Here is a 288,358-nt window from a genome sequence, read left to right on the forward strand (position 1 = left end):
CAGTGGATAATACATTGGACTCTCTCAAGCATGAAGTCCCAAGTTCATGAAACTAGGAATTGTTTCTAAATCAAACCAAGGAAAGACAGAAGGGCTAGGAGATGCCTTAGCCTGCCCCCAGCACGTGTGTGTGAGCATGTACGTACACGTACACACACACACACACACACACACACCCTCTAGTATTGGGGCTCTTGCCCAGCTTCCTTTCGGATACTGTTCTTTAAGATGCCAGTAGCTTCTCCCTGGGAACAGATTGCTGCAATGCTTTCCGGTTCTTTAATGGTTCTGCGTGAAGGCATTCTTTCCCCCTCCAGACCAGAGGAAAATGACTGGAGCTCCGCCATTCTACAGCATGTTAATTCAGCTCCCCAGGGACTACAGTCCAAGGCTGAAGGCCAAGTTTATTCACATAGGGGACTGGGCTGAGTGCCAAGACAGCAGGGTGGCTTCCAGGCCAGCGCCCCTGAGGCTTCAGCGCTGTGGGGAGCGGGTTCCCGAGCCTCAGGTGGACAGGGGTCCTTGGGGCCTGGACTGGCCTGTCACCCAGCCTGGCAGGACACTCCCCACTGCAACCCTGAAAGGGCCCTTCAGACCTGAGACAGAGCTGCACCTCACAGCCCAGCCATCTGGAATGCTGGCTCTCTTTTAGGGTCATGTGGAGGAGATTTTAAAATTGAGGACAGAATATCAAAATGTGTTTCTCCCAAAGGTTTGCCAAGTCACTAGCTACCCAGGTCACAACTTGCAGTGCACCCCTAGCTCCCGCCTCCCCCCCCCCCCCCCCCCCCCGTATACACATCCCTTGACAGCATCTGGTCGTCAAGGGATGACCTGAAGTTGGGGCTAGGAAGCATGTGAGAGCTGCAGAGACCCCAGTCAGGACTGGCCCCAGTGCCTCAGTTTCCCTTGGGTGCCTCAGGGCATGGGGGTCACTTTTGGGACTATCCAGGGTAGAGACGACGAGTCCAGACACAGGTGTGTCCTTGCACGCACCCTGTGGTGGCCTCTCCCCCAGTCCCTTGCTCACATGGCCTTAGCCTTGCAGGCCCCCACAGCCTCCTCGACCCGACTCTGCCAGAGACTCCAATTCTTTCCCCTCTTTCACAGCACTAATTTTTAATTTATTATTTTTTTTTTACTAAGGCACATGACATATAGAAACACTGAGGTACAAAATACAAATTTTCTGCATCAGTTTTAAAATCATTTTGGAAATGGAGGTTGAGCCACGTCTGCTGGGACATTCAGCTCTTGGCCTGCTTCTTCCTCTGGACCAGTTCAACCAGCAGTTTGTACCGGGCGATGCACTCTTCCTGCGGGGGAAAGGGCGTCAGAGGGGCCTGGCGGCCCGGCCCAGCCTGAACCTCCCCCACTCCAGGTGACACAGAGAGAGACAACTGAGTGGGGAGGCAGCTGTCCTCAGGACTGCACACTGGGCTTGCTGCCGACTCCTCACTTTAGAGGAGTCGGCACACCTGAGGCCGGGTGTCCACCTGATTCTCTGCAAGGACTGCGGGGGGGCCTCCCTGGGCTGGGTCCCTCTGCACAGCCCCTCAGCAGCCACTCATGAGAAAAGCTGAGGTCGGGGGACTGGTGAGGGTGGTCTCTGCCCAGGAGCTCAGCTTGGAGGCACCGGAGAAAATCGGCCTTTTCTCCCTGAGGCCGCTCGCCACTGCTCTTGAAAACAGCAGCCCCTGGGCCATGGGAGGATGTCTGTCTGGCACATGTGAGGCCCTGGGTTCAAGTCTTGGCAGAGTGATGCATCTATTTAAGCCAATCAGCCGGCCCTGCTCTAACGGTTTGGTGCAGACTGGGGGTGGCCCTGGGGCTCGGAGCCCTAGGCAGCAAGGCTCCTGGGAGTTTCCTCCCTGGGAGTCCAGGCTCCAGCTCAGTGCAAACATCTGTGTCCTCACATGAACTCCAGGGAAAACCAGGAAAACCGTGCCTACTGGCAAAGCCAGTGGAGTGGCTGGAAGGGGCTGTGTTTTTCCTGGGAGTCTCGGCTTCCTCGTTTAGTGGGTGAGAGATAACTAGACCTGTACACACAGCTGTCTTGGCCACAGATTTCTTGTTAAAGAATTTCAATTAAAAAGAAGTTAAGGTGGGGGAGTTGAGGTGGCTCACTTGACCCCACCAACCCTTCCTGTCTGCCGTGCCATGACCAGTCTCTGGTTGCCAAGAGGCTGCTGCTGGTTCCCATCACACAGCAAAAGTGACGCTGACAATCACACACAGCCCCTTGGTGAGAGATTGCTTGCAAACCCTTGGGGGCTCGTGGGAGACACCTCATGCTGGTTAGGGGGACGCCCAGCTGTCCTGTTCTATTGGGGGAGACATGTTCTGGCCATGATGTCTTCTCTGCAGAAAGCCAATAGCTCTGTGTGTCTGAGCCCAGAATCCTTTTTTTTTTTTTTTTTTGCTGCTGGCACTTCCAGCAGACTTTCTTACATCTACCTCCCTTCTTCCCTCTTCTCCCTCCTTCCCCTCTCTCTTTCATTCTGTTTTATTTTTGATAGAGACAGAAATTGAGAGGGAAGGGGGAGACAGAGACCTGCAGTACTGCTTTATCACTTGCGAAGTTTTCCCTTTATAGTGGGGACCTGGGGCTTGAACCTATGTCTTTAAGCACAGCGGTGTGTGTGCTCTACTGGGTCTAAGCTGAGCCTCTTAGTCTCGGCTGTACACACGGACCCTGCTCCCAGGCCTATGCTTAAGAAACAGACTGGAGGGTTGGGGTGCATGTTGCAGAGAGGAGCTCAGTGCAGCCACCCACCTTACTCTTGGTCGGGACACATCTGGCGATTCTGTCCCAGCGGTCAGAGGAGCCCCTGGGGTGCTGCTGTAGAGCTAGCTCCAGGAGCTTCTGCTGGCTCTGAGTCCACGGCTCCTGTGCGGCACGCGTCCTCTCTCTCTTCTGGCTCTCCTCGTCACTGGACTCGTTCTGTTCCGAGATGTCAAAGTCCCTCTGTCTCCTTCCTCGGGTCTTCTCCTCAGCATGGACCTTGGGGGCTGGTTTCCGCCTTCGGGGGCGGCTGGGGGCCTCGGCCTGTAGCTCCTCGGCCATGTCTTCCTCCTGTCCCTCCTCCTCCTCCTCCGAGCCGTGCTCACCGTCTTCCCGCTGGGTGGTGATGTCATCAGGCAGGGCCACTGGGGGCTTGGTGGGCCTGGAATTCTGAGCCGTGGACCTGAGTTCCGAGAGTCGGACCATCCCTGCCGAGGGGACAAAGAGCAGGGCAGTGTGGACTCAGGGCAGAGGGTCACCAGAGCTACCGCTGTCTGCTGAGTCCTCAGAGGATTCTGGACAAGGGGTCAGTCCTGACTGCACAAGAGAGGAACAGCTGGGCAGAGCTGGACTGTGGTCCAAGGGCACAAGGAGCTCTCTGGGGAGGAGAAAACAGCTACTTTCCATTTTTATTATCATTAAGTTTTTAAAAATTACTTATTGAATGGAGATAGAAATTGAGAGGGAAGGGGAGATAGAGGGAGAGAGAAAGGTAGAGGGGGCTGGATGGTGGCACACTTGGTTGAACACTCATATTACAGTGCACAAGGACCTAGGTTCAAGCCTCCAGTTCCCACCTGCAGAGGAAAGCTTCAGGAGTGGTGAAGCAGGGCTGCAGGAAGAGAGAGAGAGAGAGAGAGAGAGAGAGAGGAGAGAGAGAGGGAGGGAGAGGCACCTGCAGACCTGTTTCATGGCTTGTGAGGCTTCCCTCCTGCAGGTGGGACCCGAGAGCATGAACCTAATCCGCCGTACCACCACCCAGCCCCACCATTTATTTTGCATTATTTATTTACCTTGCACACACAAAGTTTCACCTCTCTGGGCCAGTTTTTCTTTTCTATTTAAATAAAGAGGGACAGACAGACAGTACAGCTTACTCAAGTTCGCTCCACTGGCTCAGCACTTCTGTGTGGTGCCGGCCCTCAAGCCTGGGCCAGCACAGGCATAACAGGCAGGCGGCCCGCCCCTCGAGGGACTCAGCACCAAGAAGTTGAGGTGAAAAGGGGCTCACTCACCTGGGGAGCAGGTGACCGAGTCCTTTAGCTGCTTGGCTTTGGTTGTCACCTGTTTCAAAATATGAAAGAAGGAAAGAAAAAACAAACAACAAAAAAAAACCCCTTTACTCTCCATACCTATCTGGGTCAAGTGCTGGTCCCTGTGCATGAACAGCACTCATGCAATTTTTAGCCTCAGTCATGAGTCCAGTCTGTCCGTCTGTCCATCCGTTCATCCATCCTTTACTTTTAACCAGAGCGCTAGCTACTCTCACCTCCAGCTTATGGTGGTGCCAGGGACTGAACCTGGGACTTCTGAGCCTCCAAGTCTGTTGAAAGTCTGTTGCATAAACCACTGAGCATCTCCCCAGCCTCAGTCCATTTACGTAACCGACTAGTCCAGAGAGATTAACTGAATAACTTGCTCCAAACTTTCTATCCGACAGTAGCAGGGTCAGAGAACAAGTTATTCAACGCCAGTCCCCTCACACCGCCCTGCCTTGCCACACACCTGGCTCACAAGCTGAGCACAAAAGGCCGTGCCATTCCTTTCAGGCAGCCTGTCTGTCTGCTCTGGAGACTTTGACCTCAGTGAGTATGATAAACGTAGGGGAACCTGCACTTAACTTAATGGTGTTAAACAGAAAAGCCTTTCTTGACATCTTAGGAAAACAGACACTGAGAGGCGGTGAGATGGACACTCGTGGGGCTGGTGGAATGGCTCACTTGGGTAGCGCTTTGGCACTTGCAAGGCCCAGGTTGAACGCAGCCCCACTGCACTGAAGGAAGCTTTGTTGCCATGGCATCTTGCTGTCTCTCTCTGCTTCCAGGGTTACTGCTGGGGCTTGGTGCTTGAATTCACTGCTCCTTGTGGCCATTTTTTCCACTTTTATTAGATAGGACAGAGAGAAATTGGAGGGGGGGAGGGAGATAGAGGGAGGAATACACACCTGCAGACCTGCTTCACCACATGTGAAACATCTCCACTGCAGGTGGGGAGCTGGGGGCTTGAACCCGGATCCTTGCATGGGTCCTTGTGCTTAGTACTATGTGCACTTAGTTGGGTGTGCCATCACCTGACCCCATTGCTGTAGTATCTCTGTCTTTGTTTCTATCTGAAAAGCTAACAAAACCAGATGGGCGCTTGCGGCACAATCTCCTGGTAGACTACAGGAGCAATTTTGTTTAGAGGCTGAGGAGATAGCCCAGCTGCATTCAGCCTGGGTCTTGAGGTGCCAACTGTGTACCTGACACATTACCATGGTCAAGGACCCTCGTTCAAGCCCCTGGTCCCCACCTGCAGAGGGAAAGCTTCACAAGTGGTGAAGCAGGGCTGCAGATGTCTCTCTGTCTCCCTTTCTACATCCCTTCCCCTCTCAATTTCTGTTTCTACCCGATAATAAATAAAATAAAATAAACTTAGAAAAGAAGAACATCCCTATTACTACAGAAAGTTCCTTTATGCCCCTAAGTCAGGCTCTACTCTGCTGTAACCAGCTGCTACTGATTCCTACTATGCATATTTATTATTTAAAATAAGTCAAAATCAATCTCAAAAATGATGGAGGTGGCACAAGGACCTGCATAAGGATCCCGGTTCAAGCCCCCGGCTCCCCACCTGCAGGGGAGTCGCTTCACAGGCGGTGAAGCAGGTCTGCAGGTGTCTGTCTTTCTCTCCCCTTCTCAGTCTTCCCCTCCTCTCTCCATTTCTCTCTGTCCTATCCAACAACAATATCAGTAACAACAACAATAAGACAACAGGACAACAAAAGGGAATAATTTTTTTTTAAAAAAGCAAGATATCTTTAAAAAATTTAATAAATAATGAAACATGATGGGGGTGATGAAATAGCCCACTTGGATAAAGCGCTACTTTGCTATGAGCATGACCCAGGCTCAAACCTGGCCCCCACAGCACTGAAGACAGCTTTGGTAGGTGCTGTGGTCTTTCTCTGTCTCCATCTGAAAAATAAACAAGCAAACATTGGCAGTGAAGCCCAGGAGGATGAAACATTGACACTGCGGGTCCAGTGCTGGGCTCTAAAGCATGGGGTCCCTGCTACCAGAACGATGCCCTGGTTCTCTCTCTCACACACACATACATAAATCTTAAAATTAAAGGACAGTTAATTGCCACCCATTCTCCATTTATTAAAAATAGTAGGTTTATTAAAACCACACTGCGAGATATATATGGGATAGATTTCTACTTACATTCTATGCCATCAATCCATGTATATAACCAGTACTTCACTGCCTTATGAAATCTGAAAGTAAAACCCCAGAGGCATGACTGCTAGGAAGGCGGAGTTAGGCGGATCTGCTATTCAGCCTGGGTCCCACATCTTATTAGCTGAGTAACCTTGAACAGTTTCCCATCTTTTCTGTGTCTCACATTATTACCCTCTGTGCTATGTGGATAACGTTACTAATGCCACTTGCCTGTTAGGGATGTTTAAGTTTGAATGAAATCAGCACTTAGCGTGATGTCTGGCATATATTAAAGACTCAGTAAATGTTACCTATTATAATCGATGTGGGTCATTTATTTTCCACTCATTTAAAGGGCAGAACTAGAAAAAGAGTTGCTTTGATACACTCTTCACTCCTTCCCTCCTTCACCTCACTCGCTTGATCTTGCTTCCTATTTTCAGGGTGAGGCGGGGGTGGGGAGGAAGTTACTTAATGAGCTTCCTTGACTTTCCAAACTCAAAATCTCAAAGTCTGATTATCTCACCACCAACCCTTCTTTAATCCCATTTCACAGAAAGAAATGATCTTCCTCCCTCTTGAGACCTCACAGGAAGTGCTCCATCAATTTCCTTTACTTTCATCTTCAGCTTTCCTGTCTGTCTGCCATGTCCCCTGACACAGATCAAGTGGGCTCCATTCTCTCTCCTGCCGCCTCCTGGTTCTCCTGGTCTCTCTCCACTCCACTCCTCCTGTGCCTTCATAAAAAAGCTTCTCAGCCACCTGTCTGCATTCACATCTTCCCATTCTACTTATACCATCTGTCCAATATGGCCCAAGGAAAGCCATGATCAGCCAGCATTGGTGGCCTCCTCTCTGTCTTCCCCTCCTCTCTCCTTTTTTCTTTGTCCTACCAACAACCACATCAATAACAACAACAACAATAAAAAACAAGGGCAACAAAAAGGAAAAGTAAATAAATATAAATTAAAAAAATTATTGCCACCAGGGCTCTCTCTCTTTATTGAGTTGTCAAAGTTCTTTATATATTCTGAATACAAGTACTTAATCACATAAATACTTTGTAATTACATTCTCCTATTCTGTGGGTGTTTTTTCACTTTAATGGTGTTTTGTGAAATAGAAGGGTTTTTAATTATGGTGAGCTTTTACTTGTTAAAGTTTGTTGTGCTTTTAATGTCACATCTAAAAATCCTCTGCCAAATTCCAAGTTAGGAATATTTACTTTCTGTTTTCTAAGAGTTTTTATAACGTTTGGCTCTTAGGGGAATGCCACTACCTTGACATGAGCAAGGACTTTTTCCTTTTATTCAACCAATCTTTTGTTCAAATTTATTCCTATGTATTTTGTTGTTTCTGATACGATTGCGGGTAAAATAATCTTCATAATTTTCAGGCTACTCACTGCAGGTAGATGGAAATGAGATTTGTGTTTTGGAAGGCAGCTATGCTCACCACTGTACCACCAGTGCAATTGAGAAGTTTGTGTTTTGGTTTGCATCGTGTAGCCTCACTGAACTCATTCACTAGTTCCAATCCTTCTTAGTGAATTCCTTAGAGTTATATATATATAAAACCACATCATTTGCAAAACAGAGACCATGTTACTTCTTTCTGATGTTTTCTTCTTTTTCTTGCCTAATTAACCTCACTGGAAATTCCAATACATTGCTGAATAGCAGTGAGGAGAGCCCTCCTCACGTTCCATATCTGCACAGGAAAGCATCCTAGCGTTACCAGTCAGCATGGTCCCTGTGGGCTCCTGGAGGTACTCTTTGTCAGGCTGATACATTCCCCTGGTGTTCCTAGTTAGGCTCTTAAAAAAAAATTCAAGGGTATTGGACTTCATCAAATGTTTCTACTGGCATGACCTTGTGATTTTTTTTTTTTTTTTACATTGCTGCTAAGTACCTTGTCCTGGAGTTGCTGGTGCACCCAGGTGTGTGTCACAGAGCAGGCTGAATGGCTCACCTGTGCTCACGTGGCACAATGCATTGCTGGTGCAGTGGCTGCCAGAGATGTGAAGGGATTGCTCGCTCACTTGACTTGAGGGGGTTTGGGGAAAGAGTGGAACCTTTTTGCCCCCTGCCACTCAACTGGTTACTTTGCAGGTTGAGTGGACCTTCATCTTGGGTGAGCTCGGTCTGCGCCCACCAGACCTGATATTAGCAAGGTCACGCGAGGTCACTGAAATGGTGACTGCCAAAGACTCTGGCCCAGCGGCTGTCCCTAAAATGTCCTGCTCCTTGGACAGATCCCATAAAGATGGAAGGGGGACTCCTTCACCTAAGGCCGGAGTGATACTCACTGTGCTGGTGCTCTGTCTGGGCCTGGGAGAAGTGAGTCTGTGTGAAGCCTCTAAGGCCTGCTTCTTCACTCCTGCTGTTCCTTGGATTTGCTGTGCTGCCAGCCCTCTGACCCTCAGTGCCAGAGCTCTGCTGCTAACTCCCTGTTGCAGCTTGAGGTCCCTGGGGTGGGGCTGCTCGCTTGGTGAGAGCATATTCCTTTCTCTTCTGTCTGCCCGTTGCCTGTATAGCCTTTGGTGTAGAAGCTCTATTTATTCTGTCTTTAGGACCACTTCACCACAGGTCAATCGATCTTTAGTCGTACATGTGTCGTGTTCATGGGAGGGAGGGAGTCCAAGTTCTTCTGACACTGCTATCTTGAACTGCAACCATTACTATAGTTTTTTAGGAACCGCTCTTGATATTACTGTGTGCACTTTAATTAGCTTAGATTCATACTACTCGAGTCTCAGTGGTGGACAGAAACATTCTTTCTATGTAGATCTGGTTCTTCTCTCTCACACTGTAATCACAATGCTGTAATTATTACTTCTTCCATCTCTAGCAGTTGATTCAGCTTTGTTCCCACCCACCGTCTTTGTGCTACATTTGACAAATCCACTACATTTGTGATCTATATGTTGTGAGGCCCTGTTATATATAACACAGATTCCTTAAGAGAAATATGTATATATTTTACAATTAATTGCCACTACTGGTTTATCTGATTTTTTCATATGGATAAAAATTATCATCTGCAGTCATTTGTTATCTAGTAACAAATATGTAAACTAGTTTTTGTTTATCTTGACTTTAAAAAAATTTTTATTATCTTTATTTGATAGACAGTCAGAAATTGAGAGGGAAGGGAGTGATAGGGAGAGAGACAGAGAGACACCTGCAGCTCTGCTTCACCACTAATGAAGCTTTCCCCCTGCAGGTGAGAAAACCTGGGTCCTTGAGCACTCAACCAGGTGCACCACAACCTGGCCCGTTTATCTTGACTTTTATTTTGCATTTGTTTCTGAAAACTGACTTTGTTGAATGTAGGGGTTTTGATAGACTAGTTTTCTTTTTTTCTTTTCTTTTCTTTTTTTTTTCTCCAGGGTTATTGCCGGGGCTCGGTGCCTGCACCACAAATCCACGGCTCCTGGAGACCATTTTTCCCTTTTGTTGCCCTTGTTGTTCCATCATTGTTGTGGTTATTATTATTATTGTTGCTGTCGTTGGATAGGACAGAGAGAAATCAAGAGGGGAGGGGGAGATGGGGAGAGAAAGACAGACACCTGCAGACCTGCTTCACCACCTGTGAAGTGACTCCCCTGCAGGTGGGGACCTGAGGGCTCGAACCAGGATCCTTATGCTGGTCCTTGCGCTTTGCGCCACGTGCGCTTAACCTGCTGCATTACTGCCCAACCCCCCCCCTTTTTTTTTTTTTTTTACAATTTTTAATCTTTATTTATTTGATATACACAGCCAGAAATTGAGCGGGGAGGAGGTGATAAAGAGAGAGACAGAGCGACACCTGCAGCATTGCTTCACCACTCATGAAGCTTTTCCCCTGCAGATGGTGACCGGGTCTCGAACCTGGGTCCTTGCGCACTGTAACGTGTGCGCTCAACCAGATGTGCCACCACCCAGCCCCAGTTGACTAGTTCTCTTTGAACACTTTGGAATGTTATTCCAATGCTTTCTAGACTTCACAGTTCTGTTGAGAAGTCACTTGCTCATCTTATTGGTTCTCCCTTGTGACAAATCATTTTCTTGTGTTTTTTACTTTCAGTAGTGGTATCTCTTGAGAATATCCCCTCTAGTCTGTCCAACTTAAAATTCAATGAGACTACTGTATGTGTAGGTCAGTATTTTTCAATAAAACTGTTTTTGGTCATTATTTCTGTGAATATTTCCCCCTTTCTTCTTTCTCTATTATTTATTATACATCTCTACTTCATAGTGTTTCATATTGTCTTGAGGCTCTGTTTATTGTCCCTTTTTCTTTCTGTTCTTCAGCTTAAATTTCTGTTGACCTGTCTTTTAAGTCTGCTCATTTTCTCCTCTGCTAGTCTGAATCTACTGTGGAGTCTGCAGTGAATTTCAAATTTCTATTGTTATACTTCACAAGTCTAGAATTTCCATTTGGTGCTTTTTTTTTTTTCAGTGCTTTTTTAAAATATAATTTCTTCCTCTTTATTGACATTTTCTATTTGATTCAATGTTGTCATCATACATTCCTTTCTTTAATCATGTCTTCCTTTAGTTCTGTGAATCTACTTAGAAAAGCTACTTTGAAGTTTTTCTGCTACATTTGACATCTGGTCACCCTCCTAGGGTGCACCCCCCCCACTCATATTCTCCTGTGTATTTCCCTCACTCATTATTTTTGTTAAAAACTGAACTTTTGGATAAGTATTGTATCAGTTCTTTCTTAACCCCCCCCCCCCACCAACTTGGGTGTGTTAATAGCATGTTTACTTCTTATTGTCTGGATGCATTAGTTTAGGGTTGTCTCCTCAGGGAGATACAAGTAAGCACATATTCTTGGGAAGATAGTGGTATTTATCGCTCTCTCTTTACCAGGACAAGTTTCAGTAATTGCTGATTGGTGACTCTACTGTCTACACAATGCAGTGGGGGCAATAATTACTCTAGAAACTAACTCAAATTGTGACTCCTTTGAAGAAAGTTTTTGTGGCCAGTATTTGATAATTGTTTTGATACAAGAAGGCTTATCCAGGTAGGTTATTATGCACTATTTGGCTTGAGAATATCTGATTAGTGGCTCTTTGTAATGGCAGAATTTTGAATAGAATCACAATCTGACCTTTCTGCTGCATATGACTGGCTATTAAACCTGACTTCTCCAGATCCTCAGCCATACTATGGAACTCTAGTGTTGCTGGTGCCATTTTTGATCCATTCCTTCCTTCTACTGGTCAATTTTCCAAATCCTTGTGGTCCAACAATTTAATATTATAGTCTGTACTTCCTGGTAGATGGTAGTCTAACAGTGACAACTACAAATAATACTTTTCCTTTCTTTATAATTTCTCATCACTAGTTTTTGATTCAGGATAGATTTCTATACTGTGGGAAAGTTTGATAGCACCCCATAGTTAACACATTACATTTAAAAAAGGTTTCTTTTTCCTTTTTAAAAATATATGTACTATTTATTAATATATAATGTATTTATTAATGAGAGGGCTGGGGGAAGAGAGAGAGAATCAGACATTATTACTCTGGTACATGTGATGCTGGGGATCAAATTCAGGGCCTCATGTTTGAGAGCTCAACACTTTATCTACTGCACCACCTCCCAGACTTTTTTTGGACAGAGAAAGAGTGCTGATGGGCTTAAGCCTGGGTGCATAGTATAGTGTGTGTGCTCTTGGCCACCTCATTTTCTTTATCCACTTATCTGTTGGACACCTAGGTGGCTTCTATACCTTGCCTGTTGTGAAAAACACTGTCTGAGCCCGAGAATGTAGGTGTCTGAGATGATGTGTTTCGTTTGGATGCATATCTGAAAATGTGACTATCACAGAGTGACGCCTTTTTATTTTCTGCTGACAGGGCTGTCAGTGGGGCTCAGAGCCTTAAGGACCCCATCACTCCCAGCAGCCATTTCTTTTCTTTTGCTAGAGAGGGAGACAGAAGATACTGCTCCACTGCTCTTGAAGCTTTTTCCCCTCAGGTGCTCCCATGTAGTGGTGATATGTGTGCTTAACCGGTGTGCCGCTGCCCAGCCCCCTGTGTACCGATTTTGTTTCCTTCAACTTCAGTGAATAGTACGTTAACTCTCCATGGTTTTTGCTCGTTTGTTTTGGTGTGGAGTTTTAGTGTTTTTTCTTAAAAAATATTTTATTTATTTATTAATGAGAAAGATAGGAGGAGAGAGAAAGCAGCAGACATCACTCTGGCACATGTGCTGCCGGGGATCAAACTCAAGACCTCATGCCTGAGAGTCCAAAGTCAGTCCAGAGTCAGTGCGCCACCTCCCGGACCACCATTTTAGTGTTTTCTAAAAGTAATGTTCAGTCAACTGTAAACAGATAACACTAAATCTACTTCTTTCCTATAGATCGGATCTTTTCAATAAAGTGAGTGCCAATTTACTTTTGAAATGTTGTTTCACCACATGTTCAATAATTTTTCAGCTACCACTCATGTGGAAGTGTAGGTTAGTGACAAGCTTACATTCAGGACACTTTTCTAGTTTCTTCTTAAAAGGAGACATATATTCCTATGTAGGTCTCACACAGATAGATGGAGCCTTTGATTTACTATCTAATCAAATAATAATATAGGCTATCAACTTGGGCCTGGTTTTGAACAGCACCATATTTCACGTGTACTAGGAGTCACATGGATTATAGGGGAAATCTATCCCACCATGTTCTGATTTTAAAGTAGAAAATATAATGGGGGGGGTGGGGTGGGCAGTAGCACAGCGGGTTAAGCGTACATGATGTGAAGCGCAAGGATCGGTGTAAGGATCTGAGCACCTGCCTCCCCACCCGCAGGGGGTCTTCACAAGCGGTGAAGCTGGTCTGCAGGTGTTTTTCTCTCCCCTCCCCTGTCTTCCCCTCCTCTCTTGATTTCTCTCTGTCCTATCCAACAGCAATGACAGCAATAACAACAACAACAATGATAATAAACAAGGGCAACAAAAAAGGGGAAAAAATAGCCTTCAGGAGCAGTAGATTTGTAGTGCAGACATCGAGCCCCAGCAATAACCCTGGAGGCAAAAAAAAAAAAAAGAAAATATAATAGTGGGGTTGTATTGTTGTGAAAATGTTATACATGTACAAACTACTGAATTTTACTGCCGTCCATAAACCATTAATCCTCCAATAAAGAAATTAAGAAAGAAAATATGCTAGGACCAGAGAGAGCTCACCTGGAAAGGAATCTACCTTACCATGCACGTGACCTAGGTCTGAGCTGGCCCCCACTGTACTGGGGAGAAGCTTCACGTCATGGTGTCTTTCCTCTCTCTGAAAAAGGCAGCTAGGAGAGGTGAAATCTTGTAGATAATAAAATGCTTTATAGTTATCTTTAAAATTCCAAGGAAACAGAGCTCTACAATCTCTTCTGGATGTAAATGTCAATGTGTTATAAATAAAAATCTAAAAGCAGTTTCACTCTTTTTTAAAAAAAATATTTATTCCCTTTTGTTGCCCTTCTGTATTATTGTTATAGTTATTATTGCTGTTGCTGTTGTTGTTGGATAGGACAGAAAGAAATGGAGAGAGGAGGGGAAGACAGAAGGGGGGAGAGAAAGACAGACACCTGTAGACCTGCTTCACCGCCTGTGAAGCGACTCCCCTGCAGGTGGGAGGCCAGGGGCTTGAAGCCAGGATCCTTACGCTCGTCCTTGCGCTTTGCGCCACATGCACTTAACCCGCTATGCTACCGCCCGACTCCCAGTTTTATTTTTTATAGTGGAAATGCTCAGAAAAGTAACAAAAATAATTAAGAAAGCCAAGGGACCAGGGGATAATTCACTTAGAAGGGTGTGAACCTTGTTATTCTGCCTGAATAGGTTCAAACCTATCGCCTACTTAGGTTCAAATCCTAAGTTTGGGAGTGCTATGCTATGAGGGAAGCTCTGGCATCTCTCCTCTCTATCTGAAGTAGAAAGAAGAAAAAGTTGGCCTAGGAGTGGTGAAATTATGCATGCACTGGCACCACATAATAATAATAATAATAATAATAATATGGAATATGTATAATGAAAAGTTCTCTGTAAGGATATTTTGCTTGAATGAGTCACTGAAGATGAACAGGTGTTCAGTTGGCTCTATCAGCCCTAAAGTATCTTCATGGTTGAAATACTCAAGGGCTTCTTAGTATAGTCACAACCGTTGGGAACTGTCTCAGGTCATTAAATATCTTGCTCTCAAATTTATCCTAACTTTGGCTTAGCACTTCAGAAAACTAGGCGATTTCACTTTGTCCTATCTAAATCAAATATCTTCAAAGAGGAAGTGAGTGCTGCCCAAGATGCAGGGTTCAAAGCCAAGAGGACACTGTGGCTTAAATACTAAAGATCAGACAAACCAGGTTCTAGCCCCAGACTGCCATTCTCTGGCCTTGAGCAAATCTTTTACCTCTTTCTGGAACCCCCCACCTGCAATAAAAGTGATTTCCAATTGTGTAGTGGTTTATACTAACAAAGTGTTTTCATAATGCAACCATCTCCCCCAACACCCTGTAAAAATCATCTCCCATGAAGAATCCGAAGGCGAGTTGGAGACCTGTGAGTTACTTAGCCACAGGACACCACAACCAACTCTTTTAAATTCTGTTCTTTACTATTGTGTCCATGAAAAGAAAGACCACATAAATGGTTTCTTTCTACCTCAGATATCCTGTGACTACCATGAAATGAAAGAGTCATTAAGTGTTGGCCTTGAGTATTGCCCTGCTGAGAATAGTCTTGAGTGAGATATAGTCCTGTCTGACTCAAGGAGATCATCTTGGCGATTTTCTTGCAATCAGGCACTGCTTACTACTTGAGAAAATAAGTTCCTTTCTGAGTTTCTCTTAGCCAAAGCAGGGAAAGCGCAATCCCAAACAGGTATAGATACTAATAGTTCAGCCTCACCTTATAGCCTCACCTACATGACTTTGGTTTTCTGGTTTGATACAGCTTCATTTGTCTTTGCTGCCTGTGCTTTTGGTGTCAGTGAAATCATGCCAACATGAAAGCTTTGTCCTATTTTATGGTTTCAGGTCTTGTGTTTAATTACTTCACCTTTAACTCACTTGGGGTTTGCTTTTTGTATGGTATGAGATGAAGGTTCATTCTTTTGCAAGTGGATATTGTTTTTTGTTTTTCCTTGACACCTGCCCCCTCTCTCCCGAACCTTGGTCTTTTGCCTACTCTCGGCAACCTTGAAGAATGTGTAGATTTCTGGATTTTCTAGTCTGTTTCTCACTACTTCAAAAAAAAAAAAAAATTCTGTGGTACAGGAGGTGGTGCAGTAATAAAGCTTTGGACTCTCAAGCACAAGGTGCCAAGTTCGATCCTTGGCAGCACATATGCCAGAGTGATGTCTGGTTCTTTCTCTCTCCTCCTATCTTTCTCATAAAATCTAAAAAGAAAAAAAAGTTCTAAGCTATCTTGGTTAAAGTAGGGAAAGTATAATCACAAAAATCCTTTTGCATATTCTTGGCACCCTTGTCATTATGTATAGATTTCTTTAAAAAAATTTTTTTATGTATAGTTTTCTGTCATGATCAATGGGTCTGTTTATCTTTATGCCAGTACCACATTGTTTTGATTACTGTAGCTTTATGATGCATTTAAATATATATATATATGTATATGTATAAATTTCATGAGAGAGGAGACTCAGAGCAGACAGAAGTTGAGAGGGTAGGGAAGGTAGAGACAGAGACACACCTGCAGCACTGCTTCACCACTGGTGAAGCTTTCTCCCTGGAGGTGGGGATTGGAGGCTCAAGCCTGGGTCCTTGTGCATGGTAATAAATGCACTTGGCTAAGACCACCACTACCTGGCCCCTATTTGAGATCTTTTGTGGTTCCATATGAACTTTAAATTTTTTTCTCTGAACAAGCAATTTGAAAAGACCAAGGAAAGCCTGTATATAAACACTATATTTAAAACTCAAGAGCTAATAATTTCTGTTCAGTTCTTCTGATAATCTAAAAGTAAAAAGCTTTCAATATAGTCTCAATTTAAGCTCTTTTCCCCACCTCTACCCATAATCCACAGTGGTGCTTTGACTCTCCTTTCTCATATGAAATATATAATGACATATGTTTTTTAAAAAATGCATTATAAAGCTACAGTAATCTAAAATACCACTTTTTAAAGATATTTTTATTTATTTTTTTATTATCTTTATTTGCTTATTGGATAAGAGACAGCCAGAAAATGAGAGGATGGGGGAGACAGAGAGACATCTGCAGCACTGCTTCACCACTCGTGAGGCTTTCCCCATGCAGGTGGGGGCCAGGGACACTGTAATGTGTGCTCAACCAGGTGCGCCACCATCCAGCCCCTTAAGATTTATTTATTTATTTAAAAATATTTATTTATTCATTTTCCCTTTTTTGTTGCCCTTGTTTTATTGTTGTAGTTATTACTGATGTCATAGTTGTTGGATAGGACAGAGAGAAATGGAGAGAGGAGGGGGAGACAGAGAGGGAGAGAGAAAGACACCTGCAGACCTGCTTCACCACTTGTGAAGTGACTCCCCTGAAGGTGGGGAGCCGGGGGCTTGAACCAGGATCCTTATGCCGGTCCTTGCACTTTGCACCACGTGTGCTTAACCCACTGCGCTACCGCCTGACTCCCTATTTTTTAATTTTTGTTTATTCCCTTTTATTGCCCTTGTTTTATTGTTGTAGTTATTATTGTTGTTGTTGCTGTCGGCATTGTTGAATAGGACAGAGAGGAAGGGAAGATGGGGAGAGACAGACAGACACCTGCAGACCTGCTTCACCACTTGTGAAGCGACTCCCCTGCAGGTGGGGAGCCAGGGGTTCGAACTGGGATCCTTATGCTGGTCCTTGTGCTTTGCGCCACCTGCGTTTAACCTGTTGTGCTACTTCCTGACTCCCAAGATTTATTTTTAATGAGAGAGAAACAGAGAGATACACAGGAGAGACCAGAGCACTGTACAACTTTGGCTTATGGTGGTGCTGGGGATTGAACCTTAGAGCCTCAGGCATGAAAGTCATTTTGTATAACCACTGTGCTATCTCCCCAACCCAACTGCCATCACTTTAACTGCCACAGGGTTATCACTGGGGCTCAATGTCTGCACTAAGAATCCATGGCTCCTGGTGGCTATTTTTCCCTTATTTGATAGGAAGAGACACCTGCAGGTGGAGACTGGGTCCTTCGCTAGGTGTCCCACTACCATTACATTTAGCAAGGATAAGTGAAACACTTCCTTACTTGGTCTTATATTGCTGCTTTCATACTTTCTCTAAAGCAGTGTCTTTTCCACAAAACAGTCAGAATCATTCATTTAGACCTTACTTAAAATCTCTACTACCAGGAGTCAGGCAGTTCTGTGTCTGTCTTTCTCTCCCCCTCTCTGTCTTCCCCTCCTCTCCCCATTTCTCTCTGTCCTATCCAACAGCAACATCAATAATCACTACAACTATAAAACAAGCGCAACAAAAGGGGATATCAAAAAAAATAGAAAAAAAAATCTCTACTACCACTTACTAGCCAAACTGACCTCTTCACTGGACTTTGCAAATCCCAAATGTGCTCGTCTCAAAGCCTTTGTAAGTACTATTCCCTCTATCTGGTGCCTTTCACTCTTGCTATTCATTATTATTATTATCTAGAGCACAGTTCAGCTCTGGCTTATGGTGGTGCAGAGGATCGAACCTGGGACTTTGGAGCCTCAGGCATGAAGAGTCTTACAATTATTTTTAACATTTTATGTATTAAGAGAGAGAACCAGACATCACTCTGGTATATGCTGAAGATCAAATTTAGGACTTTATGTAAGCAAGTCCCATGTACTACCCACTATGCCATCTCCTGGTTCAGCAGTACTTTAAGTAGTAATTCTGTCTTCTGTCTCTAGTGTCTGACTTTTTTATGGAGGTAGAGAGAGTGAGAGAGACTATGGCACTGAAGCTTCCATCAAGCCCTGGGGGCTCGAGCCTAGGCACGGTACATGGCAAAGCGGTGACTTTTTCTTGACAGTTCTTGCCACTGTGCCCATGTTTTCCTTTTATTCCCCATCAAGCTTCTACACCCTTCCTTAGGGCATTTTTCAGTGCCCACATGGTGGCAGTCACACTAGTATTCCAGTTCTGTGAAAAGGGATATGTAGAGTTCAGCTGTATGTGTCCGCCGAGAAATCAGCCCAGTCACACAGGAGCTGGAAATGCTGTGTGCCTACAAATATGAGCCTGAGTGGAGATCTACTACTAGAGAAGGGAAATGCATTTTGGTGAATGACTTGCCATGATCTGCCACAGACTGTAGATTTGAAAACATCACAAAGCAAGGGGCTGGTGGTGGCAGATCCAAGAGAGCACATGCTATAAGACACAAGGATCTGGGTTCAAACCCCTGGTTCCCACCAAAAGTGGAGAGAGAGTGATGCAGGCTTCTCTCTTGTTTTTTGTTTCTATCCAATAATAAATAAAATTACAAACACAAAACAAAATGTAAAATGCTTAAAACACTGTTCTTTAGTATGGTGGTATGGTGTTCTGTTTGGGAAGTTGCTAGTTACCTTTTTTCTCATAAATAAAGAAATTTTCAGGTTCTTTGCACAGACTCCAGAATCACTCTCACTCATTCCTTTTTTCTTCCTTCCTTCCTTTTTTTTTTTTTTTTTACCAGAGCACTGTTCAGCTTTGGCTTACGGTGGTACGGGGGATTGAACCTGAAACTTCGGTGTCTCAGGCATCTGCATAACCATTATGCTATCTACCCCTACCCTGTATTTCTAAGTTCTACTCCAACACAGACTTCTAGTTTTCTTGGCTTGTGGATGTTACTTTAGGGTCCAGGGGCTGCTGCTTGTTGGCTAGATACACTATTCCTTGGTTTCCACTGTTTGCTAAAGTACAGCCTTGGGAAACTTTCTTGCTCTATGCTTTTATCATCACACTTATTTTGTTCGAGACTCAGACCTTGAAGGCAGTGTTGTTGAGCAGTCCAGTGTTAAGGTTTCTACTCCCTAGAAGCTCTGAAAGACGGTGTTTGCATTCTCAGTGTACATGCATTTTCCCAGGGTCCTTTTCATGTCTGTGTGGCTTTGGGAGGTTCTTACAAGTTGGTCTTAGGTGTTCCTACATTCTGGAAAATGTCACTGTATTTACTGAATTATCCTGCATCTGCTTTCTTTCACTGGAGCTTTTTTTAAATCAAATTTGATCTCTTGAATATAGTTCTTGCTTTTCTTACTATTTCTATAATACTTTATTTACTTTTTAAATTATCTTTATTTTATTTATTGGATAGACACAGCCAGAAATCAAAAGGAAAGGGGGTGATAGAGAGGGAGAGAGAGACACACACACACCTGCAACACTGCTTCACCACTCACAAAGCTTTCCCCCTGTAGGTGGTCTCTAATACTTTAAAAAATCACTGACCTCTCTTGCTGTCTAGGTTTTCCTGTGAGCACTTTCAGCCACTCTACTTCATTTGTTTGGATACTTTTGGCCTTAGAGCATCCTTTGTTTTATGAATTCAACACTTTCTTGAGTCTCTAGATCCCAGGGCAAGTGGAACTTTTTTCATTGCAGCATTAAGTGCTTATTTTCAAGTTGATAACTTTGTATGGCCTCTGAATGATGTTATAAATATCCAAGTGGCCCTTCGCAGATAAAAGGTCCCCCACTCCTACTCTAGATGCTGGAAGACTGGTACAAGTCCCCTCGGTTATATAACTAGCAATGTCCATTCAAGAGATAAATTTTTGGGACCAGGAACATTAAATTTTTTCTTCTTAAATCAACACAAACCTTATCTATTGAAAGAACGCTGTGGGGGGCTGGGCAGCGGCGCATGTTACCATGTGCAAGTCTGTCACTCCCCTATCAATTTCTCTCTTGTCCTATTGAATAAAATATAAAAAATAAGTGTGACAAAAAAGCTGATCTTAGAATACAAAGGAGGAACCTTGGTAACATATTCATCTGCATTGGGTTATATGAAATTACTTGATAATTTCATTATTTATCGTTAGCAAATAAAAGTAATTGAAGGGGGTCGGGTGATGGTGCAGTGGGTTAAGCACACATGGCACCAAGCTCAAGGGCCCAAGTAAGGATCCCAGTTCGAGCCCCCAGCTCCCACCTGCAGGGGAGTTGCTTCACGGGTGGTGAAGCAAGTCTGCAGGTGTCTACCTTTCTCTCCCCTCTCTGTCTTCCCCTCTCTCGCCATTTCTCTCTGTCCTATCCAACAATAAAACAAGGGCAACAAAAGGGAGAAAAAAAAGTAATTGAAGAAATCTTCCTAAGGGGGCAGGGGCCTGGTGGTGGTGCACCTGCACCTGGTTAAGTGCACATAGTACAAAGCACAAGGATGTGGGCTTGAGCCCCTGGCTCCCCACCAGCAGGGAAGCTTCACAAGCATAATGCTGATAGCATATTCCTGCTACCAGTGAATCATATCAGTCACCTCGGATTCACCACCCTAGGCCAACTTTCAGAAGGAAAAGCCACAGACCAAAGATTTCCCCAGTGCGGTGGGCACTGGACTCAAGCCTGGTCACACAATCCCGGTAGGCTCTCTTGCCCACTCTGAGTGAATGGTTTTCCTATTGAAATTGGAGCAAGCAGTTAGAGAAATAACTCAGATGATACAATGCTCCCTGGTGCAGTATGTTCTCGAGTGGTGCTCTGACTGCTCTCTCATGAAATGAATGTTGAACATGGAGCAAAACAGCACACTATTATTACTGTAACATATTAGTTTACTGAAATGACTAAAATTTTAAAGAATTAAGACAAGTTACAAAGGCCAGTGCTGTAATACTTTCCCTCATTTGATAGTGAAGATTACCAAAAACACGGTGTTTAGTGTTTATGAGACCCTGAGGAAATGGCCTCTGGCATTATATATTGTTTTATGTCCTTTTGGAAGTCAGTTTTAGAGCCATTAAAATGTTTCTGAAAAATACCTACTTTTTGAATTAGTAGTTAGGCGTCTAGGAATACAAGCTAAAAAACTGTAGTGGAAATGTGAACGAGAAAGAGGGCAGAGACATTCCAGATAAGTAACCAAAAGGGCATTTTCAGTTATCAGTAGGATGCTCCTTAATCTCAAGGTACTACCAGTCTTCTGTCCACGTTAAGTGAAGAGGGCAGTATTGACATTAATGGTTCATGTATAGCCACATGCCTAAATAGTAAAACTAAAGGTATATATATATTACCTTTATTGTTACACCTGCAGTCCTGCTTCACCACTTGTGAAGGTTCCCCCCTGCAGGTGGGGACTGGGGACTTGAACCTGGGTCCTTGCACATTGTAACATGTGCACTCAACCAAGTACACCACCACCTGGCCCCAAGGTTTATTTTTTAAGTTATTAATAAACCAGAACATCACTCTTGGCACATGCAGTGGTGAGGATCTAACTTCTGGTCTCAAGCTTGAGAGTCCAGTGCTTTATCCACTGTGCCACTGTATAAAAGTCATTTTTAATTATGATTTGAAAGAAACATTTGTATTTTAAAGGTTCTTTTTCTTTTTGCTTCTAGGGTTATTGCTGGGGCTCGGTGCCTTCACTGCTCCTGGAAGCCGTTTTTCTCATTTTGTTGCCCTTGTTGTTGTTGTTGCTGAATAGGAGGAGAGAAAGATAGACACCTGTAGACCTGCTTCACCACCTGTGAAGCGACCCCTGGAGGTGGGGAGCCGGGGATGTGCACTTAACCCGCTATAGCCTGCCCCCAAAGGTTCTTTTTTTAAACCTCAAATCTGGCTTATGGCAGTGTTGAGGATAGAACCTGGGACTCTTAGGCATGAAAATCTATTACATAACTGCTATATCCCTAGTCCTAAAGTTTCTTTTTCAACATTTTATTAATTAGGGAGAGAAAAACCAGAGCATCACTCTAGCACATGCATGATGCTATGAACTGAACTTAGGACCTCACACTTTTAGTGAGTCTAACACTTCACCACAAGGTTTTAACCAGGCATGCCACCACCTGGCCCTGTTGCTGTTTTTTTTTTAATGAACATAGTTTTATCAAAAAAGACCTAGTGATAAAACTTCCTAGACAAATTCAAAAGTGTGTTTTACGACTTAGTATTAAGTAGTGATAAATACTATGTGAAGAATCAATATATCTGGGCTTCTCCCAACTCTAATAGTTGTGTGACCTTGAGCAAACATTGTAGCAACAATTTAACAGTAAACTGAGGATAGATAATGGTTGGTCATTATCTCACAAGGTTATTGTGATGATTAAGTAAAATAATGTATAATATTGATATGAAAAAGCAGTTAAAATGTAACCAGTTTGAGCTCTTCACTGATTTTTGCAGTGTTATTCTCATGTACATGATTTAATAATCCTGCCCTATGTGTAGTTTCGGCTAATGCTGAGATGGGAATGGTGACAGAATGTAAACTGATAAGCTCCTGGCCCCAGAAAACATAATTCATAGCAAAATTCTAAGCAGAGTTAGTTAATCACATAGTTTTATCTGGTGATAAAAAAGAACGTACATTCCTACAAACAGGCAGTTGTTTTGAAAGAGAGCATCAGCTGAGGGCGCCAGAGGGTGGCGCACCTGGTCAAGGGAAAACATTACAGTATGCAAAAACCCAGGTTCAAGCCCCTGGTTCCCACTTGCAAGGGAAGCTTCACAAATGGTGAAGCAGAGATGCAGATGTCTCTTCCCATCTTTATCTCCCTACCCTTCTGCCCCTATCCAGTAATAAATAAATAAAAAGGTTAAAAAAAAATGCTTCTTTAAAAAAATAGAAAACATCAAATTAAAAAATGGGCCCCTTAGCTAGTGACGGATCTAGTGAGGACAATGGGATAGAGTACCTACACCTTTCTATAACTGAAATATCCATAAAGGTGTGAAGGGAAGGAGAGAAGTGTTATAACAGGGAAGTAACAATGAAGACACTAGTTCTTGCCATCTTTATAATTTATATAGGGCTAGTTTCACTGTCATAGCAAAGATACATTTGCCAAAAGTTACTATATATTTAGTTCACTAATAAGCCATCATTTTTCTACTGGCTAATCCACTTACATATTTTTGAAACAATTGCCCTGACATACAACTCCCCTCCCCCCTACACTATCTCTTCTCTACTTTTACTGATAAAACTAGGAATTTAAATGTTTTCCCTTCCACTTGTATATGGGGAAGCTTACCTACTTTTTGACTTTTGCTGTGGCACTCAGCTAATTATAAAAGTCTGTATAAATCTGTCCACCTGTTTTTTGTTTTGCTGCCTACCTGGGCCTTTTCCAAAAGGCAGAAAATCTCCAATCAGTCTGTTATCACAACTAAAATGCAAGAGCAGGGCGAGAGCAGCAGAATCAGTTTACATCTTTTCAGGCAAGAGAATATTATTTCACAAGCAAGAAATTTGAGGCTCCCTGGCCTTAATTTAAACAACCTGCAGTTAATAATCACATTAAAGTTGGTTTTACACACCAGTTAGTTTTTGTTTCCTCTGTTGTTTTTAAAAGTTGAGTGCCCTCTGTGGTTACTAAGATTATTTGTTGAAACAAATATATTAGCATAAAATATTTAATCTATAATAAAGTGGGTCTTATACTTTAGGTATATCAAAGTTAAAATATACTTTGTATTAAATTTTTCCAAAGTGAACAACACTTATTATACTTACCCAAAGTAGAATTTAGCAATATAACATTATGGAATTAAGAGAAATGAGAACTCTTCTTGAAATTAAAGTATAAAATAGGTTCCTCCAGTGTAATCTGTTAACTCAAATAAAGAACGTATGGTCCCACCACTAGGACACTGCCCCTTACCCCTAGAGGTCAACTTGTTTCTAGAATAAAAGGGAATTAAGCCTGAAGCTACAAATTTAGTAAGGAAAAGGGGTCAAACAACAGATGTGCCAAGCTGGAGAGAATTGGTACAGGTGATCAGGTCAGGGCACAGAGGTTCTGATGACAGCAAGCTAAACTTGGGCTTCTTTTTCATAATCAAATACTTAATGACAACAAATCTAATTAACACCATAAGTCGGGAAAAGTATATCTTCTCCAAAAAAAAAAAGTGTGGTTAACTTTCACCTAACATTTTACTAAAGGAACTGCCTCAGCTGAGTCCACTTCAGCAGTGTCAATGTAACAGACTGGGGACTCACTAAAAACAGTGCCTGAGTCTCCACACACCTGTCCTTGGAGAGACTTCTATGTGGTGACTGAAGTGCAGTTACAGATGCTCACAGAATAAAATACAGTGTGAATCAATCTATGTAGATATACTGACATAGAAGAAAAGTTAAGCGTGGCTTTTTTTGCTGCCAAAATTTTTGGGTTTATTATTTACTTCTAAGATAATTTATATGAAACCTGTCTCCTTTGGCTAAGTCTAGCAAATTCATCCCATATGTTTTTTTCTTCTTTCTAAAGTCTGTAAAGACATCTTTGCCTATTCTTGTAAATTATATTTTCTAGATCTATGATTGCATCAACCACTTTAAAAAATCTGATGGGTCTATCATACTATAAGCTATTGCTTTACTCAGGTTTTCAGCTATCTCTGGCATTATTACCTAAATGTAGGGCAGCAAAATAGCTCATTTGGTTACGTGCAAAACCCAGGTTCAAGCCTGGCCCCCAGCTGACTAAGAAATTTTGGTGCCGTGGTTCCACTTTTTCTGCCTCCCCCCACCTCTACTACATAAACATAAAGGCAGTGTTGCTTTCAAAGACATTCAACTAAGTGAACTATTCTTCACTAAGCAACTGAACTAAAAGTTTTGGGGCTTTTATAAAAACCTGACATCTGCTTTATAGCTTTTGAAAAATGCTGATAATTTACTCGTCATTATAGTAGCAGTATTTGTCTAGAGTCATAGTATTTAAGGCAGTAGTCATGTAATGTCTTTAATTTGGTCAGATACTTATTGATATGTCATTATTAACTAATCTTTTACAAACAACCTTAAACTATGATTAAAAAAAAAAAATCCTCAGGTGGCCCAAAGCGCAAGGACCGGCATAAGGATCCCGGTTCGAGCCCCGGCTCCCCACCTGCAGGGGAGTCACTTCACAGGCAGTGAAGCAGGTCTGCAGGTGTCTGTCTTTCTCTCCCCCTCTCTGTCTTCCCCTCCTCTCTCCATTTCTCTCTGTCCTATCCAACAATGAAGACATCAATAACTACAACAATAAAACAACAAGGGCAACAAAAGGGAATAAATAAATATAAAAACTAAAAAAAAAATCTTAGTGGCACCGTTAGAAAAAAAAATATTCTTTTATGGGATATGGAGATTGGGTGGTGGGAATTGTGTGGAGTTGTACCCCCCATCCAATGATTTTGTTAATGTCTCCTTTCTTAAATAAATAATAATAAAAAATAATAATAATAAAATTAAAAAAAGAAAAAATATTCTTTTGGTGATACAGAAGTTAACTAATTGGTCTCTTCATGAAAATTAGTTGCAAAAACTATATTCACATGATCAGACAAACTCTGAAGTCAAAGCAATGCATAATGTCTTAATATATTCATATGTTCAACTTAATTCTGAAGAGTAGCTTCCAGTCATACAAAAAAAAAAATCAATAGTGATATTTCCGTGTATTTCTAAATTAAAAAGTATTTTACTAAGCAAAGTAACTTCTAGCAAGAGTTTTGCAGGAATTTTTTTAACTGTGTAAAAGTGACCCAAAAGATAAAAGCAGCTGGGAGGTAGAGCAGTAGATAAAGCAATGAACTCTCAAGCTTGATTTTGATCCCTGGTATCACATGTGCTGGAGTGATGATAGCCTGGTTCTTTCTATTTCCTCTAATTAATAAACAAATACATCTAAAAAATACAATGAAAACACAGAATAAAGACATTTATAACTTTGCTTTTGGTAAACCCTTAAATTATACTTTTATGATAATGATTATATTTTTATTTATTATTTTATTATTTTTTAAAGATTTTATTTATTTATGAGAAAGATAGGAGGTGAAAGAACCAGACATCACTCTGGCACGTGTGCTGCCAGGGATCGAACTCAGGACCTCATGCTTGAGAGTCCAAAGCTTTATTACTGCACCACCTCCTGGACCACTATATTTTTATTTTTAAGTAACATTTACTATCTTTTTGTAAGATCCTCTGCTTCAGTTTTCCTGAATACAAGCTTCTCAAGTACTAAAAACCTTCTAGGTAGACAATTAAGCTACTATACAATTACAGGGAAACACTGCTAGTTTCTGAGTTTGAATGATATATACATATATGCCTTTTTTTGTTGGGCAACCTGTCAAGCATGTAGACAACATCCTTAAAATCATAAACATTAGGGAGTTGGGCTGTAGCGCAGCAGGTTAAGCTCAGGTGGCGTAAAGCACAAGGACCGGCATAAGGATCCCGGTTCGAACCCCGGCTCCCCACCTGCAGGGGAGTCGCTTCACAGGCGGTGAAGCAGATCTGCAGGTGTCTATCTTTCTCTCCTCCTCTCTGTCTTCCCCTCCTCTCTCCATTTCTCTCTGTCCTATCAAACACCGACAACAACAATAATAACTACAACAATAAAAAAAACAAAGGCAACAAAAGGGAATAAATAAAATAAAATTTAAAAAAATTTAAAAAATCATAAACATTATAGGAATATTGTTCACTTAATTAATGCAAACCACCTGTTTCAGTAGCAATCTGTATCTTCATGTTAAAAGGATCCAGCTGAAGTACAACTTCCTAATTCCGATCAGTCTGAGAACTTTTTCCACAGTTAAAAGGATCACTATACACAGAAAAACTAGCATTGTTTTTCTGTGATTAGGTTACAGTAGCTTAAGTAACCTAGCTAAACACTAGAATTCCTCACACAGCTGTTAATTGGGGGCCAGGGGCCTACATCTGCTTCTTGCTTATTTCCTTAATGACTCACTTCCAGCTCCTGAAAGGATTGTAGCCTCTCTCCAAAGCTAGTGTTGGACACATCTATCGATAGATCTGCCTTCTACTGAGTTAGCTTGTTCTGGTGTGTCACTCGCTACATTGCAAATCCTGGGGAACTCACATCTGTCACCGATCGACCCAATTCGTGGGCAATCTTCTCCCATCGACCTGGGGTCCCTCCTGGGAACTTAACCATACTTCTTGTCAGCTGGCTGAGGTCCTCTTCTGTCCATTCAGGTGCCTGAAAAACAACAGAGAAGGAAAAAGATAATTGGGAGAAGTACTAGACCATTTAATATGCCTGTGAACAAATGATCTGGTAGTAAGCTTTCTGCAGAAACATAGCATTAAAATTTATCTGTTAGTGCCCATAAAGGTTTGAGTTGCATATTTAACATTAGAATGAAAAGTCCCAGCAGCTTTTAAATTGCTGCTGTTCTATGTACTGTAAATAAGAAAGTAGAAATATTGTGAAGCTAGTCATGAAGGACAGCTCAGTTTTGCATAAAGTGAGAACTTATCTCAAAGCCCAGAGACGCACTGTCACAGATGTTCCCAAATACTTCACATAGTATAACTATAAAAGTTTTTGGAAATGGGAGTCGGGTGGTAGCACAGTGGGTTAAGCGCACGTGGTGCAAAGCTCAAGGACCAGTATATGGATCCCGGTTCGAGCCCCAGGCTCCCCACCTGCAGGGGAGTAGCTGCACAAGAGGTGAAGCAGGTCTGCAGATGTTTATCTTTCTCTCCCCCCCCTCTCCATTTCTCTCTGCCTATCCAACAACAACTACTACAACAATAAAACAAGGGCAACAAAAGGGAATAAATATAAAAAGAAAATTAAAAAAAAGTTCTTGGAAATTTAAAATGATACTTTTAAAAAAGCAAAAACCCTTACATATATTAATCTATAAACAGGAAATAAGTCCATTTGGAAATAGAATAAACATTTTTGCTCTATTCTATGAATAATATTTAATTATAAAAATAATCATGTTCAAAAGGTTTAATTAATTTTGATAAAATTTGAAACAGAAATAAACTCCCAGACAAGACTTAAAACCTTCCTGTCAATACAAAGTGACAGTTTATTTTTGATAGGCAAACAGTTTTGAAAAGTTGGACAAATCACTCAAGACTTTTTTTTTTTTTGTAAAAAGCAAACATTCTAAGAACAAACATATAGTCTATGTTTTTATCCATCACCATCAGCTGGTCAAACCCACAGCTCAGAAAGGAAAAAACAGTTGTCAAATAACTAAGTAACAATTATTTTACATTACATTTTAGCCCTAAACAATTCCCTGCAAGAGGTAGTGCCTATTTTGATATTAAACAATACTCTAGGAGTCAGCAGAGATGGAAGAAGCTTATTTTTCTTTAATTGAAAAGAAGGAAAGAAAGAAGCAAACCTTTGAGACAAATACCTTTTCTAATCACCATTTCCGATAATGAACAGGCATACATCAGGCCGTTTGCATTACAGAACCATCAGCACAGAACAACAGTCAGAGGTGAGTGACCCCTGGGACTATCTCCACAGCTACAGCAAAGCTTCTCCCTGACACTAATCCTCCCTGTCATTCTCCCACTGTGCTCTAACCACACTGACATCCGCCTGCCTCAGTGCAAGCTTAACGGAGCCCTTCCTGACTTTTTACTGTCTCCCCCAATCAATGGTTCAAGCGTGCTCTTTTCACCATGTCCAAATGGCAGCTTCACTCATAATCAAAGTGCGCTGCCCCTGTTAAAGGGTTTTCCGAAAGGCTCTCCCATTTGCATTCATTTGCAAAGCAAACTACTTTTATTCACTTTGTTCTGCTATCAAGAATGTTCCCTGAAGCAGATAAATTGGCATAAATACAACCTGCCACTTAAGAGTCAGTAAATAATAGCCAATAGTAGGGAGGATTTTATCAATCATTCTATTTTGTATCCACTAAAAGCTGAAAGCCTCAAACATATTCATCAGCACAACCCTGAGGATACATGCATAAATTCACTTATGTAAAGAGGTAGTCTTCACTGGATTTGTGGGATATTTAATGAATATCAGAAATTTAATTCTCTACATAGGACTGAAAAGAAATTCCCATGATGGTTTTTCTTTTTCCTCTAAATAAAATTAAAACAAATAAGCAATTAGTACTATTCAGCTAATTACTTTGAGGGACACAACTGGATTTTCAAAGAATTCATTTTTATTGTTAAAAAGCTGAAATTCTAATTAGTATACAAACTGGCTTCACAAATCCAAGAGTTAAGAAAAAATTAAGCCTGTGTGTGGTAGAGTCATATATACCAAGAAGAGCTTTTAGTTGACACTGTAGATACAGTACTCAAACCAAGCATGTAGTAAGTATAGCAATGCAATTTCACAGTAAGATAAACCATCTTATTTCTGTATTAATTATAACATTTTTTGAGCAGATAAAATTGTCTAAAATGTTATTTCACACAGCAAACAAATCCTTTCAAATGTGCTCTTTTAAATAAACTGGTTTTTCAAATATGCTGTGTATATTGATATAAACATTGAACATTAACATCAATCTGATTTAAGTCTAAAAAAATCAAAAATTTCAAATCAAATATACAGACTGGTATCTTGAAATCATCTGCTATGACAATTTTGCCATTTCATGACAATGATTTTTATTTTTATTAATACTTTTAAAAAATATATTTTTTAAAAAGATCGATAATGACTAGGACTCTAATCTTAAACCTTTTGAGCAAACCCTTTTAGCAATTCATTATCCTCTCGCCTACAGCTGTAAGGCACTTTGGTGAATGTGTAATTCCTCAGCAATAGTTAGCTGTGTCTTTAGAAGCAACAGAGCCTACTGTGATCCAGTTACTACAGCAGCCATGAGGGTGGCCATGGTGTGAATGTATTCTCCTTGTTCTAATCTGGAGCCAACTGTAGCTGTGAAAGTCAAATGAATGCATAAGCACACTGCTTTGCCACTTAAAACCATGTGTGTCCAATACTACTGAGACACTGGGCCAAAAATTCATCTCTACAGTAAAGTAATGGAAGATACCACATGGTGTGGGGACAGCTGTTGTGACTACACAAGCATTTCAATTTTGCATCAGAAAAGCCCTACTCTGGGAATGAATCTCCATACTGAATACAAAATACAAAGTAAGTTTTCAAATTATTCAATATTTTAATGTAAAGATCCCCAAAATACAACTACTGAAGTAAGTAATGTAAATATTTAAATTATATTCCAATCTAATTTAATGGGAGAGGGAGAGATGACTGTCAGAACAGTGGCATTGTTCAGGACGCACCAAGCCCCAGAGATAACCCTGGTGGGGGAAAAAGAGGGACACACACAAAAGCTGCCCTCACTGTGGAGGAGACCAGGCTCAAACCTGGGTAGTGCATATGACAAAGCAGTGGCCCATGAATTGCATTCCTACCCTCACTGTGGAGGAGACCAGGCTCAAACCTGGGTAGTGCATATGACAAAGCAGTGGCCCATGAATTGCATTCCTACCCTCACTGTGGAGGAGACCAGGCTCAAACCTGGGTAGTGCATATGATAAAGCAGTGGCCCATGAATTGCATTCCTATTATTATTAATCTGTAGCTTTGTTGAGCCGTAGCAGTTGGAAATAAAAAAATGTTAAACTTGGCCCTTCACTAAAGATATTTTGAGAAACATGCTCAAGATAAAGCAAATAGTTGAAATTCCTTCTTACCTCCATTTTTCTTAGAGCAACAACAAATAAATCCCCTCTTGAAAAATTAACAGAAAGATGTCTCATCCATTTCCTTTTAAAAACATTTATGCCAGTAAGTACTGTGATAGTTTGCCACAGAGTAAAGGATAATTAATAAGGGAAGATGATTCCAGGTGCAAGGAATGGCAAATTGTGAGAGTATGAGGTGGAAGCAGGTCTAAGATGAATCCATAGAAAGATGAAGAGATTGAACCACACAGGGGCTTAAAGATTGTTGCAAGAACTCAGGCTCATCATTCACTCTATATTCCAGGTGGGACAGAAAACTATTGGCAGAAGAGGATCTAGTGGGGGCTGAATCGTTATGTGGAAAAATGGGAATCAAGTTACGCATGTATAAACTATTGTATTTTACTGTCAACTATAAATCACTAATCTCCCAATAAAGAGATTTTCTAAAAAGCAAGCTATTGGACTATTTTCCTTTTACTGATAGTAGGTTGTGTGCTGGCTTTGTTGAGGGGGCTATGTTTACAAAGGGGCAAGCTACCTGGGTAACTGGGTAGCTGTGTTTAAGAGCTGGAAGAGAAGAATCCATGCCCTCACAAGGAAAGCTTAATCATAAAACACACACACAATGATGAGTGCCACCCCCCCCCCCCATTCTCCTAAGAATGATACATAGCTGGTATAGGAGCAAAGCTTAATTCACGAGTGAGAGTACAGTTTTAGGAGGTCTGTGTAACTGACATCAAAGACTAGTGCTCTTCAGGCCACACCCCATTTCAATTCTTAGAACATTCTTAAATAACACATTCCTATTGGGGAAAGATATTTGGAAGTGGGTGTATAACTCCTCCTTGAACAATCTTTCACTTCCATAGCCCTTTAATTCAGTTTTCCTGTGACATGAGTCAGGCCCTTCCTGCTTCAATGACTTAATCAGATAGGGCGAGGCTCAGGACTAAATGGTTACTAATTACCCACTGCTCTCAGTCTTCTAAAATTCCACCAGCATTGCCTTCTGCTACAACTCTTTGTTCCAGGGCTTATACTGTTTGTAGGAATCCAAAAAGGAGTAACGATAAATAAATGTGATCACCAAAAAGTTCCACAAGATATCATGTGGAAGACTCTGTGAAGTCTCATTTAAAATTGTCATATGCATTACATTATTCAGATTCTAACCTAAATGATATCTACTAATCACTTATTCATGATCATTTTACTTTTTTTTAAACCAGAGCACTGCTCAACTCTGGCTTATGGTGGTGCAGGGGATTGAACCTGGGACTATGGAGCCTCAGGCATGAGAGTCTTTTTGCATAACCATTATGCTATTTACCCCCGCCCTGATCACTTTATATTGCAATAAAATACTGCATTATTTTATATGATAAAATACAAATCTGGGTTGCTGATAGTGTTGAAGTCTCACGCCCCTTCCCCCTTGTGCCTCACATCTGGGTAAGCCATAAAGAAAGCGTGGGAAGAGTAAAACCTTGCAACCCCCTCCCTGTGTGTGGGAAACCTTTCCCCAGTCCAACCACAATAAAAAACATCCCAAGACAGTCTCCCTTTCTAGCTCTCTCAAGCAATTTTGGGGCCCATATGGGAAGCCTGTCCTGCTGCCATAAAGCCTTTTTTTGCTGTATTTTCTCTCTCTCTCTCTCTCTCTGTTTGTGAGGCTAATTCTATCTGCAAGTTGAACCAACAACTGAGCCCTTACCACTGGCAACTGGTTTTGCTGCTTGGTGTTGCATTTGCTGAGTCCTAGCAAACCACTGTTATGGATTTAACCTAAATCAGAAATTTCAGTAAGTGGTGCTTAGAAGAGGAGTAAGAAGGGATTAGGATCTTACTTTTAATTGGCCTTAGGTTGTGTGACTCAGCTCAGATCTGTCTGTTACAGATAGAAGTGTGTGCTTGGATTTTAATATTAGTCATGACTGATCCTAGACTCAGGGAAAAAGATGGTTTAGAAGATACAGAGGACTTCTTGGTTACTTTGAAGAGTTGAATTACAGGTTTCCCCTACTATCTGAAAATAAAATGTTCCTTTTGTTATCCTTTGGGTATGGACATGCTCAAAATTTTTTCCATATTAATTAATGATAACACTATTCCCTGGCCCAAAAATAACCTACTAAACATACCAAAAGGAATGTCCTGCTCTAAAGTAGTGGGCAAAATCCATAATGAGATTTGCAATCCTGAAGGCAGATGGCCAGTGAGCCTCTGCAGTTTTCTTCTGCTGCCCATATCTCTATTGCAGAAAAGATCTAACCCTCAGGGCAACAGGGTAAAGACCCAAGCATCTCCATAGCACAGCCAAGGTTTGTTCAACCATTGTCACAAGGAAGGACCTTAATCCTGATGATACTAATTTGAGGCTCTCTAGAGCAGAAACTATAAATGAGTGGTAGTGAGACCAGGTGGTGGAGCACCTGGGTAAGCGCATATATTACCAAACTCAAGGAACCAGATTCAAGCCCCTGGTCCTCACCTGCAGGGGGAAAGTTTCAGGAGTGGTGAAGCAAGGCTGCACCTCTCCCTCGCCCTCTCTCTGTTCCCCTCTGTTCTGTCAAATAAAATAAAGTTAAAAAATAAATAAGAGGTAGAAAAGACTTTCCTAAAATAGAGCCAGTAACAACTGAAGAGGGGTGCCATGAGCAACTAAGTAATATTCAGGAACAAGACACCACTGAGAGAATCCTACAACACTGGAGTGCACTTCAGAAACCAACATAAACTACATTAGAGAGGGTTGCCAGGGGAGTCGGGCAGTAGCGCAGCGGGTTCAGTGCATGTGGCGCAAAGTGCGAGGAGAAGGATCCCAGTTCCCAGTGCCTGGCTCCCCACCTGCAGGGGAGTCGCTTCACAGGCAGTGAAGCAGGTCTGCAGGTGTCTGTCTTTCTTTTCCCTCTGTCTTCCCCTCCTCTCTCCATTTCTCTCTGTCCTATCCAACAATGACGACTTCAATAACAGTAATATATACAACAATGAAACAAGGGCAACAAAAGGGAAAATAAATAAATAAATATTTTTTTTAAAAAAGGGTTGCCAGACAGACTTAAGTCACTAGACTTAAGGACTAGTGACTGTGCCACCTTCCTGTTTTCAATATAAACGGATGAACCCTGAGAGTATGTTGAGTGAAATTAATACTGATAGAGAAAACATCTTGAAATGGTTTTTTTTGTATAATATATTAGTCAAAATGAAATATGGAGGCAATCCTAGGCTAAGTACTAGGAAATATCAAAGAGCTGTCACAAAGGTGTTCTAGTTAAATCTTTTCTAGGTTGGAGGGGCCGGGTGGTGGCGCACCTGGTTGAGCACACATGTTATAATGTGCAAAGATCCAAGTTTGAGCCCCCAGTCCCCTCCTGCAGGGTGAAAGCTTTTCAAGTGGTGAAGCAGTGCTGCAAATGTCTCTCTCCCTCTCTATTACCCCGTTCCCTCTTGATGTCTGGCTGTCTCTATCCAATAAATAAATAAAGATAATAAAAGGATTTAAAAAATCATTTAAAAAGTTTTAAAAAATACTTAAAAAAATCTTTTCGAGGTTGGAAATTTCTAATCAGCTTTAGGTCTGTTTGCATTGTAGCAACCATCAGTACTAAAAATCATCTTAGTACTTACTCCTTTTCAGGTAAAAAGTTCTGTTCCCTTTCAAATAATGATTATAAAGACACACACCTATAATGAACATGAAAGGAGAGCTAGGCTAATCATTATAACAGGCTAATCATTATAACAAGGGCTGATTTCTTGGGAGCTGAGGGGCTGGGTGTGTAATGCTTGTTAAGTGTGAATGGAGTCAGCCAGGCTGTTGTATAACTCTACCTCTATCTTGCAGTCTACTGGGAAATGACAATAAAGGGACTCAAGCTGTAGACATGGATTCTACCTGCTTTCATCCTTTCTTGGGAGATTTCCCAGAGGTAGACAAACTTGTCAAATACTAAGAAGACACCTTGACCACTATTCTGGCTTTTACACCTGATACTGCATTTATGACGCTGATAACAGTGACCCAGTTAGAGAATGAGAAATTAATCCTAAGAAATCTAGGTTAATTTTTTTTTTTTTTTTTTTTTGTCAGCCTATCACTCTGGAAAAACTCTAGCTCTTATGTAGAAATATAATGGGAAATTAAAAGTATCTGTTTTATTATGGTCAACTTAGTAGATGTAAAGTGATGTATTACGTAATTTGATTTATATTTCCTGATACAAAATACATAATCCAGATAGGTATCTACTAAGAATGCCAGAGTATAAAAGGATTAATACTCAGCAATAAAAAGTCAAATGGCCCAATTAAAAAGTAGGCAATATTAACAGTCACCCCCCCCCCCCAGTGACATGCAAGTAGTCAAAAAGCATATGAAAGGATGCCATCAGGGAAATGTAAGTCAAAACCACACTGAGGGTAGGGGAAGATAGCCTAATGGTTATGCAAAAAACTTTCATGCCTGAGGCCCCCAAAGTTCCTGGTTCAATCCCTTGCACCACCTTAAACCAAAGCTGAATAATATTCTGGTGTAAAACAAAATCACTTTGTGTCTGAATCTAGGGTTTTGGGCAGGTTTAAATAAGACTTTAAGAAATAGGGTCAAAATGTCAAGTTTAGACCATACAAGGTCTTCTTAATACATGCACCCTATGACTTGTCCGTAGCCCACAAGCATTAGATGATGTAAACCTCACCAACAATGTGCTATTACCCATATTATAGAGCACTAAGAATTTATATAACTTGTCCAAGGTTTCTCTCACAAAGTTAGTTCACTATTAAAAATCCACCAAGGAACTGGTAGATTTCCTAGGGAAAACAATCCATGTTCCTGTGCATGGATCTAAAACCTTGGCATCTGGCCCTTTTCTAACTCTCCAGTTTTATTTCATCTTAGTCTCTTCTATAACTTTTATTATCAATTCAATTTTTATTGCTACCAGGGTTATTGCTAAGGGATGGTGCTGGTACTATGAATCCACAGCTCCTAGTAGTCATTTTTTCTATTTTTATTTGATAGGATAGAAAGCCAGAAGGGGCCAGGTAGTGGTGCACTTGGTTGAGCACACTAATTACAATGCACAAGAACCCAGGTTCAAACTCCCCAGTCCCCACCTGTAGGGGAAAGCTTTGTGAGTGGTGAAGCAGGGCTGCAGGTGTCTCTCTCCCTCTCTATCTCATCCTTCCCACTTGATTCTTGCTGTCTCTAATACATAAATAAAAATAAGGAAAAATTAAAAAAGGAAAATCCTTTGGAAAAAAAGAGAGACATCTGCAGACCTGCTTCACCAGTCATGAAGTGTCCCCCCCCCCCCCATTAAGTGGGAAGTAGGGGCTTGACCCTAGGTCCTTGCACATGGTAACATTGTGCTCAACCAGGTGCACCACAGCCCAGCCCCCCCTGCCATATCCTTTAGATATCCCAAACTACTGGCTGGAGTAGTCAGGTTGTCTCCTATTTCTGAAGTGTCTTTAAAACTATTTCTCCTCTGTGCAATAAGCACATTCTGTGTGCTCTACTAGTAATCACTGCTCCACAAAGAGTAAGTTTCCCATGTGAAGTCTTTGTAACTCCTATGATACTAAAATTCTCCTACTAAACTCCTTGCATAAGGGTACATACTTAGTCACCCAAAGCTTTAGGACTATATCTTCCATTCATGTATCCTCTATGTTTAGACCACATTATAAAATCAGTGACTAATTTTGGAACGTATTTTAGGGGGGAGTGGAAGAAATCTATAGGAAAAAGAGACAGGAAGACTACCAAGACCCTCTGAGAGTAGGAAAACTTCTAGATGTAGTATTAGAAGAGGATAACTCCGTGGTCCGGGAGGTGGCACAATGGATAAAGCACTGGGCTCTCAAGCATGAGGTCCTGAGTTCAATCCCTGGCAGCACATTTACCAGAGTAATATCTGGTTCTTTCTTTCTCTCCTCCTATCTTTCTCATGAATAAAAGAAATAAATTCTTAAAAAAAAAAAAAAGAGGATAGCTCCTACACAAGTGGGGAATGATAACTACTTATTCCTCCCAGAATCAGTCATACTTAAAGCATAAGTCTATTGTTCAATAAGGTTAGTTTATAGAACAGACATTTTCATGTCTGAAGGGGACTTCTTTTATTTATAGATTTACAGTTCTTAAAGTTAGATGTTATCTCAATGGACCAACATTCTCCAGGCAGAAAATTTACTGCATCATCCTGTTTGGGGAAAAAAATAACAAAGCAAAATAAATTAACAAGATTTTTTAAAGGTAGGATTTATGTCAGGTATAGAGGAAATTTGTAGTAGCATTTTTTCCACTGTACCTCAACTATGATGCATCTAGTATCTGCCTGAGGTCAAGTAATTTAACAGAATGGCACCTGAGTCTTAGTTTACTACTTGGTTTTCTAGATGTACATTGGAATCTAATTCACTTTCTCAATGCACGAAGAATATCTTCACTAGTTTCGTTCTTTTAGGACAACATCCTCTCAATTTTAAAAAAAATATTTACTTCCTTTTGTTGCCCTTGTTGTTTTATTGTTGTAGTTATTATTGTTGTTGTTATTGACATCGTCATTGTTGGATAGGACAGAGAGAAAGGGAGAGAGGAGGGAAGACAGAGGGGAGAGAAAGACACTCACAGACCTGCTTCACTGCCTGTGAAGCAACTCCCCTGCAGGCGGGGAGCCAGGGGGTCGAACTGGGATCCTTATGCCGTCCTTGCGCTTTGCACCACGTGTGCTTAACCTGCTGCACTACCATCTGACTCCCTCAATTTTTAAAAAAATTTTTTTAATTTTTTATTTTATTTATTCCCTTTTGTTGCCCTTGTTTTATTGTTGTAGTTATTGTTGTTGTCGTCGTTGTTGGATAGGACAGAGAGAAATGGAGACAGGAGGGGGAGACAGAGAGGAGGAGAGAAAGATAGACACCTGCAGACCTGCGTCACCGCCTGTGAAGCGACTCCCCTGCAGGTGGGGAGCCGGGGCCCAAACCGGGATCCTTATGCCGGTCCTTGTGCTTTGCGCCACCTGCGCTTAACCCGCTGCGCTACAGCCCGACTCCCCTCCCTCAATTTTTTTTTAAAGATTTATTAATGAGAGATAGGAGAGAAAGAGAACCAGAGCATCACTCTGGTACATGTGCTACTGGGGATTGAACTCAGGATTTATGCTTAAGAGTCAAAGGCTTTATCCACCATGCAACGTCTTGGGTCACTCAATGTTTTCTTTTCTATATGCCATAATATTTAATCAGATGGTAAAATTAAAAGGATTCAGAGTAGCCTGGGAGGTGGTGCAATGGACCCTTAAGCATGAGATCCCCAGTCTGATTCTTGGCATCATATGTGCCAGGATGAGGCTCTCCTTCTTTCTCTCTCTTCTCCCCTCCATAAATAAATAAACCTTAAAAATAAAAATAATAGCAAAGAAAGGGTTAACGATAACAACCTTTTATTTATTTATTTTGGATAGAGACAGAAATTGAGAAGGAAGAGGGATATATAGAGACAAAGACACCTACAGCACTGCTTCAGTGCTTGTGAAACTTCCCCCTGCAGGTGGGGACCAGGGGCTTCAGTAGAGTGGGTATTCTGCATGTCTGTTGAAGGGCTGATCCTTGGACCTACAGATGACTAGTACCCTGGTCTCTCAAAATAAATCTAAAGAAAAAAACAACAAAACTCAGTATCTATGTTCATATGCAACACTGACCTCCAGTTTTCCTTTTTTCATAAAATACAATTTTGAAATTGAGATTTTAGTCTTATAATGGAACACTGGATGTTTCTTCCTTTTTAGATATTTTTATTAGTGATTTACAAGATTATAATAGAGCTATAACTGGATGTTTGCCCTCTCTTTATATTAGAATAATCTATGCAGATCAGACTTTATATAGATCATGCATAGGTTCTCCTCCCTAAAGGTAAACTAATTTTTTTTGGTCATATGTAAATCTAGGCTATCTTGTTAGCTGTATGTAATTGAAGCATCACTCTTATTTTAGTAGTTTTCAAAGACTTATTTATATATGACAGAGAGCCAGAGTATCATTCTGGTACATCTGATGCTGGGGATCAAAACTCAGGGCCTCATATTTGAAAGTCCCGTGCCCTTCCCTTTCCCCTTCTTGTCCTGCCATATTATTTCATTATGGTTTTATTCCTTCTTTTACCTCTTTATTCATTTGTTTTAAAATGATTGGTTTTCTTGTCTCCTGTTCTTGGAGTGCCAATTTCCGTTTGCTTCATCTCTTGAGTACTGTCAAGAGTTTATGCTACTCTTATTTTCAGCACAAATCTCTATAGAGCTTTCCTTTTTATCTGGAGTTCCAGAGGAGCCCGAAGTTTTGTGGTAAGCCTGGAGAGTAGTTTTTCCACTGCCTTCAGACAGAGTCTGGGGGGGGGGTTAATGGCCTTGGACCACTAAGTTTTTCTCTCCTTTTATAGAAAGGTAGTCTTTTGTGACTAGGTTTTATGTGGGAGGCTCAGTTCCAGCTGCCTGTGGAACCAAAGGCACAATATTTGCCTGAAGTAGGTATTAAAACCCCAGGCACCAATCCTCACATTCTGTGGTGTCACTCCTGCTTATGACTATGGTTTTGAGCTATTATTAAGGGTATTAACACCTAACTGGATTTCCCTTTTATCCTTTTAATCGAGGCTATGATTACATTTTTTTTTTTTGTTCTTAATACTTAAATCTTATATTGGGAGGGCAGGGTTCATTCATATCAGCTAAGTCTTTTATGTTGCTATATAAAAATCACTCCAATGGCGACTTCTCAAAGACTAACCTATATTTATTCTTAAGTCTGTAACATAATTTCACTTTGTCCAAACGTGTAGATACCATAGTTAATTTATGATTTTTTCAGGTGATGTGAAGGACTTCAGAATTGACATGAAAGATATAAGGACAAGTAAATGATTTGACTGGAAGCAAAGGAAGACAAAATATCCAAGGGAAAAGAATAAAACTGCAGACTTAAGAATATGTGTAGGAGGCAGGGGTACATAGCATAATGGTTATGCAAAGATACTCTCATGCCTGAGGCTCCAAAGTCCCAGGTTCAATCCCCTGCACCATCATAAACCAGAGCTGAGCAGTGCTCTGGTTAAAAAAAAAAAAAGAATATGTGTAGGGCCTGGGAGGTGGTGCACCCAATTTCAAGGCCCCAGATTCCATGGGCCTTTCAAGAGCAGGTCTGCAGGTGTCTCTCAATTTCTCTCTGTCCTATCAAATAAAATAAATATTAAAAGAATCAGTGGAAGCATACATAAATACTTTATCCTAGATTCCACAATAGCCAATAATATCTCACCAGTTTTTTTTTAACCTCTCTGCAACATTCTACTCTCCTACTTCTATTTTAATCTATGAATAGTTCTAGTTCTCTTTACTTTGGCAACATTCTTTTTGTGGTTCCTCCTTCTGTCCCACAGATGTTTTTCCTCTTCCCGCTCCCCACATTTTAGGTATCAGATGTATGCTGACAGCCCCAATAGTTATATCTCTAATTCCCATGTCTTAAATTCTATACTACTAGTTTCTGGATGTTTCCTTCTACAAGTATTTTCCTTTCTTCCAACACTGGCTTATTCTGTACCGCCTGTGTCCTGTGTTCACTATCTTTGGTTGTGGTACTTGCCTTTTCCAATCACCTAACAGCCATTTTTATGTCCTACTCACACTTTTGTATCATCGGTTGACAAGTCTTGATCATTTAAGAAGATTGATACTGGGAGTCGGGCTGTAGCGCAGCGGGTTAAACGCAGGTGGCGCAAAGCACAAGGACCGGCATAAGGATCCCGGTTCGAACCCCGGCTCCCCACCTGCAGGGGAGTCTCTTCACAGGCGGTGAAGCAGGTCTGCAGGTGTCTATCTTTCTGTCCCCCTCTCTATCTTCCCCTCCTCTCTCCGTTTCTCTCTGTCGTATCCAACAACGACGACAACAACAATAATAACTACAACAATAAAAACAACAAGGGCAACAAAAGGGAATAAATAAATAAAATAAAATATTTAAAAAAAAAAAAGAAAAAAAAAAAGAAGATTGATACTGTCTCTCTCTGCTACTTGCCTAACTCAGGACCTCATCATCTAGTACTCAGACTATTGCAACACATTTCTAACCAGTCTTTTCTTCTTCCTTTAACTGTCTACACCATTGCTAGTAAACATTTCTAAAACACAGGCTTAACAATATTGCTCAACAACCTTAATGCCAAATTCAAGATTGCTGATTTGGCTGCCACCTACTTTTACAAAGTAATCTTCCCCTTTATCACTTCAAATACCCTTTGACCCAGCTAAGCTACATTACTCACTCTTTCTGATACTAGGCTCTGAATAGTCTTGTCTCAGGAGTGCTTTAAATCATGTAAATTCCTTTCTCTGAACATTTTCCCACCCCACTCTCAAATCCTACATAAAGCCTTTCCCCCTTATGAAGGTGGAAGTAATCTTGTCCTTTGCTGAACAGCAAAAATACATTAACCTTTCACAAAGCATTTACAGTCTACCTCAAAAAAGGCTCACTTAGGTCTCTGTTACCTTTTTGATGACATAGTGACTAAGAACAGAGATTCTGAAGCTGGTGAAGTGGGTTTCAAGCATAGCTATGCCACTTATTAATTTGGGGACAGTTATTTTACCTTGTTGTATTTGTTTATTCCTCTGTCAAATGAGGAAAATAATGGTATTTACCACATGGGGCTGCTGTGAGCATTACTCAGTTATATGTAAAGAGCATACAGAACAGTTAGCAGGTACATGATACATTTAACTAAGAAGGCAAAATTGGATATGCTTCATCATTGTACTACCCAGTCACATTACTTTCCACACAGTGGGCATTCATCAAGTTTTTTTTTTTTTAATAGTTAAAAAAAATTACAACCAACCAATAAAATGCCAGGTAATTCATGGCATTATCCACCCAAGTGGTACAGAATAGTGCTAGAAGAATTCTGATAAGAGAAAGATCACAGTAATGTCAGTTTATAAGAAAGATACCTTATGAAAGGGCGACTCCCCAATGCTATGGTATTTTAAAAGGTCTAATCTGAGTGAGGCAGAGAGAATGAACTCATAGGATAATAGTAAATAAACTATTAGCCCAGGAGACATGAGCACATAGAATCAGGCATTTCAAAGGGAGGGTTGGAAACAGAAAGATAACAAAGCCAGAATAAACTGTTTATAAAAACAGGAAGTTTTTTCTTTTTCCTTTAAAGGAAGCTATAAATTCCTGACTATATGGTACTTATAGGCCAGGGTTTCTGTATAGATTTGAGAAAGTTGGGAACAATTAAATTCAATTTTAGGTATGTTGAATTAAAGACACCATGTGCTATGATTTGGCAAGGTCATGTAGGTGGCTATGAAAGGAAAGATGAGGGTTTTTAATGACAGAAATCAGGCAATCCTCAGATTAGAGTTGATCATTGCAAAGGGAGGCACAGATGAGCTGGCAAGAATGACACAAAGGCCAATAGAAGAGTACAGTTTGTGAGGAATGCTTCCCTGTAACCTGATACTATACTAAGATTAGTAGCTTAGTTATCAAAAATATCCAGATATGTTCTGGTGAATTATATGTAAACTCCGTAATTGGGAACATTCAGTAAAATCTGTCTCTTAGACAAAATATAAATTCCAAGAGAGCAGACATTCTTACATCCTCAAATGTGCATCTCTAGGGCTTAGTCCAGTTTCCCTAGTTACTAATTATGTAAAACTGGGTAGAGAACTTAAGTACTACAAGTTTCACTTAATTCATCAGTGTATGGGAAAGTGTGTGTAATATCAATTTAATTAAAATAGTTAATGTAGAATGCCTGTCACATAACAATCAATAAATTATCCTCTTATTATATGAAAGAAGCTAATTAATACTTATTGAAACTGCTTCAAATGACACTTTTGAAAAGTCATGCAGTTTCCTCAATACCCCTGTGGCTAGGAACTAACATGAACAAGTTCTGAAGAACTCATGAGACAGTACAGATTTTTTTCTTGTTGTATGTTTCATATTGGTTTGGTCCCCTTCCCCCCACCTCTGGAAGATTGTGGTTTAGCCCTGCTAGTTTTGCCCCAGAGGGACCCCTACAGAGTTCGAGAGTTCTTGGCGCGCCTGTGTGAAGAGATGGAGGACAGATCTGTGTGGTGATTAGTTTAAGGGTCTCTCTCTGCCGCCAGAGCACAAGGGCAGGAGAACACATGTTTGCCCGCTCGTGAATAAAGCCTCTCTGCCCAGCTGTGTGTCTCTGGTCGTCTCTGTCTACCGCCGCGAAGCTAGCCCGGCCTGCTGGAGCCTCATGCACATGAGATTTCAGTTCTCTTGATTCATTTTTCCTTTTAGCAGAGGGAAAGAAACACCACTGCACAGGGCTGCCTTAGGCACTGTGGTGCTGAGACTCAAACCTGGGCCAGGCACATAGTAAAGTGTTTATACCACCTAGTTAACTATTCATCTTGCCCCAGATTTTTTTTTTAATCTTAAGGAGCTAGAGAAAGAATAAATCCCCAAATTCATCAAAAGAAATAACAAGAACCAGAGCAGACTTTTTTTTTTTTTGCCACCAGTGTTATTGCTGGGGCTCAGTGCCCGCACTAAGACTCTACCACTTCCAGTGGCTGTTTCCTTCCTTCCCCTTCCCTTCCATCAAGTAAAAAAAAAAAAAAGAGAGAGAGAGAGGTGGGGGAAGAGGAAGTAGGGAGGAAGACACCTATAGCACTGCTTTGCTGCTTGTGAAGCTTCACCCCTGCAGGTCAGGACTGAGGCTTGAACACAGATGGCTATGTGCACTCTGCCAGGGATACCATTTCCCAGCCCCACTCAGCAGAATTATTTTTAAAGGAAGCTAAATAGACAAAAATAAAAAAATATCAATGAAGTATGAGCTATTCTTTGAAATGCCCAATGAAATTGACACTTAGCTAGGCTCACAAGAAAAGAACAAAAAATATCTTGCCTCTGTGTCTTTGCTTAACTTGTAAGAACTTACTTTCAGGGGCTGGGGAGACAGCATAATGGTTATGCAAAAGCTTTTCAAGCCTGAGGCTCTGAGGTCTCAGGTTCAATCCCCAAGCACTACCATAAGCCAGAACTAAGCAGTGTCGCAGTGTTCTAGTCTTTGTCTCTCTCTCTCTCTTTCCCTCTATATCTACCCTTCTCATTAAAATAAACTAAATAAAAATATTTAAAAAAATTAAAAATTCACTTTCAGTATCTTTGGGCTAGGAGATAGTGACTTTTTTGTAGTATTTGAAAAAATTTTCTGCATGTAATTTAACTTAAATTTAGATTAAACATGGGAGAGAGTAAACTGACCATATTCACAAGAGTAGTCTGACACATGGCAAATGAATAAATTGTAATTCAGGAGAAAATTCTGGACTTCAAGGTATTTTTTATCTAAGTAGAGGAAATTGTTACTTGTCAACAATAAGCAAATGATTGTATTATTGGATTGTCTGAAAAGTCATGACGCTATTCTATGCAAAAATGCATCACAACTTTTCTGAAACCCAACAAAATGTCTTTTATTTAAAGGAGTGACTCTAGAAATGTTTGCCTGGAGCCAGAGCAATAGCTCACTGAGTAGGACATGTGCCTTGCTGTGTGTGACTTAAGACTTGAGCCATGGCACCACATGGGAGTGCCAGGTATCAGGAAGCTTTGGTGCTGTGGTGTCTCTCTGTTTCTATATCTGACTGAAAAGTTGGCCTAAGAGAAATGAATCCACACATACATGAGGCCCTGGCCTTAACAAAACAAAAAATTGTTACAGCAACTTGAATCTAATTTATATTAAAAAACGTTAGTTTCAATTAGGAATCACAGGAGCAAGGCTATCTTTACTTTAAAATGGGAATAAGACAGTCCTTTAAAAGTTAAAGGATAAGAACTTGTAATGGGTATCAAGTGTTTCAATGAAGTGAATTAGTGGAGTCAGTCTGACTCAATTCAATTAACATTTACACAGATAAGGCACTTCTTCTTCGCCTGATAAGGCACTAAAGTAGATTCAACTGTTAGGTGGTTTAAAGGGAAGGAGAAACCAAAGTGACCATGTGATTATAATAGAAGAATTATATCCAATCTCTTCTTAGAAATAGTTACATATTATGATTGGATGTAGAAGAGACAGTACAAAGCATAAAAACTAATCCTACACTATAGAATGTAGAATACAATTATAAAAGGAAGATGAAGTGGCTGGGTGGTGGCACACCTGGTTGAACACACGTTACAGTGCTCAGGGACCCAGGTTTGAGCCCCTAGTTCCTACCTGCAGGGGGAAAGCTTTGTAAGTGGTAAAGCAGTGCTGCAGGTGTCTCTCTCCCTCTCTATCACTCCCTTCCCTCTCGGTTTCTGGCTGTTTCTATCCAATAAATAAAGATAATGCAAAAAAAAAAAAAAAAAAACTAAAAAAAAAGACAAAAAATAAGTGTGAATTATAAAAAACAACTCTGTGTAGGTACCTAAGTAAGTGTTAGGGATTATCAAAATTTTACTTGTGCAAAGTATTTAGTATACTATGAGCTGCTGTTTCTACTACTCCCACTCCCCAGGGTGGGGGTGTGTGACTAATTTCATTAAGTATCTGTTCCATGTAACATCATAATCTTAAGACAGACAGATGTGGTTAATTTGGAGATACAAAAGAAAACAGGAAACTCAACTAATCAGCAATATGTCTGATGAGAGCAGGTAGGTATTAGTTGTGAGGAAGTGGACAAGCACTCTCAGGTTTCAAAGCAACATCATTGTGATAAGATTCTGGGAAGAGAGCAGGTGGTGTGGTAGGAGTCATTAATTACAAGATGTCCAGGCTTAGCAAAAGACCCACTTTTAAGACTTAATTATCAACAGCATGCTTCAAATTGATTGTAAACTATCTTAATTGTAGAACGTCTCCAAGGAAAAAAAAAAAGGTTAACTAAAAAATTTAAGTTGAATAGCCATACCAGAAATGACTGTAAAGATTTCACAGCTGAAAAATAAAGTATTTGAAATGAAAGATTATTCTAGAGTATTGATCAGTGGAATAATCTGGTAAATTCCTACCTTAACCATAAATTTATTCATAAATATTTTATTTATTTATTTATTTTAAATATTTTTATTATCTTTATTTAATCAAGAGGGTAGGGGAGATAGAAAGAGAGACACCTGCAGACCTGCTTCACCACTTGTGAAGCTTTCCCCCTGCAGGTGGGGTCTGGGGGTTTGAACCTGGGTCCTTGAGCACTGTAACATGTGCGCTCAACCAGGTGCGCCACCACCTGGCCCTATTTTATTTATTTTAATGAGAGAGAGAATGACCTGAACATTGTTCAGCTCTGGCTTATGGTGGTGCTAGGGACTGAACCTGGGACTTTGGAACCTCAGACATGAGAGTCTTTTTGCATAACCATTATGCTATCTCTCCTGCCCAAGTCCATTCATTTTTTCTTAAGTGTACAAGTTTTTTTCTTAATATTTATTTACTTATTCCATTTTGTTGTTTTATTGTTGTAGTTACCATTGTTGTTGTCGTTGTTGGATAGGACAGAGAAATGGAGAGAGGACAGGACAGAGAGGGGGAGAGAAAGATAAGACACCTGCAGACCTGCTTCACCGCTTGTGAAGCGACTCCCCTGCAGGTGGGGAGCCAGGGGCTCGAACCAGGATCCTTAAGCCAGTCCTTGTGCTTTGCGCCACCTGTGCTTAACCCACTGCGCTACCATCCAACTCCCTAGTCTATTCATTTAAAAATAATATTTATGAAGATTAAATGTCTCGGGCAGGGGTAGATAGCATATGGTTATGCAAAGAGACTCTCCTGAGGCTCCAAAGTCCTAGGTTCAATCCCCTGCACTACCATAAACCAGAGCTGAACAGTGCTCTGGTGAAAAAAAAAATACATACATACATGTATATATATATAGTCTGCCTCTTTTATGTATATATTTATTATATTTGTCCATATGTAAAATTATGTAGAAATGTGATCATATAAAGTGGTAAGAATCTTCTATAAAGATTAGTCCACACCAGGTGGTTTCTATTTTTTGTGCTTTAACTTTATAATAGTTTATAAAACTTCTGATATTAAGACTTTGTTTTATATATATATTGCCCCCAGGGTTATTGCTGGGGCTCGTTGCCTGCACCGAATCCTCTGCTCCTGAGGACATTTTTCCCATTTTGTTGCCCTTGTTGTCATTATTGTTGTTGTCATTGCTTTTGTTGTTGGATGGGACAGAGAGGGGAAAGATAGACACCTGCAGATCTGCTTCACAGCTTGTGAAGCGACGCCCCTGCAGATGGGGAGCCGGGACTTGAACCGGGATCCTTCCGCTGGTCCTTGCACTTTGCACCATGTGTGCTTAACCCGCTGTGCTATCACCCGGCCCCCTAAGACTTTATTCTTTTTCTCACTTAAAAGTTTATTTATGAAAGAGAGAGAACCAGAGCATCACCCTGGCAATGCCAAGGTCAAACTCTGGACATCATGCTTGAGAGTCTATTGCTTTCTGTATCTCCTGGGCTGCCCTTGGAGAAAACTTCTACAGAAAGGTGTTACTCAGAATTTAATATAATCAGCATGTGAAAACTTGCTATATAGTACACTGTTCACTGCTTAAAAGAAACGTGCCCTTTTTTAACAGTCTATTTACTTAGTCCATTATGTTTTATCGGTGTGTGAACAGAAAATCTGAACGTAAATGGAGGAACTCAAGAGAAAAAGCAAGACAGCTGGGGTATGTGTGTCAAGGAATCCTGAAAACTGGGAAAGGTACAGTTTTGTGGTTTGAGGGCTAGGACTTTAGGAGAGAGTGACTGTATTTGCTGATGGAGGCAGGTTTATGAGCAATGATGGGTCCACTATTAGGAGGTGAGGAATGGTGGGGGTGGGGAAGCAGTTGGCAGTGAAGCTCTTGCTTCAGCTTCACAGAAGCAAGAGGAAGGCAATTTTTTTGGGGTGGAGGGGGGACTAGTGGTTTATAGTTGACAGTAAAATACAGTAATTGGCACATTTTTGTTTTCCACATAACACTAACCCCCCACGTAGGTCCTCCTCCACCATCATGTTCCAGAACCTGAATACTCGACGCTGCCCCAGAGTCCTTTGCTTTGGTGCAATACACCAAGAGGAGTTGAAGGCACATGTTACCATACACAAAGACATGGGTTCAAGTCCCTGGTTCCCATGTGCAGAAGGTTGGGGGTGGGGGCTTTATGAGTGGTAAAGCAGTGCTGTAGGTGTTTTTATATATGGGAGTGTATAAAAAAAAACCCTGAGTGAACTCAGACAGTGCAGTTTCAAGCAGCAAGTAAAACTGACCTGTGGTATTTAAAGGTATGCAGTCATTACTTCTTGGTAAGAAAAGAGACAGTGAGCAAAAGGTAGCATGAGTGAAGCATTTGGACACTGGCAATGCTGTTTCTTGATCTTGACAAAGGTTAATCTTACCTTGTCGTAGTTCACTGAATTATTCATATTTTTGTTCTTTTCTTTATGTATTTTTTTCTCAATTAAAACACATAAAATCATTTACCTGTTTTTTCTGTGCTTTGTTCCTACTTTCCAGCCAATCATCCATTTGTTCCTCAATTTCTTCTATAGAAGTTCCATGATCATAAGATTGAATATATGTACTTTCTAAAGGTGTGTATACAGGAAATTCAGGCTTGGGTTTTTTTACTTTCACTTTCTTCTGTTCTAAAAAAAAAATGTTTAAAAGAACCAATTATTGAGGTTTGTTAAAAATAGTTTCTAATATTTCATTCACAAGCCAGACCCTAAAAGCATATATATTGTTCTTTTGCCAAAAGACTTGCTTTACAATGGTTGACTGTAAGTCTTGTAAACCTTGTCAATGAATAACTTTTTAGTCAAGTTTAGAGAAGTTATAGATGAGATGATGATGTAGTCACTACTGATTTATATATGACTTTTTTTTTTTTTTGAGAGACAGTGAAAGAGACCATAGTACCTAAGCTTCCTTCATGTGGTGGGGTCAGTCTTGAACCTGGGTAGCCCAAGTGGCAAAGCAGTACACTATCCAAGTGATCTGTTTTGTTGGTTCCAGCTTTATTGTTCATGAAAGATTTTATTTTGGCATGGTGGGAAGAACCTGGTCATTATGTCTGAAACCTATCTCACCTAGAAATTACATAACATTGGACAAGTAATTTCTTTTTTTCTTTTTACCAGAGCACTGCTCAGTTCTGGTTTATAGTGGTGCAGAGGATTGAAGCTAGGACTTTAGAACCTCAGGCATGAGAATCTCTTTGCAGTAACCTCTCAGATCAAAAGTTAACTTCAAAGTTGATGTGAGGAAATTATATATATTATTTAGTATACTATTTGGCACAAAATTCTTCTTTCTTCTTTATTTTTTAGATATCAGAACCTTATGAGTTCTATCACTTTCTGGGCGACTTTCTCATTCTATTTGGGAGAGACACCATAGCACTACTCCATCGTGCTTGTAATACTGAGGCTCAAAATCAGGGCCACACATTTGCTAATTCATGCACTCTACTGAATGAGCTATAGCAACTCCCCGACAGGAGGGGAGCTGGGAGGCATGAACCGGGATCTTTATGCTGGTCCTTGCACCACCTGCACTTGACCTGCTGCGCTACCGCCCAACTCCCATCTATATTTCTATATAAGAGAACTGCTGCATTTTTCTTGAACCTTTTCTCTCCAACCGCTCTGCACTCAGGCAGCTTTATTTTCTAGCCCCAGTATTCTCTCTCCAAGCAGACTTATTCTACTTACTAGTCTGTTATGGAAGCCTCAACTCCACCCAAAGTGTTCTTCATATCCTATCTCTGTTTGGAATTTTCTTTGTGTGTCTAGCTCTTTGGTGAAATGATCTCTGAAATCTTGAATTTGTGTCTGTTATGGTTAGTTTTAAATTACTTTCTAAATTCACTCAGATAAGCATGGTTTCTGACACTCAGGCAGCAGGTGGCACTGTGGTTATGCTTTTTATATGTCATCGTGGGGGAGAGGAGAGTCTTCCATATAACTTTGGATGGATTTAGACAGAATAGGTTCTGACTCTGTTGCAGTCTGGGCTAGCTACACAGTTTTAGTTTCTCACCATGTTTCCTTGCCTTCTTGGGCCGAGCCTATGGTCGGCTTATGTCTGTACCAAAATGTTGCTTTTTCTAGCTGCTTTTTCTGTCTTTAAAGTTTATCCTGTACCCTCTTCCTACATGTGTCTGCACCTACCTGTGACTCAGTGAATTCCTTCAATGTTGTGAGATTCTAGGTGTTTTTAATCACTGCTTTATTTAGTTTTTCCTGGATGTGATCTTGCAGTTGCTGCTATTCCATGGTACATGCCTTAGAACTACTAGCTTTTTTAAAATCGCTACCAGGATTATTGATCAGAATTGATATGGCCATATTTTTTATTTTATTCTTTATTTCAATATTAGATAGTATGGAGAAAGAGACACTAGCAGACTGGCTTCACTGCTTGTGAGGCTAACCCTCCTGCAGGTGGGGAATGGGGACTTGACTTCTGGTCCCTGTGCTTGGTAGTGTGTTCTCAACTGGATGTGCTACTGCCCCTGCCCCAACCCTTGAATAGACATTTCTTTAAAAGAAAAAAAGTACATTCATTAGGGTTGCCCCAGTAAAAAACAACAAATAACTAGAGTGGTAAAGAGTAAGTGAAGAGTAATTCCAACCTTGTACACAGTCTTAGTGGGAATGTAAATAGTATAGCACTATGGAAAGTAGTATGGTGATTCCTTCCATAGTTAAAAACAGAACAGCTATATGATCCAGTAATTCCACTTCTGGTTATGTATCTGAAAGAAACCTAAAAGCAGTTTCTTGAAGAAGTATTTGTATACTCATGTTTTCAGCAGAATTATTCATAGTTATTAAAACGTGGAAATTGTGATCTAAGAGTCCATGATAGAAGTATAGATAAGCAAAATATAAACATTTAATGGCATATTATTTAGCCTGTAAATTGATGGGAATTCAGGTATATGTTCCAACATGGATGATCCTTGAAGACATTACACTAAGTGAAGTAAATCAGTCACAAGACAAATATTCCACACTTATGAGTAGACATATACATGTCAGTGAAGCAGTGCTGTAGGTGTCCTTCTTTCTCTATTCCCCTCAATTTCTGTCCTATCAAAAGAAAACCTTTGTCTACAAATAAATTTTTGTGATAAGAGAGCTGGTTAGCTTTTTTTTTCTTTCTTTTTTTACACTGGAGCACTGCTCAGCTCTGGCTTATGGTGGTGTGGGAGATTGAACCTGGGAGCCTCAGGCATGACAGTCTCTTTAAATAACCATTATGCTATTTAAAATCCCTGATCGAGCTGATTAGGTTTTATTATATGACTTGTAAGTTAAGGTATAGAGTGTCTACTTGATAATATTCCCAGAGTTACCAGAAGAAATGCTCTGACCTAGTGGGGCTACTTCTGCCCTCTCTCCTTCACTATCAATTCTGAATCAATTTACAGAACAACCATCTCCTTTGTCTCGAATCCTAAGTTTTATAGAAGTCTTTATCTTAAGGAAGGTGAATGTCTTTCCATTCTGTCACTCTAAAAAGGCACATTCTGTCCCCAACCTCTTTATTGTCCCTTGGCTCCCCCCTACTTTGGTCCATTCCTGGTAGGTGCCAGAGACCACTTGACAAAAGATAGCTTGCAAGTAATGTCTGCAATTACTATGATGAAAACAGCTTGACAGTGAGCTGTAGATTATTATAAAAACAAAATCAAAGAATGTATAGAGGATAAGGAAAATAAGTTTTATGTCTATCCCTGTACCCTCCTCTTGTCTACTGAAATTTTAATCTTTGTAACCAATTTCTTTTTTATGCATTCTTTATTTATTCCCTTTTGTTGTAGTTGTTATTGATGTCATCATTGTTAGATAGGACAGAGAGAAATGCAGAGAGGGGGAGAGAAAGATAGATACCTGCAGACCTGCTTCACCGCTTGTGAAGTGACCCCCCTGCTGGTGGGGAGCCAGGGGCTCGAAGTGAGATTCTTATGCCGGTCCTTGCACTACCAATTTCTTTTTGAAATAAATTAAATGCATTTTCTTCTAGTATGATATGGGCTGTTTGTTTTGTTGTCAGGCATCCACCTGCATCCTGTACATGGCAAAGCAGGCAAACTACCCAGGTGAGCTATCTTGCCCTGGGCTGCTTCAGTACTAAAACTAGTAATCATATCTATTGACTCAAAATAAAATCAGTATGATTAAGGAATATATAAAAAGTATATTAACACTGAAAAGGTATTATATTTGTAACTATTTAAACCAAAACCATATAACTGATTAGAAATTTATGGTGAAAAGATAAGTGCTATTTTACTTACAAATAGAACATTTTTTTCTTTTCTTCTGCGGGAAAAGTATATTTCCCCCTATAAAATAACACTTTAATAAGACCACCCTTCTTAATCAAAGCATTTCTATGGGGGCCATCAGAGGAAATGGTACAGTCAGCAGCAGAATAGAAAGACTTGAGGTCATGAAAGACAGAGGCAGCATAAAACAGCTAGTGCTAATCTGCATGAGATGCATTACTCAATTAAGCAGATGGAAATGTTATTATGAACTCAGTATTCCAATGATGGTCTTTAAAATTAAGAAGGATAGGGCCAAATGAAATGCACACTGGGGGATTTGGGGTCTTTATGCAATAATTCTAAAGTATACAATGCAGAACAGTGTAATGAAGTTAACAAAATTAATTAAAAGATTCTTTGCATGTAACCATTAGAGACTACATTAAAAAATACATGACAGTTTCTGGCATTATTAGTAATAACATGAAAGTTTTTTTTTTAATATTTTAATGTTGACATCACCTTTTTTTTAAATGTACCACTGGTATGAAAAAACACGAGAGTAAGAAGCCTTACTACTCAGCTTAGTATGTTAGTTTGACTGTTACTTTTAGCAGATATTCCAGTGCTTTTCTATTTTGAGTTTCAAAAGCTGAAAATCGGAGATGAGTCCTTTTTTTTTTTTCTACCAAGCTTATTGGTGAGCTTGGTGCATGCATAATCACTCCACTACTTCCAGTAGTCATCCCCCCTTCTTTCAATAGAAGGGGAGAGAAAGAGAAGAGAGACACCTGCAACATTGCTATACCACCTGTGAAACTTCCTCCCTGAATGTGGGCAGCAGAGGCTTGAATTTGTGACCCCCAAGCTTTCTGGAAGACCTTACTTTAAAAAATTAATTAATTTTTAATAAAAATGTTTATTTTTACCATACCTCAACACAGCTCTAGCTTACAGTGGTGTGAGGGACTGAGCCAGGGCTTCAGAGCCTCATGAATGAAAGTTTTTTTTTATTGGGTGGGTGATTAATGTTATACAGCAGAAAGTAAATACAATAGTTTGTACATGCATAACACTTTCCAGTTTTCCATATAACAATACATCCCCCCCAAGATGATTATATTCTTACTGGTAAATGTCGTCTACATATTTAAACAATCTTACATTCCAAAAATAAGAGAATGATTAAATATGTTTGAGTAACGCTATCAAACTCTTATGGAGAACAAAGATCTTAGAACAGTTTTGGAAAGATGATTACGCACTTTAGGGGCAAGGTGGTAGCTCACTAAGAAGAGCACATATCGTCATGCTTGAGCAGCTGGTTCAAGCCCCTGGTCCCCAAATGTGGGGGGAAGTTTCTTAAGAATTGCTGAGGTGTTTTCCCTTTCTCTTCTCCTTCATTTCTCTCTCATACTCAGAAAGAAAGAAGATACTAAGATCACATAAAAATAAGCTGAGTGTTTCAAGTAAGTACAGGAATGTGACATACATACACCATGGTGACTATTGTTAATAACACTGTGTTGAGTATTTGGAAGTCTCTTAAGAGTAGAGCTTAAAAGTTCTCATTACAAGAAAAAAAAATTATCTGTGGAGGGGGCTCACTGGTGGAATGCGGGCATGAATGTGTGAGGTCTTTAAGTTCAAATCCTGGTAATGCATATAGCTAGAGTGAAACTCTGATTTTTATTGCTCAGTAATAAATCAGATATGTTGTATATCAGAAACCAGCATAACACTGTAGGTCAATAATACTGTAAAAAAAAAAAAGTCATGCTTCTGAAAGCAATGAAATGTAGTATATTCATACTGCTGCTAGAAGGTAAATTTGGGTCGGTTTGCTACTTTTCTCTTTGCTTTTAAACTTTTTTTTTCCTTTTGACTAGTCTTTAAAGGTTCAGGAAATTTTCATGTAAAGATTTTACTTAAACATAAATCACATTTATATTTCATTTACTCTATCATTTAAATTTAATTCAACATTATTTCAACAATTGCTACATTAGTTTCTATTTTAACCTTGGGCTCAATGTAACAATAAATTGTTTTCCAGGGCCAGGGAGGTAGCACTAATGGTAACTTTGATGTCAGAGGCTGTGCAGGTCCTAGGCTCTAATTCTGGCACCATCATAAGCCAGAGCAGTGCTGTGGTTAAACATAAAACACCTGGCCCAACACATTTATCCTCACTTAATATGTAATCCTCGAATTCGAAACTCTTCCCTCTTAAAGAAGTCTGCTTTAAATGCTATAGTTCACTCGAATATTATTTTTTAACTAAAATTGCTGAAGTGTTTTAAATTCAATTATGCATTCCTTAAAGCAGGACAGGTGCACAGTTGATAGCAATTAATATTCATGACATGAATTCACATGTTCATTTATTCATTTATTTACTTTGTCACATTATTATATAAAGTACTGCAGGCAACAAGATGAAGAAGTGACAACTTGTGTTCTAAAGCTACCCAGACACCTGAAAGACTGTAGTACATAGAAAAAACAGAAATTGGGAGTCAGGCGGTGTCGCAAGAACCGGCGTAAGGATCCCGGTTCAAGCCCCCGGCTCCCCAACTACAGGGGAGTCGCTTCACAAGCGGTGAAGCAGGTCTGCAGGTGTCTATCTTTCTCTTCCCCTCTCTTTCCTATCTAACAACGATGACATCAATGGGAATAAATAAATGTTTTTTTTTTAAAAAAGAGAAAACAGAAATTGCTGATAGTTTTACCTTATATGATAAAGATTGAGCAACTTGAAACTGAACTATTCAAGGAGACTCAATCTAATCATATGGGTCTTTACACACAAAGAACCTCTTGCAGTTATGTTTCTCCTCAAATGATAGTCAAGGTATAAAGTTATGTCTTTCAGTCTGATTTATGAAGTCTTGGTGTGGTATAAACATAACATCACAGCTCTTGTTTTCTAATTTGATTTGGCTTACTTACTTCCATGGAGTGCAAAAATAGCTCTCACTGCACACCTTTAAAAGCACACAAGTTGTTTTGTAAAGTGAACTGTGCATGTATCGAAGGGTTGAAGTAACTAGGTATTAATCATCTTTCCATTGTCTCCTGTGCCTATCAGGTACCATGCACACTTAGTACTTCTGAAAACTTAGGGAGCTAAAAAAGTATCAACCAAAAACACTTCCAATCAGTTTTTTTTTTTTTTTTTTTGCTTCCAGGGTTATTGCTGTGGCTTGGTGCCATTTTTATTAGACAGGAGGGGGAGATAAAGAGGTAGAAAGACAAACACCTGCAGACCTGCTTCACTACTCATGAAGCGTTCCCCCTGCATGTAGTGAGCAGGAACTTGAATGTGGGTTCTTGGGCTTAGTACTTATATGTGCTTAACCAGGTGTACCACAGCTTTCGCCGCACCCATCAAATTTTAAAAGACTAAAATTTCACCTTCATAAGCTCACTGGACAAGTATCTGTGGAACCCTGCTTTGTGCTGGGGACTCTTCAAGGGATTTGCATAGGCAAAACATTCTACTGGAGGAAGATACTAAATAAAGTTAGTAAATGGTGTTAAATGTTCTGAACAAAAATAAGTCAGGGGACTGGGAGGTAGTTTGCCCAGTTGAGCACAAGCCTCTAAGAACTGAGGAACTAGAGGCTACTCACTATTTACATACATAATAATTAAGTACAAGTAATTCTATTTAGAGAGTGGCAGAAAACCCAAATTTAAACAGATTTATATAATATTAACACAGTGGGCAATGTGTAAAACTCACTTTGAAGTGTTTCAAGTTCAGCTGTACTCGATGCATCTTCCTTTTCCTTCAATCTTGTTTCTTTATATTTGGCGTAAAACTGCCTAGCATCCTTAAAAAAAAGTTACACATAAATTAACATAAAAGTCACTTTGGTTTACACATAACTTCATTTTAAAGCAACATATTCATTTAATAAGTATGTCTTTGTGTTAAATTTTATGATGTACAGAATAAATAGTTACCATTTTTTTCCTTCTGAATTGATTCTCTTAGCTGAGAGTATAAGTAGAATCTCAGTATTCAAGGGAAATATTCTATTTTCTTCCATTGTTTATTTTCTCAATATTGTGCTATTGCAAGGACAAAGGGCAGAGAAGCATTTGCAGAACTGAATTACTTGGCATAGTGAACTAAATTATTGTGACTAAGAAAACAGCATAATTTTTCATATTAGTCCCCTAAGTCTAAAATATTTTTAAATTTCTTTTTAATATTTATTCCCTTGTTGCCATTATTATTGTCATTGTTAATGATATCATCATCGTTGGATAGGACAGAGTGGAGGAGAGAAAGACACCTGCAGACCTGATTCACCACTTGTAAAGCGACTCTCCTGCAGGTGGGGAGCCAAGGGCTCGATCTGGATCCTTACGCCAGTCCTTGCATCACCTGCACTTAACCTGCTGCGTAACCGCCCAATTCCCGAGTCCAATATATTTTTATATATATAGTATATAATTTTGATTATGAAACAAAAATGACCATGTTGATACAAGTGAATGCTTCTTCTATACTTAGAGACGAGTCCTTATCCTGAAAGGCTGTGCTGAGGACACATACTCTACACAAAATACTTAGGTGTCAAGATACAAAAGCTAAAGCCTCCTGTAGTAGGTCAGTACTGAGACTAGAAGGGTAAAACAAACTGACTGCTCTGGGCATATGAAGCTCCTGACAGCAGAAATAGCAGCACAGTTTCCTACTACCCCCTTGACACAAACTTCATCTATGCTATTAGCAATACCGCTGGCCACACTGTGATGTGCTTTCACATCTCTGGGTATGCTTTGTTGTCTAGCTAGAATATGTCTGGTCCCTACCATTATTCTGATGAACTCCTATTTACCCTTGAGATTTCAAGCATCATCTCTTATGCAAGTCTTTCTAAACTCCATTGGCAGAATAATTTTCTACTGTATACTGTTTCTGCATTTAAATACATTTCTATGATTGCTTGTATTATGCCATATTATCTCCCAGAAAATGAGATATTTCAGAAGGGGGACTTGTAAGCCCACAGCTGGCACAAAATAGTAAGTGTTCACTGAACTCAATTAGATTGAACTATATGAAAAAGAAATGAAACAACTTTATCATTAACTGATACAGAATAAGAAAAATGAGTTATCATGGATAGCTCTAGGCTAAAATTCCCAGATTTTAAGAATACTAGAGCAGAAAAATCATAGGCCCACTTGAGTGTTTTAATCTATTCAAGAAAAGAAAGAAAAAAAACCAAAGCATGATTCTACCCTGATTCAGATGTTAATGTATGAACACTTAAAACCATCCCCCCACCATAGAACCGGAAAGGGAGGGGTAGGAAAGGAGAGATACTGTAGCACTTTTCCACTGCTTGTGAAGCTGCTCCCTCCCCTTCAGGTGGGTACTGGGGACCTGGGTCATCGTAAGGTGTGAGCTTTAAGGGGTGTACCACCAACACTTTAATCTATGATTGTCTAGGTTAAAGTGTCCTCCTAGGGTCAATGTCTACTTGGCTTCTATAAGCACTCTATCACCAGAGAATGATTAGGAAAATAATGGTCTAGACATCACTCTGGCACATGTGCTGCCAGGGATCGAACTCAGTACCTCATGCTTGAGAGTCCAAAGCTTTATCACTGTGCAGCCAGACATCACTCTGCGACAAGTGCTGCTGGGGATCGAACTCAGGACCTCATGCTTGAGAGTCTAAAGCTTTATCACTGCGCCACCTTCCAGACCACGAGCAGGTTTTTGAAAAACTTTTATTCTGGGTGGGGGTAGATAGCATAATGGTTATGCAAAGAGGCTCTCATGCCTGAGGCTCTGCAGTCCCAGGTTCAATCCCCAGCACCAACATAAGCCAGGGCTGAGCAGTGCTCTGGTGTTTCTCTCTGTGTCTTTCTCTCTCTGCATCTCTCTCAAAAATAAAATAAATAAAAGACTTAAAAAAAAACTTTTATTCTATTTGTTTGTTTGTTTGTTTGACAGAACAGAGAGAAGTTGAGAGGAGAAAGAGGAGGGAAAGAGGGAGGGAGAAAGAGACCTGCAGCACTGCTTCACCACTCCTAAAGTTCCCTCTGTGGGTGAGGGCTGGGGACTTGAACCTGGGCCCTTGCATACAGTAGTCTGTGCACTCAGCTGGGGGGTGCCACTGCTGGGAAAAAAAAAAAAAAGGAAAATAATGGTCTTTCAATAAGCACTGAATCATTATAATAAAGCTATGTGTTATTTCCATATCTACTTTATGTTACTTTTTTCTACTAAGATTCGCACAAATGCTAGGCCATTTAAATAACCTGAAAGATACAGGTATCCATAACTACCCATCCTCCCCATGCTGGTATGTATTCTAAATTTGAACAGGGTTTTGAGTTAGTTTTTTGAGACTCCTTAGCATTCCCCATATCCCTAAGAAAAACCCTAGAATAACCAATTTTTAATATTAAGCTATTTATTCCTTGGTACGAATGAACTTATTAGCTTCTTTCCAAAATAGTTTCTAATAGTAGGGAGAGTAAAAGGTCTGAAATGCATTGGCTACTTTAAGGGAATAGGCAAGATGGTACTATGCAAGAAAAGAAGTATATAGGTGCTATCTATGAATGTGAACGACTTAGGTAAGAATAAAAACCACAGGACCAAGAAGGCAAACTGTGCAGCCATCCTCCCTTTAGATCTCGCTCAATTCTGTCATCTCACTAGGTATGTAAGCTCCTTCCTCTTTTTTTCCTTAAATTTATTTTCCCTTTTGTTGCCCTTGTTGCTTTTCGTTGTTGTATTTATTATTGTTATTGTTACTGATGTTGTCGTTGTTAGATAGGACAGGGAGAGACACCTGTAGACCTGCTTCACTGCCTGTGAAGCGACTCCCTTGCTTGGTGGGGAGCTGGGGGCTCGAACAGGAATCCTTATGCCAGTCCTTGCACTCTACGCCACCTGCGCTACAGCCCGACTCCTCTCCTTCCTCATGAAACAGGGATAACTCACAGAGCTGTTGTGAAGATTAAGTATCTTAACATATGGGAAACAGGATAATGTCCTGCATACTTTCCTTACACTTCATTCACCATAAGGGCAAGACCTCATTGTTACACCTGCATCTTTCAATGCAGAAACCTTTACCTAGGTAAGGACAACATTTTCTTTCCTAGTAGCCCTGCAGATTTAAACATTTCTCTGCTAATGCTGCTTTTGCCCGTTGCTGCACAGAATTCCACTAAAAACTCTTTGAACTACCCACTAGATCCCAAACCACGCTTGTTTGAAGACTGCAATGCCTTCAGTAACCTTACTCTAGTCCAACTAACTCCAAGAGTTTTAATACTCTCCTTAATCTCATCTCATAGCAAAGAATCCTATATCAAATATCCTTACAGTTTTCTTTTCTTGTCTCATTGTACTTCCTTAGATTATAATTACAGTATGTCTACTCCATGAAGCATTATTGCTGTATTTATTTTCATCTTTATGAGAAAGAGTGAAGGGGCCAGGCAGTGGCACAGCTGGTTAAGAACATATACTACAGTGCACAAGGACATGGGTTCAAGCCCCTGGTCCCCACCTGCAGGGGGAAAGCTTCACAAGTGGTGAAACAGGGCTGCAGATGTCTCTCTCCAGTAATAAATAATTAAGTAAAGAAAGAAACTGAAATCAAATGTGAGGTGTGGGGAACCCAAACCTGGATCAAATCTTGAGCTCTACTACTGAATAATAATGTTGTTACTAAGCCTGTGATCTAAAATAATTTCACTTTACACAACACACTGCTCCAATCTTTCAGTTTAGTCTCTCACTCTTAAAGATGCTCTGCAACCCTAGGATAATTTAAAAGGAATATGATCAATTTGTAAGGCAACTTGAGATTTTTGTCTTTTTTTAAAGTTATTTATTATTGGAGAGAGACAGACACCTGCAGCACTGCTTCACCACTTGTGAAGCTTTCCCCCTGCAGGTGGGGGCCAGGGGCTTGAACCCGGGTCCTTGCGCACCACAATATGAGCGTTTTACCAGGTGCACCACTACCTGGCCCCTGAGATTTTGTCTTAAAGGGGGTTGGAGATGAGACAGTTAGGGGTAACTTGAAACTATCATAGAATGTTTTAAGGCTCTCTACAAGAAAGGTTGATGTAAATTACTGTATATGGTTCTAGAACTGAAGGTTCTGATTTTGGATATATGTAAAGAGCTTTTAATAATTAAGATTACCTGGAAATGAAATAGGCTGTCAGTGAAAGTAATATTCAAAAAGACCGGGTAGCTATTCTTTATGAAATATTAGAGGAAAAGACTCGTGAATTCAAGAGAGACTAAGTAACATCAGTTTTGTGTGTTGCCTAGCATTTCCCCCTTCAGCTCTTCATGAAAGGATAATTCATGTGAATATATGCAAGTGTTATATTGAAAAAAAATAGTCTGGCTTTTGAATTCATAATCCTGTCTACCTACATGAGGATTTCTCATGGATATAAACACCTGGCACATAATAGCTCAATGAGTATTTCCTTTTTAAAAAAATATTTATTCCCTTTTGTTGCCCTTGTTTTATTGTTGTACTTATTCTTGTCATCATTGTTGGGTAGGAGAGAAATGGAGAGGAAGATAGACACCTGCAGACCTGCTTGTGAAGTGACTTCCCAGCAGGTGGGGAGCTAGGGGCTTGAACCAGGATCCCTATGCCGGTCCTTGCGCTTAACCCCTGCCCAACTCCCTATTTCCTTTCTTTTTATTTAACTTTCTTATTTCTAGGGTTAAAGAGTATCCTGCATAAAGTAAGCACTCAGTAAATATTTGTTGAAGGAATTATTGGAAGAGAGTGGTGCTCATGCAACATTCTATCTTTTTCCTCACACTTCCTCATCCTCTTGAGATTTGGTGGGGTCATGGGACTAGTGTGGGATGGGCTGTGGATGGAAATATCAAGTCAATCCAAGCCAAAGCATTAAAGAAAATCTTGTGTAATCCTCCAGTTCAAGAGTATTATTCACTCTTGCAGTAGTGAGCAAGGAGGCCACATGTTGCAGATCTGGCTAGCTATAGGACGTGAGATACTATTCCGAGTTCCTGATCAGTTTATTTTGCTATAATACAAATTCCAAGTTATAAAGTAGAGAATATGCAGTAGGAAATTTCTGCTTGGTCTGATCAGAAAAGATTGTGTGATGACAATGACATTTTCACTTAGCCATGAGGATGTAATCTTTCCAAAGTTAGTGAGCAGGAGAGAGAGGATAACCATGTCACAAACCTTTCTTCTAACATTACTGACACAGTTCATTAAGTGACACAGTTCATTAAGTGATAAAAACATGCCGGGCTGGCACTGTTGATCATGCTTTACTTCTCAATAGAAACTTCAAAATGTTAAACCACCAAGGAAAGAAGTTGATCTAGAGTGCTCTGAGGAGGGAAATAGTGCCATATGTTCTAACGGGAATCTGGAGCATGAAGGATCTCTGAGGAGAGAAAGCTGCAATAAAGATGGAGGAGGGGCCATTATCTTTTATTCTTTGACAGCATGAACCCTCTCTTTTGTTTGCAGTTCATGCATAGCCTACAATGCAGGAAAATACCATAGAAAAATTTCTAAAAAGTCTATCTGAAAAATCAGTTGCTCTTTGCTGAATATTATTCTCCCATTGACTTACACAATCATCTTTGAATTACATACATATATATATATATATTTGCAACAAAATTATGAAGAATTCAGTAAAGTATTAAAACCCTGAATAAGAGTCAAAACAGAAAATCAGAAGCTATACCTTCTTCTGCAAGGCATATAAAGTTTCTTTTTCCAAATTGTGTCCAGACAGGTGAGACTATAGAAATACTCTGAAAGGGAACTTCAGATCAGCTAGCCAATTCATTTATGATAAAGGTGGTTATATAGCTACAGGGTTATTTTTCCTTTTTTTTTTTTTTTTTCCCTCCTCCAGGGTTATTGCTGGGCTCGGTGCCTGCACCATGAATCCACTGCTCCTGGAGGCCATTTTTTCCCCCCTTTTGTTGCCCTTGTTGTAGCTTCGTTGTGGTTATTATTATTGCCCTTGTTGATGCAATTCGTTGTTGGATAGGACAGAGAGAAATGGAGAGAGGAGGGGAAGACAGAGGGGGAGAGAAAGATAGACACCTGCAGACCTGCTTCACCGCCTGTGAAGCGACTCCCCTGCAGGTGGGGAGCCGGGGGCTCGAACCGGGATCCTTACGCCGGTCCCTGCGCTTTGCGCCACATGCGCTTAACCCGCTGGCGCCACATGCGCTTAACCCGCTGGCGCCACATGCGCTTAACCTGCTGCGCCACCGCCTAACCCCCATTTTTCCTTATTTTTATTCCTACTACTAAGTAGCTGTGTCACTTGGGCAATCTGCCTCACCAACTTATGTCTTAAGAATTTTTAACTATATAAGCTATAAAATACAGAATTGATGAGATCATAAATTTCTAATATCCTGCCTTCAAAATTAATTAAAAATTATTTCCAAATCAAACAAAGCTTATTTCCAAATCAAACAAAGCCTACAGAACTCTACTGAATATTCTTTCAAATTCTGATTAATTGCATCTTCTGTCCTTTTCGAAGATAGAATCTTTGTCTTATATTGTAGGGACCTTTCCAATTTTCCCTTTGTCTGTTTGAAGCACAGAACTTTATTCTTATAAAATCTGAGACAGGACGTTCCATTTCTTTTCATATTCCCTAAGTAAATGATGTTTGTCTATAAAGCTTTTGTTTTAAAAGAAAACTTCCTTGTCTTTTTGATGATCTGTGTTTAACACTGAGTAGAAGGGCAGGCAATTCGGCATGTTATTAGCTGTGAATGTGTTGTTTATTTGGATTCTGACAGAGCTGCAGCAAGCAGAAGCAAAGGCTAGGAAGAAAAGGCCATCACTATGGTAGAAGTGACCTCTGGATTGGTCCATAATGATAGTTTCTGTGAGAGAAGATGTCTGTTTACAGATATAGTAGAGTATTTCCTTCACTCTCTAAAGCAGTTTGTATTTTTAAGGTAAAAGCCACGGTACCAAAAAGAAATTTCCTCTACTTCTCAGACACAGATGCAAGGCAATCTGTAAGTCCTGATGGAAGTGAGGATATTCATGCTGAAAACTGTATAATAATTTATAGTTTAATTGTGCTCTTGTAAGTTCAGCTCAGCAGTGAGATGAAGAGGGGAACTGAGATTTAACAATGTGAATGCTTTTTAGGGGATGCATATTTAAAGGAATTAAAGGAAGTTTTGTAATTTTTTTATATTTATTCCCTTTTTGTTGCCCTTTTTTTTTGTTGTTGTTGTTGTTGTTGTTATTGATATCATTGGATTGGAGATAGGGGAGAAAGACAGACACCTGCTTCGTCACCTGTGAAGCAACTGCCCTGAAGGTGGGGAGCTGGGATCCTTACACCAGTCCTTGTGCTTTGCATTATGCTTAACCCAATGCACTACCGCCCAACTCCCGGAAGTTTTGTATTTTATACATTGTTACTGAGAAACATAAAAGGTATAGAAAACTGTGAATGGAGAACTCCCAGAAATTCAAACTATTAAGTAAATAAATTCCGAATACTTAAGACATGTCTTACCTCAAAAATGTACAGAACTATGAAATAACTATCATCTACTGATTTTGTATGAAGTTATCTTTAACAAACTAAATTAGTACCAGTCCAAATATGAGGTCCCATCAGCCACAGTAGTATCAAAAATAGAATTAATTCTTTGCTGAATTACATGATTAACATTAAAAATATCCAAAGGTGGCGTTGGAGTTCAGAAAAAATTCTTGAGGTTGTAGATTGGACATAGCTACCAAAGCAGACCAGTTTAGTCAGATTCTAAGAGACTATGGAAACAGACTGGTAAGACAGATGAGTATTACTAGGGTTATTCTTTTAGGTTGAAAATAAATTCTAATCTCAAAGCATATAACCTCTTGATTTAGTTCAAGTTTTGTGTTATATTCTAACCTATGATTGATGTCTTTTGTTGGTCATCGCAGTTGTGGTCTTAGTTAGCTAGACACATTTCTCAACTTTTTTCATTTCTCTGCATTTTACTTATTCCTGATGTTCTCTAATCACTTTCCATAGATTTATCATTCTGCCTATAAATGGGTAGGTGGACACTCTTATCTTTTTCTTGGATATTTTCCAATGAGAAATATTTTCTATTAATTTAACATTAGCAAGTGTAGTAATTTTCCATTCTTTGCCCTCTTTCTAATTTACTAATCCAAGTAATTCTCCCAATTTACCTTTCTCAAGGCAAAAGGAAAAAAAATGTCCAGGGCTAGAGATAATAAGAATTTGGAGATGTGGGGAAATAGTTTTTGTACACTATCTTATAATATAAAATGGGCATCTCATCGTCAAATACCTGATCTCCGGGGGTCAGGCGTTAGCACAGTGGGTTAAGCACACATGGCGCAAAAGTGCAAGGCCCGGCATAAGGATCCCGGTTCGAGTCCCCGGCTCCCCACCTGCAGGGGAGTCACTTCATAGGCGGTGAAGCAGGTCTGCAGGTGTCTATCTTTCTCTTTGTCCTATCCAACAATATAACCACAACAAGGCTGCAACAAACGGGGGAGAAAAAAAATGGCCTCCAGGAGCAGTGGATTCATGGTGCAGGCACTGAGCCCCAGCAATAACCCTGGAGGCAAAAACCCCCAAAACCAAAAACTTTATCTCCTTTAGACTCAATTCAAGTAACTGCCTTCTCCGTTTTTCTTGGCCACCCTACATAGAAGCAACTCATAGTATATAAGTGGGATTCATATGCCATTTTGTTTCATAATTATTTTCATCTATGTAATAAACTACCTAACTGTAAGGTTTTAGAAAACAAATTATCTCCACAGCCCCTTATAGTAACTGGTTCTGATATTTCAAAGCTTTAACAAACCTTTTCTAAACAGATGGGGCAATATACATCAAATATTGACATAACCATTTCCATCTATAATTTATGAGTGATGTAAAATATTTAATTCAAACTTTAAAGCTCTTTACAATAGTTTTACTTATTTATTAGATAGAGACACCTACAGCACTGCTTTACTGCTTGCAAATCTCTCCCCCTTTTAAAACTTACCCCCTGAAAGTGGGGGCCAGGTCAACTGGGCATAGCACCATGTGGGCTTAATAGACACTAAGCAGGCAATAAGGAGTATGCGTAGAGATCTTAGATGCTAAACAAACAGTAATTTAAGGGCATAAACCAGAAATGTTGCTTTTTTCAAATCTGACTGGATAACTAAATATGTATGTGAAGCATGATAAAGGAACAGGTATTCAGAAGTTGGACAATTAATATGACAAGGACAACATCTGGGTAAAGATTCTTCCAATATGAAAGCTATTTGCTACAAGTACTTCAACTCCCACTGAGTTTGGACTCTCCTTATCCAATCACTATATAATTCAGAGGGGTACTGTAGCTCAGTCTTAATGAACTTAATGAATTTTAGTATGTGAATTCCTTTAATCTGATCAGATTAAAGGAATTCACATACTAAAATAAACTCTTGAGTGATCTCCGCTTAATTAATGTACTGTTGGGATGCATTGGATCGACCTTTTTGTGGTGCATCCCGTGAGTACCCATTTATTGGGGAAACTGACGATCCTGCCTAGCCGACTGAATCCACATGGATCCCAGTCATTTTCAAAGCCAGCAACAAGCAGCTCCTGATGCTGTTGACTGGCTACGGAAGAAGGGCAAACGCTAGAAGAAGAATGTACTGTTACACTGGTTTAAGACTTTACACAACCAGAATGTATATGCCAGCAACTTCTGCTATTGTTAACTATTTGACTCAACTAAATACTATATAAAAATGAGTAGGAAATAGGATTTGCTTCTATACAAAGTGGTTTTCGCCACCAAGTGAATACCCTGGAAAGGTTAATATATAGTTGCTATGACTGCTGTTAACTGATACAAGTAAGTATATTGTGAATGACTGGGTGAAATAAGTTTCTAAGGACTATACAAAGCATCTACTTTGATTCTTCTTTGAATAAATCTGTCCTGAAGAAAACCAGGATTGAATATATGGCTTATATAAGAAAGGACTTCTATTTCAAAGTAAAACAAAGGCCCTATAGCACAAAGTGGTATGTATGATTTTTTTTATATCTAGTGTTTTAAAAGGCCTACTGTACCAATTACAAATCCAGATTGGTTGGAGGATTTCTAAATTTTATAAATATCTTATTTAATAAGAGCTCATAGAAATGTTAATAAAAGTTTGGCATCACAGAGAAGACATATATTCATAGTACATAATCTTATGGATGATAAATTAATGAAAAAAATTAAATAGAATTTACATGTATTGTTTATTTAAAGGACACTAAAAATTTCATGTACTCAAGCAGAAATAAAATATCAAATACTTGGGGTATTTTAAAAATGGAAATGCACCAGGTACCATCAAATAAACAAAACTAAAATTTAATTCAAAATTTTCTAAAATACTTCAAATGTTTACTAGAGATATCATAGGTAGGTAATTTTAAATAATAATAGGCAAAAACAAAATAGTCTTTATATGGGCAAATTACCCTGGGCTGGCTGAGCGGGAACGCAATATGCCCTCTTTTATTAATCAGATTGCCTTTTATGTATCTCTTCACCGGAAGTGGCAAGGGGAAAGGAAACGAGTAGGAGAGGGGGCGGAGCAAAAAAAGAACTCAAATAGAACATAGAAAGCTTCCATCTAACCAGTGGGGATTAAACCAATACCCTGCAGGCGCAGGGTGCGTCTCAGGCAAAACAGTGATTATGTAAATAGACCACAACATCAAGCAGACCTGGCTTAATGAACAACCCTGCATTAACTTTATAAACAAACTTCACAAAAATAAATGGTACTACATCAAATTAAAAAGCTTCTGCTCAGCAACAAGAAAGTAAATGACCCACCCAAAAATGTGAAGAGGATATGAACAGATTATTTTCCATAGAAAAGATCTAAAAGGTCAACAAACATGAAAAAATGCTCCAAGTCATTGATTATTAGAAAAGGTAGCAGTAAAAAATGCTGGAGAGGTTGGGGACAAGGAACCCTTCTGCACTGTTGGTGTAAATGGGTCCAACTCTGTAGCGAGAAGTCTGGAGACCTCTCAGAAGTCTAGAAGAGGTCCTACCCTATGATCCTGTAATTCCTTTTCCTGGGGATATATTCTAAGGAACCAAAAACACCCATAAAAAAGAACAACAACTGTATACTTATGTTCATAGCAGCACAATTTGTAATAGACAAAACCTGGAAGCAACCCAGGTGTCCAACAACAGATGATTGGCTGATTAAGTTGTGGTATACATACACAATGGAATACTAATCAGCTATTAAAATTAGTAAATTCAGCTTCTTGACCCAATCCTGGATAAAGGTTGAAGAAATCATATTAAGTGAGATAAGTCAGAAGCAAAAGGATGAATATGGGATGATCTCACTCATAGACAGAAATGGAAAAACAAGATCAGAAGAGCAAACACTAAGGAGAACTTGGTGTACTACACAGAAGTGAAAGACTCTGGGGAGGGTTCACGTCCTGGAACATGATGGCAGAGGACCTAGTGTGGGTTGAAATGTTATGCATGTATAAAATATTATATTTTACTGTTGACTGTAAACCATTAATTCCCCAATAAAGAAATTTAAAAAATTCATTTGAATGCTCTAGATTAAAATGACAAACATTTCAGATCGACATTTTATATCATATTCCATTTATTATGGCTCATAGGTATACTTTTTAGTTTATCCTTAGTCTAAAGTTTGCCTACTGCACAGATTCTTAAGCTGGTAAAATAAGTTATCACTCTTTAAAAAACATCAGCAACTGTGTCCTACAATATTTTTCTGTCACATTTCACAAACAGATTTGATAAATATATATTCCCTCTCTCATATTAACCCTATATAGTTAGTATACAAGGATTGTGGGGGGTTATGCCAAATAATATGGAATTTTCATTATGAACTAAAAACAAGAATATACTGCAGAACTTGGGAGCCATTCATTTTCCAGAACATTTATTATTTTCCCCAGGTGAAACAATAAATAAAATTAGGAAAACTACTCAATGTACTTTGGTAAGATAAGTTTTAAAAAATCAGAAAAGTTTCCATGTAAACATGTACTCATATTTTATTGTTTGATTACTAGTATAAAAAATAGCTTTACTCTCTTCTATTTTCAAATAAAATTGGAAACCAATAAACATTTATTTCACCATGTACTTGACTGATATTAAAATAACAGGTAAACTATTAAGCGTTCTCTTAATTTTTTACTTAGCAGAAATGCTTTAAATAGTCAACAGCAGATTAAATATTGCTTTTCTATATGTCCTAACTATATCAATTTATCTTTCATTTTTCCAGTGCTTAAGAACTCAGTGTTCTAAAAGCAATATAAGAGACAGTTATACGAAGAGATATTTAAATAATTTCCAACTATTCTAAATTAGGTTACCACTTATAAAAACACTATTCAATCAGCATCCACGTAGCAGACACGAACATAAATTATTTCATGAATAATTAAAATGAAAGCTTCTAATATTATATGAAAGAGGTGCATTTTACCTGGATTAGATGAGGCAATGCTTTTAGTGTAAGGCAAAACCAAATTCCCAGCTTGCATGGAAGCAAATCATGCCATTGTGGTTTCATCAGCAATCTAAAGGTGGAAAAAAGCAAAATAAAGTTGAGACATTTTTACATACAGGTCATCATTCTTTTTTTGCATGGCTATTTCAACACAGCAGTATAGAATTTTTTCAATAAAATATTTATGACAGTTATAACTGAGTCTGACTATCATGAAATAGAGTAGTTACAACAAATGCACTATGTTTAGCAAGTAAGAGAATCTAGACTAAGAATTTGGGCAGGGAGGCTCTTAACTTACAAAGGCAGAAAAACAAGTTTTCTTCTAACCTGGACTTCTCATCAGTTCTGCAAAATGATTTCTTAAACCTTCTGATTACTTTAGTTGTAAAAGACTAAACACCATCAGAGTGTTCTCAAGTGCTGACAAGCAGATATGAAGACTGTAGCATAAACAAACCAATACATAAAAATTAATGTCATTTGCAGTTCACTGAAGCCTTACTCACTGATGTCATCAGAACAGAGACAGGCAGAATATTCTCTGATCTCCATCTCACATTGATCCAGTTCCTGCCTTGCTGTGTGAACTATGTATATCTTATTTTTACTCTATGAATCGATAGTACCGAATATCACTGCTCTTTACATATTGTCATTGTTGGGCTAAACACTAACGTGACAGATTCTTCTGGTAATGCCTTGTTTCTGAAGTTCAGAATAAAAATGTTCAATTATATAAACATATGAATTTATAAGGGAAACAGTCTTGTAGAATTTATGCTTAAGATTAAAATTTGTCTCAAAGTGTGGCACATTTTTCTTGTCTCTTAAAACTACTATAGTTGTAAATGTTAACATATTCAACATGTATTTATATATATGACATTGAATCATATTAAAGACATTTTGTGTCAGATTATAAAATATTTTATATCCTCCCACCTTTCATTTTTTTCCGAAGCACCAAGTTTTGATACATCCACACTCTTGCCGCCTGTCTTTTTTTTCTTTTCTCTCTTTTTTCTACTAAGCAGTTCATCCTTAATGTGGAAAGAATTATGGTTACAGATTATCATTAACATGTACTCTCCAAATGTTATCAGGAGTCTTTGGTGAAGGGTAAACATTGTAGAGGAACATTTATGCAAATGTATGTAGGGTCCAACATGATTAAATAAAATCATCAATCTTTAACAATAACTGTTGCCATGGTAGTCAGCTCTTAAACACACATGAAGTTCAGCACTGTCAGTCATGTGTATCTCTATAGCAATCAAAGTTTTCTAAGAGAAAGCATTCAACTTACTTTTTCTCATTCACTCAAGTTTAATAATGTCACTTCAAAAAGAATGAGTAAACAGATGCTAATTCATGAACAATATGTGTTGTCTTGTATATAAATAAAAAATTCATAGAATAATGCAACAGTATATTAGACTAAGAAGAATGTAATACATTTTAGTTATCTGATCTCTATAATTAGAAAATTATATTCATTTAAAGTCTTATTTAAGAAAACATTATGTAGGGACTGAAGATGCAAAAATGTTTCAAATTACTTTAGAGTAACATTTCTACTTGGCAAGTGATAATTTAAGAAAGCATGACTCTACCTTCTAATATTCAGTGGATAATTGGGCCTTTACAGAATTTTATGACACTCAAATGCCACATTTAAAAACAGACATTTTCTTATGTCATGTGTTTTTCATTTAGTTTTTTAGAATAAGACTAAATATGGGTACTCATTTACTAGAATGAGGGGTACCCAGGAAAAATTGACATTTTCATCAGTTGAGGGATAAGTGTCTGAAATTCCATATAAAATTAAGGAGGCTAGATGATTTGATTTATTACCAATACTTACCAGCTGTTTTTCCAGGTAGATTGACCAAACCACAGCATAATGACCCACTGTGAGAATAATAAACAAAAGTAATGCCAGCTCAGCATTGCTCATTTTTCTCACCCGCCTGTAGTAGAATACAGGCTGTCGCCAATCTGGAAGTCCATTGATCAGAATATCATCATACCTACAGTAACAAATATAACAGTGTTTTTCAGGAGAATTTAAAATAGAAAACTATACATATATATAGTTTTATATTTAAAAAAGAAAAAAAAATTTTCCAAAGTAGATCCCATTTATCCACATTACAATGACCAGTCAATACAGAACACTGCACATGGATCCAGCCACAGACATATCTCAAAAATATGCACAGTGATGTGCTGTGCAAACCCGATCTGGTGTTTGTTCTGTTCCCTACTATGTAGCTCCTCGAGTGACATCTCCCCCTCGCTGCCCGCAGTAAAGACCTCACATCCAAGCAGAACAAAAGGCTTTCCTCGATGGGAGGAAAGTCAAGATAAGGTGGAAATATTCACATTATTTTATCTGAGTGTTTTAGTGATGTAAAAACATAAAAACGTACAAGATGGGCAACCTAATTTTGTATGACTCACATTTCATTAGAGAACAGAAACTTTCTAAATTAGAAAGTGATATGGAAACACTTTTATATAAAATTTCTCAATAAAATTATTTATAAACATTTAAGTGACAATTTCCTCATTTTTGGCTCTGCCGGAAAGGAAAAACACAACAAATAAAGGCTTTAAAAGCTTTCCAGTAATGTCTTCAAAATGTTTTCCTTAGAGTAAAATCACTGAATTTAAATTTACCAGTAAAAACATTTAAAATGGCAAATATTTTTAAGGTTGAAAATCAAGAGTAACATCTATGATTATAAAACTCAAAATGGTCACAAACAAACACTGAATGTTCAAAACACACAACCTGTTAATCTTAATTGAACACAATTCATTAAATATTCTAATCACACTATTTCCAGAATTAAATCTTCACTGAAAGGCCTAATTTGGTGCAATACATTGACCAAAATATTTTAATTAAAAATATTCTGAGTTAGTCACAGCCCTAATTACAGGAATAGAAATAGGGCCTATATTGTCAGGCAGGTCAGTAGAACTCAGTAGTAGGTTTTTCTCAAGTAAATTGACCGGTCTAGGAATAATAGCGCAGCTGCTAAACTGCCAGTCTTGACATGTAAATCAATTTAAATGCAACAACTGCAGTAGCTACTTTGATAGTTATTAAATTGATACCTTGGAGATATGCAAAAAAAAAAAGAGGATTTATTAAGGCAGCTTTCTTTTTTTTTTTCAGTAGAAAAATATTGGTTACAAATTGAAAATAAATTTTATTAGCAAATCTTGAAAATTTGACTTTTTGATCAATTTAGATTATTAATAATAGCAGACTAGCATAACCAGTGTTCAAAGCAAGAGACATTAATTAGTACTAAACTCTTAATAGACAAATTGTGCTCCGTACAATAGATAACAAATCAAAATATCGTTGTCTAGTATATGGGCTAGACAAATCCAACGTTAAATATTCTTCTCTTGCAATATTTATAGCAAGTTTTGAACACCAATAAAGATATAATAGTATAATTTCATCAGAAGCTATGATGTCTATTCTCAAAAATTTGTATTTATATCTTTATAAAAACTTATTTATTTTCAAATAGAAACTGGTAAGAAGGCTCCAAGTGATGTAATGCACAAGTAAACATTCATTGGGCTTCATTTGAATATTGAAGTCCTGAATTTATTCCAATTCTCCATTTTTTGTTTATATTTGTTGATGGGGGAGGTTAAAATAAAATTCATTATTTTCAGCCAATCTTTCTCATGAAAAAAGCATAGTTACTAATAAAGAAGCCCAGAATGTGGCAATAATTCACTATGAACATTACAAGGTGTTAAATTTGTTTCAGATCTAACTATAGAATAAATTTGTTTCAGATCTAACTACAGAAGAAAACACAGTTGAACTCAGTTATGAGTCAGATATCGAATATTTTGTCACCATGTCACCATGCTATGTATCTGTGAACAGCTGTAATTTCCAACATTTATATAAACTGTATTTAGTGCACAAATTCAAGATAGCAAAACCTCCTGCACTGAACACATTAAACAGAACTAGATATTTACTAGGCTATGTGTGCCACTCTAAAGAACAGTCTCCCAGGATTAAATCTAGAATCAATGATTTATTGACTTTACTATCAATGAACATTATGGCTCTACGACTGGCCATTTTAAGGGAAGATAGCTTCTATTATCATCCACTTTTTAGAAGCTATACTGAAAAAGATAAATCTTTACTGAAATACTGAAAAAAATATCTGTTGCTTGAAATATATATTCACTATCTTTGTAAGTTATTCACAAAAAGTGTTGACAACATACAGAATTTGAATCTCTTTATTATGCTCTTTCTATATTTACACACAGTGTTAAAAATGTCCTATAATTGAGAACATATAAACTGTTCTTAACATTTTAAAATTAGAATTAAGAATGCATACATGGAAACTATAAAGATATATAAAAGCAAAGCTCTATGATGAAAATATCACTAATGTAGAAAATTATATAGGACTTTATATATATGAAGTTATTATCTTGAACATTAAAACATTAAAGAATCAAATCCAACATATAACCTAATAGATTTTTATTACCTCATTTGGTTTTCTTGAAATGTACATAATGAACATAACATAATGGTTATACAACCACTAGTGAATTCTATCTTATAATCTGTAATTCACTTAATATATTTAGCTTAATATAAACATTAGAAACCAAATAAATCTAAATTTTAATTACCAGTAGTTCATATAAATCTGAAATTAGTATGTTTTAAAATATAGATTATATTTTAAATTGTAAAACTATAATAGAAAAAGTATTCTGAAAATGAATATTTAAAAAATTCTAGCACATGCTTAATTATGAAATCCCAACAAACAAAGTTTGAATTTTAGGTTTAAAATAATACTAGAAGCATCAAGTTAGGTCATATTTTGAACCTGAAGAGTAAAATTATGTAAATGTCATGAACAGAAAACAAGTCTAAATTGATCTTACTCTCCACACTAATTGCACAAAATAACATGCATTGCTATACTATATGTGCCTGCCATGTACTAATGGAGAAAGGCACTTTTAGATTTTTGCATGTTTTTCTTCAAATATACCTGTAATGGATTTGTTAAAGTTTAGCAGACTAAATCACATTTTGGTTTTTTTTTGCCTAAGTTATCACTGGGGATGGGTGCTGGCATTACAAACCCACTGCTCTTGGTGGCCATTTTTTCCATTTTATTGGATAGGACAGAAAGAAATTGAGAGAGGAGAGAGAGAGAGACACCTGCAGACCTGCTTTACCACTTGTGAAGTGTCCCCCCCAGCAGGTGGGGGAAAGGGGGCTCATACCCAGATCCTTTCACTAAGTACTGGGTGTGCCACCACCTGCCTCCTCCTCCCAATCATTCAATTTTTACAAGTATGGTAACATGAAGTAGATAACACATACACACCCAAAATTTGAAGTTGCCCCGTTGGGTTAGTAAAAGAATACAGGTGAAAACTTTACATCAGATTTTAAACAAAAAAAATGCACTAATATTACCAAAGCACTATCTAGTGCATGTGTGTAGTGTAAGATTTTTTTCAGTATTTATTTCACCTAACACTCATGGTACTTGTTAGAAATTTGTATCAGGGTGTCGGGTGGTAGTGCAGTGGGTTAAGCTCAGGTGGCTCAAAGCCCGAGGACCGGCTTAAGGATTCCGGTTCAAGCCCCCGGCTCCCCACCTGCAGGAGAGTTGCTTCACAAGCGGTGAAGCAGGTCTGCAGGTGTCTATCTTTCTCTCCTCTCTGTCTCCCCTCCTCTCTCCATTTCTCTCTGTTCTATCCAACAACAACAATAACTACAACAGTAAAACAACCAGGGCAGGGAGTCGGGCGGTAGCGCAGTGGGTTAAGCGCAAGGACTGGCGTAAGGATCCTGGTTCGAGCCCCCCAGCTCCCCACCTGCAGGGGAGTCCTTTCACAGGCAGTGAAGCAGGTCTAAGGTGTCTGTCTTTCTCTCCCCCTGTCTTCCCCTCGTCTCTCCATTTCTCTCTGTCCTATCTAACAACAACAATACTACAACAATAAAAAAACAACAAGGGCAACAAAAGGGAACAGTAGAGTCACACAGATACCCAACCCCAGTGATAACAGAGGGAACAAAAAAGAAGGGAGAGAGAGGGAGAGGGAGAAAAAAAAAAAGATCCAGGCAATAGTTCACCTGACAGTGTGCACAGGCAGGTTAAGATCATAAGAGCACCACTGGGACAGGTCCCAAAGATGATGCTCTGGTCTCTCTCTTTCTCTAAAGATTTAAAAAAAAAAAATCAACCTGGGAGCTATGGAATTTTGTATGTGCAAGGCCCTGACAAAATATAAATAACAAAATAATGCTTGCCTTTTCCTTAAAGAGATTATCCAGTCTGTTGTGTATTTCAGAGCTATTCTTTTTTTCTATCAAAATCTAAAGAGCACACCTGATTTTGGTAAAACCAATTATTGAAAGGAAAATAAATTGAAACGATGTCTCTTATAATTTCCCAAGTTGGAAATTCCTGAAAGGTTGCAAATATAAAAGCACTTATTAAATGAACAGTTATAATGAATTACTATGATAACAAAAAGCATTTTTCAATACCGGTATGAGATCTTTTATGAGACAAAACTGTCTACCCCTCCCCCTTTTTTAATCCTAAAGGAATTATAAACATTCAGTGATTGTGTGTAAAAGTGCATTACTGCTGTAAGTTTAAATACTCATAGGTCACCTGGCCTCAGGCACAAGCTTTAGAGGAAGATTCTCAGCTTGATTAGTTAAGACTTTTGCCTCAAGGAAAGCCAGTTACCAGAGTTACTTGTGCCTCCAGGGCTGGATAACTACAGCTGTTTGTATAACTGTCAAATCCATTCTTCCCATTAACACTTTAAGATAAATGATAGAGAACTCAAAAAAGAAAATACTGGGTGACTGGCGAAGCAACAATTTGTACATAAGAAGTGATTTGTTCTGAAAAGATCTGATTTCAGTACTTGAAAGAAACTGTTACAAAGTTTCCTTACTATTAAGATAATAACAAACAAAAAGACAACATCTGATGCCAAAGATGTAAGGAGACTAAATAAAGCTATTTTTACAGACACATTTTTGATGTGTGAAGCAAACTTGGAACTCAGAAGAGAAATCAACTAGCAGATATGCACAGAATGACCAACACTTCTTTTAACGAACTTGTAGGACTCTTTCAATGCTATGGATTAGCTCAAACCAGAGGAATGTCTGCTATGGTATCTGGACCAATGCCAGTCCTTGTTATAAAGCAAAGAACATGTCAAGAATATCTTGAGTCCTTGGCTTTGCAATCTTACAAACTGAGGTATTCAAATTAAAGAGTTGAGATGAGAACCAAGGGTGACAGCTAACATTTAAAGATACAGAGTAATTCCAGACAATATATTTGCAAGAAAAAGGAAACAGATTTAGAATGTCAATAGCAAATGGGGGAAGTGGGCTTGACTTTAAGATGCGTTAACCTCCAGAGAAGGGAAGAGAGAGACTGGCTTTCACCTAAAATTTCAAATACCTAATTTTTATAAAGATAGTTTTTTCTTTAAACTTAAGGACAATATTTTCAAACTGCAGACTGTAGGCTACAAGTCTCTATGAAATCAATTTTGAAGACCACAACCAGTCCTGTTTAATAAAAAGTACTAGCTTAGAAAAGAAAATATCCGTTTACCAAATAGTGTCATGAATTTTTTTAGTCATCTCTCCTCAGACATGATGCAAAAATGCATTTTTTTTTTTTACTCTAGGTCTAAATCAAGAACTCAGAAGTGTATTGCAATAGTGTCTCCATTCCACTTATTCTGAGGAGATATTGGGAAGAGTCCCTGTACAGTCTTTTCTTGACTGAGTGGCATTACAAACCACTGTGTGTTATTACTCTTGTGAGAGGGGCACAGAGAAGTCTCTGAATGAGGGGCTGCCTTTACTCTCAAGTTTAGCTCTAAACACAGAATCTCAAGCTGGACAAGGAAAGAGAATCATGCAAAATAAACTGAAGGTGGCAGATATTTTTCCACTACTATCTGGTATAGACATACAAATCCGTTCTCTCACAAACAGGGTTTCTTATTGTGAGTGTGAGGAAGCGTCAAGAAAGGGTAGTAACTGAAATCACTAACAGCCTAATTATGAAACATTTAAGGAACAGAAACAACAAAAAGGCTACTAAGCATAGATAGGAGTTATCACTGACATAACAAACATGAATGGGCATTTGTTTGAAGTCAAGTGGCATTTGTATTTCCCGGGGCGAAGAGTCACAGCTAATGAAGCTCTGACTTGCTAACGCCTGACTCATGATCCTAAAGTCTATATGTACTGCATCGGCCTAGCGAATCTTTTCAATAGACATTAATTCTGCTCTAAACACACATTTTAAAGACACTATGGGGGGGGGGGTGAAATACCAACTTACAACACACACAATTTTAGGATAATTCTTCCCTTCATAAATGGAGACATCAGACTATCATGTCTTCATTCAAAAGCAGAAAGGAACACTCACCTCTGCCTTCGTTCATCATCCTTTAAAACTTCATAAATGGCCACCAACTAAAACAGAAGCATTACTTTAAAATAAAATAATCTTGACTTTCAGAAATCACTTAGAAAGGTGATATAATACATATACAAATTCTGTGTTCACATACAAATGAAGAGATCAAAATTAAATTCTGTCTTTAGTAGTACCTTAGAGGTTAAAATGCTTGATAGTAAAATACTTTTGAAAGCTACAAAGATCATAAAATTACAATTTTTTCAATGAAAGTTATATTAAAATGTGTTTTTATGGGGGAAAAGCTGAAATTTAGACAAATATGACAGTTGCAACCCTCAGCAATTTATAGATTCTAATCATAAAAATTGGTAAAAACATTCTAAAAATTTAATATATTACTAGACTACACCTCATTTTTCAAATGGAAATATTTTTCATATATACTACTATTTCTACTATAGGCATTTGTAAATTTGTCACAAAATCTATGTAGTTACAGCAAATTTCACTTACTTGTCTAAACTGGGTTTCTGCGTTTTCATCTTTATTCTTGTCTGGATGCAAAGTCAGTGAAAGCCTACGATATGCTTTTCTAATGTCTGCAGATGAAGCATCCTGAAGGTGGGGGGGGAGGGGAGAGACACAAAGCAAACTTTGTCAGAAAAAGAAATTCCCAGAACCTTGTTAAGATCTGAGAAGACATCCAACCAAGTACAGGACCCCAGGCAATGTAATTGAAGCAATCAGTCTAACAACCAGGCCATGCAGCCAGCCTGACCCACATGACTGAACAATTATTCAATCTAATTTGGCTCGCCTCTTAACTTTTCATTACCATACAGCCATTTAAAGAAGATGGTATTTGGCAAAACTTTTCAAACACTTGCCTTCCTAAAATTAACCAATAAATCTTCTTTTAGTAATTAAGAGATCAAAAAGAAACAAATTAAAAATTAATACATCTGTGTGCCTTCAAAGAAGGCCTTTGAGAATCTTAAGGACAATTTCTATGTCTCAGGCTCACCATATGTGGTGTCTTCATTGTTATATTGAATTTACCATCTAGTTACAACCTATGTAATCTCCATTTCACATGTCTGAAAGTATCCCTATTGAAGGTCATTTTATTTGCTTTTACCCAAAATAATTACAATTAGAAATAACCATGTATTGAGCTTAACTTTTTCTTACTACCTATAGTGTTTTCAATGTCTTCCCTAGGATACTTTGCAGAAATGCGCTGTTCACTATTTATGTGTTGTTATTGCAGTTTAAATATGTATAAGAGGTCTTTATGGTTCTGTAAAGGTACAGTGGACTTAACTGGTATTAAAATTACATCTTATTAATACTGTGTGCACAGGTAAACTTAGAGCATATCACTTTACATGCCCACTATAAAATGCATGATAATAACAAAGAACATAAGCCAACTTGGATTTAAAACTTTATCTTCAAAAAACTGAAAAGTCAGCCCAATAACTAATGTATTCTTGATAGGACAAAATGATAGTTATTTTTTAAAAATATTTATTTATTCACTTTTGTTGCCCTTTTTTAAATTTTTTATTGATGTTGCTATTGATGTCATCATTGTTGGATAGGACAGAGAGAAATGGAGAGAGGAGGGGAAGACAGAGGGAGGAGAGAAAGACAGACACCTGCAGACCTGCTTCATCACCTGTAAAGCGATTCCCCTGCAGGTGGGGAGCCAGGGGCTCGAACCAGGATCCTTATGCCGGTCCTTGCGCTTTGCACCATGTGGGCTTAACCTGCTGCACTACCGCCCGGCTCCCAGTTATATTTAACTTTTGTTTCATAGTTGTATATCTGTCAAATTAATTTCCAAAACTAATGTAGTAAAAAGTTCAAGTGACCAAAAAAACCAAAACAAAAAATCTCTGTATATGAGACTAAATAGCTGTTAAAGAAACAGAATTAGAGAGAGGCATACAATGAGACTGTAATTAGTCTGTCAAACTTTCCTTTATAAACTTTCATTACCAGTTTTCTGGGGCTTACTTATTGCTTCAGGCAAGACTCTACTTAAAAGTTTCACTTGGGTATAAATATTTTTGGCATTTCAGAAGGGCTGAGGAGTTGTAAAATTAGCAGAATGGGTTTTACAGGTAATAAGGTTATACTTTTCATTCTGATTTGCTTAATGGAATCGATCTGTAAGATACAGGTAACATGTGATAGGAAAGAATGATTATTTATTGGAAATCTATGATGGGTGATTTTGCTGAACAAAGAGGACGAGTGTTAAAAAATAATCATTCCTGCACCCATGTGACAACAGTGACCCTGTTAAATCAATAGTTCCTCAATCAAGTGACACTGGAACTGGAAAAAAAATCATTCTCTAGTTGGGACACTAGATTTTTATTAAATTCAGATTATAGATAAAATTACACCAAACAAGGTTTCCTTTCAAAATAAGCATTTTTTTTTTTTTGCACCACAGAATTAATGAATTCATTACAAAACACCCATGATTTATTTAAAAATAAAAATGACCAAGTCACCTATGGCATTTCCTGCCTTTCCGTCTTGCCATGCTGACCCTATTCTCGGTTTCACTGCCACTAAATGTAAATGTGGCCAGATGGCTCCTTTTTTCCATCCTGTCAGGAGGTCCCAAGAGCCTTCATCATCTCTTTTCTACTGTTGTTATGCTTTATATCCCACCATCTTAGCCTATTCTCTTGGTGCTCCAGACCATTACACACTAGATGCAGTTCCCCAAACTCACGTTTTACTTTTCACCTCTTTATAGACAGTTCTCTCCTGTACACCAATGCTGCCTGACTATTTTTCTCTTGACACTCTTCTAAGTAGTTATTTTATCAACAGTCTCCAAAGATGTGCTCTAAACAAGTCAGACCTCAAATTAACTATGTATGTATTTAATTTTAATTAATCACTTAGTAAATCTTATCCTCCTAACAAAGCTGTATGTATTGTCCTGAGATAAGTCTATCTTACTGATGCGTTTAGTAGGCAGAGATATAACTTGCCTAGGCTCATATAACTGATGCACAAAAATAGAATCAAAAGTCTATGGTGCATCAGGATAAGAACTCTGTATGTTGACTCTTTAGCTTCAACTAGTAGATTTAGGCTGAGTCACTTCACAAAGAACTACAGTTTGGGGAAGGCGCTGAAAACAACTGTTACATTCTTCCTGATTTGATAAATTGTATGGGAGAATGTCTACACAATTACAATGTTTATATAGTCAACTATAGTGTTACAGATAAAAAAAAAATCTTATATGCTTGACTTTTAAAACAAAACACCCACCCCTTTTTTTCAGAGAAATAACGAAGCATCTGCTACCATTTAAAAAAAATTTATTTATTTATTTATTTCCTTTTGTTGCCTGTCTTCATTGTTGGATAGGACAGAGAGAAATGGAGAGAGGAGGGGGAGACAGAGAGGAGGAGAGAAAGACAGACACCTGCAGACCTACTTCACCGCTTGTGAAGCGACTCCCTTGCAGGTAGGGGAGCCAGGGGCTCGAACTGGGATCCTTACACAAGTCCTTGTACTTAATAGCTGTGCTACGGCCCAACTCCCCCCCCCCCCTTTTTTTTTTTAAAGTAGAGACAAGGAGGCAGAGAGATAGAGGGATTGAGACTGGGAAGGAGGCCACAGCTCCCTTCCATGGGTGGGGACCAAGTTTCAACCTGGGTGGTGCATCCAGTGAAGCAGCATACAGTCCAAATGAGCTACTTTGTCATGCTGTCATTTTATGTAGGGACAGACTGAACCCAGGACTCACACTTTGCAAGGCATATACAGTACAGAAAGGCCACCTCCCTGGCTCTTGTGTTGGGTTTCTAACACATTGATATCACATTTCTACCAGAGAACTGAATGTCAAAATATCCATCTCCCAAACTAGGTAAAATCAGCCTTTCTCTGGCTTGCAGAAACAACAAAACCATGTGATAGGGTTGTAGGTGGAGAGGCAATCTTCATCACAGTCAGTGTCAGGAGGTCTTTGGGTTCATTTTGCCAGGTTCTTTTACTTCTCAATAAGATATGATTCATAGGTAAGTGGAACATAATTCACCTTAATTTGGGTGTAGATGACTCCAAAGAAGTATCTGGGAGCTGGGTGGTGAAGCGCAAGGGCCTGAACAAGGATCCCAGTTTGAGCCCCCGGCTCCCCACCTGCAGAGGGGTCTCTTCACAGATGGTGAAGCAGGCCTGCAGATGTCTTTCTTTCTCCCTCTCTTCCCTTCCCCTCTCAATTTCTCTCTGTCCTATCCAATAAAATGAAAAAAAAAAAAAAAAAGGCTGTCAGGAGCGCCGGCACCGAGCCCCAACAATAACGCTGGAGGCAAAAAAAAAAAAAAAAAAAGCTATCTGGTCATTCTTGTGCTTTTGGGTCCAAAGCCCAGCCACTGCACCACCTCCCAGGCCAGGTATTACAAAAATAATACTACAGAAGTAAGATATGCTTGTCACACTTCAAACAGTTAGACAGGATATCAGTAAAAATGACAAGAGTAGGAAAGTACAAGGGTAAATTTTGGCACAGAAACCAAATAGTCTGGCAAAATAAAATAATCCAGTCAGGACTGGGGCAGGGAAAATAGCACAGTAGTTTATGAAATAATCATTTGTATCTGATGCCTTAGAGGTTGCAGGTTCAATCCCAGACCCCCTCATGATCCAGAGCTAAGCATTGCTCTTGTTAAAAATTAAAAAAGACAATGAGATACCACTTCATTCCTGTGAGAATGTCATACACCAGAAAAAGTAGCAGCAACCCCTGTAGAGAGCAGTCTGGAGAACTCTCAAGACTAGAAGTGGACCTACCCTATGACTCTGCAATTCCTCTTCTGGGGATATATACTAAGGAACCAAAAACACCCATCCAAAAAAAATTGTGTAGACCTATGTTCATAGCAGCACAATTTGTAATGGCCAAAACCTGAAAGCAACCCAGGTGTCCAACAAAGATGAGTGGCTGAGCAAGTTGTGGTCTATATACACAATGGAATACTACTCAGCTATTAAAAATGGTGATTTTTGCCATTTTCAGCCCATCTTGGATGAAGCTTGAAGAAATGTTAAGTGAGATAAGTCAGAAGCAAAAGGATGAATATGGAATGATCTCACTCATAGAATTTGAAAAAGAAAATCAGAAGGGAAAACACAGAACAGAACTTGGACTGGAGTCGGTGTACTGCACCCATGTAAAAGACTCTGGGGTGGGGGCCCGAGATTATCATGGCAGAGGAGGACCTAGAGGACGATGAATTGTTATGAGAAAACTGAGAAATGGTACACATGTACAAACCACTGTATTTTACTGTTGACTGTAAACCATTAATCCCAATAAAGAAATTATTTTTAAAAATTAAAAAAAGATGTCAGAACCAATCTTTTCTAAAGTTTACACTAGTCAAGGCAATCAGACAAGCACTTCATCAAGAAAGAAGATCTGATTCACAGCAAGAGTCTTGAAGACTCTCATGTGAGGGGGCTGGGCAGTAGCTTACGGAGTTAGAGAGCACATAGTATGAAACATAAAGACCCACACAGGAATCCCGGTTCGAGCCCCTGGCTACCCACCTATTGGGGGGTTGCTTCACAAGTGGTGAAGCAGGTCTACAGATGTCTTTCTCTCTCTCCCTCATCTCATATCTCTCAGTTTTCCCATCTCTCTCTGTCCTATCCAATAAAAATGGGGAAAAAATGGCCTCCAGAAGCAGTGGATTCATAGTACTGGCACCAAGCTCCAGCGATAACCCTGGAAGCAAAAAAAAAAAAAAAAAAAAGACACTGATGTGAAGTTTTGGTGTAGGTTTCTAGTGCTGGAAGAATCAAAGAAGGGTTTGTTGCCAAAGTACTGCAATTATTTTCTCTAGTCTTTCAATCCCTGATGGACTGTGTAAAAGGTTTACCTTTCTTTGCATATGGTAAAGTGAATGCTCTACCTGGTGCACCACCAACTCAGTCCCTAAAGACAAACTTATGTCACTGCTGAATGGGCAAGAAAAAGGAGTTAGAGCATACAATAAACACATCAAAAAGCTTGTAAGGAATGGCCAAAGGTGGAGTGGAGTGGAGTGGTGAATAAGGCACTGGTCTCTCAAGCAGGAGACTCTCAGTTTGTGCTCTAGCATCTTATATCCCAGAGTGATGTTCTGGTTCTCTCCCTTTCCCTCTTTTATTTATTTTATTTTATTTTTAATATTTATTTTATTTATTTATTCCCTTTTGTTGCCCTTGTTGTTTTATTGATGTAGTTATTATTGTTGTTGTAGTTGTTGGATAGGACAGAGAGAAATGGAGAGAGGAGGGGAAGACAGAGAGGAGGAGAGAAAGATAGACACCTGCAGAGTTGCTTCACCGCCTGTGAAGTGACTCCCCTGTAGGTGGGGAGCCGGGTTCGAACCGGGATCCTTATGCCGGTCCTTGTGCTTTGCGCCACCTGCGCTTAACCCGCTGCGCTATAGCCCGACTCCCTCCCTCTTTTATTTTTAAGATTTGTTTATATAAAAAAAAAAGCCTGAGGGCTGTGGAGATAACACAACAGTTATGCAAAAAAGACTGTTAAGACCAAGGCACCAAAGATCTCAGGTTCAATCCCTAGCACCACTGTAAGTCAAGAGTTGAGTAGTGTTCTGTGAAGAAACAAGTAAACTGGGGGTAGGGTGGTGGCGCAGTGGGTTTGAGCGCATGTGGCGCAAAGCGCAAAGGACCGGCGTAAAGGACCGGTTGGAGCCTCTGGCTCCCCACCTGCAGGGGAGTTGCTTCATAGGCTGTGAGGCAGGTCTGCAGGTGTCTATCTTTCTCTCCCCCTCTCTGTCTTCCCTTCCTCTCTCCATTTCTCTCTGTCCTATCCAGCAATGAACAACATCAACAATGGCAATAATAATAATAACCACAGCGAGGCTACAACAACAAGGGAAACAAAAGGGGGGAAAAATGGCCTCCAGGAGCGGTGGATTCATGGTGCAGGCACCGAGCCCAGCAATAACCCTGGAGGAAAGGAAAAAAAAAAAAGAAACAAGTAAACTTAGTGAGACACTCTGGGCAATATAGGCTGAATAGCTCCTGTATGCTTCTTGGAAACCAGAAGGTTATATAACATGACCAAATTGGAGTACATAATCAGTAAGACCTTAAATGCTCCCTCTTGGATGATATTTTAGCCTTTTTCAAAAGTGAAGACTGGGGTGGAGGCTGGCAAGAGAGTTGGATACTGCTTCAGTGTTAAGGCATGCCCCAACATATACTCAGAACACAGTAAGAAAGCCTGAGAGTGTCAGGCAGCCCCCCTGCTCCATTCTCCATTGCTGACACTATGGCTTATTTACATAATCTATCTTCTATCTTTGCCTGATCTATCTTCTTTCTACCTCGAGACCCACCCTGCCTTCAGGGTATTAATTAATCCCACTGGTTAAAACCTCCGCAACAGTTGCTAAGGGAGTTTCTACCATTAGCCAGCTCTTTCCTTTTCTCCACCCCCTTCCCTAGCCATTTCCTTTTCCGACTTTCCACTTCCGGTTTTCTAAGCATTGTCTCTGATCCATAAACACACATTGCATTCCAGCTCTGCCACTAGTTCTTGGTTCCTCTCCCCTGTTGCTGTGTAAGCAGCAGCCCAGGTTGGCTCTGGTGGAGTTCTCTCCAACCCAGAGAGCACGTGCCTGGGAAGAAACACCCTCATGCTAGCCCTGAATGAGCTCTTTTTTCTTTTCTTTTTTTTTTTTTTCCTTCTTTTTTTTTCTGCTTCCAAGCCTTTATGGAAATAGAAAATGAATCATTATCTGGTCACTAAGCAAATCGGACATATCAGTGGCCATACCTAATACTAGACACTTTACAATATTAGTTCACACAAGTTAACTATACCACAAACAGTTAAGCACAGTTACCACAAACAAAAAACAAACTCTGCAGGAGGCAGGAATCTGATTACCACATTATATATTCAGAATGTTCAGTATTCTGTAAACATTAAAACTTATGCAAAGAAAACGGGATGGTCCATGTGCAGGGAAAAAATAGTAGAAACTGGATTTAGGAAGCTCTAAAATTAGATTTGCTAGACAAAGACTTTAAATTTTCAAATATGTTCAAGAGTACATACAGACAACTAGGAAAGTATGAATAAGTTTTAACCAAATGGAGACTATAAATGAACAGAACTTAAAAAAGAAACTAAGAAATTCCAGACTTGAAAATATAATTGAAAAAAATTAACTAGGAAGGCTCAAAGGCTGATTTAAGCAAGTAATAGAATCAAGGACACTGAAGAGAGGGCTAGAGAAAAGTGATCAAAATCTAAAAGACCCATGGGACTCTCAAAGTTATCAACATACATGTAATAAGAGTTCAAAAGAGAGAATAAAGGAACAGGAAACATTACGGAAAAAAAATGACTGAAAATTTCCAATAATTAGTCAAAGTTAATATAAGTCTACATATCTAAAAATTCTCAACAATTTATAAGTGGGACCAACTCAAAGAGCTCTTCAACAAGAGGCATCATCAAACTGCTGAAAGAGAATAAAGAAAATGCTGAAAGGCAAAAGTGACTCATCAGATACAAGGAATTCTCAATATCTTATCTATTTTCTAAAAATCAGAAGAAATCTTTAGGGAAATACAGTGCTTAGAAATGAATGAAAACGAAAGCACAACATTCTAAAGCAGGAAAGAAACCTTCCACCTTATCAAATGAAACCCAAATAAAACAAAGTAAACATGAATCAAAGTTATAAACAATAAAACCATATGTCCTTGAATTTCACAAAAGATTCTTAGCTATGACATCAAAAAGAAAAAAGTGGGAACTTTTACTTCATCAAAATCAACAACCCTACAGCCATAGTACAAATATCTCCTGATTTTTAATTTCAACAAAAACAAAATCATAATTATATGTCTCAGTAACTATCACCATAGTTATTTAATGAGTAAATTAAATTTTTAAAGATTTACTTGTTAATATGAATTAGAGAGAGAGAGAGACAGAGTGTCAGAGCATCACTCTGGCACATGTGATGATGGGAACTGAAGTCAGGACTTCATGCTTATTGCCCAGGACTCCAGCAACTGTGTTACTTCCTGTGCCACATAAACAAAAAATTTATTATCATGTATAGGCTAGAAAGTCCTATCTCTACTTTTAAAAATTATCAGAGAACACATGAGAGAGAAGAGGGAGAAAGAACAAAAGCACTGTTTAATTTCAGCATGAGGTATAGCTAAAGATAGAACTTATAAATTCAGGGACCTCAGACATGCAAGTTGGTACTCAGGTTGAGTTATCTCCCTGGTCCATTATTTCTCTTTTAAAATTTTTTAAAATTTCATGTACAAACCATTGTACTTACTGTTGAATGTAAAACATTAATTCCCCAATAAGAAAAGTAAAAAAATCAATAAATAAAAATTTTTAAAATTTATTTATTTATTGGATAGAGACAGCCAGAAAATAAAGAGGGAAAGGGTGATAGGGAGAAAGAGACACCTGCAACACTGCTTCACCACTTGTAAAGCTTCCTTCCTACAAGTGGGGACCCTTTGGTTGAACCTAGGTCCTTGCACATTGTAACATGTGCTCTCAACCAGGTGTGCCACCACCTGGCCTATTTCTCTTCTGAGTATGTTAATGCAGTTTATGTGTATTTGTGTGGTAGAGCATTAGGACTAGGGAACTGAAGAGAGCAGAATGGATTAGGTGCCTTATTTAAATTTTTTCCACAGTACTGCTCAGCTCTAGCTTAGGGTGGTGCTAGGGATGGACATGGTTGCTTTATTTACTGATTTGACATTATTTCTTGAGTTTCTACTATACAAGCATTGGGGGTATAATGGTGAACAAAATATAGGCAATCTCTAGCCCCATACAATTTGGCAAGGTAAGAGCATAAACTATCTTAGATGACCCAAGAGATTTTATTTTTACTATCCGGGACTAGCAAAAGTTTTCTGTAAAGGTACACATAGTAAAAGTGTAGGCTTCACAGGCCAACCAGTCTCTGTGGCCAGTATTCAGCTCTGCCACCAGAGGAAGAAAGCAACCATGGACAATACATAAACAAATATATGTTGTGGTGATGTGACAACACTTTATTTACCGAAACAGGTAGTAGCTGATTTCTTGGCCCATGAACTGTAGTTTGCTGATCCCTGATTCATATCAATGGATTGCCAGTATTATAAAGCTCCACAAATGTGACACAAATGTCTTTAGATCTTCTGACAAGCAGTAGAAAATAATACATCTCTATAGCCAAAAAAACAATCAGAAGACTATGCAGGATGTGACCTAAGTAAATTATTTTTTTTATTTTTTGTCTCCAGGGTTATTGCTGGGGCTTGGTGCCTGCACCACGAATCCACTGCTCCTGGAGGCCATTTTTTTCCCTTTTGTTGCACTGGTTATTTTTATCGTTGTTGTAGTTATTATTATCACTGTTACTAATGTTATTGTTGGATAGGACAGACAGAAATGGAGAGAAGAGGGGAAGAAAGAGAAGGGGAGAGAAAGATACACACCTACAGACCTACTTCACTGCTTGTGAAGCGACTCCCCTACAGGTGGGGGGCTCGAACTAGGATCCTTACACCAGTCCTTGCGCTGCGCTTAACCCGCTGTGCTACTGCCCGACCCTCCACCCAAAGAAATTCTTAATAAAAACTTCTTATTGTCTTGGGGAAAAAAATTCAAGGACAGTAAATCCAAGAGAAGGACATGAATTTGGCTTTCAGATTCAGTAAGGAGGAGACTTTATTCAAATCATATATTTAGGCACAAGATGAGGAATATCAAACTCTAGATAACATGTGTAGAGCTTAAATTTATTAAGTGTTAATAATACCCAAGATAACTGCCTACTTTCAGAATGGATCCTTGGGTTGTTTTCACATCTGATAGTACTCCCGCCCCCCCCCCCCTTTAAATCAAGGTCAATTCTGAATAATGCTTTACCTTCTTATCTTTGCATGTAAATTTATTAACAGGATTCCCTCTCCCAAAAGTAAAGTTAATAACAAAACAAAAGCTATATGCCTATATACAAGTGCATTTGCACCTGGATAAACTAAGTAATGACACTTCAAGGAAGCTGCCCTTTGGACCAGGAGAATAAGGGAGGGAACTTGTATTCCTCTTATATTTAAGACTGTGGGATCTTATACCCACTGTATGAAAAATTTGAACAAGAATGGAAAATTAAAGTGCTTTAAAGACAGATTTTAAAAATAATTTCCATGACAAAGATAAAGAATCAAGCAGTTTGCTTCTTGATAAACTAACTTTGAGCATCTAGGGTTAATATGCAACAAGACACTAGGGAGAGACTTTGGGTTCTTCCACTGTGATCAAGGAAAATGTCACTGGCCTTTGAAAGGCTCTAAAGTTATGCAAAAAAATAGCTTTAAATTAATTAAAAAAATTTATTCCCTTTTGTTGCCCTTTTTTATTGTTGTAATTATTATTGATGTCATTGTTGTTGGCTAGGACAGAGGGGGGAGAGAAAGATAGACACCTGCAGACCTGCTTCATTGTTTGTGAAGTGACTCCCCTGCAGGTGGGGAGCTGGGGGCTCGAACCGGGATCCTCATGTCACGCTTAACCTGCTGCGCTACCACTCTGATTCCCTTAAATGAATTTTTCCCCCTAAACTATATAACTATATTTTCCCCTAAACTATATAACTATATGAACCAATGATAGGTTAGCTTATATAAAATCTTTGTCTTGAAATTCATACAAAACACTTATCTAATTCAAGAGCTAAGGCAAATTAGAATACTTTACTGACAAATCAGATAAGTTTCCAGTGCAGTGAAAGAGGAATGTACCCTCCCTTACTTTGAACTTATACCTATGTGAATTTGGACTAGTAACATGCATATTTAAGTGGAGAGCACCCCTGCCCTTTCCATAAAAGTAAAAAGCAAGCATTAGTCAAAAGGTAGATACAGCAAAGGCTTCAGACTCATGAGCCAATTACTAATCTCTAATTACTGGGGGGCTGGGTTGGCAGGATCATCAAACCAACTTTACAAAATAATTGTTTCTAGGTATCAGATTGTATTTTGCAAACAAATTATCTTGAACAGGTCTCTAACAAGCCAATAGCAGGAGGAAAAGGGTGGAGGGAGGATAGCTCTAGGTGAATGATATTAGAGAAACTATTTTTGGTCTCTGTTTAAAACAAAACTAAGTTGAAAGGTATTTTGAGAGAACTAGGAATACTGCCACTGGTCAAGTTTTATACAATATATAAAAGAATAACCACAACTAGCTGAAATGGCTATTAAAAGTACTCCTTCCTCTCAAAAAAAAAAAAAAATTGGCACACTACTGTTACGGAAATATTTTCACTGATAAAGACAAAACAGAGGTTTATTTTTATTTTTTTAAAGATTTCATTTATTTATTAATGAGGAAGATAGGAGGAGAGAGAAAGAACTAGACATCAGTCTGGTACATGTGCTACCAGGGATCGAACTCAGGACCTCATGCTTGAGAGTCCAAAGCTTTATCACTGCGCCACCTCCCGGACCACAAAACAGGTTTTATTAGTATCTCTGGGAAGATAATCTTATTGGGGTAACTGGAGTCTTATTATCTTCTTTAAAGATGCCAGTGTAATTACTATATAATAGATAAGACTATAAGAATTTCAAAATTAAGAGGAAAAGATTTACTAAGCCAATACCAAGTACAGACAAACAAGGCATGAGGGAACCAGATGGTGGTGCATCTGGTTAAGCACACATATTACAGTGCAACATGACCAGGGTTCAAAGCCCCTGCCCCCCACCTGCAGGAGGAAAGCTTCATGAGCGGTGAAGCAGGGCTGCAGGTATCTCTTTGTCTCTCTCCCTTTACCCTCTTACTTTCTCTGTCTCTATCCAAATCCCTTAATATAAAGATAAAAAAAAAAAATAAAAAACTTAAAACAAAGAAAAAGCATGATACATCTATATAGACAAAACAAAGACATAAATATCTTTTTTCATCGAACAGAAACATAATGAATTCCTTTATTAAAATGAAAATGATAAGGGGGCCAGGCAGTAGCGCAGTGGGTTAAGCGCACATGGCGCAAAGCGCAAGGACAGACGTTAGGATCCCTGTTCCAGCCCCGGGCTCCCCACCTGCAAGGGAGTTGCTTCACAAGCGGTGAAGCAGGTCTGCAGGTGTCTGTCTTTCTCTCTCCCTCTCTGTCTTCCCCTCCTCTCTCCATTTCTCTCTGTCCTATCCAACAATGATGACATCAATAATAACTATAACAATAAAACAAGGGCAACAAAAGGGAATAAATAAAAATATTTAAAAAAAGAAAGTTAAAGTACTTCTTCTTCTTTTAGCGTTTGCCCTTCTTCCGTAGCCAGTCAACAGCGTCAGGTTGAGCCTGATGTAAAGTTTCGAGACCTCCTTTGAATCTGGAGAGGTGGCAGTCGTTGACTATGTGGGTCATAGTCTGTCTGGAGCCGCAGGGGCAGTTCGGGTAGTCTCTGGCTCCCCAGCGATGGAACATAGCGGCGAACCGGCCATGGCCTGTTCGATAGCGATTGAGGAGGGCCCAATCATAACGTGCTAGGTCAAAGCCAGGTTGACGCTCGCAGGGGTCTGTGATGAGGTGTTTGTTCTTTACCTCAGCTGACTGCCAACTCTGTTTCCAAGAGTCTGGAACAGAGAAGTTCAGTGTAGGTGTAGGGGACCAGATTGGGTGACGAGACGTCAAGCGTTGGACAGGGTGGGCGAAGATATCCGTGTATACTGGCAGGTCCGGTCGAGCGTAGACGTGGGAAATGAACTTAGATGATGCCGCATCCCGACGAATATCTGGCGGGCGATGTTGCTAAGAACTGGCAGCCATGGAACCGGGGTGGAACGGATGGTTCCAGAAATTATCCTCATGGAGGAATATAATTTGGAATCGACCAAGTGGACATGGGGGCTACGGAACCATACTGGGGCACAGTATTCTGCAGTGGAACAGCATAATGCCAGAGATGATGATTGTAGTGTGGAAGCGCTCGCGCCCCATGAGGAGTTGGCCAGTCTTGCAATGATGTTATTCCTCGCGCCCACCTTTGCTGCAGTTTTTATGAGATGTTCGTGAAATGACAGAGTGCGATCGAGAGTAACGCCAAGATAGACTGGCTGGGCTTCATGCCGGATTCTCGTATCGCCAAGCTGCACATTAAGCTCATGCGAGGCCGAGGCATGGCGTACATGGAAAACAGATGATACCGTTTTTGCAGTGCTAGGGATTAGTCGCCATTTTTTACAGTAATCAGATATCAGAGACATGTCTTTCGTGAGTGTTTCCTCGAGGATGTCGAACTTGGATGCCTGAGTTGCACAGCAGATGTCATCGGCGCAGATGAACTTCCTTGAAGAAGTTTCTGGGAGGTCATTGATGTAAATATTAAATAGCGTAGGAGCCAGAACAGAGCCCTGGGGGAGGCCACTTGAGACAAGTCTCCATCTGCTAGACTTGTCACCCAGATGTACCTGGAATCTTCTGTTTTGGAGAAGAAACGATATAGTGTTGGCCACCCATGGAGGCAGGCATCTTGAGATCTTGACTAGGAGACCATGGTGCCAGACTGTGTCATAGGCTGCTGTGAGATCAACAAAGACAGCACCTGTCTTTAAAAGTACTTTTAAAGTACTTATAAGCCTTCATGCTCCAAACAACCCAAAATCCATATGCATAACAGCAAAAACTCTTAAATATATAAATTCATAAAAACATTTAATGTTTAGAGAATGTGAGTTAAGTAAACCAAAAAAAAGAGCACAACTAGAAAAGCTTGAATAATTTAAAAATAAGTATTCATATATTTTATTTATTTATTCCCTTTTGTTGTCCTTGTTTTATTATTGTTGTTATTAATGCTGTTTTTGATAGGACAGAGAGAAATATTAAGAAGGGTCAGACAGAGGGGGGGAGAGAAAGATAGACACCTACAGACGAGAAGCCGGGGGCTTGAACCAGGATCTTTACGCTTGGCCCCACATGTACTTAACCCACTGTGCTACTGCCCAACTCCCTGTATGCATATATTTATATAGAGATCATTAATAATCAAATAACTATCAGTGAATGGTATGACAAAAAAAAAAGTGAGTTCCTCATAGACTTTTTTAAAAAAAATACTGTTTTAAAGAAGAAACAGCCATCAGAACTTGAAATCAACTTAAAAATAAACGACGAAAGCTAAAGCTACATTTAAAGGCAACTATATGTAGCTTTAAATGCTATATTACTACAAATTAACAATGAATGAGCCAAAGGGCCCAGCCTAAGAAAGCAGAAAAAATATTTACGCACACACACCCCTTAGAGGTATTATATGGCACAAGTAACAATGAAATATTCTCATAAAGGAGTTTTGCATTTATTCTCTTCCAAGGCAGACTGGCATCTAATCTGCGAACTCCAGCTCCCCTTACAGGGTTTTTGCCTCTCTCCCCACCCCCGATACTGGTTCTTGTTGGACTTGTTCTTGGCAGTCTTCTTCCTAAGGACAGGTTTCCTGCCCCCAGCCCACACTGTCAGTCCAGAGGACTGAACCCAGGGGCAGACCTCCTAGATACTGACAAATTGACTGCTACTGCTACATAGTGTAGACCAGGTTCCCTCAGTGTGCTTCTACTCTTGACACAGGCCAGGAAAAGGGAAGAGGTGAATCACTGATTTAAAATATTTTATTTTCCCTTTTGTTGCCCTTGTTTTTCATTGTTGTAGTTATTATTGTTGTTGTTATTGTCGTCGTCATTGTTGGTCAGGACAGAGAGAAATGGAGAGAGGAGAGATAGACACCTGCAGACATGCTTCACTGCCTGTGAAGCGACTCCCCTGCATGTGGGGAGCCAGGGACTTAAACTGGGATCCTTATGCAGGTCCTTGCGCTTTGCACCACGTGCGCTTAATCTGCTGTGCTACTTGCCTGACTCCCACTGATTTCAAATATCACACAATGATGAAGTGGACAGAAATCCATGCCTATAAAGAGAAAAGGCCAAAATAGAAGCTGAAGCACAACTTCCACAGGAGTTCCACTATCCAAAGTTTCCAAGTCCATCTTAATCCAAGAGTACTTGCTACATGTGAGTCTTAGTTTTTAATTTTCAGCACTATGTATAATAAAGCACACCAGAAGAAAGGAGTAAATGTGAAAGCCAATCCACTGTGTTTACCATACTGTTTTTTTCCTTCATTGGGGGATTAATGTTTTACATTTGACAGTAAATACAATAGTTTGTATATACATAACATTTCTCAGTTTTCCACATGACAATACAACCCCCCACTAGGTCCTCTGTCATCCTTTCCCAGTACCTGTACTCTCCCTCCTCACACATCCAGTCTTTTACTTTGGTGCAATACACCAACTCCAGTCCAGGTTCTGCTTAGTATTTTCCATATTGTTTTTTTTCTTATGTAACCCTTCAGTCATAATAAATTATCATAGCCATTTAAAAAACTGTCAAGACTACAGAAGTAGATCACCAGGTAGGGTGCCTGCAGTGCCATGTGTACAACCAGTTTCAAGCCCTGGCTGGCACCACACAGAAGATGCTGTGGTAACAGAGAAAGCTTTGGAGCTGTAGTTTCTCCACTTATATTTCTCAGCTGTGGAATTGTGTGTCTGCAAAGGCCTCATGCAATAAAAATTAATTAATTAACCAAAACCAAACAAAACAACCAACTAAACAAAAACTCTGATAAATTCACAAAATAAAAATGCAAAGCACAAGTGCAATGGAATGATTGACACTGGGTGCTTTTTTTTTAATCTGAAAGTTCTCATTGCTCCTAATGAGAACTTTCAGATTAAAAAAAACAACTTTACTGGAGTCGGGCTGTAGCGCAGCGGGTTAAGCGCAGGTGGCGCAAAGCACAAGGACCGGCATAAGGAACCCGGTTCGAACCCCGGCTCCCCACCTGCAGGGGAGTTGCTTCACAGGCGGTGAAGCAGACCTGCAGGTGTCTATCTTTCTCTCCTCCTCTCTGTCTTCCCCCCCTCTCTCCATTTCTCTCTGTCCTATCCAACAACGACAACAACAATAATAACTACAACAATAAAACAACAAGGGCAACAAAAGGGAATAAATAAATAAAATAAATAAAAAGAAAAAAAACAACAACTTTAATTAAAAAAAAATTACGGAGTTGAGCGGTAGTGCAGCAGGTTAAGTGCAGGTGGCACAAAGTACAAGGACCGGCTTAAGGATCCCAGTTCAAGCCCCTGGCTCCCCACCTGCAGGGGAGTCACTTCACAGGTGGTGAAGCAGGTCTGCAGGTGTCTTTCTCTCCCTCTCTGTCTTCCCCTCCTCTCTCCATTTCTCTCTGTTGTATCCAATAACAATGATATCAATCATAGCTACAACAATAAAACAAAGGCAACAAAAGAGAATAAATAATAAATAAATATTTAAAAAAATTTACTTTAGAGAGAGAAAAAGAGTTGCAGAACACTGCCCAGTTCTGGCTTATATGAGCAGCAGGGACTGAGGCTGGGTTCTGGCATCTTTGGCATGCAAGTCTAGGGTACTACTGCTATATAAAGACTTAAAGTGAAATCTTTTTTTTTCTCTATATGGATCAGGGGTGGGGAACATTTTTTTTTTTTCTGCCAAGAGCCATCTGTATATTTGTAACAGTTGTGGGTCATACAAAAGTATCAACTTAAAAATTAGCACTTAATGCTAATTGAAAAAAACTCCTTAGATTTACTGGATTTCAAGTCCTGCCTGTGGTTGTCTTTGCAGGACCAGACAAAAATTTCCACAGGCTAGATATTCCCCCCCATACAAAAAGACATAATATTCTACCACATGTTATCCTCTAAGAATTATCACAGTGGATTTCTCTTCAGAAGGGCAGGGAAGATAACGTAATGGTTATGCAAAAAGACTTTCATGCCTGAGGCTACAATCCCAGGTTCAATCCTTCACATCACTCATGAGCCAGAGCTGAGTACTGCTCTGGTAAACATGAATGAATGGGATTACGGACTGTAAATCACTTAAAGAAGACCAATTCATTCAACTTAAATTCCCAGTAAGAAGTATAAATAACAACTCTCCTCAATTTGTTCCTTCCCCACCTAATTTTTTTTTTCTTTTTTTGGTAAATGGCATGTAACAAATGGTAAATAGTCTAAAAACCTGGCAGATAGCCTCAATTTTTTTTTTTTTTAATCTTCTTGGTGTCCTGATACAATGGACTAAGCACTCCCGTGATTCTAGTCTGCGCCACTGCTTTAATAAATGATCTGGAGGTAAAATAGTCATCCCATCTCCTCTTAGGCTTAACAATGTCTGAAGGAACTTTGAACAATCATAGCAATACTCTAGATCTGCAAGGCCCAATGTGACCGCCCATAGAGAAACATGGCTACATAGGTAGTATGACTGAGGAATAGAATTTAAAATCTTACTTAATTTTAGTTGATTTAAATTTAAATAGTCATATGCAGTTAGTGGCTATTATATTTGATAATGCATTTCCAGAGTGTCTCATCATATTATAACAGCTAGAGAGCAAAAAGCTAGAAGGAATTTAGTTTGGCCAATCTGATGAGAATAACTCACTTACAGTCTTAGAAAGATAATGGCTCCTTTGGGGAGAGGGCATTTCTCCTCTTCCTCCTGGTTACAAGGCCACCAAGAAGTATAGACGACTGATTATCTTGTTTGCTATTAGGAAGCATTCAGTTATTGGATCACGGGTACTTTAAAATAGAACTGGACATCATCATGAAAAAGGAAATGATTTCAAATCAAACCAATATGGAACAGGGAAGGAAAAAACCCTACTTAAATAATTTCAGCAATTTATTCCTTGTTCTGGTACATAAGGAAAATTACTTGAATTTTGATTCTTAACATGGTTAGGCTTATTTCACTTCCCTTAGTGGAATATTACTCTTTCTCTCGTTTGTACTCTGTAAGCAGTAGAAAAGATGAAGAAAAATCTAAATATACAGCTGATTTTATCAATTCTTAACTAATGAAGAACAACAAAACATTTAAAAAAATACTGCTGCTGATCTTCTTTCATTTTATTTCATACACATAGAAAAGGAGGGAGGGAGGCACTGACACCACAGCAAAGCTCTGCCATCTGTGGAGGTTCCCCCAATGTTGTGGTGCTCCTTGGAGGTGCTGGGGCTCAAATGCAGGGCCTCATGCTTGGTAAGGTGCAAACTCGCCCAGGTAAACTATCTCCCAGACCCACTGTTTCTTACTGGTAACAATAATTTCACTGTCTTCATTGTCTCTAGAATATGTATCACTTACATATCACAGCTTTAGCCACAGAATATATAATCAACTATATGCCTCACATCAGGCAATTTAGCTGACCTTTATTAGAAGCTACCAAATTCATATTGAAGTTTCTTTTTTAGATATTAACTTCTTTTTTTTCTTTAACTATCACTGATCTGGAGATACTACCCAGTTAACAATTTTTGTAGACCACTAATCCTGTATTTGAATGCAAATAAATTTGCTTCATAAGTCAGGCAGGTCCACTTCAGTTTAAAAAGTATTAACATAGGGGCTCGGTTGTGGTGCACCCACTACAATGTACAAGGATCCAGGCTCAAGACCCCTGTTCCTATCTGCACAGGGCAAGCTTCAGGAGCAGTGAAGCTGGGTTGCAGGTGTCTCTCTATCTCTCTCCCCCCCAAATTTCTGACATATCAAAATGAAAATGGAAAAGAAAAGACACCAGGAGCAGTAGATTCATAGTGCAGGCACAGAGCCCTAGCAATAACCCTGGTAGCAATGGAAAACAAGATTTTTTAAAAAGTATTAACATAGAATTTATATTAAAGAGTAAATTAAAATACCTTTACTATAAATAAATCAAATCTGTAAAAGTTACATTCATTCACCATTCACTGTTATTCACTATCATTAATTTCAAAAATTAAAAAGACAATAGATTAAATTTAGAGTTTGTCAATATATTTTGCTTTTTAATTTAAAAAGTTAAGGTTTGAGAAGTCATCATATTTTCTTTCTGATTAGTAATCAAAATCTTAGGAAGCCCATGGTAGGGAACAACTCCAAGAAATATATAAAATACTCTTTTCCAAAAAAAGTTAAGATTTGAGTCCTATTCAAAAGCGTATGGGGACCCCCAACACTTCATCTGTACTATTCCAGCTTTTAGGTCCATGGTTGCTCAACAATTTGTTTGGCTTTTTATGTTAACTTTCTTTTCAGCCACCAGGTTCCAGATGCTACTAGCATGATGCCGACCAGACTTCCCTGGACAGATTGACCCGCCAATGTGTCCTAGAGCCCCGATTCCACAGAGCCCCAACCTACTAGAGAAAGAGAGAGGCAGGCTGCGAGTATGGATTGACCAGTCAACGCCCATGTTCAGTGGGGAAGCAATTACAGAAGCCAGACCTTCCACCTTCTGCATTCTACAATGACCTTGGGTCCATACTCCCAGAGGGATAAAGAATAGGAAAGCTATCAGGGGAGGGGATGGGATACAGAGATCTGGTGGTGGGAATGGTGTGGAGTTGTACCCCTCTTATCCTATGGTTTTATTAATGTCTCCTTTTTAAATAAATAAATAAATAAAAATAAATAAATAAATAAAAGCATTTGGGGGAGCCTGATGGCATAAAATATGAAAATCTTATACATAAAGTGAATTTTGAAAGTAAAACAAAATGGGATTTTTTAATGTTACAGTAAATTAAAAAGATAAAGAAATAATGTGTATGGTGGTTATTGGGGTGGGGAGACAGGATTTTGATGGAGGGTGTGGTGGCTAACATATAACAAGTGTGGATGTGAAACTGTACCTCATCTTATAATTTTGTGAACCACTCTAGTTACCAGTAGTAAAAATTTTTTTTTCAATCTTCAAGAGAGAATTAAAAAATATTTTTTTAAACTGAAAGTAACAATCACACAATTAAATTTTTTCTGGCTGCTCTGTGATCATATTTCAGATAGTACCGAAAACTATCCAGTGGTGTAAAATCAGTGCTTGATCACAGCAAAAAAGATAGTATTTAAAAACATATTTAGCTAATGGAATGTAGAGTTGTCCAAATACAATTAAGAACTGACCTTCTGTATTGCTTGCTGAAGTCTATATGAAAAGCAAGAGCTAAGTCAATGCTTTTTTGTATGTTTTAATACAATGTTATACTGATCAGAAAGATTTTGGTTTTAAGGCTATAAATGCTACACATATCCTTGTGTTTGTTATACTTTCAATATATAGTTTAATAAAAATATGTTAAGTATGCTACATTTCAGGAACTAAATTTAGTTTACAAAAAGGAGAAATCTGGTCATCCTTTTCTATTTGTCTATGGCTAGTTTATTTTTGCCTTATTGACACTGATAACATTTACTGTTAATGTTACACAGTTTTTAAAAAAAAATTTCTTTATTGTGGAATTAATGTTTTACATTTAAAAGTAAATACAATAGTTTGTACATGCATAACATTTCCCAGTTTTCCATATAACAGCCCAACCCCTACTAGGTCCTCTGTCATCCTTCTTGGACCTGTATTCTACCATCCCAGAGTCTTACTTTGGTGCAATACACCAATTCTAGTTCAGGTTCTACTTGTGTCTTCTCTTCTGATCTTGTTTTTCAACTTCTGCCTGAGAGTGAGATCATCCCATATTCATTCTTCTATTTCTAACTTATTTCACTTAACATGAATTTTTCAAGGACCATCCAAGATCGGCTGAAAATGGTGAAGTCACCATTTTTTATAGCTGAGTAGTATTCCATTGTGCATATAGATCACAACTTACTCAGCCACTCATCTGTTGTTGGACACCTGGGTTGCTTCCAGGTTTTGGCTATTACAAATTGTGCTGCTAAGAACATATGTGTACACAGATATTTTTGGATGGGTGTTTTGGTTCCTTAGGATATATCCCCAGGAGAGGAACTGCAGGGTCATAGGGTAGGTCCATTTCTAGCCTTCTGAGAGTTCTCCAGACTGTTTTCCACAGACGTTGGACCAATTGACATTCCCACCAGCAGTGTAGGAGGGTTCCTTTGACCCCCACAACCTCTCCAGCATTTGCTGCTGCTACCTTTTCTGATGTATGACATTCTCACAGGAGTGAAGTGGTATCTCATTGTCTTTATTTGCATTTCTCTGACAATCAGAGACTTGAAACATTTTTTCATGTGTTTCTCAGCCTTTTGGATCTCTTCTGTGGTGAATATTCTGTCCATGTCCTCTCCCATTTTTGGATGGGGTTATTTGTTTTCTTGTTGTTGAGTTTGGCAAGCTCTTTATATATATTGGTTAGTAGCCTCTTGTCTGATGTATGGCATGTAAAGATCTTCTCCCGTTCTGTGAGAGGTCTCCTGGTTTGTGTAGTGGTTTCTTTTGCTGTGCAGAAGCTTTTTAATTTGTTATAGTCCCATAAGTTTATGCTTGCCTTAGTCTTCTACTTACACAGTTTTAACACTGAAGATGAACACAGTACTTTAAATATGATAGAATCAATCAACAGGAATGTTTCATTGCAATTTTTGGTGATACTAGAAGCTAGGTTAAAAAGCAATCTAATAAAATTTAAATGCCAGAGATACTACATAATGCCAATGTACTGGCTAAAAAAATGCAACTCAGCAACTTCAATGTGTAGCATAGTAAGTTTTTCTCTAACAAATTAAAATAGTTTTCTAAAGGCATTTGACCATAGTAAGCAGTAACCATATGCCTTAATCATTTTTCCATTGAAAAAGGGGTTTACAGATAAAATTTGCTAATTATAAAACTGACTTTTTCATAAGGCTGAGCGCTTCAGAAAAATGGTGAATATTTTAGTTTCCTGTTGTGAAGAAGGTTTCTTCAAGTTGCAGTTCAAATTTAACCACAACAATTAAAAAATACATATTTTATAGTAACTACTAACTAGTAGAGGACAACCATTTACAGAAATTTGTCATAGCATAACAGTTCACTGGAGTTTTTCTATACTTGAGAAACTATTTTTCAAGTTCATTTTATGATACACTTGTGCCAGTTAATCACAATCAACTTAAAAAGATATTACAAATAGAAGGAGTAGCTTGAAAACAGTGAAATATTTCTGAGATGTGCTTCCCCTTCTTACTAGGACCAAAACTTAATTGGATAATAAGTACAGAACATGGCTTCCTGGGAGACTCTTATAAGAAAATGATTAGTAAATAAAATACTCCATAAATTCAGTTGGCTTTTCAGCAAATCTTTTTTTTTTTTTTTTTTGCCTCCAGGGTTATTGCTGGGGCTCAGTTGAGCTGGCACTATGAATCCACTGCTCCTGGAGGCCACTTTTTCCCATTTTGTTCGATAGAACTGAGAAAAATTGAGAGAGAAAGGGGAGATAGACTGGGAGAGGAAAGACACCTGTAGACCTGCTTCACCACTTGTGATGTGACCCCCTTACAGGTGAGGAACCAAGGACTCAAACTGGGATCCTGAGCTTAAATCGGTACGCCACTGCCTGGTCCCCCCAACACAATCTTAAATCAACTTATACCATATTTATTTAGCCAAGAAAAAGTCTATTGCTAAAGAGAAAAAAATTACGCTAACTCTGTATCACTTATTGTAATTTTAAAAAGCTACTAGCAAGTAATTTGTCTGACTTGAGTTTAAGAATTTTTTTTTTCCTCCAGGGTTATTGCTGGGCTCAGTGCTTACACCATGAATCCACCGCTCCTGGAGGCCATTTTTTCCCCCTTTTTGTTGCCCTTGTTGTTGTAGCCTTGTTGTGGTTATTATTATTGCCATTGTTGATGTTCATTGTTGGATAGGACAGAGAGAAATGGAGAAAGGAGGGGAAGACAGAGAGGGGGAGAGAAAGATAGACACCTGCAGACCTGCTTCACCGCCTGTAAAGTGACTCCCCTGCAGACCTGCTTCACCGCCTGTAAAGTGACTCCCCTGCAGGTGGGGATCCGGGGGCTCTAACCGGGATCCTTACTCTGGTCCTTGCGCTTTGCGTCACGTGCTCTTAACCTACTGCACCACTGCCTGGCCCCCGAGTTTAAGAATTTTATTTTAAAAAATTTAAGGAAAGTAAAATCACTGCCAGCCATTTTTCATGCTTCTCAAATGATAATCTTGTTGTCTGTTGACTTTCAGTATAAAACTATTAGTACATGTCAATTCAAACTAAGTATCACCCCTGGTTTTTCTTTAATATTTTGAGTTTTAAAGTCAACAGTGTACTGAGACCATTAACATCTGTTCTTAACAACAACAAAAATTCACTTTACTTCCATATCCAGTTATGAAGGGCTCAACTATATAGGGAAAGCTTTTCTCATGAATGCACAAATACATGTGACACAATAAACATGCATGTTCTTTAAACAGATTACTTGACATAAAATTTCCTAGTCTTTAATTTTTTTTAACATGGAAAATTACATGTAAAGACTATTTGTTCTCTTAAATGATGGGGTGATAAGGATGGTATAGTAATCAGTAATATAGGTGATTCTGTTTAATCATGATACAATATTTATATGAAGAATCTAACTTCCTGTTGGTGAATGTACTAACTTGAAATGCAAGCTCATTCTAATACTAGTTATGAATATTCAACTAAACTTTGAACATACTTTTTCCTATACATACTAATAGTGAAAATATTTAAAAAACATTTTCCTCCAATTTTTGGTGGACTTGATAAATTAATTTCAACTGGGATATACTCTTCTTCAAATACTTTTTAAAAAATTCATCCTGGAGTCAATGTGTTATGTGAAAAGTATAAAGCATGTATCTGGAATGACACAGCAAATGTTCTCCCTTAGAAAGTACTGAAGCTCCATCTAGAGGCTTCTCCTCCTCCTACTGTCACTTGCAATATGTTTTATCAACTAGAAATGTGAATAATATGAAAATGTCAGATTTCTTTTGCCTCTACACTTTTGTTATTCATAATGAGCTCTTGCTCTAACCTTCTTAGGGTAGCTCTAGCTCCATCATCGCCATCAAGTGGTAAAAAACTAAAACTGAAGATTTTTATTTCTTTTTTTTTTTTTAAAGAGAATTAAAAGGGAGATAAGAAATTTATGTATTCTGTATCACCTCTACTTTTTTTTTTTGGCTCAAGAAATGTTTGTGTATGTGACACTTATTATCATACTCAAACTAAGGAGAAAATTAGTTTACTATCTGTAAAATAGTTGCACTAGAAATTATTTGTAAATACGGAACATTTGAGTGTTTTTTGTATTTGTAAAGTACATAGTCATTTAATTAGTTTTAATAAAATATTTAATAAAAATATAATTCATAAATGACTTCATGATTGGGATAGCAGTTATGGACAGAAAAACAAGTACTTAAGGTTAATGAATCTATCCTCTATAGGACCATTACTGAGAAACTTAAAACCATGATGTGACTAAAGTATTTTATTACCTCTAAAAATAAGCTAGATTTAGGGATTTGGGGGGTAGCACAGCATGTTATTAAGCGCACATAGCGCAAAGTGTAAGGATCCTAGTCTGAGCCCCCAGCTTCTCACCTGCTGGGGGGGTCACTTCACAAGCAGTGAAGCAGGTCTGCAGGTGTCTTTCTCTCCTCTCTGTCATATCCAACAACAGCTATAACAACAAGGGCAACAAAACGGGAAAAACAGCCTCCAGGAGCAGTGAATTTATAGTGCTGGCACTGAGCCCCAATGATAACCCTGGAGGGAAAAAGAGAGAGAGAGAGAGAGAGAGAGAAAAAAAAGCTAGATTTAGCTGGTGAAATAGTTCCCCTTGGATAGTGTGTTGCTCAGTCACGTACATGACCCAGGCTCCTTTACTGTACTCTCAGGATGGAGTCAGAGCATAGTCTCCAAAAAATGTCTTTAATAAATAGTCAATGAGTTGGGGGAAAAGTAAGATTTTCTAGTAATGAGAAAAACAAAGAAAAAATTATTAGAAGTGAGGAAAGTAATCAGGAAAGCAATTCAAAATTATCTACCTTTTTATTATGAACACATGCTTCTTGAATTATGTTGCAGGAGTTAAACCTATCAAAGAAACAAAAACTGTAACTACAGACACCTGGGGAAAGGATCAATGAAGCATCTTCATTTAAGAGCTGCTACTCTGCAAGAGCATGAGATTGTCATGCTGTCTAATTTTGGTCTAATTTTGACATAAATGACAAATATATATTTTAACGATTTTATTTATTTTTATTAATGAGAAAGATCGGAGGAGAAAGAACCAGACACCACTCTGGTACATGAGCTGCCAGGGACTGAACTCAGGATCTCATGCTTGAGAGTCCAGTGCTTTATCCCCAGCGCTATTTCACAGACCACAATGACAAATATATATATATATATATATATATATTAGCATGACATAGATGGAAAATACATATTTACTATTATTATTGTTGTTTTGCCTCTAGGGTTATTACTGGGGCTTGGTATATATTAACATGACATAAATGGGAAATACATACTTATTATTATTGTTTTGCCTCTAGGGTTATTACTGGGGCTTGGTTATTGCTGTACTGTGAATCCACTGCACCCGGGGGCCATCTTTTTTTCCCATTATTGTTGTTGGATAGGACAGATAGAAACTGAGAGAAGGGAAAGACAGACACCTGCAGACCTGCTTTATTGCTTATGAAGCAAACCCCCCTGCAGGTGGGGGGCTGGGGGCTCAAACTGGCATCCTTACTCCAGTCCTTGCAGTTTGTACAATGTGTGCTTAATCTGGTGTGTTATCACCTGGTCCCTGACAAATATTTTTAAAAGATAACTCATATATGAAATAGTATGCAGAGCCTAGAAACTCTCCTTTCATAATCACTCAGAAACTCCCCCCCAAATTGAGAAGACATACATAAAACAGGCCATTTTTCAATATATTCATAAAAAATTAGGAGTGGTCTAATTTTGAGCTTAATTTTTATAGAGAAGCTTGTTGATAACACTTCAATAAGACCACTTAAAATATCAATGCAAGAGGAAGAAAATAAATCCTTATTCCTCAGTCTTATTTTTAAAACTTGTACAGGTAATATTCTAAGTGTACAGAGGTATTTCAGTAAATGTGTAGATGTGTATAGTGCCATTAAAATCTGGTTTTAGAATAGTTCTGTCCCTCTAGAAAGATTTCTAAGGCCTATCTCTATTTCTAAGGCCTATCTCTATCTGTGCCTTTCTGTACATTTCATATAAATGGAAAGGCTAAAGTTTTTCTTTTATATTTAAATATCAGATTTCTCAGCAAAACTAATTTTTGCTTGAAGAGTTCACTGCTGAAGTTCTCCCTGCTCATGTAGTGACAGCAGTTTAACTAAATTCCATTTCTTTTTCAACCTGTCTGTCAGTCTTTCCTTTTGCCATTTTTCACTCATTCACTACTTAGTGATTATTGCTCAAAAAGTGTTTTTTTTAAAGTATAGTGTATGTAGAAAGTAGAAGGAATGCTCTTTTTTATGTTGACTCAATTGCACAAACAGTTTTATGAAAAACAAGGTCCAACATACAAGTATATCATAATTTCAGATGTTTCTTCTAAACATGGAAAGTACTTTTTAAAAATTGATGAGGAACCTACTTAACACAGGTGTCTAGTAAATTTTGAAGTCTATAAGTCTACCTCCAAACAGAATTCCAACTTCAGAAATTTCTGGTGTCATTCTTGATATTAACACCACCACTATTAACAGGATGGCCCAAGCCTCCATCACTTTTTTTTGCCTGAATCATTGTAACACCTTCTAAATACTTCCCAACTTCAGGCCTTGACTAGTCCCTTTCCTCAACAGTATCTTTTCAGCACAGAGGTAGACCAAAATAATAAATATAAAGCCAAAAACTTTCAACTGCTTTCTACTTCACTCAAAAAAAAAAAAAGTGGTCTGGGAGGTAGTACAGTGGATAGAACGTTGAGCTCTCAAGCATAAGGTCCTGAGTTCAATCCCTGGCAGCACATGTACCAGAGTAATGTCTGGTTCTTTCTCTTCTGCTTTTATAATATATAAATCTTTAAAAAAATCAAAGACCTTGGTGGTTATTTTGAGCATCAGAATAAACATCTTAAACTTTTAACAGCTTAGTCTAATTTAAAACACTATTGCCAATCACTAAGAAGTAACTGAAAAAGAAAACTGAGTAAAAATAGCACACTACAAAAAAAATAAATAACAAGGTGGGCAGCAATAATCTGGGGACACTAAAAACGGATACTATTAAGAGTAAAAAAAAGTAAGAGGAAATACATTTGCAAATCATATATCTGATATGGGACAGATATTCAGAATGTAAAAGTATCTAGTACAAGCTCCAGCAGCAGTTCTGATGACTGTCTACAACTTGTGTCTGTCCCACCAAAATGGAGTGTGTGTGTACTGCAGCAGTGGCATTGCAAGAAGCAAGCGGGGGATTCCCAAGGAGGAGGAGTGCAAGCTGAAGTACCCGATGCTCTTCTCTGTCCATTCGTTTGTCAGCAAGAGGTTCCCACTAGACTTGAAGGACGGTTCCTGTCATTCCAAACTAGCCATTTCAAACTCCATTACTATGAAACAGCCAAGGTCCTCACGAATACTGACTTGGGCGTGGGCCTATCTGAGACATGCTACACCACCCTGTATGTGGAGGAACCCTGTCTGCCAGACCAAACTGTGCAAAATGAGCTCTTCCATTCCCAGTTGGACTCTCTGCTCTCTCCCTTAGCTGGCTGATGGAAACACCTTATTTCACCCCTCAAGGAACCTCTGCCTGGGGTTCTGCTTAAACATTTGTAGGACTCCACTGCCAGTCCCTTAATATCTCCAAAGCCCTTTCAGAGCAACGACCCAAAATCAACCCTGGTGTTCTCTCTGTCACAGGAAGCCAACAGGAGTCCCTACGCCTCCAAACCAGACCCTCTCTTCAGTTTTAACATCTGCGCTCAACCAGGTGTGCTTTCTCCAGTTTTATTCCCTAACTGCAGAGAAGTACAAAATAAACTTTTTGTCACCCTCAAAAAAAAAATTCAGATTGCATATAAACCTTTAAAAAAAGTAATAATGAGAGATTAAGAAAAATTTAGGGCATTGCTCTGGCCTTGGTGGTGTCAGAGATGGAACTTGGAGCCTTATGCATCCCACTTCAACTGCATTATCCGGTGTGCTGCCTTCTGAGATTCCAGGCAGCCCTTTGCTACTCCCTGGGTGGCAATCTACTTTTAAATAACAAAGGATTCAAAAATTTCTCAGAAAAATATAAACAAATGGCCCTAAGTACATGAAAAGATGCTCAGTGTCACTAGTCGTTAGGAAAATGCATATCAAAACCACAATAGCTATCAATCACTTCATAACTACTAGATGGCTATAATTTTTTTTTTTTTTGCCTTCAGGGTTATCGCTGGGGCTCAGTGCCAGCAGTATGAATCCATTGGTCCTGGAGGCTAGTTTTTCTTTTTGGTGTTGCCCTTGTTGTTATTGCTATCATTATTGTTGGATAGGACAGAGAGAAATCTAGAGGAGGGGAAGACAATGAAGGGGAAAGACAGAAAGACACCTGCAGACCTGCTTAACCACTTGTGAAGCAACCCCCCTGCAGGTGGGGAACCAGGGGGCTTGAACTGGGATCCTTACACTGATCTTTGCACTTTGCGCCACATGCACTTAACCCACTGCGCTACCACTCAGGCCCCTATGGCTATAATTTTTTTAAAAGACTTTTTTTCTTTTTTAATATTTTTATGTTTATTTATTTATTCCCTCTTGTTGCCCTTGTTTTATTGTTGTAGTTATTACTGCTGTTGTTATTGATGTCGTTGTTGGATAGGACAGAGAGAAATGGAGAGAAGAGAGGAAGATGGAGAGGGGGAGAGAAAGATAGACACTTGCGGACCTGCTTCACTGCCTGTGAAGCAACCCTCCTGCAGGTGGGGAGCTAGGGGCTCAAACCAGGATTCTTATGCCAGTCCTTGTGCTTTGCGCCATGTGTGCTTAACCTACTGTGCTAGCACCCGACTCCCGGCTGTAATATTTTAATGGGAAATAGTAAGTATAGGTGAAGAAGCCTTGTACAATACTAGTGGGAAAACAAAATTATATACCCACTATAGAAAATAGTGTGACAGTTCCTCAAAAAGTTAAATATCAAATTAATGTGAGTGGCAATTTTACTTAGGATATACCTCCAAAGAATCAGAAGCAGATATGTGCATTATCATGTCAAGTCACAATGACCAACAGATGGCAACAGTCCAAGTTCATCAACATTTTCCACAGTGTGACATTAGTCAAACACTGTCATATTGTTCAATTATAATAAGCAGTGCTATAACATGAATGAATCTAGACAACATTATGATAAATAAGTCAGCTACAAAAAGATAGTTATTGTATGATTTCATTTATATAGGGTACCTGAGATAGGTAAATTGGAGAGACAGAAAATAGATTAGAGGCCACAAGGAAGTTTGGGGGAGGGATAGAGGAAAACAGAAAATTATTGCTAAATGGATAGAGCTTGGGTGATGAAATACTTCTGAAAATAGATGATGGTTGGTGTTTGCACAACACCCATGTACTTGAGGCCACCGATATGCACATATTAAAATGCTTAGAACAACAATCTCTTTTATTAATATACTGAGACGTCACAAAAGTCATGATACAATTTTTGCATTGAAAAAAAAACCCATAACTTTTTTGATAAACCAATATGTATATATGTATTATCAGTGGGGGAAGAACACTTCAAAGTTCTAAAATCTCAGAAACCCTTACAGTGGCCTACAAAACCATCAGGACCTGACATCTCGTTCTTTCTGATCTCATGTCCAACCATTTTCCTACTCATCTTCTTGATGGTCCTTTAAGACTTGACTCAAGACACTTTGCATTTGCCCCTCCCTCTACCTGAATTGGTTATGTTATGTTTTCTTGGCTGGCATAATTCTTCCTGGTTTTTGCTCACAGATCATTTGCTCAGGGAGGACTTCCCTGACTATCCTACCTAAAACTGCAAGCTCTGCCTCAACACTTGTTACTCCCCTTCTCTTTTCTCCAAGCATTTTAACTGTCTACTATAGTTCAGAGGCATGTGCACACACGCACATGTCACATTTATTACGACCTTCTGCCACTAGAATGTAAATGAAGATTTGCTTGTTTTATTCAGTGTTGTCCCTAGAACATGGTCATGGGCAAGCACATACAAAGCAGTTAATTAAACTCTTGGATGAATGAATAGTGGATTATTCTAACTGCTAATAGAAGACTAGTGATCATTTATTAAGACACTTTTTTTCTACAATTAAAATATTTTTTAATATTCATTTATTTTCCCTTTTTTGCCCTTGTCTTTTATTGTTGTCGTAGTTACTATTGTTGTTACTGATGTCGTCGTTGTTAGAACAGAGAGAAATGGAGAGACGAGGGGAAGACAGAGAGGGGGAGAGAAAGACACCTGCAGACTTGCTTCACAGCCCGTGAAGTGACTCCACTGCAGGTTCTTCTTCTAGCGTTTGCCCTTCTTCCGTAGCCAGTCAACAGCGTCAGGTTGAGCCTGATGTAAAGTTTTGAGACCTCCTTTGAATCTGGAGAGGTGGCAGTCGTTGACTATGTGGGTCATAGTCTGTCTGTAGCCGCAGGAGCAGTTCGGGTCGTCTCTGGCTCCCCAGCGATGGAACATAGCGGCGCACCGGCCATGGCCTGTTTGATAGCGATAGAGGAGGGCCCAATCATAACGTGCTAGGTCAAAGCCAGATTGACGCTTACAGGGGTCTGTGATGAGGTGTTTGTTCTTGACCTCAGCTGACTGCCAACTCTGTTTCCAAGAGTCTGGAACAGAGAAGTTCAGTGTAGGCATAGGGGACCAGATTGGGTGACGAGATGTCAAGCTTTGGACAGGGTGGGCGAAGATATCGTGTATGCTGGCAGGTCCGGCTGAGCGTAGACGTGGGAAATGAACTTAGATGATGCCGCATCCTGATGAATATCTGGCGGGGCGATGTTGCTAAGAACTGGCAGCCATGGAACCGGGATGGAACGGATGGTTCCAGAAATTATCCTCATGGAAGAGTATAATTTGGAATCGACCAAGTGGACATGGGGGCTACGGAACCATACTGGGGCACAGTATTCTGCAGTGGAATAGCATAATTACAGAGATGATGATCGTAGTGTGGAAGCGCTCGCGCCCCATGAGGAGCTGGCCAGTCTTGCAATGATGTTATTCCTCGCGCCCACCTTTGCTGCAGTTTTTATGAGATGTTCGTGAAATGACAGGGTGCGATCGAGAATAACGCCAAGATAGACTGGCTGGGCTTCATGCGTGATTCTCGTATCGTCAAGCTGCACATTAAGCTCACGTGAGGCCCAGGCATGGTGTAGATGGAAAACAGATGATACCGTTTTTGCAGTGCTAGGGATTAGTCGCCATTTTTTACAGTAATCAGATACCAGAGACATGTCTTTCATGAGTGTTTCCTCGAGGATGTCAAACTTGGATGCCTGAGTTGCACAGGTGAGGAGGTGGGGCTCAAACTGGTATCCTTACACTGGTCCTTGAGCTTCATACCACGTGCACTTAACCCACTGCACTACTGCCTGACTTTTTTTCTAGAATTTTTACCTAGTCATTGGCTACCTAAAATTTTCAGTATTTTTTCCTAAGTTTCTATGTCCTGTATACATACAAGTCTATACAAGTTGCCAAATAAAAGTATATTCTCACAGCTAATTTATTAAGCAATATATAATATATATATATCATATTGAAATCTCACACTCACTTTATATGATAAGGAATGCTTATCTCACAGATTGAAAAAGTCAAGGTTTAGAGTTTAAGCTACTTATTCAAGATCATACCATCAATAGGTAACAGAGAATCCAACTTTGAGATCTTTGTCACCATGCTTTAAAATGAGTATTTTCCCACCCAGTAAGCTCTTTAAATGCAGGATGCATCTTAAAGTTGTTGACATATTCCAATTACTGTCCTAGCAATGCTCAGTGATAATGAACGAGGCAGCTGTCGTTTCTGCATGCACAAACCCCCCAAAGCACCAGTACTGAAACTTGCAGAATTTGAGTTACAAGAAATTCCTAGAGATGATACTGGGACATTCTTTTAATTCCACAGAACCAGACAACTGTGAGGAGCAGGTGAGTGTGGATGCAGGGAAAGGGAGATCAGGCATATTCAGCAGCATTTCCAGAGTGGGCATGAAAAGTACATGAGCTCCTATAATTGCTAAGTCGACTTAAGAATTCAAGATCAGATTTTTTGGTCGACTTCCGGAGGTGGAGCTACGAGCAGCAGATTGCTTTCTCTTCTCTCCTCTCCTCTCCCGGATCAACTAGGAATACCAAAGGAGACCACCCGGACCGAAACAAGACAGGACTAGAATGACCACAGGAACCCACTAAATCACCCGTGAGTACAAACACACGTGGCTGGTGACAGAGAGGAGAGAGGGGCCTAAGGAGAGATTAAGTGACTGCTAACAGTTCAACAGTTTATCAGTGGAGACACCACCTCCAGTCTGCTCCACAACGAGGGGACAGCTGAAGGGAGGAAAGGACTCCCCAGAGACTCACCAAGTGCAACTCTGAGTCTCCATTGCTACTACCCTCAGAATCTGGAGCAGCAACAGGGAGGGACACCAGGGGACAGAGATCTAACCGGGAAACTCAGGAGAAGACCTATACCTCGGTGGCATAGCTGAGGGGCTGTGAAAGTCTCTTTGCATAACCACTGGATTATCTCTGCCACACCCTGCTTTATCTCTTGGTCAGGAGTCAGTGATTAAGCGAAGAAGCCTATTGATAGTTTAAAAGCCCTCAGGCACCCATAGCATACAGGGAAGAAAAAAAAGAGGCTTTTATACCACTGAGCTCCAACTCAGGGATTGAAAAAAAACTGTTAACTTCTACCACGGCAAACCCTTTAATTAAATTACTTAGACACAAGTCAATCCAGGCAATAGTGATCAATAATTTGAAAAGTACTGATAAAGGGAACTCATAACATAATATATAAAATGGTTAAAACAACAAGAAAAAATATTGGAGACTCGAACCAGGACAAGAGTCCAGCTAAAAGTCCTCCAGAGGGTGAAGCACAAAACAACGAGTTCAACATCCAAACATTAGCTAAGGAAATAATAACAGGAGTAAAGAATTTGAAAAAATTGTAATCAGAAATGCAGGAACAACAAATGAGAATATGGAAGAAAATTCTAATTATCTCATGGTTATTAGAGAACTGAAAGCTGAAATCTCTGAGCTAAGAAGGCAACTAGCTGAACAAGCTAAAACAGTATCAGAGCAGGGCAACAAAATAGATGAACTCCAGAAAGCAGTAGAGGGCAGAGAAAATAGAATCTATGAGGCTGAAGACAGAATTAGCAAGATTGAGGATGAATTAGAGACAACTAAAAAAGAAGTAAGAGATCTCAAAAAGAGATTAAGAGATGCTGAAAACAACAACAGAGTCCTATGGGATGACTTCAAAAGAAACAATATACGCATTATTGGCTTACCAGAGGAAGAAAGAGAAGGAGAGGAAAAAAGCATTCTCCAGGCCATAATAGCTGAAAATTTCTCTAGTCTAGACAACACCAAAGACATAAAGATTCAAGAAGCCCAGAGGGCCCCAAACAGAATTAACCCAGACCTAAAGACACCAAGACATGTCATACTTAGAATGGAAAGGAATAAGGATAAAGAAAGGATCCTCAAGGCTGCAAGAGAAAAACAAAGAGTCACCTACAAAAGAAAACCCATAAGATTAGCAGCAGACTTCTCCATACAAACACTACAGGCCAGAAGAGAATGGCAAGATATCTATCGAGTGCTCAATGAGAAAGGCTTTCAGCCAAGAATACTATATCCTGCTAGATTGTCATTCAGACTAGATGGAAGCATCAAAACCTTCTCAGACAAGCAACAGTTGAAGGAAGCAACCATCACCAAGCCTGCCCTGAAAGAAGTTCTGAAAGGTCTCCTATAAACAATCAGACCACCACAAATAGGACATATATCAAAACACTCTAAAACTCTACAAGAATGGCGTTAAAATGTCTTCAATCTTTGATATCAATAAATGTGAATGGCCTGAATTCACCTATTAAAAGACACAGAGTAGGAAGATGGATCAGAAAACACAACCCAACAATATGTTGTCTACAGGAAACTCACCTAACGCAACAAGACAAACACAGACTTAAAGTGAAAGGATGGAAAACTATCATTCAAGCCAATGGCCCACAAAAAAGGGCAGGAACAGCTATTCTCATATCTGACATGATACACTTTAAAATAGATAAGATTAAAAAAGATAGGAATGGACACTACTTAATGCTCAGAGGATCAGTCAATCAAGAGGACTTAACAATTATTAATATCTATGCACCCAATGAGAAGCCACCTAAATACATCTAACTTCTACTGAAAGAGCTACAGCAATATATTAACAGTAACACAATCATAGTAGGGGACTTCAACACCCCACTATCTCAACTTGACAGATCATCCAGGAAGAAAATCAGTAAAGACATAAGAGAGCTAAATGAAGAGATAGATAAACTAGAACTATTGGACATTTTCAGAGTCATTCATCCCAAGAAACTGGAATACACATTTTACTCAAATCCACATGGATCATTCTCAGGATAGACCATATGTTAGGCCACAAAGACAGCATCAGCCTATTCAAGAGCACTGAAATCATCCCAAGCATCTTCTCAGACCACAGTGGAATTAAACTAATACTTAACAATCAACAAAAGATTAGTAACAGTGCCAAAATGTGGAAGCTCAACAGTACACTTCTTAACAACTTCTGGGTCAAAGAGGAAATCAAGGAAGAAATCAAAATGTTTCAAGAGTTCAATGAAAATGAAGACACAAGCTATCAAAATATTTGGGACACAGCTAAAGCAGTCCTAAGAGGGAAGTTCATAGCTATACAAGCACACATTAGGAAACAAGAAAAGGCACAAATAAACAGCCTGATTGCACATCTCAAAGACCTAGAAGAAGAACAACAAAGGAATCCTAAAGCAACCAGAAGAACAGAAATCACTAAAGTTAGGGCAGAAATAAATAGCATTGAGAATAGGAAAACCATACAAAAGATCAATGAAAGTAAATGTTGGTTCTTCGAAAGAGTAAACAAAATCGACAAACCTTTAGCCAGACTCACAAAACAAAAAAGGGAGAAGATCCAAATAAATCGGATAGTAAATGAAAGAGGAGAAATCACAACAGACACTGCAGAAATTCAACATATCATGCGAGGCTTCTATGAACAACTATATGCCACCAAGCTAGAGAACCTGGAAGAAATGAATGATTTCCTAGATACCTACCAACTTCCAAAACTAAGTAAAGAGGAAGTGTATAACATGAACAGGCCCATCACAGCTAATGAAATTGAAACAGTTATCAAAAATCTTCCCAAAAATAAAAGTCCTAGACCAGATGGTTTTACAAATGAATTCTACAAAACTTTCAAAGAAGAACTAATACCTCTACTTTTAAAAGTCTTCCAGAAGATTGAAGACACTGGAATACTCCCTGCCAGCTTCTATGAAGCCAACATCACCCTGATACCAAAAGCAGACAGGGACACAACCAAAAAAGAAAACTACAGACCAATATCTCTGATGAACATAGATGCGAAAATATTGAACAAAATTCTAGCCAACCGGATACAGCAGTATATCAAAAAGATTGTTCATCATGACCAAGTGGGGTTTATCCCAGGCATGCAAGGTTGGTTTAATATATGTAAATCAATCAATGTGATCCACCACATCAACAAAAGCAAGACCAAAAACCACATGGTCATATCAATAGATGCAGAGAAAGCCTTTGACAAAATACAATATCCCTTTATGATCAAAACACTACAAAAAATGGAAATAAAAAAAAAAAAAAATGGAAATAGATGGAAAATTCCTGAAGATAGTGGAGTCTATATATAGCAAACCTATAGCCAACATCATACTCAATGGTGAAAAACTGGAAGCATTTCCCCTCAGATCAGGTACTAGACAGGGCTGCCCACTATCACCATTACTATTCAACATAGTGTTGGAAGTTCTTGCCATAGCAATCAGGCAGGAGCAAGGAATTAAAGGCATACAGATTGGAAGAGAAGAAGTCAAACTCTCCTTATTTGCAGATGACATGATAGTATACATGGAAAAACCTAAGGAATCCAGCAAGAAGCTTTTGGAAATCATCAGGCAATACAGTAATGTGTCAGGCTATAAAATTAACATTCAAAAGTCAGTGGCATTTCTCTATGCAAACACTAAGTTAGAAGAAATTGAAATCCAGAAATCAGTTCCTTTTTCTATAGCAACAAAAACAATAAAATATCTAGGAGTAAACCTAACCAAAGAAGTGAAAGACTTGTATACTGAAAATTATGAGTCACTACTCAAAGAAATTGACAAAGACACAAAGAAGTGGAAAGATATTCCATGTTCATGGGTTGGAAGTTTTAACATCATCAAAATGAATATATTACCCAGAGCCATCTACAAATTTAATGCTATCCCCATCAAGATCCCAAGCACATTTTTTAGGAGAATAGAACCAATGTTACAAATGTTTATCTGGAACCAGAAAAGACCTAGAATTGCCAAAACAATCTTGAGAAAAAACAACAGAACCGGAGGCATCACACTCCCAGATCTCAAACTGTATTATAGGGCCATTGTCATCAAAACTGCTTGGTACTGGAACATGAACAGGCACAGTGACCAGTGGAATAGAATTGAGAGCCCAGAAATGAGGCCCCACACGTATGGACATCTAATCTTTGACAAAGGGGCCCAGACTATTACATGGGGAAAGCAGAGTCTCTTCAACAAATGGTGTTGGAAACAATGTGTTGAAACATGCAGAAGAATCAAACTGAATCACTGTATTTCACCAAATACAAAAGTAAATTCCAAGTGGATCAAGGACTTGGATGTTAGACCAGAAACTATCAGATACTTAGAGGAAAATATTGGAAGAACTTTTTTCCGCATAAATTTTAAAGACATTTTCAATGAAACGAATCCAATTACAAGGAAGACTAAGGCAAGTATAAACCTATGGGACTACATCAAATTAAAAAGCTTCTTCACAGCAAAAGAAACCACTACCCAAACCAAGAGACCCCTCACAGAATGGGAGAAGATCTTTACATGACATACATCAGATAAGAGTTTAATAACCAACATATATAAAGAGATTGCCAGACTCAACAATAAGACAACAAATAACCCCATCCAAAAATGGGGGGCGGACTTGGACAGAATATTCAGAAGAGATCCAAAAGGCTGAGAAACACATGAAAAAATGCTCCAAGTCTCTGATTGTCAGAGAAATGCAAATCAAGACAACAATGAGATATCACTTCACTCCTGTGAGAATGTCATACATCAGAAAAGGTAACAGCAGCAAATGCTGGAGAGGGTGTGGGGTCAAAGGAACCCTCCTCCACTGCTGGTGGGAATGTCAATTGGTCCAACCTCTGTGGAGAATAGTCTGGAGAACTCTCAGAAGGCTAGAAATGGACCTACCCTATGACCCTGCAATTCCCCTCCTGGGGATATATCCTAAGGAGCCCAACATATCCATCCAAAAGATCTGTGTACACATATGTTCTTGGCAGCACAATTTGCAATAGCCAAAACCTGGAAGCAACCCAGGTGTCCAACAACAAATGAGTGGCTGAGCAAGTTGTGGTATATATACACAATGGAATACTACTCAGCTGTAAAAAATGGTGACTTCACCGTTTTCAGCCAATCTTGGATGGACCTTGAAAAAATCGTGTTGAGTGAAATAAGTCAGAAACAGAAGGATGAATATGGGATGACCTCAGTCTCAGGCCGAAGTTGAAAAACAAGATTAGAAAAGAAAACACAAGTCGACCCTGAAATGGAATTCGAGTATTACACCAAAGTAAAAGACTCTGGGGTGGGTGGTTGGGTGGGGAGAATACAGGTCCATGAAAGATGATGAATGACATAGTGGGGGTTGTATTGTTCAATGGGAATCTGGGGAATGTTATGCATGTACAAAGTATTGTATTTACTGTTGAATGTAAAACATTAAATCCCCAATAAAGAAATAAATTATTAAAAAAAAAAGAATTCAAGATCAGGGAGTCAGGCAATAGCGCAGTAGGTTAAGCGCACATAACACAGCGCAGGGACTAGTGTAAGGATCCCGGTTCGAGCCCCCAGCTCCCCACCTGCAGGGGAGTCGCTTCACAAGCAGTGAAGCTGGTCTGCAGGTGTCTTTCTATTCCCCTGTTTTCCCCTCCTCTCTCCATTTTTCTGTCCTATCTAACAATGATAACATCAATAACAACAATAATTACAACAATAATATAAAAGAAAAACAAGGGCAACAAAAGGGAAAATAAATAAATATATTTTAAAATAAGAATTTAAGATCAATGAGTCTTGATTCTTTTTATGAATTCTGGAAAGACTCCATGTGGGAAACTGAACATCAATACCAGGGTCGAAAGTGATTCAAAAGAATTGGACTCTGAATATAATGAACTTTAGCTGCTGCTTAGCCAATGTATTTCACATTTATTTTCAATTTCAGGTATGTATAAGAGTTGTAAATAATAAAACCAATGTCTTGCTAATTTTGGTAATATTCTTTCCATAAATGTGAACGTTTTAAATGGTGAAAAAAGCTTTGACAATACGTTTTCTTATAAAGGAGTGTATAAAATAATGGCATAACATGCTGTGATAGCAAAAACACTGTTTACTAGGGCCAGGCAGTGGCACACTTGATTAAGCACACATGATTAAGGGCACATATCATCATGTGTAAGTACTCAAATTAGAGCCCCCCATAGGGGGGGACACTTCATGAGCAGTGAAGCAGGTCTGCAGGCGTCTACCTTTCTCTCTCCCACTCTATCTCTTCTTCCCTCTCAATTTCTGTCCTGTCAAATAAAAAAATAGAAAGAAAAAAAAAAGGGGGGGATTGACCACCAGATGCTGTGTATTCCCAATGCCCACACTGAGCCCCAGAAATAACCCTGGTGGCAATAAAAAAATAAAAACACCGTCTACTAGACAATTCATTATAAGACATCTGAATATTGAGTTTTAGGTATAATAATGAAAACACAACACTCTCCCTCATCATCATCTGATCAGGACCTTATATATATATTTTTAAAAATCTGTCAATTAACTCATATAGCATTAGCACTTTCTATTTTTTCCAGTTCATAAAAACTTTTGTGCTGAGTTTTTTATTTACTCAGTCCCTGATTTTTGTTAAGTCAGTGTATGTGTGTGTGTGTAATTTTAAAAGATTGAGGTAACAAATACTTTAGGCATTTAAAATTGTCACCATGAAAAATTTCAAAACATTTTCAATGATTCCTATGAACATTTCTCACTGATTAACACTTTCATGCTCCAATGTTTCCTAAACTGGGCAGACTTATTGACCACAAGGAAAAATATGTAGTTAAAAAGTTACATTAGTATCATTTTGTACCATCAAACTAACATAGAAGGAGCACTAAATTTAGGTGGATTCTTTTTCACAGTCCTCCAAAGTTTATTAATCTAAAAGCTAAATCATCTAAAAATTAATAGTCTTCTTTCTCTCTTACATTAAGTTGTTCAAAGGAGGGATGCAGAAGAACACATACACACCTCAGGCATTAAAATACAAGATTTTTTTTTTAAAGGAAAAATGCAGCAATAGTACTGGAACCAAAAAGCAAATACAAGGAGGAAATTCTCAGGTTCGAGATAGGCTAATAAACATTTTTAAGTAAAGGATGTGAAATTTATCAAGAGAAAAGAAAGTACTTGCAATCCTATTCAAATATTTGTTCCTGTCCTCCTATAATGAATGTTTTCTTTGTAGATCCTGACAGACTACCTCTCATTTCAGCATCTCTATCTCAAGTTGACGGACCAGAGATGCATTTTCAAACACAGACCACAGTGGAATATGGAGTTGATTTGATTTCTGCTGTACTACACACACACATCTCAGCATTGTCACTGATCACTCCAGTAAAAAAAATCTTTGTTTGCAGCTTTATTAATCATATAGCTAACTGAAATAAAACAGCATTTAAAATTGTCAATTTATGGAACAAGAGAAATAAAATGAAATAGATTGCTCCTCTCCTCTCCCGGATCAACTAGGAATACCAAAGGAGACCACCCGGACCGAAACAAGACAAGACTAGAATGACCACAGAAACCCAGTAAATCACCCGTGAGTACAAACACGCGTGGCTGGTGACAGAGAGGAGAGAGGGGCCTAAGGAGAGATTAAGTGACTGCTAACAGTTCGACAGTCTGTCAGTGGAGACACCACCTCCAGTCTGCTCCACCAACAAGGGGACAGCTGAAGGGAGGAAAGGACTCCCCAGAGACTCACCAAGTACAACTCTGAGTCTCCATTGCTACTACCCTCAGAATCTGGAGCAGCAACAGGGAGGGACACCAGGGCACAGAGATCTAACCGGGAAACTCAGGAGAAGACCTATACCTCGGTGGCATAGCTGAAGGGCTGTGAAAGTCTCTTTGCATAACCACTGGATTATCTCTGCCACACCCTGCTTTATCTCTTGGTCAGGAGTCATTGATTAAGCCAAGAAGCCTATTGATAGTTTAAAAGCCCTCAGGCTACCATAGCCTACAGGGAAAAAAAAAAGGCTTTTACACCACTGAACTCCAACTCAGGGATTGAAAAAACTGTTAACTTATATAAAATGGTTAAAACAACAAGAAAAAATAATGGAGACTCGAACCAGGACAAGAGTCCAGCTAAAAGTCCTCCAGAGGGCGAAGCACAAAGCAACGAGTTCAACATCCAAACATTAGCTAAGGAAATAATAACAGGAGTGAGTAAAGAATTTGAAAAAATTGTAATCAGAACTGCAGGAACAACAAATGAGAATATGGAAGAAAATTCTAATAATCGCATGGTTATTAGAGAGCTGAAAGCTGAAATTGCTGAGCTAAGAAGGCAACTAGCCGAACAAGCTAAAACAGTATCAGAGCAGGGCAACAAAATAGATGAACTCCAGAAAACAGTAGAGGGCAGAGAGAATAGAATCAATGAGGCTGAAGACAGAATTAGCAAGATTGAGGATGAATTAGAGACAACCAAAAAAGAAGTAAGAGATCTCAAAAAGAGATTAAGAGATGCTGAAAACAACAACAGAGTCCTATGGGATGACTTCAAAAGAAACAATATACGTATTATTGGCTTACCAGAGGAAGAAAGAGAAGGGGAGGAAGAAAGCGTTCTCCAGGCCATAATAGCTGAAAATTTCTCTAGTCTAGACAACACCAAAGACATAAAGATTCAAGAAGCCCAGAGGGTCCCAAACAGAATTAACCCAGACCTAAAGACACCAAGACATGTCATACTTAGATTGGAAAGGAATAAGGATAAAGAAAGGATCCTCAAGGCTGCAAGAGAAAAACAAAGAGTCACCTACAAAGGAAAACCCATAAGATTAGCAGCAGACTTCTCCATACAAACACTACAGGCCAGAAGAGAATGGCAAGATATCTATCGAGTGCTCAATGAGAAAGGCTTTCAGCCAAGAATACTATATCCTGCTAGATTGTCATTCAGACTAGATGGAAGCATCAAAACCTTCTCAGACAAGCAACAGTTGAAGGAAGCAACCATCACCAAGCCTGCCTTGAAAGAAGTTCTGAAAGGTTTCCTATAAACAACCAGACCACCACAAATAGAACATATATCAAAACACTCTAAAACTCTACAAGAATGGCGTTAAAATATCTTCAATCTTTGATATCAATAAATGTGAATGGCCTGAATTCACCTATTAAAAGACACAGAGTAGGAAGATGGATCAGAAAACACAACCCAACAATATGTTGTCTACAGGAAACTCACCTAATGCAACAAGACAAACACAGACTTAAAGTGAAAGGATGGAAAACTATCATTCAAGCCAATGGCCCACAAAAAAGGGCAGGAACAGCTATTCTCATATCTGACATGATACACTTTAAAATAGATAAGATTAAAAAAGATAGGAATGGACACTACTTAATGCTCAGAGGATCAGTCAATCAAGAGGACTTAACAATTATTAATATCTATGCACCCAATGAGAAGCCATCTAAATACATCAAACTTCTACTGAAAGAGCTACAGCAATATATTAACAGTAACACAATCATAGTAGGGGACTTCAACACCCCACTATCTCAACTTGACAGATCATCCAGGCAGAAAATCAGTAAAGACATAAGGGAGCTAAATGAAGAGATAAATAAACTAGAACTATTGGACATTTTCAGAGTCATTCATCCCAAGAAACTGGAATACACATTTTACTCAAATCCACATGGATCATTCTCAAGGATAGACCATATGTTAGGCCACAAAGACAGCATCAGCCTATTCAAGAGCACTGAAATCATCCCAAGCATCTTCTCAGACCACAGTGGAATTAAACTAACACTTAACAATCAACAAAAGATTAGTAACAGTGCCAAAATGTGGAAGCTCAACAGTACACTTCTTAACAACTTCTGGGTCAAAGAGGAAATCAAGGAAGAAATCAAAATGTTTCGAGAGTTCAATGAAAATGAAGACACAAGCTATCAAAATATTTGGGACACAGCTAAAGCAGTCCTAAGAGGGAAGTTCATAGCTATACAAGCACACATTAGGAAACAAGAAAAGGCACAAATAAACAGCCTGATTGCACATCTTAAAGACCTAGAAGAAGAACAACAAAGGAACCCTAAAGCAACCAGAAGGACAGAAATTACTAAAGGTAGGGCAGAAATAAATAACATTGAGAATAGGAAAACCATACAAAAGATCAATGAAAGTAAATGTTGGTTCTTCGAAAGAGTAAACAAAATCGACAAACCTTTAGCCAGACTCACAAAACAAAAAAGGGAGAAGACCCAAATAAATCGGATAGTAAATGAAAGAGGAGATATCACAACAGACACTGCAGAAATTCAACATATCATGCGAGGCTTCTATGAACAACTATATGCCACCAAGTTAGAGAACCTGGAAAAAATGAATGATTTCCTATATACCTACCAACTTCCAAAACTAAGTAAAGAGGAAGTGGATAACATGAACAGGCCCATCACAGCTAATGAAATTGAAACAGTTATCAAAAATCTTCCCAAAAATAAAAGTCCTGGACCAGATGGTTTTACAAATGAATTCTACAAAACTTTCAAAGAAGAACTAATACCTCTACTTTTAAAAGTCTTCCAGAAGATTGAAGACACTGGAATACTCCCTGCCAGCTTCTATGAAGCCAACATCACCCTGATACCAAAAGCAGACAGGGACACAACCAAAAAAGAAAACTACAGACCAATATCTCTGATGAACATAGATGCGAAAATATTGAACAAAATTCTAGCCAACCGGATACAGCAGTATATCAAAAAGATTGTCCATCATGACCAAGTGGGGTTTATCCCAGGCATGCAAGGTTGGTTTAATATACGTAAATCAATCAATGTGATCCACCACATCAACAAAAGCAAGACCAAAAACCACATGGTTATATCAATAGATGCAGAGAAAGCCTTTGACAAAATACAACATCCCTTTATGATCAAAACACTACAAAAAATAGGAATAGATGGAAAATTCCTGAAGATAGTGGAGTCTATATATAGCAAACCTACAGCCAACATCATACTCAATGGTGAAAAACTGGAAGCATTTCCCCTCAGATCAGGTACTAGACAGGGCTGCCCACTATCACCATTACTATTCAACATAGTGTTGGAAGTTCTTGCCATAGCAATCAGGCAGGAGCAAGGAATTAAAGGAATACAGATTGGAAGAGAAGAAGTCAAACTCTCCTTATTTGCAGATGACATGATAGTATACATGGAAAAACCTAAGGAATCTAGCAAGAAGCTTTTGGAAATCATCAGGCAATACAGTAATGTGTCAGGTTATAAAATTAACATTCAAAAGTCAGTGGCATTCCTCTATGCAAACACTAAGTTAGAAGAAATTGAAATCCAGAAATCAGTTCCTTTTTCTATAGCAACAAAAACAATAAAATATCTAGGAATAAACCTAACCAAAGAAGTGAAAGACTTGTATACTGAAAATTATGAGTCACTACTCAAAGAAATTGAAAAAGACACAAAGAAATGGAAAGATATTCCATGCTCATGGGTTGGAAGAATTAACATCATCAAAATGAATATATTACCCAGAGCCATCTACAAATTTAATGCTATCCCCATCAAGATCCCAAGCACATTTTTTAGGAGAATAGAACAAATGCTACAAATGTTTATCTGGAACCAGAAAAGACCTAGAATTGCCAAAACAATCTTGAGAAAAAAGAACAGAACCGGAGGCATCACACTGCCAAATCTCAAACTATATTATAGGGCCATTGTCATCAAAACTGCTTGGTAGTGGAACATGAACAGACACACTGACCAGTGGAATAGAATTGAGAGCCCAGAAATGAGGCCCCACACCTATGGACATCTAATCTTTGACAAAGGGGCCCAGACTATTACATGGGGAAAGCAGAGTCTCTTCAACAAATGGTGTTGGAAACAATGGGTTGAAACATGCAGAAGAATGAAGCTGAATCACTGTATTTCACCAAATACAAAAGTAAATTCCAAGTGGATCAAGGACTTGGATGTTAGACCACAAACTATCAGATACTTAGAGGAAAATATTGGAAGAACTTTTTTCCGCATAAATTTTAAAGACATTTTCAATGAAACGAATCCAATTACAAGGAAGACTAAGGCAAGTATAAATCTATGGGACTACATCAAATTAAAAAGCTTCTTCACAGCAAAAGAAACCACTACCCAAATCAAGAGACCCCTCACAGAATGGGAGAAGATCTTTACATGCCACACATCAGATAAGAGTTTAATAACCAACATATATAAAGAGCTTACCAGACTCAACAACAAGACAACAAATAACCCCATCCAAAAATGGGGGGAGGAATTGGACAGAATATTCACCACAGAAGAGATCCAAAAGGCCGAGAAACACATGAAAAAATGCTCCAAGTCTCTGATTGTCAGAGAAATGCAAATAAAGACAACAATGAGATATCACTTCACTCCTGTGAGAATGTCACACATCAGAAAAGGTAACAGCAGCAAATGCTGGAGAGGGTGTGGGGTCAAAGGAACCCTCCTGCACTGCTGTGGGAATGTCAATTGGTCCAACCTCTGTGGAGAACAGTCTGGAGAACTCTCAGAAGGCTAGAAATGGACCTACCCTATGACCCTGCAATTCCCCTCCTGGGGATATATCCTAAGGAACCCAACACATCCATCCAAAAAGATCTGTGTACACATATGTTCTTGGCAGCACAATTTGTAATAGCCAAAACCTGGAAGCAACCCAGGTGTCCAACAACAGATGAGTGGCTGAGCAAGCTGTGGTATATATACACAATGGAATACTACTCAGCTGTAAAAAATGGTGACTTCACCGTTTTCAGCCGATCTTGGATGGACCTTGAAAAAATCATGTTGAGTGAAATAAGTCAGAAACAGAAGGATGAATATGGGATGATCTCACTCTCAGGCCGAAGTTGAGAAACAAGATTAGAAAAGAAAACACAAATCGACCCTGAAATGGAATTGGAGTATTACACCAAAGTAAAAGACTCTGGGGTGGGTGGGTGGATGGGGAGAATACAGGTCCATGAAAAATGATGAATGAAATAGTGGGGGTTGTATTGCTAAATGGGAATCTGGGGAATGTTATGCATGTAAAAAAAAAAAGAAGTAGAAACGCAAAGCAGAAATTGACTGAGTTTGGAGTATGGCACCAAAGTAAGAAAGCAGAAGTATACTAGAGTTTGCAGTGAGTACCTCCCTAATACTTCCTCTCCACTTTTCCAAGCTTTGGGTCCATGATTGCTCAACAATTTGTTTGGCTTTGTATGTTAACTCTCTTTTTAGTCACCAGGTTCCAGGTGTCATCAGGATGCCGGCCAGACTTCCCTGGATTGAAGACACCACCAATGTGTCCTGGAGCTCAGCTTCCCCAGAGACCCATCCTACTAGGGAAAGAGAGAGGCAGACTGGGAGTATGGACCGACCAGTCAACGCCCATGTTCAGCGAGGAAGCAATTACAGAAGCCAGACCTTCTACCTTCTGCAACCCTCAATGACCCTGGGTCCATGCTCCCAGAGGGATAGAGAATGGGAAAGCTATCGGGGGAGGGGGTGGGATATGGAGATTGGGTGGTGGGAATTGTGTGGAGTTGTACCCCTCCTACCCTATGGTTTTGTTAATTAATCCTTTCTTAAATAAAAAAAAAAAAAAAAAAAAAATGAAATAGATTACCAAAACAGAAGGATATCACATTGCTGGTGTGTGCTGTTCACTGTGTTCTAGTTTATGTACTCTGGTTTCTCAGTTATGTAAAATTCAAAAAATTCAAGAAATTTTGTCTTTAATATTTCAACTGTCATAACTAAAGAATAGGCTCTTCTATGTGATTCCCAAAGACAAAATTAACACGAATGGATGAAACCAAGAGGTATCAGGTTAAATTAATAACCAGTAACGAGAAAGAAAGAGGATCAGCAAGATAGGCCACCTGGGAAAGTATCTGCTATGCCATGCACTTGACCCAGGTTCAAGCCTGGCCCCACCTCACTGGGAAAACTTAAGTCTTTTTCTCTTCCTTTGTCTCTCTCCTGTCTAAAAAAGTCTGTCAGAAGAAGTAAAGCCTTAGCAACAAAAGAAAATAAAATAAAGAGGTAGAAGATGATTCCATTTCTACTACCAGAAAAAAAAAAAAAAACCCACCCCTACCTATCCTCCCACCCCCTACCTATCTCCTCCCACCCCCTACCTATCCCCTCCCACCCCCCACCTATCCCCTCCCACCCCCCACCTATCCCCTCCCACCCCCCACCTATCCCCTCCCACCCCCCACCTATCCCCTCCCACCCCCCACCTATCCCCTCCCACCCCCCACCTATCCCCTCCCACCCCCCACCTATCCCCTCCCACCCCCCACCTATCCCCTCCCACCCCCTACCTATCCCCTCCACTCCTACCTATTTTTTCTACTACTACTACCAGAAAAAATCAAATGGAAGGTAAATACTAACAACACTTAAACATTTCACCGAGGTTATTTCTGGGGCTTAGTGCCTGTACTACAACTCCACTGCTCTCAGTCACCTTTTAGTCCTTTTTTCTCCTTCCTTCTTTGCTTCCTTCCTTCCTATCTTTCCTTTCTCTCTCTCTCTTTCACTCTTTCTTCCCTTCAATGATAGAAATAGAGTGGGAGGAAGAGAGGCACACTGGAAACACAACACTGCACTGCTGTCCATGAAGTTAATTACCCCAAGTCAAGTGGGGCCCAGGGCTCCCGGGTTGTGTGGGTGGCAACATGTGTGTTCTAACACATGTGACAACACTGGGTTCCATGGAATTGTTTTCTAACATTCTGCTCAATAGTGAGATTTTATGAGTATGCATTTGATAAAATATTCTCTAAGACTTAGAATTTGTGTTACCTTCTACAACAGAAAATAGCAGAAATAGGTGGAATTTTGCTACAATCAATCTAAATCCATATTCTAGGGATATTAATATTCCTCAAATATGCTACTGTACCAAGGTTATTCATATTGGGTTAAAAACAAATTTGGTTTCAAAACAAACTTAAATGTAGCAATTTGGCATAGCTAACAGAATTATTTTTACTAATTACTTCCAGAAGTCAGTGTTATACTTCTTTACAAAAAAGCACAGAATGCGGAGGTGAAAGTTTCACTAGTTTGAACTATGATTTACAAGAACAGCAACCTACCAACTCCATGGGTTTTTTTTTTTTTTTTTTTTTTCCTCCAGGGTTATTGCTGGGCTCGGTGCCTGCACCACGAATCCACCGCTCCTGGAGGCCATTTTTCCCCTTTTTTTTTCCCCCTGCCCTACTTGTTGCAGCCTCGTTGCGGTTATTATTGCCATTGTTGACGTTGCTTTGTCGTTGGATAGGACAGAGAGAAATGGAGAGAGGAGGGGAAGACAGAGAGAGAGGGGGAGAGAAAGATAGACACCTGCAGACCTGCTTCACCGCCTGTGAAGCGACTTCCCTGCAGGTGGGGAGCGGGGGCTCGAACCGGGATCCTTACGCTGGTCCCTGCGCTTTGCGCCATGTGCGCTTAACCCACTGCGCCACCGCCGCCACCGCCGCCCCCCCCCTTTTTTTAAAAAAAAAGAAAAGCAATAAGGACATTATGAACTTCACTGAGTGAAATGAAAACAGGCTGGGGAGGTACCTCGCTCAGTGGTTAAGGCTCTGCGCCACACATGTGTGAGGCTCTAGGTTCAATCCCCAGACACATGAGAGCAAGGAAGACAAAACAAGTGTAATTCCATGGATGGTAGAGAGTTGCTCTGGTCTCTTTCTCCCTCTCAAAAATAAATACACAAATAACTGGGCTGAACAGTGGCTCAGGAGTAGAACACATGCCTCACATCTCTGAGGTCCTGTACTTCCCAGCACTGAATTAAAAAAAATTATGATGAAACATGGATTTTTTCGTGCTAAAGAATTTAGAAAATATGTAGTATGGAAGCTTACACTAGATGTATAACCTGTACTTGTAAAATATAGTGTTGTAAACCAGTACCTTGATTAAAAAAAGATATAGTTTTATAAAAATCTGACTGAAAATGCTCATTAGGATAGAGGGAGTGTAAGTGGAGCTGCTTTGGAAAGTAATTTGGCTAGAAAATTCAAAATAGAGCCTATGGTTCAATGAAACTACTTCTGGATATATATATGGAGAGAGAGAGAGGAGAGAGAGAAAGAGAGGGAGGGAGAGAGATAAGATATACAGTATACAATATAATTTGTTCTTTTTTTTCTTTAAGATTTTATTTATTTATTCATGAGAAAGATAGGAGGAGAGAGAGAGAACCAGATATCACTCTGGTACATTCGCTGCCGGGGATTGAACTCAGGACCTCATGCTTGAGAGTCCAATGCTTTATCCACTGCACCACCTCCTGGACCACCACAATAGAATTTGTATCCCACAATGAATTTTTAAAAATTGAGATCTGTGGGTATACATTTTATGTAAATGAGTTCTTAATTGTGATACATGTTTCATGAAAAGTATGTGCCTTTTCCTCTGACATTTTCCATTACATGCTATTCCTTTTTAGACACCTGCAGTTTTTTGTTTGTTCTTGTTTGTAACCAAAGCACTGCTCAGCTCTGGTGTATGGTGCTGTGGGGGATTGAACCTGGGATTTTGAAGCCTCAGGCTTGAGAGTCTCTTTGCATAACCATTATGCTATTTACCCCTACCCATGCTATTCCTTTTTAAAGTGTAGATTCCAACCCATATGAATCATTTCACTACTTGCAGCTGCAGCAAGAGATGTAATGTTAAAGACAATAGAGGGTTGTTCACTATAGTATTATTTAAAATATAGAAAAATTGTATATAAGATATACACATTTCTGTGTAGGTATGTATCTCTTTAAAAAATGTCAGCCAAATAAAGTAAGAAGCAGAATAGTATGTCTGGAAGGGAGTGAGATAAAGAATGAAACACTGAGTAGCAGCGTACATTTGCCCATATCCTAGAATCAATGAGTTAAGAGAAAAAGGAAGCTACAAAAAGGATCCAAACCATAGACTAAGGAAAGATTAGAGAGGTATGTAGCAAGAGCTAGGGGTGGGGGTAGCATGAAGTGGCCTGAAAAAGCAGAAAGAAAAGGCCTCACAACTGGTAAACGGATGCATTCCTCATTGGTGGTTCAACTGTATAAAAGGGTGGCAGCTTAGTGGGAAAGTACTTAGCAACTCTGTTTACACTGACAACAGAAAGTGCCACTAGAGTGGCAAATTGAACTGTGCAAGGCCAATTAACCCTTTCACCTTAGTGTTTTATACTCCCTATCTTACTTACTGAGCCTGTTAGATTTACACTGATATGTGTTAGGACCAGATGCAATTATAAATCGTTGTCACGTGTATTGATGAATTCTGCAAATTCCACGAAGCACATCCATTTTATTTAGTGTTCTGAATACCTTCTTTGCTACTCTCATCTGGTTTTAATTAAGAAACACTTTGAAAAGGAAGAAAGGTTATCCAGAAACTCAAACTACACATATCCTTTATTAAACTGCAAATTGATTAAGTACTCAAGTTTTTTGTCCTAAAGGTGTTTTTAAAAGGTAGATTCACCTCAAGCTGCCTCTATATAAATTAGGGGGGTGGGAAATTAGGGAAAGAGTAACATATCTAAATAGGTAAAAATGTGACAGGGAAATCCTAGTATGCACTGAAGAGCTCTATAAATTAACCAACTGCTGCATAAGCTGTGATACAACTAGAATTTATAATTTCCAGGAGAAACTGTGTGTGTATGTGTGCATGAGTGTGCAAAACTACTGCCAAGGTGAAGGGTATATGATAAGATTTTCCACAAGGTTTACTGGTGGAAATTGTGTACCTCTTCCTGATTCCAAATTTCAGCCATGTATCTGCTTTGAACTAGCTATACTTTAGAGTAAGGACTGTATCATCTATACATTCTACAAAACTCAGAGCAAACGAATCCGGTCCACACTGGGTCCACACTGAAAGGTTGGCCTGTGAGAAATACCTTATTTTTATGAGGTAGGAGTGTCAACAGTAGTAAACAGTGTTCAACAGTAGTAAACAACCCATATACACAATTCCATAATCGGGATTAATAAGTAATTGTATATGGATTGCCTTACTACTATTGAATAATTACATACTTTTGTTATTGGCACTCCTAACTCATAAAAATAAGGTATTTATGGGAGTCGGGCGGTAGTGCAGCGGGTTAAGCGCATGTGGCACAAAGCACAAGGACAGGTGTTAAAGATCCTGGTTCGAGCCCCTGGCTCCCCACCTGCAGAGAGGCGCTTCACAAGTGGTGAAGCAGATCTGCAGGTGTCTGTCTTTCTCTCCTACAACGACATCAATAACAACAATAACAACTACAACACTATAACAAGGGCAACAAAAAGGAAAATAAATAAATATTTAAAAAAATTTTAAAATAAGGTATTTACTATCAGCTTACTATCAACTATCTACAGTTTTCAAAGATACCAGTATTACCCCACTATCAGCCAAATTTCCATGTCAAATCTTCTAGCATACTAGTTATTACTGAATCTTAATAGCAATAATGTTTTAAAATACTAGTTAAATACTGGAACAATGCCAACAGATGTTTTGGAAGCAGAGTTTAAAGAAATATATACCACAGTTCCCAAGTCAACAGAAAACAATACCAGTCTGAAAGCATCACACTTGCATTTTAGGAGCGGGGGACATTTCACCAGTTCTGGCTTTTCTTGGTTCTCTCACTAAGAAAAGGCAAAAGAATTGGAGAATCAGCCTTCCTCTTGCTACTCTGACCAGGCTTACTGACTTCTAAGGCTAAAGTCAGAGCAGCTTCAGCCTGTAAGACTCCTCAAACGCAGGCCTCCTTCTAGGTTCCCCTTGTTTCTCTTCTTCCACAACACCAACACAACCCCAGTGAAAGTGAACCATCCAAACAAACGGGGCCATGGGAAGCATCAGAAGTTAAGAACCAAGAGTGACCCAAAGCTGCTCTCATCAAGTGAGCTGAGTGCACCACTGCTTCTGTGTAGGCTGGGGAAAATACGGTAGCTGCTCGCACGGCTGAAGCCCTACTCCCCTGACATCTTCTCACAAGCACAAGAGCAAATCCCTGTACCAGATAACAGACTATCCTCAGCAATACATATATTTGATAGTCAGAAATCAGAGGGTTAAGGGAGATAAAGACAGACACCCTGGGGCTAGGTGGTGGTACACCTGGTTAGGCTCACACATAACAGTGCACAAGGACCCAGGTTCAAGCCTCTGGTCCCCACCTGCAGAGGGAAAGCTTCACGAATGGTCTCTGTCTCTCTGTGTCTTCTCTCAGTTTCTGTCTCTATCCAATAATAAAATTAATAATTAAAAAAAAAAAAAAGACAGACACCCTGTGGCACTGTTCTACCCCTTGTGAAGCTTCCCCCCTTGCAAGTGGGGACTCGGGATTTGAACCCCGGTCCTTGTGCATTGCAATACACGTACTCAACCCAATGCGCCAACGCGCAGCCCACTCAGCAATTTTTTTAAAACTACAAAGTTCTGGGTTCACTTGGGCAGTATGTTGCTCTGTCGTGTGCACCACCCAAGCTCAAGCCTGGCACCCATCACACTGAAGAAAGCTTTGATGCTGTGGTCTCTCTTTCTCTCTCTCCCTCCCTCCCTCCCTTCTCTTTCTATCTAAACAAACAAACTAAAAATTTTAAATGTCAGTAAGTTACTATCTAAAAGACTCAACTAATAATAAATTAAGTCTGACTAATTTAAAATTACCTCAAACAAATACTACCAAGTTTTCTTCAGGAATTAATTTCCTTACTCTGTAGATAAATCAAAATTAAAATTCTGAGTAAGAAATTACTTCCAAAAGGAACAATTATTGCAGCCTGGCCCAGAAGGTAGAGTGCTGGACTTGTAAGCATCTAGTCCTGAGTTTGATTCCTGGATCTGCATATGTCAGAATGATACTCTGGTCTCTTTCCTCCATTTTTGTTCACACCACCCCCACCCCTGCCAAGCACACACCATCTCTCACAGGATAAACAAAACAAATATCTTTTTAAAAAGCAGTGACTATTAATCAAACCCAAATAAGAATGTGTATGATTGGAAGAACAGCAGTTAAGTCTTCTATTTCTCTCTTGAATAATCTCTGGATTCAGTTTTGGACTTGAGTCTAGGAAGTAATTGCCCATCCACTGCAGGGAAACAAAACATGCCCAGGAGCCAGTAACACCAAGATATTTTCCACATCGAAACATCTCAAAATTCATCCAATATAACATAAAAGTCAGGAGATGATATTCTAATGCTGACCCTACATATAATCATCACTCTGGATCTCTACTTCCTCAACTGAATAATGAAGAGTGACAGGCAACTGTTGGTTCTTTCTTTTTTTTGGAAACCTGACAAAACTGTGTAATATAAATGTCTTTTGAAAGTCTATACAAAAATAAAATTTTAAATTATTTTAAGGTGATAAAGAAAAAAATTCAAACCGAAGTTATTTTTCTACATTCTGTACATCAAACAGATGTTTAAATGATATTTAATTGCAAAAGATTTTAAATTTAAAGTGAAGGTGTCTAGCTTCTTTCTACATAGGAATAGTTGGGTTGTTTTATAACTTAGATAAGCATCAATAGTTTTCCTTCACAAAACTCTAATTCACCGTTTTCTTCATCAACCCAGGTAGAGCCAGTTTTCCTTGATTAACTCTCCTTAACAGGCAATACCGTAGTTAAGAAGTACTAAAGAATATAAAACACAAAAGACAATTAGCCACCTAAAAGCATTATCTTCATCAAGAAAAGGAATATAATAGGGAGGGAGAAGGCAGTGTGTATGTAGGGGGGGACAGCACGGAATCTACCAGGATTTCCATTACTTCCTCAAGCAAGATTGTGTATTATTCATACACTGATAATGTAATTTATAGAATTAAAACAGCCTCTCCTTTCAGTGGAAGAACAATTAGCAAATGAAAAGATCAGCTCAAAACCTGCTAAAATAGGGGTCAGTAACTCCCAAAGCTTAAAGTGCTCTAGGCAAAACAAGGCAATGTTACAAGACAGACAACACAGGACAGTCCATCAATGAATTGTATTTTGTCCTGAAACGTTACCAAATTATTTGCGGTCTATAACAGCAGGAATTATGTCATATACTTTACTTGGTGACTCCACAAATCCTAGCACAAAGCTGGAGAGAGATAAATGAAATGGAGGAATAGAAAGTCCTAAGACAAAACAAAAACAAAAGGAGGGGAAGGAATTTAAAAGGCCATGAAAACACACAAAAAACTAGTACCCAAAGGACCCTCTGCAGACCCAAGGATCCAAAGATTAAAGTACTTTAAACAACTGTAGGACATAGCCACCCTCTATTTGAAGATTGCAAATTTAAATGATGTTATCGGAACACCTAAGGCTATAAAAATATAAATATCAACATTGGTCATGAGCATGCACACAGACTAGCAATGAGTTACTCAATTTATTACAAGTTAATTACTGCTATATCAGACCTCCAAGAGCAGCTAAAAATATACAGAAATGCCTTCCTTTAATGTAAGCAGTAGCTGGCTTAGTGGCTTCAAGAACATCTGTGGTTTGCACCATGTAAAGCTAACCGATGAAGCTGTGAATAAGCTACAAAGCGTATTCAGAGCTGCCAAAGACAAAGGCATTTCCTCCATTTTATAAACAATGAAAAGGTTTCTGCTCTAGGTATCTTGCATTTTTATTCAAAATACTGAATCAACCTGTATCTCAAATAAGGAAGTATGCATACAAGAGATTTTTTTTTTTTTTGGTCTTGACTGATTGTCAGAGAAATGCAAATCGAGACAACAATGAGATACCACTGACAACCACGAGGCTGCCATACATCAAAAAGGACAGGAACAAGTGCAGGCGAGAATGTGGTGACAAAGGAGCCCTTCTACACTGCTGATGGGACTGTAACCTGGTTCCACCCCTGTGGAAAACAACATGGAAGTTTCTAGAAATATTAAAAAATAGATTTACTATACTATATAATCTGGTTAATTCCTCTCCTAGTTATATATTCAAAGAAAGCAAAAACATCCACCTGAAAAAACTTATATGTATGCCTCTGCTCATTGCAGCATTGTTTATACTAGCTAAAATTTGGAAATGACCCAAGTGCCCAGCAACAGATGAGTGGTTAAGGAAATTGTGATATATAATGGAGTACTACTCAGCTGGAAGAGATGATGAAATCTGTCGCTACAACATGGATAGAGCTGGAGGGCACTGTGCTAAGGGAGATAAACCAGAAGGAGGGCAACTAGCAGTTTATTTCATTCATAGGAGGGAATTAACACAAAAAAGGGGAAATACAGAAAGAAATATTAATTTCAGCAGAGCCAAGGACACACAAGGGAGTCAAGAAGGGAGTGAAGTGTAGGGGCCTTGTGTGAATGGTGGAGGAGACACTGGAGGTGGGTGAGGGGTGCTGATACCTACTCTGGGGACATGTGGAAATGTGCCACAACAAGTACCGTAAATCACTTCTTCAATCAAGTGATTAAAAAAAAATACAGGATGGGGCCAGCTGGTTGTGCACATGGTTGAGTGCACATGTTAAAATGCACTAGTAGCCACATTAAAAAAAGGAAAAAGAAATACATAACATCAATTTCATTTTCTTAGTCTAATTAGCCCCTTTTAAAAGTATTTTATATATTTATTTTATTATAATACAGACAGAAGTAGGGGAAGAAAGGGAGAGGAAGAGGGGGAGAGAGACACACCTGCAGGCTGCTTCGCTATTTATGAAGCCCCTCCTATAGCCCCGCCCTGCAGGTGGAGGAGACTAGGGCCTCAAACCTGGGTCGTCATGCAAGGTAAGTTGTGTACACCGCTGTGTATGCCGCTGCCCAGCCCCCATCAGCACTTTTCAAGTGCTCTATATTCACATGTAGCTAGTAGTTATGCAGTTAGTACCAGACAGCATTCTCTAAATTATAATGATGATTGAAACAATTATGAATAACCTAGAATGTAGCTGGTATCTCCATAGCTTATGCAGTACTGAGTTAGAAGACATACAGTAGATATAAAAGCATTCAGAGAAGCAATACAAAGATTAGTGGTACCAAACTGTGGTCTCCTCCTCAAAACCTTGGTTGGCTTTCTTAGCTAGGATGCTACGGTGTTTATCAAAATGTTGAAATGATGAATAGTATTCACAGCTTATTTCAAATATAATTACAATCACTTTTATTCAACACAGATCATAAAGTTACACCATTTGATCCAGGCTATTAATTTCCCAAGTGATTATAGTCTGGCTGCAATGAAATTATCTCTGATTCACTGAAATAATGACTAGAAATTTGACAATATTTTTTTAAAATAAAATAAAGACATGGGTTTTTAAGCCTAAAGCTTCTGTCTTATTTAATATTTCACCTAGAATTTTAAATATAAGTTAAATCAACTTTAAATATCCACTCAGTTTAACTTCCAAGTATGAAGACACATTAATTCATCCAATTGTGATTTAATTATATGACATTCTTTCCAAAGGAACAGAATTTATTTGGGCATTCTATTACTAAAATTAACTCAACTCCAAATGAAATATTCACCCAGTAATTCCACTGGTCCCACAATTCAAACTGTTTATTGGCTCATTATTGTTTCACCTTTGTGAATACATATACTATAAAAGTTATCATCATATGAATACAACTTGGTGCTTGACTTACATTGTATTTTCCCATGTTGCTAAGTACTTTTAATACATTCACTTATTAAAGACTACATATTACCCCAAGAAAATGTCATCAATTACTCAAATCCCCTCCTCCTCTTAGAATGTGACTGCTTCCAATTCTTTACTATTATTAGCAATGCTATTATAAGAACTAGTTAATACAAAAAGGCTTTGTTATCAAAGCTTCAAAACATCATCCAGCCAGCTGTATATATTCCACGCTGATACAAAAATAAACACTAGAAACATTACTGCAGACAGACTATTGTTATCCACATTACAAAGGCCACATGATCGTTAAGTGAAATGTTATTTATATAAATTTTTTTCCTGGGGGCTGAGTGGTGGTGCACCTGGTCAAGTGCACATACTACCAAGTGCAAGGATCCACGTTTGAGCTCCCACTCTCCACCTGCAGGAGGGAACACTTCACAAGTGCTGAAGCAGGTCTTCAGGTTTCTCTCTCTCTCTGTATCTATATCTATAGATAAATATCCCCTTCTATCAATCCCTCTGTCCTGTAGAATAAAAGTTAGAAAAAGAGGGGTGGTTTGTAGTGCTGGCACTGAGCCCCAGAAATAACCCTGGTGGCAAAAAGAAAAAAATTCTTTTTAAAGTTTTGAAAAATATATTTATTTATTGGATAAAGAGAAATTGAGAGGGAGAGGGGAAATAGAGAGGGAAAGAGATAGATACTTGCAACACTGCTTCATCACTCCTGAAGCTTCCCCTTGCAGGTAGAGGCTGTGCACTTGAACCCAGGTCCTTACACATTGTAACACAGGAGCTTAACCAGCTATTCCACTGCCCAATCACTTTTTTTTTTTTAAAAAGATTTTATCCATTTTATATGAGACACTTCTAACACACACACACACACACACACACACACACACACACACACACACACACACGGCCCCACTTTGGTACATGAGTTTCAGATGATCAAACCAGGAGCCTCAGGTAAGCAAGTCCTTTGCTCTAACAGATGAGCTATCTCCCTGACCAGAATTCTTTTTAAAAGACAGATTTTTGGGGGTTGAGCAGTAGCACAGTGGGTTAAGCGCACATGGCACAAAGCGCAAGGACCGGCGTAAAGATCCCGGTTCAAACCCCCGGCTCCCCACTTGCAGGGCAAGCAGTGAAGCAGGTCTGAAGGTGTCTTTCTTTCTCTCTACTTCTGTCTTCCCCTCTCTCAATTTCTCTGTCCTAACCAACAATAATCACAGCACTAATAATAACAACAACAATAAACAACAGGGGCAACAAAATGGAAAAAATGGCCTCCAGGAGCAGTGGATTTGTAATGCAGGCACCAAGCGCCAGTGATAACCCTGGAGGTAAAATTAAAAAAAAAAGTAATTAAAAAAAAAGAAAAAAAAGTTTTTTTTTTTTTAAATTTATAAAATGGAAACACTACGCAGTGGGTTAAGCGCACGTGGCGCAAAGCGCAGGGACCAGCGTAAGGATCCCGGTTCGAGCCCCCGGCTCCCCACCTGCAGGGGAGTCGCTTCACGGGCGGTGAAGCAGGTCTGCAGGTGTCTATCTTTCTCTCCCCTCTCTCTCTGTCTTCCCCTCCTCTCTCCATTTCTCTCTGTCCTATCCAACAACAAAGCAACGTCAACAATGGCAATGATAACCGCAATGAGGCTGCAATAACTAGGGCAACAAAAAGGGGGAAAAATGGCCTCCAGGAGCAGTGGATTCATGGTGCAGGCACCGAGCCCAGCAATAACCCTGGAGGAAAAAAAAAAAAAGGAAACACTGACAAAACCATAGGATAAGAGGGGTATAGTCTACGTGCCATACCACTCTGAACACACCCGATCTCGTCTGATCTCAGAAGCTTAGAAGGGTCAGGCCTGGTTAGTACTTGGATGGGAGGATAAGAGGGGCACAATTCCACACACTTCCCACCACTAGAATGCCATATCCTCTCCCCTCCCCTGATAGCTTTTTATTCTTTAACCCTCTGGAGTATGGATCCAGGGTCATTATGGGGTGTAGAAGGTGGAAGGTCTGGCTTCTGTAATTGCTTCCCTGCTGAACATGGGCATTGACAGGTCAATTCATACTCCCAACTTGCCTCCCTCTTTCCCTAGTCGGGCAGAGCTCTGGGGAAGCCGGGCTCCAGGACACACTGGTGGGGTCATCTGCCCAGGGAAGTCCGGTTGGCATCATGTTAGCATCTGGAACCTGGTAGCTGAAAGAAGAGTTAACATATAAAGCCAAACAAATTGTTGGCTAATCATGAACCTAAAGGCTGAAATACTGCAGATGAAGATTTAGGGGTCTCCATTTTGGAAATAGCTAGTGGGTCTATTTTAGGTATATTCCAAAGGGCCCATGACTACCAGTTTTTTTCTGGGCCTGACATCTGATATGCAGGTAGACCCAAGTTATTATCTGGGGAGATGATGTCATGGCTGGAAAAAGAGCTAGAAAACTACATCAGGAAAGAGAATAGTTCCCAAATATAGGAAAGGTGTATAAATATTGTTGACTGTAAACCCCATTGATTTGATCTGGGGTCCATATTCAGCATAGGAGCCTATGTAACATCTGCATCCCTGTAGGTCTGAGCTCACATTCAAAGGACGGAATTTAAAAAAAAGAGCCTACTGTTCTTTTCCACATTAATACCTTTAAAGATTTTCCTTAAATTAGCAACTCAGTTATAAAGATGTACAATAATTTTAAAGTATCATCTTCACATTATATGTAAATTGAATTAAATAGTATGGATCTAAAGCGAAAGTACCCTTCAAAAGTTTTCTTGAGAAGTTGAATTATATACTTTCCTTAAAACAAATTAAAGATTTGTTTTCATGAACAAGGAAGAGACCAGAGCACTACTTAGCTCTGGTAGTATGGTAGTGCCTGAGATTAAACCTGGGGCCTCACACATACAAGCCGTCTGCTCACTGAGCTATCTATCTCCCTGGCCCTAAAATAAGTTAAAGTACATTCCAAATGTGCACTCTACAAATCACTTGAAACTCTAAGGGTCACTCAATTACAAGAAGCAGATCCACTGAAGTCTATGATTTTCATATAGTCCATCAAGTTGATTATTTAAAAGTTTTCAGGCACACTCACTATTCTCTGTTTTGCTTTCTCAATCTCTGAGGACTGAATAAAAGAGAATATAATGTTTCAGTCCACAAAAAGAAAGCCTTTAAGAGGTTTGTGAATGGCCCATGTTTGTAAGACATCTGTACAGAATTACCTGCACAAAATTTAACTTTAGATCCATTCATTTCTTCCAGCAATGGTTTCTCTGACATATCTGCCAGGGGAAATACTTTACAAACTATCTTCAACACAGAGTTTAGGACTGTTTGGGCACCTCTAGTAGCAAGGGCACATATGTCCCTTGGATATAACAGATCTCCCATAGCATCTTGGACAAGTTTAGAGTAGCAGCCAGAAAGAGAGGACTGACTAGTTTACACTCCCCTTCAATGTCTAAGTAATACCCACTTCTATCACTGTAAATAGAAGACCAGACCATTCTTCTGGATGCTACGTGGTAAATGTTAAGTAATAGGAAAATGGGTACTAAAAATTATGATAAAGACTGGCAAAATAATTTACTTGGACAGTGCACTGCTTTGTCTTGTGTGAGGCAAACCAAGTTTGAGCTCAGTCCCATCATATTGAAGAGAAGCTTCAGCACTGTGTTGTCTCCCCATCTGAAAAAAATTAGCCCTAGGGATGACAAAAATCAAATCAAATTTAAATTACAGTAAAAGAAATGTAACTTTTAGAAAAATTCCAGAGTCAAAGTAGCACTGCAAGTCCTCGAGGGACTTCCTCATAAAACCCCACTCTACATGTGAGCCAATGATAAAGTTTAAAGAGAGGACATTATGAACATACAGCCATCAAAACCTAGTAAAGTGTTTCTCTGTAGACAGAAACTTATAGCCACAGATAGAACTTAAACACAGGCTTGGCAGCCAGGGAGGCCAAAGCTTGAAACAAGGCTGCAGTGGGACTCTGCTGTGGAAAAAGTGGGAAGGCCCTGCCATCAGCTACTGCTTAAGAATCTGAAATGTTTGAGATCATAGTTTCAGACCCCCAGCTCAGGCCAGGTTAGGCTGGAAGTTTGGTATCTGGGTCTGTAATGGCCCCAGTCCCACCTCAGGGGGGAGCCCTAGGCTGCCTGTGAGAATCAGTTAAGTCTAGGGGGTCTCAGGGGAAAGAGTAAAAGCCACTGGTAAGCAAGCCCCTGGGGTGAGAGAAAGAGGAGAGAGAAACTCCCAGTCAAGATAAGCCTGACAACTAGAATCAAACTGCATAACTGTCACCTTGTGTTGACAAATGAGAAATAATTCCCTTCACTGTTTAACCACCTAGTTGCCATTCTTCATAAACTTCTCTAAGCCTAAATCTAAGTTTGAAGCAGGCATACAACTTGTACAACAGAACACAAGCACTCTGCTTTAGAGGTCTTTAACAATCTCGCTGTATAATTTTATAATCTGTGGTCCACATTATCAAAGATGGCACACCTCAATCATCTTGTGCTTTCAACCTTCAGAAATTTCTTATTGCTGACTTTGATGAGGCCAAGGAATTATTCTTATCAGGCTCAAAACACACTTCATGTGGCTTGAGAACAATTCTAATTGTGATGGCTTGAGCTGTCTCTGTGGTGGGCTCAGTTCATATTCAAGGACTATTAAAACAAGCAGGTTGTTCAACTTACCTGTAAAATAATTTTTTTTCTCTACCAGAGCACTGCTCAGCTCAGGTTTATGGTGGAGCTGAGGACTGAACCTGGGATCTTAGAGCCTCAGGCATGAGAGTCTCTTTGCATAAGCATCTTTTAAAAAATATTTATTTATTCCCTTTTGTTTCCCTTGTTGTTTTATTTTTGCAGTTATTATTGTTGTTGTCATTGTTGGATAGGACAGAGAGAAATGGAGAGAGGAGGGGAAGATAGAGAAGGGGAGAGAAAGACAGACACCTACAGACCTGCTTCACTGCCTGTGAAGCGACTCCCTTGCAGGTGGGGAGTCTGGGGCTCGAATTGCATAAGCATTATGCTACTGGCCCCACTACCTGTATTTAATAGCTTTATTGAAGTAGTGCTGACTTAGGAAGAACTGTCTGTATTTTCTAAATAATTTCGCAGTTGTGGAGAGAATCAACAAGCAGCTACTCTGTGTGTGCATCTTATTTCATGGCACTTCAGATAAATAATTTAGAGGGAAGAATATATTCAGAGACTACCAGAAGTGGGTAAATGAAATTGAAAGTTATGATGTTGGCTTTACACAAGAAAAAAATCCGTTGAGTACTATTAGCTAAAAACTTAGCAAATTGTTTCAGGATCCCCACTGCTAGATGAAAATAAAACAGACTGAGATAGCCAATTGATGGGAGCTACAGAGGAGAGTTTTTTTTTTTTTTTTTGTATTTTATTTACTTTATTTTTGAAAGAGATGCAGAGAGAGAAAGACACAGAGGCAAATACCAGAGCACTGCACAGCTCTGGCTTATTGTGGTGTGGGGGATTGAACCTGGCACTTCAGAGTCTCATGCATGAGTATCTTTGCATAACCATTATGCTATCTACCCCCGCCCCAGAGGAGAGTTCTGTATCAGGAAACGGTTAATATCTTCCAGCATCAAGACTTTATCAGATCTCTAGTTTTTGTCTGTTGATTTCCCCTGCAACATAGTTTTTTTTTTTAACATCCATGACTCCCATGTAATTTCTTTCCTGTAGTTGGACTATAGTCAGGTGTAAGAATCATCAATGTAAGATGTATTTCTTTTCCTCAGTTGCTTGTAACATTCCAAAAAGAAAATGGTTGTTAATTGCTTGGTTCAAAGGAAAATTTTTTGTCAGAAAAAAAAAAAAGAGTCCAGTGGAATCATACAGGTACAATAATATTTTCTAGTGCCACAAAATACTACTTTAGACAATTCAGTTTAAATGTCTGTATATTCCAAAAGCATTTGTTCTCTTCAGAGAAAATTATTACAGACCACAGAAGTATCTGCCCCCTCCCATCCCCAGAGGTGAATCTCTGGCTTCTGTTGAGAATGGGGTTTGAACTTGAAGCTCTTCTGCCTCAGAGGCTATGTGCAGAGCCACTACACCAGGTGAGCGCTCTGCGAAGTACTCTTGACTTACTGCAAACTAGGCTCATGTTTGATAGTCACCATGTCTTCCAGAGTACTGTTCAAATGACTTAAGGATGATAGTTCAGCCAAGAATTTTTTTTTTAATTTTTATTATCTTTATTTATTGGATAGAGATAGCCAGAAATCAAGAGGGTAGGGACAGAGAGAGACAGAGACACCTGTAGCACTGCTTCACCACTTGCAAAGCTTTCCCCCAGCAGGTAGGGACTGGGGGCTCGAACTCGAGTCCTAGAGCACTGTAACGTGTACTCAACCAGGCGCACCACCACCTGGCCCCAATGCCAAGGTTTCTTGATACCTTTTATGTCTAGATTCCTTCAGTGCCTGCTAAATGATTTTACTTCTGAAAGAGCTAAGCAAAGAAAGACCTTTAGTATAGAAAAATCTTGGTAAGATTAATTTTATGTTCATATGTGCAAGCATGTTGACAGAAAGACACAAACTTTCTCCTAGAAGCCTGGATGCCCTCACAGTGCTTTCCAACCTCTCTCCTACCCTGGCTTTCACAGCCAGCTACACCACTAAGACACAGGTGCTCCAGGGAAGGCGTCACTTTCTCAGCACACCTACTCGCATCACAGCCACTGGGAAGCGTGGTCTTAAAAGGTCCCTGCAAAACATGGCCAAGAGCCTCTGACCCACATTTTATTTTCACTTGACTCATTTTACTCTTACTTACGCCTACTGTTGTGAAAATACAACCCCTCGACATTTTTAAGGGCACTATCCAAAAAAGGCCACAAGATGGAGGTATTACTCCACTGGCATTTGTTGTCACACATTTTTCTGTGCACACTTCCTTCTCCCTGTATGTTCCTACTTTATCAGTGCTATTCTCAGCTACCACCTCTAAGTCCAACATATTTATTCTGGTTCTTTGTCACACTGCTTAATTGTTTATATTACTTTTAAAGAGAGCTCTGACAAGAAGAGGTGGGTAGGTGGAAACCCAGAGCACTGCTCCAGCATATGCAGCTCTGAGAACTGAACCCAGGCCTCCCTCATGCAAGTCCTGTACTCCAGTGCTGAGCCTGTTAGTCTGCCTTAAATATCTTTATCACAGAAACATTACATAAAAACACTTTTAAGATTCTTACTTTTAATACTAAAAGAAAAATGGAAAATTTTCTTCTAGTTTAATAGCTTTCTTAGCACTCTGAAGTTAAGATAATCTACATATTTTTCTATTTTTATTTTTATTAGTGATTTAATATTGATTTACAAAATTACATGTCAACAGGGGTATAATTCCACACTGTTCCCACTGCCAGAGTTCTGAATCCCCAATCCCTCCATTGCAAACCACCACAGTTCTCCCAAGGTTGCAGACATTGGTTAACCACCATCTCTACATAACTATCTGTCTACATTTGTATATAATTGCCCCCTTTTTCTTCTAGGTCCAGCCCTCTCTACCCCTCCATGCAACACATAACCCTATTATAACACCTAAATGTTCCTCCCTGGGGAGGGGATATGGAACTCTGGTGGTGTATACCTCTTGTACCACAATCTTGTCAATCATTATTCACTAATCAAAAAATTAAAATAAATGTTTCTCCCTTTTTCTTCTTCTCTCTCTGGTTCCCAATGGAGTTCATAGCCCTCTTATCCTCTTCCTCCTATCACTTCTCTCCCACTGGGAATATGGATCAAAATTGTTTTTGGGATACAGAAGGTAGGAGTTCTGGCTTCTGTAATTGCTTCTTTGCTGGACATGGGCATTGGCAGGTTGCTCATACCCCCAGCCTGTCTGTCCTTCCCTAGTGGGGTAGAGCTCTGGAGAGGTGAGGTATCTTTACAACTACCAATAGCAGAGGGCAAATAAAATAGAAAGAAAATAAATAAATCTTACAACTAAAAGGATTTATGTTCTGTCAGCTCTAGATTTTTTAAAAAAACATTTTATTTATTAATGACAAAAGAGGAGAGAGAAAGAATCAGACATCACTCTGGTACATGTGCTGCCGGGGATTGAACTCAAGACCTCATGCTTGAGAGTCCAATGCTTTATCCACTGCGCCACCTCCCAGACCACACAGCTCTAGATTTTTAACTTGATATATATTTTGATGATCATTTAAATGTAATTGAGGGAAGATCAAATACTGACAGTTAAAGCAAAAATATCAGAAGTGTTACTCAGAAGCAGTCCACACAACCTGCAGTCCTGATACTTATATTTCTAGAAATTACTCTGCCATTCATATCTCTTATTCAGATACTTTCTTCTCACATAACCCAGCTTCCTTCCACTTGTAGTAGGAGTGGCCACTACTGTCTGTTGTCTATGTGCAGGTGCCTGGGTGATGGACAGTATAGCTCAGCTCTAGATTTGATAAAAATTTTCTACGACAGATTTATTTTTTTCCTGTTAAGACATGCTTGAAGCAACCTCTTTGAAACAGTATGTACACAAGGAAAGTGAACTAATTTTACGACAATCCAATCTGATGCAAAGATGTGTAAGGTTAAGCTCTACTCCTATGCATGATATGCTTACATCAGGAATACAAATGACTGGAAACCTAGCTAACCATCCAGAAATTGCCTAACTCCCTTCCCCCAAATGAACAATTTTAGATTCTACCAAAACAAATCAGGAAAGTTATTATTACATGACACGTATTTACAAGGGGGAAAGACTAAACTATACTCGACTACCACAAGACTCACTGGAATTTGCCACAAGACTCACCAGGGACAACTGACAGTCATAACACAGGGTTGAGAAGGTATTTTATTCCCCCTGCACTCCCAAATGAATTCCTGAAAGGACAGAGAGGCCATTTCACTAGAGCCCAAATGCCACCTTTATTGCTTATGAAATTACTGGAGAATTTAGATTAGGTACAGTACCAAACAGGCTTATCCGCAATTTTTGCTTTCCTGCTCCACTCTAGACTTGGAGACACTGAGCTCAAGAGGAAGCAGGATCTTCACAGCTGCCTCAGTGGTCCGGGGCAGGAAGGAGCCCCACGTCCACAACTGAATGATTTTTACTAATTAACCAAGAGGACTCGGAAAACGTGAACCATGGACCAAGTAAGCAAGGGGTCACACGTTGATGTTCAGTGATGCTCACACCTGATAGTAATATACTGCAATGCGTCAATAAAGAGAGAATGTATGTGTTAAAGTGTGTTTCAAAAAAAAAAAAAAAGCAGTTCTGTTTAGCCAGAGAGATGGCCAGTGTTTTTAGGGAAGTTCTTATCCCTGATTTTAGGATGAGAGGATGAGTGAGTGATAGGATACTGCCTCTCCCCACAAGGGCACATTGATACATTCAGTATATTTTAAATGCAGGTTGAACAAGCTTATAAGTTTAATTCTAATTTAATAACTAAAATCCAAATATTTTTTAAGCATGTTGTCATTTAATAGTATTTCTTTTATGAACCAAATTTCAGCACTCTTGAATGTAAACATGAAATTATTAAAAATTATAAGGGGGAGGGACCCTTAAGGGCGGGTTAAGTGCATTTAGTAGGAAGTGCAAGGACTGGAGCTAGGACTGGGTTCCAGAGAGTCCCCTGCTCCTCAACTGCTTCACAAGCAGGTCTGCAGGTGTCTTATCTTTCTCTTCCCCTCTCTGTCCTCCCCCTCCTCTCTCAGTTTCTCTGTCCTATGCAACAACAACAGCGGTAACAACAATTGAAAACTGGCCTCCAGGAGCAGTGGTTTCCTAGTGCAGGCACCAAGCCCCAGTGATAACCCTGGAGGCAAAAAAAAAAAAAAAAAATTATAAGGGGGCCAGGTGGTGGCACAGCCAGTAGAGTGCACACATTGTCAGGTATGGGGATCTGGGTTCAAGTCCCTGGGGGGAGATCTGCAGAAGTAGTGGAGCAGTACATCTGGTGTCTCACTCTCTTTCATCCTCTACCAAAGACAGAAAGGAAAAGAAAATGGCCACCAGGAGCAGTGAGTTGTTGCAGACACAAGTCCCAGCAATATCCCTTAAGGCAAAAACAAAACAAACAAAAAAAATTTTTTTTTCTGTTTTAGAAAATGTAGAAAGAAAATTTTAAACTCTATTTCTTTCTGTTGCCAGAAAAACTGCTGATTTCATTGGCAAATAAGCACTGCAAAATTTAAGACAGGTTGGCACAAATCCAATCCAGATTTCTGTTTCTTTTTTAATTTAGCTTTTTTGCTGCCCAGGCTTTGCGCCTATACAATTCCACCTCTGTTGGGAGGCTTCCTGCTTTCTACAGCCTGCACCCCAAATGGAGTCAAGGACAGAGGAGGAGCAGACACTGCAGTGCTGCTTCACTACTCTCCTCATGAAGCTTCCCTTTTACATGGTGCTCCCACTCAAACCCAGATCCGCACGCATGGCAGGCAGAGTGTGTGCTCTACTGGGGGAGAGATCTCTGGGTCCTCATAATTCAGAGTTTAATATGTAGTATTTATTGTTGGCTGAAGACTAGTAAAAGTGTAAATACAGAGGTTCAAGAAACAGGAACTGTTAAAGGAAACCGAATTTACAGCCTGGGGACAGAATTTAAGTTACCAATGAAAGCTATTCCAATACATCTTTTTTCTATGCTTCTCTCAATTTTTACCTTATTTCCTCTAATGGGGGGAAAGGTGCAACATCCAAATTGGAATGTCTTGTAAATAATTCAACAATTTAAAAACAGTTTATGTTTTAAATCTTTTTATTTTATTTACTATTGGATAGAGACAGGAATTGAGAGGGGTGGGAAAGATAGAGAGAGACAGAGACACTGCAGCCCTTCTTCACCACTTGTGAAACTTTCTCCCTGCAGGTGGGGACCAGGGGCTTGAACCCAGGTCCTTGCATACTGTAGTGTGTGCACTTAACCAGGTGTAACAACGCCTGGCCCCAAGAGCCTTTGTTTTATATATGTCATCTCTACATGTTTTTGGAATCCTGCTAAGACTTCAAGAACTAAAATGAGACAGAAAAAACAATTCTTCACTGAATAATTTACTGAGCAAAAATAGTAGAGCAATTCTCACAGGGAAATTATTTAGTTTTGGCTACTACACTTGCATTTTTAAAATTCAATTAATACTTAATTGTGTACTACAATGCCTAAGTCTAAAGTAAATAAAAGTATTATCTACCATGAAAATAAAAACTTGTCCAAGATCCTATGTCAGGAAGTGGCTCTGTACAATTCTTAAGTAAGTCACATTCTAATTAGAAAGTTATGGAGGGAAAGGGGGTGGTGACAGCACTGTGATCCCTAGCTTCTAATCTAAAGTGTGCACATGCCAAAATAGCTTCTCTTTTCTTTCTTTTATTTATTTTTTATTTATTCCCTTTTGTTGCCCTTGTTGTTTTATTGCTGTAGTTATTATTGTTGTTGCTATTGATGTCCTTGTTGGATAGGACAGAAAGAAATGGAGAGAGGAGGGGAAGACAGAGAGGGGAGAAAAAGATAGACACCTGCAGACCTGCTTCACCACTTGTGGTGCGACTCCCTTGCAGGTGAGGAGCGGGGGGCTCGAACTGGGATCCTTAATGCTGGTTCTTGCGCTTCATGCCATGTGCGCTTAACCCACTGTGCTACCGCCCGACTCTCTTCTCTTTTCTTTTTTATTGCCACCCGTTTTTTGCTGAGGCTTGGTACCTGCACGACATAGCTACTACTCCTGGTGGCCACTTTTTAAAAAAATTTTTATTAGATAGGACAGAGAAATTCAGAGGGACAGAGTGAGAGAGAGGTGTCTGCAGACCTGATTCACTGTTTGTGATGCTTCCCTCCTGCAGGTGGGGTGCAGGGCTGGAACCTGGGTCTTCCCACACAGTATCATGTGCTCAATCTAGTGCACCACCGCCCAGTCCCCTAAAATATTATAACCACTATTCAAGTCAACAACCAATTCTCAGAATCCATCTTTTTTTTTTTTTTTTAAAGAATTTATTTATTCATGAGAAAGATAGGAGGAGAGAAAGAACCAGACATCACTCTGGTACATGTGCTGCCGGGGATCAAACTCAGGACCTCATGGTTGAGAATCCAATGCTTTATCCACTGTGCCACCTCCAGACCACATCAGAATCCATCTTATTTGAATTATCATCAGCATTTAACTCAGCTGATCACTGCCTTGTCCTTAGAATATTTTTTCACCTGACCTGAAAGAGACCACCTTCTCTTGATTTGCCACTTATTTTACTATCGTTCCTGCTCCATTCCTTGCTCCATGACTCTTCTTTAATTTTTTTTTTTATTACTGTTAATGAGACAGAGAGTGAGGGAACTACAGCATCACTGGAACATGCTATGCTGGGGATCGAATCCTGTACCCTGGGCTCAACTGTCCAACTCCCCATTATCCACTGCACCACCTCACAGGCGGATGGAACTCCATGGCTTAGCTGCAAGGCCTCTTTTTTCTTTTTCCTTTCACCATCTGGTGGTGAACCTAGGCAGTTTTGTGGCTTCATATTAATATTTCTTCTAAGTTTCAGTGACTATTACATTTATCTGTAGCACAAGCCTTTCTTTCTTGTAACTCCAGATTGGTCAAATCAGCTGTCTGTATGTTCACTCCACCTGAATGCCTAACATTTCAAATTTAGCAAGACTAAAACCAAATTTCTGATCTTTCCCTCCACCAATCCTGCTCCTGTCTCAGGCCTTTCCATTTTAGTAAGTGGCAACTGCAATAAGACAACTATTTATTCAGTAACAGGCCAAAAGCTTTTCAATCATCCTCGACATATCCCCCTCACACCCCACGTTCAAACCATCAGTAAAATCTTATCAGCTCTATTCAAATTAAATTCAGAATCTCATCACTTTGCACCCCCCTGACCTATTGTTACATTCTACATGGTAATTATTCTAAATAACTGGTATAGCAAATCCTTAAGATGATCTCTGTGAAATTCAAGTCAATACAAATAACTTCTGCTCAACCACCCTCTAACATCACTGGGTTCCCAACCTTGTAAGTTGACAAAGTCCTTAGAGTTTACAAAGCCATACATAATCTTCCCCAGCCCGCATGATTCTGATCTCATCTCTTATTACTGCCCTCCTGGTTCAACCTGGTTATCCTCCTGGGCCACACTGGTTATTCTGCAGAACAGAGCAGGTGCCATCTGAAGGCAGGACTTATCTTATTTACCAGTGGCCCTTCCTTCAATCTCCAACCTCATTGTCCTTTACTTCCCTAAGAGGTCTTTGCCATCAAACATTCATATTTATATGTTTAGTGTTTTTCACTACTAAAATCTGAGTTTCCTGAGGCCAAGGAAGTTTTCTTTCTTTTAAAAAAATTTTTTAATATATTTATTTTTCCTTTTGTTGCCCATTTTTATTGTTGTTGTAGGTATTGTTGTTGTTGATGATGTCGTTGTTGGATAGGACAGAGAGAAATGGAGAGAGGAGGGGAAAACATAAAGGGGGAGAGAAAGACAGACCTGCAGACGTGCTTCCCCGCCGGTGAAGCGACTCCCCTGCAGGTGGGGAGCGGGGGGGGGGGGGGGGGGGGTGTCTCGAACTGGGGTCCTTGAGCTTTGCGCCACGTGAGCTTAACCCGCCGTGCTACTGCCAGACTCCCTGGAGATTTTTTTAAATTATTATTCCCAATAACCATTCAAAGCTCTTTAGGAAGGGCTTAATCAGTTCGTGTGGAATCCTACATATTTCACACCCTAATTGCTAGCGCAGTGCCCTGTGCTCTGGCTGGTGGGAGGATTCAGATGCAGACTGGCTTTCCACCCTTGGCCACCACTCACAAGCTAGAAGTCACGAACAAAGACGGGGTTGACAAGTTCAAGTCTCAACAGTGGGGAAGAAAAGAAGAAAAAACAAAAAAAGTAGAAAACGAAAGGAAAATAAAAAAAGGGAGCCAACAACCCGGTGCCACTGACGCTGCACTCAAGAGCGCCTCTTGCTCCTCCTGGGAGTTCCAAGGCCGCGCCGGCGGAGCTTCGTGTTTCTCCGGAATTCCGAGCCCGGACACCCACCTCCGTGCGACCAGCCACCGCGACCCCGCAGCCGCGAAGCCCCCGAGTGCCGGGGAAGGGAGGCAGCGGGTGCCGCGCGCGTGGGGGGGTGACGTGTCGGGCTGAGGCGAGACGCCTCCCCGCCCCTAAGGGGGGCAGGTGTGCGGGGTCGGCCCACACGCACCGCCGAGGGCAAGCTCCCCCGCGGAACGGCGGAGGAAGGAGCGCGGCGGTCGGTCCGCCCCGGGCGAGAGCCCAAGCTGAAGCCGGGAACCGGCCCGGGGGAGGCGGCCGATCCCTCCCGAGATCCGACAGCCCGGCTCGAGCCCCGGGGGCTCTTCTCTGACCGAAGGAGCCGCGGGCGGCCGCGCTTACCTGCTGCACCCCCAGGAACTGGTAGAAGTTGAGCTGCACCTCCTCCACCAAGTCAAACAACTCCAGGTCGCCGCTTTCCCAGCCGCGCGCCGGCCCCACGGCCGCCGCCAACAGCAGCAGCAGCAGCCCCGGCGGCGGCGACAGCCCGAACCCTAGTCCCCGGCGCCCGGGCAGCCTGGGGGACCGCGAGCGGGGAGCCGTCATCGCGGCGCCGGGCTCGGAAAGGTCACTGCCGCACACAGCCGCCGGCCGACAGCGGGGACGTGGCGGGCAGCGCCGGCTGGGGACTCCGCTGTCAGTCGGAAGCTCGGGCAGCCGCACTGGAACCCCACTGGAGCCGCACGTCCGGCGGCGGGGCACAGCGGGAGCGTCCGAGCAGAGGACGTCGCGAGGAGCTGGAAGGGTGGCGGGCGGCCGGGCGAGCGGGACCCTCGCCCCCAGGCCTAAAACAGCTGGTGAGCCAGCGCGGGGCGCCCAGGGCGCAGAGGGGGAGAGGCTACCCCGCGCCTCAGCCTATCTCAGGCCTCGCTTCCGGTGACATCACGTCTCCTAGCAACTGCGGAGCGGGGGCGGGACCGGAAGTGGGAAACCGAGTGCCCCAGATCTGGGCCTCTGAGAAGAGACATGCCTCGCACTCTTAGACCGGCAGAGAGGAGCAATGCCTGCGTAGACCCTGGCTGAGACCTGGACTGTCAGAGACGACGCATATAGATTTCTCCCAAGGCGGCTACCCTCTTGCCTTACCCCAGACAGTGAAAAACAATCTTGGAATGGTGAAGGTTGATTTGTATATAGATGCAGCCCACTGTTTTATGCGTTTCATTATTCATGAGCAAAGATAAAGGACCTCAAAAAACCAGGTCTGCTAAACCGGCTAGATTATCATTTTGAGAGAGGGGCAGTAGAAATGTAATTCAAGACAAAAAGGACACTCGTAGTCAGGAAATTAAGGTTTACTTGCATCATTCCATGAAACAGCCTGGTAGAATAAACAATGGTGATTCCATCATAGTCTTCAGAGAAATCTGTGTATCAGAGTCCACTTCTAATTAGGTTTCCTTTTCCAGCTGTGGTCTGTTTCTATGGACATTTATGCTAAAACCCCCTCCCGCTCCACGTTTCTCATTTCCTAGTCTTAACACTGCTTTTGTTCAGTCTTTCTAGAATTGTTTTCATTCATCATCAAACAGCTTTCTGCTGTGCGCATCTAATTTTCTTAGCTTGCTCACATTTCTCCACCCTGACCCCCTATTCCTCTTGAGGAAGTAGAAACACTCGTCTAAACCAGGATATGTGCCTACTTTTGAAATTCTGTTCACAAGCTTTTTCCCATCTTAATTTCCAGTTAAATTAAGCTATATAGAATAAAGCTTCTCTTGATAAAAATATATTACATTTAATTTCATTATTCTTATCGAAACACTAATCCCACCCAGCAACACCAGGACCTCATCTGAACCTAATTACCCGGAGGGTCCACCACCAAATACCCATCATATTGTGGATTTGGATTTCAACATAAGAGTAGGGGAGTGAATGGAGAGACACATTCTATCTATAGCAAGACATTGCAGTCCCTTTTGTTGTCCTTGTTGTTTATCATTGTTGTTGCTGCTGGATAGGACAGAGAGAAATCAAGAGAGGAGGGAAAGACAGAGGGGGAGAAAAGGATAGACACCTGCAGACCTGCTTCAACGCTTATGAAATGACCTTCCTGCAGGTGGGGAGTCAGGAGATTGAACCAGGATATTTGAGCTGATCCTTGCACTTTGTGCCATGTGCACTTAGCCCGCTGAACTACTGCCCGGCCCCCTCAGTTTTTTCTTTGATATAATACTTCAGTAGCAAGTCTAATCTGACCATTGAATTTGAAATATCACTTGTATTTGAAATAACACTTGAAATTAGTGGTATATTGCCACAAATTCAGAATTTTTATTCTGATCTTTTAGTAGACAGTCTAGTATTTCCTTCTCACACCCACCCTTATGTCATCTAAACTCCAAGGATTTGTTCCATCTAGAAGGAATCATTACTCTTTCCAAGGCCTCCCTGAAATAAAACTGGCATCTATTCAGTGCAGTGCTGCTGTTACTTCTCGTTGCCATAACGCATCACACTGGAAATTTCATCCTCTTGAGTTCTAGTGACATCTGTCCACTCTGAAAAGATTTTCTCACTTGTCTTGGTTCACTTCTCTACAAATAACTCATTGATGTTTACATTTCAGCTTCAACTTTGGCATCTACACATGTCCATTCAGTCACTGTCCTCTGAAGAAGAACAATGTAATTAAATAAATCCTCTTGTGCTGAAGGCCTGGACTAAGTGAGATGAAAATCACCAGCTGTTTTCTTTCCTGCTGACATTTACTAATTCTGGGCATGGTTTGATCAGCTTGCCCTGGGCAGGGGGGCTTTAGAAAAACCAGTGAAACATCTGACAGTCAGATGAGCTGTGTAATGGATTGAAAATGTGGAAGAACCCCAAATCTAGAGTTGGGTTTTCCCACAGGACATCCACTGAATTCTAGAGCGGTGCAGGTGGCTGCAGGACCATATCTGACAAGCAAGGTGGTATCTATCCACACTGACTATACAAGATAAACTCTACCTGAGAACCTGCCTCAAAACACAGGCAGTTTTCAATCCTCAAAGCCTTGCATTATTTCTGAAGTTCTGTGAGTAGGAGGCTAAATATTTAAGTTTAAAACTTCTCAGAGGCGCCAGGTGGTGGTGCACCTGGCTCAACACACCCCTTACCATGCGCACGTACCAGGGTTCAAGTCCCCAACCCCCACTTGCAGGAGGGAAGCTTTATGAGCAGTAAAGCAGTACCACAGTTGTCTGTCTGTCTCTTCCTCTCTATCTCCTCCTCTCCTCTCAACTTCTCTCTTTCCTATCAAAACAAACAAAAAATACTTCTAAATGGCAGAAATGAAAAGGAAGAAATCTTCCAGGCTATCAAAAACCCAGTCAAATCACACTCAAGGAACAGAAAGAAACCAGACATGGGCTGAGTCTTAGTAAAACTTGAACCCACTCCCAACCCAGATCAATCCCTGAATGGATTGGAATAATCAAACCCTCACCTTATTTGTCTAAAATCATCTGTATTGTCTTCAGTCTTTTCATATATAAGTCCAATATATGATAAAAATTAAGAGATGTGAAAATTTGACAAAAAGAAAAAAAAAAGAAAATTTGACCAACAGCCAAGAAAAAAAACACACACATTTAAGATCCACAGTTAACTCAGACACCTGAGTTTAGATAAGGACTTAAAACACACACACACACACACACACACACACACCCCACACACTATAACAGTGAGCAATGGGGTGGAGGGGCAGATGGTAGCATACTGGGTTTAATGAATAGTATAAAGTACAAGGACCTGCCCAAGGATCCTGGTTCGAGGCCCTGGCTCCCCACCTGCAGGGGGGTCACTTCACAAGTGGTAAAGAAAGTCTTCAGGTGTCTATCTCTTTCTCTATTTTCCCCTTCCTTCTCAATTTCTCTGTCTTATTTAAAAAAAAAAAAAAAAAAAGCTGCCAAGAGCAGTGGATTCATAGTGCAGGCACTGACCCCCAGCGATAACCCTAGAGGCAAAAAAAAAAAAAAAAAAAGTAAGCAATAGATTGAAAAGAGCAGGCAAAATAGCTCACGTGGATAGAGTACTGCTTTGCCATGTGCAAGACCCAGATTCAAGCCCAACCCTCACCACACTGAAGGAAGCTTTCATGTAATGTTGGTTTTATTCTCTCTCTCTCTCTCTCTCTCTCTCTCTCTCTCTGCCTCTAAGCTTTTCTGTATCTATCTATCTATCTATCTATCTGAATAAAAAGTGAACAAAAGGTTTTAAAGATGCAGAATTTTAATAGAGAATTGCATTTAGATAAAGTATCAGTAGCACTGGACTCTCAAGTATGAGGTCCTGAGTACAATCCCCAGCAGCCCATGGATCAAGAGTTATGTGTGGTTCTCTCTTTCTCTCTATCTTCTTCATGAATACATAAATAAAATCTTTATACCTATAATTGAGAAGTCAATGAATTAGTATAACAACAGACTAGACGGAAAAGAGCAGATGACTTACGGATCTGAAGACAGATGCTGAAGCACACAGCAAAAACTGAAGCACAACCTTAAAGGCAAATAGGACACAGTGAATAAATCTAGCATATTTCTTCAAATACATCTTCAAAGAAAAATATACTAATAGGGCAGGGGTAGATAGCATATTGGTTATGCAAAGAGTCTCTCTTTGTGCTTCAGTGCTTCAGTGTCTGTCTTCAAATCCATAAGTCATCTGCTGTTGGTATGCTTCTGGATTCTGCTTGTGCGCTTTTGTTGCTTGCTATGTGTTCTGTTTGCATGTCCACTGTTGGCTGGACAACCCCCCTGCCTCCAGGATATTCGTTTGGTCTCACTTCCCCTGCCTCTGGGAGATTTTGGTTTAGTCCTCACTGGCTCACACTCTTTCCTTCTCCACACCCCCTATCCTGGGTATTTCCGGGGTTCCTGACTCTGCGGCTGAGGAGAAATGGAGGACAGAATTGTGTTGTGATTAGGTTTTTGAACTACATCTCCGCTCCTAGTGAATAAAGAGATACTGCTACGCAGCTCAGCCATGAGTCCCTGGTCATCTGTCTCCCGCCCACGAAGCTAGCCCGACAATCTGCTCCATCCAGAGATGGATAAATTGGAATCCTCATCATTGCTGGTGGAAATACTTTGTAATGCAGCTCCTTGTGAAAAGCCTGGCCCCACAACTCCATTCCTAAAGGAAGGAAAATGAAAGAAAAGTCACGTGAAACTTGCACACAGAAGTTCCCAGCAGCATTATTCATACCGTCCCTTGACTGATGAGTGGATAAGCAAAAGGTGGTACAACCTTGCAATGGAATATTATTCAGCAATAAAAACAAAGTAAAGTAACAATACATGCTATATTATGGATGGGCCTTAAAAACATACGGCATAAAAGACATTACAAAAATCACATATTGTATGATTCCATTAATAACAAACGAACAAGGAAAGAACATAGGTTAGTGATCAGGAGGTGCGAAGATGGTTAGGAGGATGAATAGTTATAAAGAGGGCTTCTTAGAAGGGCTGTGAAATTATTATAAAATTAGATTGTAGTGATGGCTGCATAATCCTGTGGCTATACTAAAAACACCAAGTCATATAAACTGAATGGGTATATTAATGTGATTTGTCAAGCACAGCTCAATATGTTGTTTAAAAAACAGGAAAAAAAGAAAACCATGAATGCAACAAACTCAGCAAATCTCAAGTGGGATAAAGATAAAATAACAACAAACCAAAACAAAGCCATATCTACCTTTATCACAAAGTGTAGAAAAGCTTGCAGAATGTGGTGCAGGCAATAACCTCTGAGACCTCAAGTGTCATTTAAAAGGAACTCAGTATTCAGCATAAGGGGATACATAAATACCACAGAGCAAACCTAGAATTTAGGCCCCAGTGAGATAAAATTGTTTTCTTATTTATTTTTTAAAATATTTTATTTATTCATTTACGTATCTGTTTTGGATAGAGAAAGAGAAATTGAAATGGAAGGGAGACATAGAGAAAAAGAGAGGCTTTCAGTACTCCTTTGCCACTTGTGAAGTTCCCCACTTCCAGGAGGGGGCAGTGGCTTAGACCCAGCTCCTTGTGCATTGTAGCATGTGTGCTCTACAAGGTGCAACACCACCTGAGATCTAATTGTTTTCTACAGGGCATTTATATAAGTGACCTAGGAGCATATTAGCTCAAACATAAAGAACTATCTTAAATTCTGTTAGAGCCTATGTTTTGGTATTGACCAAGTCAAAGATGTGGCCATTATAGTGTATAACTCGGAGAATATGCCATTGGCAAGGAAGAGAGCAAAGAGATTTGGGGCCATGTGGTGGTACACTTGGTTAAGAACACACATCACGGGAGTCGGGCGGTAGCGCAGCGGGTTAAGCGCAGGTGGCGCAAAGCACAAGGATCCTGGTTCGAGCCCCCAGCTCCCCACCTGCAGGGAAGTCGCTTCATAAGCGGTGAAGCAGGTCTGCAGGTGTCTATCTTTCTCTCCCCCTCTCCGTCTTCCCCTCCTCTCTCCGTTTCTCTCTGTCCTATCCAACAACAAAGACATCAACAACAACAACAATAATAACTACAACAACAAGGGCAACAAAGGGAATAAATAAATAAATACTTTTAAAAAATTAAAAAATAAAACACACATCACAGTGCACAAAGACCAGGGTTCAAGCCTCCAGTCCCCATCTGCAGGGGGAAAGCTTCACGAGTGGTGAAGCAGGGCTGCAGGTATCTCCTTGTCTCTTTCTCACTCTCACTCTCCCTCCTTTCTCAATTTCTCTGTCTCTATCTAATAAATAAATAAAATTTAATAAAAAAAGATTCTAGAGTGACAGATGGTTTATTCACATAGAGGCTGACAAAAAGAGTTTTAATCTTGTTCAGGTTCTACTTGTGTTTTCTTTTCTGATCTTGTGTTCTCAGCTTCTGCCTGAGAGTGAGATCATCCCATATTCATGCTTCTGTTTCTGACTTATTTCACTTAACATGAATTTTTCAAGGTCCATACAAGATCTGGAATTGGCGTATAGCATCAAAGTAAAAGACTCTGGGGTGGGTGGGTAGGTGGGTGGGGAGAATACAGATCCAAGAAGGATGACAGAGGACCTAGTGAGGGTTATATTGCTATATGGAAAAGTAGGAAATGTTATGCATGTACAAACTATTGTATTTACTGTTGAATGTAAACATTAATTCCCCAATAAAGAAATTTTTAAAAGAGTTTTAATCTTGTTATGCATAAATTGAAAATAATAAATATATTTCTAACATGTTGACACTATGATTTTCACTTCTCTGAATAATGTACTATTTACTCAGATAATGCTTAGTCTTTGAAAGCACAGACTGTAGAGCTAGGCTGATTTTAGATGTGAATCCTAGTGGATTTGAATCCATTTATTAACAAGTGATCCCCATATTTCAGTTTCCTCATCTGTTAAGTTATGACAGTAACACTACCAAATTCACAAAGTTGTGGGAATTAAGAAAATTAGTGTCTCAGAATGGGAGATCTTTACATGCCATACATCAGACAAGAGGCTACTACCAAAATATATAAAGAGCCTGCCAAACTCAACAAGAAAACAAATAGCCCCATCCAATAAATGGGGAGAGGACATGGACAGAATATTCACCATGAAAGAGATCCAAAAGGTCAAGAAACACATGAAAAAAATGCTCCAAGTCTTTGATTGTCAGAGAAATGCAAATAAAAACAACAATGAGATACCACTTCACTCGTGTGAAAATGTCATATATCAGAAAGGGTAACAGCAACAAAGGCTGGAGAGGTTGTGGGGTCAAAGGAACCCTCCTGCACTGCTGGTGGGAATGTCAATTGGTCCAGCCTCTGTGGAGAACAGTGTGGAGAACTCTCAGAAGGCTAGAAATGGACCTACCCTATGATCCTGCAATTTCTCTCCTGGGGATATATCCTAAGGAACCCAATGCACTCATCCAAAAAGATCTGTGTACACATATGTTCTTGGCAGCACAATTTGTAATAGTCAAAACCTGGAAGCAACCCAGATTGGTCCAACAACAGATGAGTGGCTGAGCAAGTTGTGGTCTGTATACACAATGGAATACTACTCAGCTATTAAAAACGGTGACTTCACCATTTTCTGCCAATCTTGGATGGAGCTTGAAAAAAATCATGTTAAGTGAAATAAGTCAGAAACAGAAGAATGAATATGGGATGATCTCACTCTCAGGCCGAAGTTGAAAAACAAGATCAGAAAAGAAAATACAAGTAGAACCTGAACTGGAGTTGGTGTATTGCACCAAAGTGAATGACTCCATGGTGGGTGGGGGGTGAGAATACAGTTTCTAAAAGGATGACAGAGGACCTAGTGGGGGTTGTATTGTTATATGGAAAGCTGAGAAATGTTATGCATGTACAAACTATTGTATTTACTGTCAAATGTAAAACATTAATTCCCCAATAAAGAAAATTTAAAAAGTGTCTAGCATATAGTAATTGTAACTTTTTTGTTGTCACCAGTATTTCACCACTCACAATCAGCATTTTTTTTTTTAATTGAGAGACACAGAGGGAAAGACCCATAGTATCAAAGCTTCCTCCAGTGCAGTGGGGGGCCAGGCTTGAGCCTGGGTCACGTATATGACAAAGGAAGGAGAACATTGTCCAGGTGGACTATCAAGCTGGCCCTCCTAACTGCTATTTAAATGTTGTTGCTATTATTTTGTAGGAAGTCTCTATCTTCTTTTATTATTATCTTTTAAACCTGCCAGGGTATCATACTTAGATGATTTCACTGCTCTCTTGTACTTACTTTTCCTTTAATTTCAGATACAGACAGAGAAAAATATAGAGAGAAATGAGACACAACAGCACTGCCTCACCTATCATGGAGCTTTCTCAGATGTTGTGCATGGTGCTTCTGTGTGGTGTCAAGGACTTGAACCTTGGTCTTTGCACATGGTTAAGTACTCTCTACTGGGTCATCTATTTCCTGACACCTCCATCTATTCAATACTTTTTATTAAAAGTTCTATAAATATATTATCTATGGTTCAACTTTTGTCTAGGCTTGAAATATATCGACATTTGCTAATAAACTTTGCTGTGATTTGCTGCTTCACCACAAAGTCATCCGGGCACTTGCTTGCTCAAAATGGTGGTGCCACAAGATAATGACTGGATCTAAAAACCAGTTTATTACTTGTGATTTCCCTGCCAAATTTGATGTAACAATAAATAACAGATACCTAGTTAAGGTCTTTTACCCCACTGAACAAAAGTAATGGAAAAGTCACATTCAATAATTAATGGACTAGGGGCTTGTTGATCATTTTATTGTCTTATACTCTAGCTCTATCTTTTGAGATAGTGATGGTTCCTATTTTGCACAGGCTTTAATGTGTCCCAATAAAATCCCCATTAAACTTTCTATTCACCTCTTTGGCAATTCCAAGATAACTCCTAATTGCTTCAAAGGTTTCTGGTGCCTCACTTCGATTGCCTTTTACACATTCGAAATATGTTTTTCTCCTGTTTCCTCTAAATAACCATGTAGGATATTCTGTTCTACAGACGCCTCCATACAGCTCCAGCCCAGCAATCATTGTATTTTCCTCTTATACAAAGGCACCAATGAGTCTGCAAGGGAAAAATTTCACAGACCTCTGCATCATCCATTCTTTCAGGCTGCACAGCCTGCTCCTGGCATTCTGCCTCTGAGCCCCAAATATTGTTTGTGATGCCAAATTGGAACATAAAAGAAAATAGTACAAAGTTGTTGTTCCCCTCAGTCAACAGGCCACAGCGAAGGCATTCATTTATGCAGAGAAATTCCGTGCCTCATAAATATCTATTATTAAATTACTAAGAGGCATTATTTTAAAATAATACTGAATTGGCAATATAATCAACATGGAAATGAATAGAGATAGATTAAGAAAACCTTGGTTCCAATTGGCTAAGATATGGGAAATTCAAATTCTTTAATCACTCCTTTGGCCCAGCTTCACCTTCCTTTCTCCACTTCCATTATCTAAGTCTCTATTAATTTTGCTCACCATAGAAGAATTTTTAGTGCCAAGACTCCATAATTAAAGTCCTGTAACATTAAAAAATTAAATAATAATAATTTCACCACCAGGGGGCAAAGCATATTTTCACAGGCTAGAGTTATTTTTATCATTTTAAGGAAACTACCATATTAGAAGCTCATTTTGTTGCTGTTATGAATTTCAATAGCTTCAAATTGAGAGATACAGTTCCTAACCTATATCTTTCAATTTAAGGAAGAGTGGTGTTTATAAAGAAGAAAATTGTACAAGTTGCATTAATCAGGTGCTCTTTCTCTAATTATCATCTTTAAGTGCTTAAAAGGAAATTACCTGTTTTTTTTTTTTTTTCATTTGTTCACATAAGAAGAAAAAGGGGAGCTGAGCCTCAGAAGTACTGATCCTTTCTCTGTGTGAGCCCTTAAACCTCTTTTAGGACACATTATCTTTTGGTAAGTGTTGCCCTAAGCATGCATTTCAGCTCAGCTTTTTTTGTTAACTTAATGTGATATACTCAGGTCCTTCCTTTCTTGCCTCCAGGGTTATTGCTGGGGCTTGGTGCCTGCACCAGGAATCCACTGCTCCTGGAGGCTATTTTTTCCCCCTTTTGTTGCCCTTGTTTTTTTATCGTTGTTGTGGTTATTATTATTGTTGTTATTGATGTCATTGTTGTTGGCTAGGACAGAGAGAAATGGAGAGAGGAGGGGAAGACAGAGAGGAGGAGAGAAAGATAGACACCTGCAGACCTGTGTCACTGCTCATGAAGCGACCCCCATGCAGGTGGGGAGCTGGGGCTTGAACCGGGATTCTTATGCCAGTCCTTGTGCTTAGCGCCATGTGTGCTTAATCCCCTTTGCCTCCTTCTTAATGAGGGTTCAGTTAGAGAAGGGACTTGATAGGGGGACATCAATGGGGACAAACAAGGATGGTGATTTTCAATGGTGCACTGAAAACCTGAAACCCATGTAGTATTATAATGCAAAATAATTCAATAATTTTGGCTGGATCAGACCTTAGGTGCCTAAGTAGCAGGTGTCTGGGTGGAGGTTACGGCTCCATTTGGAGGAATAGGCTGGAGATCTGCTATAATATGCTATAATAGAAGACCTCTACCCTAAAAAGTCTCACTTTGCATTATAGGGAACTACTGGATTGCATTCTTTCCTTCCCTTCCTTCAAACAACCCTCTACAGTTGACTCTCAGCACTCTCCAATAGAAAAGGAAAAAGTTGGGGAAGGGCCCATCTCTCTACTCTGGTGTGAAAACTTCAGACTGAGAAGGGCTCTGTCTGAATATCTGATGTGTTTACGTAATCATCCACACTTAATTGTGAATACTTACATGGATTTTTCATTTGGAAAGCATAATCAACTTCTTAGTAAAAACTTAATGGGTTTGTTTATTTTGGTTTTGTTGTTTTTTTCTTTCATGATGCCTGGGTTTCACTTATGCACTATTCTGTCAATCCCCATCTGGCTTTTTCATTTTTTGAGACTTTAAATACAGAAAGAGGGAGAGGGAGAGAGATAGGGAGAAAGACAGAGGCAGCATAACATAATAAAAAGTATTCAGTAAAATTGGGTTCTGGGCAGGGGTAGATAGCATATGGTTATACAAACAGACTCTCATGCCTGAGGTTCTGAAATCCCAGGTTCAGTCCTCCACACCACCATAAACCAGAGCTGAGCAGTGCTCTGGTAAAACAAACAAACAAACAAACTGGGTTCATTGACTTTTTTTTTTTTTTTTTTTACTGTCCTCGGGCTTATTGCTGGGGTTTGGTGTCTGCATAATCCACTGCTCCAGGTGGCTTTTTTTTTTTTTTTTAAATAAAGACAGAAAGAAATTGAGAGAGAGGGATGGTAGAGAGGAATAAAAGGAAAGAAAGATACTTCCAGTACTGATTCACCATTCATAAAGCTCCCGACCCTCTGCATGCGGAGAGCAGGGGCTTGAACCTAGGTCCTTATACATGGTAACATGTGTGCTCTGCTGGGTGTGCTATGGCCCAACCCTCAGGATCACTGATTTCTGATTAATGCTTTGCCATTGGTTAACTTCTAAACTGTGAAATGATCTTAATAATTAATAAGTACATTGATTCACAAATGGCCTGTTTGAGATCATAGTACCACTGAATTCATTGATGAAGTGCCAAAGTCATGAATAACTACTAGCCAATAAATGGGATTATCAGTACAGCAGCTATTGATAAGAGATGAAAATTTTGGTCCAAGATGTGTAAGCCTGAAGCTTCAGAGTTATTTGATTATTTCTGATGAGCAACTTGGTAAAAATTCTGGCAATGAAAGTATAACCAAGAGTTTTAAAATCAGGCTATCTGTGGGATAAAGAAACAACCACATTCAATTCTTATTGGTTTCTTTTCTCTTGTTCTTCCTGCTCCTACGTACAGGCTGAGACCACATTTCCCTGAATCAATTATAATGATGCTACTATTTCAAATGAGGCCTAGAGAAAGATGAAGACACCACAATGGTTTGGCAAGGGCTTCTACTTATTCTTTCCCTCTGAAATTCATGCCTGAATTTGGTCTCCCTGGCACCGGGTGGACCAGCTTCACCTAGAGAACACTTCTATTCAGGGGAAGTCATAGTGAATTTAAACTTAAGAAAGTAGGGCAGGCAGAAGTTGAAAAACAAGGTCAGAAGAGAAAACACCAGTAGAACCTGAACTTTCAGGAATTGGCATACTGCACCAAAGTAAAAGACTCTGGTGTTGGGGGTGGGGTGTGTGTGTGTGTGGGGGGAGAATACAGTTCCAAAAAGGATCACAGAGGACCTAGTGGGGGTTGTATTCTTATATGAAAAACTGGGAAATGTTATGCATGTACAAACTATTGTATTTACTGTCGAATGTAAAACATTAATTCCCAATAAAGAAATTTTAAAAAAGGGCAACAAAAGGAAAAATAAATAAATAAATAAATAAATAAATAACAATTATCTTCTTTGCAAAAAAATAAATAAAAAGATGAACACACACACAAAACAAAGGAAAGCAAGGTAGGCAGGCAGGGGCTGGGTTGTGGCACACCTGGTTAAGCGCACATGTTACACTATGCAAGGACTAGGGTTCAACCCCAGATCCCCACCTGCAGGAGGAAAGCTTGGGAGTGGTGAAGCAGTGCTGCAGGTGTCTCTCTCCCTCTCTCTCCCTCACCTCTCGATTTCTGGCTGTCTCTATGCAATAAATAAATATACTAAAAAATCTAACAAACAAACAAACAGAAACAGAGGGGCTGGTGGTGGTACAGTTGGTTGAGTACACACATGACCGGGCACAAAGATCCCCGTCCCCACCTATAGGGGGAATCTTCACAAGCGGTGAAGGAGTGCTGCAGCGCTCTCTCTCTCTCTCTCTCTCCTTCTCTTCTCTCAATTTCTTTCCATCCTATCAATTAAGGGGGGGGGGGGGAAGGCCACCCAGGAGCAGTGAATTCATCATACAGGCACCAAATAGTAACCCTTGTGAAGGAAAGAAGGAAGGTAGGTTTCAGAAGGTCAGCACAAAGGGCTTATTTGGAAATACACTAGAGAATTTTCTGTGATACCCACTTTTTAAACACACATGTACGGATAGTTGTGTGTGTCATATAAATAAAATGAGGGGGCTGGGTGTTGGCACACCCGGTTGAGTGTATACATTAATACAGCAAACAAGGACCTGGGTTCAAGCTTCTAGTTCCCACCCGTAGGGGGAAATTGTCACAAGTGGTGAAGCAGGTCTGCAGGTGTCTCTCTGTCTCTTTCCCTCTCTCCTCTCAATTTCTCTGCATTTATTCAATAATAAATAAATAAAATATTTAAAAATAAATAAAATAATAAAAAATAAAATGAAAATTTAGAATTTTACATAGAAACTAAGAGTTTTAAATGGTCATTCTTTCTATTATTGGTATGCTTATTTACTTATTCTGTGGTGCTAGGCATCAAATCCAAATCCCCAGACATGCAAAGCATACACTCTATCACTATGTGATATACCCCAGTCCTGCTTTTTTTTTTTTTTAACAACATTTTTTCCCTTTCCCTGTGAACTGACAGTATCAGCTTCTTCTTTCTTGCTGTGTCTTGGAGCTGTTGTCCCACCACTAATGGTTAGCAGGCTACCTGTTTCACTCTGACAGTTATAGCAGGTGTTAAACACTTGGGTGCATCTCTCTACTTCATGCACCAACTGATCTCTGCCATGTAACCAGCCTCATCACTGCCCATAGGTGCACTCTATATCTTGCCTGGAGAAAACGTTTTTTGGGGTTTATCGCTGGGGCTCGGTGCCTGCACCACAAATCCACTGCTCCTGAAGGCCATCTTTTCCCCAATATTGTTGTTGTTGCTGGATAGGACAAAGAGAAATTGAAAGAGGAGGGGAAGACAGAGAGGAGGAGAGAAAGATAGACACCTGCAGACCTGTTTCACCGCTTGTGAAGTGACTGCCCCCCACCCCTGCAAGTGGGGAGGCGGGGGCTTGAACCAGGATCCTTGCATGGGTCCTTGCACTTGGCACTGGGTGTGCTACTGCCCGACCCCTGGAGAAAATCTTCCATAATGGCATGTGGTTGTCAGTAGTGTGGAATCTAGTATGCTCTATAAAAATTTTAAAACATGTATATAAGCTTTTAACGGTAAAGAGAAGATTTTAACGATTGTGAAAGACATTCATACTATAAAGCAAACACAGAAATGTGTGTTTGGAAACACGTTGATCTTCATATGACTCTGACTTTTTCCTTTTTCCTTAAGATGCTATGTGTTGCTAATAAAACTGTAAAGCTGGACTCTTAAAAATGTGCTTTGGGGAGTTGGGCAGTAGCACAGTGGGTTAAGTGCACGTGGCGCAAAGCGCAAGGACCAGCGTAAGGATCCTGGTTCGAGGCCCCAGCTCCCCTCCTGCAATGGAGTCACTTCACAGGTGGTGAAGCAGGTCTGCAGGTGTCTCTCTTTCTCTCCCTTTCTCTGTCTTCCTCTCCTCTCTCCATTTCTCTCTGTCCTATCCAACAATGACGACATCAACAACAATAATAATAAATACAACAACAATGGAAACAACAAGGGCAACAAAAAGGAAATAAATTTTAAAAATGTGCTTTGATGACACAGGAGGTGGTGCAGTGGGTAATGTGTTGGACTTTCAAGCATGAAGTTCTGAGTTTGACCCCTGGCATCACAGGTGTCAGAATAAGTTTTGGTTCTCTCTCATAAATAAATAAATCTTAACAAAACCCATTTTAACTCAAGTGAAGGTTATCAGTGGAATTAAAGTAATTTTTTTTAATATTTATTTTATTTATTTATTCCCTTTTGTTGCCCTTGTTGTTTTATTGTTGTAGTTATTATTGTTGTTGTCGTCGTTGTTGGATAGGACAGGGAGAAATGGAGAGAGGAGGGGAAGACAGAGAGGAGGAGAGAAAGATAGACACCTGCAGACCTGCTTCACCGCCTGTGAAGCGACTCCCCTGCAGGTGGGGAGCCGGGGTTCGAACCGGGATCCTTATGCCGGTCCTTGTGCTTTGCACCACCTGTGCTTAACCCGCTGTGCTATAGCCCGACTCCCTAAAGTAATTTTTAAAGTACAAAATTCCTCCACTTTTTAGTCACTTTTCAAGGACAATTAACTGACATCAGGAAGGGTGGAAATTTACTCAGCCACATTTTAGCAAAACCTTGTTGATTGGAGCTGGAAAATTAGTCTGATTTACTGGCAGAGTCAGTCATGTACTTCTAGCGATAGAAATGTAGGTTGAAATAAATTCAGATATTACCTTGAAGAGTAAGGATGCCCTTATTAATTTTGTTATTTGCTATTTAAAATTATGTCATCAGCTGTTTGAAAATCAAATGGGAAAAACTGGAAAAAAAATCCATAAAGTAAGAGGAAAATTGAAAACTGGTGGAAACACCATCCATTCTCAAGATTATGAAAATCAGTCATTGAAGGCGAACACAGAAACATTACTGTTTTATAAAATCAAACTGTTATAAAGCAATTAGTGAATAAGCATTCATCATGCACTGTACTGCAATATACCACAAGTACAAGAGGAAGGATAAAGAAAAAAGAAAAGTTCTTGGCTCTTGGATAATTTGGCAGGGCAGATAACATGGACACATACACAAAGATAACAGTACAAGACAATACTTGCCAATACATTGTCTATATTGATATAGACAATGAGGGCCAGGAGACCAGTTCTAATTGTGTGTCTGGAAAATAGAGTCAATTTCAGGACCTCAAAGGGAAAAAATATATAATAAATGGAAAATATATATATATATAAATGGAAAAAATATAATAAGTGGAAAAAATATATATAAATGGGGAAAAAAAAAGCCCACAAGGTGTAGCAGATTCATAGTGCTGGCACCAAGCCCTAGAAATAACCCTGGAAGCAAAAAAAAAAAAAAAAGAAAGAAAGAAAGAAAGAAAGAAAGAAAGAAAGAAAGAAAGAAACTAATTCACTAATCCAGCTACAAAGGATCACATACTGGATGATTCCACTTATAAGAAATGTCCAGAATAGACAAATCTATAGAAACAGGATTAAAAGGATTTAGGTAAGTGGTTGGCCAGGGCTGGGAAAAATAATTAGTGATGGCTAAGAGATGAACATTTTATTTTGGTTAACAAAATAATGAGAGCGGGTAAAAAAAAAGTCTATTATTGGATGTAGTGATATTGGCACATATCTGTGAGTATATACTATAAGTCATAGAATTATAAAAACTAAATGGGTGCGGGGCTAGGTAGTGGTGCCTCTAGTAGAATACATATGCATATGCTACAATGAACAAGGACTCAGGTTCAAGCCCCCAGGCCCCACCTGCAGGGGAAAAGCTTCATGAGTGTTGTTGCAGTGCTGCAAGTCTCTCTCTCTCTCTCTCTCTCTCTCTCGCAATTAGATAGGGCAGTGGCTCACTGCACAAAGACCTGGGTTCAAGTCCCTTGTCCTCACCTGCTGGAGTGGGGGTAGCTTCATAAGTGATGAAGTAGTTGTGTCTCTTTCTCTGTTTCAATCTCTCTTTCCCCTTTTCAATTCCTCTCTGTCTTATTAAATAAGTTAGAGAAAGGGGAGGGGGAAGCAAAGAGGGAGAGATACCACAGTACTGCTCCACCATCTGGGGAACTTTCCTTGGAGTTCTGGTGCTCCCATAGAGTACCTGGGCTTGAACCTAGGACATTGTGCATAGAAAGGTACAGGCCTGGGGGACTGGGTGGTGGCAAACCTAGTTAAATGCACATATCATGTGCAAGGACCAGAGTTCGAGCCCCTGCTCCCCACCCGCAAAGGGAATGCTTCAAGAACAGTGAAGCAAGTCTGCAGGTGTCTATTTTTGTCTCCCTCTTTATCTTCCCTCTCCTCTCTGTTTCTGTCCTGTCAAATAAAAAAAAGATAAAGGGGGGCTGGGAAGTAGTGCAGTTAATGTATATGGTTCGAGGCACAGGGACAGGCACAAGGATCCTGGTTCGAGCCCCCAGCACCCCACCAGCAGGGGGGTCGATTTACAAGCAGTGAAGCAGGTCTGCAGGTGTTTATATTTCTCTTCTCCTCTCTGTCTTCCCCTCCTCTCTCAATTTCTCTCTTTCCTGCCCAACAATAATAACAATAGCAATAACAACAAGGGCAACAAAAATGGGGAAAATGGCCTCCAGGAGCAGTGGATTCATAGTGCAGGCACCAAGCCCCAGTGATAATGCTGGAGGCAAAAAAAAAAAAAAAAGAAAGAAAGAATAGAGAGAAAGAATGAAGAAAAGGAAAAACTGGCTGACAAGAGTGGTGGATTGGTAGTTCAGGCATTAAGCCCCAGAGATAACCCTGGTCACAAATAAAAGAAAAAAAAAAAAGAAAGGAACAGGCAGGTCCTATTGGATGAACTGTCTCCTCAACCTGGTTCTATTTATTACTTTAACAGAAGCTTGTTCCCAAAGAAAGTAACTGTTACCAGATGATAAAGATACAGATGATCTATATCTATATACATACACACACACACACACACACACACACACACACACACACATACGTCAACACCACAGAAAAGCTGATATATATCATAGGTAAGCATGACAAGAGACAGTTGGGCATGGTCGTAAAGGAGAGGCCCTCTGTTGCTCTCTGAGGAGTCTGGGTAACATCACTAATCATATGCAAATGAAGTTCAGGTAGGACTCTTTTCAGGTCTGCTCCAAGGATGGGATTTCTTAGCTCCTTCTGGAATAAACATGGGATGGATGCAAACAAGCTGTTTCAGCTCCATTCAGATAACACACACACACACACACACACACACACACACACACACACACACACACACACACACACACACACACACATACATTTTTTTTGTTCCCCTCCAGGGTTATCGCTGGGACTCGGTGCCACTACTACGAATCCACTGCTCCTGGTGGCCATTCTTCATTTTTACTGGATAGGACAGAGAGAAATTGAGAGAGGAGGGGAAGCCACTGCCTGACCCCCAATAAGACAGATTGATAAGATGGACTTTCATTGGAAGAGGGAGCCAGCAGTATTGAGAGCAATGCAAACACACTCTGAGGTTCACACCAGCTCCTTCTAGATTCACATAGAGAAACTGGCACAAAGAGACTTTCCCTATTTGGCACAGAGACTCAACATTCACCTTTCATAGGTGGCTCTTATCTTGTTCCTGTATCTTTGTTTCACTCCACACTCCAACATTGCAAAGTTTCCTACTATAAAAGCCATCTTTGTAGACCTTACCTCATTCTTTTCCAGTAGAAACAGAAATTGTTCTATGGAATGTTGCCTCTGGGGTTACAATGCCATCATTACTGACCAGCAGCAGAAGGCATGAGAGCCTCTTTGCATAATTTTTTTTTTAATATTTTATTTTATTTATTTATTCCCTTTTGTTGCCCTTGTTGTTTTTATTGATGTAGTTATTATTGTTGTTGTCGTTGTTGGATAGGACAGAGAGAAACGGAGAGAGGAGGGGAAGATAGAGAGGGGGACAGAAAGATAGACACCTGCAGACCTGCTTCACCGCCTGTGAAGAGACTCCCCTGCAGGTGGGGAGCCGGGGTTCGAACCGGGATCCTTATGCCGGTCCTTGTGCTTTAGCGCCACCTGCGCTTAACCCGCTGCGCTACAGCCCGACTCCCTGCATAAATTTTTTTTGTTGTTGTTGTTATTTTACCAGAGCACTGCTCAACTCTGGCTTATGATGGTACAGGGGATCGAACCTGGGACTTTAGTGCCTCAGGCACAAGATTCTCTTTGCATAACCATTATGCTATCTAACCTGTCCAGCAGAAGGAAACTCAACTGAATTTCAAGTTTATAAACCGATGTGTGGGATACTTTCAAACCTAGACATTTTTAAGGGAATTTAAATATTTCAAAAAGAGTTCTCTAAGGCAAATCTATTTGTAATTTCAAAATAACAGGAGCTCTCAATTACTTGAAACACACAGCTTATTCAAGTGGCATTTAACCTTTATATGAGAGAAAGAGAGAGCCATCAAAGGTTACTGATGTTTTTCTGACACAGTGCTCCTCATTGTGCATTATACCTTCTCTGTCCAAGTGTAATTATCCTTTGACTGGCTGAGCAAACTGTCTCCCAGAGAGAGGTGCTTACTCTGACACCAGAGAAATTAGCTACAGTAGAAATGTTTCACAAGTGTAGCATTCCATGAATGTTAGAACAGAGTTCATTCTCTAAACCAGGGCTTGGCAAAGTATTTCTGCAAAGGGCCAGATCAAAAATATTTCAGGCTTTGCAGGCCAAATGGTTTCTGTTGCAACTAGCCAAGTCTGCTTTTTCAGCATGAAAGTATCCAAAGGCATTATGTAAGAAAGGGACATGACTAGTTTCCAAAACCAACTTTCTTTCTGGACACTGAAATTTTAATTTTAATTATTTTTTTCCCTAAAAGTATTAGTGTATAAGCAGTATAAGCAAATAAAGCACCAAATTTGGTAGGTTTAGTTTATTGGACCTTACTCTGAACTGATGGGAACGTAGAAACATCAAAGTTGGTGTAGCCAAATGATTTGGAACCCATACTTGGCATCAGGCATAGATGGGTTTCAATACTGTCTGTCACTGATTACTTTTGTGCGGTTGGACAAGTTATATAAAAGCTTCAAACCAACAACAACAGAGACCTATGGGATGACTTCAAAAGAAATAACATACACATTATTGGATTACCAGAGGAAGAAAGAGAGGGAGGGGAAGAAAGCATTCTTCAGGACATAGTAACTGAGAACTTCTCTAGTCTAGACAACATCAAAGACATAAAGGTTCAAGAAGCCCAGAGGGTCCCAAACAGAATTAACCCAGACTTTAAGACACCAAGACACATCCTATTTAGAATGGAAAGGAATAAGGATAAAGAAAGGATCTTGAAGGCTGCAAGAGAAAAACAAAGTGTCACCTACAGAAGAAAACCTGTAAGATTAGCAGCAGACTTCTTCACACAAACACTATAGGCTAGAAGAAAATGGCAAGATATCTATCAAGTGCACAATGAGAAAGGCTTTCAACTAAGACTACTGTATCCTGCTAGACTGTCATTCAGACTAGATGGAGGCACAAAAACCTTCTTAGACAAGCAACAGTTGAAAGAATCAACTATCACCAAGCCTGCCCTGAAAGAAGTTCTGAAAGGTCTCCTATAAACAGTCACACCACTATAAGTAGACCATATATCAGAACATTCTAAAAATATACAAGAATGACGTTAAAATATCTTCAGTCTTTCATATCAATAAATGTCAATGGCCTGAATTCACTTATTAAAAGACACAGAGTAGGAAGATGGATCAGAAAACACAACCCAACAATATGCTGTCTACAGGAAACCCACCTAACTCAATAAGACAAACACAGACTCAAAATGAAAGGATAGAAAACTATCCTACAGGCCAATGGCCCACAAAAAAGAGCAGGAACAGCTATTCTCATATCTGACATGATAGACTTTAAGATAGATAAGATTAAAAAAGATAGGAATGGACACTATTTAATGCTTAGAGAATCAGTCAATCAAGAGGACTTAACATTATTAACATTTATGCACCCAATGAGAAGCCATCTAAATACATCAAATGTTTACTGAAAGAGCTACAGCAATATATTAACAGCAACACAGTCATAGTAGGGGACTTCAACACTGCACTCTCTCAACTTTACAGATCATCCAGGCAGAAAATCAATAAAGACATAAGGGAGTTAAATGAGGAGATAGATAAAGGAGAACTATTGGACATTTTCAGAGTCATTCACCCCAAGAAACAGGAATACACATTCCACTCAAGTCCACATGGGTCATTCCCAAGGATAGATCATATGTTAGGCCACAAAGACAGCATCAGCAAATTCAAGAGCATTGAAATCATCCCAAGTATCTTCTCAGATCACAGTGGAATTAAACTAACACTTAACAATCAACAAAAGATTAGTAATAGTCCCAAAATGTGTAAGTTCAACAATATACTCCTTAACAACTACTGGGTCAAAGAGGAAATCAAGGAAGAAATCAAAATGTTTCAAGAGTTCAATGAAAATGAAGACACAAGCTATCAAAATATTTGGGACACAGCTAAGGCAGTACTGAGAGGGGAGTTCATAGCCATATAAGCACACAGTAGGAAACAAGAAAAAGCACAAATAAAAAGCCTGATTGCACATCTTAAAAACCTAGAAGAAGAAGAACAAAGGAACCCTAAAGCAACCAGAAGGACAGAAATCACTAAAGTGAGGGCAGAAATAAATAACAGTGAAAATAAGAAAACCATACAAAAGATCAACGAATGTAAATGTTGGTTCTTTGAAAGAGTGAACAAAATCGACAAACCTTTAGCCACACTCACAAAACAAAAAAGGGAGTAGACCCAAATAAATTGGATCTTAAATGAAAGAGGAGATATCACAACAGACATAGCAGAAATTCAACATATCATGCAAGGCTTCTATGAGCAACTCTATGCCACTAAGCTAGAGAACCTGGAAGAAATGGACAATTTCCTAGATACCTATGAACTTCCAAAATTAAGTAAAGAGGAAGTGGATAACATGAACAGGCCCATCACAGCTAATGAAATTGAAACAGTTCTCAAAAAACCTCCCCAAAAATAAAAGTCCTGGACCAGATAGTTTTACAAATGAATTCTACAAAACCTTCAAAGAAGAACTAATACCTCTATTTTTAAAAGTTTTCCAGAAGACTGAAGACACTGGAATACTCCCTTCCAGCTTCTATGAAGCCAATAGCACTCTGATAAAAAAAAAATCAAACAGGGGGGGTCGGGCGGTGGCGCAATGGGTTAAGCGCACGTGGCGCAAAGCGCAGGGACCGGCGTAAGGATCCCGGTTCCAGCCCCCGGCTCCCCACCTGCAGGGGAGTCGCTTCACAGGCGGTGAAGCAGGTCTGCAGGTGTCTATCTTTCTCCCCCCCATCTTTCTCTGTCTTCCCCTCCTCTCTCCATTTCTCTCTGTCCTATTCAACAACAAAGCAACGTCAACAATGGCAATAATAACCGCAACGAGGCTGCAACAACTAGGGCAACAAAAAGGGGGAAAAATGGCCTCCAGGAGCGGTGGATTCATGGTGCAGGCACCAAGCCCAGCAATAACCCTGGAGGAAAAAAAAAATCAAACAGGGAAACAACCAAAAAAGAAAACTACAGACCAATATCTCTGATGAACATAGATGCGAAAATATTGAACAAAATTCTAGCCAACTGGATACAGCAGTATATTAAAAAGATTGTTCATCATGACCAAGTGGGGTTTATCCCAGGCATGCAAGGTTGGCTTAATATACATAAATCAATCAATGTGATCCATCACATCAACAAAAGCAAGACCAAAAACCACATGGTCATATCAATAGATGCAGAGAAAGCCTTTGACAAAAGACAATATCCCTTTATGATCAAAACGCTACAAAAAATAGGAATAGATGGAAAATTCCTCAAGATAGTGGAGTCTATATATAGCAAACCTACAGCCAACATCATACTCAATGGTGAAAAGCTGGAAGCATTTTCCCTCAGATCAGGTACTAGACAGGGCTGCCCACTATCACCATTACTATTCAACATAGTGTTGGAAGTTCTTGCCATTGCAATCAGGCAGGAGCAAGGAATTAAAGGGATACACAAAGGAAGAGAAGAAGTCAAACTCTCCTTATTTGCAGATGACATGATAGTATACATAGAAAAACCTAAGGAATCCAGCAAGAAGCTTTTGGAAATCATCAGGCAATACAGTAAGGTGTCAGGCTACAAAATTAACATTCAAAAGTTAGTGGCATTCCTCTATGCAAACACTAAGTTAGAAGAAGTTGAAATCCAGAAATCAATTCCTTTTATTATAGCAACAAAAACAATAAAATATCTAAGAGTAAGCCTAACTAAAGAAGAAAGACTTGCATACTGAAAATTATGAGACACTACTCAAGGAAATTGAAAAAGACAAGAAGTGGAAAGACATTCCATGTTAATGGGTTGGAAGAATTAACATCATCAAACTGAATATGTTACCCAGAGCCATATACAAATTTAATGCTATCCCCATCAAGATCCCAAGCACATTTTTTAGTAGAATAGAAAAAATGCTACAAATGTTTATCTGGAACCAGAAAAGTCCTAGAATTGCCAAAACAATCTTGAGAAGAAAGAACAGAACTGGAAGCATCACACTCCCAGATCTCAAATTGTATTATAGGGCTGTTGTCATCAAAACTGCTTGTTACTGGAACATGAATAGACACACTGACCAGTGCAATAGAACTGAGAGCCCAGAAGTAAGCCCCCACACCTATGGACATTTAATCTTTGACAAAGGTGCCCAAGACTATTAAATGGGGAAAGCAGAGTCTCTTCAACAAATGGTGTTAGAAAAAATGTGTTGAAACATGCAGAAGAATGAAACTGAACTACTCTACTTCACCAAATACAAACGTAAACTCTATGTGGATAAATGAGTTGAATGTTAGACCACAAACTATCAGATACTTAGAGGAAAATATTGGCAAAACTCTTTTCTGCATCAATTTTAATGACATCTTCAATGAATGAAATCCAATTACAAAGAAGACTAAGGCAAGCATAAACCTATGTGACTACATCAAATTAAAAAGCTTCAGCACAGCAAAAGAAACCACTACCCAAGCCAAGACACCTCTCACAGAATGGGAGAAGATATTTACATGCCATACATCAGACAAGAGGCTACTAACCAAAATATATAAAGAGCTTGCCAAACTCAACAAGAAAACAACCCCATCCAAAAAATAGGGAGAGGACATGGACAGAATATTCATCACAAAGAGATCCAAAAGGCTGAGAAACACATGGAAAAAATGCTCCAAGTCTTTTATTGTCAGAAAAATGCAAATAAAGACAACAATGAGATACCACTTCACTCCTGTGAGAATGTCATACATCAGAAAAGGTAACAGCAGCAAATGCTGGAGAGGTTGTGGGGTCAAAGGAACCCTCCTACACTGCTGGTGGGAATGTCAATTGGTTTAACCTCTGTGGAGAGCAGTGGAAAATTCTCACAAGGCTAGAAATGGACCTACCCTATGATCCTGCAATTCCTCTCCTGGGGATATATCCTAAGGAACCAAAAATATCTGTGTATAAATATGTTCTTGGCAGCACAATTTGTAATAGCCAAAACCTGGAAGCAACCCAGGTGTCCAACAACAGATGAGTGGCTGAGCAAGTTGTGGTCTATATATACAGTGGAATACTACTCAGCTATAAAAAATGGTGACTTCACCATTTTAAACGATCTTGGATGGACTCTGAAAAATTCATGTTGTCTATAGCCATACCACCCTGAACACGCCCAATATCATCTGAAAAATTCATATTAAGTTAAATAAGTTATAAACAAATGGATGAATATGGGATTATCTCACTCTCAGGCAGAAGTTGAAAACGAAGATCAGAAGAGAAAACACAAGAAGAACCTGAACTGGACTTGGAGTATTGCACCAAAGTAAAAGACTCTGGGGTGGGTGGGGGGTGGAGAATACAGGTCCAAGAATGATGACAGAGGATCTAGTGGGGGTTGTATTGTTATATGGAAAACTGAGAAATGTTATGCATGTACAAACTATTGTATTTACTGTTGAATGTAAAACAGTAATTTCCCAATAAAGAAATTTAAAAAAAAGCTTAAAACCATGTATAATATTCAAAAGTGAGGAGTGTGCTAGCTATTCCATAAGTTTCTTGTGAAAATGAAATGAAACTATCATTAACTACACACACACACACACACACACACACACACACACGTTTAATGCTTGCAAGAGTGCAGAAAATGTAGTCACTACTTTGACGAATATCTTGAGGAATGCTACCCAATCTTTTAAGTTGCTCAAATCTATACCCCACTGGAATCTACAGTAGGATACTTACTGAACCAGCCTGTATCAGGCCAACTCTTTTTAAAATTTAATTATTTATTTATAGAGACAGAGAAAAATTGAGAGAGGAGGGGGAGATGGTGAGGGAGAGAGAGAGACACTTACAGTCCTGCTCCACCACTTGTGAAGCTCACCCCTGCAGATGGGGACCAGGGGCTTGAACCTTGTACACTGTAATGTGTGTGCTTAACCAGGTGCACCACCGCTTGGCCCCTGGGCCAACTCTTGATGTCATTTCCAAGTTCCTATTTATCCACTCCTCTCATTCAGGACATCAGCAAATCATATCTGCTCTACTCTTAAAATATATGGGGGAGCAGTTGGGCAGTAGCACAGTGGGTTAAGCACATGTGGCACGTAGTGTGAGGACTGGCATAGGATCCCAGTTCGAGCCCCCGGCTCCCCACCTACAGGGGTTTGCTTCACAAGTGGTGAAGCAGGTTTGTAGGTTCTATCTTTCTCTCCCCCGTCTTCCCCTTCTCTTTCCATTTCTCTCTGTCCTGTCCAACAACATCATCAATAACAACAACAATAATAACCACAGCAATGGCAACAAAAGGGAAAAAAAACATCAATGACAACAATAATAATGACCACAACAATGATTTAAAAAAAACAAAAACAAGGGCAACAAGAGGGAACAAAAATATTTATACAGGGGTCTAGGTGGTGTGACCTGGTTAAGTACACATGGCACTAAGTGCAATGATTGGCGTAAGGATCCCGGTTCTAACCCCCTTCTCCCCACCTGCAGGGTGGTCACTTCACAAGCAGTGATGCAGGTCTGCAGGTGTCTATCTTTCTCTCTCCCTCTTCGTCTTCCCCTCCTCTCTTGATTTCTCTCTGTCCTATCCAACAACAGCAATAATGACAACAAGCAACAAAATGGGAAAAATGGCCTCCAGGAACAGTGGATTTGTAGTGCAGGCACAGAGCCCCAGCAATAACCCTGGAGGCAAAATATATATACCCATAACTCAACCACTTCTCCATAACTAACACCTTGGTCTTTCTGCTCTTGCCTTGACATCTCTATTTTCCAGAGATGCTACTAAAACATAACTCAAATCATCCTCTGCTTAAACATCTCTGATCATTCATTCATTCATTCATTCATTCTGAGGAAAAGCCTAAATTCTAGTCATACAAACCTTCAGACTTTGCCCTCTTTCCCTTGCTCCCTCAGCCCAAACCAGAGCATAATTTCCTGCTGTGCTTCAAACATGTCAATCTTGTCTCCATTTCCCATTTCATATTGGCTGGTATCTTTTTCTGGAAAGTTCTTTTCCCAAACCAAAATAATTAATTTCAGTGTTATTTCTCCATATAATCTCTGTTAGTTTCCCCCAATATCTCTCAGTTCTCTTATCCTACTTGGTGGTTCAGTCCCACCTCTTGCTGCATTTCACATCAGTTTATTGACTAAATTCTGTCCCTTTCCTGTCAAGGGAATATAAGTTTATCAAAGCAAGAAGAGGTGTGTCCTGTTCAGAGTCACATCTTCAGGGTCTAGAACAGTGCTTCAACATTTTTTGAGTAAATTAAAGCATGAATGTTCACTGCTCTAAAAGATTCTGAAAAATTAGACCTGTTTTTTTAGTATTGTTGAGATATATGTTTGGTTGAACACCTGTTCAGGAAGAGTGAAATGAATGTCTTTACTATTAGTCTGGAGATAGGTGAATCAGGGCAATACTTCATGAAGCTGAACATGTGGCCAGGTTTCCTTTACTTTGTTGTTCAGGATCCCTAAAGTGCATTACCCTTGTCTAAGTAGCTGGAGGTGGTTCTCCATCAAATACATGTTCCAAGAAACAGGAGGGAGAAATGGGTAAGAAGACTAGACGTTGAATCTGTCAAAGGACACATTCTGTACATCATACAAAACTGAGGATGGGAGATTTCCTGGTAGAACTCAACTATTTTTGCTTGAGGGGCTAGATGTGAGTCCCAACACCTCATGGGAGTATTATGGGTGACACTGGAGGAAGTCCATGGATGGTGGTGGGCTGCGGTATCTCCCCTATCCTTGTGTCTATTTCTCCCTCTCTATTGTTACTCTTTTTCTATTGCTCTCTCTAAAATAATGAAAGAGACCAGTGAGATAGCTTACCTGGGAAGGTACTTGGTCTGTCATGTGTGTGACTGGAGGGGAGCTTTGGTGCTATAGTATCTTTCCCTCTCTGCCCTGTCCCTCTTGTTTCTGTGTATCTGAAAAGAGTTGATCCACAGTGGTGAAACCCCAGTGGTGACAAATAAGTAAAGTTTTCAAAGAATGAGAAATATTGGTCCAGGGAGGCCACTTGGCATTGATATTACCTATGACTATAGTTCTAGGTTCATTCCCCAACACCACACTAAAGGAAAAAAAAAAAATCTAGCTACTCACTTGCCACAGGGAGACTTAATTGCATGACTCCACCCTCTGGCAGGAAGGGTGGCATATGTAATCTTTCTTTTGGGAGACTAACAATTCAGTTGAAAATAAGCCTTTTTTTGTAAAGTAAAAGAGGCAACTAAATATTAGGGGAAATTAGGGAGTCGGGCGGTAGCACAGCAGGTCAAGCACAGGTGGCGCAAAACTCAAGGACCGGCATAAGGATCCGGGTTTGAGCCTCTGGCTCCCCACCTGCAGGGGAGTCGCTTCACAGGCGGTGAAGCAGGTCTGCAGGTGTCTATCTTTCTCTCCCTTCTTTGTCTTCCCCTCCTCTCTCCATTTCTCTCTGTCCTATCTGACAATGACAACAACAATAATAACTACAACAATAAAACAAGGGCTACAAAAGGGAATAAATAAATATAAAAAAGGTTATAAAAAGATTTTTTTAAATATTAGGGGAAATTAGTCTTTGTCTTCTATATATTTTCCTTCCCTTTTTCCAAATAACATAGCCAAAACTAGAAACTTGTTGAGCTGTCAATATTCCCTGAGTAAAATGCTGAAAAAAAAATCTGTTTTTGAAAAGCAGTGCTCTGGTAAAAAAAAAAAGGTCTGTCTTTTAGTTGGACTTATCCAATGAATTAATAAACAAATTACATTCAAAATATAAATTAGTATCATGAACTGTATTTAGTGGTCCTATACTTTTGTCTTCTATAATCTGGAATAATTCCTGAATCTTTCTTTGTTTTCTTGTCACTGGCAATTTTGAAGAGTACAGGCCAGTTGTTTTGTAGAATGCTTCTCAACTCAGGTCTGCCTTACTGCTTTCTCATTATCAGATTCAGGAGTATGAGCTCCTAGCCAGAATTTTGCATTAATGAGGATATGACCTTTTAGTGTACTGCATCCATTTCCCATTATTGGAGATGTTCAATTGAACCAAGTTCAGCTGAGGTGATAACCACCAGATTTCTTCACCCTAACTGACATTTTCCTCATTGTAATCAATCTCTGTGTAATCAATCCTTTATGACTTATAAAAATATCCTGTTATCATTCAACTACCAACCAATGATTTTGGCATCCACTGATGGGATTTTAACTAGATAATTGATTACTGTGATGTTAGTAGTGTGGTTGTTTTTCTGACTCTATATTCTTTCTATATTTACTATTTGACATCCATTGAAAAGTGCTTTTTCCTATCAGTCCCTATCTTCCTTACTCCCTCCCTCCTCTCCCCCAACACTTGTTTTTATTTTCCAGTGGGGATTGAAAAAAGTAATATATTTACTTAGAAAGCAGAACCAAAGTTAGTCTCTCTTGAATCCTCAAATAGCTCTGTAGTCATCTGAACCTTATACCTTTTTTAAAAAAATTTCTTTATTGGGGAATTAATGTTTTACATTCAACAGTAAATACAATAGTTTGTACATGCATAATATTCCCCAGTTTCCCCATATAACAATACAACCTCCATTAGGTCCTCTGTCATCCTTCTTGGACCTGTATTCTCCCCACCCGCCCACCCCAGAGTCTTTTACTTTGTTGCGATATGCCAATTCCATTTCATGAACCTTACACCTTTTGATTGTGATAGATTGTACATGAAAATTCCAGGACTTGTAGCCACATATATTAAACCTATGCTTCTCTTCTGAGACATTAGGGGATACGGGGTAACATAACCTGAGTATTAAACATTTAGGAGCTATAGGTCTCCTAAACATAAGGAGACCTATATATAGGAGATATAAGAAGGTCAATATATTTGGGAACTTTTTAAAGTACAGATGATTGGCATGTTAAACAATTACATTACTCACTGAAAGGTTGTTTCCATGTAAACAAATGAGGATTTGATTCTATTTTCTTATTTTTCCTCTAGATGACTTTGACAAGTATTTGACTTTGAATTTGGTTGTTGCTGTTAACTATTCAGGAGACATGAGTTGGTAAAGTGCATCTAAAATATGAGTTCAAGGAAGTCTGAAAATATTTTGATTTAAGTTTCTAGTGAATGTTGGGGTGAGTGACTCAGGTACCCACACTGCAACTCCACCCACTCCCCAGTTTCCAGCTAAATCTGCTCTGGGAATTTACCTTTACTAAAAACAAACAAACAAACAAAAAACCCCAAAGTACTCTACCTTCCTTCTGTAGACAGTTCACAGCCCAGGAATGGACAACATGGGAGTCTCACTGACCAACTCCCTTGACTTAATGCAGAACTCTGAGCAGTCTCCCCAGCCACAAAGTTCTCCAGAGGACTGCTCCACATCTCAGCTTCCCCCTCTGCTCAATCCTGTTTTCTTCACTTGTCCCACTCACAACTACTGCATAGAAATCTCTGCCTCTTCTGTACCCTACAATGATCCTGGGTCCATACTCCCAGAAAGACAAAGAATAGAAAAGCTTTCAAGGAGGGGATGGGATATGGAGTTCTGGTGGTGGGAATTGTACCCTCTTATCCTATGGTCTTGTCAATATTTCCACTTTAGAAATTTTTTTAATTTTTTTTAAAATTTATTTTATTTATTTATTTATTCCCTTTTGTTGCCCTTGTTGTTTTATTGTTGTAGTTATTATTGTTGTTGTTGGATAGGACAGAGAGAAATGGAGAGAGGAGGGGAAGACAGAGAGGAGGAGAGAAAGATAGACACCTGCAGACCTGCTTCACCGCTTGTGAAGCGACTCCCCTGCAGGTGGGGAGCCAGGGCTCGAACCGGGATCCTTATGCCGGTCCTTGTGCTTTGCGCCACCTGCGCTTAACCCGCTGCGCTACAGCCCGACTCCCCTCCACTTTAGAAATTTTAAAAAATTTAAAAAAGAAATCTCTGTCACAGGGGGTCGGGCAGCAGCGTACCTGGTTATATAGTACGATGCACAAGGATTCCCACTTGCGGGGGGGGGGGGGAGGTAGTTTCACAAGCAGTGGAGCAGGTCTGCAGGTGTCTTTCTCTCCCCCTCTCTAGCTTCCCCTCCTCCCTCAATTTCTCTCTGTCCTATCCAATAAAATGGAAAAAATGGCAGTGGCACACGGGTTAAACGCACATAGTATGAAGCATAAGGACCCAAGCAAGGATCCTGATTTGTGCACCCCTCTCCCCACCTGCAGGGGAGTCGCTTCACAACTGGTGAAGCAGGTCTGCAGGTGTTTGTCTTTCTCTCCCTTTCTCTATCTTCCCCTCCCCTCTCTCTGTCCTATCTAATAAAACGTGAAAAAAACAAAACAAAAGCAAACAAAAAACAAAAGGCCACCAGGAGCAGTGGATTTGTAGTGCCGTATGGAGTCCTAGGTATAACCCTGGATGCAAAGAGAAAGAAAAGAAAAAGAAAGGAAAAAGAATCTGTCTCCTGGAGAGGCTGACCTCAGTAAGCTTCAAAAGATCCATATTTAAAGAATAGTCGTATTAATATCTGAATATGCTTTTGAAGTAGAGAACCATCTTATTTGTCCAATTATAGGAAGAGATAATCTTTATTTTGCTTTTGTTTCTGTTTCACATCATAATGGAAGAGTATTTCAGGAAGAACACAAAAAAAATAACTAAAACTCAGAACTCATAATTCGAAAATTTGTTGCTGGTGAAATTTACATTTAGAAAATAAAAATTCAGTTTGTACTATCTTCATATTAACTTTTAAAAATAAAGCAATAGGGTGGGGGTAGGTAGCATAATGGTTATGCAAAGAGATTCTCAAGCCTGAGGCTCTGAAGTCTCAGCTGAAGTCTCAGTCTTAGTTGAACCTGTACAACCATCAACCAGAGCTATCAGTGCTCTGGTAAAAATAAATACATAAATAAAATAAAGCAATGAATATTAAAATAATGATTTGTGGGAAAAAACTAAAAATAAAGTAGAATTGGTAACAGCTATCAAAACTGAACCGGTCAACTTCAATTATGGAAAATACTTTCAATAAATATATATTCCCTAATATGCCCCATGTTTTACAATTTAATCCCAAGATAGAAAACAACTTATAAAATACTGAGCACTAATTATGGGCCACCCACATTCACACAAATATATTTAATTTTATAATTATATAATAAAGCAAAATTTTCTCCCTATTTTATAAACAACACCAAGATAAAAAAAAATCTAGTTCTATGCCACTAAAATCATAAATGGAAGGAGTCAGAATTAAGCTCAAATAGGCCAGATTTTAGAATCCATGTTACAGTCTAACCTCACAATGTGTGGAGTCTGGTGTTTAAGTCAAAGAGTAAACTGGACTAGATCAGACCTTCTTTTAGGAAACACCTTACAGTCCATGGAGCCACACAGACCAACACTCTTAACACAGAACTCTAAGAGGCCTCCTCAGGTCTAAAGTTCTCATTTCAGCTTCTCTCTCTGTTCAATCCTGTTTTTTTTCACTTGCTCCAAAGGTGAGCCACAGGCAACAGGACTCGGCAAAGAGGACTGAATTTCTTTTTTTTCTTTTTAATTTATTTCTTTATTGGAGAATTAATTAATGTTTTACATTCAACAGTAAATACAATAGTTTGTACATGCATAACATTCCCCAGTTTCCCATTTAACAATACAAACCCCACTATGTCATTTATCATCCTTCATGGACCTGTATTCTCCCCACCCACCCACCCCAGAGTCTTTTACTTTGGTGCGATACACCAATTACATTTCAGGTTCTACTTGTATTTTGGTTTCTGATATTGTTTTTCAACTTCTGCCTGAGAGTGAGATCATCCCATATTCATCCTTCTGTTTCTGACTTATTTCACATAACATGAATTTTTCAAGGTCCATCCAAGACTGGCTGAAAACAGAGAAGTCACCATTTTTTACAGCTGAGTAGTATTCCATTGTGTATACAGACCACAACTTGCTCAGCCACTCATCTGTTGTTGGACACCTGGGTTGCTTCTAGGTTTTGGCTATTACAAATTATGCTGCCAAGAACATATGTGTACACAGATCTTTTTGGATGGATGTGTTGGGTTCCTTAGGATATATCCCCAGGAGAGGAATTGCAGGGTCATAGGGTAGGTCCATTTCTAGCCTTCTGAGAGTTCTCCAGACAGTTCTCCACAGAGGCTGGAACAACTGACATTCCCACCAGCAGTGGAGGAGGGTTCCTTTGACCCCACACCCTCTCCAGCATTTGCTGCTGTTACCTTTTCTGATGTATGACATTCTCACAGGAGTGAAGTGATATCTCATTGTTGTCTTGATTTGCATTTCTCTGACAATCAGAGACTTGGAGCATTTTTTCATGTGTTTCTTGGCCTTTTGGATCTCTTCTGTGGTGAATATTCTGTCCAAGGCCTCCCCTCATTTTTGGATGGGGTTATTTGTTGTCTTGTTGTTGAGTCTGGCAAGCTCTTTATATATGTTGGTTATTAAACTCTTATCTGATGTATGGCATGTAAAGATCTTCTCCCATTCTGTGAGAGGTGTCTTGGTTTGGGTAGTGGTTTCTTTTGCTGTGAAGAAGCTTTTTAATTTGATGTAGTCCCATAGGTTTATACTTGCCTTAGTCTTCTTTGTAATTGGATTCGTTTCATTGAAAATGTCTTTAAAATTTATGCAGAAAAAAGTTCTGCCAATATTTTCCTCTAAGTATCTGATAGTTTCTGGTCTAACATCCAAGTCCTTGATCCACTTGGAATTTGCTTTTATATTTGGTGAAATACAGTGATTCGGTTTCATTCTTCTGCATATTTCAACCCATTGTTTCCAACACCATTTGTTGAAGAGACTCTGCTTTCCCCATTTAATAGTCTGGGCACCTTTGTCAATGATTAGATGTCCATACGTGTGGGGCCTCATTTCTGGGCTCTCAATTCTATTCCACTGATCAGTATGTCTATTCATGTTCCAGTACCAAGCAGTTTTGATGACAATGGCCCTATAAAACAGTTTGAAATCTGGGTGTGTGATGCCTCCAGTTCTGTTCTTTTTTCTCAAGATTGTTTTGGCAATTCTAGGTCTTTTCTGGTTCCAGATAAACATTTGTAGCATTTTTTCTATTCTCCTAAAAAATGTGCTTGGATCTTGATGGGGATAGCATTAAATTTATATATGGCTCTGGGTAATATATTCATTTTGATGATGTTAATTCTTCCAACCCATTAACATGGAATATCTTTCCACTTCTTTGTGTCTTTTTCAATTTCTTTGAGTAGTGACTCATAATTTTCAGTATACAAGTCTTTCACTTCTTTGGTTAGATTTACTCCTAGATATTTTATTGTTTTTGTTGCTATATAGTAAAAGGAATTGATTTCTGGATTTCAATTTCTTCTAACTTAGTGTTTGCATAGAGGAATGCCACTGACTTTTGAATGTTAATTTTATAACCTGACACCTTACTGTATTGCCTAATGATTTCCAAAAGCTTCTTGCTGGATTCCTTAGGTATTTCTATGTATACTATCATGTCATCTGCAAATAAGGAGAGTTTGACTTCTTCTCTTCCAATCTGTATCCCTTTAATTCCTTGCTCCTGCCTGATTGCTATGGCAAGAACTTCCAATACTATGTTGAATAGTAATGGTGATAGTGGGCATCCCTGTCTAGTACCTGATCTGAGGGGAAATGCTTCCAGCTTTTCACCACTGAGTATGATGTTGGCTGTAGGTTTGCTATATATAGACTCCACTATCTTGAGGAATTTTCCATCTATTCCTATTTTTTGTAGCGTTTTGATCATAAAGGGATGTTGTCTTTTGTCAAAGGCTTTCTCTGCATCTATTGATATGACCATGTGGTTTATGGTCTTGCTTTTGTAGATGTGGTGGATCACATTGATTGATTTACGTATATTAAACCAACCTTGCATGCCTGGGATAAACCCTACTTGGTCATGATGAACAATCTTTTTGATATACTGCTGTATCCGGTTGGCTAGAATTTTGTTCAATATTTTCACATCTATGTTCATCAGAGATATTGGTCTGTAGTTTTCTTTTTTGGTTGTGTCCCTGTCTGCTTTTGGTATCAGAGTGATGTTGGCTTCATAGAAGCTGGCAGGGAGTATTCCAGTGTCTTCAATCTTCTGGAAGACTTTTAAAAGTCGAGGTCTTAGTTCTTCTTTGAAGGTTTTGTAGAATTCATTTGTAAAACTATCTGGTCCAGGACTTTTATTTTTGGGGAGATTTTTGATAACTGTTTCAATTTCATTAGCTGTGATGGGCCTGTTCATGTTATACACTTCCTCTTTACTTAGTTTTGGAAGTTGGTAGGTATCTAGGAAATTGTCCATTTCTTCCAGGTTCTCTAGCTTAGTGGCATAGAGTTGTTCATAGAAGCCTTGCATGATATGTTGAATTTCTGTGGTGTCTGTTGTGATATCTCCTCTTTCATTTACTGTCCAATTTATTTGGGTCTTCTCCCTTTTTTGTTTTGTGAGTGTGTCTAAAGGTTTGTCGATTTTGTTCACTCTTTCGAAGAACCAACATTTACATTCGTTGATCTTTTGTATGGTTTTCTTATTTTCACTGTTATTTATTTCTGCCCTCACTTTAGTGATTTCTGTCCTACTGGTTGCTTTAGGGTTCCTTTGTTCTTCTTCTTCTTCTAGGTCTTTAAGATGTGCAATCAGGCTTTTTATTTGTGCTTTTTCTTGTTTCCTTATGTGTGCTTGTATAGCTATGAACTTCCCTCTCAGTACTGCTTTAGCTGTGTCCCAAATATTTTGATAGCTTGTGTCTTCATTTTTATTGACCTCTTGAAACATTTTGATTTCTTCCTTTATTTCCTCTTTGACCCAGTAGTTGTTAAGAAGTGTACTGTTGAACTTCCACATTTTGGGACTATTACTAATCTTTTGTTGATTGTTAAGTGTTAGTTTAATTCCACTGTGGTCTGAGAATATGCTTGGGATGATTCCAATGCTCTTTAATTGGCTGATGCTGTCTTTGTGGCCTAGCATATGGTCTATCCTTGAGAATGACCCATGTGGATTTGAGTAAAATGTGTATTCCAGTTTCTTTGAATGAATGATTCTGAAAATGTCCAATAGTTCTAGTTTATCTATCTCCTCATTTAGCTCCCTTATGTCTTTATTGATTTTCTGCCTGGATGATCTGTAAAGTTGAGAGAGTGCAGTGTTGAAGTCCCCTACTATGATTGTGTTGCTGTTAATATACTGCTGTAGCTCTTTCAGTAGAAGTTTGATGTATTTAGGTGGCTTCTCATTGGGTGCATAGATGTTAATAATATTAAGTCCTCTTGATTGACTGATCCTCTGAGCATTAAGTAGTGTCCATTCCTATCTTTTTAAATCTTATCTATTGTAAAGTTTATTGTGTCAGATATGAGAATAGCTGCTCCAGCCCTTTTTTGTGGGCCATTGGCTTGTATGATAGTTTTCCATCCTTTCACTTTAAGTCTGTGTTTGTCTTGTTGAGTTAGGTGGGTTTCCTGAGACAGCATATTGTTGGGTTGTGTTTTCTGATCCATCTTCCTACTCTATGTCTTTTAACAGGTGAATTCAGGCCATTGACATTTACTGATATCAAAGATTGAAGATATTTTAATGCCATCCTTGTAGAGTTTTAGAGTGTTTTGATATATGTCCTATTTGTGGTGGTTTGATTGTTTATAGGAGACCTTTCAGAACTTCTTTCAGGGTAGGCTTGGTGATAGTTGATTCCTTAAACTGTTGCTTGTCTGAGAAGGTTTTGATGCCTCCATCTAGTCTGAATGACAGTCTAGCAGGATACAGTATTCTTGGTTGAAAGCCTTTCTCATTGAGTACTTGATCGATATCTTGTCATTCTCTTCTGGCCTGTAGTGTTTGTATGGAGAAGTCTGCTGCTAATCTTATGGGTTTTCCTCTGTGGGTGACTCTTTGTTTTTCTCTTGCAGCCTTCAAGATCCTTTCTTTATCCTTATTCATTTCCATCCTAAGTATGATATGTCTTGGTGTCTTTAAGTCTGGGTTAATTCTGTTTGGGACCCTCTGGGCTTCTTGAACCTTTATGTCTTTGATGTTGTCTAGACTAGAGAAGTTTTCAGCTATTATGGCCTGGAAAATGCTTTCTTCCTCTCCTTCTCTTTCTTCCTCTGGTATGCCAATAATGTGTACATTGTTTCTTTTGAAGTCATCCAATAGGACTCTGTTGTTGTTTTCAGCATCTCTTAATCTCTTTTTAAGATCTCTTACTTCTTTTTTATTTGTCTCTAATTCATCCTCAATCTTGCTAATTCTGTCTTCAGCCTCATTGGTTCTATTATCTCTGCCCTCTACTGTTTTCTGGAGTTCATCTATTTTGTTGCCCTGTTCTGATACTGTTTTAGCTTGTTCAGTTAGTTGCATTCTTAGCTCAGCGATTTCAGCTTTCAGCTCTCTAATAACCATGAGATAATTAGTATTTTCTTCCATAGTCTCATTTGTTGTTCCTGCATTTCTGATTACAATTTTTTCAAATTCTTTACTCACTCCTGTTATTATTTCCTTAGCTAATGTTTGGATGTTGAACTTATTATTTTGTGCTTCACCCTCTGGAGGACTTTTAGCTGGACTCTTGTCCTGGTTCGATTCTCCAATATTTCTTCTTGTTGTTTTAACCATTCTATATATTATGATATGAGTTCCCTTTATCAGTACTTTTCAAATTACTGATCACTATTGCCTGGATTGACTTGTGTCTAAGTAAGTTAATTAAAGGGTTCACAGTGGTGAAAGTTAACAGTTGTTTCAACAGTATTTTAATCCCTTTATTGGAGCTCAGTGGTTTAAAAACCTCTTTTTTTTTTTTCTTCCCTGTAGGCTATGGGAGCCTGAGGGCTTTTCAACTATCATTAGGCTTCTTAGCTTAATTACTGACTCCTGACCAAGAGATAAAGCAGGGTGTGGCAGAGATAATCCAGTGGTTATGCAAAGAGACTTTCACAGCCCCTCATCTATGCCACCAAGGTATAGGTCTTCTCCTGAATTTTCTGGTTAGATGTCTGTCCCCTGGTGTCCCTCCCTGTCGCTGCTCCAGATTCAGAGGGCAGTATCAATGGAGACTCTGAGTTGTACTTGGTGAGTCTCTATGGAGTCCTCTCCTCCCTTCAGCTGTCCCCTTGTTGGTGGAGCAGACTGGAGGTGGTGTCTCAACTGATAAACTACTGGATTGTTATCAGTCACTTAATCTCTCCTTACCTCCTCTCTGTCACCAGCCACACGTGTTTGTACTCACTGGTGATTTAGTGGGTTCCTGTGGTCATTCTAGTCCTGTCTTGTTTGGTCCTGGGTGGTCTCCTTTGGTATTCCTAGTTGATCTGGGAGAGGAGAGGTGAGGAGAGGAGAGAAAGAGATCTGCTGCTGCTCGTAGCTCCGCCTCCGGAGGACTGAACTTCTGAGTGGGCATCACTGAGGGCTGGAGTAGAGCAAGAAGGCTCTAGTCCTGCTCTTTTCCTGCTGCCTCACTGCTTGAGTCAGGTCATCTCTTCCTCCCTTCCCTCCAAATAGGATTCCATACCCTGGTCTCCTAGCTTTAGGCCTTCGGACTTTGAATTATTACTGTTTTGGTTTTTTTGTTTGTTTGTTTGTTTTCTAGATTTCCTGCTTACAGATGGTAGGTGAGGGTGGGGGGTTCTTGTTAGCCTCTGTAACTGTGTTAGCCAGTTCTGAAAATGCTTTTCTTTTCTTTTTTAATTTTTATTTATTTTATTGTTGGGTAGAGACAAAGAGAAATTGAGAGGGGAGGGGAAAAGAGGGAGAGAGAAAGATAGACACCTGCAGACCTACTTCACCACTTGTGAATCGACCCCCCTGCAGGTGGGGAGCTGGGGGCTCGAACCGGGACCCTTATGCCAGTTTGTATGCTTCACACCATGTGTGCTTAACTCAGTGTGCTACTGCCTGCTTCCCAAAATGCTTTTCTTTTTAATAGGTTCATGTACAACACTGCTGAGTTGGCTCCCAGTTCTTTTTTTTTTTTTCCTTAAAGAGAGAAAGATAGGGAAGGAAGAATGGGAGAAGACTCAAGTATCAGGTCACCATCCATAGATTTCCTTAGTACTGTATTTCCACGTGGTGCCTTAGGCCAATCCCAGACCTCACTCACAGGCAAGCTTGTGATTTATCAGCCATCTCTCCTGGCCCCTGATTTTATACCCCACTGCTTCTCTTTCTTTGGGAAAACACAGACACATGCAGTTTTTTTTAAACTTTTAAAAAATCTTTTATTTATTTATTTTCCTTTTTGTTGCCCTTGTTGTTTTTTATTGTTGTTGTAGTTATTATTGTTGTTGTTGGATAGGACAGAGAGAAATGGAGAGAGGAGGGCAAGACAGAGGGGGAGAAAAAGACAGACACCTGCAGACCTGCTTTACTGCCTGTGAAGCGACTCCCCTGCAGGTGGGGAGCCGGGGGCTCGAACCGGGACCCTTATGCTGGTCCTTGCGCTTTATGCCATGTGCGCCATACTGTTTTTATATACAGTTTATTTCAAGAGGAAAAAAATGGCAGGATTAAAAAAAAAATCTCTGTCCCACTAATCTTTATTTATTCATTTTGGTCACTGAGGATTCACCATGCTAACCTGACTTTTTCAGATAGAGATAGAAACAGAGAGTGACACAGGTAGAGACATAGAGTGAGGAAAGTGCCACAGTATTGAAGCTACCCCCAGTGTAGAAGGGAGCCAGGCTTGAATCTGGATATGCCTTGTGATCATATCCAAGTGAGCTATCTTGCTGTGCCACTCCCACTAATAAAATCTCAATAAGAAAGCATAGAAAGAGCATTCACATACAGTTATCAAACCAGACAGGGACAACATTTTTCTCTTATATTTTTTGAAAAAAAATTTTTTTTTTAAACCAGAGGTAACTCTATCTTATGGTGATGCCAGAGATTGAGCCTGGCACATCTGGGGTCACAGACATGACAGCCTGTTGCACAACCATTGGTGCTGTCTTCCTGACCTCTCTGTCCTTTGAAAGTGCTATTCAGAGCCTGAGAGTGTGGGAGTCATTAGGTAGAACCTCAGCAGCTTACTCCAAAGTGCTGTCCACCTTCACCAGGGGTGTACTGAGTGTCTGTTTTGTGCTTGAATGCTAGACTTGTGATGATTTGCCAGGGGCTGGGTGTGGGCAAAGCAAGGGGAAGGTGAGATACAATTTCAATTTGTGGGGGCTGCTGGTGTTGCACTATGTTCAAGGGCCAAGGTTCAAACCCTTAGTTCCCCCCACACACAGGGAAGAAGCTTGATGAGTGGCCAAACAATGCTGTAGGTGTTTCTCTTTCTTTCTCCTTCTCTATCTCCCGCTCCATCCTAGTTTCTGTCTCTGTTCAGTAAATGAATGAGTGAATGAATGAATGAATAATAATAATAAATTCCAATGTGTGACCTAGACTCCAAAAGTGGCATTGAGCATCACTGAGGAGCACGGATGGCTGCTCTGGAGGGTGCACCCTGCTCTCACCCCAGATAACTCCTAAGTCACAGGAAGCCAGACACAAAGCCCATCATACAGGTTTATTTCACTCTTGCTGGGGAGAAGGCATGAGATTAACTGTGGCATTATAAAGGACTCTCCAAATCTAATATATATAGTTTATATATATAAGGGTTCTTCAATTTTTTAAAATTTTATTTTTTTTACATTTTTTCCTTTATTGGGGGATTAATGTTTTACAGTCTCCAGTAAATACAATAACATTTCTCAGTTTTCCACCTAACATTTTTTTAAGAGTCCTTAGGGGCTGAGCAATGGCACACCTGGTTAAGCGCACATAATAATGTAACACGTGCGCTCAACCAGGTGCGCCACCACTCAGTCTCCAGGCACACGTAATACTGCACACAAGGACCTGCTCAAGGTTCAAGTTCCCATTCCCCACCTGCAGTGGGGACCCTTCAAAAGTAATGAAGCAGGTCTGCAGGTATCTCTCTTCCTCTCTAAGTCAATTTCCTTTCTCAATTTCACCCTGTCCTATTGAATAAAATGGAATAAGAAAAAATTAAAAAGGGGGGGAAATGGCCACCAGGAGCGGTGGATTCATAGTGCTGGCACCGAGCTTCAGCAACTAGAGGCAAACAAACAAAATTAAAGAGTTATTAAAAAGTGGAATAAAAGTAAGAGAAATTTAAAAAATGGCTTTGATTTCAAGATTAGTGTTTAGAGCACAGGCTCTGTATGTATGAAGTCTAATCTCTGATTTGGGGAGGAGGGAAATTCAGTATATGTCTGAGGCAGATAAAATACAAGGTGAACAGTTTCTAACAATATGGCAAGCTTGGCACAACCTAATTTCTAGGCGAACTAGAAATTAGAGGGTCCCCTCTCCTACAGTGCTCCTGTGTCCCCTGTGATAGCAGATGGAAGTGCTCCAGATCAGGAGAAATAAGCTCCTGGTGCACTTCTCTGAGCACAGCCATAGACATGAACACAAACACAAAAGTCTATAAACCCACCGGTGGTCACTTGGGTGAGGCCTGGGAACTCCAAATTTTGGCAACAGAAAAGGAAAGGATAAAATAGAAAAATACCAAAGCCCAGTCATTAGACTTAATTCATAGAAGTGAGACGAGCCCATCAATCTCTTTGTTAAAAAAAAGAAGTCTAGTATAGCTATGGACATTTATTCTTTTTAAAAATTTTTTTTTATTTATAAAATGGAAACACTGACAAAAACCATAGGATAAGAGGGGTACAACTCCACACAATCCTTACCACCTGAACTCTGTATCTTATCCCCTCCCCTGATAGCTTTCCTATTCTTTATCCCTCTGGGAGTGTGGACCCAGGGTCATTAGGGGGTACAGAAGGTGGAAGGTCTGGCTTCTGTAGTTGCTTCCCTGCTGAACACGGGTATTGGCAGGTCGATCCATACTCCCAGCCTGTCTCTCTCTTTCCCTAGTGGGGCGGGGCTCTAGGGAAATGGGGTTCCAGGACACATTGGTGGGGTCATCTGCCTAGGGAATTTCAATTGGCATCATGTTAGCATCTGGAACCTGGTGGCTGAAAAAAGAGTTAACATATAAAGCCAAACAAATTGTTGACTAATCATGAACCTAAAGGCTGGAATAGCTCAGATGAAGAGTGTGTGTGTGAGGGGGTCCTCCGTTTTGTAGATAGTTAGTAGGCCAACTTCCATCAGTCACTCCAAAGCTAATCTTATCAAAGCAAGGACTGCAAAAGCTGAATAAGGGCAAGAGACTGGCATACTTTAACGATGACTCTAGTCACTATCAGGCCACCCCATCAGCTGGTGTCCTAGTCAGGGAGTCTTGAGATTCCCAAACAGACATGATGGGCCTAGACCTCGAATAAATTCCTCTCTCCATTGTTACTGGTCATTTCTATCAGGAACAACACAATAGACCCCTTTGTGGGCCCCCATAGGACCTTCCCCTCAACATGGATCAACCAAGGTAGAGAATGTTCCATCCTTCAAACGGAGGCTGGACAATAAATATACTCTATGCTCCATCTGAGGAAGATGGGTCCTGAAATTGGGGCAGCTTGGAATGTTCCTACTCATGACCCACAGAATGAAAGCACTTATTCTTTTTATATGCAGGTGAGAGGAAGGAATAATAGAGCAATCTATCAGTTTGACAGAACAATTGCTGAAGTACTACTCATCCTCTATGGGGATAAAGAAATCTCAAGTATGACATTAAGAGAGCATCTGATTGTTGAATAAGACAACTCACTGGAATTACAGGGCACTTTGGAGATTACTTTAGGATAATGGTAATGATTTCTAGAGTTTCTTTATATTATCCTCCAACAGATACATCTATAAAAATAAAGAACAGGGGAGCAGCAGGCGGGGCTACAAGCAGCAGCAAACATGTTTCTCTCCTCTCCTCTCATCTCCCCTCCCCTCCCCTCCCCTCCCCTCCCCTCCTCTCCCCTCCTCTCCTCTCCTGGATCAACTAGGAATACCAAAGGAGACCACCTGGGACCCAAACAAGACAGGACTAGAAAGACTTCAGGAACCCACCAAATCACTGGTGAGTGCAAACACATGTGGCTGGTGGACAGAGAGGAGCCTAGGGAAAGAATAATTGGCTGGTAACAGTCTGGCAGTTTGTCAGTTGAGACACCACCTCCAGTCTGTTCCACCAACAAGGGGACGGCTGAAGGGAGGAGAGGACTCCCCTGAGACTCACCAAGTACAACTCTGAGTCTCCATTGCTACTGCCCTCAGAATCTGGAGCAGTGGCAGGGAGACCCTAGGCTGACACCAGGAGACAGAGAACTAACCAGGAAACTCAGGAGAAGACCTATACCTCCATGGCATAGCAGTGGGGCTGTGAAAGTCTCTTTTCATAACCACTGGATTATTTCTGCCCCACCCTGCTTTATCTCTTGGTTATGAGTCAGTGATTAAGGTAAGAAGCCTACTTAAAATTTAAAAGCCCTCAGGCTCCCATAGCCTACCAGGAAGAAAAAGAACAAAAGAGGCTTTTATGCCACTGAGCTCCAACTCAGGGATTAAAATACTATTGAAACAACTGTTAACTTCCACAACTGTGAACCCTTTAACTACCTTACACACGTCAATCAAAATAGTGATCAGTAATTTGAAAAGTACTGAGAGAGGGACCTCATAACATAATATAGAAAATGGTTAAACCAACAAGAAGAAATATTGGAGAAATGAACCAGGACAAGAGTCCAGCTAAAAGACCCCCAAAGGGTGAATCACAAAATAATGAGGTCAACATCCAAACACTAGTTAAGGAAATATTCACAGGAGTGAGTAAAGAGGTTGAAAGAATTGTCATCAGAAATTCAGAAACAACAAATGAGACTCTGGAAGAAAACACTAATTATCTCAAGGTTATTAGAGAGCTGAAAGCTGAAATAGCTAAGCTAAGAACACAACTAGCTGAACAGGCTAAAACAGTATAAGAACAGGGTAACAAAATAGATGAACTCCATCAAACAGTAGAGGGGACAGAGAATAGAATAAACGGGGCTGAAGACAGAATTAGCAAGATCGAGGACAAATTAGAGACAACTAAAAAAGAAGTAAAAGATCTCAAAAAGAGATTAAGAGATACTGAAAACAACAACAGAGACCTATGGGATGACTTCAAAAGAAACAATATATGCATTATTGGCTTACCAGAGGAAGAAAGAGAGGGAGGGGAAGAAAGCATTCTTCAGGCCATAATAGCTGAAAACTTCTCTAGTCTAGACAACATTAAAGACATAAAGGTTCAAGAAGCCCAGAGGGTCCCAAACAGAATTAACCTAGACTTTAAGACACCAAGACACATCCTATATAAAATGGAAAGGAATAAGGATAAAGAAAGGATCTTGAAGGCTGCAAGAGAAAAACAAAGAGTCACCTACAGAGGAAAACCCATGAGATTAGCAGCAGACTTCTTCACACAAACACTACAGGCCAGAAGAGAATGACAAGATATCTATCAAGTACTCAATGAGAAAGGCTTTCAACTAAGACTACTGTATCCTGCTAGACTGTCATTCAGACTAGATGGAGGCACAAAAACCTTCTCAGACAAGCAACAGTTGAAGGAATCAACTATCACCAAGCCTGCTCTGAAAGAAGTTCTGAAAGGTCTCCTATAAAAGTCACACCACCATAAGTAGGCCATATATCAGAACACTCTAAAAATATACAAGAATGGTGTTAAAATATCTTCAATCTTTGATATCAATAAATGTCAATGGCCTGAATTCACCTATTAAAAGACACAGAGTAGGAAGATGGATCAGAAAATACAACCCAACAATATGCTGTCTACAGGAAACCCACCTAACTCAATAAGACAAATACAGACTCAAAATGAAAGGATAGAAAACTATCATACAGGCCAATGGCCCACAAAAAAGGGGCAGGAATAGCTATTCTCATATCTGACATGATAGACTTTAAGATAGATAAGATTTAAAAAGACAGGAATGGACACTGTTTAATGCTCAGAGGATCAGCCAATCAAGAGGACTTAACAATTATTAACATCTATGCACCCAATGAGAAGCCATCTAAATACATCAAATGTCTACTGAAAGAGCAATATATTAACAGAAACACAGTCATAGTAGGGGACTTCAACACTGCTCTCTCTCAACTTTACAGATCATCCAGGCAGAAAATCAATAAAGACATAAGGGAACTAAATGAGGAGATAGATAAACTAGAACTATTGGACATTTTCAGAATCATTCATCCCAAGAAACGGGAATATACATTCCACTGAAGTCCACATGGGTCATTCTCAAGGATAGACCATATGCTAGGCCACAAAGACAGCATCAGCCAATTAAAGAGCATTGAAATCATCCCAAGCATCTTCTCAGTCAATAGAAGAATTAAACTAACACTTAACAATCAACAAAAGATTAGTAATAGTCCCAAAATGTGGAAGTTCAACAGTACACTTCTTAAGAACTACTGGGTCAAAGAGGAAATCAAGGAAGAAATCAAAATGTTTCGAGAGTTCAATGAAAATGAAGATACAAGCTATCAAAATATTTGGGACACAGCTAAGGCAGTACTATGAGGGGAGTTCATAGCCATACAAGCACACATTAGGAAACAAGAAAAAGCACAAATAAAAAGCCTGATTGCACATCTTAAAGACCTAGAAGAAGAACAACAAAGGAACCCTAAAGCAACCAGAAGGACAGAAATCACTAAAGTGAGGGCAGAAATAAATAACAGTGAAAATAAGAAAACCATACAAAAGATCAACAAATGTAAATGTTGGTTCTTTGAAAGAGTGAACAAAATTGACAAACCTTTAGCCAGATTCACAAAACAAAAAAAGGGAGAAGACCCAAATAAATTGGATCATAAACGAAAGAGGAGATATCACAACAGACATTGCAGAAATTCAACATATCATGCAAGGCTTCTGTGAACAACTATATGCCACTAAGCTAGAGAACCTGGAAGAAATGGATGATTTCCTAGATAAATAAATAAAAAGTCTTCCAGAAGACTGAAGACACTGGAATACTCCCTGCCAGCTTCTATGAAGTCAACAGCACTCTGATGCCAAAAGCAGAGAGGGACAAAACCAAAAAAGAAAACTACAGACCAATATCTCTGATGAACATAGATGCGAAAATAATGAACAAAATTCTAGCCAACTGGATACAGCAGCATATTAAAAAGATTGTTCATCATGACCAAGTGGGGCTTATCCCAGGCATGCAAGTTTCATTTAATATACTTAAATTAATCAACGTGATCCACCACATCAATAAAAGCAAGACCAAAAACCACATGGTCATATCAACAGATGCAGAGAAAGCCTTTGACAAAAGACAACATCCTTTTATGATCAAAATGCTACAAAAAATGGGAATAGATGGAAAATTCCTCAAGATAGTGGAGTCTATATATAGCAAACCTACAGCCAACATCATACTCAGTGGTAAAAAGCTGGAAGCATTTCCCCTCAGATCAGGTACTAGACAGGGCTGCCCACTATCACCATTACTATTCAACATAGTGTTGGAAGTTCTTGCCATAGCAATCAGGCAGGAGCAAGGAATTAAAGGGATACAGATTGGAAGAGAAGAAGTCAAACTCTCCTTATTTGCAGATGACATGATAGTATACATAGAAATACCTAAGGAATCCAGCAAGAAGCTTTTGGAAATCATCAGGCAATACAGTAAGGTGTCAGGCAACAAAATTAATATTCAAAAGTCAGTGGCATTCCTCTATGCAAACACTAAGTTAGAAGAAGCTGATATCCAGAAATCAATTCCTTTTACTATAGCAACAAAAACAATAAAATATCTAGGAGTAAATCTAACCGAAAAAGTGAAATACTTATGTACTGAAAACTATGAGTCACTACTCAAGGAAATTGAAAAAGACACAAAGAAGTGGAAAGACATTCTATATTCATTGGTTGGAAGAATTAGCATCATCAAAATGAATATACTACCCAGAGCTATATATAAATTTAATGCTATCCCCATCAAGATCCAAGCACATTTTTTAGGACAATAGAAAAAATGCTACAAATGCTTATCTGGAACCAGAAAAGATCTAGAATTGTGAAAACAATCTTGAGAAGAAAGAACAGAACTGGAGGTATTACACTCCCAGACTGCAAGTTGTATTATAGGGCCGTTGTCATCAAAACTGCTTGGTACTGGAACATGAATAGACACACTGACCAGTGGAATAGAATTGAAAGCCCAGAAGTAAGCTCCCACACTTAGGGACATCTAATCTTTGACAAAGGTGCCCAGACTATTAAATGGGGAAAGCAGAGTCTCTTCAACAAATGGTGTTGGAAACAATGGGTTGAAACATGCAGAAGAATGAAACGGCACCACTATATTTCACCAAATACAAAGGTAAACTCCAAGTGGATAAAGGACTTGGATGTTAGACCAGAAACTATCAGATACTTAGAGGAAAATACTGGCAGAACTCTTTTCTGCATAAATTTTAAAGACATTTCAATGAAACGAATCCAATTACAAAGAACACTAAGGCAAGCATAAACCTATGGGGCTACATCAAATTAAAAAGCTTTTGCACAGCTAAAGAAACTACTACCCAAACCAAGAGACCCCTCATAGAATGGGAGAAGATCTTTACCTGCCATACACCAGACAAGAGGCTAATAACTAGAATATATAAAGAACTTGAGATTATCTAAATCTCAGCAACAAGAAAACAAATAACCCCATCCAAAAATCGGGGGAGGACATGGTCAGAATATTCACCACAGAAGAGATCCAAAAGGCCAAGAAACACATGAAAAAATGCTCCAAGTCTTTGATTGTCAGAGAAATGCAAATAAAGACAACAATGAGATACCATTTCACTCCTATGAGAATGTCATACATCAGAAAAGGTAACAGCAGCAAATGCTGGAGAGGGTGTGGGGTCAAAGGAACCCTTCTGCACTGCTGGTGGGAATGTCAATTGTTCCAGCCTCTGTGGAGAACAGTGTGGAGAACTCTCAGAAGGCTAGAAATGGACCTACCGTATGATCCTGCAATTCCTCTCCTGGGGATATATCCTAAGGAACCAAAAACACCCATCCAAAAAGATCTGTGTACACTTATGTTCTTGGCAGCACAATTTGTAATAGCCAAAACCTGGAAGCAACCCAGGTGTCCAACAACAGATGAGTGGCTGAGTATATATATACAATAGAAGACTACTCAGCTATAAAAAATGGTGACTTCATTTTCAGCTGATCTTGGATGGACCTTGAAAAATTCACGTTAAGTGAAATAAGTCAGAAACAGAAAGATGAATATGGGATGATCTCACTTTCAGGCAGAAGTTGAAAGACAAGATCAGAAAAGAAAACATAAGTAGAACCTGAAATGGAATTGGCGTATTGCACCAAAGTAAGAGACTCTGGGGTGAGTGGGAGAATACATATCCAAGAAGGATGACAGAGGACCTAGTGGGGGTTTTATTGTTATATGGAAAACTGGGAAATGTTATGCATGTACAAACTATTGTATTTACTGTCAAATGTGAATCATTAATTCCCCAATAGTGAAACTGAAAAAAAAACAAACAGGGCAAGTTAGTATAGTTATAAATATTCGCACAGATCTCAATACCAAATCAATCTGAAATCAGTTTCTTTGGATGTGTTTACAACACAAGAATGTTTGCTGTTCTGTAACCATAGAGGAGATAATTTAACTCCTTTAATTTTCTCTTAACCTGCAGTTTTACGAGTCAGCTTTGGACTTGCAGGCCTGAAGACCCAGATTTGATCCCCAGCACCATCACCTGCCAGAGTTAAGCAGTGCTTTGGTTTCTCTCTCCTTCAAATTAAAGTAAAATAAGCTTTTTTTTAAAAAAAAAATAAGATGAAACTTGAAAACACTTAAAAAATAAAAGTCAATTCTGAAATTATATTCATTATTAAAAGCAAAAGCCAGACCTGTCGAGCCCAACTTTACTAGGGGCAGTGGTGAAAAACAAGACCATGAATTCAGTAAGTAATAGTGAAATAAGTTGGTGTTTATTTTATAAAGGGAAGGTGCAAACTGAGCCTTTATAAGGGAATGAGAAGAACTCACTGGTCCTGTCATGGAAAACTAGGTCAGAATAAATAAATTATTTTTAGGCTACGTAGACATTGAAACCAACTACATTGCTCAGGATAATCAAGGATAATTTATAATTAGGAAAGGTTCATTTCAACTGGCAGCCTAGCAATTTTAAATTTGTAGATTCCTACTAACCTAACCTAACCTCAAATATGTATAAAATGATTTAGAGAAACAGATCAATTGACATTCATGATGTGACATTTCAATATAATTACTCAGTAACTGGTAAAAAAAATCTATATAAATATATGATTTAATGATCATGATTAAAATTTTGACCTAGTAAACAAACACCTGTTGACAACTGACTCATGGCTGCTCTCTCAGGTCACTCACTTTTAGAGGTGTGAGATGTCCTGTCATGAGTAGTAGTATGGACAGATCCTGTACCAGAGTCACCCAATCACGCTATTCCTGGATTCTTACATCCACAGAAACTGCATGAGGGCAACAATAGTAGCAAGAACAACAAATAGTGTTTTTCAAATATTTATTTATTTATTTTCCCTTTTGTTGCCCTTGGTTTTTTTAAATTGTTGCTGTAGTTATTATTGTTGTTGTTAGTGATATGGTTGTTGTTAGATAGGACAGAGAGAAATGGAGAGAGAAGGGGAAGACAGAGAGGGGGAGAGAGAGAAAGATAGACACCTGCAGACCTACTTCACCACCTGTGAAGCAATTCACCTGTAGGTGGGGAGCTGAGGGCTCAAAACAGGATCCTTACGCCTGGCTCTCCAACAAATTGTTTTTATTTAAGCTGCTAGATTGCAGGGGAATTTTTTTATTAGATAGAGATGAAGAGATATAAAGAGAGAAAGGGGAAGTAGATAGGGGAGAAAAATAGATACTTGCAGCCCTGCTTCACTGCTCATGAAGTTTCTTCCATACAAGTGGGGACTAGTGGCTTGAATTTGAGTCCTTGTGCATGGTAATGTGTGTGCTTAAACAGGTGCATCACCACTCAGCCCATTTCAGGACTACACTGAACTTCTCTGTTCCAGACTCTTGGAAACAGAGTTGGCAGTCAGCTGAGGTCAAGAACAAACACCTCATCACAGACCCCTGCAAGCGTCAACCCTGCTTTGACCTAGCACGTTATGATTGGGCCCTCCTCAATCGCTATCGAACAGGCCATGGCCGGTGCGCCACTATGTTCCATCGCTGGGGAGCCAGAGACGACCCGAACTGCCCCTGCGGCTCCAGACAGACTATGACCCACATAGTCAACGACTGCCACCTCTCCAGATTCAAAGGAGGTCTCGAAACTTTACATCAGGCTCAACCTGACACTGTTGACTGGCTACGGAAGAAGGGCAAACGCTAGAAGAAGAAGGGCAATCTGTTATGGAGCAATACATACAATAACCAACTTGAGTTTATTTTAGAGATGCAAAATTAGTTTGAGATTAGAAAAATCAATGAATGAAAAGAAAAAGAAAAATCAACAAATAAAGTTTATTAGGTTAAAGGAAATTTATATGGTCATCTTGAGTTATTTTTTTTAAAAAACTTTTAGCCAACATACATAAAAAGTTTTAAAAATATATTTATTAGTATTATTGTTTGCCTCCAGGGTTATTGCTGGGGCTTGGTGCTTGCACTATGAATCCACTGCTCCTGGCAGCCATATTTTTTCCATTGTTGTTGTTGCTGCTGTTGTTGTTAGGTAGGACAAAGAGAAATGGAGAGAGGAGGGGAAAACAGAGAGGGGGAGAGAAAGACACCTGCAGACCTGCTTTATCGCTTGCGAAGTGACACCCTTCACCCCCTGCAGGTGGGGAGTCGGTGGCCCTAACTGGGATCCTTGAGTGGGTCCTTGTGCTTCATACTATGTGTGTTTAACCCAGTGCGGTATATCGCCCAGCCCCTTATTTATTACTTATAAATTTGATGACAGAGACAAATTGAGAAGAAAGGGGGAGACAGAAAGAGAGAAACAGAGACACCTGCAGATCTACTTTACTACTCGTGATACTCACCCCTACCCCGCAGGCAGAGAGTGGAGATTTGAACCTGGGTCCTTGGGCTACCTGGTAATATGTGTGCTCAACTAGGTACACTACCACTCAGCCACAGAAGGGTTCTTAAAAGCAAGGAAAAATGAACAAACTCAAGTCTCATATAGTAATCATAGATGGAAGAAGTTGAGAGTATGCTGCACTACACAGCACTGTGTATGGCCCACACAGGGTGCCAGCCATAAACAAAGAAGGCGTCATGATGTGCACCTGAGCAGTGGTGTCTCTGAGAGTAGGGAGGCCAATATAAGGGGGAGAGACTCATGGAGAGCATCTGAGACACGCAGCGCTATTCTGTTTCCTGACCTGGCTGGGGATCACACGGATTTTTATTCATTTAAGTCATTCATATGTGACATATGCACTTCTCTCTAACCATGTTATTCCTCACAGTAAGAAAGATGCAGAAAAAACAGAATATATTAATGTACCATATTATCAAATCAGAGGTTAAAAAACATTATCTCATTAAATTCAGGAAAAAGTATTTGATGAAATGAATAGCCAGTTTCCAATATAAAGGCTTGGCAAATTACTATAGACAAAAGGAACATCCTTAGCCTGATAAAAGAGATGTAGGAGAACCTATAGCAAATATCATACCAAATGATAAAACATTGGCAGCATTTCTTTTAAAATGAAGCAGGAGGTAAGAATGTCTGCATTTGCTGCTTCACCTCCACCTAGGGTGAGAGAACTAGACCTTATAGTGAGATTAAGATGATAATGATAATAATAATGAACATAAAATGTAGGAAGATTGGGAAGGAGGAAAAAATAAAAGTGGTTATCAGTCATAGATGTCTACAAGGAAAATTCAAGAAAAAATGACAGATTATTAGTGAGTTCACCATGAGTTCCATAAAAAACAAAATAATCACTGATACGATTTGCTGAAATACACTAGCAACAAAGAGAACTTTGGAGTCCCCTAAAAAAGTAATGACAAAATTAAAAACAGATGCACAAAATCTTTATAACCTCAGTAAATTTAGGAAAATTTGGTAATATAAATATGTCAATTTTCTCCTGCTTAACAAACATGCGTAATAAGAAGACTGTCAAATTTAAATCAAAGAACTCCAAACAGTCAACATTGAAGGGAAGCAGAAGTCTTATTCTCCTAGACCCATTTTAAAACTGTATTAAGATACTTAATTATGACAAAGGTGGCATTGTAGATCATAAAGAAAGGGTGGACTATTTAAAATATGACCACTTGGGGGGCCGGCTGGCAGTGCACCAAGTTAAGTGTACGTGCTAGAATACACAAGGTTCCAGGTTCAAAGCCTTGGTCCCCATCTGCAGGGGAAACACTTCACCTGCAGTGTTAAGCAGGGCTGCAGGTGTCTCTCACCTTCTCTATTCCGCCTTCCTTCTTGCTTTCTGACTGTCTCTATCCAATAAATAAATAAAGATAATAAAAAATAAAATAAAATATGACCGCAGAAGCAGAAACACTTGGCTTTCTGTTTATATCAACATAATACTGAATCTTTACTTTCCACACATGCACACACTATTTTAGGATGATTATATAATCCAGAGGTCTCCAGAGGGAAAAAACTAATAGGAAATTTGATAGATAGATGATAGACAGAAAGACAAGGCAGATACACACATACAGACAGGTAGATAACAAGAAATTAGTTTACACAATTATGGAGGTTAGTAACCTCTAAATCTTCAGGGTGGCTCAACCATGTGTAAAACTCAGGGAGAGCTCATGCCCCACTTCAAACTTGTTTGGAAGAGTCCATTTTTTTGCTGAGGTCTAAAAATAGTGAGTTAGTGGTCCAGGAGGTGGCACAGTGGATAAGGCATTGGACCCTCGAGCATGAGATCCCAAGTTCAATCCCAGAATGATGTCTGGTTCTTTCTCTCTCTCCTCCTTTCTCATTAATAAACAAATAAAATATTTAAAAAATAAAAATAAGTAAAAATAGTGAGCGAGAGGATTTTTAGGAATTGGTCTTTTTTTGTTCTAGTCTGACCTTCAACTAACTGGGGATGAGTTCAACCCATGTGAGTGAGGCCAACCTGCTTTGCTGATGTCCACTGGCTTACATTTTAATCTCATCTAAAGACACTCTCACAGAAACAGCCAAAACCATGTTTGACCAGCTCACTAAGGACACAGTAACCCAGCCGAATCAACACATAAAATGACCTGTCATTGGAGCTAAAATACAGGTGGGAGCAACTAACCTTTAATATGCGAAGATTATCTTTATGATCTTAGGATAAGAGTTTTAAAGTAAGACACAGAAAGCACAAATTTTAAAGGGAACATTGTATACAGTACAACCTTGTAGGAAACAGACTTCCATGTGGCAAACAATTCCATATTAAAAAAAAAATGTGAAAGGAAAAGCCATGAGAACATTTCAAACTCAAGATTTGCTTCTGGAGACTCAAAACCTGTGACATATTAATTACATCAAGTTTTAAAGCATGCGAAGATAATATATTATATTATGCACAATAAATATTTATGGATTATAGTTTAGAATAGCTGTGGTGTGGGGACAGAAAAGAATACTTTTCTGAGTGTGGTTAAATAGCTCACTTGGATAGAGCACTGCTTTGTCTTGTGCACAACCCAGGCTCAAGTCTTGCCTCTTCTCCATTGAAGGAAGCTTCAGTGCTGTGGTTTCTTTTATACTCTGCCTCTATGAAAAAGAAAGAAAAGAAGAAATAGAAGGAGAGAAAAAGAAAAGGAAGGAAGGAAAGAAGGAAGGGAGGAAGGAAGGAAGAGAAAGAAGGGGGTAAAAGAAACTTTTTATTGTATGAGTAGAAGTAGTCTGGATCCTTCAAAAGTATCTGTAATGTTTTATTTCTCAAGTCAGTGGTGGGCATCAGTATGTATTAACATTATTCTTTCTATTGTGTATATTAAAGAAGTGAATAAATGATGATAAATTAAATAATAAGATGTGATTTCCTGGGTATCAATGAGAGAAAAAGTGAAAGTCATTATTTTGTATTGAACAGGCAATTCTTAGATGTATTGAATAAAATGCCAATAAGTTGAATTGATAGACTTGAATAAACTGAGTATTAATTAAATCACAAGTAACTGAATATTTCTGGCTGACAGCCTCTTTTAGACATTAAAAACCCACTGGAAAGGAGTTTTCCTTTTTACAAATGAAATATGCCTCTAAAGTATGAGACCCACAGGCCCACTTATTGCAATACCATTAAAATTAGATGAATTAACTTCCAAAAAAAGATTTATATGTTACATATTAACCAAGCCTTTAAAGTTTGACTTACATATACATATAAATTTTATCACTCAACAAATATTAAATACCTACTCTCTTCCAGGCATTATTTTCAGATGTTATGGATAAGCCATGAACAAGAAACACAAAGTGCTCTTAAATCATTAGTCTGATTTGTTTTAAGAGCACTCTCTTACATCACCAAAGTATCTAATTGCTAATGTCTGACTCAGGCAAAATATTTCTGTTTAAATAGTCAGGCTATTATAGGTTACAGTATACACTGTGTGTGGGAAAAATCCCCTCAGAGATTACACAGAAAATTAAGGAGTTAATTCCATTTCTGTTCAGTGTGGTAATGGAATTTTTTCTTCCAGACTGTTCACACATGTCCATTTCCCTGAAAGTACCAAGGATGATAAATTTAGAATCAAACAGTTCTGACAATAAAAGTTAACTATCCAAATCTTTAACTGCATTTCAACCGGCACGAGGTCCGGGCAAAGAAAAAATTCATAAACAGCAACATTGATTGAAGTAGAAACATAAATTATGAGAAACTGTCCAGACATCTTATAATAAAAACAGAATATTCTGTAGTTTTCTTAAACTGTCAATATTATGCAACTATTATAGTTGCCATCAGTTATATTTCAATTTTAAGCTTTTCCTTTATTTTTTTAAAAGCTGTGAAACTCAAAGCTAAAATTGAAAATCATTTTCATTACTCAAAAACACAAGCCACTAGATTTTTTCCCCTTTATTGGGGAGGATTAATGGTTTACAGCCAACAGTAAAATACAGTAGTTTGCACATGTGTAACATTTCTCAGTTTTCCACATAACAATTCAACTCCCTCTAGGTTCTCCTCTGCCAACATGTTCCAGGACCTGAACCCTCCTCCACAACCCAGAGTTTTTTACTTGGGGCAATACACCAAAACCAGTGAAGTTCTGCTTTGTGTTTTCTTTCTTTTTTTAATATTTATTTATTCCCTTTTGTTGCCCTTGTTTTATTGTTGTAGTTATTATTGTTATTGTCATTGTTGGACAGGGCGGAGAGAAATGGAGAGAGGAGGGGAAGACAGAGAAGGGGAGAGATAGACACCTGCAGACCTGCTTCACTGCCTTTGAAGCGACTCTCCTGCAGGTGGGGAGCCGGGGGCTCAAACCAGGATCCTTACACTGATCCTTGCACTTTGTGCCACCTGCGCTTAACCTGCTGCGCTACCACCCAACTCCCATGCTTTGTGTTTTCTTATTTTTCAGCTTCTCTTTTTCTAAAATTATTAGTGATTTGATACTGATAGACAAGAGTGTAGGATAAGAGGGCAATAAGTCACACAACTCCTACCACCAGCATGCCATATCCCATCTCTTCCACTGGAAGCTTCCTCATTCTTTATCCTTCTGGGAGATCTCTATGGAGCATAGAGAGTTGGATGCCTGGCTTCTGTAATTTCTTCTCTGCTGCATATGAGCTGGACATGTGTGTTGACATGCCCAGTCTGTCTCCATCTTTCCTCAGTGAGGTAGGGATCTGGGGAGGTGGGGTTCCAGGACACATTAGAGAAGTCACCTGCCCAGGGAAGGCAGGTTGGCATCATGGTAGTATTTTTCAACTTATGTCTATGAGTGAGATTATCCCATATCCATCTTTCTCTTTCTAACTTGTCTCACTTAACATAATTCCTTCAAGCTCCAAGGTGAAGTGAAGGAAGTAAAATCAACATTTTTAATAGATGAGTAGTATTTCATTGTGTATACATAACACAACTTACTCAGCCACTCAGCTGTTGTTGGACACCTGGGTTGCTTCTAGGTTTTGGCTATCACAAATTGTGCTACTATGAATATAGGTATACACAAATCTTTTTGGACAGGTGTTTTTGGCTCCTTAGCATATATCCCCAGGAGAGGAATTGCAGGGTCATAGGATTTCTAGCCTTCTGAGAGTTCTCCAGACTGTTCTCCACAGAGGCTGGATCAATTTAAATTCCCACCAGCAGTACAGGAGGGTTCCTTTGTCTCCACAACCTCTCCAGCATTTGTTGCTGTTACCTGTTCTGATGTATGACATTTTAACAGAAGTGAAAAGATATCTCATTGTTGTCTTTATTTGCATTTCTCTGACAATCAATGACTTGGAGCATTTTTCCATAAGTTTGTTGGTTTTCAGATCTCTTCTTTGGTGAATATTCTGCTCATATCCTCATTTTTGGATGGGGTCATTTGTTTTCTTGTTGTTGAGTTTGGTGAGATCTTTATAAATTTTGGTTATTAACCTCTTGTCTGATATATAGCATATAAAGATCTCCTATTCTGTGAGGAGTCTCTTTACTTGGGTGGTGGATTCTTTTGCTGTGCAGGAGCTTTTTTAAAATTTCTTTATTTATTGGCTAGAGACAGCCAGAAATCAAGAGGAAGGGGGGTGATAGAGAGGGAGAGAGACAGAGACACCTGCAACCCTGCTTTACCACTCGTAAAGCTTTCCCCCTGCAGGTGGGAACTGGGGGCTGGAACCCAGGTCCCTGAGCATTGTAACACAAGTGCTCAGCCAGATGTGCCATCACCCGGCCCCGTGCAGAAGCTTTTTAATTTGGTATCATTCTATTGGTTCATTTTTGTTTTAGTCTTCTTTGTAATTGTATTTGTATCATTAAAGATACCTTCAAAATTTAGATGGAAAAGAGTTCTGTCAATATTTTCCTCTAAGCATTTGATAGTTTCTGGTTTAACATTCAAGTCCTTGATCCATTTGGAATTTACTTTTTTAAAAAATATTTATTTATTTATTCCCTTTTGGTGCCCTTGTTGTAGTTATTATTGTCATTGTTGTTGGATAGGACAGAGAGAAATGGAGAGAGGAGGGGAAGACAGAGAGGGGGAGAGAAAGATAGACACCTGCAGACCTGCTTCACCACCTGTGAAGTGACTCCTCTGCAGGCGGGGAGCCAGGGGCTTGAACCGGGATCCTTACACTGGTCCTGGCGCTTTGTGCCACATGCGCTTAAGCCGCTGTGCTACCGCCCGACTCCCTGGAATTTACTTTTGTGTTTGGTGAAATACAGTGGTTCAGTTTCATTCTTCTACATGTTTCAACCCAGTTTTTCCACCACCATTTGTTGAAGATACTCTCCTTTCCCCATTTGGTAGTCTGGGCACCTTTGTCAAAGATTAGATGTCTGTGGGTGTGGAAGACACTAGATTGTTGTTAAAATTCGGTGGCTCGAAATTTTAACAACAAATGGTGCCCACGTGGACCTGACCTGCGCATCTCTCAGATAAGTAAAGACAATTTGGCTACCTATGCACTATGGCCTTCTCTTCTGCTTGTGAAGAGATCTACAAAGGCCTCTGCTCTTTCTTCACAAGACTGTTTTGCTGTTTCTGGAACATTTATCTCTGGACCACTCTGTGGTTTCCACTCGCTCGGGCGAACTCAGAACAGCCAGCGGGAATAGCCAGTGGGTGGGAGGCGAGGCGCGGAGCTGCTATTTCCACCTGGTTAAACAGCCAGCCAGCCGGCTGCGCCCAGACAACCCCGCGCACTGCACCCGTAGCCCCGCAGCCCCGCAGCCCGCAGGAGGCTGACGCCAGCCCGCAGGAGCCCGACGCCAGCATGCAGGAGCCCGATGCCAACACGCTGGAGCCCGATGCCACCACGCAGGAGCCCGATGCCAACAGGCTGGAGCCCGATGCCAACACGCAGGAGCCCGATACCACCACACAGGAGCCCGATGCCAGCACACAGGAGCCCAATGCCACCACACAGGAGTCCAATGCCACCATGCAGGAGCCTGATGCCACCACACAGGAGCCCGATGCCAACACACTGGAGCCCGATGCCAACATGCAAGAGCCCAAGGCCAGCCCACAGGAGCCGGCTCTCCACTGCGTGGCGCAGGGCACTGGACGCGTGATCCCTCCACGCTGCTCAGCCACTGCGAGCAGGGCAGCAGACATGGCAGGGTCATGGGGCAGGGCCGCGGCGGCCTATCATGGTCACCACCCCTGGGCACCTCGGCCCACGCCTTCTACAATGCTTGCCCACCGCCCTCTTGCTATAAATTCTGGAACGATCCCGGACCTCCCGGACCCCCGGGCTCCCTGCTGAAACTGGGCACACGAGATCTCCAGCTGCCAGTCCGGTCTGAAGGGAGACAAGCTGGAGTACGCAGAGATTTGTACAGAGATCGCAACCTGCAATTCCTAGAAGTGGAGCTGCACGGGAAGCCACCTCCGGATGGTGAACCCCCCCACAACAACTAAGACAGTACATATCTAAATTCGTGTTTAAAATGACATGTCTTTGTAACAAAGGTTTCTCTCCTTGTGTATTAATGACCATGTTTATGTGTATGTTTAAAGTTTGGTAAACAATAACTTTAAGGCTAAATTCTTACTAGACAAAGTTAAATGAAAAAGGTTTTCAACATAATTCTCATAAAGATAAAATTAACTTACATTTAAAGTCTGAGGTAAAAATTAGTTAACAATCAATATATTTTAACTAAGTTGGTCTAAACAAAAGGTTAAACAGACTTGTTGATATGTAAAACTCTCCATTACCTTCTCTATTAGAAATGTTAGATCGCACAATGGCTATGCTAATTATTCTCATGCCTGAGGTTTCCTTTCCTGCACAACTAGGGTGTGACTCCATTTGAATGGGTGTAACAAAAGGTTAAAAGACGTTGTTGATATGTAAAAGTCTCAAATTCCTTCTCTATTAGAAATATGCTAATAACAAGTTTTGTTTCATAGTAAGTAAATTGCAGCCAGCTGCCTTTGGGACTCTAGGCCGTTCCCCGCCCACATGCAAATGCCCGTCGAGGCAAGTACGCCCCCCAGAGGCAAGAAATGTTTTTTTTTAAGCTGATAAAATTTTGCCCACAGAGGCAAGATAAGGCCCCCTCAGGCCTTCCCTTGACAGCACACTGGTTCTTGTTACTTGCTTACATGTTTCTCCATGTTTGTGCCAGTTTCTTTTTTAAAAATGCCTGTATGATATATGTTTCTGTTCACCCCACAACCTTGATACTATAGTCATTTAGTTAAAAAGAAAAGGGGGAATTGTTGTATGCTTTACATTGGGTTCTAGTTCTCCCCCGCCAAGAGAATTGGATCAGTCCTGTTAATTTCGCGGGCCTGCTTGGCCCCACCCCAAGGAACCCCGCGAGAGTTCCAAAGTTGCAGAGTTCCAGAGTTCGAGAATTCGGGAGTTAGAGGGTTCCTGAGTTCCAGAGTAAGAGAGAGTGCTTGCGCCGCCGCAAAGAGACAGCAGAGTTCTGTTTGGTGATTAGTTTGGTTTAGTTTATGAATCGTTGTTCCTGAATAAAGAAATACAGCTTCCCTGCACAGCCGTGTGTCTGGTCGTCTCTGTTACCCGCCCGTGAAGCTAGCCCACCAGCTGGAGCCTCCGAAATTTTAACAACACTAGATTTTTTTTTTTAACTTTAGAGGGTTTCAAGGTATTATGAGTTTGAGGTCAACATACATACTTTGGTCACTTACAATTTATCGATGGCATGAAAAAGTAAACACTTAAGTAAAATAGCCCTTTGACATCATCTCTCAACAACGAAAAACCTAAAATGAATGTTCTTATTTCCTCTTACATGTTAAAATAGTGAAACTCAGGGCACAGTGATAATTTCACATTTGTCCATTCTAATCCATATACTAAATGTACTCGTAGTTATTTTTCACTATTGCCATATGTGATTCACAGAGCACATACACAATGGGTGTCCCTTATGCGCCTTTTGTTCTAGGAGTGAGCAAAAATGAGATTGTTCCTTTTTTCATTTAATTGCTTGTCAAGTAGGGGAGAAAATGTTGATTGGGTGGCCATCAAATCAGCAAGTAATGTGTGAGTGACCAGTACTAGTTATGGTTAACCCAGTGTTAACCATACTTGCGAAGAGGGGTGAGTGGATTGAGAAGGGAGGGAAATCTGGGCAGGCTTCTTGGTGGAAGTGGCCCTTGACTTCAGAAGTGAAGAATACTAGGACTTATCTGGATAAAGAAGGCAGGGAAGAGGTTCTGGAGACAGAGTCTTGGCATCGTGTATCTGGCATTATGTCTGGAGGTTAGTGGGAGCTTTCTAGAGACACAGAATGAGCAGTAACCTGCACAAGATGAGAACTGGGAGGCAGGTGAAGACCTGATAATAAGGGCCTGGTAGGCCCACAGCAGAGTGTCTTTCTCTTCACACACATGCATTCCGTGAACTCTCCTTATGCTTGCAATATGGGCAGCAGATGGGTGATAGACCTTTGTATGGGGGCAACAAGGGAGCAATTAGAAAGCTGTACCAGCAGCCTGAGTGAGGGGTGTCTTCTGGGGTGGTGTGACATCTATAAAGACCCTTTGGAGTTGAAATTGGCAGAACTTTGTGATGGGTTGATAATAAGAATCTGGATTGGATTTGTGGTCAAAAGTGTTCATAATGAAATATAATTAACTATACAATTACAGCTAATAGGGAAATCATATTATGTCTAATTAGTATCCATAAATCTTAACAGTAGAAGGTTCAAGAACTACATTTAGATGGCGTTATTTCAGTAAAAAGGACTTTGGCCAAACGGTCTGGTTTGAGTTCACATTTCTTTTATGGAAGAAAATGTTCCTTGATTACATTGACTGGCTCATGTCTCTTCTCTCAATGTTTCATTTAAAACTAAAATCAACATTATTACATTGGGGGGGGTTATCCGGTGAAATATTTCGAAAACATTAGGAGCTTGAGGATCATAATTTTCCTATTTAGCTTTATGTAAGTTTTTACCTTTTAGAATAATACTCCTGGTTTTATAAACTAACATAGCCTACACTTCACTAAATTAAAAACAAATCCTGTGAAAGGGAGGTAAAGATATTCACATTGGCTTATTATTTTCTCTCTGTGCTGTTCCAGGGATAAATTGGAGGCCAGACACATGGACAGGACTGCTGAGTGGCCTCCCAGGCTCAATTTCTTCATTTAGAGGGAGAGGAGTTAGAAGAAGGGAGAAACAGAGAAGAAGAAACACTACAGCACTGTTTCACCATGTATGGTGCACCAGCTTGGACCCAATCCCTGTGCATGGTAAGGCAGCTTTTCTACTCAGGGAGTGCTGAGTTATCTCCAGTCTCTTGACTCATTTTTCTGTAAGTGCATGTAGACTACTGAAACTTTACAGCTGAATTTATTTATTTATTTTTAAAATTATTATTTATTTTCCCTTTCGTTGCCCTTGTTTTTATTGTTATAATAGTTATTATTATTGTTGTTGTCGTTGTTGTTAGATAGAACATAGAGAAATGGAGAGAGGAGGGGAAGACAGAGAAGAGGAGAGAGATAAGACACTTGCAGACCTGCTTCACCGCCTGTGAAGCGACTCCCCTGCAGGTGGGGAGCCGGGGGCTTGAACTGGGATTCTTTTTTTTTTCTTCTTCTTTTAAAAATTTTTTTTAAACTACTTTTTTTTTTCTCCAGGGTTATTGCTGGGCTCGGTGCCTGAACCATGAATCCACCGCTCCTGGAGGCCATTTTTTCCCCTTTTGTTGCCCTTGTTGTTGTAGCCTCGTTGTGGTTATTATTATTACCATTGTTGATTTTGTTCATTGTTGGATAGGACAGAGAGAAATGGAGAGAGGAGGGGAAGACAGAGGGGGAGAGAAAGATAGACACCTGCAGACCTGCTCCACCGCCTGTGAAGCGACTCTCCTGCAGGTGGGGAGCCGGGGGCTCGAACTGGGATCTCTACTCCGGTCCTTGCGCCACGTGCACTTAACCCACTGCGCCACCACCCGACCCCCTCGAACTGGGATTCTTATGCTGGTCCTTGCGTTTAGCGCCACGTGCGCTTAACCTGCTACGCTACCACCCGACCCCCTATTTATTTATTTATTTATTTATTTATTTATTTACTTAACTTTGGTACTTAGGATCATACTAGGGTCTCATACAGACAAAGCATACAATTTACTATTAAATCTTTTAACAACCCCTGCTGCTCTGCCTCCTCCACCACCCTCAAATTCTCAAAGCATTTGCAATAACTCCCAGGACATTCATGAAAATAAGCTTTAGTGGGGCTGACTAGTGGTACATTTGGTTAAGCAGTCATTACCATGCGTGAGGTCCCAGCCTCAAGTCCCCGGTTCCTACCTACAGAGGGGAAACTTCATGAGTGGTGGAGCAGTGTTGCAGGTGTCTCTCTCTCTCTCCCCATCTCCCTCTTTCCTTCGTTCTTTTTATTTCTGTCTGTTTCTGCAAGAAGAAAAAAGCCACTGGGAGCAGTGCACACATCATGCAGGTGCTCAAACCCAATGGCAAAAAAAGAGGGTGTGATGAGCTGTAGCACACTAAGTTAAGCATACACAGTACTAAGTGCAAGGATCCATGCAAGGATCCTGGTTTGAGTCCCTGGCTCTCCACCTGCAAGGGGTTTGCTTCACAACTGGTGAAGCAGGTCTGCAGGTGTCTTTCTCTCTCTCTCTCTCCCCCTCCCCCTCTTTCAATTTCTCTCTGTCCTATCCAATAAAAAATGGAAAAAATGGCCTCCAGGAGTGATGGATTCAAAGTGCCGGAAAACCAAGCCCAGCGATAACCCTGGAGGCAAAAGAAGAAGGAGAAGGAGGAGAAGAAGACCATTTAGCAAAGTATAATCTATTCTTCTATTGCTGCGTAGGCTGCTTTGGTGTGAGTGGAAGTTCAAGGTGGGCCGAGGTAGACAGCATAATAGTTATGCAAAGAGTCTCTCATGCCAAGACTCCAAAGTCCCAGGTTCAATCCCCCACACCATAAGCCAGAGCTGAGCGGTGCTCTGGTAAAAAAAAAAAAAAAAAAAAAAAGGAAAAAAAAAGAAAAAAAGGAAAAGAAAGACATTTGTGGTCTGGGAGTGGCTAAGGCACTAGACTCTCAAGCATGAGGTCTTGAGTTCAATCCCCAGCAGCACATGTACCAGAGTGATGTCTGGTTCTTTCTCTCTCTCCTATCTTTCTCATTAATAAATAAAATCTTAAAAAAAAAAAAGAAAGAAAGAAAAGAAAGACATCCAGTGTGCACTAGACAGCGGGCTCAGGTGCTGAAAGCCAGCAAGGGCAATGTGCACTCCCCAGACTCCAGAGTGCTCTCATTAGCAGGCGTGACAAGCTCTTCCCCTTCCTCTCCTCTGCTGTCCACCCTCCATCCTGGAACATAACAATCCTCTCCACTAGCTTGCAAAAGGTGATCACATCAGCAAGTGAAGACAGCAGAGCTGGACGGCTAGCAACTTCACCTCCTTGGAAGGTTGTGCAACATTCTCCTGAAGCATAGAGATTACTAGGTCTGCCTGACTGAGTAGCAAAAATGATTGGGTTGCTTGGAACTGTGGTGGGATAAATGTGGGAGTGGGGTAAAAACACTGAGGAAAGCAAGACAAAGGGAAGCAGTTCCCTCTCGTGTGGCCTTTCTGTAAAGGGCATATGATGCAAAAGTAAACTTCTGTTTTGTGACTGAATTTAGTCTTGTGTGTCTGTGATTAGATCGTGAAGCAATAAGAGTTTCCAGTCTGGTCAGGAATAGCACCTCCATGCCCATCCTAAAGTTACAGGCTGAAGCAGGGGCTCACAATTCCTATTACCACTGTAAACTACCTTCACTTTCCCAAAGACTTGAACTTAGAACCAGAGATCCTTTGTGCTACCTAGGCTGACCGATCTTCCTATATGGATTCCTTATAATACCTTGTTGTCTTTATCTCTGGTGTTATCCTAGAGATTTAGTAGCCTCCAGATGTTATAACACATGTTTTTCTTTTTTCTCACTCTTTCTTTCTTCCTGCCTTCCTTTTTTTTTTTTTTTTTTTGGTACCAGAACACTGCTCAGCTATGAAGGACTGAACCTGGGACTTTGGAGCCTCAGGCATGAGAGTCTTTTTGCATATATGCTACCTACCCCACTGCACATGGCTTTCCTTAATCAAATATGATATTTGCTTCATTCTACATGTGATAACTCAAAGCCTGGTACACTGGGTGTATAGTTTCTGCTATAAAAACAGAAAATAATACAGTCATTGGATAGAAGCCAATAATAGAAGTGAGCGAAGGAAATCGCAAAACTTAGGGCATTTGACACACTTATCGACTCCTTGGGACAAAGCAGCTCTAGCTGTTGGTTACACACAAGCTGCCAAGCTTCATGTCATCTGATCCTGTTGTCTCAGCCACAATTGATTAGACTCTGGACATGATCCAAACACCAGCCAGTAAATGCTTCATGCTGGATGAGGACTAACCAGATTAGGGTGGGAGCTTGTGCTCAAGGTTTCTGCAGAGTAGATTTGGAGAGGAAGCAGTTCAGCTAAGTCGCAGATATGGTGGCATCACAGGAGGAGCCTTGAAATCTACTAGGAGTTTTGTCCCCAGAGGAACTCAACATGAGGCATAACCAGTGAAGTACAATGTCCAATACTCCCCAACCCCCACATTATCGAGATACAAATGAAATAGAACACAGTGTTAATCTAAGTATGATATGCTCTATGTACATGGTGAGAAATATTCACCACAATAAGGCTAGTTAACACATCCTTCACTTCAGAAAATAACTACTTTTTTGTTGTTTTTATGGTAAGGACGATCAAGATCTACCCTTAGCAACTTTTTTTCTTTCTTTTTTTAAATATTTATTTATTCCCTTTTGTTGCCCTTGTTGCCTTAGCAACTTTCAAGTGTACAGTGAGGTACAGTTAACTGCAGTCACACATCAAAGAGTTCAAACTTCCATTTTGACTAGTTGTAGAGATGCATCATCTTTAACCAACATCTCATTTCCCCCAACTCAAATTTCTGGAAACCACCAATCTAGTTTTGCCTTGATGAGTCAGACCTTTTAGATCCCACATATAAGCAAGATCATGCGGTATTTGCCTCTCCTTAACTTACTTCATTTAGCATTGTGTCAAGATTCACCCATGCTTTCCGAAACAATATTCCATTGTTTGTAAGTGGAATGTTTACCAATTTATCCACCAGGTTTATTTCTGCATGGTTGCCTATGATGAACAATGCTGCAATAGGCACGTTGGGGGGGGGGCTTTACAGATATCTTTATCTGAGAGTGATTCTATTTCCTTTCCATAAATACCCAGAATTGGGATTGCTGGATCATGTGGTAGTTTTGTTTTTAATCTGTTGAGGAACTTCCATACTGTTTTCCAGAGTGCATCAGTTCACATTCAGACAAAGGTTCCCCCTTTTTCTTCATTCTTGTCAGTATGTGTTATCTCTTTTACTTTTTGATAACAGCCACTTGAACAGGTGTGTGGGGCTATTGCACTGCGGTTTTGATTTGCATTTCCCTGACGAGTAAGGATATTGAGTACTTTTGTATTATTGGCTATTTGTATATCTTCCTGGAGGGGAATGTCTATTCAGATCCTTTGCTCATGTTTTAGATCGTTTGGATTTTATTTATTTATTTATTTATGCTATTGATTCAGTTAATTCCTTTTATAGTTTGGATGTTAAGACCTTATTCAATAAGCAGTTTGCAATTTTCTTCCACTTTCAAAGATGTCTTACAGTCTTGTTCATTTTAATATACAAAGTTTTTAGTTGAACTTAGCCACACATTAAATTTTGCCTTAATGTCATATCCAAAACTTCATACCTATGACAGTATCAAGTCCAATTTATTAAGTCTAGGATCAAGCTCTTAGTTATGTTTTCTTCTAGGGTTCCATGGCTTTAGGTTTAATATTTATGTTCTTAACCCATTTAAAGTTTTTATGAGCAAGATAAGGCAGTGGTTTAATTTAATTTTCTTGCATATGAACAGCCAGTTTTCCTAGCACAATTTGTTGAAGAGACTAACTTTTCCGTACTTACTTTTCTTGGCCCCCTTTTCAAACGCTAGTTAACTGTATATATATATGGATTTATTTCTGGCTCTTCTGTTGAACTGATAATTTTTTTTTCTGTCATCACAGTCAGCATTGAATACCTGCATCACTCTACTTTTCTCAGAGGCCATTTCTTGGATAGTGGATGAGAGAGGAAGAGGGAGAGCGAAAAAGAGAGGGAGAAGGAAAAACACCTGCAGCACTGCTCCACTGCCTGTGAAGCTTTTTCCCCCTGCAGGTAGGGACCAGGGGCTTGAACTAGGGTCATCATGCATGGTAACGTGTGTGCTCTACCAGATGAGTTACTATCTAGCTCCACTATGTACCTTTTAAAAACGATTTGTGTGAGAGAAAAAAGCTAGAGCACTGCTTAGTTCTAGCATATGATGGTGACAATGACTGGACCTGTGACATTTAAGGCCTCAGATATGCATGCTCATTTCACATCCTCTGTACAATCTCCCTGGTCCTATGAATCTGTTTCATACCAGCATCGTGTTGCTTTGATTACCATAGCTTTCTAATATAGTTAAGGAATCCTCCTGTCTTGAACAATGCTCCATTTCTCCACTGAAACCAGCCCTGAGGGCAGCACATGTGCTCAGGTGCTCCATGTCTCTGCTTCCACTTCTCTATCTGTATCTGAATAAAGAGCATCAAAAGTGGTGAAGTTGCACATGCTTGAGGCCAAGATGATAAATTAAATAGAAAATCAAAAAGCAAAGGGTGAGGAGATATTCCAGAGGGTGGATTAAAAAAGAAAAAAAAGAAAGACATTATCATTACAACATATTCCCACAGCCTGATGTGTAGACAGTATCAGTTTCCTGAGGAGAGAACTACTAGTACTAGTAACAGTGCTAGGTATTACGTATCCACAAACTCTTATGACAGAACACCAGGATGCAGTGATGGGAGGCAGAGGAAGGTAGTGCTAGGTGCTGATGCTAGAGGGCTTTGTGTCGACTTTGTGAAAGACTCTGAAGGACATGCAATCAGGGTTATAAAATATACGTATATATTTAAGTTTATAACTATCTTAAGGGGAATCACTATTTAAAACTTATGACTCCAGGTTGACTTTTTCCATTCACACTCATAGAGAGTGGGGTGGGCAGAAGCCAGAGACACACCCAGCATCACTGCACACTCTCCATGTGGTGTGGGGGCTCAAACCTGAGCTACGCCCATGGTGTGGCAGGTGTCTTACCTGGTGAGCTATGTCTCTAGCTCCATAACTTATACTTGCAAAAAACACCATTAGCAGCAGCTTTTCATTTTTCTCCTGCAAATGCAGTCACTAGCATTTTACATTTACACATGATTTAATGTCATTTTACTTATTTCAGTTTGACGATATCTTTGATGGTAGTGTGTGCGCTTGCCTATATTCCAGATTTTAAGGCTCTCTATAACAGAATGTTTTTGTTTTGTTTTACCGAAAGCACCACTCAGCTCTGGCTTATGGTGGTGGAGGGTGGGTTTGAACCTTCCTCAGGTACTAAAGTCTTTTTGCATAACCATCATGCTGTCTCCGTATTCCTCAGGCATTACAGATTTGAAGTTATATCTTAACCTCACGGCTTAAGTATCTTTTCACATTTTTAAATCTGTTCTTTATTTTTAGCTTCCCCCTTTCATTAAGGACCTGTTATTTGAGTTTTTAAAAGATGTATGTATGCATGTATGCATTTACTTACTATGAGAGAGAGAATGGGGGATGGTGGAGAGGACCAGAGCACTGCTCAGCTCTGGCATAAGGCGGTGTCTGAGATTGAACCTGCAGCCTCTATTGTCTTGGGCACATGAACTAGCACTCTAACAGGATGAGCTATCTCTCTGGCCCCAGGGTGTTATTTTTGTTTCAACTGAATCCAAATACTTTTTCTTTGCAGTCATTTTCTTTCATCACTACATGAATCTTGTCCCATATCTATACTTCTCTTTTAGGGTGTAAATTTGAGGGTATTTTTCTTGTTTCCCTATACCCAACAATATATTGTAGCATCTATTTTAGAACTTCTGTCTTTTAATCACAGGCTTTGCTTTATTCTAACTGTATATGGTGAGCCCATTTCATAACAATCCAACCCCTTTCCTTTCCTTCCCTTTCCTTCCCTTTCCTTCCCTTCCCTTTCCTTTTCCTTCCTTTCCACATTCCTTTTTTCTTTTTTGTACATGCTATACTCCAAACTAAAGAAGATCTGCATATCTGTAGCAGGCATCTGTCTTTACTCCTCATTTCTTCTGTTTACTGACTTATTATCTAACTCTAAGGAACAAACTGATTCTAATGGACTCACCCTGCTCTCCATTTCCTCCTAGGTGGCCACTAACAGGATGCGAGATCAAATTTTTCATACAATTAAAACATAAATCGACAGGGGATATAAAACATCTGGACTTTGGGGTAAGCATTTGGTAGCGTATGCATTACAGAAATGGAAATAAATTTCTTTGGTTCTTGATACCACAAAATAAATCTTAGATAGGAGTATAAACAATGGAGAGTTTGAAAATGAAGTAGCATGTAGGTGAATGATCTTGGTTTAGACTAGTGGACATGGTGGAGTTTTATGTCAAACTTAACTTTGTTTAACTCTTCATAAATAAGCTAGAAGACTAATTAAAAAAAACTCTTTCCCTACATATTTAAGTGACTTCAAGCTGGGAGGTGTTAAACATGATATGATGAAAAAGACTAGAATAAGTGGAGAGGCAGAATGATAAATATTTTTTCCCATTAATCAGAAAAAATATAAAATGATAGCTGAGTGTGAGAACAATTTCAAGTTATTAAAAGGGAAAAAAAAACATGGGTGAAAGAAGAACAATGTTGAAAGAAGCCATGGGGAGCAATTTGTAACATAGTATAGAAATTAAACTGGTCATTGTTATATAGAGTTCTCATAAAATGACTAATATTTAACAATGGTACATATAATTTGTTGACCTAAATGTCAACACAATAATCAATATTTTTATTGTAGTCATAAAACTCTATGCACAAATTCATGCATTTTATATTTAATATCTTGTTATTAATGTCAAGCACTGTACAGTAAGAGGTTAAAATGGGAAAAAACTAACAATTGATGGAAATTGACCTCCATTTTCTATAAGCAATGTGTGCCATCCACACTTAGCTTTATCTTGCTTTTTTCACTGAACATAATGCAGGAGACACTTTAACAGTAAGTAGAGATAATTCTAACTCCTTTTACAGTTGCAGAGAGCTCTACTGTATAAATATACAGTAATTTATTGTATTATTCAAGATGGAAATTTGGGTTGTTTATTTGGAATTAAAAATATGATAGTGATATAATCTGATTAGGACTTCAAAATGATCGAGATGGTTGGTATGTGAGGAATAACTAGGGTTATAGTGGTCGCACACGACTTGTATGACTGAGGTTTAGAGGTCTCAGGTTCAATCTCCAGCACCACCATAAAACTGAGCTGAGCAGTGCTCTGGCTTCAAAAGAAAATAATGTGGTGAAGCAGTGCTGCAGATCTATCTATCTATCTATCTATCTATCTATCTATCTATCTATCTATCTCCCCTTCTCTCTTCATTTCTCTCTGTCTCTACCCAATATATAATAAAGAAGATATTTTTAAAAGAAAAAATAGAGGAGGTCAGGAGGTAATGCAGCGAGTTAGGTGCACATGGTGCAAAGTTCAGGACCGGCATAAGGATCCTGGTTCGAGCCCCCGGCTCCCCACCTGCAAGGGGTCCCTTCAAAGGTGGTGAAACAGGTATGCAGGTGTCTCTCTCTCTCCCCCTTTGTCTTCCCCTCCTCTCTCCATTTATCTCTGTCCTATCCAACAACAACAACAGCTATGACAACAATAGCAATAACAACTACAACAGGCACAACAAGGGCAACAAAATGGGAAAAATGGCCTCTAGAAGCAGTGGATTCATACTGCAGCCACTGAGTCCCAGCAATAACGCTGGAGGCAAAAAAAAAAAAAAAAAAGAAAAAGAAAAAAAAAGAGAGAAAGAAGGAAAAAGTACTGGCTTCTGGACTTCTCTTCTAGAGATTATAGGGTGCTTGGTGAACTGTATGTAGGAAGTAAAGGATAATAAAAAAGCAAAGTGATTCCCAATTTGGAGGTTTCATAAGCTGGGTGGGTGGAGAAGACTAAGGAGAGGAAGCTTTTGGCTGTTTTGACTGCACAGATTGGGGGGGGGGTATCCAGGTACATCCAGTAATCAGGCAGAGGTATCAAATAAGCCTTTTGGAATTTGAATCTGTAGTTCAGGACAGATTATTAGAGAAAACATGTTGGATGTTACTAACACATAGCCACAACACTGGCCATACACAAGCTAAGGTACACATCCTTCCCAGTGAGCAATCTTTCTAGACCTACTTTCTTGATTCCTTGCTCACCACACAGATAAGCCTCCCTTGCAGCTTTGAAGTTCTAGCTCTGTAAGCAGTGAGGCTCTGAACCTGGCACTTCCCCAATGTACTTGGGTGATCCTTAAGGCTTTGACACAATGAGCAGTTATCTGAGTGGCCTCTGAATCTAAAGGAAAGTGAGGAATTTGAGCTCAAAACTTTTTCTTAATTTGATTTGATTTTTAAGCCTGTAACTTTTAAGTCATTGCCTGAAGGCCAAGAACCAACTATTGGCAAATTAGATACACATATTGTGTTGAAATGTAATGTGAGCGTTTAACCAGGTGTGCCACTGCCTTGCCCCTATTGTGTTGAAATGTAAGGTCATATAATATGGTTTTTGGGATGGCTGTTAAGTCTAAAGAACGATTAAATTAATAATTCATCAAAGTATATATTAGTTCAAGGTATAATGGCAGCAAATTACATTTAAAAATAAACTGAATCCTAGATATTTTTTTACATTTCCATGTAAGAAACTTGTCATAATGCCATATCTTAATTTTTTTTTATTGGGGTGATTAATGGCTTATAGTAAATACAGTTTTTGATACACGTGTAAATTTCTCAATTTTCTGCAAAACACTCTCAACTCCAGCCTAGGTCCTCCTCCACCATCATGTGCCAGGACCTGAACAACTAACTACCCCACCCCAGAGTCCTTTACTTCAGAGCAATCCACCTAGGAAAGTTCAAACTTTGTGTGTTCCCCTTTCTGTTCTTCTTCTTTTTTAAAATTATCTTGATTTATTTATTGAATAGAGACAGAAATCGAGAGGGAAGGGGATATAGAGAGTGTGAGAGACAGAGAGACACCTGCAGCCCTGCTTCACCACTTGTGAAGCTTTCCCCTTGCAGTGGGGACTGGGGGCTCGAACCTGGGTCCTTGTGCATTGTAACATGTGCACTCAACCAGGTGCGCCACCACCCGCCCCCTCCCCTTTCTGTTCTTATTTCTCAACTTCTGTCTATGAGTGAGATCATCTTATACTCATCTTTCTCTTCCTGGCTTATCTCCCTTAATATGAGTCCTTCAAGCTCCTTCTAAGATAAGGTGAAGAAGGTGAATTCATCATTCTCAATAGAAGAAGAAGAATAGCTGAGTAGTATTTCATTGCATATATATACCACAACTTTCTCAGCCACTCATCTCTTATTGGACACCTAGGTTGCTTCCACGTTTTGGCTATTATAAATTGCACTGCTACGTTACACAGATCTTTCTGGATGAATGTGTTGGATTCCTTAGGATATATCTCCAGGACAGGAATTTCTGGGTCATAGGGTAGGTCTTTTTCTAGCCTCTGAAAGTTCTCTAGAGTGTTCTCCGCAGGGGTGGGACCAATTTACATTCCCACTAGCAGTTCCTTTACCCCTGTAGCCTCTCCAGCATTTGTTGCTGCTACCTTTTCTGATGTATGATATTCTCACAGGAGTGAAGTGGTATCTCATTGTTGTCTTTATTTACATTTCTCTGACAATCAATGACTTGGAGCATTTTTTCATATGTTTTGTTTGTTTTTGCTAAATCTGGTAAGCTATTATATATTTTTGGTAAGCTATTATATATATTTTGGGTACTAGCCTTTTATATGATATATGGTATGTAAAGATCTTTTCCCATTTTTTTTCTTTTCCTCCCATTTTGTAAGGAGTCTCTTAGTTTGGGTAGTAGTTTCTTTTGCTGTGCAGAAGCTTTTCAATTTGATGTAGTGCCATTGGTTTATTTTTGGTTTTTTATTCCTTGCAATTGGATTTGTATTATTAAGATGCCTATAAAAGCATAGATGGAAACATTTTCCATCTCCCAACACTTTCCTTTACGCATTTGATACTTAGAAGTCTAACATCAAAGTCCTTGAGCCATTGGGAGTTTACTTTTGTGTGTGGTAAATGTAATGGTTCATTTTCATTCTTCAGCATGCTTCAACTTAATCTTCCCAACACCTTTTGTTGAAGACACTCTTCTATCTTCATTTAATAGTTTGGTCCTCCTTTTCAAACATTAGATGTTCATATGTATAGGGGCTAGTGCCACATCTTTTTAAAATGTTCCACGAGGGATTAAAGATGGTGATTACTATTCATGTTAGTGGTTTGTAATTGAAAGGTAACACATGAGAGAACTTGTGTGCTGGTATCTGAATGATTTTTACTAAAATTCATTTTGTTTCACCCATAAGCTAATGAGAAAGGTGAAAAGTTAATAGATCAGAAGTCGAAATCCCACGGAATGTATTAGACACACTCTGTCTAAGTAGATATCGAGCGTATTAGAAAAACTGCAAAGATGCCAAGTTACTCATCTGTAGTGCTCTTAACTCAAAAAGTTTTAACCACTCTGGTTTAATTAGTAAATTACAAGCTAACAAATTGTTTGTCAGGCCAAATATGAAGCTGGCCTTGTCTCTGTGATGCAAACTATGTGATGCCCCAAAGCAAGGACGCTCTGCATTCTCACACTGAAATCAGAGCCGGGCTCCAGGGAAGCCTAGAGATATGCCAAACATCTGGGCCCTTTTAGCTGCTTGCTTTTATTTTTAAAAACAAAATACACGGGACTTGGGTAGTGGTGCAGTGGGTTAATCACACATGGCACAAAGCACAAGGACCAGCTCTTAAGGATCTCGGTTTGAGCCCCTGGCTCCCCACCTGCAGGGGGGTCTGCTTCACAAGCAGGTCTGCAGGTGTCTATCTTACTCTCCCCCTCTCGGTCTTCACCTTCTCTCTCCATTTCTCTCTGTCCTATCCAACAACAGCGACATGAATAACAACAATAATAACCACAACAACGTTAAACAACAAGGGCAACAAAAGGGAAAATAAATAAATATAAAAAGCTTAAAAATAAATAAAACACACATAATTTTCCATAGAAGAGATTTTTAAAATAATCTTTATATTACAGCACCAATTTGGTTTCACTCAGTACTGATGCCCCCTTCCTCCTTTTTCAAAACTGCCACCAGGATTAGCTGGGGCTTGGCGCCAACACTATGAATCCTCTCCTCCCAGCTGCCATTTTTTCCTTTCTATTTTATTTGATGGGACAGAGAGAAATTGAGAGGGGAGAGGGTGGGAGAGAAGGAACTAGTAAGCACCTTGCAGGCCAATCTGAAACCCCTCTCCCATTCACCCTATTTACGTGACCCCAAAGTCAGCCAAGTTTGTAAGTGATCAGAATGTTTGTTGATCTGCTCCCCATAAAGATCTTTGGTCCATACTCCCAGAGGGATAAAGAATAGGAAAGCTTCCAGTGGAGGGGAGGAGATATGGAATTCTTGTGGTGGGAATTGTATGTGATTGTACCCCTCTTATACCACAGTCTTATCAGTTATTATTAATCACTAATTAAAAAAATAAAGAATGTTTGTGGAGAAAGGTCCTGAAGTAGCATTTCTCAAAAGTGCATCTGGTAGGTCCTGGTGATGAGTGCACAGTACCACGTATAGGACCTGAATTCAAGTCCCTGATCCCCACCTGCAGGGGGGAAGCTTCATAAGTGGTGAAGTAGGTGCCTCTCTATCTCCCTCTCTTTTCTCAATTTCTCTCTGTCTCTATTACACACACACACATACACACACACACACAAAGATTTTTAAAGAATGAAAAACAGAAATAGCTTATGTTTCAGCAATACCACTCTTAGATATTATGCAGAGGGCATGAAAACACTAATCAAAAGGGATGTATGCAGTAGCCGTATTATTCACAATAGCCAAAGAATGAATACAACCTAAATACCATTGACAGACTACTGCATAAAGGAGTCAGACTATATACTAAATGGAATACTACTCTGCAGTTAAAATGAGAACATTGTATACTTAGAGTCAAAATAGATGGAACTGGAGGTGATTGTGTTTAGTGAAGTAAGTGAGATGGAAAACAATTTTTGGGTGGTTCCACTTTTTTGAAAAAATATAGATAATTTAAATCCAAGAACTTACAAGAAAAAAGTAGCCAAATTGTTTCTAAAATTTTGTGAGAACTATGTAAGTCACATGGAGTTGTGAGACACATAACTTTGTGTGGTGGCTATGGTGTGCTGTTGGGCTAGCGTGGGGTTTAAAAAATTTTTTTTTATTTTCCCTTTTGTTGCCCCTTGTTGTTTCTTGTTGTTTTAGTTATTGTTGTTGTTACTGATGTCATTGTTTGATAGGATAGAGAGAAATGGAGAGAGGAGGGGAAGACAGAGAGGGGGAGAGAAAGATAGACACCTGCAGACCTGCTTCACCACCTGTGAAGCGACTCCCCTGCAGGTGGGGAGCCAGGGCTTGAACCGGGATCCTTACATGGTCCTTGCACTAGGGCCACCTGCGCTTAACCCACTGCGCTACCTCCTGACCCCCAAGATTTTTTAAAACTTATCTCAGCAGTGCTGTGCAGGATGTTTCAGTGTGAACATCTTTTTTTTTTTTTTTTTTTTTTGCTACCAGGGTTATTGTGGGGCTATGAATCCTGGTGGCCATTTTTCTCATTTTATTGGATAGGACAGAGAAAAATTGAGAGAGGAGGGAAGATAAATATATATAAAGAAAGACACCTGCAGACCTGCTTCACCACCTGTGAAATGGGATGCTTGGGTGGAGCTTTGCAGTTTGTACTCTATGTGCTTAATCTGGTACCACCACCTGGCCCCCAGCCCCTTGAACATCTTTTGTTTTACACACTAGGACCTTGCGTCCATGGGACTCCACTGCTCCTAGAATTGCCCCCTCTTTAAATTCAGAGACAGAGAGGGAAAGATGGAGAGAGAGGAGAGACAATGCCACAGTACTGCACCACCATTTATGGAGCTTTCCCTGGTGCCAATGCATAGCACTCCCATGTGGTGCGGGGAAAAGTGTGCATCACGCAGGGCAAAGTGTGTACTCTGCTGGATGAGGAATCCTGTGCTTCTTTTACTAGCTATGCTACTTGGTGACATTTTTGAGTTTTTATTTTCTACTCATTCTTTCTACTGTATTGAAGTAAAGCCAACCTTTTTCAATTGACCCTATATCCTTCAACTTTACGTTCCCTTATGTAGCCTAATAATTTGTAGACTCTTTTAGGCCTTCTTTGTGCACACCTACAATAACAGCAGTGCAGTGCTAAAAATTGTGAGGGGTCACCCAATGAGAAATTAAGGACAAGCCATTCACCAGTCAGTTAACTTGACTAGATGTCTTTCTGGGGCAAAAATGCCTCTTTGTTCCTTTTGTGATCTCTCATGGAGGTCCAGAGTTATTTCAAAACGTTTGACTTGTTTTCAAGCCCTTCTAGAAGCTTTAAGAAGCAAGGAACTGTCTGGATAGCAGCACCAGAAGGCAGGGCCAGGGGTGAGATATTACCCAGCTCTGCCTCTGCCTCTCTCTCTCTCTCTCTCTCTCTCGGTCTGTCTGTCTATTTTTCTTTATTTTTTATTGGGAGGTTACTGGTTTACAGTACAGCTGTTGGCACATGGGTACAATTTCTCATCTCACCAAGACAGGTGTCTGCAAAACATTCTCACTGCCAAATTAGTTCCATCAGAGTGTCAAAATCTCTTAAATACATATAATTGAAAATAAAATGAAAATTTTGATGAAAAATGAAAATACATTATATTTCATTCATTTTATAGCTAATTTTAGTATATTGGTAGAGCTAAATTATATCTTTGACATTACAGAGGCTTGGATAAGTGCAATTATTGCCCAATGACACTTACTGAGAGAATACATATAAATGTTTGTTGCCTGTTGATAAAAATAAGGATTTTAGGGAGTCAGGCGGTAGCACAGAGGGTTAAGCGCAGGTGGCGCAAAGCACAAGAACCAGCATAAGGATCCGTTTTCAAGCCCCTGGCTTCCCACCTGCAAGGGAGTCGCTTCACAGGCGGTGAAGCAGGTCTGCAGGTGTCTGTCTTTCTCTCCCCCTCTGTCTTCCCCTCCTCTCTCCATTTCTGTCCTATCCAACAACAACATCAATAATAACAATAATAACTACAATAATAAAACAACAAGGACAACAAATGGAATAAATAAATAACTTTATTTTAAAAATAAGGATTTTAGTCTCTGACTTTTATAATTATATTGTTTAGTGTTTCCTAGCGTGATTTGAAATTAGCAAATGCAGGGCTAGGGAGACAGTACAATGGTTATAGAAAAAGTCTTTCATGCATGAGGCACTAAAAGTCCTTTGTTCAATCCCCAGCTCCACCATAAGCCAGAGCTGAGCAGTGCTCTGATAAAATAAAATAAAATAAATTAGTCATGATTTGAAATTAGCAGATGCAAACTATATGTCAGGTATATGAGATACAGTTATGGAAATTAATGAAAGCAGACAGATTTTTTTATAAGCCCAGAGTTTACCTAAGATCTGTAGGCCTACAAATGATGAACAACAGTGCTACAGTGTGCTCTGTACTATGCATGTGATTATTTCTTTACCACACAACTTAACTGTGCTTTTAAAGGTGTAATTCATCTAAAAGTGTGTTGCTGTTTTTCCTTATACAACATAATAACATTTTTTTAAATTTTATTATTATTTTTTTAATTTTTATATTTATTTATTTATTCCCTTTTGTTGTTCTTGTTTTATTGTTGTAGTTATTATTGATGTCATCGTTGTTGGATAGGACAGAGAGAAATGGAGAGAGGAGGGGAAGACAGAGAGGGGGAGTGAAAGACAGACACCTGCAGACCTGCTTCACCACCTGTGAAGCTACTCCCCTGCAGGTGGGGAGCCAGGGGCTCAAACCGGGATCCTTCTTCCCGTCCTTGTGCTTTGCGCCACCTGCGCTTAAGCCGCTGCGCTACCGCCCGACTCCCCATTTTTGACTTTTGAATTATATTTTAAGTCAAACACGAATATAACACTAAAATGATAATTATTAAAAATACCCAAAATCTTTTAGCAAATAACATGATATAATTTTTACTATTGTATTTAATATTATTTATTTTTATTTTTAAGTATTTATTTGATAGGGCAGAGAGAAGTTGTAAGGGGGAAGGGAAATAGAAAGGGCCAGGGAGAGACACCTGCAGCACTGTTTCACTGAAGCATCTCCCCTGCAAGTAGGGACTGATCTGCTCCTCTCAGTTATTTGTTTATTTATTTATTTATTTATTTATTTAAATTTTTTTGCCTCCAGGGTTATTGCCGGGGCTCGGTGCCTGCACTACGAATCCACTGCTCCTACAGGCCGTTTTCCCCATTTTGTTGCCCTTGTTGTCATTATTGTTATTGTTGCCATTGATGTTGTTGGATAGGACAGAGAAAAATTGAGAGAGGAGGGGAGACAGAGTGGGGAGAGAAAGATAAACACCTGCAGACCTGCTTAACCACTTGTGAGGCGATCCTCCCTGTAGGTGGGAAGCCGGGGGCTTGAACCCAGATCCTTACGCCAGTCCTTGCGCTTGGTGCCATGTGCATTTAACCTGATGCACTACCACGAGACCCCCTTTTCTATTTATTTTAACATTCAGTTTATTGAGGAACCTAGTGGTGGTGCACCCAACTGAGTGCACACACTACTATGCACAAGATCCCAGTCCCCACCTGTAGGGGGAGCTTCAGGAGCAGTGAAGCAGTGTTGCAGGTTATCTCTCACTCTCTATCTCCCCCTCCCTCTCAATTTCTGTCTCTATTCAAAATAAATAAATAAAATATTTTTAAATTGCACTTTACTGGTGGAAATAATGATTTACAAGATGGTTGTCACGTGTATAGTTTCAGTTTTACACCTTACTATTTTATATATTCATTTATTTTCTTACCAGAGCACTGCTTAGCTTGGGGGGCTTAGCTTCACTGCTTAGTGAACTTGGGGGCTCAGAGCCTTGGGCATGAAAGTCACTTGTATAACCATTATACTATCTCCCCAGCTTTATTTGTATGTGTGCTTTTATCTCCCTGTGATAAATGTTGACACACATTCCCACTCCCACCTCACATCTTCCTCTCCCATCATGCACTGGGCCCCTAATGCCCTTTCAAAGCCACCTACCACCCCTGGCTTCCCCACAGGGAGACTCCTTAGATCTGCTGCAACAGACCACAGTTAGTCTAAGTTTCACCCTACATGTTCCCTTTCTTTGTTTCTTAAATCTCATCTCTGAGTGAGGTCACCCGGTATTCCTCCTCCTCTTCCTGTTTTGTCTCTGTCCAAAGAACACAAAAACACACATCTGGAGTGATACACACACACACTTACGTTCATAGCAGTGCTATCTGTCACAGCCAAAACGTGGCAACAACCCTTGTGCCCACTCCTTGTATTTGTTGGCAGGCCCTGGGCTGGAACTGTCTCAAAGGGTTGCTTTGGGCCACTGTTGTACTCTGTTTTAAGTTTCCTATCCTGATGCTTCCTTGATCAGGATTTCCTCAAGTTTCCTGTCTAAGGTGACTTCCTTTTTTTGTGTTTTCTCCTATGTTTTTATTTCTTAAAATAAATGATTCCTGCTATTTGAGTAGGGCCTTAGGAAACAGCAGAAGTAAACAGTAACACTCATTTCTCTCAAACCAGAGACCTGGACCTGTACTTTTTCAAGGACTTGGCATCACAAAAAGAATACCACCAAATCTCTTCTCCCCTCACCCCACCCATCTCTCCCCCACTCCTTTCCCTCTTCCTGTCTTTACTTACAAACACTCAGCCATTGGTAAACTGTAAGTCAATAGATACTATTAAAATACAAATGAAACAAACAGAAGCCTGGGAGGTTGTGGAATGGAGCACTAATGTAGAGCACTAATCTCATAAGTACAAGGTCTTGAGTTCAATCCCTAGCACTGCACATGCCAGACTGATGTTCTCTCTCTCTCTCTCTCGTAAATACTTTTTTTATTTTTGAAAGGAAACAAGAGAAGCCAGTTGGTAGCTCACCTGACAGAGCACACATTACCATGCATGAAGACCCAGGTTGAAGTTCCCAGTTCTCACCTTTGGGGGTTGGTAGGGGAAGCTTCACAAGAGGTGGAGCACTGCTGTAGGCGTCTCTTCTCTCCCCCTCTTTACCATTCGCCCTCTATTAAAAAAAAAAGCTGCCAGAAATGGTAGCGTTGTATGTTCATCTCTCTTTCATTCACTGACAAACTATTTTCTAGATTTCAGTGTCTGGCATTATTGTAGGCACCAGGAATATAAGCCCTTGTAAATTTCTTTTCTTTCTTCTTTTTTAAATTTTATTATCTTTATTTATTTATCAGATAGAGACAGAAATGAAGAGGGAAGGGGGAGATAGAGAGGAAGAGAGACAGAGAGACACCTGCAGCACTGCTGCAGCACTTGCAAAGCTTTCCCCCTGCAGGTGGGCATCGGGACTCGAACATGGGTCCCCGTGCACTGTAATATGTGAACGCCACCACCCAGACCTCCCCTTGTAAGTTTCTAACTTCTTTGTGGTCCAAAGACCAGTCAGAAAAAAGGAAACAGGCAAACAACAGGCTGTGGAGTGAGTGGACAATTAGCATTCTGCACATCTGTATGGGAAGAACTTAGAGAAAGTCCTGCTGACTACTAGGTGTGGTGGTCAGCCAGGGCTGCTCAGGGTCCTATAACAGGGCCTCAGCTAACCAGTGGCAGAAGAGCTAGGTGAAGTTTGTCAGAGCCCTAAGACAGCTCAAACTGCTTATGTGGACAACTTCTAAAATCATTAGATCTGTAAAAACAAAACAAAACAAAACAAAAAAACAATTGAATTTAGCACAGGCAAGCTTTGGAGCAAGTAGCCTCTGTCTGTGGTGAAGAAATAAACAGTGTGGCATCCCAACACAGAGGCTGTCTCCAGCTCATCTGTTACATTGAGTTCCTGAGTCCTGTACTTTGCAAATAGAATTTAGAGCAATGCATTTACACTAACACAATCACATTACAACAGACTGGTTCAGCACTTCTCCTTTGAAGTTGTATTTCTTTCCACTTAGTGGAACTCAAAACAAAACCCAAACAATCTTGTTTTTATTTGACTTCAAAACAATTTGCATTGCTCATTAGATCTGCTCTGGCAGTTCAAGAGTGCAGAGTGGAGTCAGAAAGCCCCAAGCCCACTGTCTAATTCACACACTAGATCACCCCTAACAGTAACAGGATGAACATGGTCTCTGCCATTGTAGCATTAGACAAGGAGACGCTGGTGGGACAGAATGCTCAATTCTTCTGGTCTCTGTTTCAAGTAAAGGAAACAGAGATGAAATCAGAAGGCCAACAGGACTAAGAGACAGGACACCCCACAGAGTGTGGAATTTACTGAGTGGATGCAAGAGGTATTTACCAATAATGATTAGAATAATGCAAATAATAATGGAATGCATTAATAACAGAATGCAATAATAATGGAATGCATCTTCCTTGCCCCCTTAGAGAACAAAGACTAAAGTGTGAGAAAGGTATGAAAAGTTTTGAGTTTCTACTTTGCCTCTTTGCATAAGGGCATTAATTTCCAGGGCCAAGTTTAGTGGGCTGGCCATGGAAGGAGACAGATTTCGAAGGGGCCACCTAGGGGACATCGAACTGCTTCCTGAGTGGAGAAGCAAAGAACCGACCAGATCAGAGCCTAAAGTGAACAGTAAGGTGACTCAGACTTGAAGCTTGCAGAGTCTGGCTGGGCTAGGAGTACTGGGGCCAGGAATGCTGGGGGCTTCTTTGTGCACATGATGGAAAAGAGAAGTGGGTCCTAGACAAAAAGTCAGAGAACTGAGGAGGCACTAGGGGAAGATGTTAAGGGCATCCCAAGGGTGTGGCTACAGAGCCCAGGAAGCACCACCATGGAAGAACCAGCTTTGAGTGCCTGCCTGGCCAGTCCCTGAGTTCTAAATGTGTCTGTCCAGTCAGGGAGACACATCTCTGGCTGCTGAACACTTGCGATATACTTTGTGCAAACTGAAATGTATGGTAAATGTAAACTATATGCTAGATTTCAAAGACATTAAATGTAAACTATGTGCTAGATTTCAAAGAAATTTTAAAAATTTCTTAAGAATGCCTATTGTTTATTATTTTATGGAGAGGGGGTGATGGTTTATAGTACAGTTCTTTTTTTTAAATAATTTATTTCTTTATTGGGGAATTAATGTTTTACATTCAACAGTAAATACAATACTTTGTACATGCATAACATTCCCCAGATTCCCATTGAACAATACAACCCCCACTATGTCATTCATCATCTTTCATGGACCTGTATTCTCCCCACCCACCCACCCACCCCAGAGTCTTTTACTTTGGTGTAATACTCCAATTTCATTTCAGGTTCGACTTGTTTTTTCTTTTCTAATCTTGTTTTTCAACTTCGGGCTGAGAGTGAGATCATCCCATATTCATCCTTCTGTTTCTGACTTATTTCACTCAACATGATTTTTTCAAGGTCCATCCAAGATCGGCTGAAAACGGTGAAGTCACCATTTTTTACAGCTGAGTAGTATTCCATTGTGTATATAGACCACAACTTGCTCAGCCACTCATCTGTTGTTGGACACCTGGGTTGCTTCCAGGTTTTGGCTATTACAAATTGTGCTGCCAAGAACATATGTGTACACAGATCTTTTTGGATGGATGTGTTGGGTTCCTTAGGATATATCCCCAGGAGAGGAATTGCAGGGTCATAGGGTAGGTCCATTTCTAGCCTTCTGAGAGTTCTCCACACTGTTCTCCACAGAGGTTGGACCAATTTTATAGTACAGTTCTTGATGCATAGGTATAATTTCTCATCTCACCATCAAGTCTACAAAACATCTCACCCAAAATGGGCCCTTTTCCACCATCATGCACCAGGACCCCAAATCCTTCATCTCTCAGCCCCTCTCCCTGCTCTCCTTCCTCTGAGTCCTTTGCTTTGGTTCAATACACCAAACCAAGGATTCAGGTGGTGGCGCATATGGCTAAGTGCAGATGTTACCAAGCACAAGGTTCAAGCCCCTGGTCCCCATTTTCAGGGGGAAAACTTCCCAAGCCATAAAGTTCCTGGTGTCTCACTGTCTCTCTCCCCCTTACCTCTCAATTTCTTTTGTAGTATCAAATTAAATAAATAAGATGAAAAATATTTTTTAAAAAACCACCAAACCCGTCCAGGTTTTACCTTGTGTTTTCCCTTTCTGTTCTTATTTCTTAAGTTTCACCCACCCATTCAAAAATGGGTAGCACAGTGTATAATAACCCAAACCTAGAAGGCATAATTTGGTGTCCATGCACAGATGAATAGATAAAGTTGTGGTGCATATATTCAGTGGATTATTACTCAGCAGTGGAAAATCCTTCCCTTTGTGACAAGATGGATAGATCTTGAGGATACTGTGCTAAATGAAACAAACTGGAAAGAGAAAGACAAATTCTGTATGATCTCATTTATATGTGGAATTCAAAAAATCAAACTGATAAGAAGAGATCAGACTTGTGGTTATTTAGAAGCAAGGAGTAGGAGCAATTGGATCAAAATGGCCAAAAGGTACTTAACACTTCTTTTCTAAGATAAATTAGTACTAGGGATGCCAGCAGCAGCATAATGGCTACAGCTCACACTGTGGCACAATATGTAGGAAAGTTACTAAGACTGTAGTTCCAAAAAGAGTCCATCAGAATTTCTCTTCCTCCTCGTCCTCCTCCTCCCCCTTCTGCTCTTCCTCCTCTTCTATCTCTTCTTACTTTGTCATTAGCAAAGCTTCACCTCTCTGGGCTGATTTTTTTTTCTTTCAGATAAACAGAGACAAGGACAAAGGGAAACACAGAGAGGAAAGACACCACAGCACTCAAACTGCCTCTAATGTGGTATGTGGCAGGCTTGAACCTAGGTCATGTACATAGCAAAGCAGGCATACTATCCAAGTGAGCTATTTTTCTTATCCAAATTCTTTGGCTTTATTTTTCTTGTAGCCAGAGTTTCATTGAAGCTTTGTGCCTGCACTATTCTACCACTCTGGATGAAATTTATTTATTTATTTGCTTTTTTATTCAGACAAAGGGTAAAAAATCAGAGAGGGAAAGAGAAAGGGGATACCACACAACTGCTCCACCACTTGTGAGCTTCTGTTTTGCATGGCGCTGTCATGTACTGGTAAGGGGCTCAAATCCAGGTCTTCACACGTGGTAAAATGTGAACTCTACCAGGAGAGTCATCTCCTGCCCATCCCCGACACACACACATGTCCACACTTGGGTTTTAAAGTAGCATTCAGGTGGCACATGATTCTTCAAGACCATCCAGTCAGGAACCAGCAGCTGCACACATCTCTATGTTTGTACACAATTTACTGCTCTGTACAGGTCTACTCAGATTTTTTTCACATAGCACACTCAAAATGGTGGACCTGCCCCCTCAGGAAGGTCATACAGCGGTTACCTGCGGCATGTGAGCTCTTGTATGGCCAGTGGGAAAGTCCCAGGTAAAACTTTTGTGGTTAAGATTTCCTTAGCCTAACCCACAGGTGTTAGTGGTTAGGTGGGAGGCCCCACTCTTTTTTTTTTTTTTTTTTTTTTTTTTTACAATTCACGTATGACACATGGCAGCTTGAAAGGGCTAGTTCCTCTCCAGACTGTTCCCAGAGTTGGCTGAGGCTTTTCCTGTCTGCATTAGTTTGACTTCTCCTTTCCAATTCTTCTTCTCTCATTCACAGACTTTAACCTCCAATAAATATTTAGCAGCCCACATTCAGTCTCTGAGTCTGCTCCTGGAATACTCAGCCTCTGGCACCCTTGTGTAATCTGAGATAGCACTTCACCCCTGCCCTATCTCCATGTCTTGCTCTCCTCCAATTCTGGCCCCGGGGGCAGAAAGAAGATGGCAGAGCAGGGCAGGGGCCTCATCTCCCCTGCTGGTCCTTGAGTTTATCTAGGAGTAGTATGTATGTCTGCGGAGCTGGTGGCATATTCTTGTGCTCAGGGTATTCCTGCAGTGGCAACAAAAGAAAGCTCCTCTGGCTACACTCTGGATGTTCCATTGGGGCAAAGGCCTGCTCTAAGTGGCAAAAAAAAAAAGGAGCTTCCACAGATGTGGGCAGCCCCTGCCCCCACCCCTTGTAGGTCAAGTCTACAAGTCTTTTTTTTTTTAATTTTATTTTTTAAATTTCTTTATTGTGGGATTAATGTTTTACATTTGACAGTAAATACAATAGTTTGTTCATGCATAACTTTTCTCAGTTTTCCACATAACAATACAACCCCCACTAGGCCCTCCGTCATCCTTTTTGGACCTCTACTTGCCCCCCCAGACCCCCCCACCCCAGAGTCTTTTACTTTGGTGCAATACACCAACTCCAGTTCAGGTTCTACTTGTGTTTTCTCCTCTGATCTTGTTGTTCAACTTCTGCCTGAGAGTGAGATCATAAGTCTACAAGTCTTGACTCTCTACCAGTCTCTCCCATTATCCTTAAAGATGGGGATCCAGGCCCAGGGAGCAGAGTCAGGCCCTCTAGCAGTGTGTCTGACCTGGGTCTTCCCTTGTTTCCTTTTTATTATTATTAACTTTTTATTTAGATAGAGGCAGAGTGACAGAGGCACACAGGCCACATGAAGCATTAAAGCTTTCTTGAACCTGAGTCACAGGTATGGCAAAGCAGCACACTATCAAGTGAGCTATTTCACCAACCCTCCCTATTCCTTGTGTGGATTTCAGTGTGCTTTCTGAAGCTTCCTACACACAGGAGTGCTTAATGAATGCATTTAGGAGACAGCCCAGGGAATGACTAAAGCTCTGTCTTATGGTACAGATTTGGGAGGGGTGGCAGAGGGAGGTCTCAACCATGGACAGTGACCCTCTTGGGAGGGGCATCGGGTAGGCTGCTGTGATCCTTTCAGCCTTCTGATTAGCACACTGACAACAATACAGGTTTATTATTGACAAATACTGAGCACGGCTATGAAAGAAGTGGGGAGGTGGCAGTAATTCCTGTCCAACCAGATCTCTTGCCCTTGGCTATTGATCTCCTGGGGGGTGAGGTGAAGGTGAAGATCCACCAGCCTTGCAATACCAAAATAAAACAGAATAAACAAAAAAACAAAACCCAGGGAGATTATTATATTCTCAGGAAAGGAGAGGGGGAAAGCATAAGACAGATGGAAGGAACTACCGCTAGAAAGTAGCCATCCAAACGTCCAACCATCCAACCATCCAACCATCCAACCAGCCAACCATCCAACCAGCCAACCATCCAACCAGCCAACCATCCAACCATCCAACCAGCCAACCAGCCAGCCAGCCAACCAGCCAACCAGTGCTCACATGATTCAGGGAGCTGCCTCCTCCCTGCGAGGGGCAGAGGCTGGGACACTCAGTCTTCTGGTGGGGGCCTGGCTGAGTGTGAAATGCAAACAACTGTGCTGTTCTTCCAGGGTGGGTAGTTAAGATAATTCTGTTTGAAGCTGCAATTCCTGGCTCCACCCTCAGAGGCCTGCTTTTATTTTTTGGATCTCTGCTGATGCTTTGTAGGTTTTCTGCACGACCTGATGCCTGGGTAACCCTGCGCAGTGCTGTACAGTGTACAGTGTGCAGTGTAGAGAACACACTTCCAAAATCAAGATCTCACAGATCATACAGAACAGAATTTCTCCCAAAGGCCTCAATTTAAATTTGGTTAGGGTGAGGGGGGCTCTCTGTGTAGATTTGATTTGCAGGTCTAGTTTTCACATATTGGGGAGCTCAAGGTTGATGAGATCTCTACTTAGCTCCTGCGTGTCCTGGGACCTTTCTGATTTTTGCTGATGTCAGGGGTAGGCTCTGGAAACAAATCATCAGTGTTGGCCTGGTTGTAGCCCTGCACCAAACTAAACATTGCACAGGTGTCAAGGAGATGCTATTGTAGTGGAAAGGGGTGACTGTTTCTTCTAGCCTCCTAGGTTCTTCCAGAGTAAGATGATTTGCGCTCAGAGTGAAGAATTTAGGGTTTTCAAGTGGAGATCAACTAGTATGTGAGCAGATTCAAGATGCTTCCCAAATTGATGTGTCCATTATGAAATACACTATGGAAGCTCCTCAAAGACTACAAAACAGAGCATCTGTAAGGCCCAGCACCTCCACTTCTAAATATATATACATATACATATACATATACATATACATATACATATACATATACATATACATATACATATACATATACATATACATATACATATATATATATCCAAAGGGTACAAGAACAGGATCCCAAAGAGATCCTCAGAGAATAATGCATGGGAACATTATTCACAATAGCTAAGATATGGGGACAACCCATGTGTGAATGGATAAAGGAGATGTGCACATGTACGTGCACACACACACACACACACACACACACACACACACACACACAGCAGAGGAATATTATTTAGTCCCGAGAAAGAAAGAAATCCTGTCATTTGTGACAGAGAGAACATGAGGGACTTATACTGAGTGAAATCAGTCAAACAGAAAGGACAGCTACTGCATGGTATCACTTCTATGGGGAATCTAACAATAAGTCAAGTTCATAGAAACAGAGTAGAAAAGTAGTTTCTGAGGGGTCAGACGGTAGTGCAGCATGTTAAGCGCACATGGCGCAAAGTGCAAGGACCAGTGTAAGGATCCCGGTTCGAGCCCCCGGCTCCCTACCTGCAGGGGAGTCACTTCACAGGCAGTGAAGCAGGTCTGCAGGTGTCTATCTTTCTCTTCCCCCTCTGTCTTCCCCTCCTCTCTCCATTTCTCTCTGTCTGGTCCAACAACGAATGACATCAACAACAACAACAATAACCACAACAAGGGCAACAAAAGGGGGGAAAATAGCCTCCAGGAGCAGGGTATTCATGGTGCAGGCACTGAGCCCCAGCAATAACCCTGGAGGCAAAAAAAAAAAGTAGTTTCTAGGGATGGGGGTAGGTGGGTAGGAAGAGGATGGTAAAATAATATAGATTTTCAACTATAATAAATTCTGAAGAAAGAGAAGAGTGAAAAAGAAAGCATGAAATGTGAGAAAGGGAGACATATGATCAGTGATGTATCTATATTCCCCTGAAGAAGCAAGCACCCAAGTGTTTCAGGAAAAAAAGAAAAAGAAAGAAGGAAAGGAGAGAGAGAGAGAGAGAGAGAGAGAGAGAAAGAGAGAATGGTAGAAAGAATATGGAGTTCCAGTGGTGGGAACTGTGTGGAATTGTACCCCTCTTATCCTATGGTCTTGTCAGTGTTTCCATTTTATAAATAAAAACTAAAAAAAAAAAAAAAGAAATAGTTTCTTGCATCTCTCTATGGAAATATTGAAAACTGCTGTGACTAATGTCCCCATCACACCAGGACAAGGAGCGAAATAGTTGGTTCAGCCCAAGAGGATGATACATTTTTTCAAGGTTAAGCACTGTGAAGTCAACTGTGGACATTTGTGACCAGGTACCCATTCTTAGCACCACCCCCCTTTCGTTCTGGTTTAATCTTGGGAAAAACATGGACTATAGTGAGCAGGGTATGGGGAATTGAATGTTCTTGAAGATCTCTCCCATTTTATATGATTTATCTCAATTGTCTTGATAGGAAAGACAAAATGACAGCAGCAGATGCCTTGAAACTGTTTTTTGGAAAGGGGCTAGACTGGATCATAGTTTAATATTTTGAATTTTATCCTTTATTAAGATTTAGTATTAGGTAATAGATGATAAAGTTGCTGTATCTTTTTGTTAAAATGGCTATTAAAAGAAATCCATGGATTTGGGCTGGGGAAATAGCATAGTAGTCCTGCAAAAGACTTTCATGTCTGAGGCTCTGAGGTTCCAGGTTCAGTCCCTTGCACTACCATAAACCATAGCTGGGCAGTGTTCTGATCTCTCTCTCTATATATATATCTCTCTCTCATTAAAAATATATTATAAAAAGAAATTCATGAATTTTTCAATAGCCTTTTTTTTTTCTGCCACCAAGTTTACTGCTGGGGCTCAGTGTTTGCACCATGAATCTACCACTCTCAGGCCATTTTTTTTTTCCTTTTTTAATTTTTATTTTATTTTTTATTTTATTTTGTTTTTACAAGAACACTGTTCAGTTCTGGCTTATGATGGTGTGGGGGATTGAACCTGGGATGTTGGAGTCTCAGGCATGAAAGTCTGTTTTCATAACCATTATGCTATCTACCCTCTGCCCCCCTTTTATTTCTATTTTATTGGATAACACAAAGAGAAATTGAGGTAGGAGGAAGAGAAAGAGAGGGAGTGAGAATGACAGACACCTGGAGACCTGTTTCACCACTCATGAAAAGTCATCCCTGCAGGTGGGGAGTGGGGGCTTGAACCTAGATCCTTTAGCATGGTACTATGTACACTCAGCTGAGTGCACCGCCACCTGGCTCACACACACACACACACACACACACACACACACACACACACACGTTAGATTCACATGAGGCATTATTTTAGGACTGTCAGGAAGAAATAGATACATTTGTACATATTCTGGCATTAAGCAAGAAGAGTTTGGTGCCAGAAACTCAGAGGTAAATTTTAGCTCTGACGTCAGTAACTTTCCTCTACCTTGAGCTTCCAGATAAGGATCTTTCTCTTACTCTCAATCTGATTCTGTTACTGTAGTTTGAACAGCTCTCCACTATTTGTGTCATTTAGTACAAGTATCCTCAGAATGTATTTTGAAAGAAAGTGAGGCGGGAGTTTAAGATTAACTGCACAACAGCATTTTATGATGCAAAGGAGGAACATTGGATCACTCACTAGATGTACTCATCAATATTGGTTTTGGCTGGAAGCATCAAGGAACCTGACTGACTGTGGTTTATGGTCTTTGTCTTACATTTCAGTCCGTCCAGGGCAATGCAGTCCAGGGCTGAGAAGGTGCCAAGTGATATAACATAGGGGATTCAGGGTCTCTCTATCCTTCTCCTCCACCATCCATCTGTGCTGGTTTCATCATGGGGAAGGGAGCTTCTGCACCCTCACCCCTAAAATACATCCCAGCCAGGATGAAAAGGGAAGGGGCAAAAGGCCAAAAGTAGCCGGCCAACTGAATCTGTTCCTTTAAAAGCTTTTTCAGAAACCACTCCCCCTCCCTCCATCACTTGCTAGAACTGGGTCACATCAGCAGCCTAGTCTCTGCTGGAATGGGATCCTGAAGCAGGTTGGGATGGGATCCAGGAAGGCGAGTATTTTAGTTGGAAGTATTTGCTCCTTAAATAAATTAATGGTCCTGCTAACAGTAAAAATGGTGAGAGAGCATATAAACATTTAGGAGAGTCAGCCACAATGAATTCTTGTAATAAAATATTAACAGAAAAAGTAGAACACAAATTGTCTCTTGTGTATATGACCTCGGTTGTATAAACCCAGAGACATATGATGAGAACAATCACCAAAATGTTAAGGGTAACTGTCTATGGCAGTGGAATTATCAGTGCTATTTATGCTTTCCTTTTGTCAACATGAGAGCTTCACTGCTCTAGGCTGACTTTTTCAGAGAGAAAGAGAAAGAAGGAAAGCTATCATAGCACCAATACTACCTCCATTATGGTGGGAGTCAGGTTCAAACCTGTAATGGTAGTCATGTTCCTTAAAATCCTACATACTGAATGCAATACCTATTTCAATCCCATTGCACCTCTTTGAGACTCTGATGAGTAATTTTAAAGTCTACCTGGAGGCATAAACATGGACTGATATCCAACAGAGCTGTAGAAATAAAGAGCAAGAGGGAGTCAGTCAGGTGGTAGTGTAGCGGGTTAAGCACACGTGGCACAAAGCGCAAGGACAGGCATAAGGATTCCAGTTCGAGCCCCAGCTCACCACCTACAGGGGTGCTGCTTCACAGGTGGTAAAGCAGGTCTGTAGGTGTCTCTCTTTCTCTCCCCCTCTCTGTCTTCTCCTCCTTTCTCCATTTTTTGCTGTCTTACCTAACAATGACATCAATAACAACAACAATAATAACTACAACAACAATAAAAAACAAGGGCAACAAAAGGGAAAACAAATAAATATTAAAAATTTAAAAAAATAAATAAAGAGCAATGGATAAATGACTGGTTCTTCCATTTCTTCATTGGAATTTTGATAAAATTTGCATTGAAACTGAGTATGACTCTGGGTACTGTTGACATTTTAACAGTATTAAGTCTTCCAATACACAAACAAGATAGGCTTATTTTAAAACTAAAATATATACTACTTAAAAATGTAAAACTCAGAATGGAAAATATTACACTAGTGGCTGGGAGGTGATACACCGGGTTAAGTGCACATAATATGAAGCACAAAGTTCCCGGTTCAAGTCCCTGGCTCCCCACCTGCAATGGGGTGGGTGGGGGGTTGCTTCACAAGTCATGAAGCAGGCCTGCAGGTGTCTATCTTTCTCTCTCCCTCTCTTTCTTCCCCTCACCTCTCAATTTCTCTCTGTCCTATCCAATAAAATCAGGAACAAAAATGACCTCCAGGAGCAGTGGGTTCATAGTGCTGGCACCAAGCAAAGAAAAGATTACACTAGAAATGTTGAAAGCCAAAGAGCCTATGAGGAGAAATATATGTAACATACATAATAGACAAAAATATTATTACTCGTAATTTAGAAAAAGTCATTCATTACCAATGATAAAAGTTAAGTAGCTTGATAGGAAAAGAAATCCAGTGCCCAGAGGTGGTTCATTAGCTAAAGTGTTGGACTTGCCAGCATGAGGTACTGAGTTCTTACCATCGAGTCTTGTGGGCTCCTTGTCCCTCATTTAGCTGTTCTCATGTTTTAATTCTTTATTTTACAGTTTCTGGTAGAATTGTTTCTTATTCTAAAAGCAGTGGTCCCCTCAGTGTTTACCAGAATTTCCATGTGTACATTTCCAAAGCTCCCGCACAACACACGAGTGTGCGAGGGCCCCTTGTGCTTGATCCACTGACTTTCCCCCTATCACACAGGAATCAATAAACTTCTAAGTGTTTGATTTTATGTCAGTACAGCTTTCAATAGTACATCTTGTTTTTCTCTTCAAATATACATACATACATACATACATACATATTTGAGCTATATATTCCAAATATATGTCCTTTTTTTTTTTAACACTGGTCCTTGGGCTTTGTGCCATATGCTCTTAACCCGCTGCACCACCACCCAACCCCCTAGTCCTTTTTTTTTTTTTTAAGCAGAACCAGGATACATCCATGATTTCATCATTCTAAATTACCTCTTCATTCAGATAAACAGAAACAAGGAGAAGGAGATACCACTGAACCAGAGCATCCTCTAGTGCCATGATGCCCCTCAGGTGGTGCTGGGGCTCAAACATGGGCTACATACATGGCAAGGAATGTGACATGTGCACTATCTAGTGAGCTATTTCTTCTATCTTTTGCAAAAAGAACTTATATAGCATTGGGACTATATGTCCTTTATATGTCAATGACTCTAATACTGGCATGCCCAGCATTTCATAGTCTGAAACATGCATCTTATTTTTCTCCAATTGGTCTCTCTTTAGCTGGTGAAATAGTACACTCGGGATAATGTGCTGCTTTGAACATGTGCAATCCAGGTTCATGCCCAGCTCCCAGTGCCCTGAAGGAAGCTACAGCATTGTGGTGTCTTTCCCCCTTTCTCCCTCTCTCTTCGTATATGTATAGGTATAGGTATAGGTATAGGTATAGGCATAGGCATAGGCATAGGCATAGGCATAGGCATAGGCATAGGCATAGGCATAGGCATAGGCATAGGCATATGCATATGCAACAACTATCCAGAATGGTAAAGCCCTGGAGATGACAAAAAAAAAAATCAGATTGGGTCAAAAGTGAAAGTAAGGATACCCAAAAGGAAGCAAGCCCAGAGGTAAACTCACAGATTCAAGGTCAAGCTCTGCCGCAGAGCTAAGCCAAGGTTTGCTTCTCCCCATCAAGTTGGAATATAAGCCATGTGGAAAGCACTCAGAGCCAATAGCTTTGTCCCTAGGAAGTGTGACAGACAGAAAGGTAGTACTGGAAAAAGCAGGATGTTAGAAAAGAATCCCTGCATTTCCTCTGGTTATTATTTTTTTCCTTTTGCCTCAAACTTAAAAGGGGAAAATAATCTGATAAATATATTCTCTTCTGTGCTTCCTGCCAGCCGTCACCAGCTCTCAGCAAGAGAAGCCAAGTTCTCCTGAGCCAGTGGGCTGACAGCTGGACATCAATATTTACATTCTGTTATCGCATCTGTTGAGGAACCCCAGGCCTAAGTAGCTAGACTGAATTATTCTAGTTTTATCTCTCAGCTGCTGAGCTCTCAAAACACACTACCTCTTTTTGAATGCACAGGTTTCATTAAGGTCAATATAATTTTTTCCCATCAAAGACCTTTCAGGCTTCTCATGCCAAGCGTTAACCCTTCCCTGGCACTCAACGTATTGCAAGTGCAAAGTGACTGACATGATTTGTTAGACGCCAACATGCAAACAACCAGCCATCTGCAAGACACACCTCTAACACTTGAGTAAACAACAAGGAAAACAGACTTTAAGTGGCCACTGATGTGAGTCAGCTGGGAGCCATGACAGAGGGAAAACATGGGAAGGGTCTGGGAGGCCTTCCTGGGACTTAGATCTTGTTAAAAAAAAAAAAAAAGGAATTGCCACCGAGTGAAACTTTAGGAGAGTCTGCTGACCACCCAGTGCAGGGACAGTGTCCTAGATGCATTCCACAAATCACGGGAAGCTTGCCAAACACACATTCCCACTGGAAAAAAGAGAAAGAAAAAAACCCAACAACGCTATGACAGAGTCTCTGGGCTGAATACTGCCCACAGTATCAGATGCCAGATCATTTAAACAACTTGACTTTTCCTGAATCATGCTTCTTTGTTTTATTTTCCTTTGCTCCTCTCCATCTAATCTTCATAAAACCCACACTTATGCAATCTGGAATGATTCAGATCTATTTAGAGGATCCTAATTTTCTGTATCGTGCATGGGTTTACATGTGGTCTGTGCTTGGAAGGTAGCTCTGCTACAAGATTTCTTTCTCTCTGAATAATGTAAACATCCATGTGTCTGTTTCACTAGATGTAAAGAAGGGAGGAAACATATTTGGTTTTTTAGTTGTGCCTTTTAATTAGTTTCTCCTTCCCACACACAGTATAGTTTCAAACATGCTGACCTCAAGTTCACTCTCCCTTAATCCCATGTTCAACGTTCCCACAATTGCCCACTAATCTGAGGCAACAAGGAGTGTGGTTACTCATGGGCCTGTATCCGCAAAGTCACTCACAATAGGGAGCTGGGGGAAAGGCTTTTAAAGTTTCACTTGTTTGGCATTATAGCACAATTGCTGCCTGAGTCCCCATGCCAAATTAAGGAGAAGACTCAGGGCTTCTAAGGTTTCTCTCTACTGACAACCATGGAGCCCAACACAGCTTAATGAAAACATAGACCATGTTTTGAGTTAGGCAGCAGGGACTGTATTCTGTAGCTTAAAGCTGGTGTGTTGTGGCAGTTTAGGGGGAGGTTATTTGTATGTTTTGTTTCTGCTTTTCATAACCAAGTACTGGAGCTCCTCACATAGTGAGAGAGAGAGAGAAAGAGAGAGAGAGAGAGAGAGAGAGAGAGAACTCTGCGCAGCAATAGTCCAAACCTGGCTCTTCCCAGCAGCACATCTCTGCATAAACACCAGATGGACCTCCAGGCCCCACTGCAGCCTGGCCTGCTCTCTGCTCTCCATCACCAGCACACAAAGGTGGAGGGGGCCCGGTTTGTGCATGTGTGATACTACTGACTGACCTCCTGGGCCCAATCTTTTCTGTTCTCATCCTCTGTCTTTGTCTCCCTCTCCCTCTCCCTCTCCCTCTCTCTCTCTCTCTACTCTCTCTTTCTCTCTCTCTCTCACTCTCTCTTTCTCATTGACAGAGCTTCAACATTCCAGGTCAATTTCTTCAGAGAGTTAGGGAGAGACAACAGGAAAGATACTACAGCACAGAAGCTTCCTCCAGAGTGGTGGGGGCTGCACTTGAACCTGGGCAATGTGACTGACAAAGCAGGTGCACTAACCAGGTGAGTGACTTTGCTGTTTTATATATATATATATATATATTTGAGAGAGGAGGAAGAGACAGAGAAGAGACACCATATCCAGAGAGACTCCTATATGGCACAGGGGCTCCAACCCAGGGCTTAAAGCACAACAAAGCATGGTGGGGGAATGAACCCAGGTCCTTGAGAATGACTGATACCACTAAGCTGAGCCAATTCCACAGTTCAGTTTTTCAGTCTATAGTTTCAGAAACAAAGAGAATGAGAGTGGTCAAGGCAGCGTTTCACCATCCATGGAGCTCCACCAATCTCTGTCCTTAGTGCTGTCCATATTGCTCTCAAGAGGTGCGCTGGGTCAAACCTGGGTCCGAGGCACAGAATGTGTGCACTATACTGCCGAGTCACCTCCTGGGCCTCCTTCCTTCCTCCCTCCCTCCCTTCCTTCCTTCCTTCCTTCCTTCCTTCCTTCCTTCCTTCCTTCCTTCCTTCCTTCCTTCCTCTCTTGATAGGGAGTGGGGAGGAAGAGTGAAATAGAATTGTACCAAATGCATCCTCCATCATAGTCTTGGGAACTGATTTCTGGGTGCTCCTAGGGGGGGTTCCCCAAGAGTCCACGCCTGTGCCTGGGCAGCTATGGGGTGAGTGCAGTCAGTTTTCTGTTTCCTTGAGCCTCTTTGCCCACTGCAGCACTTCTACCAGTCAGTATCCTCTAGGCCTGCTTCAGACACTGCCGCTGGGGTGGGAGTGGGGGGTTGAGAGCTGCCCTTTCTTCCACGAGGGACACGTTTAAATGGCAATTGTAACAGCTAAATGGGAAGTCTGGCTACAGAATCAACATTAAACTTAAACATGTTCTTTATGATCTTAAACTCAAGTATTTGGAACTGTTCAAATGTTTAGACATGCAGTGTGATCCCTTTTGGTTCAATGGACAATTTCTGTCTACTTTGAAAAGTTTTACTCTAAAAAAAGTTAAAAATTTTAAAAAGGGGCCAGTAAACTCAATTGAATGTACATATTAACATGCAGAAGGACCCAGGTTCAGCCCCCCAGTTCCCACCTGCAAGGGAAAACTTCATGAGCTGTGAAGTAGTGCTACAGGTCTCTCTCTCTTTTTCTCTATCTCCCCATTCCCTCTTGATTTTTCTCTGTCTCTACCCACTTAATTTAAAAAGAGTGAAAAGCTTTATTCTTCTCTTTGGATGACCTTGGACTTTTGATTTCACTTATTGTAATTTTTCCTTTTATTGAGAGAGACAGAGAACACCAACTGATTGTTTTCATGTGGTACCTGGGACTGAACCCAGGGCCTTACACATAGAAGACTTATGCTCCATGTCTGCAACATTGCCCTGGTTCCTCACTCGGCTTTAAAAGTCAACATACCTGTCCAGAGGCTGAAGTGTTTTTGTTTGTTTTGCTTTTAATATTTTATTTATTTATTTTATTTTGATAGAGACAGAAGGAAACTGGGCAAGAGATGGGGAGACAGAGAGGGAGAAAGAGAGATACCTGCAGTACTGCCTCACCTCTCATGAAGTTCTTCCACTGCAGGAGGGGACTGGGGGTTCAAACCTGGTTTATGCATGGTGACTTGTGAGGTCAACCAGGTCCCACCGCCTAGCCCCCAATATGAAGTTTATGAATAACTATCCATCAGCTCCCAACCACAAGGAGAATGGACACTACTATAGATTTTTGTGTTTTTCTATCAGATAAAAATTAGAATTTTATGCACTAGGCTACCATTCTTTGCTACAGTATGCTCAAATTTTCTTCTCTTTTAGCTCTGTAAGTCATTACTTAATGTCTGACTTAACAGCTTTAAAAACAAACAAAAAAGCAAACACCTACTTCTATGTCTGCCACTCAAATGTAGCCACTGCCAGTTCTCACCTGGTCCAGGCTGTCAGCTCCTCATGTGGGGTCCTGCTTCCACGTTGCAGTTCATTTTCCTCACGGCAGTAGGAAGCAGCCTGTCAAGACAAAAGGGGGGGTGGAGGTCATGACATCCCTTTCTTGAAGTCCTCTAAAGGCCTTCTTCAAGTCTGCAGGACCACATGTACTGGTGAGACCCATCAAGGGGGTCCTGGATCCCTCCCATACTCTGCTGATTCCCCTGACCTGACTCCTCCCTGCTCCTGAGTTCCTGCTGTGTTACTACTGTGTGGGAACCAGGGCCATTCCTACCCACTCTCCTTGACATCCTCACACGCTCCCCCTTTAGGTCTCTGCAGTTGTTCTGCTGTCTCTCCCTTCCTGAATCTGTCTTGAAATTGTGCATCAGCTAGGGTATGGAGCTTATATATATATTTTTTAAAAAGTTCTTTTTCCAGGTTTGGGAGTATTGATAGCTCAGCCAGTTGGAGTCCAACTTGCATGCCTGAAATCTCAGAGGCCTCAGGATCAATCCTTGGAGGCAGAACTGAGCAGCGCTCTTGTCCTATTCCCCTCCTTTCTCACTCTCTCTTTCACAATGAATAAATGATGAATGAGGAAATGATTTTATTTAAATTCTTCTCCCTGACCTGGAGAGGTAGTTCACTAGACAGGGCATACACCTCGCCAAGCGTGTGTCCCCGGCTCAAACACTGGCATCACATGGGCGGTGCTATGGGACTGCAGAAGCTTTGGCATATATCTTTCTGTCTGTCTCTACCTGAATGAAAAAGAAGCCCAGAGCAGTGACTTTATGCAAGAGCAAGGTCCAGGCTCTATACAACAAACAAAACAAAGAAATAAAAGCTCTGTTTTCTGGAACACCTTGATGAGTGCATGTTACCATGTGCAAGGACCTAGTTTCAAGCTCACAGTCTCCATCTATGTGGGGGGAGTAGGGGATGTTTCACAAACAGTGAAAGCAGTGATACAAGTGGCTCTCTTTCTTTCACCATCTCTATCTCCTTCTAACCTCTCAATTTCTGTCCTATAAAATAAAGAGAGAGAGACACACAGAGAGAGGAAAAATGGCTTCCCTAGGTCATGGACTCACAGCACAGGCATCAAGCCCTGTGATATCCCTGGTGGCAATAAAAAAATAGAGAAGTAAATAATTTTGCTTTCTGATTGTATAAAAATTTAACTGGTCTTGATATTTTGATCGTGTGTCCTGGGAGGCTGGTGGACATTTATGTGATTCAGTTCTACTAGTTCATCTGCGGACTCCCTCCATTGCCTGTGCTTTCAGTCACATCATCTGACGCCAGTTTTTTTTTTTTTTTTAGATTCTTGCATCTTATTTTTTATTTATCTTATTGGGGAGGACCTCAAGAAAAATAGAAGAAATTTGAATAGAGACAGAGATAGCTGGCATCCTCCTTGTCTTATTCCTAATTTTAAAAGTATGCTTTTACATTTCTACCATTAAACATCAGGTCTGCAAGGGAGTTTTGCTGAGCACCCTTTATCAGAATAAAGCAGTTTCTGTTTATTTGAAAGCCACAAGTGCATATTGGAGAACGATGAGACAGGAAGGGAGATAGTTCAGCCTGCCACAGCACCACTCGGCATGACTAAGGGCTCAGAGCGGCAGGTTCAATCTCCGATACCATCTTATGCCAGAGTTGAGCAGCACTCTGCTTCTATTTCTCCTCATTCTCTATCTCACAAATAATCTTTAAAAATAAAACAACACTTATAATTAAGTAATATATTTTTAAAAGGATGATGCCCTACCAGGTATTGATATATTATAAAGTTCCAATAAAGAATGTATTCTAACACCAGCAGATGAACAGACAGACTGACAGGACACTGGTAGGTTAATAAACAGTATAGAAACAGATGCAAATATTCACAATAGCTTGGAAGATTTATTTTGACTTCCATTGTTCCATTGTTCCATTTTCCTTTTCTCTTGCTAAAATTTCTTCTAGACTATCTTTGCAGCTTTTCTACCCAATTCTCTGGGAACATGTCTTCTTACATGTCTCCTGGAGAATTTTCTTTTGAATTCTGCAACAGACTATTTTCTTGAGATTTCACTGAATCTTTCAAATGATGCTCATTTTGCTTTCATGTCATGTCTTATTCTGGCAAACATGCTGCCTCTTAATAGCTAATAGTATGTGGTGTTTTGTTGTTGTTTTTCTCAGCTTCACTTACCTCGAGTAGAAAAGGCAACAAGAAGTCCTGTACTGGATTCAAGTACTGAGTTCCAACCTATAGGGGAGTGGCTTCACAAGCAGTGGAGCAATGCTTCAGGTGTCTTTTTCTGTCCCTCTCCTTTTCTCTTTATTTTATTTTTCCCCATCTCCAGGGTTATTGCTGAGGCTCAGTGCCTGCACTATGAACCCACTGCTCCTAGAGGCCATCCCCACCCCATTTTATTGCCATTATTGTTATTGTTGTTATTGCTTTTGTTGTTGTTGGATAGGACAGAAATCGAAAGAGGAAGGAAAGACAGAGAAGGGGAGAGACAGACACCTGCAGACCTGCTTCACCGCTTGTAAAGTGACTCTTCTGAAGGTGGGGAGCCAAGGGCTTGAGCCAGGATCCTTAAGATGGTCCTTGTACTTCGTGCCATGTGCGCTTAACCCACTGCACTATCACCCGGCCCTCTCCTTTCCCTTTCTCTTTCCTGCTCTCTCTCCCTCTCCCCCTGTCTCTATTACAAAGAAGGAAAAGGAAATAATAAAAGGAAAAATGCCACTGGGAACAGTGGAGTTGTTTAGGCAATGAACCCCAACAATAACCCTAGTGAGAGAAGGAGAAAGGGGAGAAGGGGGCAGAAGGGGGGAGAAGGGAAGGAGAAAGAATGAGGAAGAAGAGAGAGAAGAGGAGGAGGGGAGGAGGAAGAAGGAGAAGTCCTGTAGCAGTGGATTCCTGGAAAGAATAAATGTGCTTGGCACAGGGCGAAGCTCTGGGCAGTACTTCATACTGTTCATCTGTAACAGATAAACTCTTTAATCCTTTTTAGTCAGGCTAGTTCTAGTTAGACTTGGATAAGGTGTATGCGCTATCCTTTACTCTTCACGTGACGACTAGATTCTCTTTCCAGAGGGCAGCCAGGGAGCACAGCAGCCTTATTTCCAGAAGCCAGCAGGCTTTCACTTTGTGGACCTCTGACATGATGAACCAGCACCTTCTACCACAAAGCTTGGTTCACTGAACTTCTGAGCCTAAGTTGTCCACTAAACATTAAAACCCACTCACGGTTAAAAGCTCACCCTACCCCATTCTATAGCAGTGAATTCATAGGAAACATATGCCTAGAATCCAACAGCAACAAAAGTGGAAGCTTATAATGTAAAGAATGTCAGTTCATGGTGATGTGATGACAAAGGTGGCCACTGGTGAGGGCAACGTTTATGGAGCATGTTTTGGGGATAGAAAAGTGCCTGCCTAACTCATAGCAGAAAGTCACAAGGCCTGACTGCAGGACTCCCACTGGGGACATACAAGCTGCCTTGCATATGTTGGCTGTTGTCTTCACTGAGCTATCGGGGGCGAATGATGCTTAGCATGTATGCCTACTGAGCTCGGATGCACAATGCAAATGGATGATTAGACACACTTATTACCATCCACAGAAACAAAAAATATTAAAGCCACCAGAAACAACTTTCTGTGACAGCTGGAGAAAACTGAAGATACTTTGGCTACAGAAAATAGAGTTTTAAAAGCTACTAGTACATTTAAAATAGTGTAATTTTTTTTGCTCTTTTTTTTTTTTTTATCAAAGCACTACTCAGCTCTGATTTACGGTGGTGTGGAGGACTGGAGCCTCAGGCAAAAAAGTTTTTTTTTACATAACCATTATGTTATCTCATGCATATGCCCCCCAAATGTAGCCAAACTGCCTCTAAGACTTTGTGAAACTATAGTGGTTATCATGATGGGGAGAAGAGGCCACAGAGCTTCAGTGGTGGGTGCAGTGTGGAACTATTTCCTAGTAATCTTATAATCTTGTAAACCACTAATAAAATGTAAAAAAAAAATTATATGGGGAAGGAAAGGGTGACTTCCTAGAGAAGGTAGAATTTGAACTGACCTAGAATAAATACAATTTACACAGAAGAAGGACGTTCCAACCATCACACCACCACCACCACCACTAGAGCGAATACTGTTTGCTTACTATGAGTCAAGCACTATGTACTAAGCCATCTCTATTTCACTTAATTTCATAAATAAAATTATTTCAAATTAAACATTTCAGTGTTAATAACTTAACATTCCACTTAATACTTGTGGATATGTTATGAGAGAAATATTATCATCTGATCCTTTTTATTGATGTGTACACAGAGACACTACTGAAGAAACTCCCCCAGGACTGCTCAACTGCTAAGCAGAACACAGGACTGTGCTTATAACCACTACACTACATTTAACATAAGGAACTGATTGAGCAAATTAAGAGAAACATTCAGACTCTGAAGAAAAGTCATAGATCAATCAATTAGACACTAGTAAGAGTGTTTATTCTCTGGAGACAGGTGGTTAGGCTGAATTATGGAAGACCTTGAGTTCTTTTGCCAAATTTGCTTTTGTAGGGATATTCTTTTTGTTTGTTAAACAGAGACAAAGAGGAACTAAGGGAAAGAGTAAAAGAAATTAAAGCACTGAAGTTCCCTTCAGTTCAGGGGGGCAGGGCTCAAACCTGGGTTGCACACATGTCAAAGCCACACACTATCCAACTGAGCTATTTTTCCAGCCCTTGTATTTTATGGTTAGAGGAGAGCTACCAAAAAAATTTAGATGGAATGATATAACCTATCTCTACAAAGATAAGGTTGGAGATCATGATTGGTATCTACAGATAAATGAAGTTCAGTCACCAATTCTCTTCTTGAGAGGGTTGTTTTCTTGAAAGAGATATTGGAACACTGCTTAGTTCTGACACATGGCAGCACCAGGGATAGAAGCTGGGCCTCTGGTTCTTCTTTCTCTACAGCCCTATTTACCTAGCACTAAACTTAGCGTTCAATTTAATTTAAATTGAAGGCAGATTCTGAAACAATGCTACTGATGTCACCACCATCAAACAGTAAAGAAATCAGAATTCATTGTTGACCAGTAAGTACATAATAACAGTAAATCTTGATAGCTTTATAAAATTGTTGTGGCCCAAATCTCTTTCTTCTAAAGTGTTCATATACAGTCTCCTCTAATTACTGGATGTGTTTATCAGTTGCATCTTTCTTAAACAAAGGAAAACACACTAAATATGTTTCCTCTGCATAAATCTTCCCCCTTCACTCCAGGCAAGCTGCAATTAGCAGCCGAAGCAATACTGAAAGGGGCTTAGAAAGAACAATCAAAGATGTGTGAATTATGTGTATAACTGATTTTAATTAAATCCCTTTGCTGAGAGAAATGGTGGAGCTAACAGTTACTCACACTTTTCAGCTGCTCACAAGGAACTCCCAGTGGAACTCTTAAAGGAAACTGCTAAAGGCAGAAACTGCTCTGGGTTACCTAGTTGCAGTTGGTTCTTAGCTCACTGTGTGTAGTTTCTAGCCCTTGTTTATGGCACAGCCATGTCACTAAAACTTGATTGTGTGTGGTTAATTAGCCCAACCCATTACGTCAGTAAGCTGTCTACTAATCAGACAGTTTGGTTAATATTTAGCAGCAAATCAAAAAGCATATTCCATATATCTATTATCACATCCTCATTCTTCCCTTTGAAGTAACATACATGAACTTTAATTGAGAACTCCATATTCCCTATTTGCTTGACTCAGAAAGTCACCCCACCACTGGGGAGTGGTGTATATGGATGTGTGTGTCTGTGCAAATTTTCAGTGAATGCAGCCCAGTGATCATACAAAGAGCTGCTAGGAATCTGGTCTTTCTCCCCGGGGGTTTACTGACCCTTTGTTACAGTCTTAAAAGCAGACTGCTTTTTGGGTTAAAGTCACTTTGTTTCTGTACCATGGTATAGAGGTGTGGAGTCTTAATCAAACATTGCTATGCTTCTTGAGAAGGATTTTGGGCTTGCTCATGGGTGTCTTATCTTCCAGCTTGGGACAAGGTAGGGCATCTCTCTATTGAGGCGTCCAGCTCCTCAAGTCAGTCAGTTTCCACAAGAAGTGCAAAGAAGGCAACCACAAATGTGGTGATTTTGTGAATCTCTGATCAGCAACCATTGCTTTACAGCTCTTGTCAGAGAGCAGAACCTTGAATCGCTTGTTCACATGTGACCTTGGTGAATGCTTCTAGTTTCCTACTTCTACATTTCCTTCCTAGTGGGAGACTCTCAAGGACAAACCACCTTGGCTGCTCTCCACTCCAATAGTGAATCTGATTGTGGAGTCTGGAAGGACACACTGGGTAGGCATAGATATACTCCACTTGCACTTGGGAAAAGAGCAAGTAGTCTTCTCTGTTCTTCCCATGTAATTCTCCAGAGGGCTGTTCCTGCTCCAGCACTCCTTGACACCATGTGGATTCATCAGTGTATTTCCGGAATTTCATACTGGAGTCCACTTGCTTAAACTGACAGAACACATTTTCCAAAAAATAAACTTGAGAGTAATGAAGGAAGGGCCGGGAGTCAGTATACCAAGTTGAGCACACACTTCACCGTTTATGAGGTCCTGAGTTTGAGCCCCAGCACCACATGGGAACATCATGGACAGCACCACGGGGAGCTCCCCAGACGGCATACCAGTGCTCTCTCTCTGTTTCTCTAACTTTTTTTCCATCTTCCTAAAATAAAGGGGGTGAAAAAGCTCAGGGAGACTGCTTAGCATTTGGTATTGTTCCTGCACAAAAAACTCAACTGATAGAGTATGAGGCTCCCATCCCAGTTGGATCCTTGGTGCTACACAGGTGGTGCTCTGGTCTCGGTCTCTCTCTCTCTCTCTCTCTCTCTGCCCCCTCACCTCATATGGAATAAATAAGATAAATATATTTTTTAAGAGTAATGTAGAGGGGCCATGTGGTGATGCACTCGGTTAAGTGTATGTATTACCAAGCACAATGACCAGAGTTTGATCCCCTGTTCACCACCTGCAGGAGGTCTGCTTCATGAACAGTGAAGGAGGTCTGCAGGTGTCTATCTTTTTCTTCCTCTCACTAGCTCCCTGTCCACTCTCAATTTCTGTCTTATCTAATAATAAAAAAAATGAGGAAAAAAAGAAAAGGAAAAATGGTCACAGAAGTGGTGGATTCATAGTGCCAGCAGAGGTAATCCTGGTGAAAAAAAATGTATATAATATTTATGATTTCCATTTATAGACTATACTCTGTTTTTATTTTTCAGCCAATTCAAAATGTGGCTGGTAAGTTGTGGTCTCAGTTACTGGGCTCATTTTAATACCTAAGAACCTCTAGATACCAACTGAGCAAAGTCATATGTAGTGAAGCCAGGTTCCTGCTTCTACATTCCTCCTGCTATACATCTTCTAGGCTAGCATCACATTCTATCTATACATGTCTAAAATTCATTAACGCAAAATTGCCTTCATTGAGTCAAACACCAATGCTGGCTTTCACCGGGCAGAACTGGAGAAAGGGTCCTAAAAAAATGACATATGTATCTGCAGATTGTTGATGAAAATACTATCTGTTGCTCATTGTTTACTTGTTTATTTCACATTGCTAATTTACATCTAGTTTCCATAATGATGGGGGCTTGAACCCTGGTTCTTGTTCATGATGGGACACTGCCTGGCCCTTCCGATCTGTTTGCTTTCATCTCCCTTTTCTCCTCTTCCTCCTCCTTCTTTGCTTTCTTCTCTTTGCCACCAGGGCTATCTTGAGGCTCAGTGCTAGCACTATGAACACTCCTGGTGGCCATTTTTGCCCTTTTTAAAAAAAATTAGAATAGAGAGAAATTGAGAGAGGATGGTGAGATAGAGAGAGGGAGAGAAAGACAGATACCTGCAGACCTGTTTCACTTCAGGAGGTGGACCCCCTGCAGGTGGGGAGTGGGGACTCAAACTCTGGTCCTTTTGCTTGGTAATATGTGTGCTTACTGCTGTGCCACTGCCCCCCCCCATCTGCTTTCTTTACCTTTAAATTCATAGTGTGGTCACCTGGCAAATGTCAGTAACTAGGGCAAAAATAAAGGCATATTTAGAAGAATAAAAACTGAGAAAGTTTATTACCAAGATATCCTCACTAAAGAAAATTCCAATGGGGGGGCAGGCGGTAGCACACCAGGTTAAGCAGACATGGAGCAAAGCGCAAGGACCTGAGCAAAGATCCCGGTTCAAGATCTCGACTCCTCACCTGCAGGCGGGTATCTTCGCAAGAGGTGAAGTAGGTCTGCAGGTGTCTTATCTTTCTGGTGTCTTTCTCTCCCCCTGTCTGTCTTGCCCCCCTCAATTTCTCTCTGTCCTATCCAACAACAGTAACAACGCAATAACAACAACAATGGAAAGAAGATGCCTCCAGGAGCAGTGGATTCGTAGTGCAGGCACTGAGCCCCATGACGGCAAAAAGAAAAGAAGAGCAACGAAAGGAAAGGAAGGAAAAGGAAAGGAAAGGAAAGGAAGGGAAGGGAAGGGAAGGGAAGGGAAGGGAAGGGAAGGGAAGGGAAGGGAAGGGAAGGGAAGGGAAGGGAAGGGAGAGGAGAGGAGAGGAGAGGAAAGGAAAGGAAAGTAAATGAAAGAAAAAGAAATGAAGAGAAAAGAAAAGAAAAGAAAAGAAATGGAAAGGAAAGGAAAAAAATTCTATTCAGGAACCATGTGGGTACAAGAAGCAAGTGTGGCAGCTGTAGAAGCTTCTAGACCTCTAGACCCCACTTACTGTGGTACATTTGAATTCACTGTATTCAGACTGCTAATAGTGTTTTCTAAGTTTTATATGTCGCTTTAAAAGTCTATATTTTTAGAGCTGTTTTAGGTTTACAACAAAATGGAAAAGATAGTACAGAAACTTCCCATATATCCCAGCCCTACACACATACACAGCTTCCTGAGCCCTCACGCTCATTATCAGTGTTACTTGTCAGAATGGTACCTTTCTTCTTTAATCAAGAATAAATCTACACTGACAAAGCATGATCACTCAAAGTACATAGTTCACTGTTGGTATTTACTGTACACCCTATGGGTCTACACAAATATATAATAGCAGGTGTTCATTATTCTAGTTATCATTCAAAGTGCTTCCACAGCCCTAAGAATCCTCTGTGTTCTCAGTAAATTCCCCACATCCACCCCTGCCTTCCCTCCTACCTGTTACTCAACAACCACTGAAATATTTTGTTTGCCTCCATTGTCTTTTCCAGAATGTCACATAGTTGGAATTACACCATATCGAGCCTTTTTTGTTTGTTTTTACTCAGAGAGAGGAAACAGAACAGAGCACCTGTCCTTTGCTTTAAGCAGTGCTAGGGCCCAGCACATACAGGGCATGTGCTCTACTGCTAAGCCACCTCCTGAGCCCAGTTCCTGACTTTTCATGGCTTGTTAGTTGGTGTCTGTTTAGTGCTAAATGATGCTGTGTTGTCTGGAGGCACCAGATGATCCTTCCATGTATGGATGTTTTGGGTGCTTCCAAGTTTTAGTAATTACAGATAAAGCAGCTATAAAGAGTTATGTGCAAGTATCTGTATAGTTGTTCGTTTTCAGTTCCTTTGAGTATATATATTTTGTCAAATCACCATTTAGAGAATCTTATATGTAAATTTATGGGAAATCACAGAATTGATTTTTAGGAAAACAGAGATTGCCAACATTGATAGCAATGAAGACAGCCCAGGACACACCAAGTATATAAAGCACTAAAGGGGGTCGGGTGGTGGCGCAGTGGGTTAAGCGCATGTGGTGCAAAGCGCAGGGACCAGCATAAGGATCCCGGTTCGAGCCCCCGGCTCCCCACCTGCAGGGGACTCACTTCACAGGCGGTGAAGCAGGTCTGCAGGTGTCTATCTTTCTCTCCCCTTCTCTGTCTTCCCCTCCTCTCTCCATTTCTCTCTGTCCTATCCAACAACGAATTGCGTCAACAAGGGCAATAATAATAACCACAACGAAGCTACAATAAGGGCAACAAAAGGGGGGGGGGGAAATGGCCTCCAGGAGCGGTGGATTCATGGTGCAGGCACCGAGCCCAGCAATAACCCTGGAGGAGGAATAAATAAATAAATAAATAAATAAAGCACTAAAGATTGTTTGATAGGGTGGGAGCAGACAGCATAATGGTTATGTAAACGAACTCTCATGCCTGACGGTCTAAAGTAGTAGGTTCAATCCACTGTACCACCCACCATAAGCCAGAGCTGAGTAGCACCCTGGTTAATAATAAATAAGTAAATAAATAAATATTGTTTAATATATAATTTTCTAAAAATATCACCTGCAAAGCACATCTTCAAAAAGCAGGTAATTTGGGGGCTGAGTGGTAGCCCCTGGCTCCCCACCTGCAGGGGGGGCACTTCACAAGTGGTAAAGAAAGTCTACAGGTGTCTATCTTTCTCTCCCCCTCTGTCTTCCCTTCCTCTTTCAATTTCTCCCTGTGCTATCCAACAACAACAGCTGTAACAACAGCAGCAATAACAACAACAGCAATAAAAATGGAAAAAATGTCCTCCAGGAGCAATGGATATCGGAGGCAAACAAACAAAAAACAAAACAAAACAGGTAATTCTTATATCAACCAGAACACAAAGATAATAATTTTAAAGCTTTTCAACCACCATGACACCAACCTGACCTATCTGGGCAGACGACCTCACCAATGTGTCCTGGAACCCCACCTCCCCAGAGCCCTGCCCCACTAGGGACAGAAAGAAATGGGCTGGGGTATGGATTGACCTGCCAATGCCCATGCCCAGTGGAGAAGCAATTACAGGAGCCAGACTTTTCACCTTCTGCACCCCATAAAGATCTTTGGTCCAAGAAGGATGACACAGGACCTAGTGGAGGTTGTATTATTATATGGAAAACTGAGAAATGTTATGCATGTACAAACTATTGTATTTACTGTTCAATGTAAAACATTAATACCCCAGTAAAGAAATTTTTTAAAAAAAGATCTTTGGTCCATACTCCCAGAGGGATAAAGAATAGGGAAACTTCAGTGGAAGAGATGGGATGTAGAACTCTGTTGGTGGGAATTGTGTGGAATTGTACCTCTCTTATTCCACAATTTTGTTGATCATTATTAAGTCACTAATAAACAATGAAAATATATAATAGATTTTCCAGTATCATCTGTGAACTAGCATAATACTAATACTACACATATACAATTCTGTAGTAACACACATTCTACAAGACATCTATCTAGGGAGTCGGATGATAGTGCAGCGGGTTAAGTGCACATGGCGAGAAGCGCAAGGACCTGCTTAAGGATCCCAGTTCGAGTCCCTGGCTCCCCACCTGCAGGGGAATCACTTCACAAGCGGTGAAGCAGGTCTGCAGGTGTCTGTCTTTCTCTCCCCCTCTCTGTCTTCCCCTCCCCTCTCCATTTCTCTCTGTCCTATCCAACAACAACGACATCAATAACTACAACAATACAACAACAAGGGCAACAAAAGGGGATAAATAATTTTTTTAAAAAATACATCTATCTGTAGAATAATAAAATTTAAGAACACCCTCTTATCTTGAAGATTAGTTATTAGACACTAACCGCACACCCTACAGATATTTCCATTAGTGTAAGAAAAACATACAAATTCCCATTGTGTCTCCTGTACTGAATACTATTCCAGAACCCCAGATAACATGACACAAAAAACATAATGATAATATATATCACAAAATAGGTAAAAGAAGATAGATACTAGTAATTTCTGATATATATTAGATTTCTGTCTCCCTTGATATCAACCTTTGTTTTCCTTATAATAATTTATTTTTGTTATTATCATAAAATTGCACATAAGATTTTATAAACTATGATTTCTATGAGAAAGTAGATAAAAGAAGATAGATATCAGAAAGTAATGAAGGTCTCATTTTATAATCTCATTGGCCACTTACAAAATTAAAAAAACTGAAAAATAAATTGAGCTAATTCTGAAAATTTAGCAGAATAGAGGCTGACTGTACAAATTCAATAAGAACCAGAGATATGTAGGTGCAAAGTGCAAGGACTGGATTAAAAATCTCAGTTCAAGCCCCCGGCTCCCCACCTGCAGGGGAGTCGCTTCACAGGCGGTGAAGCAGGTCTGCAGGTGTCTGTCTTTCTCTCCCCCTCTCTGTCTTCCCCTCCTCTCTCCATTTCTCTCTGTCCTATCCAATAACTACAACAATAAAACAAGGGTGACAAAAGGGAATAAATAAACAAATAAATACTTTTAAAAAAGAACCATAGATATGTAATTAGGAGTAGATCCTATTCAAATTTTTAGAAAATAAGTTTCTAAAGATACCTGGGAATAGAGGGCACACCTGGTTGAGTGCGCACTTTACTGTGAGCAAGGACCCAGGCTCATGCCCCTGGTCCCCACCTGCAGTGCTGCAGGTGTGTCTATGTCTTCTGCCTACCTCCCCTCCCCCTCTCAATTTCTCTCTGTCCTATCAAATAAATAAGTAAATAAAGTCTTTTTAGGCAATGACAAATCTGCAAGAACTATGAGAGAAGAACCTCATAACTTCCTTGAACAATATAAAGGCTACTATATATGTGTAATAAAATGCACATATTAAGTTTTAAAATGCATTATAAAATAATTCTAATAGAAACAGTGTGGTACTGGAAAAAATCTTAATGAAAAGAAATACATCTATGAACAAATACACATATGTGTATATTATACAGAAACCATTTTCCATTGGTGACAAAAAATAGTAGTAAATAGAATTGGGACTGGCTACTTATATCACAAAAAATGGAATTCTCTCAGTTATAGAATTAAAGGCAAGAGAAAAGCAAAGTCATGACAGAATTTTGGAAAGATATAGTATTTTTTAAATTAACTTGAAGGTAGCAAAACGGAAAAGACATTCCAAAATGAAAGCCAAGTCTCGGAGAGCTCAGCAAGTGGGTACAGGCGTTGCCATGGGTGGTCCAGGCTGGAATCCCAGCACCACACAGGAGGAGGAGGTGCTGTGCTAAGAGGCACTGCTATGGTGTCTCTCCCTCTCTCTCTCTGTCTGTCTGTCTCTGTGAAAGAAAAAGTGACCCAGAGCTGTGTAATCACACAAGCACAAGGCATGGCACTGAAAAACAAAAAAATATATAATAAAAATGTATAAAAATAAAAGTAAAGGAGAAAATTGTGAATAAAGCTAGGACTGATCACTGACAAACCAAATGCATGGAGAGGTACAGAAACACATGGGAGAAGTTTATTCTCTGTGTGAGATCATGGTCCGTGTTTTTTCTTCTTTATGCCTTTTAGTTTTCAACTATACTAGAAAAAGCATTACTCAGGAGTTGGGCTGTAGCAAAGCGGGTTAAGCGCAGGTGGTGCAAAGTGCAAGGACCGGCGTAAGGATGCCGGTTCGAGCCCCCAGCTCCCCACCTGCAGGGGACTTTACAAGTGGTGAAGCAGGTCTGCAGGTGTCTATCTTTTCCCCTCTCTGTCTTCCCCTCCTCTCTCCATTTCTCTCTGTCCTATCCAACAACAATGACATCAATAATAACAACTACAACAATAAAAAAGGGCAACAAAAGGGAATAAATAAATTTTAAAAAGCATTACTTATAAAATGAGGAAAACACTGCTGAATTAAAAAAAAAAAGACAACAATAAATAGCTTATCCAGGAAACTTTCTGAATTACAGGCTATACTTCATCACCACACAGTGGCCTGTGACAAAGTCTCTTTTAATTCCCCACCCTTAGTGTTTATTCCTCATTACAAATTCATTTATATTTTTGTCTTCCCTTCCTGTACCCAAATCTGCCAGCCTCTCTTAACTGGGGTTCAGAAGGAAAATTAGTTCTTTATACACTAAAGGTCTTCATTGTAAGTAATGAAAGAACTTCTCTCATGGCCCTGAAGTGGTGCAGTACATGAGATCCTGAGTTCAATCCTAGGCATTGCATTGCTAGAATGATGCACTGGTGTTCTTCTCCTCCTCCTTCCCACCCTCCTCCTCCCCCACCACTTCCTTCCCTTCCTTTATTTTTTTCTTTTCCCTCCTCCTCCTCTTCTTCTCCTTCTCCCTCCTTCTCCTTCCCCTCTTTTCTCTCTCATATATAAAAAAGAAAGATAAAAAGAGGGGAAAACCAACATACTCTGGAGCCCCACCTCTCTAGAACCATGACCCACCTTCTGCACACCATAATGATCCTGGGTCCATGCTCCCAGAGAGACAAAGCTTTCAAGGGAGGGGATGGCATACAGAACCGTGGTTGGAACTGTGTGGAACTGTATCCCTCTTATCCTATGGTCTTATCGATATTTTTTATTTAAAAAATAAGAAAGAGATGAGAAAAGAGAAAGAAGAAAAAGAAGGAAAGAACAGAATTTCTCTCCTAAGCTTCTAGAATGTTTTGTAAGAGTGTTTAGAGGAAAACTATGTTTAAGAAAGGCACAGATTCCCCAGAGACACACCCTACTAGGGAAAGAGAGAGGCAGACTGGGAGTATGGACCGACCAGTCAACGCCCATGTTCAGCGGGGAAGCAATTACAGAAGCCAGACTTTCTACCTTCTGCAACCCTCAACGACCCTGGGTCCATGCTCCCAGAGAGATGGATAATGGGAAAGCTATCAGGGGAGGGGGTGGGTTGTGGAGATTGGGTGGTGGGAATTGTGTGGAGTTGTGCCCCTCCTACCCTATGGTTTTGTTGATTAATCCTTTCTTAAATAAAAAAGAAAGGAAGAAAGAAAGAAAGAAAGAAAGAAAGAAAGAAAGAAAGAAAGAAAGAAAGAAAGAAAGAAAGAAAGAAAGGCACAGAGTAGACACTAACCTGTGCATGGTCCCAAGAGCAGGAAGGAGATCTGTTTCATCTAGCTCTGTGCTTAGTGTCTGATCTGTGTACAGAGGTGCTCAGTGCTCATCAGATCCTGCCTGCTCAGTGAAAGAGTCATTCCATCAAAACTAAGGGCAAAAAAGCCCAAAACCCTGCTTTCTGCATTTTCACATCTCAGGGACAAAAACATTTCATGATCTTTGAAAATTTTTATCATTTTGATCCCATAGGCAACTGGTTCAGGATGACAGGAATATAAGGAAGGGATATGGATTTGTATCATTGGGAAAAAACATTTATCAATATTCAAATTTTTTAGAACAAGGTATCAATCAAATGAACAACAGCAACACAAACAGAATATATGACCTGTTACTTTGATCTTAATCCTCTAAGTATTTGATGTGATTAAATGAATTAGTCTAAACAAACAGGGATGGACAGATAAATTACTGGGTAAAGAGTGTGCCTTACTATATGTCCTCAAGCCCAGATTTGAGCCCCAGCACCAAATGGGAGCTGCTATAACACCAGAGGAAGCTCTGTTCCTATGGTATCTCCCCCTTTTTCTCCCTCTCTCTCTATCAGAATGACAAAGTAGCCTCAGAGCAGTGAAATGATGCATGTGTGAGGTCTGGGAAAGAAACAAAAAAAAGTCAACCAGTTACAACTGGGTATTAGGAAAAGCACCATGAGTTTGCTGACATGCTTAATTTGGGTGAGTTTATTATACTTAGGAGGCTGAAATGCTATCAATAAACTCTTTACCTAAAACTTACTTATTCCATACAGGTTACTGTGAAAAGCTAAGGACCTGAGAATCTAATGTCCTGATCTTCGCACACTTCCTTTCCTCCCTTTGTTGTAGCAGCTTCCTCATTTGTCACCAACCCTTAATGCTCAATTATTCTTTTTTTTTCTTAAGTGTATTGTTAAAGATCAAGCATTTAGCAGGCTTCCAGTGTTGTATGTTACATTCTTCCTCATTAAATCCTAAAACGAAATAATTATCCAGGGACAAGCCCACGTGCTGTCCAGCGGATACACCTTTCATAGCTGTGCTGATGTTCTCCTGAGCATCAGGGAGAGTGTTATTGTTGGTGTTTCTAAGGCCACAGTAATTAGTCTGCTTTTCACTTTGTGTTTCTGTAGAATTCCAGGAGGAGCAGGAGCGTGTGTGTGTGTGTGTGTGTGTGTGTGTGTGTGTGTGTGTGTGTTCCTCAGTAATTCCATTACTATCAAGATTTTAAAAATCAAATGCAAATGTACACAAATTTTTCTAGAGAACAGCAGAGTGTGCACAAGACACCATCAGTTGAAGATCAAAGGAAGGGTCTTTACACAGCACACAAATCAAACCATTCTGCTGAAATGATCAGGTTTTCAAACTGCTTTTTGCAACAAGATGGTCATTTAGAAAAAAAAACAACACAAAACTATCTTCCAAATATATGCAATGTGTTTCCCTTAGTTAATTTTTTTTCTTGTTTGGATCTTGAGACCTGTACAGACTTGAGAATGCTCAGCCAAGGACTGACCAGGAGAGGGCAGGATATATATTCATGATTAGTCAACAATTTGTTCTGCTTTATATTTTAACTCTTTTTCAGCCACTAGATTCCAGATACTACCATGATGCCAACCTGGCTTCCCTGGGCAGATGACCTCACCAATGTGTCCTGGAGCCCTGCCTCCCCAGAACCCTGCCCCATTATGGAAAGAGAGAGACAGACCGGGAGTATGGATCAACCTGCCAATACCCATGTTCAGTGGGTAAGCAATTATAAAAGCCACACCTTCCACCTTCTGTACCCCATAATGATCCTGGGTCCATAAAGAACTCCGTATCCCATCCTGGCTCCTCACCTGCAGGGGAGTCGCTTCACCAGCAGTGAAGCAGGTCTGCAGGTATCTGTCTTTCTCTCCCCCTCTCTGTCTTCCCTTCCTCTCTCCATTACAGTCAGTAATATTTATACACCTTTCCCATATTCTGATCCAGCTTTCTGGTCCTTTTTCCAGCCATGACATCATCTCCCCAGACAATAACTTGGACCCACCTGCATATCAGATGTCAGGCTCAGGGGGAAAAAAATAGTATAGTCATGGGCCCTTTGGAATATAACTAAAATATACCTACTAGCTATCTACAAAACAGAGACCCCCAACTCTTCATCTGCACTATTCCAGCCTTTAGGCTCATGATTAGTCAACAATTTGTTTGGCTTTATATGTTAACTCTCTTTTCAACCACCAGGTTCCAGATGCTACCATGATACCAACCTGACTTTTCTAGACAGACAACCCCACCATTGTATCCTGGAGCCCCACTTCCCCAGAACCCTGCCCCACTAGGGAAAGAGAGAGGCAGGCTGGGAGTATGGTTCAGCCTGTGGTGGAGAAGCAATAACAGAAGCCAGACCTTCCACCTTCTGCACCCCATAATGACCGTGGGTCCACACTTGCAGAGGGATAAAGAAAAGGAAAGCTATCAGGGGAGGGGACGGAATATAGAGTTGTGATGGTGGGAATTGTGTGGAGTTGTAGCCCTCTTATCGTATGGTTTTGTCAATGTTTCTTTTTTATAAATAAAAAATAAAATAAATAAAATAGGGAGTTGGGCGGTAGTGCAGCGGGTTAAGCGCACGTGGCACAAAGTACAAGGATTGGCGTAAGGACCCCAGTTCGAGCCCCCGGCTCCCCACCTGCAGAGAAACTTCACAAGCGGTGAAGCAGGTCTGCAGGTGTGTTTTTCTCTCCCCCTCTTTGTCTTCCCCTCCTCTCTCCATTTCTCTCTGTCCTATCCAACAGCAACAACATCAATAACAACAACAACAACAATAATAACTACAATAAAACAACAAGGGCAACAAAAGGGAATAAATATTAAAAAATAAATAAATAAAATAAAATGAGGGACTGTGTGGTGGTGCTCCTGGTTAAGTGCACATAGTAAGTACATAAGCACAAGGATCGGCTCAAGGATCCCAGTTCAAGCCCCCAGCTTCCCACTTGCAGTGGAGTCGCTTCACAAGCTGTGCAGCAGGTCTGCAGTTGTGTCCCCACCCCCCCCCCCCCCGTCTTCCCCTCCTCTCTCAATTTCTCTGTCCTATCCAACAACAGCAGCAGAAACAACAATAATAATAATAGCAAGGACAACAACAATGGGAGGAAAAGATGGTCGCCAGGAGCAGTGGATTCATAGTGCAGGCACCAAGTCCCAGTGATAATCCTGGAGGCTTTCAACACCAAGAAGAAGCTCAAATGAACGACCTTACTGCACACCTCAAGGACTTAGAGGAAGAGGAACAAAGGAACCCTAAAGCAACCAGAAGGACAGAAATCACTAAAGTTAGAGCAGAAATAAACAACATCGAAAATAAAAGAACCATACAAAAGATAATCCTGGAGGCAAAAATAAAATAATAATAATAATAATAAATTATTTTAAAAGGCATGTTATTTTCATACTTTTCCTACTGTTGACTTATCCTTGCAGTCCAGGGAGGAATTACTACTAGAATATTTCCTTTTTCTCTCCTTTCTCTTTTTCTCTCTGTCTTTATTCCATTATCTCTCTCTCTCTCTCTGTTCCTCTTTCTGTCTCTGTCTCTGTTTCTCTCTTTCTTTCTACCAGGCTTCTCACTGGGGCTTGACCTGCATGAAGAATTCACAGCTCCTGGAGTCCACTTTTCCTTCTTCTCTTCTCTTCTCTTCTCTTCTCTTCTCTTCTCTTCTCTTCTCTTCTCTTCTCTTCCTTCCTTCCTTCCTTTCTTTTTTTCTCCCTCCCTCCTTATTTATTTATTTATTTTTCTTCTATTTGACAGGTCAGAGAGAAATTGAGAAGGGAGAGGCAGATAGGGACAGAGAAAGAGAAATACCTTGTAGAGCTTCCCCCACTGCAGATAGGGAGCAGGGGCTTGAACACAGGTCCTTGCTCACCATTACCATAAAGTCAGTGCTCAAACAAGTGCAACACCACTTGGCTCCCTCTTCTCATTATTTTTTTTTTTATTAGAGTATACAGAGACTGACAGTGCAAAGGGAACACAACATTAAAGTTTCCTTCAATGTGGCAGGGGCTGGATTCAAAGCACATGAGTTGCACACATGCTAATGCAATGCACTATCCATGTGAGCTATTTTGCTGGCCCAGTGCTAGTGTAGTTTTAGTACCGAAGACCTACAATTACCACTATTTCATTGGAATGTTTACATAAATTGTTGATAAGCATTTTGGCTTTAACTTGTCAAATTTTGATATCAGTGTTATATTTTCTTAACAAATATAATTTAAAGAATTTCCTTTTGGGAGTCAGGCAGTGGCACAACAGGTTAAGTGCACATGGTGTGAAGCGCAAGGACTGGCAAAAGGATTCTGGTTTGAGTCCCCAGCTCCCCACTTTCAGGGGAGTCGCCTCACAAGCAGTGAAGCAAGTCTGCAGGTGTCTATCTTTCTCTCCTCCTCTGTCATCCCCTCCTCTATTTCTCTCTGTCCTATCCAATAACAATGACATCAGTAACAACAACAAAAACAATAATAGCCACAATAACCTTAAACAACAAGGGCAACAAAAGGGAAAAAAATAGCCTCCAGGAGCAGTGGATTTTTAGTGCAGGCTCCTAGCCCCAGCAATAACCCTGGAGGGGAAAAAAAAAGAATTTCCTTTAATTTTTTAAATTTATTTATTAATGAGAAAGACAGAAGAGAAAGAAAAAACCAGACATTGCTCTGGTAAATGTGCTGCCGGGGCCTGAGCTCAGGACTGAGAGTCCAGTGTTTTACCCATTATGCCACCTCTTGGACCACTAAAGGATTTCCTTTCTGAGTGTTTTGTAAACTTTTCCATATATCCAAAAAAAAAAAAAAAAAAGTAAATTAGAGAGGTACCAGTGCAACAATGTGAGCCTGGAGATTTTAAGGAAGTTCTTCTATAGCTTTACTTTTCTTTTTTAAATCACTTTACTGAGGAAGTGTTAATGTACACGGCTGTTGACACAAAGATAGAATTCCTAATCTCTCTGAGATGGTTGTCATCTACAGATTTTTAATTTATTGCATTGCCAGTCTTCTATTTAAATTATCTATCTTTACTGCTATTCAGTATTTGTCACTTACATTTTCAAATTCTTTCAGAATCTTTTCACTTCCTCCAATCAATAGTTATTTTCCCCTTTACCTTCTATTTTTGAATGTCTGTCACATTTTCCTGTCTCCAAATAATTAATTACATTTTGTTTTGTTTGTAACTGGACTGTATTTCCATCTTCAAAATGTACATTTGGATTTGATGAGCTTTTTCTTTTATCTAGTCTGTGACTTTCAGAAAATATATTTAGTGATTTAATGAGAGATATAAAATAGAGATATATTTAGTACTTAATATACCTTTTATCTTAAGTGCTCTATTACTAGTAACCACTCTATGTGTGGCTATAATTTATATTTCGCTATATAGGTGTGAGGATTTTTCTTTGTAATTTCTCTTCTTGGGGGCCCTTAAGGGACTATGATTATAAATTTATCTTCTACACTGGTTCTTCACAGCTAGATTTAACACGAGAGTATGTGTGTTGATGCCCAATTACAGAGGAATCAAAGACCCTATCACAAATAAACTTCTACTCACTTCCCTTCCTTCTCCTTCTATTCCTAGTTGCTATTAGTTATCAGTTTATGTACTCTGTTAACATTCTGCAACCACATTTTCCATAATTGCCTAGTCTTAATTTTATATTCAAATTGATAGAATCCTAATCACCCGACCTTTTATCATGGCTTTTCTCTATCTCTTAGTTCTTCATTTTGGCTTTTACTTGTCTTTTTCAAAAAAAGAGTATGTGGTTTATCTATGCCTGAGACTGTCCACTTGTCTGTCATGTTTTTATATGTGAATGTCAGCTTTATGGAGAAAAATAGTCTTAGAACCCATCTTTGTTTTTCCTCAGCACTTTTCAGACATTGAATAATTCTTTAAATGTCTACAGTTAAACTGATTTTTCCTGATATGTAAATAATTGGCATGCGTCTGCATACATAAAGATTTTTGTCTCAATCAGTGAAATGCAAAAGTTACTAGGATATTTTTTCAGCAATAGAATCTTCTAGATTAATTCCTTTCTCTAGTTAAGAAAGTTCTCTTCTATTGATTTTTTTCTTTATTGGGGGATTATTGACTTACAGTTGACAGTAAACTACAGTAGTTTGTACATGTGTAATATTACTCAGTTTTCCACATAACAATCTAACCCCCTCTAGGTCCTCCTCTGCCATTTTGTTCCAAGACCTGAACCCACTCCACCTACTCCAGAGTCTTACTTTGGTGCAAACGTCTATTGATTTTTAAATAAACTTCTGAATCATTTGTTAACATCTCCAGTTTCAGAGTATCAATTACTTTTATTTTAATTAGTCTTTGTCCTCCAAATATCCTATGTTTCATTTAAATTGCTTTCTTTGTAAAATATCTCCTATCTCTGATTGCAAGTCTTTCCCTGTATCAGTGATTGGCTTTCTATTGTATCATTTGTGTTCTTTGCTGTTTCTGACGTTCAAAGGGCCTTGTAATGTAGTTGCTTTGGCTCCCAATTTGTAAACTACGTGTCTTGGCTTGCATTCTCCAGAAGCTGACCCCAGAGAAGTGCATGTCATCCATTGGAAGGGTATGTTCAGGAAACATTGATTAGAGAAGTAGGGAAGTAAAACATGAGAAGCAAGTAACCACTGTGGGCAGCTGAAGCCTAAATCCACTGGGAACAACCCGGCACTTCTGGCTTGCCCTGAATGCAGGCTGAGTGGGTTGCTGTGGTCAGTAAAGATACCATACCAAATAATATTGCATCTGCTGATCCCAACCTATTCAACTCAAAGAGTACCACCTCAGCATGCTTCACTTCAGACTATGTCCAGAGACATCAGGCATGGAATGTCAACCCTTCAGCCTCATTACTCAGCCACCAGGTTCCAGATGCTACCATGATGCCAACAGGACTTCCCTTGGCAGACGACCCCATGAATGTGTCCTGGAGCCCCACTTTCCCAGATCCCCATCCCACTAGGGAAAGAGAGAGACAGGCTGGGAGTATGGATCAACCTGTCAATGCCCATGTTCAGCAGGGAAGCAATTACAGAAGCCAGACCTTCCACCTTCTGCATCCCACTTCTGCATGACCCTGGGTTCACACTCCCAGAGGGATAAAGAAAAGGAAAGCTATCAGGGGAGGGGAGACGAAGTTTTGCTGGTGGGAATTGTGTGGAGTTGTACCCCTCTTATCCTATGGTTTTTGTCAGTGTTTCCTTTATTTTTTATTTTTTTTTTTTTATTTAAAAAGTCTTTTATTTATTTTATTTTTGAGAGAGATGCAGAGAGAGAAAGACACAGAGAGAAACACCAGAGCACTGCTCAGCTCTGGCTTATGGTGGTGCAGGGGATTGAACCTGGGACTGCGGAGCCTCAGGCACGAGAGCCTCTTTGCATAACCATTATGCTATCTACCCCCACCCAGTGTTTCCTTTTTATAAATAAAAATTGTTAAAAATTTTAAAAAAGAAGAACTTGTGCAGAGTGTCACAACCTTTCCCAGGAAACACCAGTTTATAGAGAACAAAAAAGAGTGAGGGCCAGGCTGAGGAGATAGAGGCAGGACACTACCACTAATCCCCTCTTCACCACCACCTCACTATTTTTTTAAATGCCATAGTCTCACTAATTTCTTCAAGAGCTCCACTGTGCATTATGGTAACTATTAGCCACAAGAAACTAGGGAGCAATGGAAGGATGAGTATTTCTTTTTGAATTTTTATTAGTGATTTAATAATGATTAAGAAGATTATAGGATAAAAGGGGTACAATACCATATGATTCTCACCATCAGAGTTACACATTCTATCCCTTCCATTGGAAGCTTTCCTATTCTTTATCCCTCTGAGAGTATGGACCAAAATTCCTCTTGGGTTGCAGAAGGTAGAGTCTGCTCTCTATAATTGCTTCTCTGCTGAACAAAAAGGTGAGTAGTTTTAATTGATCTTTGTGCTCTAAGTGGAAAATACACACTGGATTCAAAGACTCCTAAGTACAAAATATCTCCTTCATAGTCTTATATTGGTTGTATTTTGATATCATAGTCGGGCTATATTGGACTAATCAAAAGATTATTAAAAGTGAAAATATTTTAATCTGATGAGTAAAAATTACACATATTCTTCAAGTATAGATTTTCCATCTCTCTCTTGAGTGCTAAGTTGCTTTTATTCTTTTTGTCTGGGAGAGAGGGGGGTTAAAATTCAAGCAGGGGACTTCTGAAGGCGTGGCTATGGAGTAGCAGCTGCCACATTTTTTGCTCTCCCGGATCAAGCAAATATCACAGTACATATTATTTACTTTGCTGATATTTAAGTTGTGAATACCTATAAAAGATTCTCTTTTTTTTTCTTTTTATTGGGGGATTATTGGTTTATAGCATATACAGTTACTGGTACATGTATAAAATTTCTCAACTTTCTGCAAAACACTATAACCCTCAGCCTAGGTCTTCTGCCACCATCATGCACCAGAACCTGAAGGCTGCCACCCCACCCCCACCCCCACCCCTAGTCCTCTACTCTGGTGCAATATGTGAAACACAGTCTAAGTTCTATTGTGTTTACCCTTTCTGTTCTTATGTCTCAACTTCTATGAGTGAGATCATCCCTTACTCATCCTTCTCCCTCTGGCTTATCTCCCTTAACATGATTCCTTCAAAGTCTTTTCAAGATGAAGTGAAGGTGAATTCTTCATTCTTAATTCTTCTTCTTCTTCTAGCGTTTGCCCTTCTTCCATAGCCAGTCAACAGCATCAGGTTGAGCCTGATGTAAAGTTTGGAGACCTCCTTTGAATCTGGAGAGGTGGCAGTCGTTGACTATGTGGGTCATAGTCTGTCTGGAGCCGCAGGGGCAGTTCGGGTTGTCTCTGGCTCCCCAGCGATGGAACATAGCGGTGCACCGGCCATGGCCTGTTCGATAGCGATTGAGGAGGGCCCAATCATAACGTGCTAGGTCAAAGCCGGGTTGACGCTTGCAGGGGTCTGTGATGAGGTGTTTGTTCTTTACCTCAGCTGACTGCCGACTCTGTTTCCAAGAGACTGGAACAGAGAAGTTCAGTGTAGGCATAGGGGACCAGATTGGATGACGAGATGTCAAGCGTTGAACAGGGTGGGCGAAGATATCCGCGTATATTGGCAGGTCTGGTCGAGCGTAGACGTGGGAAATGAACTTAGATGATGCCGCATCCCGACGAATATCTGGCGGGGCGATGTTGCTAAGAACTGGCAGCCATGGAACCGGGGTGGAACGGATGGTTCCAGAAATTATCCTCATGGAGGAATATAATTTGGAATCGACCAAGTGGACTAGAGTAGTACCTAGAAGTTGAAACACAAGATCAAAAGAGAAAACACAAGTAGAACCTGAACTGGAATTGGTGTATTGCACCAAAGTAAAAGACTCTGGGGTGGGGGGTGGGGGTGGAGAATACAGGTCCAAAAAGGATGACAAAGGACCTAGTGGGGGATGTATTGTTAGGTGGAAAACTGGGAAATGTTATGCATGTACAAACTATTGCATTTACTGTTGAATGTAAAACATTAATTCCCCAATAAAGAAATTAAAAAAAATAACTGAGTAGTATTCCATTGTGTATATATACCACAACTTGCAGGGCTGGATGGTGGCACACCTGGTTGAGCGCACATGTTACAATGAGCAAGGACCCAGGTCTGATCCCCTGGTCCCCACCTACAGGGGGAAAGTTTCATAGATAGTGAAGCAGGGCTGCATGTGTCTCTCTGTCTCTCTCCCTATCACCCCCTTCCCTCTCGATTTCTACCTGTCTCTAGCCAAGAAATAAATAAAGATAATTTTTTATAAAAAAATTAAAAAGGTTAAAAAAAAAACCCTACAATTTGCTCAACCATTCATCTTTTGTTGGACACTTAGGTTGCTTCCAGGTTGGCTATTATAATTTTCACTGCTATAAACATAGGTTTACACAGTTCTTTTTGGATAAGTGTGTTTTGATTCCTTAGAATACATCCCCAGGAGAGGAATTGCAGGGTCATAGGGTAGGTCCATTTCTAGCCTCTGAAAGTTCTCCAGACTGCTCTCCAGACGTTGGACCAATTTACATTCCCACCAGCAGTGCAGAGTGTTTCTTTGTCCCCACAACCTCAACATTTATTGCTGCTACCTTTTCTGATGTATGACATTCTTACAGGAGTGAAGTGGTATCTCATTGTTGTCTTTATTTGCATTTCTCTGACAATCAATGACTTGGAGCATTTTTTCATGTCTGCTGGCCTTCTGCATCTCTTCTTTGGTGAATATTCTTTTGTATCCTCTCTCCATTTTTGGATGGGGTCACTTTTGTTTTGTTGCTGAGGTTGGTGTAATTTTTTTTTCTTTTTATAATATTTATTTATTCCCTTTTGTTGCCCTTGTTGCTATATTGTTGTAGTTATTATTGATGTCGTTACTGTTGGATAGGACAGAGAGAAATGGAGAGAGGCGGGGAAGACAGAGGGGGGAGAGAAAGATAGACACCTGCAGACCTACTTCACTGCTTGTGAAGTGACTCCCCTGCAGGTGGGGAGCCGGGGGCTCAAACCAGGATCCTTTTGCCAGTCCTTGCTTTGTGCCACCTGCGCTTAACCCACTGCGCTACCACCCGACTCCCAGAGGTTGGTGTTATTAACCTTTTGTCTGATGTATGGCACATAAAGATCTGTGTATTTCAACCCAGTTTCCCCAACATCATTTGTTGAAAGAGACTCTCAATTCTATTCCACTATTTTTGTTCCAGTACCAGGATTACAATGGATAATATAGTTTGAGATCTGGGAGTGTGATACTTCCAGTTCTGTTCAAGATTGCTTTGGAGATTCTTAGTATTTTCTCATTCCAGATAAAACACTTCTAGCTTTTGTCCTACTTTCTTTAATAAACTTGATGGTATCTTGATGGGGAATGCATTAAATTTGTATATGATTCTGGGTAGAATAGTCATTTTGATGATGTTAACTCTTTCAATCCATGAAAATGGGTTATCTTTTCATTTCCCTGTATCTTTACTATTTCCTTGAATAGTGACTCATAATTTTCAGTATTCAAGTCTTTTGTTAGGTACATTCCTAGGTATTTTATTGTTTTTGCTGCTTTAGTGAATATGACTGATTTCTAAATTTCTTCTTCTTAGTGTTTGCATAAAGGAATGACATCTACTTTTAGATGTTAATTTTATAGCCCATCATCAAGAAATGTCAGGTGTCAGGCTCACTGTTTTTAGACCTCAACAACACAATGACTCTTCCTTACACAAGCTTTGAACTGGGGCATGTGCTCTCTCTGAGTTTTACATGTCATTGGGCCACCATGAAGACTTAGGAGTTACTAACCTTCATAGTTCTGTAAGCTAATTCCTTATTATCTACCTATATATGTATGTATGTGACTGTCTCTGCCTGTCTGTCTGTCTGTCTGTCTATCTATCTATCTACCTACCTACCTACCATCTATCAAATTTGCTCTGGAGACCACAGGATAATATAATCACCCTGAAATAATGTGTATGCATGTGTGGGAAGTAAAGAGTAAATGTTAACATTGATATAGACAGAAAGCCAAGTGTTCTGCTTCTGTGGACAGATTTTAAACAGTCCACCCTTTTCTTGTTGGTCTACAATGTCACCTTTGTCAAACTGGTTGTAAGTATCTTAATATAGTTCTAAAATGGGTCTCGATATCTGGCAGAATAAGACTTCTGCTTCCCTTTACTTTTGACTGTTTGGGGCCCTTCTATATAAATTTTACAGTCCTCTTTTTAAGCTTACAATAAATTGTATATGTTTGTTAACTGAGAAAACTAACATACTTATATTACTGAATTTTCCTAAATTAACTTAGGTTATAAAGTTCTTCTGCATCTGTTTTTAGTTTTGTCAGTACTTTTTGGGGGACTCTAAGGTTCTTTTTATTGCTAGTGTACTTCAGCAAAGTCATATCAGTGATTATTTTGTTATTTATTTTAAAGAAAGTAACATTAGGGAACTCATGATGAACTCATTAATAATCTATCAGTATTATTTTCTTTCTAGACATCTATGACTGATAAACATTTTTATTTTCTTTCAAATCTTCTTACATTTCATTTCAAATACAGGACAAACTCCCTGATCTCAGTCACCATTATCTTTCACTTGATCAGCTAATCTAACCTTCAGCATCAACTCAATTCTACTCTGTCCTTCCGCACTTAGCAGCCAAGGCAATCTTTTTCAAATACAATCTAGATTATGTCATTACCTTAAACCCTTCTCTGACTTATAACTTCTTTCAATTGGAACAAAATCCAAAAGCTTTAGCTTTTTAGCACAGTTTATCTCCTTGAGACCTTCTTTTACTAGTTTTTAGTAACACTACTTTGTCTTTTTATTTCCTGCAGATAACAAAGCTTTCCTACCATAGGTCTTTCTAGTGGCTGTTCCTTTTGCATGGACTACTCTACTTCATAATTTGCCTGGAGGACTCTTATCTATCTTTCACAGTTCAGAATTCTCCCAAAGAGGTCCTCCCATACCTCCAGAAGTTTAGTCAATTCCATCTTTTAAAATTTTCATTCAATATTAAAATATAACATTATGTTGTATTGATATGATTAAAATAGTATGCATAGTATTAAATATATAATTTCATTTTCCCTTCAAAGTACTTATTAGCTTTTATAAACATATATATTTGTGTCACTACTTAATATACGTCCCTCCCATTAATTAAAAGCACTGTATGCTTACTCTATCATCCCAAGTCTATGGCATTTTGCCTGGAAAATAGTGTACTCTTAATAAATATTTATTGAATGAATAAATGGATGAATGAAAATATAAAGATGAATAAGATACAGTCCTGGCTCAGAAAATACACTTAGAAACCTTTTCTTTTAATCTCAAAGGTCTATTTTTCTTACCAGAATATAAAATGACAATAAGACACAAGATGACATCCATGGTCCTTCATGGTTCTTAGTGAAAGGACCTTGTTAGATCAGTAATGAATTGACTAGGGCAACAACAGCAGCCTGTATCTTGGCTAGTGAAAATGACAGCACAGATTGCAGCAAGAAAGTAAATACACTGCCCCTATCTTAACCAGTGATAATTATCTAACCAAACCCAGAAGCTAGTACAGCTAAAATACCTATAGTTAGAAGTCACTGGTTTGAATTTAGACTTAAACAACTCAAAACTAGTCTTCCTCTTCATACATCTGTTATTTCCCTTTTAATTTCTTATATGTGCTGCTGAAGCGAGCACTCCCTTTCAACTTATTAATGTAAGTCTTCTTCAAAATGTGTTGTATGTGAATGACTAGGAAAGATTCAGATTTTTTGCAAAACACACATACACACACCAGCAGCAGCAGCAGCAGCAGCAGCCAACTACCAGCTTCTAGTTGGCAGCAGTCAAGGTTGCTTTTAAAAAATGCAAGTTTGTGGTCTGGGAAGTGGTACAGTGGATAAAACACCGGATTCTCAAGTATGAGGTCCTGAGTTCAATCCCTGGCAGCACATGTACCAGAGTGATGTTTGGTTTTCTCTCTCCTCCTATCTTTCTCATGAATAAATAAGTAAATAATCTTTTTAAAAATAAAAAAAGCAAATTGAATAGCAAATGTTGGTTCCTTCTTGTAGATTGCACCTTTCTTCTAGTCTGTGATGCTAAACCATTCCTCTCCATATGCAGGAACCCCTACACCTGTGCCTCCAAGTCTCTTTCCTTCTTGCTCTGAGACTCTCGCCCTAGATCATTTGGTACCAGCAGCCTTGTTTCTTCATTCTCTTTGAAACAGCTTCTTGAGCTCTAAATATGCTTGTTGCTCCTTTCGCTGACTTCAGAGTGTCCTCCAGCTACGAAATAATCTATGTGTTCTTTTCTCATTAAAGTCTCTTCACTTTCATACCTCCCACTCCTTCACCCTCTATAATCTGACTTCCATTCCAACACTCAGAAGACTTCATTTGGGAATTACTTCCTGTCTGACAAACACAGACAGGATTTTCTAATCTTTACCAGTGGTATGACAGTTTGTTAAGAAACCATTTGCTCAGAGCAGGTGTTGGAGAGTCTGGATGTGTAGTAGATTCCGCTTTCAGTGGTATAAAAACATGGCTGATTTCAGCTATCAAATTGACATAGTTGGCTTTCTAAGTCCAATATTTCACACTGAACTTGCTTAGCCCTGCTGTAACCTTACTGAACCCCTCTGTTGCATGGGACTGTGTAGGTCATACCTTCTTACTTCAGCTACTCGTTCTCTTACATTCCACAATACCTTTGCCTTTGAGACACCTTCTTTTTGACATTTCTTGCCTGTTATCTTCTTGGCTCTTTATTCTTCTCTTATTTAGTAGTTGAGATTCCCTGAGTTGTTATCCAATGCTCTTCTTTCTCAACAAACTTTTCATGGTGAAATCAAAGTCTTTGAGTTTCAAACATATATCTCTTACATAAAAACTCTACCCTGGGAGTCAGGCGGTAGCGCAGCGGGTTAAGTGCATGTGGCGAGAAGTGCAAGGAATGGTGTAAGGATCCGGGTTCGAGCCCCTGGCATCCCACCTGCAGGGGAATCACTTCACAGGTGGTGAAGCAGGTCTGCAGGTGTCTATCTTTTTCTCACCCCTCTGTCTTCTCCTCCTCTCTCCTTTCTCTCTGTCCTATCCAACAACAGTGGCATCAATAACAACAATAATAACTACAACAATAAAATAACAAGGGCAACAAAAGGAAATAAATAATTTTTTTTAAAAAAGCTTTACTTTAACTGCCTGATAGTACTACCAATATTTAGCAAGTTTATTAAACAGTTCTTAAATTCACCTCTGATTGTCTATTCTTAACACCTATTTTTATTTATTTTTAAATTTATTTGCCATTTCTGAGAGTAGGAGCCATTTATAAAGCAATCTTTAAGATTAAAAGTTAATGATGTTTTTTCCAAGTGTCAAAGTTGCCACTCACTGATGGTATTTCTCAAGTGTGCCATCATGTTCTGGGTTGGGGTGGGGCAGAAGGTCAAGTAAGTCTAACAGTTAGTAAGTTATATTTTGTTTTTACTTTTAGAAACTTTAATATGCTATTGTTCATCATGGATTTCAGACAGGATTTGAAATAGAGTGAGATTTTCAAATATATTTGACCAGTCAAACCTCTGTGGATTTATCTTTTCAGTATGAGGAAAGAGTAAATTAAAGACATAAAAAAAAGTCTAAGTCACAGAAATTTAAAAAAAAAAAAGGCTACTGGAGACAAAGATACTGCAGTAAATGAATAAATGGTTCTGGGGATGGGATGACTAAGTAGAAGCTAGTAAGAGGGTACAAATGTTCAGCTCTGAAATGAATGAGATCTGAATATCTAATGAACAACACAGATACTAAAACTGGTAACACTTGTATAATTGAAATTTGCTAAGAAATTAGAACTTAAATGTTTTCAGCAATTTTTTTCTTTTTATCTACCTATCTATCTATTATTAGATAGAGACAGAAACTGAGAGGGGCAGGGAAGACAGAGAGGGAGAGAGACAGATATCTGAAGCACTGCTTCACCACTATTGAAGCTTCCCCCCTGCAGGTGGGGACCTGGGGCTTGAACTAGGTCCATAAACACTACAATGTGTGTGCTTAACCAAGTGTGTCACCACCCAGCCCCTTTCAGCAATTTTTTAATAGTAAGCATATGAGATGATATTTATGTTAATGATGGAGAAAGAATCCTTTCACAAAATCATGTGTTGTGTACTATAATATTTAATTTGCTTTTGCCCCCAGGGCTTCTCTGAGGTATTGAGCTTCTGTGATTCCACTGCTCCTGGGAAGCTCTTTTGTTGTTGTTCTTGTTCTCTCTTTTTCTACATTGGAGATGGAAAGATAGCACACAAGACTCCAGTACCACTATATGCCAGAATCGAGCAGTACTCTGATCTATTTCATGAAAACAAGTATATACACCTTTTTAAATATGAGATAAAATTCCATATAGTTAAGATAAAGGGAGGGAGGTAGGAAAACAACACAGTATTGTTCATTACTCATGGAGCTCCCACTGGTGTGGCCTTGGTGTTCCCATGTGGCACCAGGGATTGAACCCAGGACCCTAGGAGAAAGGTTTGTACTCTACCCTTACATCTGTGAGTCTTGCCATACTTAATTAAAACAGATCCTGGACACCTTTCATAAAGTTGTCAGTATGGTAGTTATTCAACAAGAGTCCATAAATAAATTAACTAGCTCACTGAAAGCAGAAGTATCAAAACTTTCTCCTCCGGGGCCCATACTCCCAGAGGGTTAAAGGATAGGAAAGCTATCAGGGGAGGGGATGGGATACAGAGTCCTGGTGGTGGGAATTGTGTGGAGTTGTACCCCTCTTATCTGTTTGTTGTCAGTGTTTCCTTTTTATGAATAAAAAAAAAATTAAAAAAAAAAACCTGCTCTCCTGAATTGACCTACTAGTTAATCTTCTGTACAGATTCTGATATCTGTAGAATCTGTAAATCCATCACGGACTACACTTATCCTCCTTGATATCAACAGCAAAGCCATTATCTTCAAAGTATAAAGACAGAGTCTTCAGCTGTTCCCCCTACTCCTTCAACACAGAACAAAAGGGGAGGAAGGGAGGCTTCAGTTTCCAGAAGAGAGCTAGTTTTCTTTCACTCTCCTACCTTCTTTACATTAAATAGTGAGGAAAGTGCATAAATTAAGGCAATGTTAAACTTCTGACTGCCAGGTTAAATTCTTGCCTAGGAGGTGGTGCCCTTCTAGCCCTCAGGACCTATTCTGTCTGCAGGAGAAGCAGGAATGTACTGGGTGTTGCTGCAGGCCATCTGCAAACACTTGCAAATAAAGGAAGGAACCTGGTCACTGAGTCATTATGCCTGCTCTGCAAATGCTAGAAAAATCTACTTCAATGGGACTTAAACAATAGCTCACTGGCACACACATAAGTCTAGAAAGAGGTTGACTCCCTTTTAAGTTTAAAAACAACTAAAACAGAAAATTCTTTCAGGGAATAGGCAGATGCAATAAAACAATATCAAATGGAAGCAAACAAAAAAGAATGGCCACACAAATTAATACAAGGGCTACATGAGGTTATGTGGTTGAGATTTGGGTTACTTGTCAAGGCTCTGAGTTCTGCTTTACAGAGTGGGTGTGAGGGTGTTTGTTACATTATTGAAAATATAATAAATGCACAACAACCGTACTTAGTTGTGTTGCATGGGAAAAGGAAGGGGGTACCAAAAGTCTCTCCCTAGATGGTCCCCTAACAGTTGGAAGCAAAAATAGAAATAAAATATAAACATTTCTGCTTCTAGTCCACAATGCTAGGTCACTCCTTCAAAAGATGAAAGCTGTTGTCACCAAGGGTGTGAGCTCTGTGGTCCAACAGCTCCTCCTCTGTAAGAGGGAGAAGGTGCAGAAGACGGACTCTGTAATCTTTTGTGCTTAGGTAAGAGAAAGTGGGCCTTCCATTGTATGCTAAGAGAGCACTGGAGCTAAAGAATGTCAGCTAAAATTAACACATCTTTTTTTCTTTCCTTTTGGTTGAGAACACATTTAAAGAACAGGCATTCCTAAATACAATAGATTGGTGGGACAGAAGCAATTAACCAAGGAGAACTATCAATTAGTGAGATCCCCTTTCATTGTTCACTGAGAATTTGCAAATGCTGAATAATTAACTTTGCCATTAGTAGTTAACAAAATTTGGTAACAGTAGAGCTACCGACCAAGAAACTAAATCTTAGACCACATTCTAAACAGCAAAGTTTGACTCTTCTTTTATTAAATTAATTTCAAATGACTGGGATATTGAAATCATTTATCATCTGTTATGCAAGGCTCACATGCATGGGGGAGGAGCAAAAGCATTTCAGTCTTTATACCCTAACATTTCCATTATATTGTTTGGAATTGGGTGAAAATGGAGGTTAAGAACAAAGCATCAGCCTTTATTAGAACTTTTCCTCCTTCAACTGTGTTTAAATTTTTCTCTGCATGATTCGTCAGCATCTGACTAAGGCTGTGATTCCCTGGGTAAAGTAAAGTGGAGCTCCACACATTTTTGTAAACTTTATATAGACAGTCAACTGAATCACATAAGGAAAAGAACTCTCAAAAAACAGATGTTTGATATTGCCTGATTTCTTTACCTCTATAGGTTTATTCCTGAGAAAAAAATGTCTCAGATCTCCATGTCATTCTTCTACATGGAAGACTGAAAAAATGTTTGAGGGGCTGGGCAGTGATACATCTTGTTGAGTGCACACATGTTATGATGTGCAAGGACCCAGGTTAGAGTACCCATCTCTCCACCTGCAGGGGGCACACTTAACTAGCAGTAAAGCAAGTCTTCAGGTGTCTTTCTCTCTACCTTTCTATCTCCTCCCACCCTTCTCAATTTTTCTGTCAGATCAAATAAAATCCAAAGAAAAAGGAAAAATGACCACCAGGAGCAGTGCATTCATAGTGCTGGGCACCAAGTCCCAGTGTTAACCCTGGTGGCAAAGAAAATAATAAGTTTGCTAAGAGTGTGGAATGCATTTACCAGTAAGCAAGACCACCAAACATGACAAAACTCAGAGTATGTTTATTTGTTTTTTCATCATAATCAACTTAACTATGAGACAAAGCAGTGTAGTGTGATGACTATGTCTGGTTTGCCTCATCAAGTAACCTAGAAGGTTGTAGAAATTACCGAAATCTCACTAAGCAGTAAATTATTAGGTAACTATATATGCTAAAACCTAGACTTCTCACTGAATAGTGCATATAAATACTTTCCCCTTTCCAGCTGGAGTTATCTTTGGTGTCCTGGTGCATGATGGTGAAAAAGGATCTCATTTGGGGGTGAGAGTGTTTTGCAGACACTATCAAAGGGAGAAGAGAAATTGTACTCATGTGTCAACAGCTATACTATAAACCACTAACCCCTCCCCCCAATAAAATGATAGAGAAAAATGTTCTCTCCTGAACTTAGCATGTTAATAAATATTCAGTATGTGGGAATTATTATATTATGTATTTATTTATGAAAATAAAAGAATTGTAGACAAGAAAATAAAGAATTACTGGACTCTGCTTCATCCTCTCTACGTGCTGTTAATTCCATAGTAGTTCTCTCCTGGTCAGGACCTTGAAGTCTATGAGTTTGAACAAAAACTAGCATGGCAGCGTGCACACCTTACCCAATGAGCTATCTCCCTGCCCCAGCCCTGGTGCATGATCCATGATCTGAAGATCTGCTAAACCAACAACAGAGTCACAGGCAGTGAGGCAGTATGCTAACATTCTTCAGAGACAGCAACAAAGTCCTGACTTTAGCAAGAGAGTCCTGAGTTTGGCAGCTCAAGAAATGTAGGCAAAAAGGTAGGAACAAGGAGTGATGCATTCAATGCCAAAGACATTGGATTTGAGTTATTCACAGGACATCCAACTTCAGCGTATAGTGAGTGGTAACTCTAGTACTGTGGAAGGTGCCACTGGGACTTTATTAAGATGGTAGCAAGTCATCTGAATAGAGATCACTCTGACTGAACGACACCACATAGATTTGAAGGGCTGTGTTAATGATCTCACTCACTAAGCAAATTAGAACTGAACAGGTAGGAACAGAATCCTTCCTCCCCCAAATACAGTATGTTTAGAGGAATCATAATCAGGACTCCTTACAAACCCTACACCGGAACCCAACATATCCATCCAAAAAGATCTGTGTACACATATGTTCTTGGCAGCACAATTTGTAATAGCCAAAACCTGGAAGCAATTCAGGTGTCCAACAACAGATGAGTGGCTGAGCAAGTTGTGGTATATATACACAATGGAATACTACTCAGCTGTAAAAAAAGGTGACTTCACTGTTTTCAGCTGATCTTGGATGGACCTTGAAAAGATCATGTTGAGTGAAATAAGTCAGAAACAGAAGGATGAATATGGGATGATCTCACTCTCAGGCCGAAGTTGAAAACCAAGATCAAAAAAGAAAACACAAGTAGAACCTGAAATGGAATTGGCGTATTGCACCAAAGTAAAAGACTCTGGGGTGGGTGAGTAGGAGAATACAGGTCCAAGAAGGATTCAGAGGACCTAGTGGGGGTTGTATTGTTATATGGAAACTAGGGAGTGTTATGAATGTACAAACTATTGTACTTACTGTTGAATGTAAAACATTAATTCCCCAATAAAAAAAAAGAAAGAAAAAAAACCCTACACCCCACTATCACCATCACCAGCAGCAGCAGCAGCAGGAGGAGGATTCTTAAGGTTTTAGGGAAAGAAGACATGACTTGGTATATAAAATGTTTGTGGAGGGGGACTTTCATCCTGCTCTCTCAAGTTCTATGACTGACCTGAGAACTAAATTGACAAAAGACTGGTTAACAGGAGAAAAGCATATATCTTTTACCTGGCACAATATTTTATGGGTACTGAGAGAGCTTCCCATTGTGGAAATAAAAACCCCAAAAAGCAGATAGGCTTGAGAATTCACATATTATTGGATTATCAGAAAAGTCATGACACATTTTTGAATAGAAAAATGGAGAAAAATGCATCATGACTTTTCTGACAACCCAATATTTAATAAAGAGCAAACAATTGTAGAGACAAGATAAGACAAAAGGAATAGGGCCTCGGGCCAGAGGCAGTAAACTGAAGGGAAGTCATCAGGAACTGTAACTTAGTAGAAGATTGGGGTTATTTTCCTAAGTATTTTTGTTCAGCCTCATCTCAGCATTGATCATAAGTACGCAGTACGCAGTGACAAGAATGTTCGCTACTGTCTGCAGGGAGGACACTTTTCTCATAGGAAATGTCATCACCCCCTCTCAGGTGGGAAGGAGAATGGCGAGACAATTCCTGTCTGCTGCTTCTCAAGTGTCTTCAAAATAATCCATGCTGATCCCATTATTTTCTACTCTTGGCTTAGCAAATTTTGTTAAAAGTTAATATAAATACACCAAACTTTTAGCATATATTATCAAAATACATCAAAATATAGTGCTTGAAAATATTAATTTGTTTCCTATAGATTTATTTTCTGTAAGAAAGAAACTATAGTTTGATACATTTTCTCAACCACTTAAAGACTACGTTATTCAATACTTAGGTGCACACTATATGCCATGAATAAAAGATGTTCATAGTTTTAATTCTATCAATATAACTGGCAATTTCTGCTTGATCCATCAAGTGGGAAGGATTTAATCCATTTGTTTTACTTGCATTTGGTAGAAGATTTTGTCCAAAACAAAACTTAATTTTCCTCTGTTAAAATAAATTCCCTTTTTACTTCTAGCCTGCACATATTTTATATAAAATGATGAAAAATATGTCATGCTCCAATGATCATGTTGCATATAGACATTTATATTCACTTAACATTTAATTCATCTCACATATAACACATGATAATAAACTGCCTCCAGTTGTTTTAGTAAAGGACATTCTTATGGATAAAGAACAAATTCTGATATTTACTCACTTTTTTCCTTTTCTTTTTTACCTTTTCTTCCTTCCTTCCTACCTTCCTTCCTTTCTTTCTTTTTTCTTTTCTTTTTTTCTTTTTTTGCCTTCAGGGTTACCACTGGGGCTTGGTGCCCGCACTATGAATCCACTGATCCTGGAGGCCATTCTTCCCATTTTGTTGCCCTTGTTGCTGCCCTTGTTGTTGTTGTTATTATCATCATTGTTGTCAACTGCTGTTGTTGTTAAACAAGACAGAGAGAAATTGAGAGGGGAGAGAAAGAGAGGGAAAGAGAAAGATAGGTACCTGCAGACCTGCTTCACCTCTTGTGAAGTGACCCCCCCCCCGAAGGTGGGGAGCCCAGGGCTTGAACCAAGATCCTTAAGACAGTCCTTATGCTTTGTGCCATGTGTGCTTAACCCGCTGCACTATCACCCGACCCCCAATACAGAAATCTTTTAACAATGCAAATATGAATAAAACCAGATAGACACTGAAATTAAAAGGTAATGTAGTATTTTTTCCATAATTAATTCTTTCAGCATTGCAGCATCCTACAAAAACAGAAGTGTATAAAGTGTTCTGGAAGATAAGAAAATGAGACAGAGATTCAACTCTCAGTGATAATTTTTCAAAGTCAGGGAAATCAAATACAAGTAATGAACATAAATAAGCATAAGACAGGTTGGATAGTCATGTACTCACATAGGTACCCACAATGCTATTCCAGATAGGGGGCAGGGGGAGGTGACTCTGGTGCTTGAAGAGTCAGCAGAGCACGAGAAAACCAAACAGGTTGTTGAAGTGTAGTGGGATTTGGAATGTGGCGAGAAAGACTGTCACCCACACTGAGGAGCAATGGTACATAACTGGGAACGTGTAGCTTATGAATCAGAAAAAAATAGGTGTTTGGTTTGAAGTGATGGCAGAATTTATCATGAAAAGGGGCAGATGATTTTAAGATTGGAAAATGCTGGCTGAGGTCAGGTCAAGACAGCTCAGAGGAGCTGGAACTTGATTTTGAAGCCTAGGGAGACCTCCTCAAGAGGCAGAGAGGACAGAGAAGGCATGTTCTCATCAGGAAGTCAAGTGGTGATGCTGTGCAAGAAGGAAGGAGGAGGAGAGCCTGGAGCTGAGTACAAATGAGGTTCTGTCAAATCAGGGTGCCAGGAGCATTTGTCTTAACAGAGCATCAGCACTCATGTTCACTATGCCATTCATTACACTCTATTTAAATATGGTGATGTTTGGGCTTTCAACATAACACACCTGCGATGGTGCCTGCTTTGCCATGCATACCACCCAGGTTTGAGCCAGGGCCCCAGTGCACTGCGGGAAGCTTTGGTAATATGGTATCTTTCCTTCATTTCTTTTGTCTCTGACTCTCTTCTCTGTCTGACACAGCTGGTCTAATGGTGAAGCTCCAGCAATGACAGAATTAATAAATTAAGTGATGTTCTAAAACTAATGTGAGAAGTATTTTTTCTCTGCATATGAATTTTAGCTTCAGGTTATTTTGTAGAAGTTAGCTAGCGTATCTTTAAGAAATAGCTACTAAAATACAGAATGTCATGGAGGAATCACACAGGACAGTGTCAACTGCTTTCAAAGAATACACATGACAATTTTTTGATCCATCAGAAACTCCCTTGATTCCACGTCACAAGTTAGGCAATTTTGGTGTTTTTTCACTTTGGGTTTTGTAGAAGTCATGTATGCTTATGGTGGATAAAATGTCATTTCTATACAAGTAGTTAGTCCTTTCTAATATCAAAAGTTAATTTTAGTCTCAGTCTATACTGTGCTACATTACCCTGCTGTTTAATAATAGCGTGTGGCCAGTGTCTATTTCTATGATGGCTAGATATCTGACTGACATGGAACTGGCCATTATTCAGGGGTACAAAAGAGACTCAAGTTAACATTGGAAGGTAATACAGTTTGGTGGTAGTGAATTCAGTAAAGTCACAAGCTTTTTATGCAGAGAGTAGAATGGGAATGAATATAATATAGGACTAAATCTGGCTTTTGCATTAGCCATTACTAGGTTAAAGAAGTCTCACTGGGGACTCACTCTGAGAAATGCCTTGCTTTCTAAGATTTTTTTAAACTTAATTCATTATGTTGGGGAAATAATAATTTACAACATACTAGTAGTCACATATGTACAGTTTCTTATCTCCCCATAACAGGCATTTGCACCCTTTACCCACCACCCAACAGACAATTTTCTCCACCACAGTGCTCTGGATCTCTTAATACCGTCCTGCCTATCCCATTTACAGCCTCTGGATCTGCTGCAATGAACTACAATGAATCTAAATTTCTCTTCTCTTTGACTATATCTTGGATGAAACTTGAAGGGTTTATGTTAGGTAAGATAAACCAGAAGAAGAAGGACACTTACCTGGTGACCTAATTAATAGGTGGGACTTAAAAAACAATGAATAGGAAAATACAGGATGATTTCTGAGATTATATTGTTTTAAAGATCATACTTATTAAAGAAATAGCTAAGTCATTTTTTAGTTGGAAAAAATCCATGATGTTTACATATGAAACCAAAGTAAATATATAAGGAAGCTAACCTATCTGGTTACATCAGGGAGAAATTTTCATTTTGTACTTAGTATACATTTGGGACACTGCAATGTGTAAACATGAATCGTTCTGAGGCAAGAGATGAAGTAAAGGAGTCTACAGATAGCCTGTATATTTTATATATGGAGGGCTAAGTCAGCGTGAACAAGACTAAACACAAGATTCAAGGGTGCCTAATTCAGCATTGCTTAGATACTTCAGATGTCAGGCTAGTTGGTGGCTTTCAACAAAGGATACTTCTATGAATATGGGGAAAAAGCTTAACACCAGTGTTTACATGTGAGATGCAGTGTATTGTATACTTCTTAAATAATTGTTTTCACCTGCAGGTGATAATTTTAATTTATTTCAGTAATTGTAGTTTGCTTGTGAGAGATTTTATAATGTAACTAGAACCCACTAATTTGAGGGAACCCTTGCTGTTACATTATATACACCCATTATATTCTGGTGGGGCTGTAATATAATTTAAATCTGGAATGATTTATTCTAGTTAAGCTATAAGTGTTAACATGTAAAGTTGCTTTAATTGGGGCCAGGCAGTGGTGCACCTGGTTAAACACACACATGACAGAGCGCAAGGACCTGGGTTCAAGCCCCTGGTCCCCACCTACAAGGGGAAAGCTTCACAAGTGGTGAAGCAAGTCTACAGGTGTCTCTTTGTCTTTCTCCCTTTCTGACTTCCTGCTCCCCTCCCAACTTCTCTCTGTCTCTATCCAATGATAAATAAATAAAATTTAAAAAATAAAGTTGCTTTAATGAAATAATTTTTATCAAAAAGAAAGGTAACATTAGCGTTCTCCTCTCACTCTTACTAACTGTCTTACTGTATTACTGTCTTAATCATAAGAATGGTAGCTAGGGAGCTGGGGAGATAGTATACTGGTAAGCAAAAGACTCTCATGCCTGAGGTTCAGAGATCTCAAATTCAATCCCTAGCACCATCCTAAGCCAGAGCTGAGCAGTGGTCAGGTCTCTCTCTCTCTCAAATAAAATACATATTTTTAAAGAGTGGTAGCTAGGAGAGAAAAACAAACTATTTAATACAACAGGCAATGGCAAATGATGTTAAAGGTATCGGAGTTTATGTATTTAAGCCATGTTAAAACACTAATAATGATTTTTAAAAAGAAACAGTCCACCTGAATAAGAACTATTTAAAAAAAACAGTGATTAAATATTTTTTATTCTCAAATGGAGTGCAAAAACTTAAAAAATACATATATGTGTCTATATTTGTCACCAGGGTATTGCTGGTGCTCAGTGTCTACATGATGACTGCACTGTTCCTGACAGCCATTTGTTTTTCCTTTCTCTTTCTTTTCTTATAGAGACACACAAAGAAAGAAAGTAAGAGAGATAAGGTGAAATAGAGGGGGGAAGGGGAGAGAGAGAGACTCCTGCAGAACTGCTTCACAGCTCATGAAGCTTCCCCCCTGCAGTTGAGGACCAAGGGCCTGAACCCAGGTTTTAACAACTACTGGGTATGCCATTACCTGGTACCAATAAGTTTTTTGTTTGTTTGTTTGTTTTTGAGGCCAATGTCTAACTTACCCTTAGGCAGTGTGACCTAAGGTTTTTAAGAGTGCTTCAATACTGACTGCTGAAACTTTCAAGTTCATGAGGCCTGCATCCTTGACATATTTATTGTTAAAAAAGAAAAAAGAGAGACGAGAGAGAGAGAAAGAGAGACAGACAGACAGACAGACTTTGGAAGGTACCTTATATCCTTCACACTAGCAGTCTGCATTAAATAACCTTTGTTCTTTGTCCTTCCTGACTCTCACCATCAAATAGCAGGGGTAGCATTAGCAACATGAAAACATATATATATATATATATATATATATATATATATATGCATGTATTTTTTTACAAATTAAAATAAGTGTTCTGAAAGGGGAAGCACCAGGCACCATCCAAGAGAATAAGAGAATGAATGGATGAAATCAGTGAGAACCTTCCTAGAGAAGTGGCTTTTAAACTGAAGTAGAAGCTTGCCAAGAAAAAAAAAATCTGCCTTCACAGTAAGACAGAATCTCAAGTCTGGTTAACTACAGTAATTTATAATGGAATTACATGACCCCAGTATACATTCTATTGGACCTAGAGATGTAACATAAAAATATTATAGATCATATAACAATATGTGAAAATGTCACTCATTAATTTTAAATAGCAATTTGCAATACTATGGTAATAAACTATTTGGCTTGAGGCAATATATTTCCAGGTCTTATGAAATTATTAATTCTCATTAAACACTAATGATCCTTACTGAAAAGATTAGAGATAATTAACTACTCCTTTCACCTACATTAATTTATTAGTTACTCATGATGAATCCAATAAATGTTTCTGTGTTAGCAGGCCAAAGTCAGTTTTATGGACCAAATACCAAAACCACTAAGCATGCATATAAACAAATGCTTTAAAAATGAAACATGCAATTTTTAGATAATAAAGTTGGAAAACAGATGGACAGGCTGGGATAAACATTTTATTAAACAGTCATATATCTAAGACTAGTCTGGTGCAGCTAGGGGACATACCTCAGCCAGTAGGGTGCAGGACCTGTGTGTGTGCCCCATCAGGGTTCAACCTCTGATGCCATAGGTGCCAACTTGGTGCTTTGGCTTTCTGCTCTTGCCTCTCTTGTGTCAATCTCTATCTCATATGAGATAGGCAAAATGCATATTTACAAAAAAAGAACCCTGAGATAGTCTGGTACCCAAATATGTTGGCTCATTGTCAAGGTAACACATGGTGAGTACAGTGACCTGCCACCATTTCAGAATTGAAAGTGGATGACTGAAAAATCACTGAAGCCCTTGGTGCTGAATTCCTTGACTTAAGTACGAATAATATGTTCTTGCAGGTTTCAAAAAAAAACCAAAACAGGAGGATTTCAAATAAAGGAAACTAAGCAATGACATCAAGTCACCATTGACATAGAGAGGAGTTTCCCAAAAGTGTTTCCCAAAGTGAGACTCAGGTACAGCATCAATAGCTGTAAATCCCAAGTTAGAGGTCCTACACTTTTTCAACTGATTCAGAAAGACTCAGGATACGATTACCCAATGTTTGCTATAATCAGGTGATTCTGATGTGCCCTGAATAGGGTTCTCTCAACATTGAATTTTTTAAAAATTATCTTTATTCATTAGATACAGACAGCCAAAAATTGAGAGGGTAGGAGATAGACAGAGAGACACCTGCATCACTGCTTCACTTGCAAAGCTTCCCCCTGCAGGTGGAGACTGGGGGCTTGAACCCAGGTTCTTACACATTTAAACATGTGCACTCAATCAGTTGCACCATCATCTGGCCCCCCAACATTTTTTATAATGAAATGTTCCTCAATATAGTGGATTCTTTAATATTTTACTTATTTATTTTCAGCTGGTGACAGAGAGAAACTGAGAAGGGGAGATAGGGAGGCAGAGAGACACCTGCAGTACTGCTTCATCACTTGGGGGCTTGAACTTGGGTTCTTGTGCACTGTAACGTGTGTATGCTACTGAGTGCACCACTGCCCAGCCTCCTCCTCAACATTTTTTTATGTCATCTGTTTACAAGAAAATCCAAGCACAACTGAACCTGTGCAGTTCTCCTTAAAGTTAGACTGCATCTGCCTAAAGAGAATCTATTTTGAATTGAGCAGAACTCTGCACTGCATAGTTTCCTCATTAGATACACGGGAATACCACTATGTTGCTTTGCCAATACTGAGAAGACCCAATGATGCCACATATGCAGAGTTCTTAGCACAAGTTCTGGCAAACAGGAAGAGCCTGATGAAATTCTTCACCAGATGAGCCATATCATCTTTGCACCCATCAGGCCTTTTTATAAATTTCTTTACTGTGGGATTAATGTTTTACATTCGACAGTAAATACAATAGTTTGTACATGCATAACATTTCCCAGTTTTCCACATAACAATACAACCCCCACTAGGTCCTCTGTCATCCTTTTTGGATCTGTATTCTCCCCACCCCCACCCCAGAGTCTTCTACTTTGGTGCAATACACCAACTCCAGTTCAGGTTCTACTTGTGTTTTCTCTTCTGATCTTGTTTTTCAACTTCTGCCCTACCAGGCCTTCTCTGTCTGGGAAATTTTATACACAAAATTGCAGTGTCTGCTTTCTATAAATTTTCCATGATCAATATTCAGCATCAATTGTAAACCAGCTTTTACATAGTCCCTTCTCCTCTATGGCATAGTTCCAGGAATTTTTCCAAATAAGTATCAATTTTAAAGTCAGGAGACACTACT

At 39.9% G+C, this 288,358-nt stretch overlaps 1 protein-coding gene across 3 annotated transcripts; it reads right to left on the minus strand.

Annotated features, from left to right (window-relative positions):
- Nucleotides 1-1,101: 1,101 nt before the first annotated feature.
- On the minus strand, nucleotides 1,102-149,787 carry DNAJC1 (DnaJ heat shock protein family (Hsp40) member C1). 3 transcript variants are annotated; one of them, XM_060192260.1, is made up of 12 exons: nucleotides 149,207-149,786; nucleotides 77,814-77,915; nucleotides 77,307-77,353; nucleotides 70,649-70,814; nucleotides 69,724-69,821; nucleotides 68,755-68,848; nucleotides 55,911-56,001; nucleotides 48,364-48,527; nucleotides 27,213-27,332; nucleotides 4,021-4,069; nucleotides 2,777-3,216; nucleotides 1,102-1,316 (listed from the first exon to the last, which is right to left on the minus strand). In XM_060192260.1, exons 1-12 carry the CDS (start codon nucleotides 149,408-149,410, stop codon nucleotides 1,248-1,250), a joined length of 1,644 nt encoding a protein of 547 aa, XP_060048243.1. In that variant the 5' UTR covers nucleotides 149,411-149,786; the 3' UTR covers nucleotides 1,102-1,247. The 3 variants fall into 3 exon arrangements, 2 of the variants coding, with proteins under 2 accessions (XP_060048243.1, XP_007526402.1); XM_007526340.3 differs by having other exon boundaries at nucleotides 1,103-1,316; nucleotides 2,777-3,213; nucleotides 149,207-149,782; XR_009550268.1 differs by lacking the exon at nucleotides 4,021-4,069 and having other exon boundaries at nucleotides 1,117-1,316; nucleotides 2,777-3,213; nucleotides 149,207-149,787.
- Nucleotides 149,788-288,358: the final 138,571 nt, after the last annotated feature.

Source organism: Erinaceus europaeus, chromosome 6 (assembly GCF_950295315.1).
Source record: "Erinaceus europaeus chromosome 6, mEriEur2.1, whole genome shotgun sequence".
Taxonomy (NCBI): Eukaryota; Metazoa; Chordata; class Mammalia; order Eulipotyphla; family Erinaceidae; genus Erinaceus; species Erinaceus europaeus.

Bases quoted from the DNA above. Each gene is read 5' to 3' on its own strand.
- DNAJC1 (XM_060192260.1), bottom strand. From the start codon at position 149,410: ATGACGGCTCCCCGCTCGCGGTCCCCCAGGCTGCCCGGGCGCCGGGGA. The intron at 77,916-149,206 runs GTAAGCGCGGCC...CCCCACCTTCAG, and splicing joins AGTTCCTGGGGGTGCAGCAG to GATGCTTCATCTGCAGACAT. The intron at 68,849-69,723 runs GTGGGAGGATAT...TTCCACCTTTAG, and splicing joins GCTTCGGAAAAAAATGAAAG to ATTGCTGATGAAACCACAAT.